General features: G+C 34.9%; 1 protein-coding gene across 13 annotated transcripts; it reads right to left on the minus strand.

The window, feature by feature from the left end:
• Positions 1–2,477: 2,477 nt before the first annotated feature.
• On the minus strand, positions 2,478–190,782 carry LOC136038068 (forkhead box protein P1-like). 13 transcript variants are annotated; one of them, XM_065721040.1, is made up of 16 exons: positions 190,698–190,782; positions 179,763–179,818; positions 118,179–118,310; positions 80,009–80,191; positions 62,936–63,031; positions 38,884–39,022; positions 37,956–38,078; positions 36,976–37,129; positions 35,869–36,260; positions 28,690–28,734; positions 27,816–27,892; positions 25,751–25,852; positions 19,401–19,651; positions 11,882–11,957; positions 9,395–9,510; positions 2,478–5,639 (listed from the first exon to the last, which is right to left on the minus strand). In XM_065721040.1, the coding sequence occupies exons 3-16, from the start codon at positions 118,281–118,283 to the stop codon at positions 5,228–5,230; spliced, it is 2,271 nt and encodes a 756-aa protein (XP_065577112.1). In that variant the 5' UTR covers positions 118,284–118,310; positions 179,763–179,818; positions 190,698–190,782; the 3' UTR covers positions 2,478–5,227. The 13 variants fall into 13 exon arrangements, with proteins under 13 accessions (XP_065577112.1, XP_065577113.1, XP_065577114.1 ...); XM_065721041.1 differs by lacking the exon at positions 190,698–190,782 and adding an exon at positions 187,903–187,996; XM_065721042.1 differs by lacking the exons at positions 179,763–179,818; positions 190,698–190,782 and adding an exon at positions 143,964–144,088.
• Between the last annotated feature and the right edge of the window lie 21,740 nt (positions 190,783–212,522).

The raw sequence follows: 212,522 nt of genomic DNA on the forward strand, positions 1-212,522 counted from the left end.
TGGTTAAGTCAGGTTGTCAGCTGCTGATCCTTGTCTGCAACTCGCCCCTGGGATTCCCTCTCCCAGGTGTCTCTGTATGAGCTTACTCTTTTGCGAGCTTGCCCCCTTTCGGCTTCTCTTCTTCTAAGACCTTAGTGGCTATACATAAGGTTCAATAAAAATCGGATAAAGACAAAAAAGAAATATTTATAAATAATTCTGAGTGCTGGGACCTTCTTTCTCGAAATATCGACTTTCTTCTGGCTCTTTGGACTCTCTCTTCTATCGACTCTGGCTGAAAATCTCCACTGTTTTGTTTTGTTGATTGTTTTTATATCTTCTTTCTTTGTTTTCATCCATTTTGCTGAATGTTACAATTGACTTCTTCACAAAGCGTAGTTATTGAAAAGATTTAACAATTCAAAGTGAAAGAATTTTAGTTGACAGGAAGCTATGGCATGTTTTTGGAAATAAAGAAATCAAAAGGCACGATTATGAAGTCTCGGTTTCTTTTGTAATGTATGTTTTGTGAAATATCAAGGTTTGAAGTCTTGACTAATAGATTGATCAAATGCATTTCTCATATGTGGTGAGAATAAAGCCATGCGGTCTTATTTGCCCTGGGATAATTCAGACTTACGGTCCAACTGTGATATGCTCAGGTATGAGAGCCACCTCCAAAGGACTCCTTGTAAGGCTGATATTCAACCCCCCGTTCCCCCCCCCCAAAAAAAAATATTAAAAGGGCTCTGTAAATTAGTAAACATTTTCGATCGATATGTTCAAATTTTACTAAGCCCGAATGACAAGGATCAATTCGGACCCATTCACTAATATCCTTTTTTTCTGGATAGGGTGGGGGGGGGGGGTTTACCTATAAACGAAATATCAGCAGAACTAAAGTTAAATAGTCTTCCCAGCCTAAAACTACCTCAAATCACCATCAATAGCTAAATGAAACCCAAAACGAACAAAAATCATAATAACAACTAAGTCAAAGTCAAAACGAGCATAAATTCACATGATTGATGCTAACAAACCCCATTCCTTCTAAAGACAAGGACATAATTTGCACTTTAATGGATAAAAAAACAAACGAACGTGGATAGTCAGTCTTATATAGATGTGTTATCATATATTCCTCAGAGTCTTGATGATTTTTTATTTATTAAAGTTAAAAAAATGAAAATTTCTAAAATGAATTTGTTTTCAGCATGTTAATTTCTGCTCGTTTCTGTTTTTCATAGCTCTACTTTTCTTTAAAAAATTCATTTTGTAGAAAAAGTTTTTTAAGTTAATATCAGAAAAAGGTCAAGCGTTTCTAATGCACAAAACAGGTAGAAACATCCAAAATAAAAACCTTTATGCCACGGAGTAACAGAGTTTAGTTAGTTTTTATTCTGATAGGAGATGAACAGAAAAAATATTTACTTCAAATACAGTCCGTCAAGAGCCAGGGGCGTAATTTGCTACAGAGCACTGGGGAGGCAACTGCCCTCTCCAGACTTATGAATTATTTTTATACAATTCTGAAAGTTTCTATCTTTGACAGGAGTATGACAAATGCGAAGAAGACACAATATCAGTAGAGATTAGTAGAGAATAATTGGGGACAAATTATTGTTGGTGCAAACTCTTTAAACTAATTTCTTGCAAATTTAATTTTCCGCTTCTGAAATACAAGCGTACAGCCACATGAATAGCATACACGAAATTTGGCTTTTTTATTGACAGGTGGCTCAGGCATGAGTAAAAAAGTAAGGAAACATATGGGTAGAAAATAAACTGAAAACAGAAGCCATTCTTTCAAGACTCCTCACTTCCAATGACACCTTATTATGACTATGAATGTGATTTTTCAGAATGAAAAGACCAGTAATAGACCTACTATAATACCTGCGCGGGTGTCCATGATGCAATTATTCACGGGTTGTATTCTAGGAGAAAATTATTTAATAGATATAAGCATTAAAATTCTATTGAAGGTTTAGGGAGGAGAAAGATCGAAGATGGGCTATTTGAGTAAGGGGTCATTTTATGCCAGATTGAAAAACAAAGAATTTTTTGGGTAGATACAGGTCTCGGAATATTTTTTTGCCGTAAAATGTGAGATGACAGTGAGAATTTAGAGCACTTAAAGTGCAACTGTGATAAGTTGAAGGATTGAAAGATTCCATTTTTGGAGCTGGGATAAAAGGGAAGAAAAGAATGGTTGGAATTTTGAAGATTAATTAGCTGCTGGATTTTATATGGGAAGTGTATCCTTATTGGTAGACCACAGGGAAAGTTACTTGGAGAGTGGAGAATGGCGGAATGAGGGAAGAAGAAATTGAATAGACACACAAATATATAATGGGGGCGGGCTACGTTTTTTTCTTGAGTTATTTTTTTTTCTGATCTTCACTTTATCTTTTTCTTATAGCTCTAGTGAGCTATTAGACTCCTTTTACATTGATGTCTCACGAGGCTCAAGTTTTTGAATACATTGTAGCATATCATTTTTGTGATAGGTTATAAAAATTTATTGCTTTCACAACATCTTATTACACAAGGAATGGTAACACGCTAATGAAAATTAAAAGCAAAACAAATACATGCCACTGAGTGAGATCACATGGTAAATAAACTAAAGATAAACATGGGAACAATGAGCCCTAAGAAGAAACTAGAAAAAGTGTCTAGATCTAAATCTAATAATCACCATTTTAACAAAAATTAAAATACTTCAAAATGATCTCCGTACTCTAGAATTCTATAAAAAGAAAATCCTCTAGATTAATTAAAATAGGACCACATAAATTAAGTAAATCTCTTTTTTTTACAGATTACACAAAAAAGGTACTTATAAACTTTTTTCACAATAATAACCGGGCTGTTAGATATTGGACGGTCTTTTAACGGATAAGAAAGAATTAAGCAAGTTTGTGCAGACAGAACTACGATTATCCCTGCATACAAGGAATAGAGCGAAGTACCCTTCCTAAAATCGATCAAAGGGACCAAGTGCACAGCCTCTTGAAGAAACTGTGCAATGCTCAGAAACTTAATTAAACAAATGGCATAATCTGTGAATCCCTCTTTAAATTTTTATTTAAACATTTAAAAGAAATATGTGTTCATACAAATCAGTATGAATTTTGTGATCTTGTACAAGATAAGCATGGTGACCATACTCTGATATCCTCAATATGTTCAGAAATGTCTGAAACTGAATTAGGGGCTGAGCTTACCCTAAAAAACAACAGAACTTCCCCCAAATTCTTATTTGTATGTGAAACAGACCCTGGCGTTTAGTTGCTAAAATTTTTAAAATCTTAATAAAAAAGATGACAGATTATACTTCACAATAGAGTTTTATAAGATTTTTACGCAAAGAATTTCGTGTTCAAAATGGAAATTTTTTTGAGAAAGAGATTTAAAACATGGAGACTAATCCCAGAGAAAGAGAGAGACCACTTGAGCACAAATCAGGTTGAAAATGAATTTTTGTTCTTTCGACAAGCTTCAATTTTTGATGTTAAAATCAAATAAATAAAATTTATTGTATGGATTCTCCAATTCTCAAAAGTTGAATCAATTGCAACTTAATTTGCCTTGAAATTTATTAAAAAAGAAAATTTACATTTAAAATTGACAAAATTAGCAAGCTTCTAAAAAAAATAAAAAAAAATGTCTTTAGGCTTGAATTTGTAAATGAATAATCCAATTGACTGTTCTAAAACAAATTTTTGTTTTACTGATTATTGGAAAAATATTGTTTAAATAAGAAAGAATCCAAGTCTATTGTTTAATGCTATTATATATTTGAAATATGTATCTTGTTGTTAGATCCTTATGATAAAAAAACATACTCATAGGTGGACTCCCATTAGCTAGACTTTATTCTGGAAGGGTATTTTGGGCATAGAATATAATAAGTTAACGAGTTTCTGTAGACTATTGTTTTAATTTTCTTCCTCAACAACATTAATTTTACAATCTCAATGACTTAATATAACAAATAAAATACAAATTCACATTTACCTTACAACGCGTAAAACCAAACTAATATATAAGCACTTTACGCTCAATTTTCTAAACATAATTTTAACAGAGAAAATGTATCATCGAACCGAATCGTTTATGATAATTGCACAAAAACCAAATGCACTTCCATGAAAAATACATACATTTCATACACTCTTTTTTTTTGCTTTAGTCATTGACATGTTGTACATAATTCTGAGTGAAGCAAGAAAAAAAAATCTTATTTACTATTATTGAAATATAGCCAATTTTATAATACTATTAAAAAAGAAGAATTTTTTAACACATTTTGTAACCCTCATGATAAGCCCGTCGTATGCAGTTGTGATTTTTTTTTTTTTTTGGGGGGGGGGGGGTAAAACAGTTGCAAATTTTTAACTCTATGTTTCAATGATATAAAAATCCATATTCAAAAACTTAGTTCCTTATAGTCATCGAACTAACCATAATGCAAATAGCAGCTCTGTGTCTATACTAGTAAACAAAATCATTATAGTCATCCGGAACAGATCTCTTGTCTTGCTGAGTCAGCTCAGATGCAGTAATTCAAAAGGCGTTATGGGACGAAGATTTACATCTCGCCCCCAACCGCCAAACAGACTAATTCATTAATCTAATATCGTTCTAGTCTGTCATTGCTTCTCAAGATATACATAGATTTCTGGATTTCATAAAATGTACTGCAAATTTTTTGTGATCTTGACAAAAACTTGAGGAACTGATTTTTTTTTTTCAACACAAAACCTGTTTTTGAGAATTCGTAACATTTCCAACGGTCACTTAGGTTGAATCGTCAAAAAAACATCTTGTACGAATAACTGATCGTTCTTATTAGACGTAAAGGACGCCTTTTGGTGGTTTCCACCTCGTATGGAAATTATGTTTTGTCTCTTAACAACTGGAGCCTATATTTTTTTCAATTTTGCAGCTTTTAAAACGTGTACAATGCGAAAAAACTGAATTTTGGTTAGCAAAATAGCTACAACTCAGATAAAAGTTCCAGCTTGAATTTCTGATACACACGTACTTAATTCTCAAAATGTCTGTAAAAATGTACCTATGCACGTTGCGCATCATCCGTTATATGCACATATTTACTAATCACAATTAGACAATCACAGAGCAAAATAAAACGCTGCAACGTGCGAACACTAATCTACAGAGAGGCTCTTAACATATTCATGCGCTGAAAATAATTTGAGTATTTTTTACTTTCAGTTGATTATTGACCTTCAGTTTGGGTAGCTGGCACTGCAGTTTTATTTTTCGCTGCCTGAAGGAATTCTCTTTCATATTCAAGTTTAAGATGATTCATTGCTGTAAAATCTCGATTAGATATTGCACTAAAATTGCCATTGTATACCCTTGTCTCTGATTCATAATTGCGATAGAAGTCGTAACTAGGGTCCCCCTCTTTCTTGACAGAACAAAATTCAAATGCACGGTCATCCATTTTTGCATCCTGTTTTTCCCTAGGAAAGTTTTCTTCTTCTGGAAAATCCCTGTAGTCGTCACTATTGTAAGCTCTATCTGGTTTATAATCCTCGAAATCATCGTCTTTATCAAAGCTCCTGGACGGGGAAATAGGACGGTCACCATCACCTGTAGAAGATATTTTTGTTGGGGGTTCGGACCTGCGGATAAAAATCATTCTTGAGCAACTTGTACATCATTAAAATTTCCACTCTGTAGGGGATACTGTTCAAATGCAAACTTCTGATCCCTCTGTTTCTCTTCGGATATTTAACATAAATAAACAAAATTCCGGACACTTCTTAGGAGTGTTATACACAGCTGTCTATTATACACACCTTTCGATTTCTTATTTTTCTACGTTTAGTGCAAAAAAGTAACAAATCAATTAAAAAATTTAAAAATAACTCTTTCAATTGAAGACAATGTTGAATAGGCTTTCCAGGCCAAGAAGTAAAAAAAAAAAAATAAACAGAGGAAGATGAGTAGGAATCAAAATTTTGTCCAAATACTTAAGTTGTTTCACTATGATTATTTTCCAGACATTTGCCCAAATATAACAAAAGGTGTGAGCGGGCACAGCAGGGTGTGAATCTCAATTGGTTGAAATGTACTACAAATTTTTGGGAAGTATACTTAAAATGAATAAAAATAGATAAAAAGACCCTAATGAAAACAAAATACCATCATATTATAGCATTTAATTTTTTTTGTAATTTGTTTAGAAATAGCGTACAGAAATGACAATTGATTGGAAGTACTTCTATTTGTTCTCAGCCCAGGTGCATTTGTTGTAACTTTCAGTGAAATTTCAGAACTACTGGTTCATAAAGTTCAAATGGGACATAAACTTCTCAGGCAAAATACTGATTAATTTTTTGTCAGAAGTAAATACACTTTTTCATCCTTTTTCTCGGAGAAAAAAGAGTACATAGAAAACGGCTGAATTGTTTTTTCTTTATACATAGTAAACATTAAATCTGTATTGACTTGACAAGTTCATTTTCAATAAGATTTCAAACCATTTAATAGCCTAAACTTAATTTTTGTATTTAGCCAATCTAAATTAATGCAATGGTGCCAGGCAAACCAAAAGCACTCAGCATACCACAAGGTTTTTAACCTAGTCAGTGGCAGATCTGGGACTAGGCAGGGGAGGGAAAGTCCCCTCCTCCCAGTTTCTCATGCCTGACATAAAATTCATTATATTTTTACATTCCTATTAAGGTGCTTAATCGACAAAAAAATTGTCGTAATTATAACTTTTTATTCCTTGCTCTCCCCCTCCCAAGTTTAAGAGGCCTAAAACCGTTACTAAACCTAGTTTTGTACTAGCCAAATCATCTGGAGGTTTGTATAAGATTATCAAGGGCTTTGATAAATGTAATATTTTGTATCAACCAAGCTATATGTTCGCTGATTCAGTGTCATTAACCTATTTTCATAGGATTTGCAAACATCGTTCGTGTTAACAAGTTTTAATAGTTATCTGTGTTTACTTTTGTTTCATAAAGGATTTATTTTAAACTCTCTCTTTGACCCGGATTCTCTGGATTTTTCTTAATTTTATAATAAAACCCTTGTCTGCCAATTTTCGTAACATCATGAAAAACAAAACACTTTAAAACCTGAAAAGGGGCCATCTTATCAATGTGCCTTACAGAAAAGGCAGGTTTATTTCCGACTCACCTTTTTGCAGCTTTTGTACTTAGGTAGCTTTTCAAACTTTTTCTTTATTTGGTTTATATTTTTATTTCGTTTTGTGTCTTTTGCTTTATATTTGTCTTCTTTTTGCACTGTGGATGGCTTAGCAGAAGTCTTGGCCAAAATATTTGCATTACTTTTTTGGTTTTCACTACCGCAAATTTGTCCTTATTACATTTTTTCTCCCCTTTTGAATATAATTATTTTTTTTAAGCTAGAACATATTTTTCATCAAAGCTGCTGGAGACGCATAAATATGCAAAAAAAAATTCCAAAAGGCAAGCCAATGCATGTTCAAACGAATATGTATTTGAATTACTATTCTATGGAAATTACTAAGCTATTTTTGTCTTTTCTTTATGTCAATCGTCACTAAGAATTCCAGTTAAGTATTTAAAAAAAAAAAAAAATCGTTTTTGAGAAAAAATTGAAAAATATTTTTCAATACGATTAAAAGTTATTGAAACGGTTAAAGAGTACGATTGAATCGTTGAATCACTGATTTATTTGAACATAATTTTCAGCATGTTGCAATACTTAAGCCTCCATCGTATTAATAATTTCAGGAATAGCAGAGATCCATGAAGACAAGAAGGGGAAAAAGATAAAAAAGAACTTGATATTTCAGAGGCCTTAAGACATGGTATTCCAAGACATGAAAAAATTAGTTTCTGGCAGACAATCCCAATAATCTAATCTTAGTTCGAGGAAATAGCCTCCTGTTCTTCCAAGCTTTTTTTTGCTGCAACCTTGTGCCTTGGCTATTCTACTCTTTATATATCCATTGCGTCCGCCATCTTCATTAATAGAAGAAGAGCACAAAATAAATTCGTTGAGTGCATACTTCTAACCTAATTGGATGATTTTGACACTGATATTTTAGAGGGACGGTATGGATACCTTCATTTAAAATAAGGACCTAGGTAGACAAAAACAATGATTTATTGCAAATACTAAAAATTTATTGCAAATACAAAAACAATGATTTATTGCAAATACTGTTGAATTGTGTTGCACAAAACTTTCAAAAATAATTCAAGAATTTCTTTTCTCTTCGCTAATTTATTCGTGATTTCATCAGTGTAATCAGCGTCATTAATTATCAAAACAAAAAATTCAATACAATTTAACTAATTAAAGCCCATTTAATTTTTGGTTGGAAGTACAAGATGGTTTCTTCAAGGCATGTATAAAAAAAAAAAAAAAAAAAAAAAAAAAAAAAAAAAAAAAAAAAAAAAAAAAAAAAGTTCTAGATCGCTTCTTTTCCAAATACGTCTTTGAGATTATCTGAAATGATTTTATTTTTCAAAACATTTTCCGTTTCTTAAAATCCTTAAATAGTTATTATGGAAGCTTCGAGATCGCTTCTTTTCCAAATACGTCTTTGAGATTATCTGAAATGATTTTATTTTTCAAAAGATTTTCCGTTTCTTAAAATCTTTAAATAGTTATTATGGAAGCTTCGAGAAAAAAGATTTGAAATAAATGAAATAAAATAGAAGCCAAAAGTTAACTTTTAAACACCAAATGTCTTCAATAAATTATTAAAATACTTACAAAATTTTGTAACATTTGTAACATTCAATTTAATATAATTTTACAACAATTAAAACATAAGCATAAAACTAATTTTAGATAATTTATAACACTTATGACAAGGGCTATTGAATCACGAATATTCTGGCACTGCGCCTCAAAAAGTGTTTTATACAATGTTTTTTTTTTGTTTTTTTTTTCAAAGAGTGGAAAAAATTGAAGAATATATTGTGATAATTTTGTCGCTAACTTCCACAAAAAAGAAAAACGAGTTTAAAACCAACTGTTTGTACAGACAAGGTTTTTCAGACAATTTCGAAACCAAACACTCCATTCCCAGCTGTTTTTGTGAGCGATACAAAAAGATATAGAACATTTTTGATAACACCTAAAATTTGCAAATATTTTGGAAACAAAACGTGAACGATAAGAAAAATGTATCAGACTAGTTGAAAGAATTTGGTCAGTTTATGGCAATGGGCTATTTATTTAAGGTTAGTAAAAATTTCACATAACCTCTTCCGAACAACCCAAAGCCAAACTGCCTACCTATAAAAATACATTAATTTATTAGCGACTTGTTAACATTTTTAATAGTCTCTTCATAAAATATATAATGTTCAATAATAAAATATTGTTTTTACGTGAATAAAATTTATTGCAGATTTTTACTTACGTGGTATCGTTCCCGGAATGAACTGCCAAAGACTTTTGTGGAAGACCCAGGAAAGGAAAACCATTCAAGTTTGCTGAACGCTGTAAAAAGTTCAAATTGCCATCAGCCAGTGCAGACTAAAAATGGAATTAAATTTAATAAAAATGTAAAAATAGAATTAATAAATTTTTATTATATTTATCAAGATGGTGGAGAAACCGAAAGATTATTTCTCGTATTGGACTTGCAGATCCACTAGTGGCGCTTGATGGAATTGTTGAAAATCCGACAGCTGATGCTTTGAAAAAGATGAGCGGCAGTTATCCTCTCGGTTGTTTTTTCCCCAACTTTTAATCGATGTACGCAGCGAAGTTTTTTTTTGTGTTGTGCATTTGTGTTTTTGTTATGCTTTTTTTCGTATTCCTTGCACGTTATATTTTTTCTTTTTTTCTTATTTTTTTGTTCTTTACTTCGAATTTATTTTTGCAATATTGCGGGTTATACTTCCTCACTTACTTAACGGTACTCTTTTCGGCTGGCAAAATCTATCTTGTGTTTCTAGTTCTAACCTTTCGAAATTTTCAATATTTTGCAGGAACAAAAAAAACTTAAAAGCTTGGTGACTGTCAACCTCAAAACCAAAATCTTACACTAGAGAAAAATTGTCAAAATTCATATCGAATAGTAAATTTGGATTGAAGTTGCAACAGTTGAATTGCGCAACTACCTCTCTAAGAGATTGTGGTAAGCCACAATCTCCACATTATATTAGATAAATGTGGAGCGCAAAAGCAAAAGCAAAATTGTCATTTTTGTAATGACAATTTTGATTCTGTTTGGCCCTCCACATTTTCGAAAATCTAGATCATTTAGTTCTTTTTGAGGAGGCAATTTTAATATCTAATCTAAATGACTTACCACAATCTTTTAGGGAGGCAATTGAGATGAAAAAATAAATAAATAGGAACCTTGCTATAAAAAAAAGATACGGGAGATGTTTCCATAAGCCAAATTTATAGTAACTTAACATTAAATGATTCAAATAAAATTTTACTCAGTTTGAAGTTAAACCACCTCTCCATATTGTTACTGAAAAACAAGTCTTTAGACAAGCTAAATCTATTGCTAATCAAAGAATTTTTGCACAATCCAATTGCTGAATGTGTCTTTCATTTATCCTTGTTTGTTTTGATTTTGTGTCTATTTGTCTTTTGTGAAGTCTACTTCAAAAGGTTAGATTCTTTTTTTTTCTTTTTTCTTTTTTTTTAGCACTGAGGACGACTTGACGGAGGTCCTTGTCGAAATATTTGCTTGTTTTCACTTCACATTGTTCTAATGGCTGACACTACCCTTGTTTTTCATTGCTATTAGATTTTTTTCTTATATTATATTTTCTCTTCAATCTTTCATACAAAAACTACTACATGTAAAGAATGGGCAAATTCCATAACCTATAGCAGTTTCCCCAATGGCTATGGGCTGTCATATCATCCCCAAAGACATAGTTACTGGATCCTTCAACCATGCTGAACAAAATGTCTGTCTGAAACTTTGATCAGATTGCTTTAAAGAAAAATGTTCATAGGGGGGGCTTCTTTTTGGTCACTGAAAAAGAGCCCTAGAACGTTTGATTTCCGTCTGAATGAGCACTCTCTCGATATTCTAGGACCATTGGTTCGATATAATTACCACGAAAAAAAAAGCATCTGTGATCTTTCCTCTGGCAAAACAAAACAAAAAATGCAAAATTCTACATTTTTGTAGAAAGGAGCTTGAAACCTTTACAGTATAAAAAGGAAAGTTTTTTTTCAGGCTCGCAGCTTTTGCTGAGTAACAAAAACTTAGTGATTTTATATATTTGAAATTAGCATGAAGAAGCTAATTCTTTCAGTGTATTGCTGTTTATTAAAATTCTTTTCTTTAGAGTTTTGGTTACTATTGGGTCGGATCGCTACAGTTGGTTACAACGAAGTGTTTGAAAATCTTGATGAAATTGAAAAAGAATGGAATGCAGAGATGGAGGAAGGCTCATTCTATCAAAATAATGCAAGAGGAAAAGTTTCGTATCAGTTAACCAGCCAAGATGGAATTGAAGTCAGTATAATTACAATTATATTATATACCTCACATTATTATAGCTATGATTATATAATTCTAAGCATAATTAAATGAGTATAATACTTTCTTGAATGTTTTCAATTTTACTATTGGCTTAAATGGAGTCGTGACCTTAAATTGACTTGTTCATTAAAAACCATTGTCATGATTTTTCTTCGCATTTTTTCAAATTTTTTTTTGTCTTGATTTTTTTAATAAAAAAAACAAAAAAAAACAACAAACATATACAGCGAGTAAAATTATTCATAAATCGCCTACTATTTTTCGTTTGCTACTAAATTTACCTATTCACGGAAATAATTTACAATAGTTTACACTTCACAAGTTTATATTGTTTTGCATACCAGGTGCACAAGTTAGGGACGTGGTATATTTAATGGGATACCTTACCTTTAAAGTAGTGCTAAATGAAGCACCGTATAATGCAGGCATGGTCTGCGTTGGGCTCCTTGCTTGAACATTTCCTCTGAAAGAAGGAGAAAAAATTAATGAACCTTTTTTTTCAATGTAAAAAGAGTTATAAACAAAATAGAAACAAGAGTTTTAATGTCTAACGCCTAAATTCTGTCACTATTTTTCCTGTCAATACACATGCCATTCCCGTTATATATGGCATCGTGTTTGTCATGATCACGAACATCTAATAGGCTGACCATAAATGTGGCAGCTAAATTCGTTAGTATTTTAACCCTCAAAAAATTTTATTAGTCTGCATAAGAAAAGAAGATGTATTTAGCAGTAAAATTTCTATCAGGTAAAAAAATTCAAAAAACTTCTATTTGCTCGTTTAACAAAACCTTAATATTTAAGAGGAATGTTTTCTCCTGAAGACTTAGGGACGCGCGGACAAGCTATATATCATTCCTATCAAATCCTCTCAAGTCGTTTTTATAAAGACTTTTACAACGTTTTCCTGTAACTTGCAAGCGAACCCCATGGATCTTCAACGACTGCCTAAACAGTTGTAACTTCTAGAATTCAGAATCATAAACAAATTTATACCGAAAAAGATACATTCTTTTAAAACGGAGCGCTTATTTAACTGCATGCAGAAAGCGTTTAAAACTACTAAATTGTGCTACAATATACACATAGCACAAAACCGACATAATCAAGGTCCATTCAGAACGAATTTTCACTCACAGCGAGATTCAAGGACAACGAGATTCAATACAGCTCAATGCACTAATTCCAAAGCTGATACAACTGAGCAAGTCTGAGTTTTACTAAATCAGAACTGGATTTATTTAAATTATAAATCAGCCATTTTCCAACGTAATTTCAAAGGTGCCCACCAATCAGAATTTTGAATAGTAATCTGAATGATTATTAACCGAATAATGGTAATAAATATTAGCCAAATGTCAGTGTGAACGTGGCTTAGCTTATTTTAAGTCACTGATCATTACATTTGTAATAAATACTTCCTCAACCATAGCCGCTCTCAAAGTAATAAGTTTGAATTATAACTTATCTTGTTTTAAAGGTTACCTTTAACGTTTTTAACGCTTTTAATTTCATAAAACAATTTTGATTGAAAAAACTAAGTTTCCAAAAATCTTTGAAATGGAAAATAGGATCTTTAAGAATAGGCCTTGGAATGTTTTTTGTTTAATCTAACTTATGTGTCAGCATTTGTCGGAACATTGGATGATTTTGTCAGCAAATTCTTTATATTCCCCCCCCCCACAAACTGAAAACCCACGCTACTACCCTGAGAATAGGAATATGATATAATGTGTTTTGAAAGAACAGAAACATCTAAGCAACTAGGGAACAAATTTTAGTTGAGGACAACAAAATAGAAAAACTGATTTAGTAAGCTGATTTCATTTTTACCAATGTGCTCATTAGCTAAGTGATTTTGAATTGCAAATTTCTCTTTTGTACGTTTTACCCACGATCGAAAGTTCCACTTTTCAAATATCCTTGAAACGATAAACGGAGCATTTAGTAGAAACAATAAACTTTTAAACATTTATGAACCAATTAGTGTACGTAATAACCTTAAGGATCAATCAGTTAAACATATTCACTTTAAGAAGACTTGTATCAATCTCATATTTTAGTCCAGGACTTTTAGCTCAAAAAAGGGTCGAACCCGGACAAAATTGCAATATAAACGAAAATGATACCAAAATGATCAGAAAAAAATTCTGTACAACATACTAAAAGTCCCCATAAATCCGAGTTGGGCGAGTACCCGAAAAACAGGGGAAAAGGGGGAAATGCGGGGGAAAATGGGAAAAATGCCGAACATGCCCAGAAAATAGTTTAAAGTGAGTTTTCTGGGGTTTTCACATACGCTGATTACGAAATTGATATCTAAAATTCAGTATAGAAAAAGAGTACTACGGAAAACGGGGGAACAGGGGAAAGAGGGGAGAAAAGAGAAGAATACAGGGTAGGGGTAGAAAGCGGTTTGGAAGATATTTTCTGGGGTATTTCTATCTGGTGATTATGAAATTGAGATATAAAATGATATACAAAAATCGATTAACATAAAACGGGGAAATGGGGGGAGGGAGGGGAAAAAGGAAAAGATACAGGGTAGGGGTAGAAAGCATGTGGAAATGTGTTTTCTAGGGTTTTTCTATCTGCTGATTATAAAATTGACATCTAAAACAAAGTTCGAGAACAAATACAGGAGATCTATAGAGGTTCGGCTACCCCATAGGTTCGGAAAAGGCAAAAAAAAAATTCGAGAAAAAAATACGGAAAAATACTGAAATTACATTATTCCGTATTCCTCGCCGTTATCGACAAGCGCGTGGGTTCGTCAACATAATCCTGTTCTAATTCGACATCCAGTAAGAGAAGCAAGGTAGACTAGTCACCGCGGAGTTCCAGTGCCGACGACAAAACCTATCCTGACGGAATGACATCTAGCGGATCCAATAGTCCCCAGTCTGCGTGGATGCTTACACATGTGACATGGTAGCAGGATAAATCAAGGTACGACGAGATTTTTTTTAAGTCAAGCATAATTTTGCGTATCGGCAACTCTTCTTTCAGTACTAAGCCAAGTTTAATTCATTATTTTCCCTGGGTGCCCGAATTAATGGTTATTAGTTGCGTCTTCGATGGATACAGCGCTGGTCCAACCACGAAAGATGCTACGCACAACCGACGGTGTAAGGGAAGCCAGCATCAAGTGATCGATTTCAGTTTAGGGATGAAGCTCCAGAAAAAGAAGGAAGAGTTTTTGAGCAACTCTCAGAACAAACAGCGAATCATAAGCTACATCGGGGAAAAACTCAGAGCCAAAAGATTTGAAGTCGTCCATGCGAAGGACGATGCTGACTATCTAATCGTGAAGACTGCCGTAACGAAAGCAGAAAACTCTGAAACAATAGTTCTTGGCAATGACACTGACCTTCTGATTCTACTCTTATATCACCTCCCGTCTAATGCAAAAACACTTTACTTCGAATCGTCAACGAACGCAAAAGAAGCGATAACACGGTTCTGGTGCCTCAACGAAGTGCAAAAAAAAATGGGAGAAGTATCCAGGCTGCTTCTGGTAGGGCACGCTCTCTTGGGATGTGACACGACCTCACGAGTTTTCTGACTTGGAAAGCAAGCTGTGCTACCTCTTTTGAAGAAGAGCGAAGTGTTCAGAAAAAAATGCAAAGTGTTTCTGGATGAATCATCGTCCAAAGATGAAATTGTGAAAGCGGGTGAATATCTTCTCCTCAGCTTGTATAAAGCACGACCAAACGAAGATCTCACTAAGCTGCGACATCGAATTTTCTTGGAAAAAGTTTCTTCGTCTAATACTACGGCGTTTGTTAAGCCTGAAAGGCTTCCGCCAACCGAAGCTGCAGCTTCATTCCACTCCCAGCGAGTGCGCCTCCAGGTATCCCGTTGGAAAGGGGAACCAGCTGACCTCGACCCGGCTGACTGGGGTTGGGTCCTCAGAGACCATAAATACTCACCTGTGATGACCCATTTGTTGCCCGCACCTCAGACTCTTTTGAGTGTCGTGAGATGCAACTGTAAGACAGGCTGCGAGAACTCGCGATGCAGCTGCAAGAAAAATGGATTAGCGTGTACGTTCGCGTGCGGAGAATGTCAGGGTATCAACTGTTTGAACAGGGACAACGAGATTGTCAAAGACGAGGAGCTCGACTAGTGATATCAATGCTGTGTTTTTCAAGTCAACTATACTGCCTTCGAAAGTGCAAATTTTACATATAATAGCCATTTTATATATAACTGCCAAGCGGTTGTTTTCTTTATGTTTAGTAATTCAAATGGTTGTAAGAAATGTCTGTGATTCAAGAAAGTACAAGTTTGATACTTAAGCGAGTTATTTTGTCCATAGGCCTACTTATTAGCCATTAGCAGCTGGCTCAGAAGTCAGGCCTCCCTTCCCCTTTTCCGTTGTTTCCTCCAGTTTTGTTCGGTTTTCATGGTTCTCGTTTTCTTTCCTTCATTTTAGGGGTCAGTTTCGTGATCAGCAGATAGAAAAACCCCAGAAAACACATTTCCACATGCTTTCTACCCCTACCCTGTATATTTCTCTCCCCCCCCCATTTCCCCGTTTTATGTTAATCGATTTTTTTATATCATTTTATTTCTCAATTTCGTAATCACCAGATAGGAATACCCCAGAAAATATCTTTCAAACCGCTTTCTACCCCTACCCTGTATTCTTCTCTGTTCTCCCCTCTTTCCCCTGTTCCCCCGTTTTCCGTAGTACTCTTTTTCTATACTGAATTTTAGATGTCAATTTCGTAATCAGCGTATGTGAAAACCCCAGAAAACTCACTTTAAACTATTTTCTGGGCATGTTCGGCATTTTTCCCATTTTCCCCCGCATTTCCCTCTTTTCCCCTTTTTTTCGGGTACTCGCCCCACTCGGATTTATGGGGACTTTTAGTATGTTGTACAGAATTTTTTTCTGATCATTTTGGTACCATTTTCGTTTATATTGCAATTTTGTCCGGGTCAAACCCTAAAAGTCCTGGACTATTTACAAAATCTGTCATATAGCGTCGAGGCACTGCCGCACCGATCATGCACTTCGGATTCATTGGTTTGCCTTCAAGGCCTGATAGCCTACACGCACAGAGATACTTATTGCAATTCTATTGGTTTTCCACAAGATAGAAAAAACACGAAAAAAAAAACAATATGCAGGATTAGATGATAGAAAGTATCTGATTGAATTTTTATTTTGGCTGTGAAGTTGTAGCATAATAATTTTTACATAGTCCAAAATTATCCAATTTTTTCAAAAAAAGGAAGAAATTACTATACAAAAAAGAGGGTGACGAAAATTTTTTGATTCCATGTCTGAATTTAGAGTAAAAGTTTCACATATTTTAGCTCTTGAGCAAAAATTATTTTGCGACAAAATTAAAAAAAAAAAAATATTCCTATTTTTACCAAAAAAGTATTTTCTGTACGAGAAAGGAATACTAAACAGTTGAATAAGTTTCATCACAAAAAAAACATGTAAATATATTTCTAGAAACATAGTTATCTTAAACCAATAAAATAAATTACTATTGGATATTTATATGACCACTCCAGAGACTAGGCTTATCTTATTTACAAGTTTGTTTATGATACGTTAAATTATACCAGCGATAAAAGAATGAACTAAATAATAACTAGAACAAATTAACAAATTTAATTACTGTTCACATCCATTTAAAGTGAATTTGAAACGCAATATTATCAAAGCATTTTTAACCCAAGGTGGTGCATACAGCAGCATATATGATTTTCAGGCCTATAACCAGAAGGTGGGAGTTTCAGCCTCTTGAGACTTTAAAGACCTCTTTTTAAGAAATAAATATTATGCCCTTTTAATGTTTTTCAGCAGTTTCAACAACAAATGAGTCAACTGAGTTGAATATTTATGCATACTTTTCTGACACACTTTAAATATAACTGGTAATTGTATATCCCCCTACCAAAAACTAAGACCAAAGAAAAAGTCAAGATGCAGGTCCTAACACATCTATTTTTGCAAGCAGCAACTTTTTTCTTCTTTTTTTTTAGCTTTAGTCGGTGTCTGGCGAACATCTTTAAGGTGTCTGTCTTTTTAAGCAGATAAGTACATCAATGTGATAACCAAAAAAAGCACAAGTCAGATGGGTTGGCGAGGGATCGGGAATTAAGGAGGGTTGTGTCCTATCCCCGCTTATATGGACTATTTTAATTGGCTTTATCCTAAGGAGCACGGCAAAGACTTTAGAAGAACATGGTATTAAACGGGGTAATAAAACTCTCCTAAAATAGGATTACACAGATGATTTGAGGGTGTTCGATAAAAATGTCAGTGAAATGAATGAGTCTTTGGAGGCTTCCGATTGCAAGAACGGGTTTGAAAAAATGCTAAGAAGACCAAGTCACTTAGAATAGGAATCAATTAAGGGGAATAGCTGATGCTCGGTAACGAGGTTAGGGTTATCAGTAAGGATAGTAGATAATGTGACAATGTAAAAAGTAGGATAGCCATGGCACAATATATTTGTTTCGTAGTTGAAAAAAGTTTGTAAAAATAGGAAAGCAAGTCTCTGAACTAAGATTCAAATTTTGGAAGACGTGGTAGTGACAGTGGTCAAAAATGACCCAGAAACGTGGGTACTTCAAAAGGCTAAGGCAAGGACCGTATTCGGGGGGGGGGGGTAGGGGTTTGCCCCCCCCCCCCGTTTTTCCAACTCGTAAGAACGCAACATAAACGATTTTAAATAATTTTGGGGTTTTCACTTTTTTAGTAACCCCCCCCCCCAATACAAAATTCTGGATAAGACCCTGGGTTAAGGAAGATTTGTTGACTGTTTTCATGAGGAAATATCCAAAGACAGTTTTAGATACTCTTTGGACTAACCGTATATCAAACAATAAACTGTAATACTAATATGGTTCGATCCCATTTCCTAGGGCTATAGAAACAAAGTTTAAAACTGCCAGGCTAAGTTTCATAGATGAAGGATGACTGACTGTCAAAGATGTTGCTTTTTGGTCAGCTGTCTAGGGCCAAACGAAAAGCCGTCCCCGAATGGGGTGGGCAGGAGACATAAGAAAAGATTTAAAGGCTTTGAAACGTCATGGAAGGAAGTAAAAGGTGACCCTCTGAATGGACTGAGGAGGAGGAGGAGGAGGAGTGGCGATGAAAATTACAGGTGGCTCGGTGATGTAGTAAGCTGTTAGTCGTAGGAGTAGTAACAATAATTTTGGATTAATTTTAGAAGCCTTCCAAAATGATTTCTTAAAGCTACGTCCAACAAAGGCGCTCAAAATGATCTTTTGACATTTGGTTGAAAAGCAAATTTTATTTCTATTGTATTTTCAGTAGGCTTTTTCTGTACATAAACAGAAAAATGGGTACATATTACTCGAAATTAGATTGAATTATCTACTTTTTGGCATTGGAATTACCTAATATATCTATTAAGGAAAAACTTTTTTTTATAGATTCACAACAAATAGCAGTGCTGAAATAAATCATCAACCTTTTGAAGGAAATTTGAAGGACTGTTTTCCCTCAGAAAAAATTTATTTTCTTTTTATTTTCCATTTTCGTTTAAAAACTTCAAATTCTGTAAATACTTGGTGGGAAGGCAATAACTGCGATGTGCATAATGTAAGCTTAGTAGCTAGTGCATAGTTTATTAGATATACAAACAAAAATCCATTTCAAGGAGGAGGGCTGAGGAGTCTCAGTTTCATTAAAACAGAAAAAATCATTTCAGTAAAACAGAAAAAAAAGACGAATAATATGAAAAATATTGAAGACATGGAACGAGTTATAAAAACTGTTATTTTTAAAACGTAACAAAAACCGTAGCAAACATCAAAACAGTTTTAGCATCCAAACATCCCCTAAGCTATAACTGAGTGCAACATGCATCATGCCAATAAACATTCCAAAAAGTTGAGTTTATCTTACTGAACAAGTGCTTGAGAAGTGAGATTACGAAACGCAGCGCCAAATGCCTGCATAAAAGGTCTTTGACTTGAGATAAGTTCCGCAGGGGTCAACGTTTCTTGGCTCACAGGATTCTCGAATTTTCTCGGACGTCCACGCGACAAGTGGCGACGACGGATAAATTCCGCGTCATCCACCATCCAATAGGAGCCAAAATCGTCTTCGTAGCGAACGAAACATTTGTGCAGAGATAAGTTGGTGCGAATTGCATTCTGAAGGGGAGTTATAAATGCGTAAGAGAAAGGAAAGTGCATCACAACTGATTTTCACAACGTCAAAGAACTTGCAAGTTTAATTATATAACTAAAAATTAATAAGCTAAATTGTTGCAGCCGAAACTACCATAGTCCGTATTAAATGTTACTAATTTGTAAAATTTATAATATTTACAACAGTGACATTGAGGGATATTAATACGCAAAAAAAGTTCTAGTTTAATGATTATGATTAATTAAAAAAATCAATTAAAATTATATTATAATTTAAATAATTATTGGCATATTGATATGAATTACATTAAAATACAGCTCATTTCAATTCTATATTTAATAAAATAAATAATAATTCAATTATACTGAACTAATCCTTTGGTTCACAAAGCGTAAAGGAATTCTTTGTTTTTATTCTAGTGCATTTGAGTACAGAAAATTGTTTGAAGTGCCCTCTAGAATGGGCTTCTTCAAATTGGCTTTACAAAATTATAAGTTTTTTTATTTAATTAATGAAAAATTAAAGTTTTTAGGTAATTATTTGATGTTTGATGACTAGAAATTTTGTTATTTTTGCCATTATTTTTTTTATTGGGGATTCAAAATAACATCAAAACCCCTCAAATTGTTAAACATTAAATTAAATTATGATAGTTTTGGACTGCTCTTTTTTAAGGTAGAAATTTCGGAAGTTTAATCAGCAGATAAAAATGTTTATTTCAAATCTAAGAACTATTGTGTTATGAGTAGTCTACTACGCTGAAAATGACATTATTCTCGTCTAAAAAAAATATAGTTAATACCAAAGTAAAAGTCAAAACTTGCAAAATTCTAATGCGTTAGCAAGAAATACAATAGTGAGAAAAGGCCAAATACAATAAAAAGTTTGAAAGATCAACCAACGTGCTAGATAAAAGTTAAAGGTTCAAAAAATTATAAAAATTGAAACATACGCATGCTCAATACCAACAAGAATCATCTCCCGATGTAATTTGGAAACTATTTCTTACATTATGAATATGGTATTCATCTCCAGTCCATAAGTTTTGCTCCCTTCTTAAGGTTCTTTAGTGCAATCCCCTTTTATCACTTAGGCTTAACGGATTAAGTAGATTTCTACATCATCAAATTATGTCAATTCTTTTTCACAGTTTTTAATTTGCGGTATCTGCAGATTATATATCGATCTTTTAATTCCGGTTTAATCTGGGATGAGGCTAGTTGTCAGGTATCTCATGGTGTTTTCCTTACAGTTGCGGACACACTTATACTTAATAAGCATACCAGAGGCTGCATGGGATACGACAAATGGAATAGGGAACCAATAGTTAAGAAACAAAACATAAAACCATAAACACAATTAGGGTATGGATGTATTCACTCAGTTAGGTTAGGTGATATTGCCAATAAGCGGAAAATAAGATAAATTGAATTTAGAGAATAATAGTGATGAATATTTTATAATATTTAAAGTAAGCAATTAAGGTATGTAGATTATGGGGGAAGTGTTCGCGAAAACACAAAAACAGAGAATATTTTATTAACAATAAATAAGGAATACCTTAATGAATTATTTTCACCATGATAAACTTTTTTTTCTAACTTCAAGAGGACATCTACTCCCTGAATTTAAATACAATGGATTGGCTACGAAGGTAACAAGAGACATGTAAGCCTTGCAAATTTGGATGGAGATATACAGTAAATAATCATTTGGTTTAAAAGCATATTCAAGGAGTCATTGTTGTTGGCATTGAAAAGTTAATATAATCACAAATATTAGTAAGAGTAACAAGAAAAATACAAAATGTTATAAAATAGAAAAAATGCCGCATTCCACCCGAAAGCGAGAAGTGGAAAGTGATGTTAATAAAATAAGACCTGAACGTCTAAAGATTCGTGACCTATGAAAACTACTTTCAGTTGGTGGCTTCCTCCACTAAATACTAAGAAATTTTAAAGAAAATTCATCATAAGTCTTTTGGCAAGCTTAACGAGTCGAATTATTTCTTTTTAGTTTAGTTCTCAAACCTTCTCATCTAGAATTTTCTTTTTGCTGCAAAAAAAAAAGCCAATGTAATGGCTGTCGTACGTTGGGAAGTCTTGAATCTTTATTCCCGGTACAAAAATTCTGCAAAATTCCAGTAAATCAATTTAACGAAAGTTTCTTGAGATTGAAAATGAAACGAATTTTCTATTCTTTTTTTTTTCGTTTATCAGAGTTGCAATAGATTTTCAAACTTTACGCAACAATGGTGCTAAGAAAAAAATATGTACAGATCCAGGAAAACAAAGAACGGGAAAGCATAGATGAATACAAAATAAGGCTTAAATTAAAGTACGTAACCACTAAAACTAAAAAAAAATTATTATTGTTTAAAAAAAAAATATTAAAACAGTTCTACATCACTTCAAAGAAGTTCTACTAAGATTCGGCCATCCCGCGTAATGATGCTGGAACTGTTTAGATTTTTTTTTTTTAGTTTTAATGCTCGCGAATGTTATCTTAAACCTTATTTTATATTCATCTATGCTTTGCCGATAACGGCTCTTACATATAGAGCCGAAATATTCATTTTAAAAAAATTTCACCGTCTTGAAATAATTCCTCTTTGTTTTACCTTTTGTTATTCATGCGGAACCCCTACATTATAGCACTACATATCTGCCCAAGTTTATCACAAATTTTTACCCCCCCCCCTCAAAAAAAAAGTTTATCCCAAAATTATACATATATATTGTGTAATTATTTATGTGGTTAAACTTGCCACTTCAGACGAATGATACAGTTAGTATAATAGAAATAAGTTAAGTCATCAAATCTTTTCAACGTGCAAGACTCTGTGCGCAACAATGTCTATCGCCATCCCCAAACCTACCCTGATGACGTTCTCTGATGACGACGTCGATAAAACTCTGCTTCGTCGACTGTCCAAACAGCACCTTTGACGTTCTCAACACGCATGAAACATTTGTGTAATGACAGATTATGACGGACAGCATTCTATACCCAAACAAACCAAAATTAAAAATAAATAAACTAAAACACATGGATAATATAAGGTCTTTACCCACTATATCTCTTTCTAGAGCATTGAAAACTGATTAGAGGAATCTCTCTGAGTCAAACATTTTGGGTTGAATAGGGATTAAAGCTACTCGCAATATTAACAGTGTAGTATCACACAGCAGAACTAGGAAAAAAGAGATACAAATATAAGCGTAATCTTAGATTGTTGAAATTTGGATTTCAGTTACATATCGTGTTTATTTGGAGTTCAACGTAAAATATATGCAGATCGCAGAAAATATTAGTTAAATTAATGTGAAATAACATGCCTATTTACCTCCACTTGACAAGAGTGCTTATTTTATTTTTAGCCCAATGTAAAGTGAACTGTAAAAACCAATAAAAACACAAATAATATACTTGTTTATTTTTCATTAATAGCTTCAAGATTCTAGCTAAAAATTTGAGATGGCGTTTGTTTCTTCTAAGAAACGAATGGTTACCTCTCTTATCAGTTTCCCATCTTTTTCGCCTCTTATTAAATAAAATAAGAGATATCTTTGATCACAAGAACTTATCGTCATGGCCGTAGTACGTAAACTGGTATCTAATTGGTTAATACTTTGTTTAATGACAAGGCCTCATTAGCCTGATAATGACCAGTCCGAGGTCGCATGTTCCCGCAATCAAAAAGTCCTTGTAGCGCTTAGAAGCCATAACAAGGTTAGAGTAAACTTTAGCTATCTAAGTTTTGCTACTTATCTAACTTAAGTTTTGCTACGTACTAAGTTTGCTACTTAATTTTTCTCTTTCTTGTTTTGGTTGTATGCTTTTAACATAACTTACCAGCAACCTAATAACAAGTGAGGTACAAGTGTATCTAGGTAGCACAAAACCAGCTTCCGTAGGGCCTTATCCAGGATTTCTGTTCGGAGGGTGGGGGTTACAAAATAAACTTAAAAAGGATGGTGATGTACTGCTTTTCGCACGGGGGAAATTTTGAGACTTAATTTTGCAAAATGTCTCTTATAAAATTAAAAAGAGCCTATTAAAAATACCCTTATCCTTCAGATAGCCATTAAAAAACCTATTTAGTACTTTTGTTGATCCTTTCAAGTATAGACAAAACACATAGTCAATTAGTTTCATATTTTATCTTATTATTACTCATAGTAACACATTTAATTTCCACTGAAGAATTATTCAGAAATTTCCCTAGTACACTTCTTGAGCTCCTATAAATGAGGGGTCCAGAACCAAAAGCAACTGAAAAGTGGCTTTACTCTGTCATATCCACAAGGAGGGGACTTTTAGGAATATTTCTCCGCCCAAAATCTTAAGGTATCCCCCAAAAAACATCGCCACCATGGTAAATGCCAACGTATACGCCTAAGTTACTCTATATTATAATTTTTTTCCAAAGCAAAATTGTCTTATTGAGATTTATTACAAATTTATAGTTCATCACTTATTAGACCAGAATTTTAGACAAAAAATGGAAAATTGCAGTAGTTAAATAATTACCATAGCAGCAAATAGTTGCAAATAACTTGTCAGTGGGTTGTCACCTGCCTATTGAACAAGAGGCTTTATGCTGGACTTCTATTGACGACAATTTTGTTTCGGAGAATTCACACCGTTTTTAATCTATAGCTCTCCTATTTCTAACTAATTGGAAATAGATTTTATTTAACTGAAATAGACAAAGAGAATATTTTATATTAAGATAATTTCCTAAAATCTCGCATAACCAATTATGAAATTAGTTTATATAATCGTACAATAAATCATTTAGTGCTAGATGAAGAAAAAGAGTGATCAAAATTTGAATATGCTTCTTAAGTTGCGGCACAACTTCTCCTAGTTGCGGCACATTCGCCGCAACTAGCATAAGTCGCTAAAATTTACTATCCCTTTTTTCTTCCAGGAGGATACTGAGGGATTGGAGGATACAGAGGATACTGAGAGATCGCACTCGTTCATCGGTGGATGTGAGGTTCCACCACTTTCAGTAAATTCCAATATCATACTATGTCATATATTTAACAAAGTTTTGACAAATTAGTTAAATAAAGTATCACAAGTTTTTGATACCTATTTGAACTTTATTTTCTAAATAATTCACATAGATTTAATACAAGGTGATTCATTTAAGTCACTTGTGTTTTTAAAGAAAAAAAAATCAGTAAACTGGGCAAAATGCGTTACTTACTTCACGAATCTCTAACGTCAATTTCTAACAGAGTGAAAAATTTTTAAGGAGTATCTAGATTTCATTTTCTCCAAAATTTCGTTTAATTTGACATAGTCTAATTGTTCTCATCATGCTAAATATTGAGGAAAAATACGAAGTAAGAACCTCGTTTTTGGTGTCTCTTGATATTTTAACGAAATAATTTTATATTTTTCATATATAAGCACTAGGGATGTCGATCTTTGGACATATCCCCCGGAAATAATGAAGGTTTTACAGTTTAACACTAATTTATTATTTTCCTTATCATTCGCCTATTTTTACCTCTAGTTAGTATTTGTGTCTCTTCCTTATTATTGGCTCTCTTAAAATCAATTCTTGTCTACGCAACGGATATACCAGCCATAAAGCGAATAGATCAAAAGCGCTAGGAACTTCGCTAAGAATTTCATCTGGTAGACTAAACAGGCAACAAAAGAAGTCCTACCCTTCATTTCAATCTTTTACAGGGTTCTTAGCCTCTGCTTAGGGTTTCGCAATTTGTATAGTGTTTATTGTTCTTTTTTAATTTTTTACATTAATATATCATTTATAAAAAGTACCTATTTCAGCCTTTCCTTGCAACCACTCAATTTAGTCCATAAGCTAATAAAAACGTGGAAAATGATGTTTACCATGGGTATTTTTTCAGTTCCATCAAATGTTTTTTTAAAGCCATGGGAGCGCTACGAACTAGCATGTTTTATCTAGCTTAGTAAACGCTGAAATAAAGTTCTAGTATTTTCTCAATCTTTTTTCTCTTCTTATATAAAAACAGGTATCAAATTATCAAATTATTTCTTCAATGAATATTTTCTACCAAAATTATATTAAGATCAGAAAACATCGTAGTATTTACCTTCCACGTGGCAGCATTTCTTCTGAAGTAACAAAAAGTATTCTGGAACCAGTTGTAAATCTCATTCAAGGTCAGTTGCTTCTCAGGTGACTCCACAATAGCCTAAGAAATAAAGTACGCTATTATATTTATTATCTTCATGTTTTATTGCGTTAAGCTGTAAAAGGTAAATCTTTATTTCTTAACAAATGGCAAAAACTCGAATCTTACACTTAAGGTATAACAGTTGATTTTAAATTCAGTTTACTTGTGAGTACTATATACGAAAGTTAATATTGATCATATCTCTAAGTCAAAAAAAAAGTTTAATTTCTACAAAATGATTTTATTTTATCTCATGTGCAATCGATGATGCCTATTGACAAGGGTAGAGTCACTGATTTTCAGAAAAACTGATTTTTGTTTTTTATTTGGGGGAGGGGGAGTGGTTTATAGGGCTGGAGGAAGGAGCGGGTTGAAGGGGTTGGGAGTTGTATTTGGATGAAGGTTGTTACCCTGGGAGTGTTTGAGAGAAGGTGATTGTCTTTTTCTTTTTTCCTTTCATTATTATTTTAATTAGTGTAGGATGCTTCTAGAAACATTTATGTAGGTTTTTTATTATTACTTTTAATTTACGATGTCTTTAGGAATTTTTATGTAGTTAATCGCTACACGTTAGCAAAATTTAAATATTTCCCTAGCGTAGTGATTTATATCTGTAATAGTTAATATTTTTGTTTATTATGTAAATAAAAGTCATTATGTAGGATATTCTAAAGATCTTCAAACTAATCACAATTTTTTTCGATTACTGTGAATTTCTATTACTATTGTTCTACTGTAATATTACCAAATATTTCGTTAGGCAATTAGCTTGAAAGTAAATATTCAGCTGATTGTCCACTTTTAGAAAGCGTGTACACCATGTGGCACGCGGAGGAAGTGGACTTCGCGTGGTATGAGCAGGCACCGTGAAATAGAAGCATACGATACGTGGTTAAACAAGTGGGAATTGAGATGTACGCATGGTCGTGGAGAATGGACAACCCCTGATAAATGTTACAAAATAACTATGAAATATTGTGAAAAAAGTCACGAAACGAAGTTTTAGGCTTGATTGATAATAATGGAATTTAGAAATGGATTTTCCTTACTAAAAGTAAACCACCTTTGTAAATAAATATGAGAAGGGAGTTGTTTACTTTTTTGAAAGAAACCCTTGAAGGGTTTAACAAAAAATTACATAAAATGGTGAGCAATATCATGCTTTCTGAATTATCCCAGTTTCAACATTATTTGAAACCAAACTTTCAAAATGTTTTACAAATAAGACAAGCCCTCTGTAATATCTAAATAGAAAACAATATATGAAGTTTGTCACATAAGTCATACAAATTATTCATTTTTATCAATTAAGCTTCTTTTTATTCAATTATATACAATCATATTTCTTTTCATGTAACTCAATGACTTAGAGCATAATAAATATTGACTACGTTACAATAGAGTCAAAACATAAATTAAGGAACAAAAGGTAAGTCACTAAGGCTTACTGGGCAAGCAATGTAGCAATGTAGCATAAAAACGCATGGTCTTCAGTTCGATTGTAAAATAATAAAATTTTGAAAATGCCTACTCCCCCCCCTTCAATACTTTTTTCTACAATAAAAATCAACGAATGAGGTATGATCATTGAAGTGGTGGTATTTAACTTCTTGGGCCTCCTAAAATCTCAAAATCTTTACGATTAGTGACCTAACGATTACAATTATTGAGCAAGCTAGTCACTCTAATGACTGAACTTCTGCAAATTTTATTAGAATAGAAATTGCTGAACAAGGAATGATTTTGAAATTAGACAGTTCCCATTCCTAACATCTAATTGGTCTGGGATTCAGGGGAGGTCTTCCCCCCATCTTTAGAATTTTCTACGTTTATCAACGATTTCTGATATTTCCAGTACAGTAGGCCCATTTTTACGGATTTTTCCCTTATCCACAATTCTATTCCTCCAAATATTCTTGATTACGTGTGGGCTTGTATACAAAATCAATAATTATGAAAAAAATAAAAACTAAAAACTAACCTGTCGTATAAGTGAAGCATAGGTGAAAGGAGGCCTTACGTCAGCAGAACGGTAGAATTCACGGTTTCGGTTGATTTCTAGAAAATTTTATTTTAATTACAAATTCTGAGTACCACAACAAATAAAAAAAAAATACGCTCAAGTAAGCTAATATTCGGTAGCAAATAATCTCCTCTAATAATATTCAACGTATCTAGGGTGGGGCACCATTGAAAAAGGGTAGCAATTTTTTTTCCTGTTTAAGTAAGCGATAAATGACTGGCGTGAATATAATTCGAAATTATACGGAATTTCATTCTTTCTTTTGAAGATTGAATATTTTTAAAACATCTGTTGTTGTTGGTCGACAGAGAGGACGCTCCCCCTCAATGTTTTGTATCAAGACTTGAAAAATTACAAATTTTATAACCCATCATTAGTAAAAATTCCAGTAATTAGTAGTTGTTGTAATTTATATAGTCTTATGTTAATGTCCTTTTCCCAATAATTTTGTATGATAAGAAATATGGTTGAAAATATTAGAATAAATGAAAAATTCAAACTTTCCTTTCTAAGGATCAAGGCAAAATCTTACTTTCTTCATTTATATTCTATACGTTCAAAAACTGAGCAGTCAAATCGCAAAGCAGTTTTTAAATTTTCAAAATAATTGCAGTAATTATAAAACATGTGCATAAGATGTTCCCTTTTACTAACTAATTAGTTTTTACCACGTCATGACCCCCCCCCCCCCTCCAAAAAGAAAATTCTATTACCAAAAATTAAATTGAAAAAAAACAACAAATTAACATTGAATTATAAAAGAAACAACGTGTGCCAGTAAGGCTTAAGATTGGTAAGTATAGTGGTAAGGTAATATAAAATTAATGCTTACCTTGCTGGACATCAAGACCCGCTCTATCTAAAAGATAAGGGAGACCTGAGCCGCATGGAAAAGAAAAACAAACTTAAAAATCGGCAGTAGTAATTTGAAAAGTGCTTTGTGACTTTTTTCATAAGTTTTTATAATCCTATTAAACAAAATGTAACTTTGATCGATTAATCTATTCTCTTTTTTCTCTTTTTTCCAAAACAGATGCCCTTTTTGTAAATGCAGAAATATTTGGAACTTTGAGTGTTGTCCATCCAACTTCCTTATTTTGAAGGCTAGATAAAAAAAACAAAAACAAAAAAAAAAACCTTAGTTACGCAAACAGATATTCGTCAATAACAATCAAAGCAGCCAAAACAATTTTTTTTATTTTCATCACTCTCTAGTAAAATTAATAGTATGTCCGCAGCCAAAAAACCTACGATATGGTGAAGGTCCTATTTTTCCAGTTTATTTTTTACTAATTTTAATTCATTTAAAATAAGTTTTTTATAATTAAATGTTTTCTTGTCATATTTGTCTAAAATTTTGCTCTCATAAAGACTTAAGGATAACTCGTTTTAGCGAAACGTGAAATGCAACAACGTGATCTAATTTCATTTTATTATCCTTTTTCTTCAATTGTTGAGCAAAGTGTATTGGATTGCTCTACAACAGCTGGAAGAAAACAAACTCATATTAATTCTAAGAAAGGATTTAAGGGAAAATGAGACATTGTGGGAGGAGGTGCACAGTGAAATAACTTGGGGTGAAGGACGAACATATCCAGCTAAATTAGCCTGAGGCGGTGTATTACGACGAGTTGTAGTTAGGTGTAGTAGAAATACCATTGAGAATCAATATTTGCTAAATTAGTCACTAAACCATTTGTTGCTAAACTTAAGGTCCTTGAATTTGGTAAGTGTTGGAGGTGAAAACTCCGCCATAATAGCGGATATTAAATACTACAGACTGAAGAGTGTGTACATATGTTCATATACATGTGTACATATTTTTGTGTATTCCTTTTATTTGTTCTGACTATATGAATTTGAAATTCTAAAGAAAGTAATGCCAGAGAAGCTATTATTTACATCTTTTGTTTATTTAGATATAATAACATATTGAGCTGTTTTTAGATTGGATTCATTCTGAGAAACAACTTTTTTCGGTTAAAAGAAGGATTGAAACAAGCTCCCAAGACAGAAAATTGTTTATAAAAGTTTTCCTACAAACTTTTTGGCCTAACAAACAGTTATTTTAAGAAAGTTTCTGTCGCAACTTTCAAAACGACTAGCAAAGCATAATGTCTTTTTCGACTGCGATTATCTTGGCAGCCTTCATTTGATATTCTGACTCGAAACATCAAATGCTTTGACCTCTTTCGAATTTATCTCAATTGACTTTCTTAAATAACCGGCCACAAAGCAATCTTGCCTTTCCATTACTCAAAAGTAGGAAGGAGAAAGCTTTTGTTTCAAGCTTGAGGCTAAGTAAAATAACAAAAATATTGAAGTTTCAGTCCAAACATTAACATATTAAAGTTTGAGGGACTTTCAATTTGAAATTTAAGCTCTGTGTTTGTTTTAATGCTTGCTGCTTTTGAAAGGCAAAGTGCTAGCTACTTCATTAACGTGCTTAAATGACAAGAGAAAGAGTTTGGATAGCTTAGATTAGCGAATCTATTCAAAACTGAAAATGTAAAGTTTATTTTCCTTTTCACTCAATGAAATTAACTAAAGCTTCCCAACAAAATATCATAAATAATAGCAAGGACCCTCTGTTACAAATATGAGTCAATGAGAAAGCTGTTAAATTAGAAATCTTCGTTAAATTAGATGACTTTTTTTGAATTTCCTGAAAGTTCCAAATTAAACATAGCTCCAAGAATAAAACAAATTAAATGAAATATATAATTGACAGGCAAACCTTTTTGGCTACAGATCTGAAATTCTTAATAAAAAGAAAAAAAGCAAAGCTAGAATAAACAGCTAAAATGTACAGGAAAGTAACATAAAGAGAAGAACAAATGCTAGATAACACTGGAGAAAATGAGACATAGTGAAAGAATTCACATTCGGAAAACTCTGGTTGTTGTTTAGTATGTCAAACAGTTCAACAATTAATAGTTTTGACAACAATTAATACAATAAAATATTGGCTATTTATGCTGATCTCAGATGCACAAAAATCGAATTTTAATCATACTTATTTCACTTTTGAACATATAAAGTTTGACTTTTGTCCCAATTCTTTAAGAACAATTCTTCAAACACAAAGACCAATAATTCAATTTAAATGTCAGTTGCTCATAACCCCAACTAGTCCTGTATTTAAAAAAAGGGAATAAGCTGAATTTTGTAAACCAAAAGCTCCTATTTATCTTGATACCCAAATACGTAAGATATAGGAACACAGATTAGACTAACCGATTAAGCACATTTCGTTGAACAGGCTGGGCTATAAACCATATTTTGATAAGTGTCACGCAAAGCCTTTTAAATTGCTGAAAGCGCCCAGGCATCTAAGCATTAGAGGGCAAACGTATCATCAGTATTTTTACGATATTATTCAAATTTAAACTAAAGCTTTCAAATAAGAAAGGATTATGTATTTTAAAATAAGCACCCGAAAATTATAAAAATATGTTATTTGATCCTTAACAATTTCATTAAACGATACAGATAAATAGATAAGTGTATTTCAAAAGCCCATGGGCCATATACACACAAGCATATAAATAAATAACAAACAATCAAGGAAATTAAACAACAGTACAAATTACAAACACGCGCAAAACAGAATACAACGCGAAAAAACCTAATCTAACAACAAAAGAAATTAATCATATAAACTTTTTCTTCTTACTAAGGATTTATCTATATAGACTCCCACACGAAATATTGTGGTTGGGTTACTATTTTGCAGGTATATGAGGGAGATGCGTTGTCTCTCGGTTAAAATGGCATACTAAAATATTAGACTTTGAGTACTAACAGATATGTGCTAAAACTCATTATAAAAGAAATAAAAAAAACTGAAATTTGGCCAAAAAATGCAAGGAGAATACGTTTGAAAAATTCTGTCAATTATGATTCATATTTTAAAGATGATAATAATAACGAAATAAAATATAATAAACAAAGAAAAGATGTTAAATAATGGAGATATTGATGATACGCGTTTGAAAGTTTGAAGAGAATAAGATACGATCTACTTCATTTAAAATCGTTTCGTTTAATATTTTTATTATTTTCCATACTTACTTAAATAAATGACAAGAAAAATAAAGGTACGTAAATCGATAGATAAAAACTGATAACGAAAACCATAAATAAAAAAAAACTATAAAATAACCTTAAAACTAAAGATTCAAAAATATATTCAGTTAAAGGATATTAGAGTAGGGATTTCAAATAATTTAAGAGCGGGCCCAGAAAAGGTCTGTTTTAACTTCAAAACACTGCTTTAATCCAGCCCTTTTCTTAGCAAGTTCTGCCATAAAATGCCAAAAGGAAACGTTTCAAGAGACTATTTTCCTTTATTTATTCTCGCCCCCTTTTTAAGCGTTCGCTTATGAATGACGCTCAGCCATATTGATGTTTTCAGTCCTATAACAGTTGTTTTGACGGCCTAGAGGCTTTAAAAAATCTCACAGATATAACTTTGTTTAGAAACCATACAAAGCCGAAGGAATTAAAGTCAATAAAAATAGCTTGGTACTTTTCGATCATTTGGAACACACTCAGGAAATTTCATCTGCAAGATTAGACAACAAGAGCTAAGAGCTCATATGGCACTTGTGACGAGGTCGGAAGAGCCGAGAGCTCATATGGTACGAGGTCGGAAGAGCCAAGAGCTCATTTGGACGAGGTCGGAAGAGCCAAGAGCTCATTTGGCACTTGTGAGAAGGTCAGAACCTAAAGTTAAACTTTATAGCACAAGATCCTTCTAAATATCAAATTTCATTAAGATCTGGTCACCCTTTCGTAAGTTACAAATACCTCAATTTTCAAAATTACCTCCCCCCTCCCAATTCCACCAAAGAGAGCAGATCCGGTCCAGTTATGTCAGTCACGTATCTTAGACAGGTTTCTATTCTTCCCATGCAGTTTCATCCTGATCTCACCGCTTTAAGTATTTTCTAAGATTTCCGGTCCCCCCCAACTGTCCCCCCCAATTACGTTTGATCCGGTTGAGATTTAAAATAAGATATCAGAGTTACGAGGTCCTTCTAAATATGAAGTTTCATGAAGATCCGATCACTCCTTCGTAAGTTAAAAATACGTTATTTTTCTTATTTTTCAGAATTACCCCCCCCCCCCGCAATTGAGCGGATCCGTTCCAATTATGTAAATTACGTATGCAAGACTTTTGCTTATTTTTCCAACCAAGTTTCATCCCAATCCTTCCAATCTAAGGGTTTCCCATCATTTTAGGTCTCCCCACCCCAAACTTCCCCCAATGTCACCAGATCCGGTCAGGATTTAAAATAAGAGCTTTGAGCCACGATATCCTTCTAAAAATCAAATTTCATGGAGATCCAATCACCCATTCGTAAGTTAAAAATACCTCATTTTTTCTAATTTTTCAGAATTAACCCCCCCCCCCCCAACTACCCAAAAGAGAGCGGATCCGTTCCGTTTATGTCAATCATCTATCTAGGACTTGTGTTTATTTTTCCCACCATGTTTCATCCCGATCCCTCCACTCTAAGTGTTTTCCAAGTTTTAGGTTTCCCCCTCCCAACTCCCCGCCCCCATCACCAGATCCGGTCGGGATTTAAAATAAGAGCTCTAAGACACGATATCCTTCTAAACATCAAATTTCATTGAGATCCGATCACCCGTTCGTAAGTTGAAAATACCTCATTTTTCTAATTTTTAAGACTTACTCCCCCCCTCCCAACTACCCCAAAGAGAGCAAATAAGTTCCGATTATGTCAATCATGTATCTGGGACTTGCGCTTATTTTTCCCATCAAGTTTCATCCCGATCCCTCTACTCTAAGTGTTTTCCAAGATTTTAGGTTTCCCCCCTCCAACTCCCCCCAATGTCATCAGACCCAGTCGGGATTTAAAATAAGAGCTCTGAGACACAATATCATTCCAAACATCAAATTTCATTAAGATCCAATCACCCGCTCATAAGTTAAAAATACTTCATTTTTTCTATTTTTCCGAATTAACCGGCCCCTTCTCCCCCCCCCAGATGGTCAAATCGGGAAAACGACTATTTCTAATTTAATCTGGTCCGGTCCCTGATACGCTTGCCAAATTTCATCGTCCTAGCTTACCTGGAAGTGCCTAAAGTAGCAAAACCGGGACTTTAGGTTTTCCCCCTCCAACTCCCCCCAATGTCATCAGATCCGGTCGGGATTAAAAATAAGAGCTCTAAGACACAATATCATTCCAAACATCAAATTTCATTAAGATCCAAATACCCGCTGATAAGTTAAAAATACTTCATTTTTTCTATTTTTTGCGAATTAACCGGGCCCCCACTCCCCCCCAGATGGTCAAATCGGGAAAACGACTATTTCTAATTTAATCTGGTCCGGTCCCTGATACGCTTGCCAAATTTCATCGTCCTAGCTTACCTGGAAGTGCCTAAAGTAGCAAAACCGGGACCGACAGACAGACCGACAGACAGACCGACAGACAGACCGACAGACAGACCGACAGACCGACAGAATTGGCGACTGCTATATGTCACTTGGTTAATACCAAGTGCCATAAAAACCAGTTTATAGATGTCCGTATTAGGAGACAATAAGCTTAGACTCTGTAGAAAAGCTACGTTGTAGGTATATTTTAAGCAAATATTTAATATATCGAGTAGGTATTTTGGTTGGGCTAGGATACATTTTGCATGCAGCCCCGCCATACTTAACCCACAACCCCTAATGTGCAAATATATAGCCCAAATCATATATATATATATCCAATCTATCTCCCAATGCATTTCAGTCGTTTCAACCCGTGTCCCTGTAAATTGTATGAACTTGGATGTGTTCTGAATAATGGACAAGAACTGAATATTTTTTCTTTAGATTTAGAAACTACGATAAAGGGTTGTCAAAGATTTATTACTTGTATAGATAGTGCAGAATGAATTTCAAGATAAAAAACTAAAAAATTCAATTGCGTTTTTTACTATTTTGTTCTTTATTTCATTTAACCTCATTGTGTTTTCGGAATTTATAAGGATCAACAGAATCGTTGCTAATCATCTTTTTGTTCCCCCTCCACCCAGCTCCTAAAAAGATTTTGCACGTTTATTTTAACAGAAATTAACTTTTCAAATATTCGCGATTTCATTATATTTAAGGATCTTTTTACCAACAGTAGTGGGGGGTTCGTATCTCTATCCCAGGGAATTACTGCCGCTTCGACTGACCACAAAAAGACATTCGTTGCGGAGCTTAAGGATAAAAAATATGTTTATTTTCAATGGGAACTGTCCTGATGACGATTAACGAATCACAGATGAGTTTACACACTTAAATCAAGCTACAGCATTCATGTCAATCTAGCAGAGAACAAAGTTCAGCCCATAGTAACCTATAATTCAACAACACTTTTTGAAAAAAAACTGTCCAGTGAGAAAAAATGTCATTTAAAGCTTACTCAGGAATGGCAACTATGATTTTGGTAGAAGTTTATAGCGAAAAAAAAAATACAGAAATTGAAAACCCTCGAAAATGGTTTCAAATCAAAATGAACTGCCCCATTGGAATCAGAATTATCGAAAATCCTCTGCAGGAAAGTTACAAAAACCCCTACCTAGAAAACAAGAAAATTCGATTCTTTACATGGAACACTGATTCGTCTTCTTTTTTTATTTATTTTTTCATCAGATACAAAACCGGCATAAAGTGGAAGTAGAATCTCTATAATTCTTGATTCTCATTAATTAAAAAAAAGCCTCACCAAATTTACTCATAACATGAATTGTGGACTGAGGTACGAAAATAAGACCTTCTTTGAGAAGTTTTATCGCATACGCTGGCAATTTTTCGTACAATCCAGGCAATTTTGGGTTATTACAATTGTCGCAGTAAGCCAACAAAATAAATATTATTGTTTCTTTTAAAACATACCATAAAGAAACTAGAGATTGGAAGTGAGAGCTGGGAATGATTTGCATACGGATTTACGTAGATTGAGGCGAGAACCAAGCATTACGTTTAAAATAAACTTACCAGAAGACATAGAGCTGTTGGCCTTATCAGATACTCTTCTTCTCACCGGTGCTGGACAGGTTGCAGTAGGGGGTGCCATGAAATGATGCTGTCTTGGGGGAGGCCCCTGAGATCCTCTTGACAGATTAGATAATGTTGATGACATATACGGAGGAACAGGTAAGCTAAGCATGCTTGAAGGATCAGGTTGAAGGTTTGCAAGAGTGGTATCCCGCTTGCAGCCGTTAGGAGGCTCAGCTTCTCCTTTTGGATTGACTTGAAGGTGGAGCATCATTGCTTGAAGTCTTTCCCTCTCTCGTTCAAGCTGTACCTCTAACTGAGAAACTACTTGCATCTGTACACGCACTTGGGCTGTTGAGCGATCGTCAATGATGTGCTCACTATTCAAATGGCTAAAATAAATAAACAAAAGAAGGGAATCAACAGCAGGAATACAATGCAAAAATAAAGTTAAAAAGGAAAAACACATAGTTATCAAGTCATCTTACTGAACTGCTTCTCAAACTTTTCGACTAGAGATTTGGAGGGGAGAGACGGTGTTTTGGACTTGACCGAAGGTGAGGGGTCAGTTTCACTTTAAACAGAATTAAAATACAAACTAACGATCAAAAAACAAATTACCAATCGTACTTCTTTGTAAATTGATAACAGATGGTCTGTAACTTGATACTGGTTCGGGGACCACCACTTTGAACAGTATTGAACCTGTTCATTTATGTACTTTTTTTTTCATAGCTTAGTTAGCGCTACAATCTCAGGTAATTTAACAATAAAAAAAGTCTTCGAATAAGAATATATATATATATAGTACATGTAATAGCAAAAGATCGAACTTGTTGACGCCTAAATACGCTCACTACAGTTTTGGGCCCTCGGAAATATAGCCTCATGCTGCCTCCCTCAGCTTATTGTTTTGGACAGAAAACCTAGAGCTTTTAGGCCCGTGGTCACCATGGTCATAATAAGAAAGAAGCAAATATTACGTCCTATCGGTTTTAATTTATCCAAGTAGCTTTGAAATGCAACTTCTTACAATCATGCTTGTATATATCGAATACTGATGGCTGAGAAGCAGTTATCTACCAGTTATGCCAAAAGTCCAATTACCTTATGAATGTTTGAAAGTCCTCACACGATGTTTCACATCCAGGCCAACGACAAAGACCATGTCCAAACAAAGGATGGGATTTTTCTTGTTCAACCTTGTTCGGCTTGTCTTGCAGTTCCTCACTGCTTGTTCGGGACCGGGATGTTATTGAGCCTAGCGGAGAGTAGAATCAAATTAAAATTCAGTGACATGCAAGGCTAAAGCTGTCACCCAAATCTCTATAGTACGAGTTGTGGCGTGTATTCTATGGACCATGCAACATATATATCCCAGGGATTTGAGTATTCATGCGATGTTGAGCGTATTTTACTAGTAGTAAGATGGATTCTATGCCCATTTTACCATATAAAACCCCATTTACCTAATAAAATAAAGACCAGGAAAGAAGGATTCAGCAAAATTTCACTTATTACTCCAGCTCCCATCCTCCTTACACTACATCTCTTAAATAGTTTTCTAGTTTAAAAGCCGTGTAAGAGCTTGTTTTGCAATTCTTAGCAATCTGAACTTTATAAAAGCTTTTATAAAGTTCATTTGGCCATTCACTTCACTTAAAAAAATATACAGATACGTTTAATTCAAAAGCTGTTAAGTTATCTTGAAGGCCAAACACACATCTTCTTTGAATAAAAAGCTGTTCGTCAATAACAATGAAAAAAAACTACGTTTTTTTCAGTTTTTGCTCTCATGTAACATTTGTGATACGCATTACCGCCTTTTGGTTAACTGCAGCTAACTCATTTGAGCGTATCATGGATTTATTTTTTCTTTTTTTACCTTTGTATTGTAATTAGTCGATTTAATCGACAAATAACCTGAATTTCATTTCAATCGAGAATCACACCTATTCACCAACATTGCGATCTCTTAAAGCTGTCAAGGAATAAAACTTGTTCAATGCACACCTCAAGAATGCTAAAAAGCTAGGAAAAAGAATAGTGATTGTCAATATAATCAAACTGGATTGAATTAGGCTAACCTGACATGTCATCGCTAGACTTTTCTTGATTCGGTTCCGGACTGGGAGTGTTATCTCTTGTGGTAGTTATTTTTCTCATTTCTTCGGATGAATTCCAGACGCTCGCATCCATTTTGTTTTCAGCTAGAAAACAATTAGAACCTTTGTAAGCAGAAAAGTAAACACAAATAAACTACGCTGAGAAAAACATGAGGAACAAGAGAGGACATTTTAGGGATCTCTACAAAGAAAGGTTCTTTAGTTAATTGCTCCTCGAAGCCAAGGCTGTAAATAAATAGGGGTAAATTTAACTTCCTTTTGTCTGTTAGTTACGTCTTAATAAATGTGTTTACACGGCAACTAGACTTCACAGCATAGTCTTCAGATTAGCAAAAAATAGATATATTTAATCAAATAGATATATTGATCTAACAAAAAGACTTTCCTGAATATATACGTTTATTTAGAAAACATTTTTGACGGAGAAAAATGAGATTCATGGCCGAAATACTAAGATATTACTGTGTATTTAAGAGCGTGTTTGCTGTTTTATAGACACTTATTCAAAATAGGGGAGGGGTAGGGTCCTCTGCAATAATCTCATAGTAGCTATCTACCCGCATTTTCTCCCTTATGAAGGTGTGCTTTAGTATATATAAGAAAAACAGATTACTTTCATTGTTCTTTATGCGACAAAAAAATAATTATTTTTTTGTGATTATCTTTTCCTTACAAAAGCAAAGGGAAATATACATAATTAATTTAATGATGTCAATATTACCTAAAATGTCTTTGTAAACAGGCACATTGATAAGCTGATAACGGCAGACTGTTTAAATATTTGCGTGATTAATAGCGAATGGATGCCCGTATTGAGAACAAAATACAAGAAGACATCTTTGAAGACTACAACGTCTTCTCTTAGAAAAAATAAAAAAAACTGTCGCACCTTCTCTGGGCAACGCTGCATGCAGACTCATGAGGTAGTGCCGTTGCGCAAGCTGCAAGTGCTGCATCAAATGTTGCTGTTGCAAGGCCAGTGCTTGCATCGGACTGTTAGATTTCTTATCTGCAGTAGTGCTACCAGTCTAAAAAAAGAAATAAGGATGAATTGTATGAACTATATATATATATATATATATATATATATATATATATATATATATATATATATATATATATATATATATATATATATATATATATATATATATATATATATATATATATATATATATATATATATATATATATATATATATATATATATATATATATATATATATATATATATATATATATATATATATATATATATATATATATATATATATATATATATATATGATGAACCTGATTGGCTCTTCTATATGAAATTTTAAGCAAAAAAGAGAAAGAAAATTTTTGAGTCATAATGTTTTCACAGGTAAACTCTTTCTTTTTCTGTGAAATATGTCTTGGTACTTCCGTCCCATATAGACTTACTATAATTTTTGGGGTTCTTAAAGCTATGAATTTGATTGCTCTGTACAAGATTCCAGTTCCTTTGTATTGGTTATAGCCTACGTTAAGACTAGCTGGGTGATATGAGCTGTTTCAGGAGATCGTGAACGGGAGGGTGATGATGGTGTGCAGACTTTGATTTTTTTTTATTCTTTTTACGTTTGGCTCCAGAATTAAATATTTTTTTTTACAGTAGATTATGGCAAGGTGGTTCCCAGGCTTTGAGCTGGATTTTCAGCTAAATTTAAAGTTTGGTTTTAATTTGGGAAATAATTTGATAAAGGTAAACTGATGCTTTTCGGCCAAGATCACAAACGTATGCCACCGCTGCGGACTAAGGCTGAACTAAACATGATCGCTTTTATAGCTAATAGACGGAGTCTGAAGGTGGTAGCACTGAGGTCCGGCCGTGACCGAAGTGGCAACAACCTAGAATCGCTGGAATCTTACAGCAAGAGAAGGAGTAACATGGAAAAAGTTTTGTAGTTTTCATACAATTTCAATTTCCTAAGCTCATCAAAATCGTGTGTTCTGGAGGGTGACAGTGGGTACCTAAAAATATCCTCTTGGGGCGTTATCTGGACGTAAAACCATTCCTGAAAATTTCTTTCAACTAGCCGAACAACTTTCCAAGATAATAAAAAATTTTTAATCTTGCTGAACGATTCCTTTTCTAAACTAGCAAATAACAACAACAGAGTGATACTGTCCGATTAACACACAGTCCTTGTTTCATAGTCATTACCGTGACAACTGCATCCCAGCCCTCCTCATAATACCTAAAAACAGCCCTAGAATTTCCATGGACTTTTGTTGATTTTATTGACTGGTAGCCTATTATTTTTAGTATTTATTTCACGCCAACAGTTGATTCATAATGCCAAATTAAGTCAATAAAAAAAACTTTTATATATGGAAGCCTATACGGCTATATTCAGGCATCAGAGGGGGGGGGCGGCAGGAACCAAATTGAAACGATAACAACTATTATAATTGGAAGAGTGTTGAAGGGGAATCAAATGTTATACTTTATTTTATTGTTATTATAGCTAGTTTAGAAAAGGCATATTTTCTTCTACCTGCACCAAGCTTTACCGAAACCATTCTCAACTATAGTTCAAAAATCTTCAAGGTCAAAAATCTACAAGGTCAAAAATCTTCTTTGTATAAACAACAGTGGAAAAACAAAGACAGATTTTTCCTTTATGGCTCTCATACACAATGTATTGATAATAACAACACCTTTTAACTTTTAAGTTATCGCAACGGATTTTTGCGACTAAAAATTCAAGCTTTTCAGGTCAAGCTCTTAAATCTGTTTATCCAGGCCGTGATTAAGTGAACTGATGGAACTCGAAAATCCCATGTTAAAATCGAAAAATTTATATTATAAAAGTACTCAAGTATTCATTGGCGGAAGATACCGCTTTTAATATCAGGCCATAGCTTCTTGAAGATGCTACACAATGTTTGCTAGGATTTTGCTTTATTTCCCGTAATTGGTTAGAAGTCTTAGAAAATGTCTCGCTCTTTTTCACAAGTCTACTCTATGAAAGATATTGCTTTTAGAACAAAATCGGTACTATCATGAGCAGAAGACAATAACCTGTAAGATGATTGTATCCATTTTTCGATGTATTTTCCTGTTTTCGAACAGTCCTATATAATATTTTCAGCTACCTGAAATTTTTACAAGTTTTTGCCAGAAAGAATCGTTTTAGATCGCCGATAATACCCATAGAGACCAGATTGACAAGCTGGTATAATTAATCTGCTATTACCGCCAATGAATAAGTGCTATTTGAAGGGTTTTTGACAATTGACGGTCTCTAGAGAATTGAGAGACAGAAGGCTACCCTAACTTTGATTTTGAACCTCGATGTTTTCAAGTTCACTTAATCACGGCCTTCAAACCCGATTCGGATAGCCGATCTCAGATAGCAAGGGGATAGGGTAGGAAACTGAAATTTTCAGGGATGGGTCTAAAGGCTAAAGTATATCCCAGGAAGGTATTTTAAAGTACCCACCTCCACTCCTTCTCCCTCTAGAGAGCCCTGAAATTTGCCTACATGACAGGTCTATTACCTATTGAAATTTAGACAAAATAACATTTTACCTTAGTTTTCAGTTACCACTTGCTTTTTCTCTGCCTTTACTTCTGAAAATATAATTCCTGTTTTTTTTTAGAAAGAATTCAGAGCCATACCAATGTTTTTTTTTTGTTTTTTTTATTTAGCACATGTATTTGCATATCTTTAAAACCTTATAAATTGGAATTGAGCTAAGTTGTGAAGCTGAAAACAATTTTGTTGCACTTCATTCAAGCAGAAGATCTATTTTGCGGGGTTTCACTTTTATGACACACATATTTTTAAAGGTCATCAAAGGTCAGAGCCCTCTAGAGGGAGAAGGAGTGGAGGTAGGTACTTCAAAATACCTTCCCGGGACATACTTTAGCCTGTAGACCCATCCCTGAAAGTTTCATTTTCCTAACCTAACCCCTGTCCGAGATAGCAAGAAGTCACTTAACTAGAATTTTACCTTCTATCCCCGAAACTGAACCCGACGCAAGGGGGATTGTGATGCAAACATTCTTACGCTATTAGGGTGTATGTTAAATATCATACTAGATCCCATTACTGTTGTAGGGACAACCTGAATACATTAATCGATGCCCTTTTCTATGGTCTTTTTAAATATAACAAGCGTTACTCGCAAATCAAATTTGAAGCCTCTAAACAGACCCTGAAGTGGCACCTAATATTTTACTTTTTGGAAACTTCCTTATCCTGGATGCTTTTTAAAAATTCCAAAATACTTATTATACAATTTCTAATGATTATTCCATCACTTATATCCCACCAGCTGTACATCGTTTTCCATTAAATTAATAAGAAGAAAAGAGTCGCGCCACCGAAAATTCATGGAGTTCTTATAAATTGGGCTATATATTTGCAGATTTTTGGGTGAGATCAAAGCGAAGTTGTCCATATTTAGAAATAATATAAGTAAGATTTCGTAATGCTGTAAAATAGTTTAGAGAATAGCGAAGTGCCCAAAAAGTACGAAATTAGGTGTCACTTGAGGATTCACTTTGCCATTAATGCCGAGTGAAACGCTTATCATTTTTAGACTGAGCAAAAAAAAGGGATCGGGTAGTAGGCCTACGTTCACCTAGTCCCTACATCAGTAATGGAATCGGCTACACTTTTACCGGGTTAATTCTCTCCTTTCCTAAAAGTCTGAGAAAAATCCACAAAAGCGTTGACGAAAAATATTCACTTTCAGTACTCTAAAAGTAACCTCGTCCGTCTGCAGCCGAAACCTAATATCCACACAAAAGTTGAATTTTAAGGTAAAAATAGACCCGAGAGGGTGCCAACTTTCAGAAATCAGCGTCACCAAATTGTGGCAGACCTGTGCCGCTATGGTGGAACTATACTACACCCGTGGAACTCCAAGATACACACCAGGTGGCAGAAAGTTAGTGGCCCCTCGAATGGAGCTATCCTAATCTTGACACAGCAAGTTCAATGGGGCAGTCTTATACACTCTGAGATAAAACTGAGCGTTTCTTGTAGTCGCAGTAGATTACACTGGTTCTCCACAGCCAAAACCTAATTCAGACAAACTAGAATTACAAAAACTAGAGCGAGTGCCAAAGATCGGAAGAAAACGGACTTCAAAAAACGTATCGATTATGTTCAGTATCTTTATTTATTTCCTCTATCTAAAAGATTAACAAAACCTTTAAAAATGAAGCCATTAAGTTTAAGCTAAGGAAAAACGTACTATACTCCTGAAAAACACATTAACCCCCTTAAAATATGTTAGAGTACAAAGACATTGCTCAAAACAATTTCTGTACGGCCATCTGCACTCAATAGAACTACCAATATCACTTGAATTGTCAGCTGGCTATAAAAACTACAATAAAAATTGGATTTTACTAACCTCCATACAGAAATCTAAATCCAGTTAAAAGAAACTGTAAATTTTCTTTCAATACGTTTATCCTTGCAGGAAACAGCAAAAAAGCCTTCTTCCTTCCTCTGTATCTAAAAGAAGACTGAAGCTTTTCGACGGAGGTACATTGTGTTTATTTTCCGGAAATTTAACAAATAATAAACAAGCCATCTGGTTTATGTAATTTTCGTGGATCGTAAACAAGCAAATAGCGAACTCGAGCAAACATCAGATAAACAAAAAAACCAACCCGTGCATATCCAGTTACAATTGGATAAACAGACCTTTGTTTGTTAATACAATTCATGCTATTATAAAAAAAGAGCTATTTTGATAAAGAAAATATATTTATATTGGCTATATGGTAAACTTGGGCCAAAAATACCCTTCCAAATTAGCAGCAATAAAAACATAATCCTTACTTCGTTCTTTTCAGAGCAAGCCTAATTCCTTAATTTTTATATTTGCTTTTAATCTAAATGCATCCTAGTACACTTCTTGATGCTATTAAATATAATTCTATCAAATAAAAATATTAATACTAATAAATATTACTCGTGTGTGGCGAGTCTAGGAGGTATGGAGATAATTTTTTTTCTAATTCAGGATCCAAATTTTACAGAACTAAAATAAGAAACACCATGACTTTTCTAATTGTGTTGCGAGAGCAACACTTTGGTTTTGTCCCGTTTTTTTTTTTTTTTTTTTTCCTATGCCGTCTATCTCAGCTTATTCCTGGAAACTGGTAAGGGTCTAATCTGTGCGGTTTTTTACGGAAAGTGTGGACCTCAGGCCGGATTGATGAATATGACATTACATTTTAGAAAGCTCCGTAGAACTCTTGCCTGGGGCCAAAAAGGATGGTTTTTGCTTGTCCTCGAGCCAGAGCCTATGGTGTGCGAAGTGAAGTGGAGTTGTATAGCCTATGTCAGAAAGGAGTATCTGAAGTTGTGCAGCCAAGCTTTTGTTTCATCAAATTATGTTTCTGCTTTCGAGTGGAAAGCTCCGTTCTAGCAGGCAAGCAGGCAGGCACCACTTTCAAATTGAAGATGAAAGTGCTGCTATCTATTGTTTCTACCCATTTCTGTTCGTGATTTCAGCTGACTTTACCATTCTTTTTTTTTCTACTTGGGATTGCAATAGAGAAATGGTATCAGATATGCCTCTTAAACTTTAAAAGTTCTCTCATTGCTAATGAAATTAGAGCTTATCCTTTGCTCCTTTTTAAGTGGTGGTGTTAGAAAGTTGGCCTCCGGTAAAAAAGTCAACTTTTGAACTAAGACAGATAGAATTTTTTTGTCAACGGCAATCGATAGACCTTGATGAGCTGATTAAAGTATATGTCATCCATTTTTTGGTACAAAAATTCCTTCATGAGATACATCAGTTTGAAAGTTTCAAGGGGTTGACAACTTCAGTGGTAAGGTACACACTTAAACCAAAAATAGGCCGATACCAATTGTGAGATATGTAGGGGACTTTCAAGCAACAGTCGACTATTAGCTTATAATCATCTTTGGCAATGAGGGGTTTGCAACTTTTGATGATTGGTGTACCTGTTATCTGTTTCTGGTGTAATTGATGGTAAGAACAACTTGGTTCCCGATTGTAAGACATGTAGCGGAGTTGTAAGTAATAATCAGCTGTTACGCTACAATGATCTTCAGCGACGAGGGGTTTGCAACTTTTGCAGGTGTACCCATTATTTGTTTCCGGTAAACTTGATGTATATCACGGGAGAGGGACTTGTAAGTAAGAATCGGTTGCTAGAGGAGGCTCATGAAGGGCTACAAATTTGTGCAAATTGGTACACATCTATGGTCTTTTGATCCTGAAAAGTTACAGATAGCTTTATAATACCAAGATTATATAAGATAATGTTCCAAGTTTCCATCGGTCACGATGTCTACGATTGAAAAGGATAAAGTTCAACCGGCTGCAAAGTGACATTTAGGGGCCTAGTAAGTAATAATCGGCTGTTAGGTTACAATTCTCTTCAACGATGAGGGGTTTGCGACTTTTGCCTGTTGGTGTATCCGTTATTTGTTTCCGGTTGGACCTGATGTCTATCACGGAAGAGGGACTTGTAAGTAAGAATCGGTTCACTTTAGGCTAGAAATTTGTGGAAATTGGTGCACATTGTATTCGATCCCTGTAAATCTACCAGTTTGAAAGTTTCAAAGGGTTGAAAACTTCAGTAGCAAGGTATACACAGAAAACAAAAATAGACCGATACCAATTGTGAGACATGTAGGGGACATGTAAGCAACAGTCGGCTGTTAGCCGACATGGCAATGAGATCTCATCTTCGGCAATGAGAGATTTGTCACTTTTGCTAGTTGGTGTACCTATTATTTGTTTTCGGTGTATTTGATGGTTAAGCCAATTTGGTTCCAGTGGTAAGACATGCAGGGAACTTGTAAGTAATAATCGGCTCTCAGGCTACAATCATCTTCAGAGATGAGGGGTTTGCAACTTTTGGTAGTTGGTGTATCAGTTTATTTGTTTCCGGTAAACTTGATGTCTATCACGGGAAAGGAACTTGTAAATAAGAATCTGTTGTACGCTGTTAGCTCATAATCATCTTCGGCAATGAAGGGTTTGCAACTTTTGCTAGTTGGTGTACGTATTATTTGTTTTCGCTGTATTTGATGGTTAGATCAATTTAGTTCAAGACATGTAGGGGACATGTAAGTAATAATCGGCTGTTAGGCTACAATCATCTTCAGCGATGAGGGGTTTGCAACTTCTACTAGTTGCTGTACCCATTTATTTGTTTCCGGTAAAGTTAACGTCTATCACGGGAAAGGGACTTGTAAATAAGAATCGGTTCACTTCGGGCTAGAAATTTGTACAGTTTGGTACACGTTGTATTCAATCTCTGTAAATCTGACAGAATTAAATGTTTACACAACGAGTACAAACGATAACGTAAAACAATAAGATAGTTTCAAAATAATTAGTACAGTCTCATGTATGGTATTTCGATCATGAAAAGTAACGGATAGCTTCATATAATCAATAATCAATAATAGATAACATAGTGGTACTAATGTTAGTCTATTCGGTTGTAAGATTTGTAGTTTATCGCTCGTTCAGATTAACAATAACCACTCTCTGTAGGCCTTTTCACATAGTCAAGGGAGGCTTTAGTGCCCGTGCCCCCAATTCTTGAAACTTTTACGATTCTCCCTTCCCAAACACCAAAAACAAGAAGAACAATCGGGAATTTTTTAAGACAGTGGGAAAAAAATTAGAACGAATATTTCGGCCCTATGTCCAAGGACTGTCCTCAGCAATACAAATAAGAAAAAACAACTTACGAGAGGATAAAATCTATAAAACTAAAATGAACAATTTTTCAAAACAGTCCCAGCATCCTTACCTCAGCGAAGTTCAACCAGGACTCTTTTTTTTCTTTTTTTTAGAAAATATATCATTGATCAACTGCTCCCCATAACGAAAGTAAAACAGTTCAAAATAGGGATGAAACCTTTTTATTGACAGTGAATAGATATAAAATTATTTAACTGGATATTTCGAACACATATACAGTGTTCATCATCAGCAGTAAAACTAAAAGACATGAATAAAAATAAACAAAATTTATACCTAATAAACTAATTACATATAGTTTATTGCTCTTATTTTTTTCAATGCAACAGCGGAGGCAAATCTCTTTGACCTTTTCGGTTCCGGTTCATTAGAATTATCTGACATATTACGTGGACAGAGGTCATAGCTCTTAGGTGAGGTGATATTTACTTTATTTGACCTCAGCAAATTATCATAAATTGAGTTCAATCCAAATTCACCTGTATCTCTGTTTATGGAATTATTCTTGAATAATTTCTTTTTAATTTCGATTGTTTCCCTGAAAATTTGATTTAAACCTTGGTCCCTAGAAATCAAAGAAACATTTTCAATGAAAATAAAATGATTTGGAAAATTAAAGATATGTTCTGAGAGGGCCGACATGAAATCTTCAGGTTTGGTATTTTGCTTTAAAGATGATGAAATAGAATTATGATGTTGTAGCAATCTCGTTTTTAAATTCTGGTTAGTACGTCCCACAGAAGAGCTTCCACAAGTACATGGGATTTTATAAACCCCACTTTGTTGCTCTACGGAAGTCCGATCCTTTCCAGAATTTAAAAAAACTAGCCAAAGTATTACTACCTCTTAAAGCTACCTTTAAGCCATTATTTTATAAAATTCTTTTAAGTTTTTCACTCAAACCTGGAACATATGGTAGAGAACAAAAAATATCTCTCTTTTCTGTTGTTCCCAGAATATCGTCAGAAAATTCTAGAAATTTTTTCCTTTTTTTTCAAAAAAGTCTGGTCAATTAACCAGCCCGGATAATGGTTACTTATTAAAATCTCTTTTAACAACAATAATTCCTCCTCAATGAATTTTGGAGAACAAATTCTAAAAATACAGTCAGTTAAAGATATGATTAAACCAATTTTTACTTGACGAGCATGACCGGAGAAAAACGACAAAAATCTGTTATTGTTAGTAGGTTTTCTGTAAATCTTAAAATCCAGACTATTTTCATTTTTTAAAAGAAGGACATCCAGAAAAGGAAGTTTATTATCCTCTTTTAATTCTATTGTAAATTTTAAATCACCTCCCCCAAAAATTAAGATGTTCTAAAAAGCTTTTTAATTCCTCCACCCCATTATTCCATACTGAAATTATGTCATCCATATATCTCTCCCAAAATTTATGTTTTAAAAAGTATGAATCTAACGCTATTGTTTCAATATTTTCTACAAAACAATTTGCTAATAAAGGACTCCCCATAAGCGTATATCTTGTAACCCCATACATTGTGTAAGTTGTTTTTTTCTTATTTGTATTGCTGAGGACGGCCCTTGGACATAGGGCCGAAATATTCATTCTACTTTGTTTCCCATCGTCTTAAAAAATTCCCTATGGTTCTTCTTGTTTTTGGTCTTTGTGATGGAAAGGCAGTGTGGTCTTCGTCGTTATTTACGATTCTCCCTTCCCCAATTTGTTATATCTTTAGCATTATCTAGGGTTTTGTTTTCTCTAATATAACCTCCCAGAATAGTATCCTCTCCGAAATAGGCCCTGGCACAAGAATCTGGTTTCTGTTACAAATATAAGGTATGTATAAAGACATTTTATGAGTGATTCAATGAAATTTAATCGTTTTATATTTTTTTTGGATTGTAGAAAGACAAAATAAGCTTATAAAAATAAAAGAAAATTAATAGAAAAAATAGACCAACAGGTGAACTAGTTTCTCTTGAAATAGATAGGCATTAGCACACAAGCACACAAAAGTATTTATTTTATTATAATAAGGCTTATATTCAATGTGTAAGTGTTTGGTATGCTATTTATTTGCAGTCCTTAAATAAAAGAAGAATATCCAGAACTGAGGGAGTTTTAATCACAAATGTATAAGGTTAATTCCAGATAAACAGTAATTGCCCGAGTGCGGAAAGTTTTCCTCGAAAATTAGATAAAGCAAAAGAAAGATATTCAATTGTTGAAAAATTTATGTTTTTGTTTACGTTGTATTTTTATTATGCGCTGATCCAAATGTGTTTTTAAAAATTGTACTTTATTCAACAATTTCAACAAATATTCATCGTATTTTACATCTAGCAGCAATGTTTGCTGCCTAACATATATAATTGCTTAATGTCCTGTTTTCTTGCTTTTCTGCATTTTCCAATGAGAGAATTTAAAGTTTTTCTTGACGATATGGCTTAATTTATTTATTTTCATTGTATTTTTTTCCTTCCTTCATATTCTTTCTGGTCTTAATTCTACCATATTTATTCTATTACGTCGTACTCTATTTAGGTGTCTCCCAAAGCTTTATTCTATAACTCTGATTTGGTGAATGGATAGATCTGAGACAAATGAACCCAATGATGCAAGTATCTTGTCCTTTCGGTGCAAGTTACTGATGTAGACTTGTCGCTAAGTTACGTGTTTCACAGGGGAATTTAAACCTGAACTGACCATCATCCAAGAACATCATGATTGCAGCGGTAGCTGCAATTAAACAGTTTGTGGTAACGAACTGTAGTAAGGAGCGACCCGGCTCAATAGTAAACAAAACTCTAAAAAACGGAATTTTGATACTAATAGATATATCAAAAGAATCGTATTTTTATGCTGATTTTTTTTATATAATTAAATATATAATCTTCATCAAATTTAGTTTTACCCATTAAAACTGACGAGCCTTGTTGCCTCCTCAACGCCCCGCTCTTTACACTAAAGTTTTTTACTGTTTTAAAAAGTATATTTGAGAGAAAGAGTCAAACTTTACCGTAAAGAGCGGGATTTTGAGGCGGGAACAGCCCCTTTCATATACGGAGTAATTTCTGTTCGTTTTAAGTTTGAATGTTGCTCCTTACTTTCAATTAAAAAAACTTGTTTTTAAAAAAAAAAACGTTTTAGTACGTTAATAAGTAAACAATGGTCGAAGTTTGTAACTCACAGCCCCTCCCCTGGGGACTGTGGGGGATTAAGTTGTTCCCAAAGACATAGTTATTAGGTTTTTCGACTATGCTGAACAAAACGGCTATCTCAAAATTTTGATCCGGTGACTTTGCGAAAATAAATGAGCATGGAACGGGGCCTTGGAGCCCTCCAATTTTTTTATCAACGCGTTGAAAACGCGCTAAAATAATTTTAGAAAGTTCATGATTTTATTTCAATAAAAACAATAATCGAAAAAAACAGACGATGATAATTACTCTAGGATTCTAACACAATTACAAGAATAGTTGTGAAAATATGTTTGTGTGGGGGAAGACAACAGTATATAGCTAAACCCCAGGTCCGAATAAAGAAAGTTATGAAAAAACTGCGGTAGTTCGTAATAAACATTGAATTCTGCTGTAAAGCACAATAGTCGCCAGGGGAAGGGGGTTACGTGGGAGGATCTTTCCATGTAGGAATGTATCATGAGGGAAGAGAATCTCCACGAAGGGGGCGCAGGATTTTCTAGCATTATAAAAAAAAACAATGAGAAAATAAATAAAAAAAAACTTTTTTTTCAACTGGAAGTAAGGAGCAGCATAATAACTTAAAACGAACAGTTACGAACAGAAGTGCGTTGACGTTTATTTAAGAACGAACGACAACCCATAGCAACCAAAAGTTAAAAAACACGTTAAAAAAAACTTCCTAGTAAAAAAAAATTGCAACTTGACATTGATTCAGGAATGGTAGCTATTATTTTGGATCGTCTTAAAAATAAGGGTTTAATGCGAAAAGAAACTTATGGTGATTTCAAACAAAGCCTGATACCCCTCAAAAATGGCATACGATCAAAATGAAAAATGTACCATTCGAATCAGCACAGTCGAGAACCTTTTGCATTGAAATTACAGTCCCCCCCACCTTGAACAACAAGGAAAATCACTTTTTTGCATGGGTAGCACTGATCTGTTTTCCGATTTTTTTTTCAGGGGTAGCGGTTTACCAGAACATCAAAGAGAGATAATTAATGGCTCATTTAAAAGCTATTTCACCTAGTTACGAGCTTTAAGTGAATTACACCATCTGTAATTGCCTTATAGCACAAAAATGGTACTTTCTGTGGCAGTTCTCAAATGGTAGGAATAGCGGACCACCAAAATATCATAGAAAGATGTTTAATAGCTCAAATAAAGGCTATTTCTCATATATTTTCCTATTTTCATATATGTTTTCCCTATATTCTATATATGTATTCCCTATTCTATATATGTTTCCCTATATGTCATGACTCAAGTGGAGAACCTGGGGCAAGTGGGCTACCAGAACGTCTTAGAGATATATTTAATGGCTCATTTGAAAGCTATTGATCATATCTACGTGCTTTTTATCAGTTTTATCATCCGTAAGTGCCATATAACACTAAAAAAGGGACTTTTGGTGCCACTTCTTATGTGGAAAAGCATGGAAGTACAAAACGGTATCATTGTAATAATTATGGTCCAAAACCCTTAACTGGAGAATTACGAGAGCCTCTCCAGTGTACTCCCCCTCTCAGCCTCCCAAGTAACTCTTATTAGTCCATTGGGAGAATTTAGTAAATACTATTTAACACGGTCAGCCGACATTGAAGCTCGCAAAATAATTTTTAAAATATCGAATGTTCTTAAGAGGAAGAAGTTCATAGAATAAATAATTTCGAATAATCGAAATTTCAAATTGACTATTCAATTTGAAATTTCAAATTGCCGATTGTCTTATAGCCACCATGCTCAAGTTCTGTCGAGAAGTGAACTTTTGTTAATGCTAATGAAACAAAATAAAATGTGATGAAAACATAACACTTTATCAACAAAATTATGAGCACTACAACAAAGAATTATGTAGGTGGGGGCGCCCAGACCACAATAAATTAAAACATAACCTAAACTAGTTTAAACTAGCCTAACCAAAATATCAACTAAATATTTGATTAGAATAAAGCTACAATGTAGTTTTCCACCGAACGGAAGCTAATATTGTCTGGTATAAAGACCATAAAAACCGGTTATTGCCTCATGTTCGCAACACAAGATCTTGAGTGGGGTGGCTATAAGACAAAAGTACCGACTATTCCTTGATTTACCCCCTCCCGTCCTTCTTTTTCGCATAAGTTCAGCTTCACTAAATATAGTTTAATGCTCTCACTCTTTATAATAGAAATTTTTATTAACTGGTTGTTTTATAATAGCCAATTACAAATGTATTTCTTGAATAAGGTCCAATAACTATGCTTTTGGTGATGACATAGCTCTCCGTAGTCTTTGGGAAAAGGGCTGTAAGTTACACAATTATGATCCTACAAGAAGAAATAGATTGAATTTAACCATCAGCCGCCGCAGTTCACTTACTGTGCAACCAAGCACGTTAGACTTTGAATCAGAATGGCAAGGGTTCACTTCCTTAATCAGGCTTTTCCTTTAATCATGGTTTTGTGCCTTATATATGATTATTTTTCAGCTAATTCACAGATTTTTGTTATTTTTTTTGTGAATTGCGAAATGTTCCATTCACTATTTTTGGAAAAAATTACACCCCGTACCCCAATCCCTTGTCACTTAGGAGATGAAAAAATGTAGGCACATGGTTCTGGAGCCACTCAAATTGTATCTTCAAAGAAGGATTACTTATTGTTTTATTTATTTATTCATATGATTTCCTTTTGTTTACTATTTAATATACAGAATAAAAATATTTGTAGTGTATACAGAGAAATCATAGCACTAAGAATCTATTTCCATTTTTTATTTCTGTGATATTTTCCTAGTTGTAAGGTTACTTTCCAACATTTTCTTGGTTATTTGCCTTTAGTTATTTTTGCCGTAATTTAGAATTTGCCGTAAGCTAAAAATACCTCATTTATTCTATTTTTTCCGAACTAACCATCCCCCACTCCCCCTCATATGGTCAAACCGGGGAAAAGACTATTTCTAATTTAGTCAGATCTCTTCTCTGATACGCCTGCCAGATTTCGTCGTCCTAGCTTATCTGGAAGTGCCCAAACTAGCAAAACCGGGACAGACCGACAGACCGACAGAATTTGCGATCGCTATACGTCACTTGGTAAATGCCAAGTGCCATAAAAAGATCACGACAAGAGTTAGTTCAGAAACATTTCTATTCTGATCGTGTTCCATTCAATGAGATTTTACTAATACTGAGGATTAGGTAGCGCTAATTTATGCCAAAGTGGGAGGTTATATAATCCTCTTTTTTTGCCAAATTTTTCAGTCAATCAAAGTATATGCATACTCAGTTGTTTCATTTAGCCCTAGCTAAATCTTGGTACTAGTAAAATCCCATAGTGAATGAGCCTAAATGATATAAAATGCAGCCGTTTTTGCCTATGACCGCATCAGACCAGCTAAGTCTGTCCAGCTGTTAGATACCTTTTCTTTTAAAAAAGAGTTCTTCTTAAGGGTTGTTGCATTTTATCAAATTGTAATCCTAAGGCAGAGCGAAGATCCATTAAAAAGAGTTAATCTACATAGATATGATAATTTAGTTTTCAGGGTAAGGAAGCCTCCTATTCTCATTCAAGGATTAACTAATGTAGATTACTAGTTTTAGCAGGGTAGAAGATTGAACTGACCCTTGATGATTAGACATGTGATAAATGAACAATTGAGTACGTGCCTGAATAACTGGAATGGAGTAAAATTATATAGAAAGTATACTAAAAGTGATTCTTGTCTCCGTAAGGCTTTGATTTACTAATAAATACCAATAGCGAACGAAACAGCTTGGAAGCTATCCCCCTTGCCTTCTTAACAAAGTCCTTTGTCCATTTCCTATATACCCAAAAAGTTGCTTGCAACCATTATAAAAATGGAAAAATAACAATAGGCTACTGTAAATATATTTGAACTGAACAGGTTAGTCCAAATCTGTCCAGGTTAGGTTGATAACAAAACTTTCAGCCACACAATTATTCACAGCGCGATAAAATATTTCTGGCAGACGTTTCGGCCAATTATCTGGCACGTGTATGGCATGTGAGCAGCAATTGCTGCCTGATTACGATATGAATGGATCAGAGAAACAGTGTCTACCGAAGACGCACTCATTCTAGTTGAGAATTGCCAAGAACTGGAATTCTTTTATATTGGCAAAAAATGACAAAAAAAAGACGAGACACTAAAATATGATTCTTGTATGATATTAAATAAAAAAAACAAGTTTTTTTAAATGAAAGTAAGGAGCGACATTAAAACTTAAAACGAACAGAAATTACTCCGTATATGAAAGGGGCTTTTCCTCCTCGACACCCCGCTCCTTACGCTAAGTTTTTTATTGTTTTAAAAAGTAGAGTTGCGAGAAAGAATCAAACTTTAGCGCAAGGAGCGGGGTGTCGAGGAGGAAAAGCCCCTTTCATATACGGAGTAATTTCTGTTCGTTTTAAGTTTTAATGTCGCTCCTTACTTTCATTTAAAAAAAACTTGTTTTTTTTTATTTAATTTCTGAAAGTTTTTGAATTAATGCATGTCTGAATTTGGCTCTCCGTACATAAATTACTAAAATGAAATTTGCATATTAATTCTTTTTTTGGCTAAATGGCTTTCTCTTAGTTTTGATCAGACGATTTTGAGAAATAAGGGGTGGGGAAGGAGGTCTAGTTGCCCTCCAATTTTTCGGTTACTCAAAAAGGCAACTAGATCTTTTAATTTTTAACGAACGTTTTTATTAGTAAAAAAAAAACGTAACTTAAGAATTAACTTACGTAACAAACGTACATAACTTACGTAACTTACGTTACGTTTTATCCCAATTCATTAAGAATGACCCCTGAATCAGAAAGACCGTAGAATAAATAGTTGAAATTATTTAAAAATTTTTTAGCATAAAGAGCGAAGTATTTATCTCCTCCTAAATACCTCGCTCTTTATGCTAAAGTATTTTTAGAACCCTTCATATGCGTAATAATCTCTGTTCGTTTTAAGTTTTAATGCTTCTCCTTACTTTCAATTGAAAAAACTTTTTCATGTTTATATTTTCATTGTTTTTTTTATAGTAATGCTAGAAAGTCCTGCGCCCTTTTCATTGAATTTCTCTTCCCCCATGAAATACTCCTCCAAGGAAAGATCCTCCCATATAGCCCCCTCCCCTGAACCCCACACCCAAACCAAAAAAATCCCCCTGATAACGTCGGTACACTTCCCAGTAACCATTACTGTATGTAAACATTGGTCAAAGTTTGTAACTTGCAGCCCCTCCCCCAGGGACTGTGGGGGGTAAGTCATCCCCAAAGACATAGTAATTATGGTTTTCGACTATGCGGAACAAAATGGCTATCTCAAAATTTTGATCCGTTGACTTTGGGAAAAAATGAGCGTGGGAGGGGGCCTAGGTGCCCTCCAATTTTTTTGGTCACTTAAAAAGGGCACTAGAACTTTTCATTTCCGTTAGAATGAGCCCTCTTGCAACACTCTAGGACCACTTGGTCGATACGATGACCCCTGGGAAAAAAAAACAACAAAAAACAAATAAACACGCACCCGTGATTTGTCTTCTGGCAAAAAATACGAAATTCCACATTTTTGTAGATTGGACCTTGGAATTTTTTCTATAGGGTTCTCTGATACGCTGAATGCGATGGTGTAATTTTCGTTAAGATCCTATGACTTTTAGGGGGTGTTACCCCCTATTTTCCAAAATAAGGCAAATTTTCTCAGGCTCGTAACTTTTGATGACAAAGACTAAATTTGATGAAATTTATATATTTAAAATCAGCATAAAAATCCGATTCTCTTGATATATCTTTTAGTATCGAAATTCCGTTTTTTAGAGTTTCGTTTACTATTGAGCCGGGTCGCTCCTTACTACAGTTCGTTACCACGAACTGTTTGATATACTCGACCACTTTAAGTTGTTAATTCATTGACACATTGCAGAATTAGTTTTTTCGGTAGTTTCTTTCAGCTTATCGTGATACAAGACAAAGAGAAGTGACAGAATAGATGGAAAACATATGATTTAAGTTATTTATTTGTACATTAGGGGGGGGGGGTAAAGTATTCACAGAGTATGAAGTTAGAAAACAATTCTAACTATATAATATGCACAATAATTATACCTAACACATTAGGGACGCTGACTCAACATACTTTACCCCCCCCCCCCCTTCATATGCAAATATATATCCCGAATTTATTTGCAAAGTGTTACATTTTTGTCATATTTAGGTATTTTTCATTAGGATTGAGCGTCAGAGAAACAGGTTTTACTTTAGATGAAGAATATTAGGTCAAGGGTATAGTATACAAGTACCTAAAATATAGTTCGTGTGCAAACTTTGATGCCATAGGAGAGAATCACTTATCCCTTTGTAAACAATAGATCAAATGTTGCTCTTAAGAAAATTATTGACTTTAAACACTTAATACGATGTTGGGGGAGCTGAATGCGTTAAAAGCCTTAAAAAACTACTCTATTAATATCAAAGAGATTTTTTTTACTGCACCAGAAACTTTTTTTCAGCATCAAAGTATGTAAAATGACTTAGTTTTAGATAATGTCCATGTTATTCCCCAAAATGTGGCTTAATATCTAAATGACAGAATATATTTTTGCCGCGACAGATTTAATTCATTTCTTAGGAATGTAATTTGACCAGACCCAACTTATGACGCACTTAATAAACATTTCACCGATCAAACATATAAGAAAACGCCCAAGGCTGTTACTCTCCACCACCTGGTGCACATATGAGAGCACCATTTGTCCTATAAGGTTTGACGTATTTCCTCCAGGCCGTGTCTTTTTGCATCTGACAAGGTACATTTTGGGTTGCGCTTTGCAAAATTTCCCCACGCGTGGAATGCGCCTCTCGTATACACGATTTTTCAAATGGATAAATCTTCAGAAACACCAACAAATCCAGGAATTTTTTTCAGCCAAAATAATGGTGGACCAAAATCACAACAAGCTATGAGTCATTATTTGACATTTTCCTCACTAGGCTGTTCGCCTAATGGACTGATCAGATGTTCATCATAAATTTTTCGACACGGAAAGGTTGAATTGGTTACAAATTTTCGAAAATAGTTCTTCGCACTATTTCTCCTATTTTGATGATTTTACATTAATAGGATTTCAGTCTATTGGACATTCGTGTAGCCTCCAAAAAAAGTTTAAATAACAATATTTTATTGAAGTATGAGAAAAATAAACAGTCAATTTCATTTTCCTTGTTTGCTTATGAAGTTTGGTTAGAACCGTATGGCGAAACACCAAAACAAATTAGGAATATGAAAACACTTAAGCAATTTGCATACTACATAAGATTTGAATAAACAATTTAAAATAGTTGTTTACAAAACTGACTAAATATGTCTGCTTCGTGTTTTTCAACGTGTGAAAAGTGGTTTTTTGACCTCAAGCGAAAAAAGTAAACAAAAACAAATAAAAATGGAGTCATAGAACTAACAATTGGTTGCACAGTCAGGGTTTATACAGAATAACAAGTAACAGATGAATTGTCGTACCTAAAACAATGAAGCATACCAACAATTTTTATAAAAAGGAATCAGAGATCTGGAAACATTTGTAGGAAATTTTATATCCGTCTGTTGCATTTAGGGTCACAAAATTAGCTGTATAAGATACATAAGGAGAGCTTGCCATTATTAGGACCAGTATGTACTTCACCTCAAATATCAAGTAATATAGAACACACTCAGGAATTTTGATCAGCAAGATCTGTGAAAAACCGGTTTAGCTATCTGTATTCGGAGAAAAAAAACGAAACGCTGGAAGGTTTTAAATTACCAATTTGTGAAATAAATAGATTGTCAATTTAAAAGCAAATCAACATCAATTCCACAATTCCGCCGTAAGGTCTGTAGCAGGTTGATTATGTGAGGTCGCCATAAGACAGACTTGAGAAGCAGACGGTTGTCAGATATCAAGTCGTTTTGTTTGTATTTACCAGGGCATAGGCTTTGTTGCAAAAATTTACTTTTAGAAATATTCCTTTATAACGGGCCTGTCAGTTATCCTTATTTGCAAAAAAGAAATTCGGTCACAGCCCTAGCTTGTCTAGTATTTTTCAATAAGCTTGAAGTCGTGGACCGAAATGCAGGAAAAGGAATCATTGCCCCTTCTCCTAAAAGGATCAAAATTGTAAAACAAATGTTAAACTATGTCAAAAACAGGAAAAAGTATAAGAAACGATATTTCAAATGTGTTTCTTGAAAGTTTTGCTCAACCAAAAAGAGGAAAGGGTAAAACTCCTGCCGTCCCTTTCCGCTGGATCTTCGCTGCGCCAATGGGCTGTTTCTTATAAAGCTACTCTGGCCAAAATTCAACACAGAGTGAAGTGTCCTCAAAGTTATCTAAATTTTCAAGGCCATTGTGCCCAATAGGCCAGAACAGGCTGCAGCCCAGGGACTCCCAACCTTGAGGGATCCTGCTTAACGTGTTTGCATGGGATACAATTGTAATGAAAAATTTCTTGAAGTGTTCAAGAATCTTGTCTTCAGCCAAAAATTTTCTTATCTAAAAGATAGAAACCAAATACTCATTAGGTATAAGAAAATCTAGGATTGTGAAGATTAAATATAAAAGTTGGCCCTCATATAGGATACTTATTTAAGATCTACAATCTGAGATAAGGAACCTCCGTCTGCGTCCTAAATTTTACATGTTAGCCCTTAATATCCATCCCCACACATACATAGCTTCTACTTTTCTATAGATGTGATCTATCTAGTAACCCTCAAGTTTACTTATTTAAGCTTTTGAAACGAGTATTCAAGCTGGGAACAGCAAATTGAGGTCAATACTATGGCTAGTGCAGAGGTTACTTAATTTAAAATTGGACAGTGACTCACATATCCCTGCATCTGGCCTGCACAATAAGCGGTGCGATTGCCATATGTGACCAACTAGCGCTAGGACTCCGGTCCACAAAGCCTATTGAGAAGAGGCATTGCATTGCGAAAAATACAACAAACAAGTTTCTGGTCTTTCTAGCTTTACAATATTATGAATATTGATAAATAAAGAAAATCAATACTGTCACGTCTCAGCCAGAAAAAGAGACTAATATAATAAATCAGACTGTAATACCTATTGACAAATTATTCAAACAGGAAAAAAAAATCTCATCACCAATCACCATAACGTATGCTGTTATCTTTCGATATGATTTTGAGCTGCCAGTCGACTTTCAGTTTGGATTACCGTTTCCAGCACCTTAAGGCCCAGCGCCAACGAGGCAACCGTTTCAAGACAACGATTGGAAACTAGTCTCATCTGCAGCTGTTCACGACCAGTTTACAATCAAAATGAAACGTGTCCACCCATGAAAGTGAGTGGTTGTGGATCAGATGTGTTTATCTAATTGAGCAGTGCAGTGTGGTTGACTATGTTGAGTTCCGATGAGGAAGACTTTTCGTAGGGTTCAAAGGGAGTACTGGGTCCATCCCTACTTGGAAAAGAATCCAAGTCTGTTCTTAGCACCAAAAGAACTGTCTAAACAGATAGAGAATATATCACATTTTACAGAATGTCGCATTTTACGGAATTTTTACAGAAAGTTTATAGTTGTACAGCTCTTCCTGCTTCTCCACTTCTAAGAATTTCACGTTTAATTCTTGGTTTAAAACGTTGAGAGACAAAATAATTGGACAATATCAACGCGTTAGCAACGCAACGCAACTCTACAACGCAACTGTGACCACGGCTGGAGGCTCACACGGAACCAGTTTTAGACTGATTAGAAACCAGTCTCATCTGGATTGCCTCGTGGGCGGGACCCCACTCTACTTCAAGGCCATGGTCACAAAAAAGTTGCTTGCGCAATCGGTTAGCAATTCTAGTCTCAAAACAGTTGCCCCGAGGGCCCTGGGCCTAAGTTGCACTCGCAGCAGCCTAGGATAGATCATTGCAAGCTAGTTGTCTGTTATAAAAACCGTAAAAACTGGTTATTGTCTGATATTCGCAATCCAAATTCTTGAGTGTGTTCTAGCTAAGAAGGAAGTATCAAAATAAAATAATCAACTATTTTCCCCATCTATTTTACGGCCCACGTCTGCTTTAATTGATATGATTTGGCCCTCGTCCCATTTTGAGGGTATGAGCAGGTCTAGCCTACATAGATGGCAAAACAGTGATAGGAAGACAAATCAAAAGGCCCTTTTTTGTCAAGATTTCTTTTAAAGCTGTTTTAACTTTAGCCAAGGGAAATATATCCAGTCACGTGTTTCCGTTCCTATTACTGCTTGTTTATTGTTTATGCATTAACAAAGTAAACAAGGCTGTAATAGCAAGTATTGATCGAATCTTTCGAAAGAGTCCATTGTTTTCGTTTGGGGGAAAATAACGCTTTGATAATAAATTCAGACACCTTAGGAAATCATACAGGAGCAACAAATATTCTAGATCCTGCTTAGTATTTTTAAGGGGGAGTGGAAGATACCTTTTTAGGATGAATTAAAAATAGGATGAATATAAAGATAATTCACATTTTTATGTCGGTCATATTTTAGCGATACTCATGTTTGCTGCGACAAAGTGTGAGTCTTTTAATTACAACTTATATCTTAAAAGAAGATTGTTTCAGAGTCCAAACAAGAGTGGAAAACAGTTCGAGTCTGCAGATTCTACACAGATTTATTTCGAGGGACAAATATTTCATTGGGGGTGCAACTTCGAATAGATCATAAAAATTAATAACTTATGTGGAAAAACAAGAGATTATTCCCAATAAAAAAAGTGGTCAATTTAATATCATCTAGACCTTGCACGTTTGACTGGACACGGATTTATATATATATATATATATATATATATATATATATATATATATATATATATATATATATATATATATATATATACAAAAATGTGGAATTTAGAATTTTTTGCCAGAAGGCAGATCACGGATACGTGTTTATTTTACTTATTTATTTTTTTTCCAGGGGTGATCGTATCGACCCAGTGGTCCTAGAATGTTGCAAGAGGGCTCATTCTAACCTAAATGAAAAGTTCTAGTGTCCTTTTTAAGTGGCCACAAAATTGGAGGGCATCTTGGTCCCCTCCCACGCCAATTATTTTCCAAAAGTGACCGGATCAGAATTCTAAGATAGCCATTTTATTCAGCATAGTCTAAAAGCCTTATAACTATGTCTTTGGGGACGACTTACTCCCCCAAAGTCCCCGTGGGAGGGGCTACAAGTCACAAACTTTGACCAGTTCTTCTATATAGTAAAGGTTATTGGGAAGTGTACAGACGTTTTCGGGGGGATTTTTTTGGTTGGGGGGGGGGGGGTTGTTGAGAAGAGGGAGATATTTTGGGGTAACTTTTCCATGGAGGATTTTGTCATGGGGAAAGAAAATTTCATGAAGGGAGTGCAGGATTTTCTAGCATTATTTAAAAAAAAATGAAAAAATAAACATGAGGAAGCTTTTTCAACTGAAAGTAAGGAGCAGCATTAAAACTCGAAACGAACCAAAATTTTTACGCATATGAAGGGTTCACCTCCTCCTAATACCTCGCTCTTTACGCCAAAATATTTTTTAGTAATTTCAACTATTTATTCTACGGCCTTTGTGATTCAGCGGTCATTCTTAAGGAATTGGGACGCAATTTAAGCTTTAGTGTAAAGAGCGAGGTACTGACGAGGGGGTAAACCCCCTCATAAACGTAATAAAAACATACAAATACAGAAGTTCAATGCGTAAGCTAATTCGTAAGTTACATATATCTTTTACTAATAAAAACGTTCGTAAAAAAGTTCTAGTTGCCTTTTTAAGTAACCGAAAAATTAAAGGGGCAACTAGGCCTCCTCCCCAGCTCCTTTTTTTCTCAAAATTATGAGAAAGCCATTTAGCCAAAAAATAAATATGCAAATTTCGTTTTAATTATTCATCTGCGGAGAGCCACAATCAAAGCATGCATTAATTAAAAAACGTTCAGAAATTAAATAAAAAAAAACAAGTTTTTTTAACTGAAAGTAAGGAGCGACATTAAAACTTAAAACGAATAAAAGTTACTTCGTATATGAAAGGGGCTGCTCCCTCCTCAACGCCCCGCTCTTTATGCTAAAGTTTTTTTTTACTGTTTTAAAAAGTAGAGTTGAGAGAAGGCTTCAAACTTTAGCGTAAAGAGCAGGGCGTTGAGGAGGAAAAGCCCCTTTCATATACGGAGTAATTCCTGTTCGTTTTTTTGAACGGGGCGTTGAGGAGGGAGCAGCCCCTTTCATATACGAAGTAATTTCTGTTCCTTTTAAGTTTTAATGTCGCTCCTTACTTTCAGTTAAAAAACTTGTTTTTTTGTTCATTTAATATATAAATAACACGGAACTCCACCAGATATATCGCTTTGTGGACGGCAATAATTTTGGCAATCATACAGGCTGGATCATTTGTTTCCAGACCCCCTAGGTTGCCTTTGTGGGTATTGACTGGTAATCAGTTGGAGTTTGTGTAAGCGATAGAGGCAATTTTAGTCTTCACAATAATTGAAGCACGTTAAGCCATAATTAGTAATCAGTGTAGAGGCTTGTCTTAATTGGTGAATAACGATAAAAAGGATCGTTCTTTTTTAGCAATAATGTCAATAAGGTAGATAGAATGGCTACTGCTTCATTAGGGGAGGAAGGCGTGGTATGGTCAAACTATCTTATACCTAGTAAAGGAGGAGACAAAGGCGAATCTCTACTAATCATCTTATATTCCTAGAATATTCCAGGAGTAGTGCACTGACTCAAAAGAACCCAACCTGGGGATGTGTCTCTGCTGATCCGCGGTTAAACTGAGCTCGAGATTCTTGAGCTGGATCCCTTGAGCTACTTGAACCATTTTTTTAAAATCATTAACTTATAGCAATTTCACTGATTACTCTTAAAATGTAACAAAGTTGGTGCCATTTATCTATTTTTTTGCACCAAGGATACAGTCATTATATGACAATGTCGCTTACGAAATGAACTGTCGGAACAAGTACTTATCGTATTAATTTCTTAAAACAAGATTATTTAAATAAATCATCAGGAGGAAAGGATAATGTGGCTCACCTGAATAAGGAATGTCTGTTGAAGCAAATTCATCTGAAGTTGTTCTTGCAGCTGCTGTATCACCCCTTCTAATTGCTTCCGCCCTGCCTCCGCTAGCTAGAAAAAAAAAGTTTTTACTACACAAAGTAATCAAAATGGGCTAAGCGTTAGAGACACATACCACTTTTCGCCTTCTCATGTTGATTCTACATTAGTCTTGAATAGAATCTTTCCAGGGGGCTAAGAATACTACTTCAGCGCATTTTTAGGCCAATTTTGATTTTTTTTTTTTTTTTTCCGAGAAGGAAATCCGAAGCCATTTCGAGGAGACTTCCCCCCTCTTGCCGTGTGAAATAGCTTACGTTATGGAGCTGAATTAGATGGTTTCACTATAGTGATCATTACTTGAAACTTGGCTTCTTAGCATGCATCGTTTACAATTAGCATGGCAAAATACAGTCTTGTTGCAATTTGGGGTTTTCCGACTTTTTCCTGGCTGATATGCGAAAAAAAAAATATGGGCTTCATCAGTGCTTAAATCAAAACTATTGAAAAAGCTCTTGATTTCCAATTTCTTTTCCTTTTACTGTCATCTGACTATTAACTGATCCCTTAATTATTGCCAATCAACATATATAACCAGATTTTTAGCAAATACTAACTATTGCTATTATTCGTAATAAAAACCCGGCAATCGATAGGAAAAGCCTAGCACCATTTAAGATTATAATCTGTAAAATGGGTATCAGAGAATTATTCACCCGCCAAATACCCGAATCAAACAGTTCTTGGTAATTAACTGTAGTAAGGAGCGACCCGGCTCAATAGCAAACGAAACTCTAAAAAACTGAATTTTGATACCAAAAGTTACATCAAAAGAATTGTATTTTTATGCTGATTTTACATATATAAGTTTCATCAAGTTTAGTCTTAACCATCAAAAGTTATAATCCTGAGAAAACTTGCCTTATTTTAGAAAAAAAGGAGGAAACACCCTCTAAGAGTCATAGAATCTTAACGAAAATCACACCATCAGATTTAGCGTATCAGAAAACTCTACTGTAGAAGTTTCAAGCTCCTATCTACGAAAATGTGGACTTTAGCCAGAAGACAAATCACGCATGCGTGTTTATTTGTTTGTTTTTTTCCCTAGGGGTGATCGTATCGACCCAGTGGTTCTAAATGTCACAAGAGGGCTCTTTCTAGCAGAAATTAAAAGTTCTAGTGCCCTTTTGAAGTGACCAAAAAATTGGGAGGATCTTTCCATGGAGGAATTTATCATGAGGGAAGAGAATTTCCATGGAGGTGGCGCAGGATTTTCTAGCATTATTTAAAAAAAAAAACAATGAGAAAATGAATAAAAATGTGTTTTTCAACTTGAAGTAAGGAGCAGCATTAAAACTTAAAAGGTACAGAAATTATTGCGTATATAAGGGTGCGTCTCCTCCTTAATACCTCACTCTTTACGCTAAAGTTTTTTACTAATCTCAACTATTTATTCTACGGCCTTTGTGATTCAGGGGTCATTCTTAAAGAATTGGGACAAAAATCAAGTTTTAGTGTAAAGAGCGAGACATTGACGGGGGGGGGGCAAACCCCCTCATACTATGTGACAAAAATATACAGCTATAGAAGTTCATTACGTAAGTTAATTCGTAAGAAACGTATATTTATTACTAGTAAAAACGTTCGTAAAAAAGGTTCTAGTTGCCTTTTTAAGTAATAAGAAATTGGAGGGCAACTATGCTCCCTCCCCCACCCTTTTTTATCAAAATCATCCAATCCAAACCATGAAAAAACCATTGAACAAAAAAAATAATATTCAAATTTTGTTTTAATTATTAATGTGCAGTGAGCCAAAATCAAACCATGCATTAATTCAAAAACGTTCAGAAATTAAATAATAATAAAAAAAATTGTAACTGGAAGTAAGGAGCGCTATTAAAACTTCAAACGAACAGAAACTATTCCGTATATGAAAGGGGTTGTCCCCTCCTCAACGCCCCGTTTTTTTACAGACCGGGACACCGGGATACAAATGACGACCGGGACACAGGGAATATAAATGACGACCGGGACAAAGGGACACAACTACAACGGGGACGCCGGGTGGCACAGGGGGATATATAAATGACGACGGGGACACAGGGAATGTTCGATTAGCAATCACCATCAACAAAGCTCAAGGGCAATCATTAGAATCATGAGGTATAGATCTTACGCGCGTGCTTACGCGCGCGGGGGGGGCTTGGGGGGGGGGCGAAGCGCCCCCACCAACTAGGTGTTGGGGTGGCGCGAAGCGCCACCCCAACAGCTAGTGAATAATAAAAAGCTGAAAAGTTCAGTAGAAATTCCTAACCAAAAGATAGGATTTTTTTTTTAGCAGAAAAGAGAGATGCTTGAACTTCTGCCCTTACTTCCTAAGATAAAGAATTGCATATCCAAATCGAATAGAAGTCAAAGACAGGTATACCTGCATCATTAATGTTGAAAAAAATGACGACATTTACGATTCGACAAAAGCAATCCGGTCCCAGATTTAACACCCCTGAAATTGATTTTTTAGGCTTGGATGATTGCGGTTTGTTAGTCGTTGTGCGATATTATTTTTCTTAGTTGAGACTCCTCACCCTCTCATTGCCTACAATCAGTGTTTCCACTTCATGATGGCAAGTTTTCCGTTCTGGTTGACCAAAAATCCGTAAAATTCCGACGACTGAAACGAAAAATCCGTCGAAATTTCCGTTAAACAATCCTACAAATCCATAACAAAAATGTGTCCAAACAGAACTCTCGTGGTAAGCAGTTGTTACAAGCAGAACAGTGTGCTCTGTTGAAACACTTCCTAGAGTTCAATGCTGTCCTCAGCATTGATTCCACCAGAACGGAAGATTCCACCAGATCCGTGGGCAGTCAAACGAGAAAAAGAAGCTGAAAATTCCATTTATTCACCCCTTGAAAAAGGTGGTTTGAACGGGGATAGATAAGAAGCCTGGACAAATGATGCGCTGGCTTCTTGAATTTCGCCTAAAATATCGTCAAGCCGAATTACGAATCAGTAAGTGCGTTCTTACCCAGAGTTGTCTTCCGAGTTCGTATCTTGTTTCTTCCTTTTTGCATTTTTAATGTAACTAATGACCCCCCCCCCCACACGAAAATACAAAATAGTTGGAAGACGGATGTTTACCAGTTCATGGATATTTTTCATATAGTCCAGAATGTCGCCGAGTATCTCGTTGCCTGTGAATTGCTAAATGATTTCCACAACTATCTCATAGTGAAAAAGAACACAACTTCATGAAACAAAGTGTGTCAGTGACGCTTTTGCTTTATTTGGACCAGAGTATATCTCGTAACGCTCGTTTTTCAGTCTCTAGACTAGACTTTCTATCTGATCGTACAGCTCAAGCATACAATACTCTGTTGAGTGGTACACGAATCAGCCCGTTGTCTGAATAATTAGGCAACTAAGCTAACTCAGTAAACATTATCCTTTTATCGTGATAGATCACGATCTGTAGTTACTCAGACCAGCGTCGGTCTGACTGCAACTTCTCCAGAGATTTATAGGCGAGCATCCGAAGATATACCTTTTCCAAAGCAAGGTATTACCTGACATTTTCAGGGTCCAACTCTAACGCAAACGTCCCTCTGACGTAGGCTGCTTTCATAAACTTCATTGCCAATATACGGATCAGCAGCTCCACTTCTGGTTTTATATGATGGAAGAGTGGCTTTTCACTATAGAAGAGTGTGTTAAAATCATTGAATAATTCCAGAACATAGGATTCTCAGAAGCGGATTAGCCAACGCTCCTGCAGCTCGATTGTTAGCGTGATTAAGGTCTTCGACAGCTACCTAGACACCTTGATTTAATTGTTTTGTATCTTGGCTAGAATTTTTTCAGCGCGCAGAGCGACCGAATCTTTTAATTATATTCGTTTAACAACTCAAATATTAACAAAGATTTCGATTTCTATTTACTTTGTCAAAGCAAGTTGAAGCGAAATCCAGTGCTTCCACTTGTTTCTCTTTAAAAATCTTGCCAGGGATCTAAGACATCCTGAAAAATCTTGCTGAAGAAGTCAAAAATCCTGTCGAAACTCCACTTTTATAGATCTTTGATAACCTGTGTTGTGCGACTTAGGTATTTGAAAGGATATACTTCCTTATTTTTTACCAGGAAATTACCCATGAAAATCGAAAAACTTCATGAATTCAAACGTCAGTTAATGATACTGTCCACTTTACGAAATGCAACAAATAGACTAATAGTTGGCACTATATAGAAAATAGCTTCTAGGCCTCATATGATTTGTAAGCCATACTTATGATAAGCACTAAGCAGATGAAAACAAAATTGGTACAACCTTTCTCTCTTATACAACCTTGACAAAAAGCATAGCTAAAAATAAAATAAAAGTAAGCATTGCTGTATTTTGATTTTGTTTACCGCCCTCCCACTATAGCTATTTCAGAGAAATAAAATAGTCCAGGCAATTCACAGATTTTCAGATTTTTCTGCGGTCTTTTAAGCGTACAGTTAAAAATGGACGAAGAATTAAAATAGGGCTTCAATTATGGCTACATTTCATACTAAATTCCTTATTCTCGCTGCAAACGGCATTCTGTGTTTTCACAAATCTAAAAAAAAATCCTACCAAGGTCCAAAAATCCTGAATATTAGGATAAATCCTGGAAAGTTAAAGCACTGGCGAAACCCTCAATGTAGGAAGTATCACTTTCTAGGCTAAGCAAATCTTTTTTGTGTCTGTTAAATATCTTTCTCTGTTTCCATTGTCGAACACCGACTTTGACCCTTCTGGAGAAGCAACTACCAGCTAAAATACCAGCCGTTTAATACCCACCAAAAGGTGATTTCTGCCGGTATGGTTAAAATCAAGTGGCATGAATAAAATCAAATAACTGGCTAAAATCAGATTTCTAACTCCTACTATGTGGTTGCACTCCGCTATTCAAAGACTGTCATACTTCTTTCAGGTATTAAAGAAACCGTGTAGCTGCGTAAAACATTCTGTCAGTAAAACAAGAAGGAAAAGCTACGAAATTCAGTTCTTGAAGTAGCCTATTTACTAGCCGCGTCTCGTATCAACGTATACAACAAAAGACCTCCTCAGTATCTAATATTTTCCTCGCTTTAATATAACACAGTACTAACTCCCGGCATAAATAAATCGCGGGAATCAACCTGACCTGATGACTCACTGCCTAGCTCACGGTTGCTTGAAAAGTGAATGCAACTTGATTATGTTAACCCCAAACCGGTTTCTGGACTGGAGGAGGCGAGCTAACTAGTCCGGGAATCAACCCTGGTTGAAAAATAGTCGGAACGGAAAACAACAAAGAAACAACAGTAAAGATTGATACTTAGAAAACATCAGTGTGATTTGAATTTGAGAACTGAGAATAAAAACAACTAAATTCGATTCTTACATAAAATCTTTGAAAATCCGTCAAAAATCCGGAAATCCGACGGATCAAATTCTCATCCGTCGAAGACTCAAAAAATCCGCTTTTGACGGAAAAATCCGTCAAAGTGGAAACGCTGCCTACAATGTTACTATTGGTGAAAATCAAGTATAAAACACATACCGCATTGTTATTGTTGTCTACTTAAAACCCGTAGCAGTTGTCTACCCGTATTCATCCTAGCCTTAAAAATCAATTTTAGGGGTGCTAAATCTGTGACCGGATTGTTTCAGCCAATCGTCTTAGAGGAGAAGTTTCAGCCAGTCTCTTTGGGGGAAGGGTCAAATAAATATGTCTTAAAGATAAAATTGATCTATGGATTATTATACAACTGAAAGGCAAAACAACTATGCACAGCAGAAAATAAAATTATAGTAGTGCATAATAAGAATATATAAATCGAAAATTAAGAAATATTGAATAATGCATGATGATAAAATTTTGATATCAAAGAATTAATCCATCAAATATATTGATACCACCATAAACACATACTTGAATGAAGATGTCCCCATGATTAACCAGAATAAAAAAAAGCCAAAAGGCAAAAGAAATCCTTAAAATAGCCAGGGACAGTTCTTATCGTGAGAATAGTTCATTTAGAGACTCCGCAATCTATATTATGACCGTTGAATCTCGTTACATTTACCTCTCAATTAATCTTTTTGTGTATCCTAAAATATACGCCATTTACAAAAGGTAAGAAGTGAAATAATTTACCTACAAATAAATATGTCGCATTACTCCTAATACAAGATTCATTCACGTTGGTGTCTAAATTGAGATTGTTTCCTAGTTTTGAACTGGAGAAAGGGGAAAAATGGAACACAACTCTGTATCAATGCGCAAGAACTTTAAAACAACATTTTCTAATCTTGTCAGATGGAGATCCGTCTCGACTAGATAATCATTTAAGAAATTACCTTAACCATTATCGTTGTCAAACGTCTAAGAAATCCTAAAATCTTATCATAAGCATGAGCTTGGGCTTATCTAGGTAGTTTTTCAGTAGGGGGGGGGAACAGCTAAGGAATTAAATTTGATGTCTTTTGCCAACTCTACACTTACTTTTGGGAGCTTTTCTAGGGCAAAGGGTGGGGTGGGAAGGGACCCTGCTCCCTCCCATCACTGCCAAAAACACAAATAATCTTGATGATTCTAGGGAGTCCCCTCGCTCCTTGTACATGCCTATTCGGTTTATTTTTTTAAGGTTTTCTCTTTAAAGTTAGGTTCCTTTACATTAATAGAAACCTTATTCCGATACTAATCTCTTTAAAAAAGAATGGTCCAATTTGCAAAGAAAATTTGAAAAAATTGAAATTTTGGACCTGGGGAAAGGAAAGAATTTCAAAAACGCTAGGGATAGGTAATTATCGAGGTCCAAAGAGAAATTAAGATTTTGGAGGAGAGACGGACCCAAAGTCCCCTTCTTCCTCCTCTATGCGCCTAACTGGGACCTATTTTTGAAACTCGTGTATCAAACTCAATTCTTCCACTTGAGCAAAGACCGTCCTTTTGGGCAAGTCCCGAGGGAGGGAGGAAGAAAGGATGGATGCCCCAGATTAGGCTGGGATGGAACAATAAAAAAATCATTAAAATTATCTGGGATTTCATAGGAGGTGGCAAAAGCGGAAGCTCAGGAGACATTATCACCAAAGTGTCAGCCCGAGACTGAAAAATGGTGCAATGAGTTAGAAGTTATTAAATTAAGTCCATTTAGGCCCTTTTATTAGAAGACTGTCTTTAAACTATACCTAGATTATCTTTTTGTCATTAGAAGTATCAACTGGATAAAAAGATTAGGGAAATTTTGATGGTTTCAAGAGATAGAAAGATGTTGAAATTTTAGAGGAGGGACGACCCCAAAGTCCCCTTTGCCCTCCCCTCTGAGCTTGAATAGAACTTTTTTTGAAACTTAAGCATAAGAAATTAAATTCATCCAATTGAAAGACTGTTCTATTGAATACCACACAAGGTGAAAAAAAAAAAAAACGTTGGATGCCCCAGATAAGGCTGGGATGAAATAATAAAAAAGAATGCTTGAAATTATCTTGGATTTCTTGATAGGTGGAAGAAGCTGATGCTTAAAATATGGCTGGATGGAGGTAGCATTTCCGCCAAAGTCACAGTTCCAGTCTGAAAATTGTTGTGACAAGTTACTAGTGGTAGGCCTACTATCAAACTAAGTTTACTTTGGCCTTTCAATCCAAAGTCTACCTTTAAACTATAACTGAATTATTTTCTTTTTTTATTAGAAGTATCAACAAGATAAAAAGATTACGTAGTTTCACTGCATCTTTAAGCGGTCCCATTATATCCTCTGACCGTAAATAAATTCCTTATGTCTAGCATGAATATAATGTTGTCAAGGGGAAACTTGGAACCCTTCAGGGACCAACGAGAAAGAATGCATGAAAACACTAATTTTTTGGACACTTTAGTGGACGAAAGGGGAAACAAAAATGAAAAATGTTTCACATAACAGAGGAACTGACAAATCTTATCGAAAAATATGCAAAAAGACTGTAAACAAATAGGTACTTTAGAGAGAAAAAGGACGCAGCATCAATAGAGCTTGAGCTATAAATCTCCAGTTTTGGAAAACCAGAAAATCAAAATCTGTCCAATTTTTTCTACGAAAGAGGGATTCGACTAACTGTAGGGTGGTAAATTGGCACTGTAAAAGGAGAGGGGATAAAGTTTAATAGCCTGTATTATAGATTTCAATAGAAGTATGGTTAGGCCACACTGCAAAAATCTGGCCAGCAAAAATCAATACAAAAAGTAAATCTAGATATCCTTTCAAGGGTTTGTACGACGTCATTCACTGGAAGACAAATTGGAGGGAAATTACTACCAACAGAGACCCAGACATGAAAGAAGGGCTGGGAGGAGGAAAGTGGCTTCAGGGGCAGCCCCCCCCCTAAATTCCAAGATTTTATTTATTAGCGACAGAAAAATTGAAGCTTCGTTCAGCTTATTGCAAGTACCTAAAATTTTTACTGCGCATGCCGCTCCACGAAAGACATTCCTCATTGCTAAACCGCTATAATATGCTTTATTATAATATGATTTATATGCTTTATTTATTTAATATGCTTATTTATTTATATATATTATTTATTTAATATATAATTAAATATATTTATTTAATATATATTTATTTAATATTATTAAATAATTTATTTTAATTATTTATTTAATATATATTATTTAATAAATTTATTTATTTAACTTATTTATTTAATATATATTATATTATTTAATATGCTTTATAATATGATTCTCTGGATATGATACCTGAGGTGGAAGAGTCGGCAAGGTCGAAGTCCCTTCGTAAACAGGCAAGTTTCTTCTTACCTGTACATATTTTTTTATGATTGCAATTTTTGAAGTTGAGTTGAATTAGAAGTCATATTATAATCTTTTTCTTTCTTTTCTTATTCTACTCCACTTTTTCTCATTGTATAAGTGGACATCAATAAATACTTTTACTTTATATTTTTCCTGTAATTTATAATATTCTTTCCATTTAACTTCCCTGTTTCTGTGATATATTGATGTTGCATTATTTATTAAGTTTGAATACTTTTCAATAAAAAATTATCAGCACAAGACAACAGGAGAAAACGTCTCCAAAATGGCTCCATTTTTTCCAAAGTTAGCTTATTACAAATCTGCTTTGATGTTATAATTATTATTCATTTATTTATCTTTATTTTTTTATGGGTGATCATATTGAACCCGCCCTAGAAAGTTGAGCAAGAACTTATCTAAATAGAAATTTTGAGCCCCCTTTTAAAAAAGTTATAATTATTAAGAATGAAAGATGGTAGAGGTTAGGGGGCCCTGAAAGTGGCCAAAAAACTTTTTATCTGATTGGTCTAAAATTTACAATCACATGTTTCTGAGCCAAAGGGAATCTAACGTACCAAGATTTGTCAGGTATTCCCTCCTCTCGAAAACCTGCCCTCAGGAAAAAACCCGGGTTGCCTCAAAACTCATATCCTTCAGTTTTAGGCTAAGGGATTGCCAATGCAGAAGGAAAAATAGACAGAAAAGTCTTTCCGAAAAATAGAATGTGGCAAGAGGGATCATTCGAACGGAAATTACAAAGTTCTAGTGCCCATTTTGGAGGGCAACTAGTCCTTTTCCCACGCTCATTTTTTTTCCAGAGTCACTGGATCAAAATTTTGAGATAACCATTTTGTTCAGCATAGTCAAAAATCTAATAGCAATGTCTCTGAGGACGACTTAATCCCTAATAATCCCCTGGGGAAAGGCTGTAGGTTATGAGCTTTACCTATTGTTTACATGTAGTATTGGTTATTGGGGAGTTTACAGATGTTTTCATGTTTTTTTCTGGTGGAGGTCGGGGGATTCGGGGGGAGGGGGTAACATGGGAGGATATTTCCATGAAAAATGTTTCATGGGGGAAGTGAATTTTCCATAAAGAGGGCGTCGGTTTTCCCAGGATTATTAAAAACAATCAGAAATTAAAACAAAAAAACAAGTTTTTTCAACTGAAAGTAAGGAACAACATACAAGACTTAAAACGAACAGAAATTATTACATACTTTTTTTTTAGTTTTTTAGCTTTTTTAGTTTTTTTTTAGTATTTTCTTTTTAGTTTTTTTTGTAGTTCTTACCTTTTTCAGTTTTTTTCTTCTTTTGTATTAATGCTAAAGCTAAGGTTCAAACCTGGAGCCTCTCGGACCTAGAACCTGAAACATAACGCTTTACCAACTCAACTACTTCGGCGTGAATACATTCGTTTTGAGCAGCTTCCTCGGGTGTTGCCTTTGTAGGTTCTTCAGTCATTTTACAATTAGAAATTTCTCTTTCAACGATATTCTTACAATTAAAAATTTGTCTTTGAGCGATATTCTTAAATACCTATGTCCTGGTCGTCATTTATATTCCCTGTGTCCCGGTCGTCATTTGTGTCCCCAGTCTGTAATTTCTCTTTGAGTGTCCCGGTCGTCATTTATATTCCCTCTGTCTCGGTCGTCATTTGTGTCCCGGTCTGTAATTCCTCTTTGAGTGTTTTTTATTTTTATTTTTTTTAGTTTTTTACCTTTTTTCTTTTTTCAGTTTTCTTTTTCTTCTTTATTTTTCAGCGTCACTATGAAATACATATCGCCGAACCTTTGTTTTTTTAACTAAAATCTGGTAGGCATTGATGACCTTATCCAAGTCAAAATCCCAAACCCAATCATCATCGCTATCATTTTCAGTTTTGATATGTTTTGACTCTCGCTGTCCAGGTGGATTTTCATCTAACTGCGCGGTTTTGCGTTCTTTAGCCGCAAGCCTGTTTTCTTGCTGTTCTTGTGATTCCTCGGCACGCTTTCTTTTCTTACTTTCTCTATCAGCCGCAAGTTTTTTGGCATAGACTCTTTGAGCAGCTTCCTCGGCTGTTGCCATTGTAGGTTCTTCAGTCATTTTACAATTAAAGATTTTTTCGTCCACGATCTTCTTACAATTAAAAATTTGTTTTTGAACGATTTTCTTAAATACTTTTAATGACGTCATCGTCATAACAAACATGACGACAACTAACTTCATGACGACAAAATGACATGACGTCACTCGACAGACCCACAGACAAACAACTTATTTTTATATATATAGATATGAGGGTGTTTGCCCCCTCATTAATACCTCGCTCTTGACGCTAAAATTCAAATTTTGTTCCAATTCTTTAAGAATGACCCCTGAATCATAAAGGCCCTTAATTAGAATAAATAGCTGTTTTGAAAGTACTAAAAATACTTTACCATAAAGAGCGAGGTATTGATGAGGGGACGAACACCCTCAGATACGAAATAATTTCGGTTCGTCTTAAGCTTAAATGTTGCTCCTTGCTTTCAGTTGAAAAAAAAAATGTTTTTTATTTTATCTTAGGAATGGCTTGGGGGATATACATTGACTTTCAGAGTGGTAGGGGGTGGTGGGGGGTCAGTATAGATCAGACAAACAATTTTTATCGGGGAGGGAGCAGAGGTAAATCTAAATGTCTTATCGATTTAGGTAAATTTAAATGTCTTATGACGACGGGTCATCGAATAAGGACATAAGCAATGTTTAGCCAACGGTTGGGGATAAAGTTAAAATTTCAGGTGCTGTTGGGGGAAGTAAAGGAGAGTGGGATTTTCGAAATGAGGGAATGCGGAACGGGCTACGCATTTTTTGCCTTGGATCCAACAGAGGGTTTCACTATAAGCTTCTAAGACACTTATAATGCATGAACTGTTAAGTAGCAAGGTAAATCAAAACATACAACATGTTGCCATATTATCAAAATAACATATCTACAATATCTTGGGAGCAGCTTGGAGGGGGAGGGGTTCAGATTGGAAGTTTCAGGAAGTATTAAGCGAGCTAGGTGAGGAGGAAAAGATTGGATTAAACTTCAGGGGTTAAGTGAACCTCACATTTATTTGTTATTTTGGGAGAGGTAAATCTAAAGACAGTATGCATATCAAGGCTGAAATAACACATCAGCGATATGTCAGAAAAAGCTTGGGGGTGCAAGGTGACTGCAAATTTGTTTTTAGGAGCGGGGAAGGGAGCAGCTAAAAATACTATAGCTCTGATTTAGGTGAACAGTTTTACATTAAAAGCCTGTTGTATGCTACTAGATTATCTAACTGGTGTATTTGTAATATCTCGAATGGTTTTGACTTGGGGAGGGGCAGAGGCAAATCGGAAGAAATCACGCATCAAGATTATCAGAATGGCACTTCGGGAACATCTTAGGAACGATTTATAGGGTCGAGAGTTTTGCAAACTCTAAAATTATTGTGGGGGGATACAAGGGGACATAATACTTTTTTGTTTACAGGAATGGTATTCCGCGGTGTGCATTTTTCACGGGGAGGACGGGGATTTTACGCGGGGTACTTTCTGGGGGGATGTTTTCCAGGGGGTATTTTCCACGGGAGTTATTTTCCGTGGGAGTATTTTCCGAGGGAGGGTATTTTCTAAGGATGGGTAATCTCCAGGGGGGTATAAACGCCAAGAATCGTCAACTTGATGGGGATCAGCATGCTTTCAACCCCATAGAGGATTAAAATTACGCCAGATTCTCAATTCATACCATTAATAAACACTGGCAGATACAGGAGGATTCGGGGACCCAGGCTGCACAAGATTGGTTCTGGTGCCCTCATTCCTTTATTTTTTCCTGTTTTTCCCTCTTTTTTAAATGAATTTGTCAATTTTGCCAATTATTGGTGCCCTCGTCACATTGGGCCCCTCCAAGATTTTGCTTATGGACACCTTGGTCACATTGCCCCCCACAATATTTTGTTCTTGGTCCACCCCTGTAAATAAACCATCCACCCTAAATTCCATAGTAAAACGATTATTAAAAATCTATTGCACAGAACTACTCCTTATCGAAAAAATTGACTAAACGTTCAAATTTTTTTCAAGATTTAAATTAAAGTTCAATATTTTCATTATTAAGTGAACGAAGTAAAAAAACCTTACAATGTAAGTTACAAAATTTTCAATTAACCAATAGGCTAATAAAAATATATCAACAAAAAGCAGACTGAAATTAATTTTCAAAAAAACTTTCTGGAAAGAACTTTTCAGAGAAAAAAAACAGCCATATTAAAACCCAAGACGATTGGAAATAGATCGTATACTCTGTTATTGACACTCGGCCCAATAGTAACAAAACTCATACACGCTTATTGAGACTTGACCCAATAGCAACCAAAACTCTAAATGAAAGAATTTTGATAATAATTAATATTTAAAAAGAATTGGCTTTTTCTGCTGATTCCAAATATATAAATTATAAAAATGGGCAAAAGTCTAATGTTACCCATCAGAAGATACCAGCCTGAGAAAATTTGCCTGATTTTCAAAAAAAGAGGGAAAAACAGCCCAAAAAAAAAGTTATTAACGAAAATCAGACCGTCAGATTCATTATACAGAGAGCCCTTCTTTATGTTGTATTGGTAATATTCGTAGCCCTTCGTAATATTGCACATTTTGCCAGAACAAATATTACGGATGCATGCTTATTTGGTGTTTTTTCAAGGAGTAATTGTATCGAACCAATGCTCCTAAAAGATCGTAAGTGGGTGCAACTAAACGGAAATTATAAGTTTTGGGGCCCTTACCAATGCTCCTAAAAGATCGTAAGTGGGTGCAACTAAACGGAAATTAAAAGTTTTGGGGCCCTTTTTAAGTAGCCAAAACGACCTTTTCAAGTAACCAAAACGATCGGAGGGACAGCTAGTCCCCCTTCCACACCCATTTTTCCCATTGACTTCCGATCAAAATTTTTACCAAAATTCATAAACGGAATTTTTTTTTATTTCCTTTCTCTTTGGCGACTCAGTTTTATATGTGAAGATGTTTCAGTGGGAAAAACTTTCCATTTTGGAGGGGCTGGGTCAGAGGAAAATTTTCCACGGAGGAAAGGTGGGATTTACGACATGATTTGAAAATTTTTCAGAAATTAAACAAATACCCATTTTTTTTTTCAAATGAAAGTAAGGAGAACTTTCTAGGAGAAACTATTCCATAGAAGTTTTCAGGGAATTTTCAGTGAGGATGAAATTATCCGGAGGAAATTTTAGGGGCATTGAGGGAATTGTTCGTGGGAGGGGAATTCTCCATGGAGGGGGAGGATATCCCAGAATTACTCGAAAAAATCAGAAGTTAAATAAAAAAAACAAGTTTTTTCAGTTGAAAGAAGGAAGCAAATATATTAGGGGGCTTCCCCTCAAACTTTACAATAAAGTTTGATTTTTTGTCCCAATCCCTTAAAAACGACTCCTGATACACACGGAGTTTTAATATTTCTCCTTAATTTCAGTTGAAAAAGCTGCTTTTTTATTTAATCAAACATTTAGTGGTAACGAACTGTAGTAAGGAGCGACCCGGTTCAATAGTAATTGAAACTGTAAAAAATAGAATTTTGATATCAATAGTTACATAAAAAGAATCGTATTTTAGTGCTAATTTTAAATATATAAGTTTCATCAAGATTAGTCTTACCCATCAAAAGTTACAAGCCTGAGAAAATTTGCCTCATTTTAGAAAATAGGACGATACACCCCCTAAAAGTCATTCAATCTTGACACAAATCACACCATCATATTCAGCGTATCAGATAACCTTAATGTAGAAGTTTCAAGCTCCTATCTGCAAAAATGTGGAATTTCGTATTTTTTGCCAGAAGGCAGATCACGGATCCGTGTTTATTTTTATTTTTTTTTTGTTTTGTTTTTCCCGGGGGTGATCGTATCGACTGAGTGGTCCTAGAATGTCGCGAGAGGGCTCATTATAACGAAAATTAAAAGTTCTAGTGCCCTTTTTAAGTGACAAAAAAATTGGAGGGCACCTAGGCCCCCTCCCACACTCATTTTTCCCAAAAGTCACCGGATCCAAATTCTGAGATAGACATTTTATTCACCATAGTCGAAAAACCTAATAGCTATGTCTTTGAGGACGACTTACTCTCCCGCAGTCCCCGTGGGAGGGGCTGCAAGTTACAAACTCTGACCTGTGTTTACATATAGTAATGGTTACTAGGAAGTGTACGGACGTTTACAGGGGTATTTTTTTGGTTTAGGATGGAGATTTGAGGGGGGGGTTAAGTGGGAGGATGTTTCCATGGATTAACTTCTCATAGGGGAAGAGAATTTCAATGAAGGGGCGGCGGGATGTTGTAGTATTATTTGAAAAAAAAAAATAAATAAATATGAAAAGTTTTTTCTACTGATAGTAAGAAACAGCATTAAAACTTAAAACGAACAAAAAATATTACGCATACGAGGGGTTTACCTCCTCGTAATACCTTACTCCTTTACGCTAAAGTGTTTTTAGTAATTTCAACTATTTATTCTACGGCCTTTGTGATTCAGAGGTCATTCTTAAGGAATTGGGACAAAATTTAAGCTTTAGTGTAAAGAGCAAGGTATCGACGAGGGGTAAATCCCCTCATATACGCAATAAAAATATACGACTATAGAAGTTAATTATTTATAGTTAATTATTAAGTGAAATATAAGTTAATATTTATTTTTTTAATTATTAAATTATTAATTACTAAATTAAGTTAAATTTATAGTTAATTATTCGTTACGTAAGTTAATTCGTAAGTTACGTATATGTTTTACCAATGAAAGCGTTCGTAAAAAATTAAATGTTCTATTTGCCTTTTCAAGTAATCAAAAAATTGGAGGGCAACTAGGCCTCCTCCCTCGCTCCTTTTTTCTCAAAATCTTCCGATTAATTACAATGAATTAATATGCAAATTTCGTTTTAATTATTTATGTGTGGAGAGCCAAGATCAAAACATGCATTAATTCAAACACATCCGGAAATGAAATAAAAAAAACAAGTTTTTTTAAATGAAAGTAAGGAGCAACATTGAAACTTAAAACGAACAGAAATTATTCCGTATATGAAAGGGGCTTTTCCTCCTCAGCGCCCCGCTCTTTACGCTAAAGTTTCTTACTGTTTTAAAAAGTAGAGTTAAGAGAAAGAGTCAAACTCTAGCGTAAAGAGCGGGGCGTTGAGGAGGAAAAGCCCCTTTCATATACGGAGTAATATCTGTTCGTTTTAATTTTTAATGTTGCTCCTTAATTTCATTTAAAAAAAAACTTGTTTTTTTATTTAATTCATACTTAAAACGAAGTGAATTACTATCAATGAATAAATAAAACCCAAAGCTAACAGAAATTAAAATGGATAGCCACATAAACAATATAGATAACAAATACTACAAAAAAACTGAAAACAAAAGACATATTAAATATTTTCTCTTTTATATTTGTAACATTTTTTTTTCGTTGCTTTGTTACACAAAAACCATGCTGTCAAAATAAATATCGTTTTGAAAAAAATTCAAATGACATTCAAGCCCCTTCGAGGGTTTGAGAAGTAAGGGGGGCTAGAACACCCTTATCTTTGAATTTTGATTAGCATTGTTATATTATTTTTTGTCGTGTTTTGTTGGTATTAAAACAAACAAAAAACACTCTGCTCGAAACACAAAACAGTTTTCAGTAAAGTACAAATGACACTTGCCCTTACAACGTTTAGGGGGGGGGGGTAATTTCTGCTTCTGCTATTGCAATTTTTCTTGGTTTATAGTTTGACAAGATTATTCATTTTAATTTGTATCCGTTCGTTCTAGATTCATTTATTTATTTATAGCAGTATCTGTTTTTTATTTCATGATTCACGTGATCACTAATTTTAACTTCTATTCGTTTTGGGTTAATTCATTCATTGGTAAGAATTTATGTTCGTTTTCAGCTTGAATTACTATATGATTTTATTCCTGATAGTTTTATGTTTGAATATTGCGCTTTATTTTTTCTTAAGAAGCTCCTTTTTTGCAATTTATTTAAAACTAAATCTTAGGAACAAAATTATCTTATAAAAATCCTAATGCAATAAAAACTCTCACTTAATTACTGAAGAAATATTTCTTACACTTAATGATACCTTCATAGAACATACATTGAACAAAGAAAATGAAAGATGTAAAGAACATAGAACATACATAGAATAACCATTGTTTAATAGCAAAATAGAAAGCATCCTAAAATATGGTCACACTCTTACCTGGACCTGCGGATTATTCCCGAAGCCTGGTATGTTCCCTATTAGATCCGGTCGGTGTGTTGACTGTCCATCTAGAAGACTGGGGGTTCTGTTAACTGGCGAGGATGGAGAGTGAGGGCCATCTAATTTGGCCCCATATGGTTCTGGGCTTGAATGAATACCATTTTGGTAGGGAATCAATAACTGTAAAAGAAAGATAAATCATAAGAATCAAAAATACATCTGGCCATATGAAGTGGTTGACAAGCCCAATAACAATTTTATTACATTACGATACTTTGACCTATTTGTTATAGAAACAGTTTATAATTAATAGGTGGCTTCATTTGCTATGAATATTTATAGCAGACAAGTACGTTGGAATTCATTTCTAAGAGGACAGAAAACTTGGGGTTGGGGTGGGTGTATAAAAAACTATAAAAAACACAAAACACCTAATTTACAAGAAATATAAAAAACTTTCACAAAATTGCATATGTCTTGGGATTATGGAGATATAAATAGGCCAACGGGCTCAGCCGTGCCTTGGTTACCTACTTGGTTACAGAAGTGCTGCGTATATTATCATACTAACATATACCGCAGATAATGAATCATATTTTCATTTCAATTACTAATTCATCAAAGAAAAAAAAAAACATAAAACCCCGACGAGAAAAACATCTTACACGCTAGTGTACACAAAAAAATTCAAAACTTTTCCAAACCTAAGAATAATGGTACAACGGATTATTAGTAGCAACAATCATGTCAAACCAAGAACCTAGCAACCTTTTGATTAAAGCCGAGTACCGCGGAACGCGGTGCTTTTCTATTTTATACTTTTCACTTTGTTTAGCCATAACTCGCATTTAGTAAATAACCTAAAACGCCTTTCCCACTCAAGCATCGAAAGCTAAAAAATGTCTATACTCATGGTTAGACTCTACGCAAATATCCCTAAACAATTCGATTATTGTAATGCATGCAAATACAAGAACAAAAACGAAACATTACAGCGTCAAAAAAAAAACAACAACTTCTAAACAAATATCGACCATCGCCATATACAAAGCGGTACGCCCGGTTCAGTCCCGCGCCAAAATTCTGAGTATGTCAAATATTACCACATAAAACGAAGTAAATTGTAAATTCGTCAAAAAAACAGCAACGGTCAGGCGATTAATATTAAGACTATGAGGTATTATGGGGAAATGGTATAAAGCATGAGATTTGGGGTCCCAGGCCTTCTGTAAGTATGTGTCCCTTAAACTGTAATCAAATACTCTTTAAAGATGCAAAATATATATACATTTACCAAATTTATCCCTCTATGTCTTATTTAGTAGTCATCGAATGTAAAAGAAAAAAAAACTTGTTTAAAATCAGCTTATTTTCTAAACATTCCCCGTCGCTACCTAGCTTTCTTCGAGGCTTTCTTTTCCTAGTGGTAAGTTAAGCCTTCGTAATTCCTATTGATGGACGAGGCGCTAACAAGTTTTGAATGTTTTAAGTCACTTCTGATGCAAGGAGGGATTGAGATATCGGGCAAAGAGCGGGGAAAAGTTCGTTAATTTGTGGAATTCCTTGGACCCAAGGCAAATCTTCTAAAATGATAGGAAACACGATTGAAATGAGACTCAAGTATTGGTCCTGTAAAAGTCCTTAAATAAGTTTTGCCGCCGACGGGGGCTCTGATAAAGATGCAGAAACCGAAAATCTTTTAGAATTTCAAATCGAAAATTACAATTGCATTTGATCAATTTGGTTACATTAATTAACAAGTTTTTAACCGGTTCCTCACTTTCTTGGAAAATTCTAAAAGGGAAAAGTTCAATGTATGCACCAAGAAGAAAAGGGGGTCTGGTCGGAAGAAAACTTTTTGCAACTAGAAAGTTTTAATCTCCTTTGGGCTCCTGTTGTCAATATTGCATTTTTGTAAGAGATGATTAGAACAAGGGAGGCTGGGCAAAAGAGCCGACTTTTGTAATTTTAAGATGCAAAGGTCGATTATTTGCTAATGCCTAATTCTAGAAGATCAAGTTTTTCAAGAAACTTTTTGTTATTCAATCTTTGCCTTGTAGCCAAAGCAAAGACAACCAACAGTGAGAACATGAATTTCTAAAATTGAGCTATTTCTCGTGTTTTACAAAGCTAGTTTTAAAGAGTAATAGAAGAAAAATTAGGTGATGAAAGCAGTACAAATAAGAAAATGTTTATCTGACAACTAAGCTTTCCCTTTAGGCATTTTTTTCTTTTTTGTTTTTCTTTGGGCTTTCTCAATCATTTTTATTGATTAGGTTCTTTTTTTACCCTTGTATCGTACCATTTGGGACAATCCTATTGTATTAACAGATTGTGATTTGATTAATATGAGCGAATTCATTCAATTCAACTATTTTCTTGTGTTGACTCAAAACCAGTTTTTGGGGAAAGCGTGATTTATTGCAAAGAGAGCGTAATTGCTTGAATCATTAATATTTTAGACGCAAAGTGCAATGATTTTATTTTAATTAAGAAAATATACCAACAAAAGCAGAAATCTTGTGAAAAAAATCTCATTAAAATTCTTCAAGTTACATTTTATAAATCTAAAAATCCAAGAAGCTTTATGGTACAAGACAGGTAAAAGGAAAGTTGTATATTGAGACATGCGAGTCAAGCTCTATCTTACTGATAAGAGTAGTCTGGGTCATTCATTGTAAGGCTTTGAAGCTTGAATTGGAAACGAGGCAATACCCACTTCTTTTTTTTATTAAATAAAAAAACAAGTTTTTTTAACTGAAAGTAAGGAGCGACATTAAAACTTAAAACGCACAGAAATTACTTCGTATATGAAAGAGGCTGCTCCCTCATCAACGCCCCGCTCTTTACGCTAAAGTTTGACTCTTTCTCTCAATTCTTCTTTTTAAAACAGTAAAAAAACTTTAGCGTAAAGAGCGGGGCGTTGATGAGGAAGCAGCCTCTTTCATATACGAAGTAATTTCTGTGCGTTTTAAGTTTTAATGTCGCTCCTTACTTTCAGTTAAAAAAACTTGTTTTTTTATTTAATTTCTGAACGTTTTTGAATCAATGCATGTTTTGATTTTGGCTCTCCGCAGAGGAATAATCAAAACGAAATTTGCATATTTTTTTTTTGGCTCAATGGCTTTCTCATAATTTTGATCGAATGATTTTGAGAAAAAAAGAGCGGGGGACGAAGCCTAGTTGCCCCCCGATTTTTTGGTTAATTAAAAAGGCAACTAGAACTTTTAATTTTTTACGAATCTTTTTATTGGTAAAAGATTTACGTAACTTATAACTTAGCTTTGTTTCGAATTTTGTGCGAATAACTTTTCTCAGGTTTCTCCAGTCTAGACAACGTATATATTTGGAGTTTCCATAAAAATCCCAGCTCTTATTTTCAAAATTTTTGCATCGCTGTTTACCACACGTTCACTGACAGGACCACCATAGTTTATCTAGAGTAGAGTTGTTTACAAAATAAGGTACGGCCACACGTCCCTATAAGAACTTTTGTATTCTCATGTTTTTATTACATATATGAGGGGATTCGCCCCATCGTCAGTACCTCGCTCTTTACACTAAAGCTTAAATTTTATCCCAATTCATTAAGAATGACCCCCTGAATCACAAAAGCCGTAGAATAAGTAGTTGAAATTACTGAAAATACTTTAGCGTAAAGAGCGAGGTATTAGAAGGAGGTGAGCCCCTCATATAGGTAATAATTTCTGTTTTTTTTAAGTTTTATTGCTGTTCCTTACTTCCAGCTGAACAAGCTTTTTCACTTTTATTTTTTAATTGTTTTTTTTTAAATAATGCTAGTAAATCCTGCTCTCTCTTCATGGAAATTTTCTTCTCCCATTACAAATTCTCGAAGGAAAGTTCCCCCAGCATATCCCCCTCTTCTCAACCCCTCCCCCAAACCAAAAAAATCCTCCTGAAAACGCCTGTATACTTCCCAATAACCATTACTATATGTAAGCACAGGTCAAAGTTTGTAACTTGTTGCCCCTCCCACGGGGACTGTGGGGGAGTAAGTCGTCCCCAAAGACATAGTTATAAGGTTTTTCGACTACGCTGAATAAAATGGCTATCTCAGAATTTTGATCCGTTGACTTTGGGAAAATAATTAGCGTGGGAGGGGGCCTAGGTGCCCTCCAATTTTTTTGGTCACTTAAAAAGGGCACTAGAACTTTTCATTTCCATTAGAATGAGCCCTCTTGCAACATTCTAGGACAACTGGGTCGATACGATCACCCCTGGGAAAAAGAAAAAAAAAACAACAAAAAAACAAAAAAACAAATAAACACGCATCCGTGATCTGCCTTCTGGCAAAAAATGCAAAATTCCACATTTTTGTAGATAGGAGCTCGAAACTTCTACAGTAGGGTTCTCTGATACGCTGAATCTGATGGTGTAATTTTCGTTAAGATTCTATGACTTTTAGGGGGCGTTTCCCCCTATTTTCGAAAATCACGCATATTTTCTCAGGCTCGTAACTTTTGATGGGTAAGACTAAACTTGATGAAACTTATATATTTAAAACCAGCATTAAAATGCGATTCTTTTGATGTAGCTATTGGTATCAAAATTCCATTTTTTAGAGTTTTGGTTACTATTGAGCCGGGTCGCTCCTTACTACAGTTCGTTACCACGAACTGTTTGATCATCCCTTGTTCCACCATGTGTGGCATACTTATTACCACACAGGGCATATTTTCACTACGCCGCACCTCCTCGTGCCATGCTTGGCAAGAATAGCTTGGCTTACATGCATTTTGAAAGTGGGCGATCCCTTGACTGGGAATCCAGAGAATAACTTATTACACTGAAGAGCCTGGATCCTCAAAAGAAGTAAATTCAATGACTTTTCAGACTTCAATAGCTTGGAGGGAGGGGGGGTTGTAAGTAAAAGCTGTCCTTTCAAAATTCCTGTCCTTTCATCTAGCGTGTGGTGACACTTGGCATTTTTTCCAGCTTTGTAATCATTTTTTTTTATCAGGAATTGAGATCAAATGCTTGAAATAAATGAATACACTAATTTTACCAATTACAGTAATTAAATTAATTATTCTTGTGTCAAAAAAATACTCAAGTGTCGCCAAACGGTAGATGGAGCTGATAGTTTCTTCGACAATACTAGCACCAGTTCCTACTCCTATAACTTACCATACTCTTTGATTGAGACACTGAAGAATAAATTTGATGGGTTGTCCCTATCTGAAATCGTGCATATCAAGTGGCGGGAGTTATTATGCTGGATACCTGTGTGTTTAGGAGCACATAATGGTATGGAAGTATGCCATGTGTGGTGTTAAGTTTGCAACGTGTGCAGAACAAGTTGCAATCGGAATTGTACACCAGGTTGCGGAGAACTCATAATCAAAGGAAGAAAGTCTGGCTCATATAATCTCATACAATTTACCTGCATTTTGTCGTTTCTAATTTGTAGCCTTCCCTCTAAACAAATTATTGCACGCGTACCTGAAATACAAGCTGCAAATTTACAAGATTAAAAACCCATATACTTTTTATTCACATTTCTTTATCATTGTCTTCAATGTCGACCAACTTAATTTGTGCAATATTGACCAAGTGGAATATTGCAATATTGCAATACTGACCAAATTAATGACTTAATAAAAAGGTCGATTATAATCCACTACACAAAAAGTTTGTTTTCTTTCCAAAATGCAATGATAATTGACAAAAATAGCTTCTCTCGGTATACTTCCCAGAAAATTAAGTGTTCCGCTCATAAGAACCGATGAAATATGAAGTACATGAAGAAGCTACGATCTAGGAACACACTTCCTTGAAATGGGGAAAACAAAAGTCTGTCCCCATTAAAGAAAGACGAACGACTGACAGATTACTAGTCGAAAATAGAGGTATATATCACTGTTAGATTTATTTTGCCACTTAAGAAGTACTTTGACAATATTACCTACCAATACTTTTAATGAATCCTGCAATCAACAAAAACGTGCTATATTTCACGACATGTTGGCTTGTCACAAGAGAATAATGTTACAGTCAATATATGCTTTCTTGCTGCTAGATGTCACTGGACGTCTTCCCATGTGCTAATCAAATATTACATATCTTCAATACTGTTGCAAGCTTCTTTAAATAGAACTAATTCAATTACTGGATGACTAGCGCTCTGCTGATTCATTCTAGTGGTACCGTGTGGTGCATAAATGGATAAGTTGTAGCGTCCAGCAATTTATAAGACTTCTTTCCTCTCTTCTTGTGAAACTTATAGTATTTTGAGGTTCCTGCAGAAAAGTCATTTTTGTTTGTGAAAGACAGCACATAGTCTCTTTACTGTTCCCCTCCATGGTGGTTTCGGGCACTAGTATTTGTTTTTCTCTAAAAGCTCAACTAAAGACCAGTCCATGGGAAACTAAGGACTCTAGTGAATCTAAGACTTTTAGGTTTACTTTAATACATAGCTGTGAATAATACTTGCTTAACAACAATTACTAGATATATACAAAACATATACTGGAGTACATTTTGGGTTCGAACTTTTGCTTCAGTGGGGTGGGGGCAGGTTTGTCAGAACAGAAAAAACAGGTGAATTACATCATTTAAAAGTTCGTTCCGAAGTCTATCGAAATAATAGGATAAATATCTAGAATATGTCAAATCTGGATGGGGGAGGGGCTCCTTGTATACTTAAGCGCCTCGGATACTTCATTTTGTTTAGAAAACAGGTTGAGATACATAAATTCCACCAGATCTTTTTGCATGTGTGTTATCACCTTTAAATGTGCTTCCATCAGTTGAAAACACTTTAAATTCTATCACTGTCTGGTGAATCCAACCCTAGTCCACGTTCCATCAGAAATTTAGGAAAAAAAGAAGGGAGAGAAAACAAATAAACCCATGGATACAATTATGTAAAGATCCCAAATACAAGGTGACGAACTGAAAAAAGACAGATTTCAAAGCAAACAAAGAAAGTTGTTTGCCCAGTATTACAAAAGGGCAAACAATTTAATATTATAAAACTGAATTATGTTACCCTCTATTTCAAAACGAGTTATTTTTCCAAACAAGTTGAAAACAGGAAGAAACTTTGCATTAGAAAGTAAACATAACGAATCGACATAATTAAAAATAGAATTATAACCACTGATGTGAGATAATGTCTCTTTTACTTGCAATCTCCCTTAAAAATGAAAAAAACATGGTCTGAAAAAAGAAGGTGGCGGAAACGCAACCGTGTTTTCCCCCATCTTTCACATATCAGGTGGTTATTATCAATGTCCAGTAATGAATTTAAAAAACAAACATTTTTCTTCCCTAGTTAAACGTAAAAGGAAAAAATGTGAGGTCAGGTGTGAATGTTCAGCTTCGAATCGTCTATTTAGAACTGGAAGATATTAATTCCAGTCCAACTTTCCAGTTTCATTTGACCTGATTAGTCCTTTTTGAAAATGAGAGTTAGGAGAAAATATGAATTTTAGAATTCTTAAAAGTGGCCGCTTCTGCTTATTTAGACTTGAAAAAAAAAAAAAAAAAAAAAAATCAGTATGGAATGAACACTGGATTCTTGGCCTCACGCTTTCCTTATAAGGTATGCAGACTTGATTAAATAAACCAAATAGTATGATAAATTTAAGCTCGTATTATTCGGAATGCAAGATTAAAAAGAAATCATATTTTTTCCTGGAAAATTCCCGCGGATATTTTACTTTTTTGCATATATTGGAATTGATGTTTCCCTAATATTGAAAGATTACGATGAAATGGATTCTTCAATTCAAAATTTGTATCCCTTCAGAGGGGGAAGTAGAAAGCTCATTTTTCGGACAAGCCGCAGTTTGCATATTACTAAGTATGTAATAGATGACCATACCATATTTAAGAAAAAACTCATAAAGTATTCTGTCAACTCAGCTCTATAGCAAGAGGTTTAAGAGACACTTTTCAGAAAGACTGGTAATAATGGAAAGCTATAAAACAAGGAGTCTTTCGCATAAAGTCCCGTAAATATTGAAAGATTGGAAAAGCAATAAAGTAGTCATAAGCTATTATTGCTGGCTTTATATCATTTTAACTTATCTCTGTCAATTATACGAACTTTACAACAAAGAAAGTTGTATTCTAGTAAACTTTTTTTATGACCCAAGCTGTTATTTGGACAGACACAACAAGGGAATTATTAAACGTTTTGCTAATTAGCAAAAGAGGTAAAATTAGAACTAACTACTTAATGACATTTTCTACATAGTTTAAATCCTTCCATAGCCAAGACAGTAACTTTGCCTTAGTAAAGAGCGATGCTTTTTTTTCTTAGCCCCGTCATATGGAACAGGTAGTCGTAGAAACTTGGAATAAAGCTCATTCAATCTAACATCAAGGGTTCTAGGGCCCTTTGTAAGGACCAAAGCAGACCGAAGAGGCGCAGGGACCCTGGGCTACCCCTGTAGATCTACAGATAAATATTTTAAGAAAGATATTTTAGTCAAAACACTAAGAAAGTGCTTATAACAGTGCTTATAACATGGTAAGTACTTATGGTGTTCGATGCTTTTAGAATTCGATGTTTTCAATATTCGCTTTACGAGGGCCCAAAGACTTTTAGGCCCTACAATCGTATAGGTTGAAAATCTTTGTATGTAGGATTTCTGCAAGGTGCTATACGCCCACCATTTGTCTAAATATATCCATATAACCTCTTTTTTTGAATATGCTACTAGTATGATATGGGAAATTTAAAACTGGAGCCATGCTGACCACCCAGTGCCAAAGTTTTTGCACTTTCTTAGTGCAATAAGATATTTGATTCTCACCAAAGTTGGAGTTTCAGGGCCGTAATTGCAGGGTCCAATTTTGGCCCCAGGCAATTGTCAACGATGTGTGTATTTAAGGGTAATTGATCACTAATTAGAAGAATTAATTAAAAAAGTCACACCATCAGATTCAGCATACCAGAGAACCCTACTGTAGAAGTTTCAAGCTCCTATCTGCAAATATGTGGAATTTGCTATTTTTGCCATAACACAGATGCGTGTTTATTTGTTTTTTTTGTCGTTGTTTTTTCCCCACGGGCAACTGTATCAAAATAATAGTCCTATAAGATCGGGAGGGGGTAGAGTCAAACGTAAATTAAAAGTTTTAGTGCCCTTTTTCAGTAATCTAAAAGATCAGAGGGCAACTGGGCCTCCTCCCACTCCCATTTCCCCAAAGTTATGTGATCAAAATTTTGAGATAGTCATTTTGTTCAGTATAGTAAAAAGACCAAATAATTATGTATTTAGGTTTAAAATGACCCCCCCCCAGTCTGTAAGGAAAGGCCTGTAAGTTATGAAACTTGCCCATTGTTTACGTATAGAACTTGTTATTCGGAAGTATGCAGACTTTTTTTTTGGGGGGGGGATGTACTTCGGATGGGTATCTATTTGGAGAATCCTCCCTTGGGAGGGAGATTTTTGAGGAGGGGTTAATATTGAAGGGGAAGTTTTGCACTGGGGGGATCTGACAGAATCGCCATACAAAATTCGTTTTAATTCTCTTGGCCGAATCTTTCATGTCGAGACGTTCCGGGACAATTATCCAGGGGCTTTTTTCCGCGTGTTTTGATTTCCGAGAAATAATTTCCTCGAGAGGGTGCATTTCTGGGGTGAACGAGGAACTGATTAGAGAAACACCACTACTATTACTATCACTAACATTGTTTCAGCTATGATGATTATTACGTCTAGGGTTTCGTAGCCTAGCCTTTCTCATTAGTCTGGGGAATCTGGGGTGCCCGAAAAACACCGGAGTCCCTGGAAAAATCTAGAATAATTTTGTAATTTACATGTTTCAAAATAATTTTTGATTTTAATAGGAATCCGTTCAAACCAAACAATATTAATAAATTTTTACCAGAAGCTATTCAAGTTGAATGGGAGAGGTTTTTCCCCTTTTTAAAAGAACCAGCAGCATACTTTCTTAATATTTACCCATAGCAATATACTGCAAAGTATTAAACGATAGGTTTTACTTGCGTATTAGTTAAGGGTTTTCATTTGGATTAAAAGCGCATACAGAATCTTAATTTATATAATCGTTAAGTGTTGTAAACTCCCAGCTAAACACTGGTCTTACTACAATACTGATGTCAAACAACGGGTACCTGAAGCTAAATTTAGTATTTCGTAATTTTACAATCAGTGTTAGTTGCGAGCAGGTTTCTGATCCTTGAAAGACAGAATGCGCTACGGTGTTTAGTCTTTTAATGCTGTTGTCCGGCAGGATCTATAGCTAATGGATAAAAGTTTCAAAAAGGGGCAATTCTGTTAAGTTTCCGAGGGTCAGTCTCATCCTGAGCTTTTGTATTTCATGTCGTTATAAGGTTAATCACATCTTAATTTTGTTCATTTTAGGTTTAATTTTTTCTTTCTTATTGATTTATGTTCGTTTAAGTTTGATTTAATATATGGGTTAAGTTATACTTACGTCAAGTTTTACTATTACTAATTAATTTTCGTTCAAAAGCTTTGTTTTTGCACCCAAATACACTGTGAATTTGTGCATATCAGTGCAAGTAATTTTAGTTGCAACAAAAAATCATGATTCTAGTTCACACTGTATTTGGTGATTCGGAGTGTTTACAGCGAAACCTCACGTCCATTCTAGAAATTACTTTCGGCTCGACTTCTAGTGATTCTGCTATTATAGCGATTAATTAGTTAAACTCAATGATTCTAGCTCATGCAGTATTTGGTGAGTCGGAGTGTTTGAGCGAACCATCTAGAAATTAATTTCGACTTGACTTCTAGTGATTCTGTTATTAGTGATTAATTGGTTAAATTAGTGATTCTAGTTCACACAGTATTTGGTGATTCGGAGTGCTTATAGCGAAACCACACGTTCATTCTAGAAATTACTTTCGGCTCGACTTCTAGTGATTCTGTTATTATAGTGATTAATTAGTCAAACTCGTGATTCTAGCTCATACAGTATTTGGTGATTCGGAGTGTTTATAGCGAACCATTCTAGAAATCAATTTCAACTCGACTTCTAGTGATTCTGTTATTATAGTGATTAATTGGTTAAACTTGTGGTTCTAGGTCATACAGTATTTGGTGATTCGGAGTGTTTACAGCAAAACCACACGCTCATTCTAGAAATTACTTTCGACTCGACTTTTCGTAGAGGAACGAAAAGAAAATTGCAAATGAAGGAATTTTTTTTTTAATATTAATTTCATATTTGTTGCTTATCCTGTAAAATAGGTTTTCAGTCATCCTAGCAAAGTAGACGGAACGTTGGACTTACAATGCTATGTCCTTTGGACTGAGGTTCGAGTACCGGTATCAATCCTTTTGCTTGCAGTTGGGGTCAGTATTGTGGCTCTATAAGCTCAGCCACCGTGAGTTTTGGGATCTTACGGCTAAGCAAATTCCCACAAAATAACTGAATTTCGAATACAACGGTGGTGTATAACGTCTGGTGCTGCTGTATGTAAATAGGCAACTTGTCATTTAGAAGAAATCACAAATTTGCCTGTTATGCACCTCAATCATTAGTCATTTTCATTAAGAATCAAGTTTCAGCTTTTTCCCCAAAACACCACTTGATTCTACTTATTTTTTCTAATATGGGCATATCAATAAATCTGGAAATGATAAAAATATGCTGCATACATACTTTTCCCTATGAACAGTTACAATTCTTCATCGTGTCCCCATTTTTCATAATTTCCCAAAAGTATCTGGCAGTAACCCAGTACATAAACCTTATATATTTTTCAATATCGGAAAGTATTTCAAATCTTAGACTCTTCCATTATAGGTCATAATTATATTTTTGGCAGTCCCCACCTGATCTATTCCGGTCCATCTACCTTATTGTGTCGTGGATTTCGTTCATTTCTTCTATAAACGCATCTAAGGGATGTTGGAATAAATGCGATTATCTATGCTTTACAATTGGTTAACCTTGCCAAGAAGTTCCGATATCATAAGAATGTAAATAACAGACTTTCCCCTAGGGACATAAAAATAGAGATGATTTTTCAACAGTTTTTTTTTTCCATCTGGAAGTGAAATATTTATACAATACGTATTCTTTATTCCAATAATTTGTAAATAAACCATAATTTTGAATTAAACTTGAAAGTTTGAACTCAAACATGACTTCGCATCAGCCCAGTATTTAACTTTTGAACTGAAATCCCCATAAAAACTCGAATAAATGGATTTATCCTGTAAAAAACATACTAAACTTAAAGTGCCAAGAACAGAAAAAATTGCTTTCTTATTTATTTAATTGGTTAAGTGTTATTTGTTAATTGATAATCGTTAATTGTGTTATCTGATTTAAAAGATAAGTAAATAGCTCAAAATTGTCTAATATATTTTTTATTTCTTTCTTGTTCTCAGTATACTGGTACTTCGGCAACAGAGAGAAGTGGGAATAATTCCTCTGGTTAAATATTTAGAAGAAACGCGCTAAAAATACTTCTAAATTTCTCCGTTTGAAAAATCCCTGACCTTCATTAAAGGCTAAAACTTGCTCCCCTAACATAAAACCCTTGAATGCCTTCCTTAAAAGCAAAGATTGTGCTCTCCTACCATTACATCAATAAATATTTCAAATTCAAAATATTTGAAATTTATGGAAAAAAAATTATCTCATAAAACGTGCAAATAATGTTTCCCTGGCAATGACTGGGATTGAACCTCGCATCCTGAAATTGGAATGAGCAAACATATCCACATGACCACTCCCAGGGTATCAGAAGACTATTTTAAAAGGTTTTGTCATTCAAAGAGTCGTGCTTTGCTCATTAATTACTTCATTTTGTCCTGTAGGTTTTCATATAGCTGAGCATCTTCTAGAATTTAAGAGAAAGTTTAAAAACACTCTAGTGCAAAGAGTGAGGTACTAAGGAAGGGAAAATTCTTTACGTAATAATTCTATTCGTTTTAAGTTTTAATGTTGCTCCTTACTTTCAGTTGAAAAAACATGTATTATTATTTAATTTCTGATAGTTTTGTAATTGTTGCTGGGAAATCCAACTTCCCTGCTATGGAAAATTCTCCCACCAGACTTTTCTACTGGAAGAACCTCCCACGTAAGCACTCTCAAAACAAAGTCTCCATCCACTATTCCAATAACTTGTAAATAAACCATACTTTTGAATTAAACTTGAAAGTTTGAACTCAAACATGACTTCGCATCAGCCCAGTATTTAACTTTTGAACTGAAATCCCCATAAAAACTCGAACAAATGGATTTATCCTGTAAAAAAAATATACTAAGCTTAAAGTGCAAAGAACAGAAAAAAAATTGCATTCTTATTTATTTAATTGGTTAAGTGAAAACTCGAACAACTGCTTATGTCTTAACATATTAAGAAAATCCGGGAACTCAATTTAAAGGAAAAAAAATCTCCATATGCAGATATGCAGTTTTAAAGGGGGTGCCCAGCTTGAAAATATGGAACGTGTGTGAATAACCGGCAGAAAATGAGCAAAAAACGTATTGTCGCAGAGCTCTAGAAAGGGTAGCTTTCCAAATTACTGTAGCAAAAGACAAACACTACCATTAGTTGGCAGTAAAAAGGGTTAAAAAGTGACTGAAAGAGTAAAATTATGGAAAAATATACTGTTACATCTTGCTTCTAAATAGAGGATGGAAACAAATGTATATATCATTGAATAGATAAAAATCTAAGTTATGCATTAATATTTTTATTATGAAAATTATCCAAGGTTAAAGAATTTAAGTTATTAATTAATTTACTTATTTACAAGGTTATCTTTTTGAAAAGACCATTATTCTATTTTGTAAAATCTATACCTTTATTGTTTCAACTTCAATCATATATTTTCTTATTCTCATTTTCTTCTTATTCTAAAAGCATAAATTTCAGTAATTAATTTCTGTCATGTATATACTGTAAATACTAAAGTCATTGTTTTGCTTCGGGCACCAAAAAGAAAACAAACTCCAGGACGCGAAATATTTAAATCTCATAAAAACCTCTTCTTGTAACACCACCCAGTTGCGTTGACCACCTTTTGATATATTATAAACAATTAAACTATCCTATACAGCATAACCAGGACAAACACCTCTCAGTGTAAAAAAAAAATGCCAATTGTGTTAAGATATATTTTCCTTAAAACATTATTTGCAGGTTTCAGCAAATTATTTTAATTTTTACAGGTGAAAAGCGTTATCAAGTTTACCGAACCAGTTTCCGCCTATTTTCTTTTCACGGTTCTGCGTGGCATTTCTGGTAGAGCTTTGCGCATGGCTTATAACCTTCCTAATTTTGCAACAACCACAAGAAAAACCGTAGAAAGCCTCGTTTTTTGGAATTAACAAACCAAATACCGAGCCAAGGGGTAAAAACAAATTTCATTGTGATGTCCTTGGTACTGCAAAGTAAGGTTCCAGCATTTCTTTTTAATTTCTACGGGTGAAATTTTATCAAACTGTTGGAATCACTGGTAAAACTTTGCGCATGGCTTGTAACCTTCCTAATTTTGCAACAACCACAAGAAAAACCGTAGAAAGCTTCGTTTTTTTTAAATTAAATAAAAAAGCAAGCTTTTTTAGATGAAAGTAAGGAGCAACATTAAAACTTAAAACGAACAGAAATTACTCCGTATGTGAAAACTTTTCCTCCTCAACGCTCCGATCTTTACGCTAAAGTTTGACTTAACTCTACTTTTTAAAACAGTAAGAAACTTTAGCCTAAAGAGCGGGGCGTTGAGGAGGAAAAGCCCCTTTCATATACGGAGTAATTTCTGTTTGTTTTAAATTTTAATGTTGCTCCTTACTTTCATTTAAAAAACTTTTTTTTTATTTAATTTCTGGACATTTTTGAACTAATGCATGTTTTGATCTTGGCTCTCCGTGCATAAATAATTAAAACAAAATTTGCATATTAATTAATTACAATTAATTGGAAGATTTTGAGAAAAAAGGAGTGAGGGAGGAGGTCTAGTTGCCCTCCAATTTTTGATTACTTAAAAAGGCAACTAGAACTTTTAATTTTTTACAAACATTTTCATTGGTAAAAATTATACGTAGCTTACGAATTAACTTACGTAATTCGTTACGTAAGTTAATTCGTAAGCTACGTATAATTTATTCTATATTTGTATGTTTTTATTGCGTATACGAGGGGGTTCAACCATCGTCGATACCTCGCTCTTCACACTAAGGCTTAAATGTCCCAATTCCTTATGAATGACCTCTGAATCACAAAGGCCGTAGAATAAATAGTTGAAATTAATAAAAATACTTTAGCGTGAAGAGTGAGGTATAACGAGGAGGGAAACCCCTCATTTGCGTAATAATTTTTGTTCTTTATTTCCTATGTTTTTTTATATTTAAACTTTTCATATTTATTTTTTCATTGTTTTTCAAATAATTCTAAAACATCCTGCGCCCCCTTCATTGAAATTCTCTTCCCCCATGAGAAGTTCCTCCCACGTACTCCCCCCCCCAACTCTCTCCCCTAAACCAAAAAATTCCCCTGAAAACGTCTGTACACTTCCCAGTAACCATTACTATATGTAAACACAGGTCAAAGTAAGCTTGTAACTTGCAGCCCCTCCCACGGGGACTGCGGGGGAGTAAGTCGTCCCTAAAGACATAGTCATTAGGTTTTTCGACTATGGTGAATAAAGTGGCTATCTAAGAATTTTGATCCGGTGAGTTTTGGGAAAAAATGAGTGTGGGAGGGGGCCTAGGTGCCCTCCAATTTTTTTGGTCACTTAACAAGGGCACTAGAAATTTTAATTTCCGTTAGAATGACCCCTATCATGACATTCTAGGACCACTCAGTCGATACGATCACCCCTGGAAAAAAACAACAACAGAAAAACAAGTAAACACGCATCCGTGATCTGTCTTCTGGCAAAAATGCGAAATTCCACACGTTTGTAGATAGGAGCTTGAAACTTCTACAATAAGGTTCTCTGTACGAGAACCTTAGATAAGGAGAAGCTGAATCTGACGATGTGATTTTCGTTAAGATTATACGACTTTTAGGTGGTGTTTTCCCCTATTTTCTAAAATGAGGCAAATTTTCTCAGGCTCGTAACTTTTGATGGGTCTAACTGATCTTGATAAAACTCATATATATATTTAAAATCAGCATTTAAATGCGATTCTTTTGATATAACTATTGGTATCAAAATTCCATTTTTTAGAGTTTCGGTTACTATTGAGCCGGGTCGCTCCTTACTATAGTTCGTTACCACGAACTGTTTGATTAACAAACCAAATACTGAACCAAGAGGTAAAAACAAATCTCATCGTGATGTCCTTGGTGCTCCAAAGTAATCTCATAGTGTGAGTAGTTTTCAAATGGTACGTAACTTTCATCTTTACTCTTTTCAATAGAAATATCTTTTCATTTTATTTTAAATAAAGAAACTGTGTTTTTTGTTTACTTAGGATAAAGAAGCTGTGGGCTTTACCATGTTGAATGCCGAGTTGATCCAGAAAAATTCAAAATGTTTAGAATCATCAAGGAGCTCAGGGGTAAGGTTAGATCAAAGAGAAACAGAGTGATCACTTAGAAGAAAAGTCGTTTGACTCAAAAACTTTCTATTTTTTCACTGGCTTAAAATTTCACACAGTTAAAATCTGATCAGGCAAGAGGAACAATCAAGTTTTAAAAACATGAGGTTATTTGGGTTCACTTTCTGTTTCTTGATAGGCTTAAGGATTAATAGGCTTACGAAAGTACGTCACAGACGTAACTGATGAAAGTAAAACATGTCTTTAATCATGCAATTAAAAGATGGTATTCTCTTGCTTCCTTTGTGATTGAACAGCTTTAGAATTCTTTATAACTTAATTCTAATTTTTTATGTTTTATCTATGTCTTGCTTTCTAGAGCGCTTCGAGAGAAATATTTCAAGGAATTCATGAGATATTGGCATTGGATTACGTAGCTTTTTCCTTTTTTAATATAAGATGATAAATGGGAACGATTGAAGCTGCAGTTTTCGCAGCAAGGACGTTGCATGTTATGCGCTTTTCATCAAACCCTTTTTAGGAGAAAATTTTTGAAAATGAACATGGCTAATATTATTAACAAGGAAGCCTAGCATCATCCCATCTGAGCCTTACTTCTCCTCCTCTTATGTTCCACCCAATTTAGACCTCCTGCTTTTGTTCACCCCTACCACTAAAATAATTAAAACGGTTTTTAGCTTGTTTTCAATATTTTTATCATGCTCGAATCTGGATCATCCGGTGTTTCTTTTATCCCCTTATGGTGTATTTTAAGCTATTGTATATAGTGACGTACCGAGGAATGGGGGGCTCAAAGCCCCTTTCTGAGATCCTAAATTTGTCTGAATTTCTGAGCAGTTCCCAGTCAAATTATCGAATTCAATTAAATTTTAACACTGGGGTCTCCCTCTCGAACAAAATTAGTGTGGACGTTCTTAGTTACCCATTTTCCAACTATCTTTGGTGAATCTGAGAATGCTACTTTTTCCATATCACTATGACTCCTCATGTCCAGTATAGCATACTCCATCCATACATGACCACGTGCCACCCGGTGTACACGACGTTTCAAAGTAGGTGACCCCTTGGGCTATTTAGATTGACAAATTGTGCGAATTTTCCACAAGAAGGGTAGACTAAAACGTGAAATGGCAAGACTCAAATAAATTAATCAGTAATCACTTAATTAGATGCTATTCTTCCTTGAACATTGCTTAGAAAAGTCAAAGGAAAAAAAGCATTTGTTTATAGTTGATTTGGTAGGTATCCATAAATTCCCATAAGCGAATCGACAGTAGAGAGAATCAGTGACAGTTTAGGCGGAAGTTTCAAAATTTATTGGGTCCAACGGTCAACCGAACAACAGGACGGAAGATAGCCAAGGCTTTGTGGGACGTAGAATTTCTAAGCGCGGGAAACCGTAGAAGAAATCTGGTTCAGAGGCTAAATTAGGGAGAGTTCCTGCTTGTGTAGTTGTAACAGGATAGCCTATCTGGAAAAGAATCAAATATCTAATCAACTGTGAATTTCAATCAACGGTATAAATATTTATTTTGTTATTGTGCTTGAAATAAAACAGAAGATCAAACTTTGTATCCATTATTACCAAGGGTGCTCGCAGAATTTTTTGAAAGATATTTAAAAAAGGCAATTGTCCAAAATTACATAGGGCAAAGATCTAAAATCTCGGGACTTGGGGGGAAAGAAATCATGAGCTTGGATGTCCTGTCCCTTCTATATTTTTCAGAGGTGGTGGATACCGACTGAAGTGTCGTTGAGAAGTCCAAGTATTCTCGGACTTGCAGGGTCAAGACTGCAAAAAGCAACGTTTCCTATGATCTCAAAGAAAATTTTAGCTTTGCTGTTTTCGCTCTCTTTATCCAAGGAGAATGTAGAACCTGACTTGGCTAAAACAACCACCTCTACTACAAATAACTCACAACAATAATAAGGCTCCATAGGTAGATGGCTGAGCATGGTCCTCCTCCGCTCCAACCTATTCAAAGCTTCACATTTTACCCCTTCCATGAAGTTACAATTTCTTTGAAACGCTTCCATATGAACTCTTCCCATTCGGCTTCGGGAACGACTAAATGTAACAATATTTTAGCGTTATGTTTAAGCGTTAAAGTTCAAAAGTTTAAAGGAACACAAGACCTTTCAAACAGTTCGTGGTAACGAACTGTAGTAAGGAGCGACCCAGCTCAATAGTAACCAAAACTCTAAAAAATGGAATTTTGATACCAATAGCTACATCAAAAGAATCGCATTTTAATGCTGGTTTTAAATATATAAGTTTCATCAAGTTTAGTCTTACCCATCAAAAGTTACGAGCCTGAGAAAATTTGCGTTATTTTAGAAAATAGGGGGAAACGCCCCCTAAAAGTCATAGAATCTTAACGAAAATCACACCATCAGATTCAGCGTATCAGAGAACCCTACTGTAGAAGTTTCGAGCTCCTATCTACAAAAATGTGGAATTTTGCATTTTTTGCCAGAAGGCAGATCACGGATGCGTGTTTATTTGTTTTTTTGTTTTTTTGTTTTTGTTTTTTTTTTTTTTCCCCAGGGGTGATCGTATCGACCCAGTTGTCCTAGAATGTTGCAAGAGGGCTCATTCTAACGGAAATGAAAAGTTCTAGTGCCCTTTTTAAGTGACCAAAAAAATTGGAAGGCACCTAGGCCCCCTCCCACGCTAATTATTTTCCCAAAGTCAACGGATCAAAATTCTGAGATAGCCATTTTATTCAGCGTAGTCGAAAAACCTTATAACTATGTCTTTGGGGACGACTTACTCCCCCACAGTCCCCGTGGGAGGGGCAACAAGTTACAAACTTTGACCTGTGCTTACATATAGTAATGGTTATTGGGAAGTATACAGGCGTTTTCAGGAGGATTTTTTTGGTTTGGGGTTGAGAAGAGGGGGATATGCTGGGGGAACTTTCCTTCGAGAATTTGTAATGGGAGAAGAAAATTTCCATGAAGGGAGAGCAGGATTTACTAGCATTATTTAAAAAAAAAAAACAATTAAAAAATAAAAGTGAAAAAACTTTTTCAGCTGGAAGTAAGGAACAGCAATAAAACTTAAAACAAACAGAAATTATTACCCATATGAGGGGCTCACCTCCTTCTAATACCTCGCTCTTTACGCTAAAGTATTTTCGGTAATTTCAACTACTTATTCTACGGCTTTTGTGATTCAGGGGGTCATTCTTAATGAATTGGGATAAAATTTAAGCTTTAGTGTAAAGAGCGAGGTACTGACGATGGGGCGAATCCCAGAATCGAGAGAAAGAGTCAAACTTTAGCGTAAAGAGCGGGGCGTTGATGAGGAAGCAGCCTCTTTCATATACGAAGTAATTTCTGTGCGTTTTAAGTTTTGATGTCACTCCTTACTTTCAGTTGAAAAAACTTGTTTTTTTTATTTAATTCAAAAAGGTACGGGCATAGATAACGAGAAATTACGATAATTCAATGATAAACACCGTGCTTTAATTTCATTGTTTACACCTGATATATTTACACCATTTACACCATATTTACACCTGATTATGTTTACACCATTGATATATTTTCGGGAGCTGATTAAACAGTTTCTTGATAATTCGAGAGGCAAATAATCCCTCCCTCTAAAGAACTTGATTAGTTCTTATAAAATATATGATATAAAATAGCAATACAAAATATAAAAAGATGTTCGTCACAAAAGTGAAAAATTAAAGACAGTAAAATAATTAAAAGTCAATTTTCCACCTAATTGGCTTTTTTTGTGCGAAAATGTAAGTCATTAAAACGAGCAGAGTTATTTTTAAAACGCAAAATTGTTTTTAAGTAGTCCCTCTGTTTCTTTTTGTACAACCATGTTGAAGTTTTCCCACATAAGGGAAATGTTTTCAAAAGGTATTATTTTAATTAGCCGATTCATTTAAGACAAATGAATAAAAAAATATCTTGAAAGACACAAGCTACTGGTTATAAATTGTTTAGAACAAAACAGTTAATAGCATTTGTTTCTCACAACCCAATGCTTCGAAATTTTGCATTCAGTATGGATTACTGTTAAGGCCGTATCCAACACTTCTTTCACGGGTGAGGGGGATAAAAAAATTAAAACTCATATAAATATTTCTTTGTATGAGTTATTGTTGCGTTTTTACAAGTCGGAAAATAATTTCGAGGTAAGAGTTCAAACCACCTACCCCACTGGACACGGCTTTCATTACTGTCCATCCCAGGGGGCAGCCGAGGCTTTACCCTATCAGGCACCTTTTTTTTATAAAACATAAATTATTCATTCCTGCTTTTCAAGAAATTTATCTTCTCTGCTGGAATTAGTCGCCAAACCAATTCAAAAAGGGCACATGAAAGTTTTCAATACAAGTCTTTCTTTCTCCGTAAATTAAATCGAAGTCCTGCGGATCTTAGAAAATTGTTGATTAACTCTAGTTTTAAGCAAACAGTCCTAGAGACAGGAGGGCAAATCGTTTAACTTTTATTCCTTGAAATTCTCCGGTCCAAATTTCAAGTCCCCCAGCTTTTGTTTGTAAAACACACAACACAAGAGAAGTTTTCCTATTAAAAGACAGACTGCCTAAATAACCACGAAAAACAACTTTAGAAATTTTAAGTAAACTGGGGTACCAATGTTAGGTTAGCTCAAGAATGCATAATTGCTGAAATTTTCCTGAATAATGAGTTAATTAATGAGTTACTTTGAATATTGGAAGAATATGTAAAATAATACAAAAACCTAATCCCTCTTATTGTTAATTCATGGAAAATTTAGAGGACCTCCAAGAAAAGGGTAGAATTACAAACTATAAAACATGAAAGCTTCTTTGTAAAAGAAAGTAACGTGCGCCAAATCAAATATCCTCTTAGGATTTCAGGCAAATGAAAATGTTGCATATTCATAGTGTTTCATTCAATATTGGCAATTTTCTTACAAAAGGGGATGATACAAAAATTTCAAGGAATAGAAGATTCAGTGATCCCAAAAATATGTGCAGGGATTAATACATTGGGAAGAACATTATGAAAGCTAACAAAAAGAATATCCCATTTGACATGAGCGATTATTTTCGGAATGGAAAAAGAAACAGAAGCGAAGAGCGGAACCGCCTAAAATCAAAACATACTATGTACTTTAAACCTATGCATTTTGTGCTGCTTTAATTTAAAGGCACCATGTGTGATTGTCAACCGAGAAACTTTTAAATGTGTCCATAGTGATCTTCTTTGACCATTAAAAACGCCTGAAAATTTTTTGAATGTGCCCATAGTGATCTTCTTTGACGATTAAAATTATCTGAGAAATTTTAAACGCGTCCATGGAGATATTCTTTGACGATTAAAAACGTCTGAGAAATTTTAAATGTGTCCATGGTGATCTTCTTTAGTCACTTACTACTTCTACTTTGTACTTGAGTCAGCATACTTGCTGGGAGACATGCAAGAACATGCAGAGGAAACTTTGACAAAAATTGGATTTTCCTGCAAGCCCCTCCCAGACTTTAAGAAACGCCGGCTAAAACAAACTATAAGACAGAAATTACAATAAATAACCGAGTCAAACTCAAAACGAGCAAAAATTAAAATGAGTAGGGCCAACAGCCCCCATGCCTTCTCAAGACCAGAACATGATTTGCTCTTTACTGAAAACAAAATATATTCTAAATGTTGTCACTTTTTTACTTTAATAAATATAAAAATATTACGACTTTAAGGAATAAATGTCAATATATGCATATTAAACTGACAATCCACGGTCAATTGTTTTTTTTTAGTAAAGTGTAAATTATGTTCTGGTCTTGAAAAGGAACGGGGGTTGTCACCCATACATATATTAACGTTTCCAGTTTGAATCGGTTAATTATTGTAATTTCTGTTCGTTTTGGGTTTTATTCATCTATGGCTGGAGGGCGGGATACCCTCTAATTACTTTCGACTATTAAAAAGGGCACTAGAACTTTCAATTTTCAATTGGATGAGCCGCTTTTGAAGTTTCTACGACAACTCCTTCTATACAAAGTGTCCCAGACTAAAAAAAAATACATTGTAATCACATCACTCTTTACTTAGGCAGCGGTATTTCGCTGCCAATGATTGCAGACATAGCTAAGTCCTGTAATGCGCTAAGTCGCATATACCTATGCCGCATTAGCAGAAATAGATGAGTCACTGACTAGATTTTCAAGAAAAAATTAAAATGTAACACTTTTTATTTAGGAAAAACACAATGTAATATGTTATATTTATGGTATATATGTATTTCTTGACAATTTTTAAATATAAGGTGGGCAACGCATGAAAACAAAGAAAGGAAATAATAAATGAAAAGAGAAAAAACAAATAGGTGAAAAAACGAGGATTTTATCAGCCAGTAGCAAAATATGAAAAAAAAGCAAATATTTCGACAAGGACCTCCGCCAAGTCGTCCTCAGTGCTCGGAAAAAAAGAGGAAAAAAAAACAAAGAAGAAACAACAGCAAAATCTAACCTTTTTAAGTGAACTGCACGAGAGGAAAAAAGACACTGAATCAAACAACAAAAAACAACTTGAAATCACTGAAATAGAAGTTACCAATTAGATTGAATAAGTATCCTTTGCCTTGCAACAGATTTCGCCTGTCTACAGTTTCGGTTTTCATTAGATATGCGGATAGGCTGTCTTAAATTAGACTGGGCGAAAATATTCATAGAGTTTTTAATATTAAATTATTTTAAATTGGGCTTAATGAAATATCTCCCGTGTCTCTATTTATAGCCAAATTTCAATTTATATGTTTTTTTTTTATCTCAATTGCCTCTTTAAAAGATTGTGGTAGGCCTTCCAGGCGACAAACTTGGAAAAATTTTTAAAAACATAATCTCTCTGTTTCTTTCAAAACTGAACAAAAAGTTGAACATTTTTTTAATTCGGGAAAGGATAAAACGGACCCTATACTAAGCAGTGGTGTCTACAGAGTCCCGTGTTCATGTGGAAAATTTTACATTGGAAGGACCCATCAACAACTAGGGGAACGATTGCAAGAACACAACATTTCAATAAATAAGTCCCTAAGAATGGAAAATAAAAATGACAACTTTGATTCAGCTCTGGCCCAGCATATATACGAAATTCCTGACCATTTAGTTCTTTTTGAAGAGGCAACTTTAATATCTACTGTAAATGGCCTACCGCAATCTTTTAAAGAGGCAACTGAGATAAAAAAAACATATAAATAGAAATTTGGCTAAAAATAGAGACACGGGAGATATTTCCTTAAGCCCAATTTAAAATAATTTAATATTAAAAACTCTATGAATATTTTCGCCCAGTCTAATTTAAGACAGCCTATCCGCATATCTAATGAAAACCGAAACTGTAGACAGGCGAAATCTGTTGCAAGGCAAAGGATACTTATTCAATCTAATTGGTAACTTCTATTTCAGTGATTTCAAGTTGTTTTTTGTTGTTTGATTCAGTGTCTTTTTTCCTCTCGTGCAGTTCACTTAAAAAGGTTAGATTTTGCTGTTGTTTCTTCTTTGTTTTTTTTTCCTCTTTTTTTCCGAGCACTGAGGACGACTTGGCGGAGGTCCTTGTCGAAATATTTGCTTTTTTTTCATATTTTGCTACTGGCTGATAAAATCCTCGTTTTTTCACCTATTTGTTTTTTCTCTTTTCATTTATTATTTCCTTTCTTTGTTTTCATACGTCATGCATAGCCAGTATGGTCTCAGAACGTATATAAGGTGGACAAGTGGTAGAAAAGATCATTTGCCCACCTAAGAACTATTTGATTTAGAAAGGAAAACTAAAAAAAAAAATTGAAAATAATATGTATTTGTTGTATAAAAAAAAACATGATACATGTTAAAACTCAAAGTTGACTCATTACCGATCAACAACCTAATCATTTGCGATTAAGTGAATCCCATTAAATGATTAAATTAAAATCAAAACCTGAAGATTTTGTGCGTTCTCTTACAGAATATCAAATATTTCCTGTAATATGCGTAGTTTTTAAGCTCCCCCTCCTCCAATACATATTTTGCTCTTCCAACACAAATTCCTATGCAAGTACCTGACCTGTAATAAAAATTATCAAAATCTACCAACACTGTATTTACATTTGGGAGAAACTTTAAAATCAGGCAACTTGTATCAACCTTAGGTCTCGACCATGTTATTTAATTAATTTGGTACAAGCAGAAATTCTGCTTTTCTTTCTAGTATGAATAGAACCAATCAAAGGAAGACGCTGGCAAGAATCTTTTCCAAATGTTTTGAATTCACCACCCTCTGTAAATTTGGTCGTGTAGGACTAATTTATCCTTTTAACTGTCCTTTTTCGTTACCTCCTTACACATTTTAAATTATTACCGGACATCTTATACTAGAGCTTTGAATACGGGGAAGTAATTTAAACAAGGGTTTATGTTTCTGGGGACGCAATAAGTTGTGAAATAAGTGAAGGATAGCAGTACCTTTAAAACTGTGAAACTACCACGCCTCATTGGTTAAAGTTGTTTCCTTCGAGTTTTCTTAAACTTGAAAAAAAACCATCTAGCCTGTTTTATTCCTAAAAAAAGCTGGTTTCTGATCGATCTAATTGTCAAATTAAAGTCATTGAGCAATCAATTGTGAAGATTTAATATACTATTGATCAGGGCTTTGGTGGCCTGCCATTTTACTTCCTAGAGGAGAGAGGGTGTCCTCAAAATACACAATTATTCCAAAATTACCCTAATTTATGGGTTTCTTTTAAATTGGTATACATCAATAGGGCAGGGAGAGGAAGGGTCTATGAATTAAGAGCCATTCAGCCTGAAAACTATACATAAATATACGCTTTATCTATATAAAATACCCCTAAAGTTAAATTTCATTTAGCTGAGCTCCCTTCCCAACAAATCAGTTAGATATAAACATCCGATATCAAATCTTGACATTTGCATCACATGAAAGCCGAGGAAGAGGTCCTCTGGTTTCCTTGAAATGTTGCCCCTTGATCTAGGTCTGACCCTGTGAAATATTTGCGAGAGTATTCTTGAAACAGGTTTATATGAGTTTTTCCCGTGAATCTATATCAAAAGACATATTTGTTTTTCATAAAGCTTAATCCTCTGCTGTGAGGTTAAAAAATGTCAAAAGTTGACAAAAATTAAATTATATAGTATAGCCAACAGTACAAAAGTATATAGCCAATAGATTTTATAGTACAAAATATAGCGAATAAAACCACAAAATTTACTAAAATTTGTAGCTAAAAATGAATTTAGTAATCAAACCATTCAATAGGACGATCGTTAAACAAACGGCACAGCAACCATTGTCAACAGTGACCGAGAATCTAAAGAACTGAACTTTGATTACAGTATCGTAATGTTGTATAATATTACAATATTGTACAGTATTACAAATATGTTGAATCTAAATATTTAATAGTCTGTAAGTTTGAAGCAGCAAATCAAGTTAGTGACTTATGAACATTTTTGCCATTTTACAAAAAGGGGAAAAACATTCCCTAAAAGATGTAATTGCTCATAAAAATTACGCCATTAAATATCTAAAAATCCTTCAGTGGAGAGCTTCATGTCCTTACCTACAACAATCCAAAAGACGCCAATGCCCAGACGCCACCTCATTTCCCCGTGCTGCACCAGTGTTAATTCTTTCTTTTTTCCAACCAAAGGTGATAGCAGACATGAGTCATTGAATACTGGGAGGATCTTATGTGAACTAAAATTGGAAGTTCTAGTACCCTTACGAAACACCATAAGATTACTATTCGACACTACCATTTTGAGTCGCAAAACGACAATTTTGCCACAAATTTGGCCAAAATATTCCGAGAGATTATTCTCAAATTGCTAATCAGTTTGAAGCTATCTAAACCTTTCTGTATCCTCCTTCTCTCGAGACCCCACTACCATGTGATAGTGCATTAACCCGTAATATGCAGTCCATGCAAATGACATGCTAATTTTTTCAATGAATCACAAGCACCACTCGAATGAACTGACTCATTTGAGCTTCATTCATTGATTTACTGGATTATGTGATACTCCAATTATTAGGGGGGAGATCAGTAGACCTTGTTATGTTCCTCTTTACTGTCATTGGAAAAACTTTCTTTTTTAAGATTACTTAATAAGAAGTAAAAACGATGTTCGGATGAATTAGTCCTTCAGCCATCAAAACGATCGATCCTCATCTGAAGATATTACACAACCTGAAGCCGCTTCGCTATCACCCGTCAACTTAGCCCTATTTGGATTTGTTGTAGTAATTCTTTAGTGCAGTGAAACTCCCATGTTTTTCCTTTTTACAGTAGAAATTCGAGAATCATTGGCAACATTGGCAACACGATTAGCCCTTGTTAAAATAAGTATGATCTTGGCAATAATAAAAGAAAAAAAAATGTATTTCAATTGATAAATCTTTATTCCTTTCTAATTTTCCAATATCGTTACATTACCTAAAATAATATAACATAAATGTTTAATTTTCATCTTGATCATTCCGCTCTGGTAGTCTAATGACAAAAATATCATGCGTCTATTTTTATGTTTATACCAAAGATTGTAAAATATATTTTATGGAAGACATTTATCGTACTTATTTGTGGCATCTCTTCTTGGGCAAGAATCGGTCATTAGAGATTATGACCGGCTAATGTCTAAAATCGCCAACATCAGGAACTAATTGTACTTCCTTAGCCTTGATAAAATGATAGCATTCTTAATCGGCATGACAACTTCAAAGGATCCGCCGTTTTTATTCCGATTGGTTCGGAATAAATTTATCTCGACTTTAAAAAAAAAAATCGATTTGCATCGCAGAGTTCTTCCTATCGCAGGGCTGTGAAAGAACCAAATATGGTTGGCTCAAACTTGTGGTCGTAAGAGTCACATCTGGTTCTAACCTAGCTTACTTCATGGCTTTAGCTCCTTCGACCATACGCAGTTATTACTACCTTTGTAACTTACGCCTTCAAGTTGCAAGGTGACGCTGACCTAAATCTCGCTTTAGCCAAGGGGGCAACAGAAGTTGCTGGCCCCCCCCCACGCTGCAAGTTTAAACATTGGTAAAAAAGGTGAAAAAGTAAATGAACATACTAATGAACAATGACATGATGTAACGACTACAGACGCAGTTATGCACTTTTCTTCATAATATTTGTTTTACATTTGTTTCTTTATTATTAGTATATTGTTTGTCTACTTTTACTTGCACTAACCCAGGTTAGGAGGAAGGGAGGGGGAGGGGAAACTTGATCTGGAAAGATAAACATTGACACTATAAAAAAGTAAGTTTTTTCTTATCATTATACCCTCTTGTGGACTGGTCTATCAGTGGACTGGTGGAAACGCAGTGAAAAGTAATTTTACTGACTTGTTTATTAGGTCCTAAATTTTATTGTTTCATCTGACCTACTTTTGGCATTTAACAACAACTCAAAAGTTTACGGCCAGGAATATTAGCAATTAAATGTTTGTTTTGATTGGGCTTCTTCGGAAAGTTTCTTTGGAAACAAGAGAACAAGCAGTATTGCTCCAACTATTATTTATCTTATAGAAAATTTTCTATAAATAGTATTTTTAATGATGCATTCTAGTATTTCATGCACAGAAATAATAATTGTAACAAGGGACCACTACAGAGAGGTCATGGGGGAGACGGCCCCGCTGGTAAATAATAAAACACTTTACTTTGAGTCCTGGGCCCCTGTGTATTTGCCCCTCTTTGTCCTCGAATTGATTTATCTACACTAATTCACTTTTTACTTTAATAAAGCAATTATAGCCTAATGGTACACTTCAAATTACTTATTGTATCATCATCCCACCTTTTTTATTCAAAGGGATTCTTTACCATATAGAATCAGGTTATCTCGTCCATTATATTTTTTTTTGTCTTTATAGCCAAACTATTTAGAATTTATTGGGCGGTCTTGCCATAACTTGCAGAACTTGGATAAGTGGTCTGAGTAAACGACAGAAAACTAAAACCCAACAGCTACTTTCCCTGAAATCTTAGAAAAAACCTTGAAACTTCTTTTGTTTTGTGCTGGGTACAGATATATCTAGTTTTAGGGAAGCCTATATCATTAGGAAGCGTAAATTTTGGTTTTTCGATCAAAGAGAGAAAAATTTTCTTCGTAAAATTCAGGAAAGGGTTGTCCCTAAGAAGGTCCTAGTATACCCGTTAGGAAAATGCCAGGAATCGCGTCAAAAGAAATGTCATTTCATCTATTAACAGAGATTCAATTTTTTTGTGCTGCACCCCGCTTTGATTGGAAACTTTGCCGACACAATTCCATTGTCTTTTCAATCAAATCGCTAATTCTCAATAGGTTTCAGTGATAAGTCGTCCCATGGGAGAATTTTCTGATGGACCCATTGCTTTTGAGACAGTCAGCAGACGTTGAGGCTCACAAAATGATATTTAAGGTATCGAATGTCCTGAAAATTGCACCCCTACCAAAATCTCCTATCGGCGTCCTTGCATCATAGCAATGATTTTTTTTGTTTTTTGTTTTTTTTTTCATAAAGGGGAAAATAGAACCGGGTACACAGGTTTAAACAGTTTTTTGATGGGTGTATTTTCTGGACTTAGATTATGCTGATAATCTAAGCATCCTAGATGAAAGTGTGAGCAAAATGAATGAACGTTTAGAGGCTTTGCGAGTTCAGAGTGCTAGGAAAATTAATGTTAAGAAGACTAAGTCACTAAGACTAGGAATAAGTGAAGATGAAATGGTGACATTGGGTAACGAAAAGATTGATAAGGTTGGCGGCTCCACTTACCTTGGCAGTATTATTAAAAAAAGAAGGTGGGAGCAGTGAAGATGTTAAAAGTAGAGTAGCCAAGGCTCAGTGTATTTTTTCGCAATTAAAAAAAGTTTGGAAGAATAGGAAGATAAGTCTGCAAACCAAGATTAGAATATTGAAAGGTAAGGTAATAACAGTGGTCAAATATGGCTCTAAAGCATGGGTGCTCCTAAAAGCAGATGAAGATTTACTGGATGTTTACCAGAAAAATTGCTTACGGATTGTTTTGGGTACACGGCTGAATGATCGTATTTCAAACAGTAGGCTGTACGAAAAGTGTGGTTCAACCCCCTTTCTAGGGCTATAATGAAAGAAAGGTTGAGATGGTTAGGGCAAGTTCGGTGGATAAAGGATGACAGATTGCCGAAGATTGTCCTTTCTGGCCAACCGTCTAGGGCTAAAAGGAAAGCAGGTCGTCCTCGTCTGGGGTGGGAGGATGTCATAAACTAAGATTTAAAGGAAGTAGAAACTTCTTGGGAGGGTGTAAAGAGGGAAGATCTGATTAGATTGGGAAGGAGGAGGAGTGCACGTAGCTGTATTGGCCTCAGACGGCTTGGTGCTGCGGTGAGTTGTTAGTAGTGGTAGTAGTAGTATTTCATTCGGATCGAAATATTTTTCTTAGTTCAAAATACTCACTTTTTCACAACCCCACGCAAACAAAACAGAAATAAGAGCAAAAAAGTCCTTAAGTATCCTGTAGAAAATAAAATACTAATTTATAAAGCCCCAATGGTCTTTGAGTTGGGCCACCTGTTGGGGTTTACTGTTTAGGTCACCGGCCATGAAATTAGTAAATTTTACTATACAATTCTGATTAGCCAAAAAAACTCAAGTAAGCTGAGTTTTCACTGAAGCAACAGTTTTTCAGAAGTCTATAAATAATACCAAAAGTCAGTTTATTTGAAACAGTGGAAGACTTTTTTAAAATACTTTATAATTACTTTTTAAAGTACTCGTGAAATTAAAAAAAAAATTATCCAACTTCTAACAATACTGTTCATTTCAATTTTTATAAGTTGCAATTCAATAGTATTTATAGCTCTAGCTTCGTGTTAGCCTATTCTACAAAATACAGGTATTGATACATCTGGAAAGTATCCTAATGACCAATACTGTTTAGGTATAGCCCAGATCGACTTAATCCTACTATTACTTAAAACATATGAATGACACGTAAAAAACACACACACACAAATATACAGCTTCCAGTATTACCGTACATTCCAACTTCAGAAGTTACGACGTAAAGGGGGCTACAGCTTCTAGCTTCATGTTGCCCTACAACAACTGATACTTTTGATAAGTTTCACATCGACATATAGTTTCCAGGCATCGCCCGGTTCTACTTAATAGTACTGTCACTCCAAACTTAAAGAAGATGCTTAAAAAATGAATATATCCCACTTCCAGCAATACTGTTCGTGATATATTAACAATTTATAAATGAGTCAAACTTTTAGAATTTCGTTGGTTAGATGCGCTAGAATCTCGAAAAGTTTTTATTTTTAGTTGATGCTACGGTGTTGAGCAACTGTTAAAACTCATACACCCCTCTTAAGCACGTTGTTTCTAAATGTTTGCAAGTGTTTAAAAAACTTCTAAAAGTGTTCCAAGATTTAAGGCAGTTTAAAGCAGGAAGTTATGAGAGGAATTTTGCTTCCAAAATCGTTGTTAGACAAAGAAAAAAATGCCTCAAATACAACTGGCACAACTTTGTCGGTTTGTTTTGTATTCTTAGTAATTAGGATAGTTTTTGTCATGGGTCATATTATTTCATGACTACGTGCTGAAAACAATATGCACCCATGAAACAATAGAGCAAACAAATTGGCTCTGAAGAGATTTTTTTTCTCCCTTTTTTGCTAATTAAATAAAAAAGAAGTATTTTTAAATGAAAGTAAGGAGCGACATTTAAACTTAAAACGAACAGAAATTACTCAGTATATGAAAGGGGCTTTCCCTCCTCAACGCCTCGCTCTTTACGCCAAAGTTTGACTCTTTCTCTTAACTCTACTTCTTATAACAGTAAAAAACATTAGCGTAAAGAGCGGGGCGTTGAGGAGGGAAAACAAATAAACACGCATCCGTGATCTGTCTTCTGGCAAAAAATGTGAAATTCCACATTTTTGTAGATAGGAGCTTGAAACTTCTATAATAAGGTTCTCTGATACGCTGAATCTGATGGTGTGTAGCTTTTTATAGGTAAGACTAATCTTGATGAAGGTTAAATATTTAAAATCAGCATTAAAATGCGATCTTTTTGATGTAACTATTGGTATCAAATTCCATTTTTTAGAGTTTCGGTTACTATTGAGCCGGGTCGCTCCTTACTACAGACGTTACCACAAACTGTTTGATATCTCTTACAGAAATGACGTGTTTCTCAATTCAATGTTCCTTCTCCTTTTTACGCGTGGAGTTGTTAAGGGTAATTGTCCGGGGTAAATTTTCACTGGGATTGAATTGTCTAGAGGGTCTTTCCGTGGGGAGAGGATTTTTCTGTGGATATGGGCCAGATTTCCTGGCATTACTTAAAGACGATCAGAAATTAAATTAAAAAAACGGAAAACGAAACTTTCATGGATAGGTCTACAGGCTAAAGTATGTCCCGGGAAGGTATTTTAAAGTACCCACCTCCACTCCTTTTCCGTCTAGAGGGCCTTGAAATTTGCCTACATGACAGGTCATACCTATTGAAATTTTGACAAAACAACATTTTACCTTAATTTTCAGTTACTAGTTGCTTTTTCTCTGCCTTTAGTTCTGAAAAACGCAATTCCTGTTATTTGAGTAGAATTTTGAGCCATTTCAATGTTTTCTTTCAAAATTTAGGAAATGTATTTGTATATCTTTAAAACTTTATAAAATGGAATTGAGCAAAGTTATTAAGCTGAAAACAATTTTGCTGTACTCCAATTAAGCAGAAGATCTATTTTGCAAGGTTTCACTTTTATAACACACTTATTTTTAAAGGTCATCAAAGGTCAGGGCCCTGTAGAGGTAGAAGGAGTGGAGGTAGTTGCTTCAAAACACCTTCCCGGGACATACTTTGGTCTGTAGATTCATCCCTGAAAGTTTCATTTTACTAACCTAAACCCTTTCTGAGATAGCAAGAAGTCAATTAACTAGAATTTTACCGAAAAAAACAAATTTTTTCAATTGAAAGTAAGGAGAAACATTAAAACTCAAAACAAACAGAAATTATTACGTGTATGAAGGTGATTGTCCCCTCCTCAACACCTAGCTCTTTACGCTAAAGTTTGAATTTTGTCCCAATTCTGTAAGAAAGACTCCTGAAAAACAAGGGTCTTTTAATTAGAACAATAGGGAGCTTTTTTTAAAGTACTAGAAACCTTAGCGCAAAGAGCAAGGTGTCGAGGATGAGGCAATCCCCTTCATAAACGTAATAATTTCTGTTTGTTTTATTTTTTAATGTTGCTCCTTACTTTCAGTTGAAAAAAACTTTTTTGTTTTATTTAATAACTATCAAAAGGTTATCAAATTGGTATTCCAAATCGATTTTTGGACCCAACCTGGTGTTAGTCAAATATTATTTAGAAAACAAGAGCTAAGAGCTCATATGGCACTTGTGACGAGGTCGGAAGAGCCAAGAGCTTATATGGTATGAGCTCTAGCAAAATTCGAATCAATAGATTGCTTTAAAAGGAAAATCAGAGGCTTAATGCCGGTCGGGGTTTAAAATAAGAGCTCTGAATCACGAGGTGCTTCTAAATAACAAAATTCATTAAAATCCGATCACACACTCGTAAGTTAAAATACCTCAATTTTTCTAATTTATCCTCTCCCTTCAGCCCCTCAGATGGTCGAATCGGGGAAAACGACTTTATCAAGTAAATTTGTGCAGCTCCCTGACACGCCTACCAATTTACATCGTCCTATCACGTTCGGAAGCACCAAACTCGCCAAAGCGCTGAACCCCACCCACTAACTCCCCCAAAGAGAGTGGACCCGGTCCGGTTATGTCAATCACGTAGTTACGACATTTATAAGCGTTTTTCAAGATTTCCGGTTTTCCCCTCCAACTCCCACCGATGTCAACATATCTGGTCGGGATTTGAAATAAGAGCTCTGAGACATGAGTTCCTTCTATATATCAAATTTCATTAAGATTCGGTCACCCGTTCTTAAGTAAAAAATACCTCAATTTTTCTAATTTTTCCAAATTAACAACCCCCAACGCCTCCAAAGAGAACAGATCCGTTCCAATTATGTCAATTTCGTATCTATAACTTGTGCTTATTCTTCCCATCAAGTTTCATCCCGATCTCTCCCCTCTAAGCATTTTTCAAGATTTCTGGTTCCCCCCTCCAACCCTCTATGCCCCTGGATCCGATTCGAATTGAAAATAAAGTATCTGAGACATGAGATTTTTCTATATATCAAGTTTCATTAAGATCCGATCACCCGTTCGTAAGATAAAGAAACCTCAATTTTCACGTTTTCCAAGATTCTAGGCTTCTCCCTCCCACTCCCCCCAATATTATTGGATCTGGTCAGGATTTAAAATAAGAGCTCTGAGACACGATATCCTTCCAAACATCAAATTTCATTAAGATCCCATCACCCGTTCGTAAGTTAAAAGTACTTCATTTTTTCTATTTTTCCGAATTAACCGCACCCCCCCCCCCAGATGGTCAAATCGAGAAAACGACTATTTCTAATTTAATCTGGCCCGGTCCCTGATACGCCCGCCAAATTTCATCGTCCTAACTTACCTGGAAGTGCCTAAAGTAGCAAAACCGGGACAGACAGACCGACAGAATTTGGGATCGCTATATGTCACTTGGTTAATACCAAGTACCATAAAAATAAATTGCATTTCTAAAGTTTTGCATATTGAAACTCGCTGTGCTACTGTCCCCTTTAAAGTTTTAGATGATTCTCAGCTCTAAAAAAAATACATATGTAAAGCTTAACATAATACAAGAGTGATGATGAATTGCAAGAGCCAAGGGCAACGACGAATCAATAATTGTGCACATGATTCATCAGTAGGAAAACTTTATTCATTGCAAATGTTTTGAACCTTAGGTTTATGCACCTAAACTGTAATCCAAAATCCTGAGATTCTTATGATTTTTCTGAATTTACCCACGTTTTCCATATACTATATTTTCTTTTTTTTTTAATTGCTACAACTCCCTTTTGCAAAATATTTGTCCCTAGATAAACTCCTGCATAGTTGACTGCTGTTTGCGAATGATTTTCCAGTTATTTGTATTTCATTTTTATGTAATTTTGTCTAGTTTCTCTTTTATCTTTCTCCATGATGGGTGCAGATTAAATTTAGCAGCTACATTTATTATTTATGTATTTATTTATTTTGTAGCTTTATTCGGAAAGGAGAAGCTGAAGTTTGCAAGGTATTGCAATAAACCAGAGCGATTTGGGTTTATCCTACCATGGGCCAAGAAATATGGTCTTGGGCCTAGGAATACTATAAAGCTTAAAAGTTCCACAACTACAAATCCCAAAATATACAATCTCATAATATCTCCTAATTGTCTAATTAGTTATATCTCCTAATTGTCTAATTAGTGATGCATCTATTGTCCAATTTGTGTTAATTATGGATCATGAAACTAGCATAAACAGGGATTGCCAGTGGACCACTATCCTCCCACTCGAAAGAAACAAAATGAATCAGCCTTCCTTTCAACGTGAGAGATTGAACCTAATATATATGCATATACAATTATATATATATATATATATATATATATATATATATATATATATATATATATATATATATATATATATATATAAAATTTTTTGAAGGGCCTCTTAGCTTTGCATTAACATTTACTGAAACTTCAAGAAAACACTTCAGAGTTTATTAGATTTATATTTAGTTGTTTATGAGAACCGAGAGAAGGTGAAGATTAGCAGAAAAAATACAAAGAAAGCAGAAATAACTTATTAATGAACTTCGTGGAAACAAAATTAGCATATATAAGGTACTGATTTTCGTTGATAAACGTAAGGATAAACGTAATTTGAAAGGGTAAGAGTTCATACTTCTTCTTCAAATTAGCCAGTAATTAATGTGAAGTTTATTTAAGCCATTTGATTAGCTAATATATCTTAAGATGCTATTTTATAGCATATATTACGAGGAGACATATCATGACTGCTCCACATACCTCTAGTCTTTGGACGTATATAGTCTCTAACATCTTTAGTCTTTAACGTTCAATCACTAGTCTTTTAGGACATATGCACCTTTACTTGAAAGAACTGAAAGACAGTTCTGAGGGAAGAACTCGCTCATGGTGAGGGTTCTATAACTCCAAAGATTTCAAAAATTTTGCTTTGGGCTTAACCAAAGAGAAAAATAGAGCCTACTTTCCGATAATTTTGTTATAAAATTCGTATTTAAGATAATTGGTTTACGTCTATGAAATATCTCCGTAAGCCAATCACGTGGTTCAATAATTACATGCCAAAAAGCAAATCCTATAGCTTCGTCTTTTTAAAACCTTACCGGGTGCTATTTGCAGTGGCGTCATTGAGGGGGGGGGGTAGTTACACCCCAATAAATTAAAAAAAATTGTTAAGTAGCTTTATAACTGTTGATCGTTATAAATGTAAAATTCGCTCTTTGCTTTGAGCAGATATTTTTTTAATTAATCCATACTCGTTTTTAACCTAGGGAAAACGAGAAAAATAGGGTCCATTACACTTCATTATACAGTCCACATCAATATGTTTCCAAATATACTGCCTTTGAAACCTAATTTCTAATATCTATCAGTTCAGGATTAGATTATCAAGTTTTAAAACTTTCAAAATTTGAAATGAATACAGCCTCTAAATTTGCAAATAGGACACAAATGGAATCAAAGAAGAATAAGATAAACATGGATATACAATGAATATAAGTTCCTGAATGAAAAAAAAAAGAAATCATATAAAAGAAAATACGACTTTCTCCTTTTTATAATGAAGTTTGTACTATAGCCAATTAGGTCAAATCGGTTTTGGTTTGGCTATGGGATTTAGTAGAGGGTGATCCACTCCAGAAACCGTTTAATTGTTTTAATTTTTATTTCTAGTATTTAACACAAAATTGAAAATAGCTCCAAAGTTTCCTATTTCTAATTGAATTGCCTAATAAGCACTCATAACGTCCTATTCCTTACGTTAAGGGTTCACATAGTAACCCATAAATGTAGAACCGCCTCTATGTATAATACCAAGCCGACCTCTTGCTATTGTCGCTTTTCTAAATATTTCTTTTAACCAGCTCCAAAAAGAAATAAATGTGGTAAGAATTATGATTGAAATTAGTCAGATTTAGCACAACGCCAGTACTACTTGTGGGGCATTTATCTTTGCATCAGCATTCTGCACGAAATGTCTGCTGAGAATAGGATAAAGTGAATTTGAACAAAATATGTATGTTGTTCTCACAATTTAGAAATTTTTGTGCTACTATAAGCGGTAACAACCCACTTTTTTTTATTGTTATCAGTTTTATCGTGCAGCACTAAAAGACTGAGCTTTTCTTGTGAAGGGAATTATAAACATAAAAACGATATTCTGCGTAACCCCCTCCGGAAATTTATACCCCCGCACCCTGATTTACACAAGAAAAACTTTTCGTGCAATTTTTATAGAATTCACTTTTTAACTAAAGATACAAAGGGGAAGGTAATTTTCAAACTCTAGGAGTCAATTTTTCCTTCCAATTGGAATCCCTGACAATTTTTAGTCAATTTATGGCTTCTGCCGCAATGATGGCAATTATTGTTCAGATTTTCTGGATATTCGTTGTGAAAAAATGCCCAACGGATAAGTTAATAATTCTAACTTTATTTTTCAAATACTTTCAAATTTGAAATACTGTCGCTATTTAAATGTGGGGAATATGTCACAATATGATTTTACACAATCTGTAGTAACACTTTGACTTATTCCGTATCTTTACTTAAGACAACGCTATTGTGCTGCCTATGATTTTTGTTTCGACTTTATGTGGCCCACTGATATTAACGCTATTTATTATTATAAATCGGTGAACCCAAACAAATTAATTTAGTAAAAAATAATGATTAAAATTTCAATATATCACGTATATTAAAAGGTTAATACAACACATTAAATCTTACTTTGTCAAATTCATTCTAAATTACGAGCAAATGAACAGCGCAATACCCGGGGCTATTAGAATAGAGCTTGGTTCAGTTATGAGATTGGTCATCCTATGCTGGCCAATGGGGTTTGGGGAAGTGGATGGGGGATACGTAGTGCAGCACTAGTAATGAATCTAGCTGAAAAAAGTCGAGTATATACGACATTCGCCTTCACCGACCCAAAAGCTTGTTTACGCAACAGTACTGTCATCTGCAATAGCTCATTGCTGATAATTTTAGTAAAAAGCCAAGCACCAGCACTTAAATTTATGATTGTTTAGTGTGTGTTTATTGTTTGTAATGTATGGGGTAACGTTTTTAAATTCACCAAGAAGTGTATTTGTTATATAGTTATTTTTCTTCCCTACCTCTTGAGTGGCACATATTTCAATAGCACCCCCTCTCAGACACCCCCCCAATAAAAATACTCTAGATACACCCCTGGCTATTTGAAATTTAAGCCAGAAAAGAAGAGCAAAATTGGAATTCTCTCTGGTCGGTTCTTCTGTATAAAATTTTTACCCAGTAGAAATAGTGAAAAGTTGTAAAGTAAATTCTTTACAAGTAGTATATCTCTCTATCTGTTTTTTACTTCTCACGTTTCTTCACTAAAAATTTATTAGTTAGTAATAAGCTGGAAACATTTTTTGACCTCTATTAAATTTATAAATAATTGAATGAATGAATAAAATTGATAATTAACTCGCAATACATTTTTACCTCATCCTTAATATGTAGCTGATGTTCAGTGGAATTCCTTGAGTGTGTCCTGACTTGCGTCGTGGTAAGGTTTATAGCACCCTCGCCTTCGCAGTCACTTTCCATTTTATTTACTAACGGGATGACTTGTGCCTGAAATAATAATTGTCCTTGTACTTAAATGTAATTTATCCTTTCTTATCTTATTTCACGTGCGTGACTCACTCGCCGAGCATGTTCCGTTTGGTGATAAAAACAAAACAAATACAGAAGCAGAAATTAGTGTTAATTAGTGGAAAAGAACTTTGCATCTTAAAATATCATTTTATTCGTCTATCATTGCTTTCATGGCATGTTTCAGAGCTCATATCATTTGATTCTCTTATTCTCTTCATATGCTCCTGAGCAACAAATTTGAATGGCTTGACCTTCTTCATAAATGTCGCCATCTTTGCCGTCAACCATATAACACGTGCTTTGAGCTTGTTATTGTTCTTTGACGGCAAATATCGTTTGCCGCAATGTGAAGCGATATATCAAAATACTTAGTGTGGAATATTTAGGAGATAGTGCATCGCAATGCATAATAAGCGTCGATGAATACCCACAAATGATTTTTGATGTTCGACGTCTCATTCCGATTGAGACATGATAATTCTTCCATAACTTTAGTCGAAATAGATTGAACTATCCTCCGTTTAGCCCTGACTTCATCCGTTACACCTTTTTTACCACCTGAAAACGTTCCTTGAGGAGAATTCGGTACCAGTGTATTATTTAGAACACACTCAATAAGTGAGGTTAGGTTCTTTCGTGAAACAAACTACGATGCAGTTACATTTTGTATAAATAGTTTAGAAATAAAATTGGGCTATATATTTGCACATGGGGGTGGGGGTGGGGATAAAGCATAGCATATATTAAATACATGTACTAATTATTGCTGTATTATTATATGCTATGCTTTACCCCCCCCCCCTCCCCTAATGTGCAAATATATAGCCCAAATTTGTTGGCATAAACCAAACCAAAATACAAACTAAATACTTAAATAAAATATAGCTACAATTTATTTTGCAACCACACCTGGCACGTACGCAGGGGGGGGGGGGGCTTAAGGCCCAGGCAACCCCCGAAATTTTTTGAAATGTTTAATTTCCCCATGGTTTCTTGGGATTTCTGGCAAAATTAGGACATTTACTAAGAATCTAGATACATATGTGAAGCCTTTTTGGGGGATTTTACAGCATGCAATTATCCGGTCAAGTCACTGCCCAATTACTAACCCATTTTCTGTCAAATTGTTACCCTCTTTGAAGTAATTAGCAATTGTACTGTTGTTTTTTTTTTTTTTTTTTTTTTTTTTGTAAGGAGAGTTTGCTTTCCACAGCAAAATAGAATTATTCTTGATATTAGGGCGTTTATCCCCCCTTTTCAGGATAAAGTACAGCTTTTAATGGATCAATTTTGGAAACTATCATTTTTCATTAAAATCTACGTTTTTGCAATAGAAGAACTACCCCCCCCCCCACAGCACCCATATTGCACTGTTAACCCTAAAATTTCCCTTTCAGTGGGATATAATAGATTAATCACTGGTTCTAAATCGCTATGAACATAACCTGAGCCTAAAACGTGCTTTTGAGGCTTCAGTCTTCTTCCCCCCATCCGCTACAATACTACAGATTAAAGTTAGTCTGTATTTTCCGATATACTTGCTTTTTGCATTGCTAAATTAAAAAAGTGCTACTTTATATGTGCTCTTTCGAAGGTTTTGGCCCCCCCCCGAAAAAAATTCCTGCGTACGTGCCTGAACCACACCAAAGCTAATTGTGTGGTATAAAAAAAGTTGCTTGACCAGTTTCTTGTGTCATGCTTGCATCATTCGTGATCGAAACTGTAGAATGTTTCAAAGCATCGTAGTTTGTTTCATGAAAGAACCTAACTTCACTTATTGAGTGTGTTCTGAATAATACGCAAGTACCGAGAATTCAATAACAATAATAACATTTTGCCTCGATGATACAGATTTATACAGTCGTATAGTTGATACCATTCGAGGCAACGCCATTTAAAGAGGACATTCAAAGAACTCGCTCCATGCTATGATAAACGCTTACAAGGTGACGGAAGCTTTAAAAAAAGATGTTTAGTCAATTTAAGTTTTTATAATAGCTTAATAACTTTGTGTTTATTTTCAAAAAGAATCTTGTTTATTTGACAAGGTAATTGAAAGCGTTCCATTTTAGTTTTTAAACTTACAGATTTGTTAAGAATTTATAATCTTACAAAAAGGAAAACAATTGTATAGATCTGTTCTCATTAAAAGAAAAAAACTACTAATGATTACTTCAATCTGCTTCTAAGCATTGTTTCGAACATATTTGGTTTGTGAAATTATCCTACTCAAGCTAAAAGTTCACCTAAGGTCATTTACAATGAAATTTTACTAATGTCAAGACTTAGATACCGGTAATTTGGGTGAATCAGAAATTTTGCAAGATATTTCAGCCAATCAGAAAAAACTATGAAACATGATTATCCCGAATTAGCACTAGCTAAATCTCGATACTACCTCATCGTGAATGGGCTCTTGTTACTTCTAATTCGACAATTATTATACAAGCTGTTTGGTTTAATTGTCGATACTGATTTGACCGATCATTAAAATAGGATATATCTACAGTTTTTAAATAAAAAAAGGGGAATAAAATGGAAACGACATCAAAAATAAGAACTTAAATGTGCCATAATACAATTTTGCACATTCAATTCGTAGTCCAGTTCCTGTATAAGATAAGATAAGATTTATTCATCACGAAACACACATACAATATTACATTTTACTATTTCCCCAAAGGCTCTTTGGCCTGTAAAAAAGGGGAAAATGAACGAGCCACTTACTCAGAGAAGAAAAAAAATAATCACTTACTCACAGAGAGAAGAGCAAAAAGGAGAAGAGAGGAAAGTATAAATAAAATGAAAAACTATAGAAAACAAAACTAAATAGACTAATAGATTGAACAGACTAAATTAATTAAGTAGATCTGTAGATAAAATAGACTCCAATGAAATAATCAGGAAATATATATGCATACATACACGCATATACACATATAAAAAGAGATAAAATAATTTCTAAGAAGCCAATGAATTTTTAATAATTTTTTTGAACAAACCGAATGAGTGGCACCTTCGAGCTGATTCGGGCAACTTATTCCATACAATGTAACTCGCAATTAAAGGATTAAAGTCTGACCTTACACAAGGAGTAAAAGGAACTTGAATATGATTTTCGGTATTGCGAAGATTATAATTGTTCTGATCAGAGGTGAAAGATGGCTGAACACTTAGGGGACGGGGGAGGTCACCATGAAGCTGAGAAAAAGTAAAACATGCACACGAAAGAATATACAGTGACTCGAGATCAAGTAATGGGATAACTCTTGAACGGTTAGTTTCCTTAATGAGGTTTCTAGCTTTATTATAAACCTTAGAAAGTGGTTTTAACAGTGAAGGAAAGGTTGACATCCATACTATTGGACAGTAGGAAACGTAAGATCGGATCAAGGAGTGAAAAAGGATTTCCAAAATTGATCCAGGGAAAATATAGTATCATTCGTAGTATCAGTTATAGCCATCCCGGAGCTTTGGTATCACAGATTCGCACATAAATGTTCCCGACGAATTTGACTGAACTTCATAAAACAAAATGTAATACAATTTTGTAGTTTTTATTCCCCACTTAATTATGATCGAACGGACAAAGGCGGAGACAAACAAAACCACACTAATACAGAAGCAAAAAAAAAAAAATCAAAAGCCTAAAGTGCATCTTTGTAACTTGTCTTACAGACTTGGAAATATTGAAACCAATTGTTATTAAGGTCGAATTAAAAAGGAAAGATAAGGTAGCCGCTGCATCTGTATATTTATTAATGCATGAACTCGTATATCATCAGAAAATATTCATCCATTTCTAATTGACATGTAAAGGCTTCCTTCATCTATCAACGAGGATATAGAACGGACGAGTGGAGCATGAGTTTGAGAATTATGGAGTCTCAAGACAATGAAGTCTTGAGAACTAAAACATCTTTTGGAATATAAAAACCGTTCTTCATTTTTTGACAAGCCTAACATTAATAAATTGTCACTTTTAACCTAAATTCATTGCTAATATTTCAAAAATATTAAAAAAAATGTTTACAAGAAAACTGACTGCCCCCCTACAAAATTCCCCAAACTGAGTGTGAAGTCAAACAGAAAACAGTAAATTTCGGTTTTTTTAATACCAGAAAATTATCTATATAGACTAGTGGGTCCCTAGCTAGAGATCAAACACACAAAAAACAAAAGTTTTCCCAACCGAAAGTACAGAGAAAAATTAAAACTTAAAACGAACAAAAGATATTGTGTATGATGTGATATAATATAAAGTTTTTACCTGCCAAAAATGTACTGAATACAATAGACGGCGAAAATAATAAATGAAGTAAAAAGAACAAGAGCTAAGAGCTCATATGGCACTTGTGACGAGGTCGGAAGAGCCGAGAGCTCATATGGTACGAGGTCGGAAGAGCCAAGAGCTCATTTGGACGAGGTCGGAAGAGCCGAGAGCTCATATGGTACGAGGTCGGAAGAGCCAAGAGCCAAGAGCTCATTTGGCACTTGTGAGAAGGTCAGAACCTAAAGTTAAACTTTATAGCACAAGATCCTTCTAAATATCAAATTTCATTAAGATCTGGTCACCCTTTCGTAAGTTACAAATACCTCAATTTTCAAAATTACCTCCCCCCTCCCAATTCCACCAAAGAGAGCAGATCCGGTCCAGTTATGTCAGTCACGTATCTTAGACAGGTTTCTATTCTTCCCATCCAGTTTCATCCTGATCTCACCGCTTTAAGTATTTTCTAAGATTTCCGGTCCCCCCAACTGCCCCCCCCCCAATTACGTTTGATCCGGTTGAGATTTAAAATAAGATATCAGAGTTACGAGGTCCTTCTAAATATGAAGTTTCATGAAGATCCGATCACTCCTTCGTAAGTTAAAAATACGTTATTTTTCTTATTTTTCAGAATTACCCCCCCCCCCCCCGCAATTGAGCGGATCCGTTCCAATTATGTAAATTACGTATGCAAGACTTTTGCTTATTTTTCCAACCAAGTTTCATCCCAATCCCTCCAATCTAAGCGTTTCCCATCATTTTAGGTCTCCCCACCCCAAACTTCCCCCAATGTCACCAGATCCGGTCAGGATTTAAAATAAGAGCTTTGAGCCACGATATCCTTCTAAAAATCAAATTTCATGGAGATCCAATCACCCGTTCGTAAGTTAAAAATACCTCATTTTTTCTAATTTTTCAGAATTAACCCCCCCCCCCCCCCAACTACCCCAAAGAGAGCGGATCCGTTCCGTTTATGTCAATCATCTATCTAGGACTTGTGTTTATTTTTCCCACCATGTTTCATCCCGATCCCTCCACTCTAAGTGTTTTCCAAGTTTTAGGTTCCCCCTCCCAACTCCCCGCCCCCATCACAAGATCTGGTCGGGATTTAAAATAAGAGCTCTAAGACACGATATCCTTCTAAACATCAAATTTCATTGAGATCCGATCACCCGTTCGCAAGTTGAAAATACCTCATTTTTCTAATTTTTAAGACTTACTCCCCCCCCCAACTACCCCAAAGAGAACAAATAAGTTCCGATTATGTCAATCATGTATCTAGGACTTGCGCTTATTTTTCCCATCAAGTTTCATCCCGATCCCTCTACTCTAAGTGTTTTCCAAGATTTTAGGTTTCCCCCCTCCAACTCCCCCCAATGTCATCAGACCCAGTCGGGATTTAAAATAAGAGCTCTGAGACACAATATCATTCCAAACATCAAATTTCATTAAGATCCAATCACCCGCTCATAAGTTAAAAATACTTCATTTTTTCTATTTTTCCGAATTAACCGGCCCCTACTCCCCCCCCCCCAGATGGTCAAATCGGGAAAACGACTATTTCTAATTTAATCTGGTCCGGTCCCTGATACGCTTGCCAAATTTCATCGTCCTAGCTTACCTGGAAGTGCCTAAAGTAGCAAAACCGGGACTTTAGGTTTTCCCCCTCCGACTCCCCCCAATGTCATCAGATCCGGTCGGGATTTAAAATAAGAGCTCTAAGACACAATATCATTCCAAACATGAAATTTCATTAAGATCCAAATACCCGCTGATAAGTTAAAAATACTTCATTTTTTCTATTTTTTGCGAATTAACCGGGCCCCCACTCCCCCCCCCAGATGGTCAAATCGGGAAAACGACTATTTCTAATTTAATCTGGTGCGGTCCCTGATACGCTTGCCAAATTTCATCGTCCTAGCTTACCTGGAAGTGCCTAAAGTAGCAAAACCGGGACAGACCGACAGACCGACAGACCGACAGAATTGGCGACTGCTATATGTCACTTGGTTAATACCAAGTGCCATAAAAACTAAAGAATACAATTTAACGTGAATTAATGCAACAAAAAGGGCTAACTCATTTCTGCATTCAAGTAAAATATTCATCTCAAATCCGTCCCTGAAGTATGTGAGGGGGTGCCCCTCCTTAATCTCTTATTGGTGCTTTAATAAAGCTTATTATTCCAATTTCCACCAAAACAGACCTTGTGTTTCAGGAGTTTTTCACAAAGAATTGGGACAAAAAGTCAACTTTATCATAAAGAACGGGCGATTGAGGAGGGATCGCATAAGTGAACTATATAAAATTCATAAGTAGATAACTTCGAAGACCACACTGCCATTTCCATGACGAAACCGGTACCATGTCTGTGTACCGGTGTCCCGGTCGTCATTTATGTCCCGGTCTGTAATTTCTCTTTGAGTGTCCCGGTCGTCATTTATATTCCTTACCCTAAGTCCGATTTCTAACAGCAACTTCTACTAAGCTTCAAACTTTTTTTCCTTTTTCTTTTTTTTTTAACTTCTCCATACATGGAAATCTTCAATTTTTCCACACAAGTGTGACAAGCATGACAACGTCATTGCAATACTAATGTATATAAAAATGACGTCACTCGCATAAATATGTGTTTGTCCAAAATTAAAGCTCTTTACGAGTTTCCTCAAACTTCTGACCTATCTAGATAGTTTTTTAGGCCAGAATATCCCAGGACATCAATCTTTCCGAAATATATGGAGCCATTCTCGAGAAAAAATAAATAGATACATGCATAAAGACACGATTATTGCTCGTTTATATATATATATATATATATATATATATATATATATATATATATATATATATATATATATATATATATATTCGAAGGTAAGAAATTTGGAATTTCAAGTTTGAGATAAACAGAGTTTTCAATACTTCAGCAATAGTATAAACAAATTCTTGTGAACTTGTTTATTATTTGCCAGATGTAATAGTTTCCTCTGGGGAAGCCTGTTGATGAATTCGCTACGAAACCTATGGCTAAATGTAAACAACAAACAGACAAAGAAATTTGAGCTCTAGTAATGAAAGATATGATGATGAAAATGATACAAAAAAAGTGTGGCCAAGAGTTACGATCGACAACAAAGGGCTGTCTACTGACTCGTATGGGTATACCAAAGACACGTGGACATGAATCAAATAAATGGTAATAAGTAACATGTCGAATAAATCTAGGTTACAAAACCTAGGCAATCTCTTCCCTTGTTTTTTTTTCGTTTATTTTGTTTCCTCTCCTTTTTCGTATTGTATTTATTTATATGTGTACTGGGGTCGTAAGCCCAAACAAGCTTTGCTTCGGGCTATTTGCTTGTTTTGTTTATTTATATTAATAAACCCATCTCTCTCTCTCTCTCTCTCTCTCTCTCTCTCTCTCTCTCTCTTTCTCTCTCTCTCTCTCTCTCTCTCTCTCTCTCTCTCTCTCTCTCTCTCTCTCTCTCTCTCTCTCTCTCTCTCTCTCTCTCTCTCCTCTCTCTCTCTCTCTCTCTCAAACACTTTCTTGAAAATGTGTTGCTAATTTAAAAAAAAATAAATTAATCCCCTCAGATGTAGTTATTTCATTTCATCCCTGTTCCAAAATACCACGTAAAATAAACAAATTAATCAATTTTTCTAATCAGCACAGCTTCGTTAGTTTTTTTTATAGGCGCCTATAATTTTATCCAAGTTTCATTTGTTTTTTTTTTTGCTAAATATTCAGACTTGATCCTTTTTTCCTACATGTTTTACAATTTTTGTAACATTTTAGATTGGTGGCTCCACAGAACAAAACTTTAAAAAGAAAATTGGTAACGATTTGATTCCTTGTTTTATGCTCTTCAGTATTGTCATATACACTCTTCTGACAGTGTACCCTTCCTCCCCCCCCCTGACGGTCTCAGATACAAGCATAAATAATATATCAATAGTCATTTGTTCTCTCGTTTGCATAAAGACTTTAAGATCCATTGGATATCAAATATTATTTAGGATGAATCAAAAATGTGGACAACAATTTAAAAAAAAACAACATAAAAACATGATATATATATATATATATATATATATATATATATATATATATATATATATATATATATATATATATATATACATATATAAAAACTAGGGCTATATCTGGGACATCAGGGGTTTATGCGTGGTCAGAAGTGCGAATACCATATTTGGAAAGAGCAAAAAATAGGAAATCTAACTGTTCTACTTTTACTTTATTAATGTTTCCATCTGTGAACCCACCAATCCGGACTGAAAAGCTGGAAATCAGTTTTACCAGATTCAAAAAAACTTTCACAGCAACATTAAATTTAAGGTAAAATTCTAGTTAATTGACTTCTTGCTATCTTGGAAACGGTTTAGGTTAGGAAAATGAAACTTTCATGGATAGGTCTACAGGCTAAAGTATGTCCCGGGAAGGTATTTTAAAGTACCCACCTCCACTCCTTTTCCGTCTAGAGGGCCCTGAAATTTGCCTACATGACAGGTCATACCTATTGAAATTTTGACAAAACAACATTTTACCTTAATTTTCAGTTACTCGTTGCTTTTTCTCTGCCTTCTGAAAAACGCAATTCCTGTTATTTGAGTAGAATTTTGAGCCATTTCAATGTTTTTTTCAAAGTTTAGGAAATGTATTTGTATATCTTTAAAACCTTATAAAATGGAATTGAGCAAAGTTATGAAGCTGAAAACAATTTTGTTGTACTTCAATTAAGCAGAAGATCTATTTTGCAAGGTTTCACTTTTATTACACACATATTTTTGCGGGGCAAGGTCAGTATTCTATATTTATTCAACAAATAGTGATAAAACTAAAAAAAAACATTTATAAATAAATACAGAATACAGACCTCGTCCTTATAGGTAATGTTACCTGTAAGCAAGCCGACTTTACGCATTTTTAGTTTGCACCATGGAGAAGGAAGGTCAACCAGAAATGGATACGCTTCTAGAATTAGCATTTCTAAGTGCTCTAAACTGGAAACTAAACATTTACCCAAATTTTAGCAAGTTGATTAATTTGAACATACCTCAGACCAAACCACCGTATTTTTATCCATAGTAATGATTATTGAGCTATTTTTATTTTAAAGCAACAATAACTCATTAAAAAAAAACCACAATCTATGCTCATTACTTGATTGTTAGCAGCAAACTGGCACGTTGTATGATTTCCTATGAATCACAAGGTAAATATAAACAATTTGTTTACATCCTCGCTGAGAAACCGGGTCGAGAAGGGTCAACCCTTTATAGTACCCTACTCTAATGGGTTTTGTCTATAAATCAGCTAGGCGCGAAGCACAAAATAGGTAATTGGCTCATCGATATAATGGAAAACAATTTTTAAATCCCGCATTTTCAAACAAGGAATTTCAGCTTTCTAGACTGCTGGTAATTATACTAATAAATTGAGATTACGTAATTAGTTTCAGAGTTCGTAGAGATTTATAGAATTGTACTCTGGAATTAACAAGTTGGTGATTTTCTTTAGCTAACATGTTGCTTTTCAAAACTACAAATAACATGATTGGCTACAAATGCGGACAGTACGGGAGACACATAGAGAAAGTCGGAGAGGAAAATGTTCCCCTTGGAGGACAAACACTTACAAAAGGACTCAATTTGCTTAATATTTAAGAAATACGGTAGTGTTCTGGCAAGAAATATACTTTTTTTTAGATCTTTAACTCTCTTTCCAAAAAATTTTGCACGTCCCCTCCTCTAAAAAAAAGTTGCTTGGGTGGCTTTGAAAGAAGGTAGAGAAAATAGTTCGACCGTTAAAAAAATCCCTTTATCAAATAAGGGCCTAAAAAGTCCATTTTTCGAGTTATACTGATATTCGCGATTGTGACTCCTTTCCGATTTTTATTTTTGCGGTTTTCGAGATTCCTTTAAATTAAAGCTATAAGAAGTTAAGATGTCTTTTATTATCAAATCTTTAGTCCTTGATTTATTTGATTTATTGGAATAGTGTCCTGACCGTCATATTACACCTGAGTCAGACGGAATATATCATTTCTTGCCAGTAAAGATAAATCACAAAGAAAACTATATTCCTTTTAGAAAAAGAACTGAAAAGAAGGGCAAGCGTACAGCAAAAATGTTAAAATCGATCAGTAAATTCTTAAGCGGCGTTCATATGGAGGTCAAATCGACTTCAATGCCGATAATCCATGTCTAACCAGGCACATGTTTATGCATAGAAGCCTTGGGAGATATGCGTGTAAACACTGATTCAAACAAAAGAACTTGTCATCCTAGAAACCCATATTCCAGAACTGGCTATTTGGCGTAAGTGGGTGTAACTTGTTGCACTCAAGCGCCACATTACCCACGTAAACAGCAGTTGTCTGGTCTTGCACATGTCGAGGCTTTGCAGTGTAGTCCACCTCGACATACACATGAACGCCGCTGTATAGCGATGCAATATTTCAATGATACCACACCAGAGAATTTACGATAACAGATATGGTAATTCACAAGAAGCAATGATCATTTTTTTGGAGGGGGAGGGGTTAAGAATACCATATTTTTTCAAAGAAAAGGTAGTTTTTCAAAGCAAAAATAAAGACCATATTAAACTTGAGATCAGAAGAAAAAATTCCTATAACAATTCAGACTCAGAATAACCGGGAATTACTACTAAAGAAAAAATTAAACTTAAAACGAAGAGAAATTGAATAAAAATAAAAGCAAACATATATTAAATGTAACTAATGTAAATGATGTAAATGGTACTAATGTAAATGGTACTAAAAGTACTAATGTAAATGAATATACACGTGCCTTCATTTGAATCGGAAGTGAAGTAAATTCGGCCTCCGTTTGAACAGCGCTTAAGAATCAGCTGTTTTGATTTCAGCATTCCTGCTTTACGCTTGCCCTTCTTTCCAGTTCTAGTTTAAAACGAATATGCTTTTCTTTGTGATTTATTGTTACTGGTACTAAATGCTAGATTTTTTCCCAGATAAACACATTTTGGGTTACCGCAGCTGACTTGTTTGTCAAAATACTTATGAACACTAATTTGTAGTTTTATATATTATCATTGTAATTAATTCTTTTTCATGTAGATTACTTACATTTCTATGTAAATATCGCCATCTAATGTCGATAAAAAAAATATGTATTCATTAGTTTTAAATCTTTTTAGTTTCAAAATCCCCTGCGTAATTGGCGCTTTACTGAAAACGATAATTATTCCCGTTTGTACTCTTTCCAACATTGAAATAAAAATAAAAATTACAATGAAATAAAATCTTGAATTGATCAGCTTTCAGTAATTAATATCATTATACATCAAATATTCAGTTTAATTTTATTAGTTCTTTCCAAGACTGTTCAAGACAAATATAGTTTTCAGTAAAGTGCCAATGATGGAATAGGGTTTAGGCTTTCATAGTTAGGGAAGGGAGTAGTAGCCAAGCTCTTATTTTATAGGGATTTTTGCTCTTTTTAAACTTGATTTGCATATCCGATTCAAGTTTTGTTCGTTTATTTAAATTTATCTATCCATTTATATTAGTACTTGGTGTATGTTTGTTTGCTATGATCGTTTATTTAACGTCTGTTCGTTTAGGGTTTCATTTTTACTTTAGTAGTAATTTCTGGTCGTTTTGAGTTTGAGTTATTAATAATTTATTTCTACTGATCTTAAGTTTAATAGGGCCTTTACTTTTCTTCAAAAACTTTTTTACGGAAAGTTTTTTGAATTAATTTCTGTTCGTTTTTGATTGCCTAAGTTTCAAGTTTTTCAACATTCCTCATTTCAAAATGAAATTTATTTTCGACATCAAAGTTTCGTCGAGGTATCAGGACTAGTATCAAAGTAACAATATCAAAGTAACTAAATATCGAAGTAAGCAAAGTATCAAAGCAACTTGCATAACCCACAGCCTTTGCCCCGTAAATCAAAGTTGACCCAAAAATAAGTAAAACAAAGTGTCAAAGTAAAAAACGTATCAAGGTAACAATAAGTGTTTGCATAGCTTACAGCCCATATCCAGGGGGATGGGGGTTAAACCCCAGAAGCATAGATATTGGGCATTTGGACAGTTTTGAACAAAATGGCTATCTCAAAATTTCAATGGGATGCATTTGGGAAAAAGGGTGTGGGGGCTGGATACCCTTTGATCATTTTTCAATCTTTAAAAAAGGAACTAGAATTTTCAGTTTCAAATGGAATGAACACTTTTGTACTATATTGAACAAAATGGCTATTTCAAAATTTTGATTGGATGCAATTGGGGAAAAAACGCGTGACGGAAGGAACTGGTTACCTTCTAATCACTTTCTACTCTTAAAAAGGAACTAGAACTATCGATTTCAAATTGAATGAGCCCCTTCTAAAGTTTATACGACCACTCCTTCCATTAAAAACTTATACGGTAACAATAGGCAACTAGCAGAATCTATAGCCCTTGGCCCAAGAGCAGGGGGGGGTCAAACCCGAAACCATAGTTATTCGATATTTGGAATATTTCGAACAAAACGACTATCTCTAAATTTTGATCAAAAACGTTTGGCGAAAAAGGGCTTGGGGGGCTGGTTGCCCTCTGATCACTCTTGACTCTTGAAAAAAAGGGAACTGGAACTTCCGATTTAAAATCAAACGAACCTTCTCCAAAGTCAATAGGATCACCCTTTCCATAGAAACTTTATATGTTCACAATGGAAGATTGTTATGGCTAGCATAACAATAAAAGCATAACAATAAGAGCTATGGCTAGCTCTGTCAATAAAAAGGTTTCATCCCTATTTTGAACTGTTTTACTTTCGTCAAAATTTTGATCGGCTGCATTTGGGGAAAAGAGGGCATGGGAGGCTAGCTATTTAAGCTATTTAAGATTTATTTTATTCATCTAAATCTGCACCTGTTATATTTATGTCTGGTATGATCGCTAATTATAATTCTTGTTTGTGTCGGGTTTCATTCAATTCCTAGTCGTTTGGAGTTTGAACTATAATAGGAATTATTTTCTGCTGGTCTTGAGTTTAATACAGCTCTTTACTTTTTTTGAAAAACTTCTTTTTATGCGAAGCTTTCTTTCAATTAATTTATTATAGTTTTTGTTACCAAAGCGTTTTATTGTTTTATAAAATGAGTATTTTCTACAGTTTTTCACGGTTTAGACTTAAGAATCAAAATATCCGATTATAATTTATTAGTTACCCGTTGAATAGCAGAACTTTATCATTATAGGGACTTAATTTCTGCTGGTCTTAAGTTTGATATGGTTCTTTACTTTTCTTTGACAAAATTCTTTTTCAGAAATTTTTTTTTAATCAGCTTCTTTCTTTTTCGATTACCAAAGTTTTTTTATTGTTCACTATTGCAATGGTCGACGTTGCATTGTTATAGGATCTATGGACTGTTTTGAACAAAATGGCTATTTTAAATTTTGATCGGGTGCACTTGGGGAAAAGAAGGCGTGGGGGACTAGTTACCCTCCGATCCCTTTTACTCTTATATATTACACTACAATTTTTAATTTCCAATTAAATGAGCCCCCTCCAAAGTTTATACGACCACCCCTTCCATTAAAACCTTATATGCCCCTTATATCTGATCTTCGGACCATTTTGAACTAAACGGCTATCTCAAAATTTTGATCAGATGAATTTGAGGGGGAAAGGACAGGGGGAGGGATATTTAATCTTAAACTTATGACAAACAAACGAAAACGAAAAAAAAAAACTCGGTGAGTTGAGGAAAACGGGTGAAAAACCAATAGTGTGACGACGAGCCATAACTGCTGCCATTTATGGTTGTGGTAAGTAATAGATAGACAACGTATAGCTGTAGAAAAGTCTCAATACTCGCAGTTGGGACTGGAAATCTGTAAATCTGAAGAATCTTATATTACAAAACTTCGATTAATGTTTGTGTAATTACTTTAAAAAAATCGAAGACAAAAATATTTCCGATAGATGAAAAGCAAAATAAAGAATATACTTGAAAGTTTACTGCAGGAAAAGATGGAAGAACATAGTTTACAATAGCGGAACAGGCAAAATTTAAGATTTTTCAAATCTACTTTATTAAGTGTTAATGTGCGAAAACTGGTCATACGAATAATTTCAAATTCTGTTAGGTAAAAACTTAAATTTACATAGATTTTTATTTTTTATGATTGGGTTTTCTTCTTATTAACCACAGATTTTGAAATGATATCCAGCGGTTTTGCTCTTGTTAACGTTTTGGTTACTGTGGGCCTTGGCTCGTCCTTTAATAGGTTGCAGCTACCGCTGCAACCATGATAAACCAAATAAAGAAAGAATTTATAACCCATTTACATGAGATTCGAATTCCTCGTCTGCACATAAAAGCAAATTAAAGTTCTAGTTGCTGCTTAACTTATCATTATTATTATTTATTTGAAAACCCGTTGTGCAAATTGAAATATGTAGCAAAGAAGAAAAAGAAAAAAAAGCAAAGAAGAAAGAAGAAGAAACTAAATATATTATAGCTAATAGGTATTTGACCAAGGATGACTCAGCTTCAATAACCGGGCATTGTAAACAGATACTCGCGTTTTCACAGAAATAATAGGATCATCTATGGTTTACTTCCTCATTTGATAAAAATTACATGGGAAATACATAAGATATTTTGCGAAAAGGAAAAAAATAGAGCAAAGTTTTTACTTGTCCAACCAGCCAACGTTTTTCAGAACAGTTCATAAAAGTAATTCAGGAAAGCTACCAAATTTAAGAGCTTCGGAACCGGATGACAGTTGAAACTTAGCTTATTTGTAGCAAAATCCCACAGGATACCCCAACTCGACGTTTCATCTGAGCTACCAAAATCTGTCATGTATATACTATTAAGGAGTCAATGAGCACACTGAGGCAAGATATGTGAGCAGCTTGCTTGATCCTGCTATTCCCGTGAGGAGTATCTTCTGACCGCCTTTTGCTTTCTGGATGAAAATTACAAATTCAGACTTTTCGCTGTTAAATTCAATATTAAGTTTTGCTGATTCAGATTGCAGCGTGGAAAAACCTCGCGAATTCACAGGATAGCACTGTTAGGGTTCAAATTGTCGCAGGCACAATAAACTCAGGACATGTTAAGACCAGCATAGGCAAAAGAAGATGGGATAGATGACTGAGCACCAAAGACTCCATTATTAAGAAGCATCTTGACGGGTGCCTTTATCAATATAGGATAGAATGTCGGATGCATGTCACTAAGGCAGAGCAAGACATATGTGGGAGCTGAGGGCTACCAACCTTGTAAGATGTATTAAACACTATTCGAAATGTCTGACGAGAATATATATCTTGGTAGGCCTTACCAAAAGAAAAGATCACCTCACGTTTTGCTGCGTGAAAGAATCTAGTAATCTGCATGGAAGGAATCATGTACGTAAAATTTTACGTTCATCATGACATGAAAGCACAAGACATGCAAATAGGGAACATATTTCTTTAAAAAAACCAGTTAATAAATCCCCATCTGACAAAAAACGTCACATAAGGCTGTTCGAATTGCTGCAGCCAAAATGGGATCTCGCTTTTGAACAAATAAATAAAGTAGGATAACTCTTCAAAATTACTTATATGTCCAACAATGAAAAAAAAGCAACAGGGAATTATTTCTTCCACGCAAAGCACGGTAGGCTTGCATACTTTGTATAAACCTAGAATTGGAGCTATCGAGAAGGAAACATGTTAAGAAAACAATTCTTACCTCATAATATACGGAAATATTGTAGTTAACACATTTTTAAGACACTTCCACTTATACTTACCCCAACCCCCCTAATGTGCAAACACGTAGCCCAAATTATATATTTCCCATGCATTTTGTCATGTGTCATTGTTTCAACCCGTGTACCACAAATTGAATCAACGCTTACAAAATCAAGAAACGAAAAAACTCATGGAAAATATATAATTTGTACTATATATTTGCACATTAGGGAGGGTTTGGGAATAAAATATTTTGAAAGGACTTTCAGAATGTATTAAGTAAATTTTTTCTGCATACTATGAAGTAAAAATTGGTTTCTTAACATATTTCTTTCTCAATAGACCTAGCCTTTCTAGCCTTTTTCTATATAGGCAGTGTCGGAAACAGAAACTGTCAGAAACATTATACGATAAAAGGTTGTATCTTATTAATCCATAAGTTGTATCCAATGTCATTACATCCAACGTTCTTATCATAAGCTGTATTCATTGGTTATTAGTTATTATATACTTTCGCCATCTAAGGCCAATAGCTGACCATTTGAAGATTTGGTTGTTCTTTTATTTTTCCGAATATTTACCTCGTCTGCCTCCTTGTCACAGAAATGTTCAGATGACTATGAACTTACAAAATTTTAATATTTAGATCTATTTAGATCTTGCTAAATTTAAAAAAGCAAATATTAAAGATTGTTTGCTAAAATTTTTAAAATTTTGATTATTCACCATTGATAATGGAAATTTAAATTATTTGATCTTCTTATTTGTGTGTTTGTTTTTGTGTCCCTGTGTCTGGGATGACCTCCCACGCCCCTCCTGCCCGATATTTACATATTTACTTATCTTTTAATAGTTTTTTTCTATTTTGTGTGTCTTCTACCGTATTATATTTTGAAATCATTATTACGATGAGATGTTGATGTTTTTTCTTATGTTTTTGCACTGTCCCAGCCTTACAAGCTCTGCTCTCTGTTGGGGCATAATATTGTTTGTATATTTTTTGAGTTGAATAAAGAAAAAGCTGAGTTGAGTTGATTTCGTTAAACTGATATTCCGTTATTCCCTTTGTACATTTTTTTTTCTTTTTTTGTCGCTGGGCTATGTTTTTTAGGGGGATTCTATTATGATCGTGTCTTATAGATATGTACTTATGTTCATAAGTCGCTGGTCTAAATACATTAGGAGGATACTATTATGATCGTGTTTTGTATATAGTAGGCTACTTTACATTTTTGTGAGCTCCTTTTTCTTACTCTAATTTTCTCTTTTGGGTTTGACAGGTTCTCAATAAATCTAATTAAATTTAATTTAATCTTGATCTAAATACCATGGTGTAACTTACTAGCGTTATATAAAGCTATTTGTCAAATTTGGTAAGTCTATTTTTATAAATTTGACATATAGATGACCAAATAAAAGTCAGGTGCGATTATGAAATAAGTCGTCCAAGAAACCTTAACCAAAAGTTTTGTTTCCAAATTTGGTAAGTTAGTTATTTTAATACGGTATGTTTAATAAACTATGTGCTTGTTGCAGATGTTAATTTAGGTTTGTGATATACATGTCATTATCGAGTAGTGATAATTTCACTTTCTATTAAAGAATTAACGGTATTAATTTATCACCATGTTAAGGAATTTCAAACCTTTCAGATTAAGGTAGTGATAAGGCTGGGCCAAGGGATCATACTGCCAGTCTATGGTAATGTATATAGCCTACTTCGTTATTTTTATAACAGAATTGTTTTATATTATTATTTTGTTTCTATAGCTGTAATATTTATTCCTCCGTCTCATTTATTCGAATATCATCGAAACAGATTCTAAATATCTAGATCAAGTCACCCTGAGTCCATTCCACGGAATTTCGTTCCTCCGAATTTTGTTTCTCCGAGTTCATCTTGCAGTTTTTTTTTTATTTTTCCCTAATTTACATTTATCCCAACCTCATCTTCTCGAAGTTTTATAGTTTAGATCATTTTATTAGGAATTCCATTTCGCCGAGTTCAATTCCCTCAAATGCCGTTTCTTTCCGTTAATTTTCCTATGTTTTGATAAATTTTGAGGGGACCCCACCCTTTAGAAACAAAAACCCTAAGTCTTTGGAATCACAACGCACTTCTAGCAATTAAATCTCCAGGTTAGTGTGGCAAACAGTAAAATCGCCATGTTACTTTACAAAAATAAAAATTGCCACATTTCAGAAACTCTTCGAGCAATAAACCGTTTTTCAGCTGCACTTTTCTGAGAAATTAAATAAAAAACAAGTTTTCAAACAGTTCGTGGTAACGAACTGTAGTAAGGAGCGACCCGGCTCAATAGTAACCAAAACTCTAAAAAATGGAATTTTGGTACCAATAGCTACATCAAAAGAATTGCATTTCAATGCTGATTTTAAATATATAAGTTTCATCAAGTTTAGTCTTACCCATCAAAAGTTACGAGCCTCAGAGAATTTGCGTTATTTTAGAAAATAGGGTGAAACACCCCCTAAAAGTCATAGAATCTTAACGAAAATCACACCAATAGATTCAGCGTATCAGAGAACCCTACTGTAGAAGTTTCAAGCTCCTATCTACAAAAATGTGGAATTTTGTATTTTTTGCCAGAAGGCAGATCACGGATGCGTGTTTATTTGTTTATTTGTTGTTTTTCTTTTTGTTTTTTTTCCCAGGGGGTGATCGTATCGACCCAGTTGTCCTAGAATGTTGTGAGAGGGCTCATTCTAACGGAAATGAAAAGTTCTAGTGCCCTTTTTAAGTAACCAAAAAAACTGGAGGGCACCTAGGCCCCCTCCCACGCTAATTATTTTCCCAAAGTCAACGGATCAAAATTCTGAGATAGCCATTTTGTTCAACGTAGTCGAAAAACCTTATAACTATGTCTTTGGGGACGACTTACTCCCCCACAATCCCTGTGGGAGGGGTTACAAGTTCAAAACTTTGACCAGTGCTTACATATAGTAATGGTTATTGGGAAGTGTACAGGCGTTTTCAGGAGGATTTTTTGGTTGGAGGCAGGGGTTGAGAAGAGTGGGATATGCTGGGGGAACTTTCCATCGAGGAATTTGTCATGGGGGAAGAAAATTTCCATGAAGGGAGCGCGGGATTTACTAGCATTACTTAAAAAAAAACAATGAAAAAATAAATATGAAAAGGTGGAAGTAAGCAGCAGCATGAAAACTTAAAACGAACAGAAATTAATACCCATATGAGGGGCTCACCTCCTCCTAATACCTCGCTCTTTACGCTAAAGTATTTTTAGTAATTTCAACTATTTATTCTGCAGCTTTTGTGATTCAGGGGTCATTCTTAATGAATTGGGACGAAATTTAAGCTTTATTGTAAAGAGCGAGGTACTGACGAGGGGGCGAACCCCCTCATATATGTAATAAAAACATGAGAATACAAACGTTCTTTACGTAAGCTAATTTATAAGTTACACATATCTTTTACTTATTCGTAAAAAATTAAAAGTTCTAGTTGCCTTTTTAATTAACCGAAAATCGGAGGGCAACTAGGCTTCCTCCCCCGCTCTTTCTTTCTCAAAATCATTCGATCAAAATTATGAGAAAGCCATTTAGCCAAAAAAATAAATATACAAATTTCGTTTTAATTATTCCTCTGCGAAGAGCCAAAATCAAAACATGCATTGATTCAAAAACGTTCAGAAATTAAATAAAAAAATAAGTTTTTTAAATGAAAGTAAGGAGCAACATTAAAATTTAAAACAAACAGAAATTACTCCGTATATGAAAGGGGCTTTTCCTTCTCAACGCCCCGCTCTTTACGCTAAAGGTTTTTACTGTTTTCAAATGTAGAGTTAAGAGAAAGAGTCAAACTTTAGCGTAAAGAGCGGGGGGTTGAGAAGGAAAAGCCCCTTTCATACACGGGGTAATTTCTGTTCGTTTCAAGTTTTAATGTCGCTCTTTACTTTCATTTAAAAAACTTGTTTTTTTTATTTAATCCAACTGAAAGCAAGAAGCGACAAACAAAAATTATTCCCCCCTCAACGTCCCGCTCTTTACGCTAAAGTTTGACTCTTTGTCACAGTTCTACCTTTTAAAACAACAAAAACGTTAACGTAAAGAGCGGGACCTTGAGGAGGAGACAGCCCCTTTTTAGTTTTAATATCACTCCTTTTTTAAGTTTTAATGTCACTCCTTACTTTCAGTTGAAAAAAACTTGTTTTTTTTAATTTAATTTCTGAACGTTTTTTAGTTAATGTATGTTTTGATTTTCGCTCACCACACATGAATAATTAAAAAAAAATTGCATATTAAATTTTTTTTGGCTAAATGGCTTTCTCATAGTGTTGATCGGACAATTTGATAAAAAAGGGTATGGGGGAGGAGGCCTAGTTGCCCTCCAATTTTTGGTTACTAAAAAATGCAATTAGAACTTTTTATTTTTTTACGATCGTTCTTATTAGTAATAAAAATACGTAACTTACGAATTAACTTACGTACCGAACATCTATATTCATATATTTTTATTACGTATATGAGGGAGGTCGCCCCCTCGTCAAAACCTTGCTCTTTACACTAAATCTTCAATTTTGTCCCAATTCTTTAAGGATGACCCCTGAATCACAAAGGCCGTATAATAAATAGTAGTAACTACTAAGAATACTTTAGCGTGAAGAGCAAGGTATTGAAGATGAGACGAACACCCTTATATACGTAATAATTTATGTTCGTTTTTTAATGCTGCTCCTTACTTCCAATTGAAAAACTTTTTTTTATTTATTTTCTCATTGTTTTTTTTTAAATAATACTAGAAAATCCTGCACCCCCTTCATGGAAATTCTCTTCCCTCATGACAATTCCTCCATGGAAAGACAATCCATGACAATTCCTCCCACGTGACCCCATCCCCCAGCCCCCTCCCTAATGCAAAAAAGTCCCCCCCCAAAGCGTCTCTACACTTCCCAATAACCATTACTATATGTGAACAATGGTCAAAGTTTGTAACTTGCAGCCCCTCCCCCAAGGACTGTGGGGGATTAAGTCGTCCGCAAAGACATAGTTAGTAGGTTTTTCGACTATGTTGAACAACATGTCTATCTCAAAATTTTGATATGGTGACTTCGGGAAAAAAATGAGCGTAGGAGGGGGCCTAGGTGCCCTCCAGTTTTTGGTCACTTAACAAGGACACTAGAACTTTTAATTTCCGTTAAAATGAGCCCTTTCGTGATATTCTAGGACCACTGGGTCGATACGATTACCCCTGGAAAAACAAAACAAAAAAAAAACAAATAAACACGCATCCGTGATCTGTATTATGGCAAAAAAAAAATACAAAATTCTACAGTAGGGTTCTCTGATACAAAGAGTCTGATGGGGTGATTTTCGTTAAGATTCTGTGACTTTTAGGGGCGTTTCCTCCTATTTTCTAAAATAAGGCAACTTTTCTCAGGCTCGTAGCTTTTGATGGGTAAGACTGAATTAGATGAAACTTGTATATTTAAAGTCAACATACAAATACGATTCTTTTGTTGGAACTATTGGATTATTGCTGCAGACTTACACCCAACTTTTTTAGGTTTTGAGCTGAGGTGTAGAAATTAACTTGGGAACGTTAGTTCTCAAAAACGTTGTGGTAAGAAGCTATAAGTGAGGAGTGACTCGGCTTAATAGTAACCGAAACTCTATAAAAAGGAGTTTTGATAACAACTTTTCTCAGGCTCGTAGCTTTTGATGGGTAAGACTGAACTAGATGAAACTTATATATTTAAAGTCAGTATACAAATACGATTCTTTTGTTGGAACTATTGGATTATTGCTGCAGACTTACACCCAACTTTTTTAGGTTTTGAGCTGAGGTGTAGAAATTAACTTGGGAAGGTTAGTTCTCAAAAACGTTGCGGTAAGAAGCTGTAAGTGAGGAGTGACTCGGCTTAATAGTAACCGAAACTCTATAAAAAGGAGTTTTGATAACAATACATAGATCAAAAGATTTGGCTTGTTATGGCGATTATGTTAAAAAAAAATCAATTGAAAGAAAGAACCAACTTTAAAATTTGAAACGAACAGAAATTATTTCGTACGTGAGGGAGTTTGTCCCCTCCTTAATACTCCACTCTTCGCGCTAAAGTTTTTTATTACTTTCAAAAAAGCTTCTTATTGTTCTAATTAACCAGCCCTTGTGTTTCAGGAGTCGTACTCAAAAATTAGGACAAAAAGTCAAACTTTAGCGTAAAGAGTAAGGTTTTGAGGAGGGGGTAACCCTTTCATATACGGAATTATTTCTGTTCGTTTTAATGTCGCTCTTTCATTTCAGTTGAAAAAAAGTTTTTTTTTTTTTTATCGTTTTTTAAATAATATCAGAAAACCTGGCTCCCCCTCCATGGAAAATTTCCTATCCCCACGAAAAATGTCTCCGTGGAAAGTTCCTTACTTAAAGTCCGTTACCACGAACTGCCTGATTCCAAACCCATAAAATTAATCAAGTTTACAATTACCCAACAAAAGCTACAAGATGAGAAAATTTTCCAGGTTTTTGAAAAAAAGGGGAACACCCCGAAAACGGTGAGTGATCTTGATGAAAATCACACCATCAGGTGTAATTTCCCGGTGCAATTTTCTGCCAAGGGGATGGAATCGTCCGGGGAAAGTTATAAGTTATAAGGAAATGACATATTATTTCTATTTAGGACATAGAAATCTTTAATTATCTGAGAAATATATAGATTGGATATGGAAATTGGGGTTGACCGGCATTGGGTCTCAAGCAGGGTTGCCAACTTGCACACTTTCGTAGTTTGTGCGCTCTTTCCCTCGCTGGACGGAAATTGCACTCTTTTTGCCAATTTCAAGCTGAAATCGCTCTATTTTGCACTCTTTTACGAAATGATGATAGAAAAAGTACTAGCGAAATGAAAATTTTTAAATAAAATTATTTGAGTGCAAAGATACAACTGCTAGCCGGTAAGATCTCTGTTATCTCTAGCTGTCTTTCTTCAGTCGTCTTTTCAGCAATTACCACCACTTATGAAGGTGTAGGTCAAATCAAAGTCAAAATAACAAGTGGAAAGTTGAAAGTGGAAATTCAAATCAAGTAGTTCGTTTTAATGAACTGTAAGCGGCTCAATAGTAACCGAAACTCTAAAAATCAGAATTTTGATGTGAATAGATATATCAATAGAATTAGCTTATTATGCTGACTGCAAATATATATTATTCATTAAGGTTATTGCTGCCTGTCAAAGGCTACGAGCATGTGAAAATTCGCCCGATTTACGGAAAAGGGAACCACTGCCCTTAAAAGCCAATGAATCTCAATGAAAATCAAATCATCAGATCCAGCATATCAGAGAACCCCACAGTAGAGGTTCAAAGCTCCCATCATCAAAAATGTAAAATTTTGTATTTTTTGCCAAAATAGATCACGGACGCATGTTTGTAATTTTTTTCCCATTGGTCATCGTATTGAACCAGTAGTCCTGAAATATTGGGAGAGGACTTCCTTGACCGAAAATTAATAGTTATAATTTCATTCTTTGGCACTAGTGACCAAAAAGATTGGAGGGCAGCTAGCCCCCTCCCACGCCGTTTTGGCTTTGTTCAATCAAAATTTTTGTATTGCCATATTGTTCAGTATAGTTGGAAGGTACAATTGCTACGCTTTTGGAGATAACATGACCCCCCACCCCCGCAGCCCCAGGGGAAAAGTCTTTAAGTTATAAAAATTGCCCATTGATTACATATAGTATTTGTTATTGGGAAGTATGCATACATTTTCGGGCAGGGGGAGGTCGGATTTTCTTTTCGGGGGATTTTTCACGGAGAGAATTTTCCATGGGGATAATTTTTCAAGTTTCTGGGGGATGAACTTTTCAGGGATTCTATTTTACTTTGTCTTTTCTGACTAGATTTTCCATGTGGAGATGTTAATGGTAATTGTATAGGGGAAATTTTCACCGGGATTGAACTGTCTAGAGGATCTTTTCGCGAAGGGGGAGCCGGATTTGCTGGCATTACTTAAAAAACGATCAGAAGTTAAATGAAAAAACAAGTTTTTTCAACTGAAATTAAGGAGCAACATTAAAACTTAAAAAAACAGAAGTTATGAGGGGGATTGTCCCCTCCTCAATACCTCGCTGTTTATGCTAAAGTTTGACTTTTTGCCCTAGTTCTTTAAAACGACTCTTTATTTGGTATTTATTTTTGTTTTAACCCCTATGTAACGGGCCATGGAGCCTTGTAGGGGTATAAAGTTATTGTTGTACATTTATTTTGATGTTAATAAACTGAACTGAACTGAACTGAACTGAACGACTCTTGAAACACAAGGGTTGGTTAATTAGACCAATTAGAAGCTTTTTTTTAAAGTAATAAAAAACTTTAGCGTGAAGAGCGAGATATTGGGGATGGGACAACTCCCCTCATACCGTGAAATATGGATATTTGGGCTAAACAGGCATCGAATGCCCCTCCCCAAAAACATGCCACAAGGGGACTTTCTAGTTTCTAGCCTCACTCCCCAGTGTCATCCTTTCCAAAATTGGCAATAAATGTACTCTTAACTCCTGATCTAACCCCCAATTTGTATTAACCCATACTCTGATTCCCTTAATAATGTCTGCAATGAGATTCAGAGAAGTTATAGTCGGAAAGATGATATCCGTGTATTTAGTGTTCGAGGAGTCAAGCCTAAAAGCGAGAGTATAGATTGTTGAAAACGATTGGAAGATCACTCCTTGAGCGACTAATCGACACTAGTTGGATAAGATACGTGTTTTTCGACGACAAACCGTTCATCCATATTACTTTGGACATATACTATGGGATAGGTAACAGCAAACCTTCGAATGTACGGTGGAACTGGAAACTAATTAGTTCCAAGAGTGATTTAACAAATGAAAAAGGAAGTTCAAATATACCAAAATTTCTTGTTCATTATCACTTTCACGTACTCTTGCTCTTGAGCTATCGAACTGATTTTAGAAGCGTATTTTAGCTGTGAGAAATGCAGCAATTCCACTGTAATACCTCAGAAGAAACTAGATTTCATCGAGTCAAGAGCTACCCGCTGTACGACGCATCGCGAGGTAGAAAACAACGAAGAAATATGTTGTTAGGCCTACATATGCCACCATAGGGGGGGGGGTTGAGCGTAGATTGTAAGAGATACGAATATAGTACTTGAAAAGTGCCTAAAATAAAAAAAGGAATACTTTGCTTTATTAAGATGGTTCCTTCTTTTGAGCCGCCAAACTAAATGTTACCAACATGACACTGTTTAAAAAAAGCCCAATTTCAAAAAAAAGTCTTATGTCTATTCAAATAGAGTAGTATTTTACGTTGTATGTATTGTTGGTTATCTAGGGACGCATCTTCCAGATTCTCAACTCCAGTCATAATCGATATCTGATACAATTCGTTCGTTAAATATTACTGCCGTTATAAGCCCCAAATTCACCAAAACAGCTCTGATTCTAAGCCCTTTCCAGGGCCCCTGGAAGAGGTAATTCCTACTGGCACCGAATATTATACACAAAGCTTAAATATCATTTTACTTGAATCATTCAGTATTTACCCCCCTTCTTTTAATCAACACTAATTACCACCTCCCTTCCCATAGGGTTGGACTTAATTACACTTTTCAAACTTACCAAAATCCCAATTTTCAACTATCCCATTAACAAAGGTGAAAAAATACTGAAAGAACCGAGTCTTGTCCCAAAAATACAACTGTTTTTATTGACTCGCACGCGACGCCCAATTCGTATTCCGCTCTTGCGTGTCTGCAGACTGGATAAACAACAACATGTCAACAAAATACTTCCTTCTTCCAGTCAATGCCCACTAGGCAAACCGGCCAGCTAGGAGACTGCTGGAACTACTTTGAAAATACTGGAGAGAAAACATAAACACTCCTGGAGAAACGCATCAAGGAATCTCAAAAACACACTAATTGAATAATTCAAACTTTATTCTCTAATCCAGAGAAGGGCGTCCATAAAAAGAATGGAAAGGATTGGCGTGCTTATGATAAATAGTGATGGGATATCCTCTTCAAAAAATACACAATGCAATTAAAATTCTAGCAAGAGCACCACCAGAAAATTTTACCAGTGGGGGGTAGGGGCAAGTGTAGCAAAAAAAAAGTTGTTTGCGAAATGTTTATGGAAGTATTTCTCATTTTCCTCACGGGCGGGGTATAACTCCCTCGCCTCTTCCTGGTGACACTAATGAATTTTAGCGACATGGAAATATTGACTGGTGGGTGAAAACTATTCCACTGATAAAGTTTTAGTCAAATTTAAAGTTTTATTATATAGTTATAAAGTAAATGCAGAAATTTCTGCATGCAAGTTTGGCTAAAAACCCAATATTTCATTGTCAATAAACTGTATTTTTTTAGATTAGGAAACAAAATTTGCATTTTTTGGAAAGTCACATATAAACAATTGACAGTAACAGACGACTGATTTAACCAAAAAATTGTATTTTTGATTTTTCACAAGGTATGGTTTTATTTGTTTTTTGGGGGAAAGGCCGGTAAGCAGTAAAATTTCTCTTTGGGGAGACTGCATTAAAGTCTGATTTTTATGTCATTTTCAAAATTTTGGTCCTTTTAAGAAATTTTTATAAGTTTTCATTGTGGAAGCATCACCCACCCGATCCCCCTCAGATATGCTGCACTAAATCAAATGATTTGATTAGACTCTTCTCTAGCTCTGATACTTATAGTCAACATTCTTAAACTTAGAATACTTTCCCTATGTTTCTCAAGACACTTAGAAGTTTTTTTTATTTTTCCAATCGGAATACGTCTATTTTTCTCATTCGAAGAAATAATTATTCTTTAAAATAAAAAGAATTGCCGACCTTTTGCGTAAAAATAGCCGCTTGATTATGGAAGTGAAAAAAACTGAAACGGATTATTTTTTTATTTTCACGTCATTTTTGTAATACCACAATGTCTTTTGAATTACCTTGAAAGATTTTGAGTTTTGAAAATGAGATTCATGTAAAAATTAATTATGTAAGTCAATAAGGGCCTAAGAAATTTTGGGGGGAGGGGCAAAGGTAGGAATTTTTATTAGTTCTAAAGGATATTAAGGTGGTGACTTTTCCCCCTTTTCGGATGCATCTACCTAGTTATTAGTATTTATTTTACAAGTTTTGAGTCTTAATGGAAAGCCTGAACCCATGCCCTTCTACAAAATTCCCAAAATGCCCTTATCCAAATGGACTGAATGTACTTCCCTGATACAATTGCAGCATGTGTCGTTTCAACTATGTATTTCCCATGCCAATGGAATTTTTAAGCCATCAAAGGCTGTAAACATCTCCAGTTTATATCCCACAGAGAGTCATAACAGGTCCACGGAACGCACAAACCATCAAGAAGCCCATATTGTAGCTCCATAACTGTTTGGGTAATAAATTCTTTCATTTTAATTTCAAATTCTTCTTCGTGTCAGCACCGGTGGTTAAATCACACTTGATAAGTGTCGTTGGTCCGAACAAATATGAAATAAAAAAAAAACAAGTTGTTTTCAGCTGAAATTAAGAAGCAACATCAAAACTTAAGACGAACAGAAATTACTACGTATATGAAGGGCACTGCCCCCTCCTCAACACCTCGCTCTTTATGCTAAAGTATTTTAGTACTTTTAAATAACCTTCTTATTTTTCTAATTAAACAACCCCTGTGTTTCAGGAGTCTTTCTTAAAGAATTTGGACAAAATTTAAACTTTAGTGTAAACAGCAAGGTTTTGAGGAGGGGGCTGCCCCCTTCATATACGTAGTAATATCTGTTCATTTTAAGTTTTAATGTTGCACCTTACTTTCAGTTGATAAAACATAGTTTTTTTATTTAGTTTCTGATCGTGTTTTAAATAATACCAGGATATCTGGCTGCACCTCTATGGAGAAATACCCCTCCCTACGGAATCATCCTCTAGACAATTCAATCCTAGTGAAAATTTACCCCGGACAATTTCCCTAACGTCTCCACTCGTAAAATTGAGACGGAAATTGAAATTATGGTAAATTTCCACATCGTAAATTTCCCCTTAAAAGTTCACCCCCTGGAAACTTCCCTCCCCATGGAAAATTCTCCCGTGGAGCCCCCCCCCCCCAGCACAAAATCCCCCAACCGAAAATGTATGCATAATTCCCAATAACAAATACTATGCGGAAACAATGGAAGAATTTTATAACTTAAGGACCTTTCGCCCGGGGCGTGAGGGGTCATGTTATATCCAAACGCATAGTTATTTGGCCTTTCAACAGTGATGAACAAAATGGCTATCTGAAATTGCCTCTCAAATGACTATTTTCCATTTTTTTAGGTTCGGGTTACTATTGAGCCGTGTCGCTCCTTACTTACAGTTCGTTACCACGAATGTTTTGATCTTTGATCTGAATCTCCTGAGCTGAGATATATTTTCGACATTGAGGCTTAATGTTTGCTCACTTTAGGGATGAATCAACTTTATTCTGTGCCCTGACGGATCCAGGAGGGATTTTTTCTGGCACCCCATTCCTTGTTTTTTTCTGTTTTCCCTCTTTAGAAAAAATAAATTTGTCACTTTCATCAATTATTGGCACCTTTTTTCACATCCCCCCCAAGATTTTGCTTATTGGCGCCCCTCGCCATATTGGGCTGCCCCTAGATTTTGCTCTATATCCACCCCGAGTGTGTGACATCAGTTCGAGGAGGGTCAGCCCAACAAAGGCTCACTAATTCATAAAAGATTCGTAAAAAAGGAAAATATTAAGTAAAATACAAAACATATTGTTTTGTCTGGGACCAGCCTCCCCCAATAAAATTCCAGGCTTATATTGTTCCGAACAATTGCTGTCCAATAATTTCTTGGAAATTAAATAAAAAGAAAACAAGCTTATCCACAAAAGAGAAGAACTGGAATCAATTCATGTAATAAGGCTAAACAAAATAAATCTGACTCAATTATTATTCCATCATACAGATAAGGAATGCTACAATTAGACAAGACTTTTACTGATTGCCAGCATAAAAAAGGATATCGACGATGGACTTGTAATAGGACAAAGCCTGGTTTCTAAGCAGCAAAGGCTTATTAGTAAACCAATCAGAGTGTGTTTAAATTGGTTTCCCCATGGACCTTAATGGGACAAATATAACATTTTGTTTATGTTGTCATAGGAAACCACCTAACAAAAAACGATACTTACAGTGTAATTGGAACAATATTTTTTTAACAGGGTATAAGATAATATAAAACTTTTTTGGGTAGACTATCCTCGTGCAGTTGACCACACCCGGCCACTGTAGTACCGTATGATTTTTTTTTATCACCAATATTTGACCCAGACATATAAGAAGGAATTTATTTCAGTGTGTGTGTGGGGGGGGGGGTATATTTATTTTAAAAAATGAATAAATGAGCCTAGTAATTTTTCAAATAATTCCTATATGAAGAATATGATAAATGATGAGAAAAACTGTCGAAATCATAAGATTCCACGGTCAAAATGTCCTTTATGCGTACATGATCTAATCTAGATGTTAGTCATTATAATATGATATAGGCACGATTATCATTCGGTAACCTTTAAAATCCGAATCTTTTAAAATCCCTTTGGTCGCCCAACTATATTTTAGATTGCTTATAAAGTGATATTTGAACGTTGGCAAATACTTAGCTAAACGACCATTCTGCAAAAGTAGTAAAACTCTTTTATCCTGTAATATTTCTTTAATTTTTATGAGGATCTAGAAATTTTGAAACGTCAGTGGATGTGCGCTCTTAGCCACTTGGCCTTAGAAATTTCCCAATTTCTAACGACAAGATTTCCTCCGAATCTCAGAACCCAAAGACGTAAATGCAAACATCATATTCTTTGACAAGTCTATCAATCGTGCTGTGTCCCTTTTTAACATTTGCGAGCACTTTATATATCTCATTTTCTTTATTTTCCTTTTATTATTGCGTGAAACACAATACTCAGATATCCCTTTCCATCCTCCAGACTGCTTACTACGATTGGATTTTCAAACTACATTTACTCAAAACTTATTTTTGCAGAGAATTTCCTTTAGTTTTGGATGGCCGTTTTGTCATCTCTAAAAGTGTGTGTGGTTTTGTCATTATCTAATTAATTTCATTTACACCTTATATTTGTATCTGTATAGCTCTTGGTTTATACACTTTTATTTCTTTAAGATAATAAAGTTCTGTTCCCTTTTCAACTAGCTTTCCCTCCCTTTGGGGAAAAGGAACAAAAGAGATTACCTTCACACCTGCTCTGGGATTAGTTTTGTTTATATAGTGTAAAAAACAAGAAGAGACGAAACAACACTACAGATCCCCCAATTCATTGACGTCTGGAGCAACAATAGTGGAAAACGGATGAGGGATATTTAATAGGTAAGATTTAGTTGCCTCAAGAACAGAGTATAATTAATTAAAAAAGGCAAAGTTCAACGGACAGTCCTGGTGATATTGCGACCGTTGACTGTATAATTGTCATATCTGCTCAGTCAGAAGTTTCGTAAGAAACACAATCGAAAGCGGAATCAGATCTTTGTTTCTTATTTGTCTAGTTTTAGTTTAAATAGAAAAGATACCAAAAGAAAGCTAGTTAAAAAGACATGTCTTCATAGCTAAAAGATACGTAACGCCTGAACCTAATATTTGGAGTCTTGTGCAGAAGATAAGTTTTATAGGAATAACGCTTAGACTTAAAGATTTCATTGAAATTTCATATATAATGTCGTTCATTCTAATGCCCTACATTGCTTCGCTCTTTCTGGAGTCAATTTGTCAAACTTATTAGTTTCCGTCGATTGGTATTCTGGTATTAAAGCTGGGGTAAAATGGATGTTGAGCTGTTGGCCTCCATTTCTATTTACAAAGGAGCTGTTTTTTCATAATATATATTTAAACTCGTATTACCTCTCATGCCTAAGGACGCTACCAGTTCTAGCATTTTATTGCGGAGTAGGCTAGCAACGTTCTTTTTTTATTGTGGAGTTAGCAAGTATGTTAGAGTTTATTGTGGAGTTATTTAGTAATACATTACACATGCTTTCGATTTTCTTCTACTGGGCAGTAGCCATACAAACCCAATTGATAATTTTACAATTCTTAACTTACATCTTGCTTCCATTGGTCTATCATTCAACCGTTCAAAGTGTTGGTTTAAATGTCTTATTAGTTTTGACCAAGTAGGCGCTTTTGATTTCAAAAATGCATGGTTTCCTTTCTTTCCTCAGTAAATTGGCTGTAATTTCATTTAGATGATAACTTTCTTCTGCTTGTTCACTACTGATAAATAGAGCAATGAAGAACTTAAGGATGGTATAGGGGAAATCTTCACCTAATAAAGAAATATAATCTAAAAAGTCTTAACAGTTTGCACCCAAGTTTTAGTTCCCCAGTTATTCTTTTCCTTTTTGGTCCTGCCCATTTGTTCTAAAGCATTATATTCGGCATACGTTAGATACCGTAGGTTTTTTTTTTACCAAGTTGGTACTGAACAAGAATTTATTGAATAAATTTGACCTTCTACGGTCTTAAATGAACGGTGTTAATGAAGTTCTACATATGAGAACTTCAAATTTTATCTCTGAGCATGATCCTGTTTTCCATATTTTTTCATCCTTGAAGTTGGTTAACGGTTTTTTTTTTATGAAGCTAGTGTAGCAATTTTGTATTATTTTTCTGTTCTTTGCCTCATTACTGTGTGGTCCATAGTATTGTCTTTTTTATTTTTTTAGGTGAAAATGATTATAAAAATTAACAAACGTTACTCTACGCAAAAAAGCATCGACAAACTCCTGCCTCCATTTACAATATATACATATAAATGATGTCTTTAGAACCTGTTGTAACGACTTTTAGCATCCCCCCCCCCTATATATACCTAAAAGAGACAATAATAACAACCACGGGGAAAAGTAGACCACAGCTGAATGGTTAGAGATGTACAAACTATTAGTCGATAATGCATGAAGTATTTGAGAACAGAAACAACCATTATTCTTTCGCCTCGTAGTCGTTGGAAGCAGAAAGTAGAGAAAGGAGGCCAGAAATAAATTGGAGGCGAGATTTGTCTGCATTAGAAACTATGGTCAATTATGTCAAAGTGTTACAAACGCCAGGTAATACTATCTGCCTTTTCAAGTCTGCATATAGTCAAGATGGCTTCTAAATCCTCAGATGTTCCAGCTAGACTCTTTTAAACTAATAGGATCATCAACTTCTGTCATTCACGCCATTGCGGTAAATACGCTGCCATCTATCCAACTATCCATAAAAATACATCCACTGAAGGATTTAGTGTTTTTTTTTTTTGTTAAATTTTAAATCAGGCGCCACATTTAAGTTATGGCTGTTCAATCCGCTGTATAACCGAATCTTTCTTAGTGTCTACGTTTAAGACATTTTGAATTGATTATCTTGGAATTACATTCCCTATGCTACCCTAGTGACCAATTGTACGATTGTTAGATAGCTCGGCATTTACTTTCACTTACCATGGTAATTTATAAGCTAACTTTACCAATTGTATCCACTTTTTCAAGCGATTAATGGAATTTAAAAAAATCACTTCTTTTTTACTTTCGAACAACAGAAACCAATATGGGAGACAGAAATAACTAAAGATTAATTAATTAATAATAGAATGATTAAAAATAAAGAACAGGGATCAAAGCTTTCTCGTTGATACAGTCACTAATAGTGTCTATCACTAATCTTTTTTTCTATGTGAACACAATGTAACCTTTACGAATTTCAACTTTAAGGCTTATGAAAACCTGGTTTCTCGAGTGATATCCCATTGTTTGCAACCAGAACTTCCATCTTGGCCTTTTTTTGCATAGGGACAATTTATCAATTTCCTTAACCGGAAACAAATCAAAGTTTCGGTCAGCCAAGCCTTTCATTTTTGAAAGTCACCTCTGACATAAGATGTCGCCACGGACGAATGACCACGGTTTCAGTTTGTTTCTACTTTCCCGGACTTGCGAACGTGCAAACAATGAAAAATGCAATTCTCAGTTCTGTTTGGACTTGAAAGTTTCTGCTAGGCAAAGCTTCTGTAAACAACCGAGACAAAAAATTCAAGCGATGAAAGGCACCAAGTTACCGGATGACTTGCTCTGAGCACAATATTATGGTCAGCAAACTTCTATCATCGAAGCTTCACACAAAAAGAAACATGAAATTATGTTTGATAATCCGTTTTATTGACTTGTCTGAGAAATAAACAATTATCAGTGGATTGTTTATGGAAGTGGTGCAAACAGAGCATTAGAGGATTACTGGCTATGCGAAAAAAGGAATACAAAAAGCACAGAACTACACCTTTAGAAGGGATATCATAGTATCGTCTAGAGGGAGGGGGTGATCATATGTTTGACAAAAACTGTTTTTTGTCCAAATGTTCAATATTTCATAAATTTTCAAGTCCTTAGATGGTTAGTTAGAGAAAAGGAGAATTTCCCTTCCTATATCTCCTTATACGTAGATTTAAAGAAAAGAATACTTTATGATAGCGTTTCTGCTTTACTTAGCATAAAAACGTCTGGAAATAAACCATTTTTTTATTTGACTGAATTTTTCTTGATTCAATCTGCAGCATGTAGATACAAGTAATAAGACTTTTTTTCGTAACTAATTAAAAAAAAGGTTTTTCCGAGGGAAGTAAAGAGCGAAGTTGAAACTCAAACGAACAAAAATTATTACTTCCTAGCCTATCTAACATATATCAATAAAACTAGTACAAATAAATCAACTAGTGATATTTCCCTATGTTTGTAGGATTACAGAAAACTAGCGCTTTACTGGAAACACAAAAGCGAAGTATAAAAAGCAAGAATAATGATTGAAAGGTCAAAAGTAAATACGTAGCCTCACAATAGCAAACTGATCTATAACGCTTTTGATAGTCTTAAAGGAGCTGCGATATCAGTAACTTTCAGTATAAAGTTAAAATTATCTTAAAAACTTCGGCTTAAAAATAATAAGTTTAAATTCATTAAACAGCATACAAAATAATGGATTGATTTGTGAGGTAGCATCTTGGTTTCACCTAGTATCACTCGAAATGAAGAACATATCAACTAAGGAAATCCAGCTATTTCTCTAAAAAACGGAAAATTTCAAGTTGTGATACAAATTCCAAGGCGACTCTGTAGTCTTAATACTAATAAGATTCCTTGACTTCAAACTTGTCTAGAAAAAAATCATGAAATTTCCTTTTCAGATCTAAAACGACATTCAATCATTGAAGTGAACTCATTGTGCAGAAGTGAAGCCAAGTTAAATGAAAAAAAGCGACAATCTAAAAATTCTGTACTTTTATACTGATAAAAGTGTCCTAAGTTGTTTATATTTACTGTACCAAAACTCCTATATTGTTTTGTGTTTTCAGTGAGGCGCTAGTTTTCTGTAATCCTACAAACATAGGGAAATGTCACCAGTTGATTTATATACACTAGTTTTATTGATATATCTTAGATAGGCTGGGAAGTAATAATTTTTGTTCATTTTTAGTTTCAACTTTTCTCTTAACTTCCTTTGGAAAAACTTTGTTTTTCAAATTAATCTTTGCTCGTTTTTGATTAAAATTTCATTTAGAAGCAACACTGCCATGATTTTTTTTTTATTTATAAGAAATAATTTCTGTTTGTTTTAAGTTTTAATTTCGCTCTTTAGTTTAAGTTAAAAACTTATTATTTTACATAATTTCTAGTCCCTTCAAATCTAGGGGAGATAAAGCACCTCAACCCTTATTAAAGAGCTGAGGGAAGAAGCCGTAAAAAATTGAAGGAAAAATAAGTTTAGAGTGGAAAGAGAAGTCAAAACATAGTTTCGTTTCTCTTTGTAAATTTTCTTTTTTTAAACAAGAAGTAGATCTTTAATTGTTTGTTTAAAAAAATTAAATTTAGTTGCACTTAAAAAAGATTAGCTCTAGGTCAGTAGTTTTCAAACAGTTCGTGGTAACGAAGTAAGGAGCGACCCGGCTCAATAGTAACCAAAACTCTAAAAAATGGAATTTTGATACCAATACCTACATCAAAAGAATCGCATTTTAATGCTGATTTTAAATATATAAGTTTCATCAAGTTTAGTCTTGCCCATCAAAAGTTACGAGCCTGAGAAAATTTGCGTTAGTTTAGAAAATAGGGGGAAACGCCCCCTAGAAGTCATAGAATCTTAACGAAAATCACACCATCAGATTCAGCGTATCAGAGAACCCTACTGTAAAAGTTTCAAGCTCCTATCTACAAAAATGTGGAATTTTGTATTTTTTGCCAGAAGGCAGATCACGGATGCGTGTTTATTTGTTTTTTTGTTTTTTTTTTCCCAGGGGTGATCGTATCGACCCAGTTGTCCTAGAATGTTGCAAGAGGGCTCATTCTAACGGAAATGAAAAGTTCTAGTGCCCTTTTTAAGTGACCAAAAAAATTGGAGGGCACCTAGGCCCCCTCCCACGCTAATTATTTTACCAAAGTCAACGGATCAAAATTCTGAGATAGCCATTTTGTTCAACGTAGTCGAAAAACCTTATAACTATGTCTTTGGGGACGACTTACTCCCCCACAGTCCCCATGGGAGGGGCAACAAGTTACAAACTTTGACCAATGCTTACATATAGTAATGGTTATTGGGAAGTGTACAGGCGTTTTCAGGAAGATTCTTTTGGTTGGAGGAGGGGTTGAGAAGAGGGGGATATGCTGGGGGAGCTTTCCATCGATAATTTGTCATGGGGGAAGAAAATCTCCATGAAGGGAGCGCAGGATTTACTAGCATTATTTAAAAACACAATGAAAAAATAAATATGAAAAAGTTCTTTCAGCTGGAAGTAAGGAACAGCATTAAAACTTAAAACAAACAGAAATTATTACCCATTTGAGGGGCTCACCTCCTCCTAATACCTCGCTCTTTACGTTAAAGTATTTTTAGTAATTTCAACTATTTATTCTACGGCTTTTGTGATTCTGGGGTCATTCTTAATGAATTGGGACAAAATTTAAGCTTTAGTGTAAAGAGCGAGGATCTGACAAGGGGGCGAACCCCCTCATATATGTAATAAAAATATGAGAATACAAAAGTTCTTTACGTAAGCTAATTTATAAGTTACGTAAATCTTTTACTAACAAAAATATTCGTAAAAAAATTAAAAGTTCTAGTTGCCTTTTTAATTAACCAAAAAATCGGAGGGCAACTAGGCTTCCTCCCCCGCTCTTTTTTTCTCAAAATCATTCGATCAAAATTATGAGAAAGCCATTTAGCCAAAAAGAAAAAAAAAATGCAAATTTCGTTTTAATTATTCCTCTGCGGAGAGCCAAAATCAAAACATGCATTGATTCAAAAACGTTCAGAAATTAAATAAAAAAAACAAGTTTTTTTAACTGAAAGTAAGGAGCGACATTAAAACTTAAAACGAACAGAAATTACTTCGTATATGAAAGAGGCTGCTTCCTCATCAACGCCCCGCTCTTTACGCTAAAGTTTTTTACTGTTTTAAAAAGAAGAATTGAGAGACAGAGTCAAACTTTAGCGTAAAGAGCGGGGCGTTGATGAGGAAGCAGCCTCTTTCATATACGAAGTAATTTCTGTTCGTTTTAAGTTTTAATGTCGCTCCTTACTTTCAGTTAAAAAAAACTTGTTTTTTTTATTTAATTGACACAAAAGGTTAACTAAGCGGACAGGTTTGCATATCAACATGCTTGTGGAAAATTTTGCTAGCTAAAGAGAAATGTGCCTTTAGGCTTAGGGAGTTATTTGGCCTGTCCCTATATAGAAAAGCCACTCAGCACTTAGAAATGAATCAAAATTTCAAAAAAAGATAATTTTTTGTGTAGGAACGATAAATGGTATTATAAACTAAGTTTGTTTTCATTTCAAAAATTTTGGGACGAATTACCTGAATTCTCCTACAGAAATGTTTTCATTTGTCTTTCTTCTTCATTGGATACACAATCTTACGTATGGAAAAAATATTAAGGTGGAATTGTCAAGTAAATAATTTGAATAAGTAATTATAATAATAAGTAATCATTCTTTAATAAACAACTTCGAGTTTTTCTTCCAGAGCTTCCAGAACCACATGCCTACACTTCTCCAACCACTAAGTGGCAAGGAGTTGGAATGAGGGGTGTAATTTGCTCTGGGGCAGAGGGGACAACTGCTCCTCCCAGATCTCCCCCTGCTGAAACTTAGTTTCTCCAAAAAATGTTGCCCAAAATAAGATAGGCCTGCATAATTCAAGCATCCACTGAAACGGGTCATTTTCTTTAGTACATCTTTTCCTTTTTTATTGCTATGTGGCTCATTTTTCAGTTTTCTCTTTCATTTTCATTTGATTTGAGAAAATTGTCTCCAACTTTGACCTCCCCCCACAGGGTTTTGATAAAATTGCGCCATTCGTTTTTAGGATTGATTTAGTGATCTAATAGTAATGTTGTTCCTAATCATGGACTGGATGACCTCTATTCCCTTTTGAATAAAAATGCTTGACAAAATACCGTCCCGGGATATGCTTTAAAAAATGAGCGTATCACGTTTACAAAACAGTGAAATTATCTGAAAATGATCACATAGATGGGACAAAACCGTGATTGAAAAAGCAAACTCAAGCAAGAATCGAACGCAAGACACTCTAATTTGATGCCCGACGTTGTACTAATAAAGCCACGTCTCTAATAGTCTAATTTGATATACTAGTGTTTGTACCTTAATTGTGTAGCTAATTAAGGGGGCATGGAGGAGGAACATACGAGAGGCGTTCTTGCAAACCTCCGGTTAAGGGTTTTGGACCATAATCATTACAATGATGATAACATTTCTTCCAGGTTTTTCTATTTTAGAAGTGGTACCAAAAGTGTTGTTTTTAATGCTATATCACACTTACGGATGGTAGAATTGATAAGCATCACATAGGTAATCGCAATAGCTTTCAAAGGAGCCATTAAACGTCGCTCTAATAAGTTCTCATAGCCACTACCCCAGCCTTTCCACTTGAGACATGGCACCAGAAGTGCCGTTTTTAGTACCATTTGGAACTTGCTGATGATGGAATTAATGATGAATGTAATTCCGTTAGAGAACTTTGTTCTTTTTATTTTTATTGTGGAATAGTTTTTATTGGGTGCTCAAACTTCGCAAATGGGAATAAATTAAAACAATAATGTGGTAGTAGTGGTGGTGGTAGTTGCAGTAGTGCTCTTAGCATGGAAAGATTGCGTTTTTTGTCATTTAGTGGATTTTCCAAATTAATATACTCAGTTATTCCTGTGTTGCACCCTTTTGAAAATCCGTAACGTATTTTGATATAGTTCAACATTCCCCTCAACACTCTCTGAAAGACTCACCTGAATATCCTTTCTCTTCTTGGAAAGTAAAGTTCAAACATGCATACCTTTCTTAATAACATATACTATGTGTAAACAATGAACGAATTGCCTAGCTTACAGGCCTTGTTTTGAGGACTATGGGGAGGTTGACATCCCCATAGACATAATTCTTGGACCTTTCAACAATGCTGAAAAAATAGCTCTCTCAAAATTTTGATTGAATATGCTTAGGGAAATGACAGGCTCGGGGGGGGGGGGGGGGTACTTGTCCTCTTTTCCCTTTTGACTCTTAAAAAGGACAATAAAATCCCAAATTTCAATTAAATGAGCTCTGCCCGATCCAAAGTTTATACGACTACCCGTTCCATAAAAACATTATATGCCCCGGGCATAACTTACAGCCCTTGCCCACGGGCTCTTGGGGATTGCGTCCACCCTGAAGACATTGTTTTATGATTTTTAGACTATCGGTAACGAAATGGGTATCTCACAATTATCAATTTAATGCTTTTTGGGAAAAGAGGATGTCAGGGAGGGAGCTAGCTGCTCTCCATCATGATTGACTCTTAAAATTGAACTAGAACTATACATTTCGAATCAAATGAGCCTCTTCTAAAATTCACATGATCACCTCTTCCTTAAAAACCTCATTTACCACTGGGGCATAAATTACAGCTCTTACCAATAGACCCTGGGGATTCTGTCCACCCCAAAGGCCTTATTATATGATCTTTGAACTCTTTTTAAACAAATGGCTATCTCAAAATTTATATCGGATGCATTTGTGGAAAATATGACGTAGGGAGGGGAGAGGGTTGGCTGCCCTCGGTCACTTTGACTCTTAAAAAGGGAATTTTAAACATCTTATTTCCAATCCAATGAGCCCCCTTCAGAGTTTATACAACCACCCTTTCCATAAAAACCTTATATCCCCTCTGGACATAACTAACAACCCTTGTGCTGAAGGCTGTCATCCTCAAAGACATAATATCCAGGCCTTTCAACTACGCTGAACATGATGGCTAATCTCAAAATTTTGATTCCATGCGTTTGGGAAATGGAGGGCGTTGGAGAGGGGTTAGTTTCCCTCTAATCACTTTTGAATTTTAAAAAGAGCACTAGCCATTTCCGTTTTCAATCGAATGAGCCTTTTTCGAAGTTTCTACCACATCTCCTTCAATTCAAAGTTCTCTGGTCTTAAAAAAAAAAATTACTAATGTAGTTTTGCCCACGTCGCTTTCTAATTAGGAAGGGCTATTGCGCTAACCATGAAAAGTAGTTTTTGGTCTATATTTTGTTATTCTTCTTTTACCACTATTGCTTTTCACTTACTACCAAAGCAGAAATACCATAAATAAAACAGAAACCTAAAACATCCGGAGAATATTAGAAAGCTTCCAGAGAAAACTTCAATTTTTCTCTTTTTTCCCCAGGGCCATTCCCTATTTTAAGCAAGAAATTTCAAACAAAAATAAATCCAATTATCAATTTTAATCATCAAAACCATTATATTTTTGGAATAGGTTAGTTTCCTTCTTTTTAGAAAGAAATTCAATACTAAACCAGCCATTCCCATTCTGAAAACTTGCTACACCACCACTGACCTTCATTATCAATAAGTAGTCTTTGATCTGTGTTTTGTTATCTGTCTTATACAATTATTACTTTTCAATTACTACCAAAGCAAGGATAACGTAAATAAAACAGAAACATAAAACATCCGGAGAATATTAGAGAGCTTCGAGAGAAAACTTTAATTTTTTCCCCCCTGTTTCTCAGAGCCATTTTCTATTGTAAACAAAACAACATAAATCCTTCGTTCCAAGATACATCAAATGGGAAGCATAGCAAGACAAATCGAAGACTGGTGTTTTGCAAGGATAAAGCATAAAAACAATAACACCCGGACAAATAAAAGTTAAATGGATTCACTAGGCGATGGGCAAACAGAGCCGGGAAAATAGACTCGAAAGATGAGTGGGCAGAATCGGGAATAATTCTTGGAAAACAGTAATTGCTTCGGGACTTGAGTAAATAAACTGCAATTCTACTTTTAGGCTGGAAACAAAATACAGACTTCTTAAATGAAAACACCTCTGAAAGAACAAAGATTTAAAGTTTAACACCTATCAAATGGAGGAAAAGTTAGAGTGTTTTCAGTTTTCTAAGGCTTTGTTGCAGGATCAGACGTCATCATAATGAAATTGTTGGATATGCATATGCCTTATCATTATTTTCAAATGCCTTGAAGAGTACATAGACTGGAATCCAAATATTAACATTTTATGTTACCTTATCAAAGCCAGTAGACATTTTTATCAGAGCCAGTAGGAGTTTTTATTTTTGCAGATTTTTGATCTTTCATTGAGGTAAAACTTTACTGTGGGTGCTCATCAACTATCTCATTTTTGTTGAGTGCATTCTGTCTTTGAAGTATTAGACTTTTGGTTGATTTTATCCATTAAAAAATCAATATTTCACATGGGAATGACCTGAGCTTATCCAAATAAGAAATATAAAGTATCTGGAGTGTGAAGGCTAAATCTGTTTATTAAGCACCAATTGCTTTTTAAATTCAATCGAATTGAAGCATCTTCGTTGGGTGCTTTCGATGACCTCGCCAAAACTCTTACTGCTAAAAGCTAGGGCTTTAGAAAAATGGCTTTACGCTTAAAAGAGTAGTAAAGCCACTTATAAATAATATTTTCTGTTTTCTATGAACTATTAAAAAAACTAAATTAGATCTAAAGAGCATATAAGTATTTATTTATACATCCAAAAATAATAGCTTTAAGCAATAAGTCAAATAAGAAATTTCTTTTGTGCAAAAAAGTTAACTATTACTTAAAAGGAAGGGAAATTAATCAAAAATTTTCTTGGTTAGTTTTCATAGATAGTGTTACTTATATAATGCACGTGGTACTCATTTCAAACTTGACTTTCAGGTCTTGATAGATCAAGTGGTAGGTTAAACCTCCAGGAAACACATTTACTCAGTTTAAATCCTGATTCCGGCCACCATTGATCATAGGTCTGCCACTCTTTTCAGTTCTCAGCTCTTCTGTTAAAAAGCAATAGGCTCTTTTTTGAGACATGTAGGCAGGAATTCCATTCGAGGTGGGTCACACTTGGAAGGGAGCGAAATTACCAAAGCACCAAAATAAGAAAGTTATAAACATATTACAAGGAGTAATGAAATAAATTTTAAGAATTATAGACAAAGAGGGTTTAGATTCCAGAATTTTCCCTACACGGACATGCTTAATTGTTTATCACCATAAGACTTTTGACGGGCCTTAACAACTCTTCAAGTTTTTCTGGTTATTGCCAGTGTTAATCATAGTTAATCTGCTCATTATATCTTGTTATTAGCAAAGATTATGTTTATCTAAGGAGTGAGCGATTTTTTTTTCCTTGCTGGCAAACGGTTATAAGCCGAATGAATGATTTTCTTCTTCTTTTTACAATTCAATTGGTTTAAATATAATCGTAACATGGGACTTCTTGTGACAGGAAGACACCCCTCCTCCCAACGAGCAAATTCCAGTATAGAATAATCTATACTAGTGGTTTAGGGTAGACAGGGCTTTCTATTGATACTCAAGTGTCGACTATCATTATCACTTATCCTACTGACATTAATTCCTATTTATTTTATAACATTTCTTTTTTTCGGCTAGGTTCAGGGAAAAAAGAAGATGCGATTTGCTATCTTTCAACATAAACAAAATATTCAGTAACTGGGATGAAATTTTTCCATGAAAAAAGAATATTTTTTTTGAAAATACCAAAATGTGTTACGAGTGAAATACAGTTCAACAATATCCAATCTTTTTATGATCTATAAAAAGGGAATCAATAAATTTGTGTTTCTATTGTTTGTTTTGTTATTTTGGTTGCTTTGAAGCTCAAAAGAGAATTAACCGTTTCCATAGCATCATTGTTTAAGTCTTTTTATCTACAAAAGAGAAACACATTAACAGAAAGTTGCTGAAAAGACCTTCTGTCTTTGAAAGCAAAGAAGGGGATGCATCTGAAGAAGCACAATAAATAAGGACTTGACACTGTTTTTTTGAAATTTGTAGCAGTTATGTTTCAATAAGCGAAATTCACAATTTTTGAAAGGCAGAGTTTGGTGAAACAATTACTTTCCAACTAAAGCACAGAAAAAATGTTACAAATCAGGCACGTATGCACAGATTTATTTCAGAGTGGTCAACCCTTTCCGGGTGGGGAGTTCAAAGATTCGAAAAAATTTAAAAACAGAAACATTATGCGAAATATGGAAACTATCTTAATCATCTTAAAATTCAGAGAGGGTTATACGGATCGATAGGTCTCCCCCTATACAGAGGCGCTTCAGAAGGTGGAGGAGGAGGGGGCAGAAGGGGCTTTAGCTGTGTGCAGAAATCTTAGGGGTGAAGAATTTTAGGAGCGCAAAATTTCAAATAAATAAGCTAACTGTATTATTCATTTGTAATTTTATTTTATTAAAATAAAGCAGAGGGAACAGTTAAGAAATCAAAATATTTGTATTTTTAACTTATAAATAAAATAAATTGGGGAATAATTAAATGAAAACAATTCAATAATAATACTTAAAATAAATAATAATAGTTAAATAGTTGCAATTTAAATTAACTAATAAATAACTAAAAATGAATTATTAATTAAATAACAAATTGAAAATGATTTTATTAATAAATGAAAATTTTATTAAGATTCGGACTGGCAATTTTGTAGGTGACAAGGCGCTAATCAAAATTTTTCCACTGACACGAAATAGGTCAGACCCGCCAATACCCAGGTGAATGCGAGTGGAGCTGACATACCCAGTTTATCAACATAATATTGTAAATGAACTTTTTACAAACGAGTATGTTCAGTATGTACATTTTTAATTTCTCAGATTGTATTCTAAACATTCTGGAATTATCAAATTGCTTTAGAGTATTTCTCCATCAAACTATAACAAACCAAAGAGTAGACCATGGAGTATGAAAAACAGATAAGAGAATCAAATTTTCCGATCTGAGATTGGTTTGACAAAACACCAAGTGCTACTAACACCATAACAAACAAACACAAAGTAGAAACAATAGGGAATCAAATCTGTGGATATTTCGGCCCTATGTCCAAGGGCCATCTTCAGCACAATACGAGAAAGAAAATATCTCGAACTATATATATATATATATATATATATATATATATATATATATATATATATATATATATATATATATATATATATATACTTACATTAAAATGTGAGAATCAAAACTAGTAAAAATAATAAACTAAAACAGGATTGACTAACACCGTTGACATAGTAGTGCTATTCAGTAGAACTAGAAAATCCCAAACAAATTTATCGTTAGTTGACTATAGCATTAATATGAATTATAGGTCAAAGTTTATTTCAATCCAGCCTTAAATTTTCTAAAATCGGGACAAAAGGACATTGGAGCTATTAAAAAACGGGCATAAGGCAGGAATAGGAGCTGTAGAGAAGGAAACACGTTAAGAAAACAAATCTTGGTTCATAATATGCAGAAGAGTTGTAGCTAAAACATTTTGACTTCAGCTGCACTCTACCCCCCTCACCCTAATGTGCGAAATTATAGCCAAAATTATATATTTCTCATAGATTTAGCCAAGTCACGCAATCGAAACGAGAAGAAACCTTTTGTTTCACCCCGACTACCCATAAACTGAATCAATTGTGACAAAATGAACAAATGGAAAAATACTTGGGAAATATATAAAAATGTAAGCAAGGAGCGACTCGGCCCAATAGTAACAGATCTCTAAAAAGGATTTCGATGAGAATGAATACGAGTAGATTGTTTATAATGAATTACACCGGTGGTCTACCCCTTTCAAGTATTCCGTCGCTTGTCAAGGCCATTCCCTAAAGCACTCTTGAGAATCAATGAACTCTTTATCAAGGCCATGCCCTAAGGCACTCTTGAGGATCACTGAACTTATCCGTAGCTGATTTCTCTGGCCTTGAGTGTAAGCTGTTGAATGATAAAGCCCAAAGTCATTCTTGAGGATCAATGGACTCTTTGTCAAGGTAAATCGCCAAGGCACTCTTAAGGATCAATGAACTCTTACGAAACTGATTTCTCTGGCCTTGAGTGCAAGTTGTGCAATGATATAGCACTAAAGTATTCTTGAGGATCAATGAACTCTTACACAATCCGTTTCACAACAACTTCATGTTGATTAATTAATTGCACAACCGTAATTAATTCTGACTGGAAGTGGTCTTTTTTTGCTTGCCATGTTAATTGCGAAATCAATTTCTCTAGTCTTGAGTTACTTGTAGGTTATTGCCCAAGATACTTGACGGAGCAACTAACTCCGAACAAACCGGACAAGGCGATGTTAATGGTGTGCTCAAAAACCTATGAGATCCGAACAAGCCCAGTAATGGTGATTTCTCTTGAGGAACAATGAACTCTGAACAAACCTAGACAAGCCAGTTATATTTTCTTGGTACTTCTTCACGCTATTGCGAAATATATTACGTAATGATCTAAGATGATCTCTAGCATTTCCCGATGATTCTGGAGGTATTTAAGTTGGATAGGCTTTGGGCTAGAGGGTCCTAAGTATTTAGGAATGACATGCTAGCCAGCTGAACTAGCAAGTCAATGCTAATAAATCATTCTTGGAAATAAATTGACAAAATCATCACATATCACCTTATGAATTAATAATCAAATGAAATGAGTCGCATCCTATTAATACTTCCGAACACACCCATAAACTTATGAATTATTTGTCCTGTGTAGGAATTGAACGTAAGACCTAAGATCCTCAACGGTAAAAAATAAGTTTCATGCACTTTCTATGCTATTGAATTGTATGTGTATGTTTATCATGTATCATACCCGGCTCAATAGTAACCGAAACTCTAAAAAATTGAAGTTTGATATCAATAGCTACATCAAAAGAATTGCATTTTAATGCTGATTTTAAATATATAAGTTTCATCAAGTTTAGTCTTACCCATCAAAAGTTACAAGCCTGAGAAAATTTTCATTATTTAAGAAAATAGGGGGAAACACCCCCTAAAAGTCGTAGAATCTTAACGAAAATGACACTGTCAGATTCAGCGTATCAGAGAACCCTACTGTGTAGAAGTTTCATGCTCCTATCTACAAAAATGTGGAATTTTGTATTTTTTGCCAGAAGACAAATCACGGGTGCGTGTTTATTTGTTTGTTTGTTGTTTTTTTCCCAGGGTCGATCCCTGGGAAATCCTTTTTTTCCAGCATTGATCGTATCGATCAAGTAGTCCTAGAATGTCGCAAGAGGGCTCATTCTAACGGAAATGAAAAGTTCTAGTGCCCTTTTTAAGTGACCAAAAAAATTGGAGGGCATCTAGGCCCCCTCCCAAGCTCTTTTTTCCCAAAGTCAAAGGATCAAAGTTTTGAGATAGCCATTTTGTTCAACATAGTCGAAAACCATAATAACTATGTCTTTGGGGATGACTTACTCCCCCACAATACCTGGGGGAGGGGCTGCAAGTTACAAACTTTGACCAGTGTTTACATATAGTAATGGTTATTGGGAAATGTACAGACGTTTTCAGGGGGATTTTATTTTGTTTGGGGGTGGGGCTGAGGGGAGGGGATGATGTTGGAGGATCATTCCTTGGAGGAATTCGTCATGGGGGAAGAAAAATTCAATGAAAAGTGCACAGGATTTTCTAGCATTACTATAATAAAACAATGAAAAATAAACATGAAAACGTTTTTTCAAATGAAAGGAAGGAGTAGCATTGAAACTTAAAACGAACAGAGATTATTACGCATATGAGAGGTTCTAAAAATACTTTAGCATAAAGAGCGAGGTATTTAGGAGGAGATAAATACCTCGCTCTTTATGCTAAAGTATTTTCAGTAATTTCAACTATTTATTCTACGGCCTTTCTGATTCAGGGGTCATTTTTAAAGAATTGGGACAAAACTTACGATTTAGTGTAAAGAGCGACGTATTAACGAGGGTACAAACCCCCTCGTATACATAATAAAAATATAAGATATTTAAAGTTTGTTACGTAAGTTAATTCTTAAGTTACGTATATTTTTACTAATAAAAACGTTCGTTAAGAATTAAAAGTTCTAGTTGCCTTTTTAAGTAGCCGAAAAATTGGAGGGCAACTAGACCTCCTTCTCCACCACTTATTTCTCAAAATCGTCTGATCAAAACTAAGAGAAAGCCATTTAGCCAAAAAAAGAGTTAATTTACAAATTTCATTTTAATAATTTATGTGCGGAGAGCCAAAACCAAACATGCATTAATTCAAAAACGTTAAGAAATTAAATTAAAAAAAAACTAATTTTTTTTAGCTGAAAGTAAGGAGCGACATTAAAACTTAAAACGAACAGAAATTACTCCGTATATGAAATGGGTTGTCCCCTCCGCAATCCCTCGCTCTTTACGCTAAAGTTTGACTCTTTGCCACAATTTTGCTTTTTAAAACAATTAAAAGCTTTAGCGTAAAGAGCGAGGGATTGCGGAGGGGACAACCCATTTCATATACGGAGTAATTTCTGTTCGTTTTAAGTTTTAATGTCGCTCCTTACTTTCAGCTAAAAAAATTAGTTTTTTTTATTTAATTACCTTTTAAAAACACGCCTTCTCACTAGCCATTGTTGAACTTTTGAATTTAATCCATGGAATATTTATGAACCTGGAAATTCAGGGGATGGTAAAAAGCAATGTGAAACCTTGAAAAAGTATAAAAACTGCCTTCAGGTGGTTTACGAGCTTAGCACTTGAGGCGAATCTTAATTATTTTGATTCTGAACTTTCTTTTTAATTAAATTTTTTTTCAACTTTTTTCAATGTCTTAAAATGACATGCAATTTTGGTGAACATAGTTTTTGGATTTTTTTATGTGGCCACTCCCGTGGGACTCAACACTATGTTCTTAGAAATACAATCTAAGAAGTAGGTTTCATGCACTTGCAATGCCATTGAATTTTATTTGTTTATATGTGATATACCATCATTAGTTCTAAAAACAATCCCCCCCTACTAGCCATTCTTGAACTTTAGATTGAATCCATTGAATATGTTTGAACCTCGACTTTCAGGGGGTAGTACAGAGCAAAACAAAAACTAGAAAACCCATAAAAACTGCCTTCGGGTTGTTTAGAAGCTTAGCCCTTAAGGTGAATTTTAATTATTTTGATTTTGAAATTTTTTTAACTTAATTTTTTTAACGTCATTTTAACGTCTCTAATTGACGTGCAATCTTTGGTGAGTATAGCTTTTGGTTTTTATGCTGTCATCCCTGTGTTTGGTTATCGACAATACTTGACTTATTGATTTTGCACTGGAAAGATAAACATATTTACTTTATTTTAAAAAGTAAAGATGAAATGTTTCCAGAAAGTGTGTGTTCATGACATAGTTGTCGTAGCGTTGAATTCTGACAAGGAAAAATATTTGAACTATGAAACAAGCAATGATAGGGATCTTAATGGAAATATATACGTGCATTGTCATGACAATGAAGAGGCAAATACCTTTTGAGTACCCAAGAGTTTCCATCGTGCAAGTGGTGGATGTGTGAGAGTGAGATCTCCAGAGATAACAGTGCTCAAACAGAATGCGAGTATAAAACTTTTAGCTGATGCCGAAAGCCAAATTCTTGGTACTGCTGCTGGTAGCATGTTACCCTTAGGTAAATCCTATCACCTTATAACTGGTATTAATATTCTAAAGAAGACAAGAAGAAGACAGACACACTCTTCTATCAATATCATAAACCATATCCTATCTATACGCTGAAACTCCAATCTATGTAAAAATAATATCGTAATAGACAGTGAAACCGCAAATAAGATAAAAAGGACGTTGGTAGATAATATAACAAAGGAATATAATTATGAATTTATAAAAAAGGCACCTGCGAATGTTAGTACTACTACCATAAGTTTACCAGCAAATACAGTCAATGAATCCAATAATATCAATCATGAAATCTGTGATGAGGTTGTAGGAGAAACCATGTTAATTGTCGATTGCGACCTTGAAATGGTATAAGCGATATCCGAAGAGAAAACATGATGAGGTATTTTATGGAATAGATTCAAAACATTCATTTTGTTATGAGGATATTCCAGGTGCTATTATTTCAGTAAAAACATATTGTTGCATCACTTCGTTACGGTGACATTATTTTTAGTATGCTAGCAACTCCAACTTTCAGAATGTTTATTCAAAAATTGGAAGCGCAAGAACAGGAGTTTTGAGAGACATAGGTACTACAACCAGGCTAACAGAGTCTTGGGTCTACTAGAGTCAGAGATGGGTTAACAGGAATTTTTTTGGACCTAATTTTTTTGTGGGGGGGAGGGGATTAGAATTTGAGGGGGGGCTTAATGATTTTTTATTTACAATTTTTTGAGCTTATAATTTTTTTGAACTTAAGATTTTTTGAACTAAGAATCTTTTGAGAGCTTAGTGTCGAAATGTAATGTCTGAATTTCCATTCAGATGTCAATTATTCCATTTCTGGGTCATACAAGACTTTTAGCATGGTTTGAGCTAAAACCTCATCAAATATTTCATGATTGATATTATTGGATTCATTGACTGCATCTATCGGTAAACCCACGACAGTACTAGTAACATTTGCAGGTGCTTTGTTTTTCATAAATACATCTTTTTATTCCTTTTTTATATTATATACCAATGTCCTTTTAATCTTACTTGCGGTTTCACTAATATTGCGACATTATTTTTGCATAGATTGCAATTTCGACACATAGATATGGCTTATGATATCGATAGAAGAGGACACATGTCTTATTCTGTAGAATGCTAATACCAGAAATTTGGTGATAGGATTTATTAATGGGTAACATGTAAACAACAGTATTAGCAAGAAGTTGGGCTTTGTGATCAATTCAAAGTTTGATATTTGCATTCCTTTTGAGCAATATCGTCTCTGGATATCTCGCTATGATATATCCACCATTTTCACAATGGAAATTCTTGAGCATCGCAAAGGAATTTAACTCCTCACTGTCATGACAACACACATATACATTTCTAATAAGACCCCATTGATGCTTGTTTCATAGTTCAAATATTTCTCTTTGTCAGCATCCCATACTAGGATAACTGTATCATGAACACACACTTTCTTAAAATATTGCATCTTCACTATTCTAAGATAAGATGTATGTGTCTATCCTTCGAGTACACAACTAAAATTCATCGAAAATATACAATAAACCTAGTACTGTCCATGACCTACCATAGAGTACCAAAGGGGCGACTGCATACAAAAATCAAAAAATATATTCATCAAAGATTGCATGCCAATTTGAGACTTAAGAAAATAAGTTAAAAAGAATGTTCAGAATGAATATAATTAAAGTTCGCCTCAAGGGCTAAGCTTGTAAGCCACCTGAAGTAAATTTAAATTTTGCATTTTCTAGATTTCGTGTTACCCGTTATTGCCCCTGAAGGTCCAGGTTCAAAAATATTCCCTGGTTTCAATCCAAAGTTCAAGAATGGCAAGTAGGAAGGGGGCTGTTTTTTAAAGCTGATGATGTTGTTATGATGATGATGATGTTACATGATGTACAAACACATTCAATTCAATGGCATAGTATGTCCTTGAAACCTATTGATTAGAATGCATATCTAAGAACATACTGTTGATAACCAACCATATAGTACCACGGGGGTAGCCACGTATAGAAATACAAAAACCATGTTCACCAAAATTTTAAGTCATGGAAAAAAAGTTGACAAAAATCTTTAAGAAAAAACAATTCAGAGATAATGAAGATTCGCCTCAAGCGCTAGGCTCGTAAGCCACCCAAAGGTAGTTTTTATGCTTTTTTGTTTTCACATTACTCTTTATCACCCCTTGAAGGTACAGGCTCAAAAATATTCGTTGGATTAATTTCAAAAGTTCAAGAGTGCCTAGTAGGGAGGCATGTTTTAAAAGCTAATGATGATACATGACATAAATGCACATACAATTCAACGGCATAGCAAATGCATGAAGCCTACTGCTTAGTATTTATTTATATGAACATAAGAATATCCTTGACTTGTTGGTTTAGATGGCTAACACATTGTTCTTTGAAAACGTCAGGTCTCCCGTTCAATTCCTACACCGGACAAATAATTCATAAATTCAATGGGTGTGGTCGGAAGTATTAATAGGATAAGACTCATTTCATTTATTTGTTAACTCATAAGGTGACATGTAATGTTTTTCAATATATTTCCAAGAACAATTTATTAGTATTGGCTTGTTAGTCGGTTCAGATTTTATTGCTCCTTCAAGTACCTTAGGCAATAACCTACAAGTAACTCAACGCTAGAGAAGTCGATTGCATAATTAACATGGCTAGCAAAAAGAAGACCACACCAAATCGGAAGCAATTACAGCTGCGCAACTAGTTAATCATCATGAAGATGTTGATAAATCGAATGTGAAATAGTTCATTGATCCTCAAGAGTACCTTAGGGCCATATCATCGCGCCACTAAAACTCAAGACCAGCGAAATCAGTTACGTAAGAGTTAATTGATCTTCAAGAATGCCCTAGGGCTATATCATTGCGCAACTAACACTCAAGGCTAGAGAAATTAGTTGCGAGAAAGTTCACTGATCCACAAGAATGCCTCAGAGTTGTATTATTGTGCATTTAACACTCAAGGCGAGAGAAATCAGTTACGTAAAAGTTCATGGATCCTCAAGAGTGCCTTAGGGGATGGTTTTGACAAAGAGTTCATTGATCTTCAAGAGCGCCTTTGGGGATGACTTTGACAAGTGAGGGGCTACTTATTTTCTATGGAAGGGGTATAGCGCTGGTGTAATTCATTATAGCAATCTACTAACACATCAGAGAATTGAAGTTTTATGCTGATTCCAAATACATAAAAATCACCAAGTTCAACTTATCCCATCAAAATGTAAAAGCCTGAGAAAATTTACACGATTTTCAACAAAAGTGGGAAACAGCCCCAAATGGTCAAGCAATCTTAATCAAAATTACATCATAAGATTTAGCATACAAGAAAACCACACTATAAGAGCCTTTAATAGGGTTCTTGGCGCCTGGTGAAAAATTAATTATAGCAAACTCCTCTCGATTCGAAGCAAAAAAGCCGAATCAAAGTGAGCCAAGGTGCCCGGGGCAGCTACCCCGGTCCAAACCCTTTGTACGACTCTGCATACTATAGAGGTTTCATATTTGTATATACAAAAACGTGTAATTTTGTTGTTTTTTTTTACAGAAGAAAGATCATGGATGAGTGTTCATTGGCTTTTTTTCACTTTTTTGCTTGTATTTCTTCAAGGAACTGATTGTATCGAACCAATGATCCTAGAAGATTGGGAGAGGGTTCATTGAAACGGAAACTAAAAGTTTTAGTTCCCTTTTTAAGTGAGCAAAAAACTGAAAGGTAACTAGCCTCCTCCCAGGCCACTTTTTCCCAAATACATCCAAACAGAATTTTGAAATGGCCGTTTCGTCCGGGATAGCTTAAAGATCCAATAAGCTATACCTTTGGTATGACACCCCCCCCCCCAAATTCCCTGGGAAAAGAGCTATAAGTTATGCAATTTGCCCATTGTTTACATGTAGTATTTGTTTTTGGGAAATATGCGATAATATTTCAGGGGGAATTTTTTTGCGGGAGGGGGATTATCCACGGGGAGAATCTTTTCGTTGGGAATAAAATTACTGAGGGTAGTTTTCACGGGAGAAATTCTAAATTATACACAGGGCATGGGTATTTCTTGGCATGATTTGAAAAATGGTCGAAAATTACATAAAAAACATGTTTTTTCAACTAAAAAAGTAAGGAGCAACATTGAAAGTTAAAACAAACGAAAATTATTCCGTAAATTAGGAGGGCTGCCCCTTCCTCATCCCTTGCTGTTCATGCTAAAGTTTGACTTTTTGCCCCAATTCTTTAAGAGTGACTTCTGAAAAACAAGAGCCGTTGAATTTGAGTTAGAAGTATTTTTAAAGAACTTTAAGACTGTAGCGTAAAAAGCGAGGGATGGGGAAGGGGAGCCCCTCATATACAAAATAATTTCTGTTCTTGTTAAGTTTTGATGTTGTTCCTTATTATTAGTAAAAAAAAAAATTCTCTTTTATTTAATCAGTGTATAGAAGTAATGTGTCACCTATAAAGCTTATTGACGAATGTCACACTCAGAGAGAATTGATAATCAAATATGATGACTCAAAATGCGTGAGAATGAGCGAGATTAAGTGACCTCTATTTTCGTAAAGTCTATTACTTTTATATAGGTACTCAGGGAACCTTATTTCGACTCTTTTTTCCTTGAAAGAGAAAGTTCTATAATTTCCCAGAAACTTCCTGGCATCGGGGGTGTATTGTTGAAATAGAATCACACGATAAATATTAAATTCTTTATGATTGAGCTTACCAGGTAATTTGGCTTTTAGTTATGATACAAAATAAAACTAAATTATTATACTTACTTATCACGAATCTAACATTGGTGTGGGATCCCATTGGAGATGGAACTAAGACTGAATATTCCCCCTCCTCAAATTAAATACAAAAATGAGTAAGTTACGCAGTATTTGACGAAATAGAGTATTTTTAGGAAAAAATTGTAGGCTTTGACCAATTGTAGGCAAGGAACCTGACCTATAACTTTACAAAGACAGCTGAGATATAGTTAATACCACCCTGGCATTAAATGCTTTCCGTCTGAAAGATTTGAAAGTAGCTGCAGTTGAGGGCAAAAAATTTAAAGAAGTTATGAGATATTCAGAAGCCAAACTGACAGACACTTTTATTAATTTTTTGTAAAAACACGTGTTGATTTAATTAGTTGATATGGTTTTATTTTCAAAAGATTTTAAGAAAATCTTTTGAAAATAGGTCTAAATACCTCAAAATTGCAATAAAAAATCTGTTAGACCATAGAATGCTTTACACTTTTATTTAACAGTAAATTCAGATTTACTCAAAAAATAAAATGTAATCAACTATATTCTCCACAATCGAGTCGCACAACAAAAATAGGACCTGCAACATGTCTCCTTTGGTGTCTTTGTTCTCGAAACTCAATTATTTGGCAACTGATCAACTCATACCTTCATTCAAAGGAATAGATGATGCCTATTTATTTCAACTTCCTTTTGTATACAAGAAAGAAAAACGTTCAACGCCTTGCCCTCTCCATCACCGATTTGGCAAATGATTGACTTATTCACCTCCAAGATAAAAAAAATCGTTGATACAGATAATCAATAAGAATAAATTGAGTACCAATATAAAGAGACTACGTTTTTATTTTGTCCCCTACCTCTTCATGGTTCAAAGCTTGGCAGCTTCACTTTCTAATTTACATTTCAGTCTATTATATTTTGAAGTTAGTTCATCGACGAAAACCTATTCCGATTTGATAGGTCGTAAATCGTTACTTGGATCATCCTTTTTGGGATACTTGATCGGATCGAAACGATAACTTGATGCGTATTATATCGGAGCTCGAGTTGAAAGTCATTAGAGCATAACAAAGAATCCGGTTCATTGAGATTTGAAGATGTCTTCGAAAGATAAAGAAAAATGAGAATTTCTATGCTATTTCAGAATTATGATCAACGTACCAAATTTATTCCAATATCAATGATTTATCTATTTGGAATTATACCAAATGACTGTGTGATGTCGCGTGGCAATACCAAGGGGAAAGGTCAGGTCAATGGTTTCATATTATATCATCTGGTGTTTTAGGCATTGTTCAATTCTCACCCTATACTTTTGCAGGAAACTTCAGCATTGAAGCACTTGAAAAAGTCCCCACATTACAAATTCTTAAAATATTCTCTAAATATGAGGATTAGTATCATTTGATCCATTAGTTTTCCTAGTATAAGGTCAGTATTAAAATACTGCTTGTTCTATCTCTTAATATATGCTATTAATTTCAAAAAGCGTTTCACAAAAAGAAGTTCTAAAGAAAAGTAAAGAGCCATATTAAACCAAAAACGAGCAGAAATAAAGTCTTAAAAGTTCGGTGAGACTGTGGTACTACCCTAATTTAGGGGAAATTTTTTTCCTTAGTTTTGACCCGATTATTTGTTTTAATTTTTGTTCGCTTTATGGTTCATCTGTTCATTTGTAGCAGCGTCTTTTATTTCTAAGTTCAGTTAAAAAACGAATTTTTTTTAAGTTCAAACTACTCATTCTAAGTACTTTTCGTTTTGAATTTCGTTTTTTATCTTTTTTTTTAAGTTTTTCTGTTTAAAAACTAAAATGTAGAGTTATAATTTAAGCCAAAGATTATGGATACGTTATAAGAGTGGGAACTGGCACTAGTGTTGACAAGAGCAAACTAACAACGCCATCTAGCATCCAGCAACACCTCCAATTTTTTTTTTTTTTTTTTTTTTTTTTTTTTTTTTTTTTTTTTTTTTTTTAGTGTAATAGTAAGAAAATATGTAATTTAATTGGTATAACTGGTAAAATTAGGTTAGTAATAAGTGAGATTTCAGGTCCTGATAGAAGAACAATTACATAGCTTGAAGAAATGCCGCCAGACGGTAGATGGCGATAATATTTTTTTCGACACTAGCGTCAGTTTCTAGTCTTAAAAGTTACTCATACCCTTTATAACTTTCGGTTTAGTTGCAGCTTTGAGCAGTCATTGTTCTTAGGCGGGGAGGGGGTGCCCGCTGTCTCCAATCACTTTCCACAGAGCGTCCATTCATTGCTTCAGCTCAGCCCATCACTCTTGGCCAATTTCATTTTTCACTATTTTTTTCATTTGGATAGTGACCCCCTCAAATAAGGTCTGAGGATTAATTCAAGTGCACTTTTTGTTGTCAAGCACAGACAGTTGAACTTTTTTTTCTCGCACAAATCCCTTGGTTTATAATTGCATGAGAGTCGAGGCAGATTGCAGGAGGCCCTTGTAGGCTTTGAATCGGACTCTTATTTACATTCAAATTCATTTCTTTGGCGGTAATCAGTTGTAAATATATTGCCAAATTTGTCAATATATTGCTTCCCCCACCGTGAATTAGCCTGATAGAACCTCAACAGATTGACCCCAGCGTGAATTAGCATGAGAGGTTGACTCTAGTTCAGCATTGTGGAAAGACATGCATAAGAGGAAATTTTTTTCAATTAGTCAACCCGTAGTCAACCTGCGTGTGTTCCCCAGGGAGAACCTCCAACAGGTACGACTCTAGTTCGGCATTGTGGAGGGGACATGCATGCACGGAGAGGTGTAGCATAAATGGGAGACAGTAACAACGGCAATCAAAGGGGTAAAATTAACCTTGACTGGGCTGCCCACTTAATTGGACAATCTGTCTTGGCTTTTTTCTACAATTGGCCATGACTTTGACTTTTCCCACAACTATTCCCTCTTTTTAAATTCAGAAATCAACGGATCTCGGCTTTTAGACTTCCGAGTTTCATGTGGATGGGCAGAGAAATTTTTTTCCAATTGAATTGAAATCTGCGCAGTTTTTTGCATTCTATGTGGCTGAGGCCTTCCTTATTCTATATTTTAGCACCCTTGAATATACGAACATCTGAGCCCACCACTTTATTAAAAAAAAATTCTTATGTTACATCTTGTTGTAAATATTGGTTTCCTTAAATAAATGTATGTTAAGACCATTTATAAAAAGATTTCTAGTTTGTTGTCTTGTAAAAAATCGGACATCATGTATCTTTACAACCAAGATGAGACTGTAATCCAAATTGGAAGGGTGAGACACACGCGTTTTGATTAATATGTTCAACAAAAACAGCTCAAAAAGCTTATAAAACGACGGCAGTCACTGGAACAAATCATCACCTTTTAACTGGTAATGACTGAATCGAGAAAAATTACGATGAACAAGAGATAGAGAGAAAATTGCTGACAAAACGTATTCTAGGTCCTTAACAGCTAGTAAGTATTTATGGGAATTAACTACTTGAAATATTAGGGGAAAGGGCTAATTTTTGTTTCAATTTGAAATAATATTGTTTAGCATTTATTATAAGTTTTGAAGATGGGGGACAGGAAGTAAAAGGTACGAAACAGAACAGCTTTTAATAGACGTGTCGTGTTGAACGATTACGTTGAACGTGAACGTGTTGAACGGGTAGTACGATTGAAAATCCACATTGAGCAATAAAATATATAACAATAAATATATGCCCGTATTGCTGGTAAAAAGTGAAAACCTTGCATCCTCTTTTTTCGGTGGTAGAAATTCAAAAGATATTACGCAACATAGGTAGCGAGTTTTCAAAATAGTAAAATCTTTTTTGCCACAACTTATTCACTTCTTGATATACTTTAAATTTCTTTTGGTCCAAAATGTGTATATATAATTTTTCTTCGCGTTAGCAAATCACAGCAGCATTTTTTACTTTATCTTTGATGTTTCCAAACCTCTTCGTTGTATAAACCGCTGCTTTTTATTGGTAGCAAGAAAACAGTATTAGTTTAGTTTATTTTGATGGAATAACATGCAGTTGATGTCACCCTCGACTTTTTTAAAAACAGGAATTACGGAATTACGCCGCTGCCGCAAATGGCACAGACATTTCTTAAGCATTAAGCACAAAGTAGTTTAAACAACTGATTCCTTCGAGACAATGAAATAGTCAGGAAAATGTCAGGTTTTCATTCATATTTATAATTCCACTGCCAACAATGGGTATCTTGGGCGGATTGGATAGCATAATGAAGAGCCATAGACAAATCTGGATACATAACCTTAATACATTCAAAATTGGAAAATCTGTAATTAATTTCTTAAAATTCTGTATATTAATATGGATAAGCAATTGAAAGATTTTCCTCTGTTCGTTTCATAGATATTCCGATTTATTTATAGATTGTGCATAATTTAAACCCCACAACAGACACAATGTTGGTTCAATTTTAGCTTTTGTAGATTTTTCCTCCAGGATTTGAAAAATCTATGAGAGATTTCATCTTCAAACTTTATTTTTCAAATTGAAAGATTAGCCATTGGGAGCCTATTGAAACTGCTGTCAAAATGGACGACAAAATAGAGCTCATTTATTGCTATTCTATCGTTTCAAATGTAACGAACTCAATTTGCGGACTGAAAATCCCTGATTTTCAAGTTTTGGAAAACCGAAATCCCTTAAGACTCGTCCCACAACAAATGACCACTCATTAACTGGCAACGCTTGAATTGAGACGAATTACAGTGAACTAGGGAGAGAATTGCTCACAAAATGTTTTCAAAGTGTTATACAGCTAGTAAGCATTTACGGAGAATGATTGCGGAGAAACATCAGGGAATAGGGGCTAATTTCAGTTTCAATTCCAAATGCTACTGTTTCGCTACTGCTTAGCATTTACTAAGTTTTTGAAGACAGAGTAGAGGAAGAAACAGATATATATATATATATATATATATATATATATATATATATATATATATATATATATATATATATATATATACTACAATAACTCGTAGGTGTTATGTAGCATGCTAAGTACGTTTCATTGATTGGTTAAATCTTTTTTGTGCAACTTATTTGGTCTTTAAGATATTCAAAGTTTCTGTTTTTATTTAATTGTTTTTAAATGCGATATGTCTTTTTTACACTTTAGCAGACCAAGAAAACTGAACTTCTGATAGTAAAATCGTTTTACCATTCCGTGATGCCTGAAAAACCCTTCTTTATACAAGTAACTGCTTGTTGACTACAGCGAAAAAAGAAACGCACGATGATTAATTTTTTTCTTTGTTCTTCCGCATGTTTTTATTTGGTAACATTAAGCCTTTTCAATAACGCAACCGACTTTCAAATTGTCCAAAAGAGTGGGAAGAATGCCTTAAGTCATTGTGGAGAGCATGGGTACACATACAAAGAGCATGGGTAACTTACGAGAGTGGTAACTGGCGCATATATTGACAAAAAATATCAACACCATCTAGCGGCAACACCTCGCATTTTTTTTCAGTGCAATAATAAGAATAATTATTTTAACTGTGGAGTTGGTGAAGATAGGGTAGTAACAAGTGCCTGATCTCAGTTCTTGATAAAAAAACGATTACAAAGCTGGAAAAAATGCCAAGTATCGCCAGATGCTAGATGTCGTTAATAGATTTTTTTCCGATTCTTATAAGTTACCAATACCCTTTGGCACAAGACAGGCCTACAAAGTTTTCTCGGACCAATAACCTTGTACATGTTATATCCATCCTAGCAGTTCTTGGACACATCAAATATATTGCGTAAATATATTAATGTGATTTTCGTGAAAAAGTAAAGTAAAAATACTGATATGATTCGCCGCTGTTGCTGCTACGACATTTAGCATAAAAAGTGACCAGAAGATTGCGCCAAAAAATGACTAAAGCTTGAGTTTCATATTTTTGCGTACTCTGACATCAACTTCTAAGAACGGTCCTGAGTCTTTTAGGGTTCAATTTTCCAGGCCTGTGTAGCTAGTCCACTTTACCACCAACTCTAGCTCTTACTCCGACCCCCGAAACTTCTGAAAATAGTTGATTCGACTCCTAACATTTTCTTCTAAGAAGTGAGAACTCCGACTCCAACATTGCTATTAATTTATTGCAGAAATTAATTATATAAATACAGAAAAGTAATATCGTAGGATAATTATAGTGTATTATTAGCCTATAATATTATCTTTGAAGAGTGTTTGGCTTGATTTAAGCCTTTATGTGTTTCCATAACTCCGACTCCAAAGGATTTTATTATTTCTGTTACTCCAACACCATTCAGTAAAATTTTCCAAAGCTCCAGCTCCGAACCCACAATCTTGTAGCTTACATTGGGTGCAACCGAAAACTACCGTAAACTTTGAGCATCAATGAAACACAATATTTTTGTGTTTCATTGATGCATAAATTTAGGGGTTGTTCGCTTCAAAAATTCATATACATTATTTGGTGCATGCTATGCATGGAGTAAGTAGGCCAACTAAGGAGCGCTAAGGCTTTGAATGCTCCAAGGCGCTGCAAGAGACACTCCATAATTTACATCAGATGGTGAAGAGTGGGATATCCCTCGGTATACTTAAAATTTCAAATCATCTTAGAAAGCAGGCTCGTTTTGAGCACTGAAATTGATCAATACTCACTTACGCCTTTACAGTTGAAGCATTCACTACAATGTTTATGGCTACTTTTTTCAGAATCTTTAAAAGGTAATGAGCCATCTAGCAACCTTCACCTGGCAGATATCCAAAACAAGGATTTTTGCCTAGACTAAAATAATTCATACAATTCAGTACATACAAGCAGAAAATGTTTTTTGGAGACTGCAAAAATTGGGAAAAGTAAATAATTTGGCAATACAAACGGTACGCTTTTTGTATTGACGCCTATTGCCTAAAACAAACACCTTTGAGCATTTTTCAGATTATTGGCATTTCCAAGGTGCAGATTATCCTCAGCCTTCTGGAGACTGGTATTTGTTTGGAAATATTTCTTCTAATTGACCAGTTTCATGTTCATCGGTATCGTGCACATTAGTTCCGATTGAGTCTCTTTTCCTCCCTATCATCACTGATTAGGACCAGTTCTTTTATCAATTTATTGGGTGAAAACAAAACCTTACGAATAAAAAACAACAAAAATGATTATCTCTATATAGAAAATATATTTTCTTTGAGCGTTTTCCAAATATTTCCCGACCCCCTCCACCCACTGACACTGGATCCGGTCGGGATTTAAAATAAGAGATCTGAGTTACGAGGTCCCTCTAAATATGAAATTTCATAAAGATCCAAACTCTTCTTCGTAAGTTAAAAATACCTCATTTTTTCTAATTTTTTAGAATTAGCCCTTCCCCTCCAACTCCTCCAAAGTGAGCGGATCCGTTCCGGTTATGTCAATCACGTATCTAGGACTTGTGCTTATTTTTCCCACCAAGTTTCATCCCGGTCCCTCCACTCTAAGCGTTTTCCAAGATTTTAGGTCCCGCCCCCAACTCCCCCCAGCGTCATCGGATCCGTTCGGGATTTAGAATAAGAGCTCTGAGACAGGATATTCTTCCAAACATCAAATTTCATCAAGATCCGATCACTCCTTCGTAAGTTAAAATACCTCATTTTTTCTAATTTTCCAGAATTAAACCTCCCCCCAACTCCCCCAAAGAGAGCACATCCGTTCCGATTATTTCAATCACGTATCTAGGACTTGTGATTATTTTCCCCACCAAGTTTCATCCCGATCCCTCCACTCTAAGCGTTTTCCAAGATTTTAGGCTCCCCCCCAAGTCCTCGCAATGTCACCGGATCTGGTCGGGATTTAAAATAACAGCTCTGAGACACGATATCCTTCCAAACATCAAATTTCATTAAGATCTGATCACCCGTTCGTAAGTTAAAAATATCTTATTTTTTCTATTTTTTCCAATTTAACTGTCCCTTCTGTATTATCCCGAAGACACTCAAGAAGTGAAGTTGGGTTAATCGTAATGAAACATGTCAAAAATGATGAAAGTCGGACTGTCGTTTGTGGGGAGGGGGCTAAAGGGGCAGTTTCCCCTAATAATTTAGAGAAAAATATTATACAGCCCATGCCCCTTGACTACCCGGATTTGAACTCCTCCTACCCCCCGCCCGCAAAAAAAAAATGCTGGAGATTCGTCCCTGATGAAAACGTGAGACTTTAGTAATAAAATTATGGAAACTACCACAAAAAATTATGGAAAGCAGGCCTCCCAGAGTGCATTATATTAAATACCTAATCTAACGCCTAACCACCTCTATATATTAAATAAACACCTAATTAAGATATACATACAATGTAGTTTTTCTCACTAAGACTAAGAAAATTATAACCGATTGCAGACAGACAAACCGGTTTTTCTCAGACCAAACAGAGCAAACTTCTTGAGTTTCGGGATTATAGAGAAGTGCCATTTAATTTTGGCATTAAGTTTTCAACATAACCTGTTAAGAGTAACACACCCATATTTTGACTACCCTATCGTAAATGAGAAAAACCTCACCATCAGCTACGCATCTCAAGCCATGAAATCGACTCATTTGTAGATACTAAACCTAAATTGTCAACAACAATAGAATTTAATTTACCTTTTCTTGCCGATCCCTTCCGTGTCGTATCTTGAGGAATTCGATTTTTTTTTCACCTGCAAAAAAGGACCCTCTAAAAGATGGAAGCAATTTGCATAAATTCAATACGCCGTAAAAATGAAAAACAACAACATCGTTTTTTTAGCGGTCTTATAGGGCCATTCCCGCAAGAAGGGATGTGTATATTTTTCGTAAAATAGGCCTCTTTGCGATAGCAAAAAATTTATGAGCCGTTTTACTTTTGTTTTTTTCGGGTGATTTTGTAGAAGACTTATATTTATTTATATTTACATTTTTATGTCATCTTTATATCTGCATTTAGGAGATATCACTCGCATGATAAAAATGGAAAGGGGTTTTAGTGTATAGCAGTCTTTTACCAGGAAAATAACTAAAAGCTAATTTCTGCTACGCATCAAATGATTAATACGGAATTATTTATCATTCTAATTCTGGCCTCATAAATAATGCCTCAGTGACAAGGCATCTTATTCGACTCGAAGGTGCCAAGTTATTAAACATCTTGAAATGTGACAATTACTTGCAATAAGTGGCATATCGCAAAAATTATAAGATTTGAGGAGGGTCCGGACCCAGACGCTACTTGTTGTGCATCCACTGTAACCGTCATTTGTAATGGTCAGGTTACGATATTTTCTTTTTAGATGAAAGCTCTATCTTTTTAGAAAAAGACGAAAAAATAGTGAAAGACATTGATATCTTTTTTAAGAGGTGCGTCTGATTTTATTTTCTCTTGTTCAACTCCTGAAGTCTAAATCCATACAAAAACAAACATAGTTCCTTAGATTGATGTAGTCTGCGTTTTGGAGATTAGCTGGAATTTTAGGAGGGTGGGGTCAAAACTTCGGAGGAAGACCAACAATAGGCACTTAATACAACAATATACCCAATCTTGTATGATTATCGTCATAAGGCAGGAAAGCTTGAGCCCCCCCCCCCCCCCCTCTGCGTATGTTTCTAATCGTAATTCAAAGAATAGTTCATCTCCTATTTCATCCTACATCCGAAGACTTCCATTTTATCAATATAATCAAGAAAACAATACTAAATAACCAGATAATTTTAGTTAAAAATACCCCCTTTTACAACTCAGAATCCTGCTATTGGAAACCTCCTCTGAACACTTAAAGTTAAAGCAGGGATATCAATATTTTATTATATGGGCTGCCGCCGAACCTACTAAATTAAAAAAAAAATTGGTGCATAAAGATACAATTAAAAGCCGTTAATTTCATCTTTTAAAATAGGAACAAAAAACCCACATAGAAAAAACAGGAGTTAGTGTTTGGTGCACGAAGGCTGTTTAAGTGTGGCATAAATATCAAAAACTGGCAGTATGGCGTAGTCATAAAAACGAAAATGTGTCGGAAGCACCATTTATTATTATTATTATTTTTTTTTACCGTGAAACACATTGAAAGTGCAATTAAAGAAAAATCATTTTCCAAAATGTACTATTTGAAAAGATCGATTTAAAAGCACCTAAAAATAGAACCTAAAATGGCGAAATTGCTTCCCATCTAGCAACAATACTAAATAATGTGGAATTTTTGACAGAAATTTTTGATGGGAAAAATTTGGAAACATATTTGGCTGCATAGAATTTGATAATAGCTCGTGGTTCAGAATGTTTGCATGACTTGGCAGGGTTTCTGCATTTATTAGTTCACAGGTCAACTGGCCCAAGATAGGATTAGAAAAGGAATTATGTTTGAGGTGATATTCATTTTTACTATTTTTCTGGTCACATATGCTTCCTTAGACTATAACTAACCATGGCGCAACACGAATAAGGAACAGTTTTATAAGGACATCGGCGCACAGAGCACTTCATTAGGGAAAAAAATCGAGCGATGAAAACGTCCCTGCTTTGATATAAAATCGGCCAGTTTCTTTTTTTCACTCTAGCATATATGGTTTCCCGCTCTTTCAAAAAAAAAAAAAAAAAAAAAAAAAAAAAAAAAAAAAAAAAAAAAAAAAAAACCGACAGGTGAGGTCCTAGCATTCCCTCCATCCAAAACTAACCATTGAGATTCTAGCTACTGCCAAGACTTTTCAGAAAATGCACTAAATTTTTTTTTTGACCGTGAACGAAAATGACCATTTGAAAAGTGTGCGTGTATATTCTTCTTAACTGATCAGCCTCTTATAGATTTCTTTAAATATATCAAGGTACTTCATATTCCAATTATTAACACAGATGTCTTACAGACTAGATTTTAGATGTATTAGCTTAGTCACTTATAATAACAAAGGGGCTCATAAATTCTAGTGAACCTGTCTGAATTTATTTCAGAAGGGGAGGGGGGGGTTTAAAAAAATAAATAGGATTGTCATGAAAAAATCATGGGATTTTAGGAAGATCTCTCCCGGCACATGCGCCCGATCTTTGGGGCAGTAGCAACCACAACTAGTGTAACTGCTTTACTTTCACTTGTAGCTTATTTCAATTCTTTCCGTGCACCAGGTTAAAATAATGAATGAAGTGACAAAAAATATCTTATAAGCAAATCCTACTCAACTTTATGAGGAAGGACTACTTTTGGAGAAAATAAATGACAATTGCCTTTCCTTGGCGAAACATATATCGGGAGCAGTGCAAGTAATGGAAGAGTCAAAAGATGTAAATAACATAAAAGAAAAGGAAAATAATTCTAGAAATTTGAGGAACTCAGGAAATACAATTATTTCACGCCGAACAGTAGACCTAGGTGGTTGAACAGTGGCTCGCAGGCCGAATAAAAACTTTGAGCTTTAATATGTTCCATTTGCAAATACTGTCGTCTCTGAAAACATTTGATGAAAAAACCAGTTTTTTCAATTGAAAGTAAGGAGCAGCATTACAACTTAATACAAAGAGAAATTATTCCTTATATGATGAGGCTACCCCTTCCATAGGCCTAGCTCTTTACGCTAAAGTGTTAAATTTCTTTAAAAATACATCTCATTCAATTCAACGGATCTTGTGTTTGAGCTGTCTTTCTTAAAGAATTGTGACAAGAAGTCAAACTTTAGTGCAAAAAATGCGGATTGAGGAAGGGACATCCACCCTCATATACTGAATAATTTCTTTTCGTTTTAAGTTTTAATATTGCTCCTTACTTTCAGGTGAAAAAACTTGATTTAAAAAAAATAAATTTCTAACCGTTTTTTAAATCATGCCAGAAAATACCCTCCCAACTCGTGTGAAATTCACCCTTGCCACCGGAAACTTTCCTCCCCACGAAAATTTCTCCCTGTGGAACTTACCCCTTCTGCCGTAGAAAATATCCCCGAAAAAATGTCAATATATTTCCCAATAACAAATACCATAGGCATGTGTGAACAGTGGGCAAATTGGATAACTTATAGCTCTTTCCCTAGGGACTATGGGGGACCATCTCATCCTCAAAGGAACAATTACTAGACCTTTCAACTATGCTGAATCAAATGTCTATCCCAAAATTTTGATTGGACGACTTTTTTGAAAAAAGAGGCGGAGGAGGGGGGCTAGTTGCCCTCCAATATATTTGGTCACTTGAAAAGGGCACTGGATCTTTTGATTTCCCTCGTTTTCTTCTTTTGATGAGCCCTCTTTTGATTTTCTAGGGTCAATCGTTGTATACGATCAACAGTAAAAAAAACAAACGAACAAAAAACAAATGAACACGCACCCGTGATCTTTCTTCTGGCGAAAAATACAAAATTCCACACTTTTGCATATGGGAGCTTGAAAACTCTACAGTAGGATTCTCTGATATAATAAATCTGATGGTGTGTTTTCCAGTAAGATCGCTTGACTCTTGGGAGGAGTTACCCCCTTTTTTGGAAATCAAACAAATTTTCGTAGGCTCATAGCTTTTGGTGGGTAACATGAAACTTAATGAACTTTATACATCTGGAGTCAACAGAAGCATCCAATTTTTTTATGTATCTATTTTATCAAAATTCTGTTTTTGACGGTTTTGGTCACTATTGAGCCGAGTCACTCCTTTCTTGCAGTTCATTACCACGAACTGTTTGAGAGGGCGTATCTTCTCTTTTCGTAGCCACGTCGGAAAGCAAAATTAATATTTGAAATTCGTTAGTGGGCACAGTGCCTTCATGGTGATTTAGCAAAAAAACAATTAGTAAAAATGTACCGTGTTGCTCTTCTTTTTAAAACAACAGGAAAAAAACAACATAAAAACTATTCATTTAATAATTATTTTCCTAACAGTTAAAATTCAGTGAAGTCAACCGTATATTGTTCTTAAATCAAGCAAGTTTGTCCACCTATCACCACCCAGCTCCAGCAAGCAAGAAGATTCTGTGTAAAATCTGTCCGAAAAACGACTGTGAAAATATGAGCGAAAAAATAACTTTGATGACAACCCTCATATAAAAATATTTTAATTACTTTGTTATTAACTTTGACTTGACTTTTAAACTCTACAAAATGGCCGTAGATAATGAAACGTGGCTCTAAGCTTTATCTTATGCAATTGACTTTGTGGGCAATTTTTTCAGACGGCGAGCTGAAGATAAATGATCTCAAGGTAAGTGTTCTCTCTGAAACGTACGATTTTGCGACAAGCCCACAGTCTTAAGTCGCATCAATGGATACATTAGTTACAGATTTATCCATTCACAGAACAATAAATAGGATATTGCTTAAACTTTTTCTTAGAGAATGGCCTAAACATGTTTGAAAAATGGTGAGCTTGCCTTGATTGATCTGGAGCCCTCCCTCTTAAAGTTGTGTTTAGTGGTGTTGGAATTAAATTTTTAGCCCAAACAAAATGCCCAATAATTCTAAATTAAATTTAAGTATCATATTTTCTGCGTCGTGAAAGAAAAATATAGTTGTTAGGTCACACCTTAATGCCCAAACGGACTCCTCACTGCTTTTAGGAAATCGGTTAGAAATTGGGGAAGATTCGTTTTTGGGTTATAACTAGCAGCGTCTGCTGAGGCCTATTAACCTTAGTATACCTTGAGGAAGCCGACAATAATCAGGACAAATGACCTAAATACTAGGCTTTGGAAGGTTTCCTCTAATTTAAATCCTGGAAACGACTGTTTCCCCAAAAAGCTTAACATTTTATTCCACTGAACTCTGTCACTACTGCAAAAACTTGGCGTACTGTTAAGTAGCATCAGACTGACATATTGGCACAAATTCCTCTGTCTCATCCTTTCCAAAGGTTTGGCTTTGGCAATCTCCAAAGAAATCCCCACAGTTTTTAAGTAACTCTTATAGTTTCATTTTATCACAATTGAGGCGTCCTGCCTATTTGTATCGTCATACTCTTGCCATGCTTACCACGAATTCATCATTAGTATTTCCTTGGTCAAAACCTATTTTTTATGTAATCCTAGATAACGGGCTTCTTATTATCTTAAAAAGCGGTTGAATTAAGCGAATGAAAGTTTAAGAAATCAATCAAGAACCTAATTTATGCTTGAGGAGGGTATTTTCATGCGCATATCTTTGCTCCTTTCCATTTTTAAGGCTTCTGTGAACAAATGGTTCGTGATAACGAACTGTAAGTAAGGAGTGACTCGGCCCAATAATAAGGGAAACTCTACAAAAACATAATTTGATAACAATTCATCCACCAATGGAATTGGCTTTTTATGTTGATTCCAGATACGTAAAATTTATTAAGTTTAATGTTACCATCAAAAGCTACGAGCCCTAGAAAATTTGCCTAAATTTTAAAAAAGGGGGAGGCATTCTCTAAAAGTCAAGTAATCTTAATGAAAATTGCACCGTCAGATTCAGCATATCAGAGACCCATGATATAGAGGTTTCAAGTTTCTATCGAAAAAATAAAGAATTTTGTATTTTTTTTGTCAAAAGCAGTTTGCCAAAACGGAAAACAAAAAAGGCAAAAAATAAACACGAATCTGGGATTGGAATCCCCCAGATGCGTGTTTATGTTTTGCTTTTTTTGTTTTCCGTTTTCTCCAGAGGCGATGGTATCAAACCAATTGTCTTAGAAGATCGGACAAGAGTTCATTCTATCGGGAATCAAACGTTCTAGGACCCTTAAGTTACCTAATAGATTAGAAGGCAACTACCTCCCCCCCCCCTGCGTCACTTTCCTTCAAAGATTTCTGATCGGAATTTCGAAATAAATACTTGATTCATCATAGTTGAAAGGTCCAATAACTGTCCATTTGGGAATGACATGACCCGCACAGCCCCTGGGGAAAGGGCTCTATGTTTTGCAATTTGCACATTGCTTATATATAGCATTTGTTATTGGGGAATGTTCGGAAATTTTTTTGAAGGAATTTTCTGTGGGGTAGGGGTGAGGATCCAAAGGGAGATTTTTCCGTCGAGGGGGGGAGACTGGTTCTTTATCATCGTTTGCTCTTTACAGTAAAGTTTGACTCTTTGTCAAGAAAACTGCTGAAACGCAAAGTGCGTTGAACTTGAATGAGAAGTATTTTTAAAGAACTTTAACGCTTTAGCATATATAGCGAGGGCTGAGGAAGGGGCAGCCCCCCTCACATACAGAATAATTTTCGTTTCTGTTAAGTTTTAATCTTGCTCCTTACTTTAAGTTAAAAAAAACTTGCTTTTTTATTCTATTGCAGAGAAGACAGGTCTATTTTACGTTCGGCAACAGTAATTCCTTAATTTGGGTTTCAGTGTGTTTTTCCTTCTTTTTTTCTACTTTCTGTTTTGGAAATACAATTTTCGTGATACGGGTAGCTGTTTCGTGTCTGTTCTTATTTAATTGTAGTTTTTTCTTCTTCTTTTTTTTCAACGCACTTCTAATTTTTACAAAAGCTTTAAAACCTTACGAGTCAGGATTTAGCAAAGGTATGATGCTCAGAATACTTTCCATTACCCTCGTTGGTCCTGTAGATCTTTACCTGAAAGATTTAATTTTATAACACGAACTTTGTCCAAGATTATTTAAAGGCAAGTGTCCCAGTAGCGTAGTTTCGTCAAAATCCGGGGAAGGGGAAGAGGTGGGAGCCATTTTCCCCAAATTAAGTGGAAATGACAGTGAAAACTGAAAAATGAGTCATATTGTATGATAAGGGTCAAGATATGCTAAAGAAAATTGACCCGTTTCTGTGGATGCTTGAATTATGCAAGCTTATCTTAGTTTTGACATGATTTTTAAAGAAACTAAATTTCAGCTGGGGTGAAAAACAAGGGTCTGGAGGGGGAAACGAGGTCTGTGAAGGGCAGTTACCCCCCCCCCCTTATCCCGTAGCAAATTACGCCCTTGAAGTGCCCTTTGGACGATAAGGTGTTGTTAGATACTTCGAACTTGAGCTTGGCCAATGTACAATTTAGGTATGTTTCTAATTTTGTTTCCTAATAGTTTCATTCAACCAACTCAACTATTTTCCGAAATTGTATACAGCCCATCCATCCTCTTGAATCTTACCATATTTTCAATTTTTCCAGTAGAACCTTCTGGCCAATCTCATGAGAATTTCTTTTCCCTGCTGGGTATGATCTAAATCATATTCGCAACAGTCAATTTACTGATACTCCATCTCTTCCCCCCAGTTTCGTCTTCACTACCCCAGCCCAAGAAGAGTATTCCAAGATATATCACTTATTGATAATCCCAAAGGGGAACCTAATTTAAACCAACTTTACCATAATAAGTATAGTTAATAGCAAACAATAGATTAGACACAAATACCAATCATGTATATACCTGATAGTCGATGCAATTGAAGTAGGTTAAGATATTTTTGAACACGATCAAACCCCCGATCTGACGATACAGGGATGCCACTCCCATTGGCAACCCTATACTTTTTAGAAGGGGGGAGACCTTTAACATTTTTCCCAAGTGAAATAAAGTTTGAACTTTTTCCAGACAAGAGTCATTTTCTTGAAATATTGCTATACTTAGTAATTTATTTTTCCAGAAAATTTTCAATTTGTTTGAAGCGCTACAAAATTTTGAAGCTTTTAATTTTTGACTTCTGGAGTGGGGAGAGAGTAGCTAAGAAATTTGCTCCTTTTTCTATTGCTCCATTCTTTTCTTATCGCTAGTCTGCTTCATCTCTTCTCAACCACCCCACCTCTCAATTCACCGCAGTCTAAAACCTATTGAAGATATGACATGTTCAACCTAATGACAAATAAACATTATTTCAAAACAATCAAATATACCTGGCAATAAACGCAATCCAAATAAATTAAGGTATTTTTAGAAACACAACTGAGCTACTGATCTCAGGATCCTCGGATGATAACGTCTTTACCAGAAACAGTCCTATTCTTCCATCTTAGCACTTTAGCTACACAAACGCAGCCGCCTATGTGAAAAAGGCAAGGATTGGCTAAAAACAGAGGTTGAGAGGCAGGGTCTCATTGAAAAATCAAGACCCAGCGACTATAAATTGCAATTAGACGTGGGCTATTCAAATCACGGTTGGATAAAGGATACAGTAATTGACAAACAAGAAGTTTGTACATCCATTTGTGGATTTTCGGACGACTAAATTGTATAATAAGAAATGACGACTAGGTTACTTTTCTTCAAGTGTAGGTCAAGTTCTTCCATATTGATGTACAAAGGCGTTGATTTAGGGGGAAACCTAAAATCGTTTGACAAAACGTAAAATCAAAATAGGTCTGTGTAAAGGGTTGGGGTTTTCGCACCTATGTTCTCTCCAGAATCTCAAGCTTGATTCTTTAATTCTGTTTGTCCCCTTAATTCGCCTATTTTTGCCTTTTATTAAATCTCTGTCCCCTATCCCCGTAATGTAGTGACCCTCCGAAACGAATTAATTTGCCTGAGTCATGAAATTCCAATGGATCATACAACAAGGCCCCTCCTTCGCAAGTGCCATCTCTGCCGCTACCAAGACTAAGAGAGATTGCTGGCAACGATAGGATAATTCGTTCCTTGCCCAATTTGGATAAACCATCTCTAATCCTTTTTGTAAATCATTTGCGTTTATAGTTAATACCCAATAAAAAAAAGTGAAAGAAAAGAAAACTGAAAAAACTATCCGTTTCAGCAGTCTTTTTTCTGGGATATTCTTGGCTGGCGGGAGGGGGGGTAGAATCAACTTAAACAGCATTATGAAAAAGCAGTAGAAGGTTATTTGAGCTAATTTGGAGCTTTTTTCCATTTGTAAACATTTCCTTAGCAGAAAGGGGGCTTATGGATAGCCCTTAACAAAGGGCTTCTACCCCACCCCTCTGTATGAAAGCACTTTCCAATCTAAATATGATTCTTTAGTTTGTCTTAATTATTTTTATATTGTTTTTATTCACAAGTTATCATGGTTTAGGTCTATGACTGTGAATAGCTAGACCGGGGCCTGGCTAAAGAAGTGCTCTAGGGGAAACATATCCTATAAATAGTTTTAAGGATTTACTTTAAGCCTTTTTGAAGAGGTTGTAATTAAGGGCTGGAAAGTGGGGGCCACTCCCAGGTCCTGGGCCGTGTGATGTTCTTGCGTAGAAAATTTTAATAATGCACCGTACTATTTACACAGTCTAATGTTTAGATTTGAACTGTGGGATGCGGCTAGGGGAATGTATGTCCCTACAAAGCGCATTCCCTCCCTAGAAAAATTACCGAAAGGTAACGTAAATCTAAGTTTTAACAGAAAACACCAAACTTAACATTCCCATCCCCGTAGTCGGTGCTTGTAATCCCATGGCTACACTAGGAAAGACGAAGGCGTGACGATCACAAATTTATCTGCAATCACTTTGTCACTGGTCTCACCTAAGAACACCACATAGAAATATTTACGAAGAGGAAGGGGGAAAAGTAATACTAGAGGTCTGTTTTTACTAGGATTCAAGTAAGAATATTTCTTGTTTTCGGTATATTTTTTTAAACGTCTTCTTCCTTTCTAGCCCCTCCCCCTGTTGGAGCCCTCAGGGGAACCCATAGTGCCGCCCATTTGGTGGTACCACTGAGAGTTTTCAAATATTTTTAAAACCCTTAAGATGTTGGTCGCCCTTTGTTTACAGATTTATTTGGGTTGTTGTTTTCTTGAAAGAAAAAGAGACGGAAACGGGTTCTTGTCCCTTAAAAACCTATTCTACCTATATCTCGTTCTATTTTATTTGTTGACCGAAACATAAATTTAAGGATGGTATGAACATGGCCAAATGACATGAGGAATTCCATTGAAGACAACCACTTTTGTAGAGGATTTAAAGAATTCACCTTCACTAAATTCCAATAAGAAACAAAAATTATTGAGGAAGAATAAATTATTATTGCGCATTCCCAAATTATTATTAATAATTAATTATAGAATAAATAATTATTATACATTCTAAAATTTGCGATAGTGACATAAAAAAAACTATTTAAGGATAGTCAGATAATTTGATTGTCTTTGATGAGGCTGTGGAACTCGCCTACAAACCCAAGGACAGAGGACATTACTCAATAAGACCCCCCAACCCCATATGAAAATTATTATATTATGCTTTAAAAAAGGTTTGAAAATACGAACCTACAAATGCATTGCTGATGATGCAAGCCCCTTAAAAGGGTTAAATAACCACTATTCCTTTAGCTTGTCCATATCTACGCAGTGGATCGTCGCTAGTGGTTATATAAGCGATCTATGATAGTAATAGCCATCCCTTGTGCGTGGATTGCATAAATGTTGGGTACAAACGATCCTACTCATAATCTGGCCGTCCTAGCCGAATGGTTAGTACTCTGGACTTGAAATCCCGAGGTCAGGGGTCTGATTTCTCGTGTCGCTGGTTATTTAGCTTGGAACGGGGTTGAATGGTTTGACGAAAATAGCGACGAAGACCACACTGCCTTTCCATAACAAACAAATACAAAGTAGAAACAATAGGGAAAATCTTTTCAAGACAGTGGAAATCAGCTCTGCGAATATTTCGGCCCTATGTCCAAGCGCCGTCTTCTGCACAATACGAGAAAAAGAGAGAAAACATGTATATATAAATAAACTTACATTAAATTGTGATAATTAAAACCCAATGATATTTTTTTTAAAACTTTTTTTAAAAACAGCCCTAGCATCCTTACTTCAACGAAGTTCAACCAGGACTGACGAAAAGAATGAAATGAGAATATAAGTTCATTCAAACTAAAGAGAACAAAGTGATTAAATGCAATTTCTCAGAACCAACCTTGCTTTTTAGCAGCCTGTCTCAAAGGCCTTTTCGTAGCTGGTTCAATACTATTATAAATCGGTTTAGTAAAATATTTTGTTAGATCATTCTTAATTAAATTTGAGCATAAAGAATTTAGTGAGTATTCCCCTAAGTCCCTGTTCAAAGGAATAGTATTATTTATTTTGAGATTAATTTCGATTGATTCTCGAACCACCTGTTTTATCCCCAAATCATTACTGATGAGTGAAGATTTTTCAAAAAGTATCGTGTGGGACGGATTATTAAATATATGCCAACCTAAAGCAGAATCAAAGGAGTTGTTGGAACTATTTGAAATTAATGCCTTGTCTATGTCTTTTTTATGCTGTTGTAACCGTTTTTTCTAGATTCTGATGGGTCCTGCCGACATAGTAATTTCCACAATCACAGGGTATTTGATAGACCCCTCTTTGGCGAGTAACTGGGGTCTTATCTTTACCAGAATTTAAGAAATTAATGATTTTAAAATTATTAGTAAAAACTACGTACAGATTATTTTTTGTGCAAATATGTTTTAATTTTGTTGTAATTTTTGGGATATACGGAAGATAGACAATATGTGAAGGTTTATCAGTAGCCTCACATTGTGAAATATCTTCTTCGATTTTACAAGAATGTCTTTTTATTATACGGTTAATTATTTGATTGACAAAAGGAATGGGGTATCCATTACCAAAAAGAATATCTCTGATAAAGTTTATTTCTGCACTTATATACGAATCGGAGCAAATATTCAGGGCACGATCAATGAGGGAAGTTACAACTGCTCTTTTAACTTGTGGGGGGTGATTTGAATTAAAGTAAAGATATCTATTGTTTTGTGTTGGCTTTCGATAGATAGTAAAATCCAGTTTATCAGCATTAGGAATAATTAACACATCTAAAAACGGTAGTTTATTTTCAATTTCAACTTCTAGGGTGAACTGCAAATTTCGGTCATAAGTGTTAAGATGATCTAAGAAGCCCTGAAGTTCAGCTTCTCCATAATTCTTAAGTGAAATTACGTCATCCATATAACGACCCGAATAGACGTGTTTTAAAAAAATAAGAATCTTAAGAATTCTTATTTTTTAAAACACGTCTATTGGGGTCGTTATATGGATGCTGAAGACGGCCCTTGGACATAGGGCCGAAATATTCACAGAACCGATTTCCACTGTATTGAAAAGATTTTCCCTATTGTTTCTACTTTGAATTTGTTTGGAATGGTTTGATCCTGTAGGCTCAGCCAGAGTCGATCCAGCTCTAAATGGGTACCTAGAGGAGTCTGCGGTGAAAACATGGGAAGTGTCGGAGGCTTTGCCCCCAACCACGTATTGCACTCCTGGCCAAAGTCATGGATTCAGGAGCTCACTATCTGCGAAACGCAGAACGTTGGTCAGCATGCGAAAAAGTTAAGTTAAATAGAAAGTTATTAACTGGTAGGCTTTACGAATAATATATTGAAAACTCTAGGACGATTGACCTATCTCAAAGTTTTTTTTTTATTGCGTTTTGATCCTTTTTGGGCCGTCTTTGTTGTTTTGAGGCACAAAATGGCAGAAAAGGGCGCTTTGTTGTAGCCTGACCTCAGTTGTTAAATACAAATTTACGTGTTAGTTCGATGAGTTATATACTATCATACAATCACGGGTTTGACATGACCATTGGTGAGGAAAAAAACAAAAAAATAATGATAATAACAAATAAATAAATAAGCACCCAATCCGTTTTTGTCGTACTCTTGAGAAAAACTCAAAATTTTAATGCTTTTTTAGATAAGGACTTGAATACTCGTATTAAGGGTTTGTAGATGTTTTGAATTTGATGGTGTAATTTTGATCACCCCGCGCTTTTTGGAGGTGTTTCCCCCATTTGTCTAAAATATACAAATATTGCAATATACAAATATGTAATTTCATATGCTAATAAATTATGAAGAACAAAATAAAACTTGATGGACTTTATATGTTTTGATTTAGGAAAAAAAGCACATTCATTTAATATCTACATCCTTACCGAACTTCCAATTTATAAGGGAGTCACTTTTTGGGTGCCCTTACGTAAAATAAGGATAAATGGTGTATTCAGCGGCGGTAGGTCTAAAAGCAGATAACAAACAGATGGTGTGAAGAACCTTTACCCAATCATACGGAGGATCTCGAATTTCTAGTGGCAAAACGAATTACGAATTGTCAATCAAGCTAAAGAATGCCGTGAAAGCTGATGTATTTTCTTCTGTCCGAGTGGACATTGTCAGTGGATTCTTGGATTTGAACAGTCATAAATCAATATAATGTTTAATTTTCAGGAGTTTCTCACTTGAAAAATTTCGCTTGATTCCGATCAATATTTCTTGACAAATTGATTGAGACTTTGTTTCCAGAATTTTAATCTTCGTCAGTGTCGTGGCGATGAACATAGCAATGGAACAGCAAAATCATAGGAATGAACAATGAAGTCGAACTTAAAACCAGAAACTACCAAATATAAATTTTGTGTGCTGCCCCACTCGAGGCTGCTTCTCTAAATAGGGCGAGAGTGAAGTTCACTCTTTACTGAAAACGGTTCATATTTGGAACCTTTTACTGATTTTCAAAAATGAAATAAAACACTTCTCAGGATTCTAGAAAACGATTTGTTTTCTATACCATAATATTTCATCAATATTGTCATCAATGTTTTCTCTTTACCAATTTATTTCCTTTCAAAGATATTATAAGTCAAAAGGCGAAACAAAAGTTTCATTGTAAGAAATCAAATTTAGTTTTCATTAAAACGTAAATGATATTATAGCATTCAGGATGGTTGGGGGGGGGGTGTTTAAGGATATGGCACCTCAGTGCTTATTAGTAACTATTTTTTGTTGTTTTTAAATCCAAATTCATTCCTCCTTGTAATCTCTATTTCTTTTTGGTTTAATTTCTTCATTCCTAGTCATGCCTGATTGTTTAAAGAGAATAAAATTACAATTGAAAATTGCAATTACAAAAATTACAATAGAAAATTGTAATCATCTTTCAAAATGTCGATTAAATGCAGGGCAGTCAGTCCTTCCTCCATATTCCTTCTTAGCCATGGGCACCCTCGTAATGCCCATGACATTGGCTTAAAAAAGCTTTTGCTAGCCAATTTGCCCAAAATAATCAAAAGGTTAAACAAATATGCCTCCAAGGACGATATGATCAACAAAACCTCCAGAACAAGGGTCCTAAATTATTTCGATTGCCATCTGGTAAAAAATCAGGTTTTAATCTACAAGTCCGGTTTTTGCAGTCCGATCAGTTTAAAACTTATATGGATAGTTGGATATTGCATTTTTTTAAGATGAGGTTTTAAAGGGCCCAGAAACAGGCAGGAAATTTTTAGTCCAATAACTTTTCTTTAAAACTTATATATGTAAGACCCTGGGTCAACGGGATCCCGATGCACTGTTAGTCAGGAAATGGAATTCAGAATTGGGTCTAGAAATGAACCAGAAAACGTTTTTTTTTTACCCACGATGTTTTTCCCCGAACTTGAGTAGTGATGCCTCAATCTATTTAAAATTGCCCTTGGTCGCTGCTCTTTTCTTCATTTAATGACTTAAGATTACGAAGGTTTAAAGGTGATTCCCTCAGGGCAAGACGCAGGTACATATTACGTAATAGGGGGTGTTTTCCAAGAGACGCATGGTTTAATTAGGTGATAGGGGATGTTTTGTTCAAGCTTCAGGTGCATGTTATATAATAGAGAGGGGTACTTGGCTGTTACGTAATAGGAAGTGTTAGAGTCAAGCGGGGGAGTTTTATTAAGACAATTTTCTTCAAGATGTTTCTCAAGTCGTTTCAAGACATTCCAAGACGTTTTTTAAGACATTTTTCTTCAAGACGGTTTCCAGGATCTCCTTAGTTCTTACGCAATAGAGAATGTTTATTTATGTTAAGGATGACGCATTCTAACGTGACTTGTTCTTTCAGGGGCCACTGAGGGATCCCAACTTGTAAATGAGAAGGACACACATGTGGGATGTTACATAATAGTGCATAATGTGGGATGTTCTGTATTGTATTTCACGGCGTTTTATTCTTTCAAGGCGTTTTTATTTTTAAGATTTTTTTTTATTTCAAGACGATTTTCTCGGGGAACCTTTATATACCAAAGATTTAATGTCCACGTTAGGATTCGAAAGGGATTCCCCCTCAATGGAATGGAGCTGTAACCAGTTGGACTACGAAAGCCTTTCCAATATTTTTATGAGACTAACGCATTATGCATGATAAGGTCTTTGATAAAGGAATTCACTGTCTCGCTTAAAATAATGATTAAATGGATTGCGCGTTCCCATATAGAAGCAATAATTGATATGCAGAGGGAAAAATCGATTACTAGAAATTGCTTACATTGGTATGCACCTGCATTTAAGTGATGCTTTAGAGAGTGTTATCGGATAATATTGGGTTTTCATAACATTGAGTCTTTGGAATTTCGTTGGAATTTCTCGCTAGGCACCCTCCAGTGGGATTGGTTGGTAGGATTCCCACCATTCTTTAACTCATGGTTCTTTTTACTTATATTTTATCCTTTATAATTTTTTCTTTATTTTTTTCGTTCTTGATATTATACTGTTTTTCACTGATTTCATGATTTCATAAATATTTTTTATTAATACAATTTGCATGTGGAATAAAAAGCCTTCATTATTTTTAGATTTTTTTTTGTTTTCAGGAAAAAACTTTGATAGGAAACCGTTTTTACACAATTTAAGAACCTTATAGAGTCTCTACATAGGTATGCTCATTTAAGAATACCTCTAATATTAGTTTAAAATTCTCTGTAGTGAAGAAGAAAAGTAAAACTTTGGAACGTATATGAAGATGTACCATATTAAAGGCATAATTTTGCTCTCACTTTTATTTCATTTCTGATAGCATATACCAGTTCCAATAGAGTAAATCATTATTACTAAAAAAAGTGTGTTATTAACAAGCCCCTTTTATGTTATGTGTGTTATGAACAATATTATCTTATAACACTCTCTAAAGCATTGATTAAAATGTAGGTGCATACTAATGTAAGCAATTTCTAGTAATTGATTTTTCCCTCTGCATGTCAATTATTGCAGCCATATGGAAACATGCAATCTGTTCGATCCTTATATTAAACAATAGGGCGAACTCACCGATTTGGAAACACCCTATCATGTAGCATGTATTCGCCGAATCAAAATGTAAGAAAGGTTTTCATATTCTAAATGGTTATCGCACCATTCTATTGAGGGAGAATATCTTTCGAATCCTAATGTGGACATAAAATCCTTGGAATATAAAGGTTCTCTGAGAAAAAAATCTTGAAAGAAAATTAAATCTTTTAAAGTAATATGTAAAATCCCACGTGTGTCCTCCTCATTTATAAGGGGATCCCCCACAGGCCCCTGAAGAAACAAGTCACGTTAGAATGCGTCATCCTTAGCATACGTAAATATCCCCTATTGCGGAAGAACAAAATAAATCCTGAAAAACGCCTTGAAGAAAAATGTTTTCAGTGATCTCATGATTTCATAACGTTTTTTTTATCAATACAATTTGTATGTGAAATAAAAAGCATGTATTCTTTTTAGATTTTTTTTTGTTTTCGGGATAAAACTTAGATAGGTAATCGTTTTTACACAATTTAAGCGTCTTGTAGCGTCTCTACATAGGTATGCTCATTCAAGGATGCCTCTAATATTAGTTTAAAATTCTCTGTAGTGAATAAGAAAAGTAAGACTTTGGAACGTATATGAAGATGTACCATATTAAAGAAATAATTCTACTCTCGCTTTTATTTCGTTTCTGATAGCGCACACGAGTTCCAATAGAGTAAAAGACTATTACTAAAAAAAAGTATGTTATGAACAAGCCCCTGTTATGTTATGTATGTTATGAAGAATATTATCTTATAACACTATCTAAAGCATTACTTAAAATGTTGGTGCACACCAATGTAAGCAATTTCTAGTAATTGATTTTTCCCTCTACATGTCAATTATTGCATTCATGTGGGAACACGCAATCAATTCAATCTTTCTATTAAGCAATACGGTGAGCTCCTCGATTGGGAAATACCTTATCATGTAGCATGTATTAGCCGAATCAAAATGTTAGAAAGGTTTTCATATTCTAAATGGTTATAGCAGCATTCCATTGAGGGGGAATCTCTTTCGAATCCTGATGTGGACATAAAATGCTTGGAATATAAAGGTTCCCTGAGAAAAACGTCTTGAAAGAAAATTAAATCTCAAAAACAAAAAAACTTGAAAGAAAAAAAGCCTTGAAAGAAAATGAAATCTTTTAAAGTATTATCTAACATCCCACGTGCATCCTCCTCATTTATAAGGGGGATCCCCCACAGGCCCCTGAAGAAACAAGTCACATTAGAATGCGTCATCCTTAGCATAAGTAAACATCCCCTATTACGGAAGAACAAAATAAATCCTGAAAAACTTCTTGAAGAAAAATGTTACGTAACATGTACCTGCGTCTTTCCCTGAGGGAATCGCTGTTAAGTTTCCTTTGTCATCTTAAATCATTAAAGGGAAAAAAGAGTATTGGCTATTGGCCATTTTAAATAGATTAAGGGATCACTACTAACGTCTGTAAACTAATATGCTTAAGCCTCTGAGTCCAGGAGATCCCAGTAGACAACTAGGCAAGAAATGGGATATAAAAATGAAATTTTTTTCGATCGGTCAGGACGGAAATAGGGGAGAATATTTTCAATTATCTTAGACTAAATGACAAAAGACCATAATGAACCAAAAATTCCGTGATGAACTCTTTTTTTTTATCTCTGATTGGCTTGGAAATTGCTTCCACAATTCCCTGGGCAAAGTATACACGAATTTAGAAAACAAGCTGAGGCATATTTTGGCTTGAAACTTGCAGGATACGCAGACCGGGTAAAATATATCTCATTGAAGATATTTGAATTTCGTTTACTAAATCTTACAAATTTCTATTCTTTTTAAATTTCACTTATCAATATATTTAATTTCTAGTATCGCTTTTTACTTTTTTCTATATATTTATTTTGAAAATGAATTATAGTTAGTTAAATGTAAAAACAGCCGATTGCCTATTGTCCTGCAGCTGAAGTAGCTAAGCATATTTTGGTGAAACTGGCATAAACTTGTTTTCATTTTTTTTACAAGGTAAATAGAAATCTTTTACAATCGTTAGCAGTGAGGGGGCTCCAATTTTCGAATGAGCCATAGCTACTACTATGTTCTTCCTTTAACGATATAATGATATCACGAAGAAGTTTAACAGCGATTGAATCAAGACGCAGGTGTTATTATTTTCTTCAAAAAAAGGTGCTTGCTACGTAATAGGGCTGTTCTCTAGAAGAGGCAAGTTTCTGTTATATAAAAGAGTGTTTTTTCTTTCATTGCTTAAAAACCTATAAGAACTAGGAAAATACTTCAGAGTCCATTCCAAATCAAAATTTCTTTGGTTATTATCTTTGAAAATCCACGAGGGCCTAGAAAAATTCTTCAGGGCCCCTTCCAAGTAGGGAACCTTCAAGACACCAGGCTTCTAGCAACCACTTCCAATGGGACTCTTAGCGAACAATTCCACTGGGACCCTAGTAGCCAATCCTACCGGGTCCTAGCATCCAATGCCACTGTACCCCTAGCAACCAATTCCTGCTCTGGCCCTAGAGAGTGATTCTACCAGGACTCTAGCAACGAATCCCAAAGGGAACTAGCATCAATTTTCCCAGGACCCTAGCAACCAATTTCACCGGAACCCTTGCAAGCAATTCCACCGGTTCCTGGCAACCATTTCAAACGGTATACCTAGTGGGTGATTCCGATGGGGGGCGGGGGTAGAATACAATTCTACTGGCGTCCCTAGGGACCAGGCTCTGGCAACCAATTCTAATTGAGGGTCGCTAGTCAAGTGCAGAACCCTCAGTTGTAACTGAGGGTAACGCAATCTTCCGTGAAATGTTTGAGCTCTAGGCCAGAGGGGAACTCCCGCTATCTCCCGCTGGGCCAGTGGGGAACAACGTCCATAGAGGTTACACTATTGGAGCTACTAGTCACTCAAGAAATTATTACTTGCACCTGGGTGTTGTGCAATACCTTAGCACAATATAAGAAGTTCAAACATAATCCAAAACCATTCCTACGAAACATATTATCCGTCCTTGCGTCATTCCTAGGGCAGCAGAACTAAGGTAGATAGTCATAGAGCTACGATAGTCGTAGAACCTAGTTTTCCAAGTCTTTGGTTAAATGGCACGGGTAAAACAAAATACTGTGCAAAACTAAATACTTGTTACAAAACACGAATATTCTAACAACATCCCAAATACTACTTTTAGAATACAAAAAAGTTCAAACATAACCCAAATAATTCCTAAAAAGCAAAAAATTATTACTACAAAATACAATGATAGGTTGCACAATCCTCAAACACTTCTAACAGAATGAAAATAGTTGGCGTAGAACACAAAATACTTGCTACAAAACACAAAAATTCCAACAACGTCCCAAATGCGTTTTATAACATACAAAAAGTTCAAATATAATGCAAAACAGAAATAATTCTTACAAAACACAAAAATACTCTGTACAACTCTAAAGTAGTTCTAGCAGAATGAAAAATAGTGGGTCCAGAACACACTTGCTAGAAAACACAACAACTCTAACAACATCCCAAATACTTTTTACAGAATATAAAAAGTTTAAACATAATCCAAAATAATTCCTACAAAATAGAAATAATTCTTAAGAAATACAAAAATACTCTGCACGATTCTAAAGTAGTTCTAACGTAATGAAAAATAATTGGTGCAAAATATAAATATTTGCTACAAAACACAAAAATTCTAACAGCATCCCAAATACTTCTTATAGAATGCTAAAAAGTTCAAACATATCCAAAATAATTCCTATAAAACAGAATAAAACAGAATTAATAATTCTTTTATTAATAATAAAACAGAATATAAAACAGAATTAATTCTTACAAAATACAAAAAAATTACACAATTCTAAATTAGTTCTAACAGAATGAAAAATAGTTGGTGCAGAACACGTAATAATTGCCACAAAACACAACAATTCTAACAGCACCCCAAATACATCTTACAGAATACAAAAATTTTAAACCTAATCCAAATAATTCCAACAAACACAAAAAATTATTCTTACAAAATACAAAAATACTTTTGTTAACCGATTTTTAAGCTAGGTTCATTTTGGTTCGGCAAGCATGATTCTTACATACTAGTAGGTTAGGTTAACCTAACCAAGCTAATCTATACTCTCTAGGTTAGGTTAGATGGCGCCATCTACCTTAACAATTCAATTAGCAATTCTAACTTAGGTAAAATTGCTCGCTAATGCCTCCTTTCAAGTTGATTGCTAGGGACCCTTCTAAATTAGATGCTAAGCCCCTGGTGAGATTATTTTCTAGGGGTTCGGTGTAATTGCTTGATAAGGCCCAGGTTAAAAATGGTTGTTAGGGGCCCGGCGAAATTGGATACTAGGCCCCCGTGGGATTGATTACTGGGGCCCCAATAGAATTGGTTGCTAGGGGACCCTGAAGGTTTTTTCCTAGCCCTCGTGGGTTTTTATACATATCAACCAAAGGAATCTTGATTTGGCGGGGCCCTGAAGGTTTTTTCTGGTCCTCGTACGTCTTTAAATAATCAATGAATAAATACTCTCTTTTATGTGATAGCCACCTGCATCTTTTAAAAAATACCCCCTATTATATATCAAGTACATGCGTCTTGAAGAAAATTAATAAAACCTGTGTCTTGAGACAATCGCCGTTAAACTCCTTCGCGATCTTAAATCATTAAAGAAGAAAAGAGTAGTGGCTATGGCTCACTCTAAAACTGGAACCCGCTCACTACTATCATTCATAACTTTATCTCTAACTTAAAAATAAAACATGAACATCGGGCCAAATCTTCCCCTCTACGCAAATCGCAAGAATTGCAATTTTTCTCTTGATTTTTCTCTATTCTTTCCTCGTGATTCGCTTGTCTATCCCCTCCCCACACTGACATTGGCGGTTTCAGTATGTTGAAGTCTTGAATGTTAGTTGAGTTTCGAACGAATATACAAGTTTAATCGTCTGTTTCAGGTTTTTCATTTGGACTTATTTCTTGATGGTAAGTCGAAATTCTAGGGCTTACACAAAACTTATGAACATGTACATTTACATCGTAAATAATTTGTTCAAAAACAGAGAAACCAATTTTTTCAGGCAGATATTCGAAAAGTGAAAGATCTTTTGGACAGGGAATGCAACGCTGAATATAAGAAGAAGAAAAAGAAGAAAGTTTATTATTATTCAATACAATACAATACAAAATACAATTCAAAATGGAGTTACAATATACTTATTTCCCCTTCGAGAGGCTCCATGGCAAGGCATACAAGGGGGATACAAAAAAATACAAGCAACAACTACAATATAAGCAATATATATAAGCGGGATACAATATAAGCAACAACGACAAAAAAAGGAAAAAAAAGAGAACAATAGAACATGCCTGAACATAGAGAACATACCTGAGGCTTGGGAGCCCAAAGCGCAGAGAACACCATGAACAGAACTTTGGGGACATCAGCTCATCAGTGGAAAAAAAGAAAAAAAAATATTCTATTTGAATCTTTATTAAATGATCCTTAAGAATCCTTTTAAATATTCCAAATGAGTATAGTATATGGTATATTCGTTGTAACCTTTTAATTCTTCTGTCGTATGTAGAAATAAGCACTGAGATTATTAATTAGCGCCAAAATCGTTATTTAAAATAGCATTTTAAGTAATTTCGAGGACGATAACATCAAGGGATCATATATCAAAAATGGAAAAGAAAGTCATCCTTCAATAAATCAAAGAGGACTAATCACCTGTTCAGCGTTCAGTTTTATGACAGACTTAGACATAAATGCAACCCTTTTCAACAGCGGTTTTATTTTTTGTACCCACTGAAAAAAATCTCAGGCCTTTGTTGTAAAAAAGATGTAGCCTAGCTCTTCTGTCATAAAGAATTATGAAAATACATTTTTAAATGCTATTCCTGAAGGTAAATTAAACCGAACTGACAACGCTGATAAATTATTCGCTTTGATTTTGTCGTAAAGATACCGTAATTGAATCGCAATAGTTTGGGTTTAAATTTAGCTTTGATCTGCTAAAAAAAATATCTAACGATGTACATAGGCTGCTTAAGAGAAATAACTAAATATGTTTATATTCATTACGCTTGCTTTTTCAGCCGGACCTTTAATTTGGAAAAATATCCAAAAACTCAACTAAGGGTAACGTCCTCTGTAGTCCAGACCCGAACGCAGGGAAGAGTTGTATTTGGGCACGGGCCAGAGGAATCTCAAGATTTTTACAGTTTTCCGGTTAACTTCCTATAGATAGATGGATAGATAGGTGTATTTCAAAAACCCGTGGGCCATATACACACAAAAGTATAAATAAATAACAAACAAGCAAGGAAATTAACAACAGTACGAACACGCACAAAAAAACAGAATTCAACGCAAAAAGTACCTAATCTAACTACAAAAGAAATTAATCATATAAAACATTTTCTTCTTATTAAAGATTTATCTATATATACTTCGCCTCGAAATATTGTGGTTGGGTTACTATTTTGTAGAATACCCGGAAGCATCAAATTAATCCCATGCAAATAAATTTCCCGTAAATCCAAGAGCACCGGGCATTTCCGGAGGAAATGATCCAAGTCTTCATCATCATCTTTACAAAGGGGACAAACATACCGCCTATCAGGACCAACTATCATTTTATTTTTGTCGAACGTTTTTTGCCTGTTCTGGATTGGAAGACAATTTGCCCTAAGCCGAATCCAACGACGTAGAATCATAGCCGGTAAATTAAATTTAAAATAAACTTCCCTAAACCTCCCCAAAACTAGGTTTTGCCTGATTATAATGTTGTAGGGTTGTAGAACCAAAAACCAGCCCTTGCCAATGCTGAATTTCCTGACTCTCTAATATAAATCGTACCTGGCTTTCTAAATTTGTTGGTACATCACGAGAGCAAAGACCATTATTCCATAAATAAGGCATTCCTACTTTTTCTAATAATGATTTAATTTGGGATGGCCACGAGGTTTTTAAACCACATTTCAACATCTCTTTATATTCTTGACAGGTTCTGGCTATATTTTTTCTAGAGATTTTCTGCCCGTAAATAAATCCCTGCAATCATATGGGTATACCAGTTGCTGAATCGAACATACTACCAAAACAATACGTAGACTAATTTACCAGTAAGCTCTTTCACATTACCATTTCTTATGGTTAGCTACTAAAAGTAAGAATTAAAAATGGTCTATAGTTGGTTGGCTAAGATTAAGATAATCAAATCTAAATTCTCATAGACCTAAGTAAACTAATGTGATGTTCAAACATGTCAAAAATGTTGTGTGTAAATCACACTTGACCAAGTCAGCCAAAGTGGCACAGAGAGGCGAAGAAGCGGCTCAGAAAGCACCAAAATGAGGGGATTATCCGAAGCAAGTATCCTTGTCTGGATAGAAAGAGAAGATTTTCTACGCAGCTTAGGAAAAGATTGAAGGCCACCACCAACAAACATTCCAGATGCACTATAATTCAAAGGAAGATTAAGAAGCCACAATAAAGAGTTGTTATAAAGAACCCGAAGAGAATTCTCGCACCTAACAGACAGAGAATGTACAAAAGCTAGACCGTACAACGGAGTGCAGTAGGCTCTGAAAAGAAAGCATCTTACAGAAGGGTCGCAACTCCCGAATTTACGAATGAGTAAGTTAGTAATGCCGCAAAGCGAACGTGAAAGTGCCTTAACATGAAGCTCATCACTCAGAGTTGGAGCCACCGTGAATCCAAGATATTTGTAGGATCCAACAAAAGATAATGACACTCCAGAAAGCCAAGCCATAGGGATATATTTCAAAGGAGTTCCCCGGGGAATAAACGCCATACACTGGGTCTTAGCCGTGTTGAATGCGATATCATTGGCTGACGCAAACTCATCACATATTGAAAATAAATGGTTAAATACAGCCACTGTAGGAGCTAAAATAACCTGGTCATCAGCATAACTCAGGTTATTGAAGCAAACACCATTGTTATTGTTAGTATAATAAAGAGCCCCTAACCCATTAGTATGAGATGGATTAAAACAGTAAGGGAGAGTACAATGGTAAAAAATAGTTATACCCAGAGCAAGGATACACCTCTCAACCTCCACACCATAGGCCACAAGCTGAGACACACTCGCACGCTCCCAGTCCACAGCAGGCGGACCACGGGGTGGTGGATCTGCACACGACGAATCCACAGCACAAATAGCGCAAGATAATTTAAACAAAAGAGGGAAATGGCTGAACCAAATATATCATATCTTATAGAAACAGGCATAACAGTACTACTAAAAGAACTTGAACACACCACATGATCAATCCATGACGTATGGCCTGACGGCCTCAAATATGTAAAAGTCAATGGCTCTCAGAGTCACTTCATCACAACAAACCAAATCATTTTCAGCTATTACTGCCTTCAGCTCACGGCTGAAAATAGTTTCTGTACTGTAATTAGCATTAAAATCACCCAGGAAACAAACATAAGTACATTTATAAGATAAAAACGATACTAGCTTACATAAGTATAGGGAGAATTCATGCAAATTCTTACTTGAGCAAACTGGCATATAAAAATTAACAAAAAGGTATTCCTGATCATCACAACGGAGGCAGACTGGCTGCAGCCTCTCATCTGAGGGGGATGGAAAAGATATTAGGTGGGAGTAAGCTTTTCTACAAAGAATAGCTAACCCATCTCTCGGCCTCCCTCTCACCTCTCAAAAGGCCATCATCTGCTTTCGTAGCATTCACTGTAAAAGAAACAAAATCCCCACTTAAACCCTCCAAAAAAGCATTATCAAAATCAATTAACATGGTTTCCTGTTGAAAAATTAAGTCAGACTCTTCACAGAGAGCTTTCACTGCAATACGTAGTTTCTCACCCATCTATGTATGTTTGACCTTCGGAAGGCGTGGGCTCACTCGTAGGCACTTTAGGGTTAGGTTCATAATAAGTTTTAACAAGGATAGCTGCAGGCCAGAACTCAAGTGAAACCACTTCCGCACGTAGCGCAGCCGACACAACGAGCTTGAACGAAGCACTGTTGGGACTGGCCGTCACAATTTTTGAGCAAGATACTGGACACTTCAGCTTCTTTGAAACAAAATTAGCAGCTGTGTCCTCAGTAGTTTCGGAGCAAATCTACTAACAAAGAGCTTTGATACCTTAGTTTGCAGGACTTGACTTCATATTAGGAATCACAGACCTGATATTAGCTCCCACAGTGTATTTGGGACCTTGAAGACCAAGTGAAAGAGAGCCACGACCTCCAGCCTCCTGAGCCGTTTTAACCTTACGTGTGTTATCAGGTTTCCCTGTAGCACTGGCATAGGTTCCAGCTTCAATTTTACTCTTGGTACCAGTCTCTGCCCTAGAAAAAAGAGTCACGGAGACACTACTCGCTGTATTAATAGGAACAGGCGCATACTCATTAGCACTATCTGCCAAAACAGCCTCTTTGGGTTGCCCCAGGCTGGGAACCTCAGATGACTGCGATAACTTAGTTGCGGGCGTCATATGTTGCTTAACAACAGTTGCATGAAGTGTAGATTTGATCTCATCTAATTCAGGTTTTAAGCTTGACACTTCCGATGACGCAATATTCTGAACAAACAATTCAAGCTGCTCTAACTCGGATTTCAAAGAACTATATGAGCTCATAATGCTCGCAAGATCAAATTACGAGAGTGACAAAGAGGGTAGTCGCAGCAAATTACACGCCACAGAAGTCGGAAGTAATTTTCTATCAACTTGTAAGAGGATAGAAAAAATTTCACAAAGTACAGGGCTTTTTGTAGATTGGCCCGATTGGGTTTTTACAAAGTCTGGGAATTCCTTCCTCAGAGACGCGATCGCTTCACTGGGAACGTAAGCAACTATATTTCCTTTTGCTCTGTTGATATTCCTCCACCGAGTAAAAATCCACGCAAAGCTTAATTAGGAGATCCTTAGGAGTCCCAGAGTCTATCCGGGTGATAAAAAAGCTAAGCAGCTCATCAATAACGACTTTTGTCAACATCCTTATTATCAAAGGCAAAAAATGAAGACTTACTCGCAAAGGGGGCTAAAGAAACCCCCTGGAAAATAATATAATCCAAATTCTTCAGTGTCACGGTATATCACAGCACAAACGAGATGTTAGCTCGCCGAGCGCTCATCTTAGTGCATTAAATATTAAGTCAAAAGCTTAACTCCGATATGCCTTTCTTATTTATCCTCGTACCGGCCTTCGAGCTCAAAATTTTGTCGTTGACGGTCGACAAAATCATATTAATCCAACTATATACACTATTCAAAGGAAATAGTTGTGCAATGAAATAAATATTCAAAAGATAATCCTCTTTGAAAACTGGCCAAACAATATAAACTAGTTTTTGATCTATATAGGTCAAAGTTGTATATTTAAATAATGAAACTTGTATATTTAAAATCATCATAATTAGCCGATTATTTTGATATATCTGATGGCATCAAAACTCTGCTTTTTAAAGCTACGGATACTATTGATCCAAGTCGCTCCTTACTTACAGTTCGTTACCACAAACTGTTTGATCAATATTTGAATGTATTTTTACTTGTCTTAGATTTATTTTAGCCTTTTAATTTTCTTTGAAAGACTTCTTTTATGGAAAAAGCTTTGCGGAATAAGGGGGAAAGGACGGAATATATTTTTCAATCCTATGGGAGGGTTAAATTCGTCTTTTTTTTCAATGAGAGCATGTCAAGAAAGGTAGTTTAGAATTTTAGAGAAAGGCAGAAATCATGGGGGGAAGTTGCCCCCTGTCCCAGCCATCCTTTTTGGTTCTTACAAGAATTTTGCATAGCTTTCGAAAGCCTATTGTGACATTAATCAATCAAGCTTGAGGTCCACACTTCGTGAAAACCACAAATTGTGTACCCTTTTCAATTTTTAGGAATAAACTGAAATTGGTAAAATACACTAAACTAGAAAATGGTAAAAAATATTAAAAATACACTATTGGTAAAAAATACACTAAACTAGAAACTTAAATTGGTAAAAATACAATAAACTAGACAAAAAAAAAATACAAAACGGAAGTGCTGCTCTTGCAACACAAAAGCCAAACTCTTAAAAATACATGTCGTTTTCAGTAAAACATAAATGATGCTCAAACCATTAAGAGCATTTTTGAAGGAGGAAAGAGTAGCACCACCCTTATTTTTAAACCTTGATTAGCCTTGTAATATGTTTTTTTCTTGTGTTACTGTTGACGTGTGACAAATAAAAGAAAACACTGCTCGACGTATGATTGTTTTCACTATAGCACGAAGCACGCTTCGGCCTTTAGAAGGTTATAGAGGGCAATAGCTCTGCCCCTGTTTGTGGTAATTTTGGTTCGTTATAGTTTGACTTGACTACTCAGTTTAGCTTCTATTTATTTTATTTTTCATTTATTCATCTTTAATAGTATATGCCATGTTTACGGTCGTTACGACTATTCATTTTAATTGCTACTCATTTGGGTTTTATTTATTCTTTAATAGTAATTTTTGTTCATATTAAGTTTGATTCAATATAAGTCTTTATTTCTGCTCATCTTAAATTTGATATGGCTCTTTACTTTCTTTGATAAATTCCTATTTCAGAAAATATTTTAGAAAGAGAAACATCAATAAAGAATAAACTGCAGTGTAAAGGATGTATTAATTAAGGGCTTTAGGGGGAAACTTTCTGTTTAAATTTTAAAGACACGACGAAAGAATTTAGGCCACTATACAGGGGAAACTATAAATAGTAAAATATTTTTTCGAAAATTTTTTAGGCGATAAAAGATTTTAACCTCGTATTATTCTTTTATAACACTTCCCGTGGGATCAGGAGTGGCTCATTATTGTGTATTATGGCATCGTTCACTATGAATCATATGTGTTCATTCATGCGGTCTGGAGTTACTAGGGTGAATTACAGGAGAATAAAACAATAATTGTTTCAAAAAGCTGGTTTCTTTAAAATCAATGTCATTAAAAACTTGCTTGGCCCTCGTAGCTTTCCCACAAATTTGGAAAAAAAAATATTTCTATAATAATTTTTATATATAAAAATTACGGCTCTCGTTACCAAATTAAAAAAAAAAACTGGCTTTAGAACTTCACCTTTAATTTCTTCTTTTTGTTAATATTATAGTTCTTTTTCCTTCAGATCTAAAAGATGTATTGCCAAAGAAAGAGGGAACTCCTTGACACAGCGGTGTCACATTACAAAGCAGATTGAGGCATTTACGTAGAACTTTAACTCACGCGGGCAACTTTCGGGGGCTAATGCGCCAGAACAGTAAAAAACAAAGCGATTTTATGGTTACAAGTACAGGATATCATTGAGGTAAAATCTTACAATCCATTATATCTCAGGGGGAGTGGTTGTGCCTAAGCCTCCTTCAAGCATAGATCATTAAATTATATGCCTGAACCGCTTGATTTAAAATACAAGCTTCATTTCTGCGTTATTACCACAAAATTTTTGATCGACATTAACCGATTGATTTTTTTTTCATTTTCAAAATATAAAATTATTTCACGTTTATAATTGCACTTAATGTCTTATCTCAAAACCACCAACGACGAATCAAAATGAAATCATTACATAAAAAAGAAAAGGTAGAAATACGCAATTGTTTATTTAAGTGCAACAAAATGACAAGCAATATTTTATACGATGAAAACAACTGTTTACTTTTCTTTATTTATATAACTGTACAACGAGACACAATGCAAACTAAAATATATGACTTTTGGTTTCCCAACGGTTTTGTTGCATTGGTTGTTTAAATAATAACAGATGTTGTTCATACTTATGCACGTCAATCTTCTTAGTAAATCAACTTGTTAACAAACTTTTTGGCTCCTTGTCAATTTTTATTTTTCTGTTCACTTACTCAATTTATAATTCGATTTAAAGTGTTCGTTCGCTGTCTTTGGGGTTATGATCTATTTTATTTGTCTCGAGTTATAGCGTCATTTTCTTTTTCTATATGTAGGCTGCAGTGTCAATTTTGAGGGGTGTGGGGGGATTCGCTTTTCTGGATTTTGAAAAATATATTTTTAGTAAAAATATTTTCTTCTGTATCTTCATTGAAAAAACAAGTAATTTACCTACTTTATAACTTAAAGTTGAACTGTATAACTTAATTTAAAGATCAATTGTATTATATGAAATAAAAGTTTGACTAGATTGTAGCATAATATTTTAATTTCAAATTGGGTTTTGGGAAACTGGATCAGATTTTACTTATATGTTTTTTTTACATATATTCATGTCAATTAATTTTTGATTAAAGGTTAGATTTCAATTTATGCGCCCCCACACTCTCTAAACCTCCTACTATAGATAAATAGATAGATAGATAGATAGATTTGTTCACACGAAAGCCCAATTGAGCCATGGTGACATACACAAAAACAAGCGAAAAAATTCTTATATTATAAAAATTCTTATATTTATGCAAAGGCTTACGAAAAGTCAGAAAAGTTAGAAAACATACTTTTTGGGCTTTGACACACTCCTACTCATATATTTTTTCTCTTGTTTAGATTAACGTCGAAGTTGAACGTGAATGGTTGACTCACCAGCTCTGTCATTGATGCTTGAAGAAGAGGGTAATATCGAAGAGGAGGGTAAAATTTTGAGATAGGTAATATCGAAGAGGCAGCCATCACAATGCAAAAACTTCAAATTGAAACTAATGGCAGCATGGACAAACAAGAAAAGGTTCTTTTTTTGTAATCGGGGAATTTCATAATTGAAATTTAATATGATTAAAGAGCCAAAGTGAGCTAGTGGAACCCTCCCCCCCCCAACTGCCCTAATGCTAATTTCTTAGCTGGAAGGTCGGAAGGTCTAACATCCCCACCAATATTTTAGTAAATGCGTTCACTGAGAAAAAACTGGCTCACACAAACTTTTAGTAAAAGGATAGGCGTTTTGCACCTTGTTTGAACCAAAACCATGATGTATTTTTACTTAGACTTATTAGACAGAACAAGTAGGCCCCTGACCCCGCTGATATCTCTGTTCTGTTTGCTCTCGACCATTTTCTTTTCTTTACAGAAAGGTAGACACGCTGCACCTTGTTTTCTTTTTTAACAACATCCCAGTGGAGCCAATTCACGAAAATTCAGGGGAGAAGGTCAAACTTTATTTTGCAAATCTAGAAGGAGGGCGAATATGTCGTTACTTAGAATTTTTCACTGAAAATAGAAAAGACCGTATTTTCCAATTAAATCCCCCAAAGAAAGTATACTTCAAAATCAAGGGATGAGGGTAAAAAATTTTTGGAAGCATTTTCTTCCAAGAAATCTCCTCCTATTTAACACTATTGCCTTCCCCCCCCCCACATTTACCTTGTTGTCAGCCTTTTAACGAAAGGATAGGTACGTTGCACCTTGCATGGTTTTGAATTTATAATAATAGAGACATAAAGAAGCTACTTTGTCCTTCCAGCCTTCCCTACCCCTCCAATTGTCAAATTTTGTAGCAAAGATATTGGCAGGTCACACTTTTTTGTAACTAGGATTCACGCAAAAAAAAAAATTATTCCATATTATCGAAAAATAAGAGAGAACAAGAGACAAAACAATGTCAACCGACCCTCCCATCAAACAGTTCGTGGTAACGAACTGTAGTAAGGAGCGACCCGGCTCAATAGTAAACGAAACTCTAAAAAACAGAATTTTGATGCTAAAAGATACATCAAAGGAATTGGATTTTCATGCTGATTCTAAATATATAAGTTTCATCAAATTTAGTCTTTGTCATCAAAAGTTAAGAGCCTGAGAAAATTTGCCTTATTTTGAAAAATAGGGGGAAACACCCCCTGAAAGTCATAGAATCTTAACGAAAATTAACCATCGTATTCAACGTATCAGAGAACCCTACAGCGAAAATTTCAAGCTCCTATCTACAAAAATGTGGAATTTCGTATTTTTTGCCAGAAGACAGATCACGGGTGCGTGTTTATTTGCTGTTTTTTTTTCTTTTTCCAGGGGTCATCGTATCGACCAAGTGGTCCTAGAATGTCGCAAGAGGGCTCATTCTAATGGAAATTAAAAGTTCTAGTGCCCTTTTTAAGTGACCAAACAAATTGGAGGGCACCTAGGCCCCCTCTCACGCTCTTTTTTTTCCAAAAGTCAACGTATCAAAATTTTGAGATAGCCATTTTGTTCCACATAGTCGAAAACCATAATAACTATGTCTTTGGGAATGACTTACTCCCCCACAATCCCTGGGGGAGGGGCTGCAAGTTACAAACTTTGACCAGTGTTTACATATAGTAATGGTTATTGGGAACTGTACAGACGTTTTCAGGGGATTTTGTTGGTTTGGGAGTGGGGTTGAGGGGAGGGAGCTATGTGGGAGGATCTTTTCTTGGAGGAATATATCATGGGGGAAGAGAAATTCAATGAAAAGGGCGCAGGATTTTCTAGCATTACTGTAAAAGAAACAATGAAAAAATAAACATGAAAAAGTTTTTTTCAGTTACAACTAAGGAGTAGCATTAAAACTTAAAGCGAACAGAGATTATTACGCATATGAGGGGTTCTAAAAATGCTTTAGCATAAAGAGCGAGGTATTTAGGAGGAGGTAAGTAACTCGTTCTTTATGCTAAAGTATTTTCAGTGATTTCAACTATTTATTCTACGGCCTTTCTGATTCAGGGTTATTCTTATAGAATTGGGACAAAACTTAAAATTTAGTGTAAAGAGCGAGGTATTAACGAGGGAACAAACCCCCTCATTTACATAATAAAAACTTAAGAGAATAATAGTTTGTTACGTAAGTTAATTCTTAAGTTACGTATATTTTTTACTAATAGAAACGTTCGTTAAAAATTTAAAGTTCTAGTTGCCTTTTTAAGCAACCGAAAAATTGGAGGGCAACTAGGCCTCCTTCCCCACCCCTTATTTCTCAATATCGTCTGATCAAAACTAAGAGAAAGCCATTTAGCCAAAAAAAGAATTAATATGCAAATTTATTTTAATAATTTATGTGCGGAGAGCCAAAATCAAACATGCATTAATTCAAAAACGTTCAGAAATCAAATTTAAAAAAAAACTAGTTTTTTTAACTGAAAGTAAGGAGCGACATCAAAACTTAAAACGAACAGAAATTACTCCGTATGTGAAATGGGTTGTCCCCTCCGCAATACCTCGCTCTTTACGCAAAAGTTTGACTCTTTGCCAAAATTCTACGTTTTAAAACAATTAAAAACTTCAACGTAAAGAGCGAGGGAATGGGGAGGGGACAAACCATTTCACATACGGAGTAATATCTGTTCGTTTTAAGTTTTAATGTCGCTCCTTACTTTCAGTTAAAAAGAACTAGTTTTTTTATATTTAATTTGTAACAAAAAGCAAGGCATGTAGCACGTTGTTTAAAGAGGATCATAGAGGGGTTTTAAATTTGTAAGTTTAGCAGACCGTACTGGGGCCACCTCCCTCCAAAAATACTCCAGGCCTCTCTGTCAGCATTTTA

Source organism: Artemia franciscana, chromosome 17, assembly GCF_032884065.1.
Source record: "Artemia franciscana chromosome 17, ASM3288406v1, whole genome shotgun sequence".
NCBI classification, from domain to species: domain Eukaryota; kingdom Metazoa; phylum Arthropoda; class Branchiopoda; order Anostraca; family Artemiidae; genus Artemia; species Artemia franciscana.

Bases quoted from the DNA above. Each gene is read 5' to 3' on its own strand.
- LOC136038068 (XM_065721037.1), bottom strand. From the start codon at position 127,709: ATGGATAAAAATACGGTGGTTTGGTCTGAG. The intron at 118,311-127,679 runs GTATGTTCAAAT...TTATTATTTCAG, and splicing joins ATACGGTGGTTTGGTCTGAG to GCACAAGTCATCCCGTTAGT. The intron at 80,192-118,178 runs GTAAAAATGTAT...TTTCTTTTACAG, and splicing joins AGCTACATATTAAGGATGAG to TTATTGATTCCCTACCAAAA.